Source organism: Balaenoptera musculus, chromosome 1 (assembly GCF_009873245.2).
Source record: "Balaenoptera musculus isolate JJ_BM4_2016_0621 chromosome 1, mBalMus1.pri.v3, whole genome shotgun sequence".
Classification (NCBI taxonomy): Eukaryota; Metazoa; Chordata; class Mammalia; order Artiodactyla; family Balaenopteridae; genus Balaenoptera; species Balaenoptera musculus.
In genome coordinates, this window is record NC_045785.1 from 81,848,530 (window position 1) to 82,092,322 (window position 243,793).

The window sequence follows — 243,793 nt, forward strand, 5'->3', positions numbered from 1 at the left end:
TGTCTTATCTTGTCTACATCTTTGAACACTCAGTGGACAAAATAGCAGAGCAAAGCAGATAAGATGCTTTATTTTTCTTACCACTGGATAACTCTCTCTCTCTCTCTCTCATTCCCTTCCTCCTAGCTTTTGCTGATTTAATCTTCAAAAGCTTCTGTCATAGGCAGGGTATGTCACAAGCATGAATCGGAACCTAGTTCTTATGACTTTTTTTTTTTGGGCCGTGCTGTGCGACATGAAGGACTTTAGTTCCCCAACCAGGGATCAAACCTGTGCCCCCTGAAATGGAAGCATGGAGTCTTAACCATTGGACCGCCAGGGAAGTCCCTTATGACTCCTAATTGAGTGATTTGTTTTGACTGCACACACAGTTTTCACTTGCCTTAAATTTTTGACTGCCAAGACAGCACAAATATCATTTGATGGAAGCACATGTAAATTCTTCTGGGATTAGGGTAGGGGAAAGATGATTTGACAAGCCTGAGGAATGTGCATATGCTACAGGATCCCAGCTCTGGGGAAGCTTTGCACACTGCGGGAGGCTGCTGAGAGTACACTTTGGAACCAGGATGGAAAACCACTTTATTCTTATTTTTTAAATATCTTTATTGGAGTATAATTGCTTTACAATGTTGGGTTAGTTTCTGCTGTATCACAAAGTGAATCAGCTATTCGTATACATATATCCCCATATCTCCTCCCTCTTGCGTCTCCCTCCCACCCTCACTAGCCCACCCCTCTAGGTGGTCACAAAGCACCGAGCTGATCTCCCTGTGCTATGCGGCTGCTTCCCACTAGCTATCTATTTTACATTTGGTAGTGTATATATGTCCATGCCACTCTCTCACTTCATCCCAGCTTACCCTTCCCTCTCCCCATGTCCTCAAGTCCATTCTCTACATCTGCATCTTTATTCCTCTCCTGCCCCTAGGTTCATCAGAACCACTTTTTTTTTTAGATTCCATATATATGTGTTAGCATACAGTATTTGTTTTTCTCTTTCTGACATACTTCACTCTGTATGACACACTCTAGGTCCATCCACCTCACTACAAATAACTCAATTTCATTTTTTTAATGGCTGAGTAATATTCCATTGTATATATGTGCCACATCTTCTTTATCCATTCATCTTTCGATGGACACTTAGGTTGCTTCCATGTCCTGGCTATTGTAAATAGTGCTGCAATGAACATTGTGGTACATGTGTCTTTTTGATATATGGTTTTCTCAGGGTATATGCCCAGTAGTGGGATTGCTGGGTCATACGGTAGTTCTATTTTTAGTTTTTTAAGGAATTTCCATACTGTTCTCCATAATGGTTGTATCAATTTACATTCCCACCAACAGTGCAAGAGGGTCCCCTTTTCTCCACACCCTCTCCACCATTTATTGTTTGTAGATTTTTTGATGATGGCCATTCTGACCGGTGTGATGTGATACTTTATTGTGGTAGGAAAACCACTTTACATGGCATGGTCTCTCCAGAACACTCCTCTGACAAAGCTTAACATTCTGCCAGCTGGTGAGGGAAAAATATTTAGAGGGTCCATATCCATTTTCACAAAACAAGTAATGAAGGGTGAATTTGGAAATGGTAGTTAATAAATTGATAATGGACATGCTATATTTTAAGACATATTATATGAGGGGTCTAAATTTGCTATATATACTTTTACAACAAATAACTGGGTTTAAAAGCAATGTTCATGTTATATATGGACGTTTCAGTTTTGGATAAAAAGGAAAGGAATTTTAACAGATCCTTTTGATTTGATTATTATGAAAACATTCTTTTTTTTTTTTATGTTTCAGATCCATTTCCCTTTTCAGACCAATGAAAGCAAACTCTATAAGGACACAGAATGTTTTTTTTTTTTTTTTTTTTAACATTTTTATTGGAGTATAATTGCTTTACAATGTTGTGTTAGTTGCTGCTTTATAACAAAGTGAATCAGCTATACATATACATACATCCCCATATCTCCTCCCTCTTGCGTCTCCCTCCCACTCTCCCTATCCCACCCCTCTAGGTGGACACAAAGCACTGAGCTGATCTCCCTGTGCTATGTGGTTGCTTCCCACTAGCTATCTATTTTACATTTGGTAGTGTATATATGTCCATGCCACTCTTTCACTCCGTCCCAGCTTACCCTTCCCCCTCCCCATGTCCTCAAGTCCATTCTCTATGTCCGCATCTTTATTCCTGTCCTGCCCCTAGGTTCGTCAGAACTATTGTTTGTTTGTTTTTTTACAGAATGTGTTTCTTTGACGTCTCTGACTTGTCTAGTTATTCGCATTTCTATCTCTGCACAATGAATAATGTAAAAGATCTTCTAGTCTTTCTCCACAGAGAATAATAGCTAATAATTGAGAGCTTGTAGGTTTATAAACACAGTATTTTATAACATTCTCTGTGATTTTTCAATTATATAAATTTTTATAAATTTTGAGAATTACCTAATGTTTTGAATATTCTGCTCAAATTTTTGTATTTTTCATTTTTGGCTTTGAATATGGTAGAGAGTTCAATGCTATTATTGAGTTCTGTTACATATTAACATATCTGGATTGTTTCAGTCAGAGTAAATTAAAATATGCTGGGTGGCGGACAACTCCAAATTGCAGTGGCTTAACATAACAAGAGTTTGTTTCTCTAATTAAAAATCTACATGCAAAAAGATGAATACAGGCCCATACCTCACAGTGTACACAAAAATTAACTCAAATGGATCATAGACTTAAATGTAAGAGCTAAATCTATAAAACTTCCATAAGGAAACATAATAGAAAATCTTTGTGATCTTGGGTCAGGCAAAGAGTTCTTAGCTATAACATCAAAAGCATATGGCATTGAAAAAAGATCCATTGGACTTTATCAAAATTAAGAAACTTTTGTGCTTCAAAAGACACCATTAGAATATTACACAGCCATAAAAAGAAACGAAATTGAGTTATTTATAGTGAGGTGGCTGGACCTAGAGTCTGTCATACAGAGTGAAATATGTCAGAAAGAGAAAAACAAATACTGTATGCTAACACATATATATGGAATCTAAAAAAAATTTTTTAAATGGTTCTGAAGAACCTAGGGGCAGGACAGGGATAAAGACGCAGACATAGAGGATGGACTTGAGGACACGGAGGGGGGAAGGGTAAGCTGGGACGAAGCGAGAGAGTGGCATGGACATATATACACTACCAAATGTAAAACAGATAGCTAGTGGGAAGCAGCTGCATAGCACAGGGAGATCAGCTCCGTGCTTTGTGTCCACCTAGAGGGGTGGGATAGCGAGGGTGGAGGGAGACGCAAGAGGGAGGAGATATGGGGATATATGTATACATATAGCTGATTCACTCTGCTATAAAGCAGAAACTAACACACCATTGTAAAGCAATTATACTCCAATAAAGGTGTTAAAAAAAAAAGTGGTTAAAAGATTTGAATATATGCTTCACCAAACAAGATATAAGAATGGCTAATAAGCACATGAAAAGATGCTTAACCTCATTAGCCATTAGGGAAACACAGATTGAAACCATGAAGAGAAACCACTTCACTCCCACTGGAGTCAGTAAAATAAAAAAGATAGACAATAACAAGTATTGGTGAGGATGCGGAGAAATCGGAACCCTCTCTCATTGCTTACACTTTGGAAAACACTTTGGCAGTATATTAAAAGATTAAACATAAACTTACCATACAATGCAGCAATTCCACTTCTAGGAATCTATCCAAGAAAGGTAAAAACAAGTATCTACACAAGACTTGTACACAAATGTTCATAGCAGCATTATTCATAATAGCCCCAAACTGGAAACAATCCAAATGTGCATCAACTGGTGAATGGATAAACAAAATATGGCACGTTCATACAATGGAGTACTATTTAGCAATAAAAAGGAAAGAACTAGAGACACATGGTACAACATGGATGAACCTCAAAAACATTGTGCTGAGTGAAGGAAGTCAGACCAAAAGACTACATACTGTGTGAGTCCATTTATATGAAATGGCCAGAAAAGGCAATTCTATAGAGACAGATAGATTGCCTGGGTTTGGAAGTCAGAACAAGGATTGATTGCAAACGGGCATAATGAATTCTTTAGGGTGATGGAAACGTCCTAAAACTGGATAGTGGTGATGGTTGAACAACTTTAGTCTCTGCTTGTTGTCGTTTAGGGACCCAAAGTGACAGATGTTCTATCTCAACACACGCTTCCATGATCATCACAGCAAGGGGGAGGGGAATGTGCCACTGCCTCTTAAAGATTTTTCCAGAAAGTGATTCATTTCCTCTTCCATTCTATTGGTAAAAGCGAGTTACATGGCCATGTCTAACTTCAAGGGTGCAAAAGAGTGCAGTTTTACTCTGTGTTTGGAACAAAGGAGAACCAGAATTTTTGTGAATAACCCTCATGACTATCACAGAAATACAAAATAAAGGGTACAGTTTACTCTGAGTGGAGTTATTTTGCTTTGTACTTCTGAAGGGTTTGACATTTGTTTCTTCTTAAGGTTCTAATCCATTGCATGTTGCTTAGTTAACAGAAATTTCTTTTTTTTAAATAATCATCATAATATATATATTTTTCTTAAAAATTTTATTTTATTTATTTTTTATACAGCTGGTTCTTATTAGTTATCTAGTTTATACATATTAGTGTATATATGTCCATCCCAATCTCCCAATTAATCCGCCCACCCCCAATTTCCCCCCTTGGTGTCCATACGTTTTTTCTCTATAACTGTGTTTCTATTTCTGCCTTGCAAACTGGTTCATCTGTACTATTTTTCTAGGTTCCACATATATGCGTTAATATACGGTATTTGTTTTTCTCTTTCTGACTTACTTCACTCTGTAAAAATATATATATATTCAAAAAAATTTTAATTTATTTTTGGCTGCTTTGGGTCTTCATTGTTGCACACGGGCTTTCTCCAGTTGTGGTGCGCGGGCTTCTCACTGCAGTGGCTTCTCCTGTTGCGGAGTACGGGTTCTAGGCGCACGGGCTTCAGTAGTTGTGGCTTGCGGGCTCTAGAGCACAGGCTCAGTAGTTGTGGCGCACGGGCTTAGTTGCTCCGCAGCATGTGGGATTTTCCCGGACCAGGGCTTAAACCCGTGTCCCCTGCATTGTCAGGCAGATTCTTAACCACTGTGTCACCAGGGAAGTCCCCAGAAATTCCTAAGACCACAGATACACGAATTTTTTTTACTGTGCCTCCCTCAGTGCCCTTGATTCCCTGAGCACCTGGCTTCCTTAAATTAAATGATTGCACTTTTGTACTTACGTGTTTACATAGGGAAATGCAAGCTTTTTTTTTTAATTTCAAAAAGACAGGCATCATTGACTTCTCTAATGTATAAGAAATTAGAACAATTTCATGTGGCTAAAGAAGCCAAAAGTTATACCAGTAAGTGGAAATTATAGGAAGGCAGATTGTACATCTATACAAGGAATAACTTTGTAGTTATTAGTGTTTGTGAAATTGCAATGACTGCCTCTGAGGTATTGAACCACTGAAGATGTTGAAACTGAGGGTTGCTGACCACTTGAGAGAAATGTTGAGGAGAATTTAGACCAAATGTTCCTAAAACTGATATTCTGTGACTAGGCTTAGATGCACAGCAAATATACCTGTTTGCGTAATATCTTTATCCATTTTTGGACTGCATCTACTTTTTTTAAAGTTAAACTCTACTCAACCAAAAAGTGTGAAGGGCGTTGAAGATACATTTTTGAGAAACTATCTTATCACAGAGTTCAAAATGAAACTTGAAAGGTAGCAGATAGACTGATGCTGTCTTCTTTTTTTTTTTTAAAGAAATTCACGTTCTTTTATTTATTTATTTATTTATTTATGACTGTGTTCTTCGTTTCTGTGCGAGGGCTTTCTCTAGTTGCGGCAAGTGGGGACCACTCTTCATCGCGGTGCGCGGGCCTCTCACCATCACGGCCTCTCTTGTTGCGGAGCACAGGCTCCAGACGCGCAGGCTCAGTAATTGTGGCTTACGGGCCCAGTTGCTCCGTGGCATGTGGGATCTTCCCAGACCAGGGCTCGAACCCGTGTCCCCTGCACTGGCAGGCAGATTCTCAACCACTGCGCCACCAGGGAAGCCCTGATGCTGTCTTCTTAAACAGACTGAAAAACATGGTACTAATTATCCCTGTTATGTAATATGACACAAAATATAAAATGATTTTTTAAATATTTTGACAAAGTTATAAACAAAGGTTCCTCATGTGGCTACTAAGAGGAGCTGGGTTTTATCTAAGTAGAAGTCACAGAGACAAGCATGCACTCTCTGTCACTTGGAACCTCTGTCGGCAGCAGAATACTGGCAGGCTAAGGGTCTGCCCTAGTACGAAAAAGTTCTGTATTCGTAAAATAAACCACTTTGCACGAAATTATTCTCAGATTTCATCACAATTAGTAAGGATGTGCAAAGCAAATAAACAGAGAAACCTTTCATCGTCAGGGAAAAAAAGTCCGAAAATCTTCTATATAAGCAGCTTCTGATAGGAAGGAATTTGGGGCTGGACAATAATCGCCGAACAAGATATAATTCTGACATCCAGAGTCTCTTCCCCGCTGAATGAAATTCGAACAGCAGGTCTCAGGGTGAAGATAAGAGATTTTCTCCACAGAAAGGATACTGGCAAGGCAAGACGTAGCGAGCACCATCCCATTTCTCAGGAACAGAACATGCAGTGTGAAAGTTGGACACAAGCGTTCCTCTGCAACACAAACAGCAGCAGGACACCCTACACTCCCAAGCTCAGCGTTCACTATTGTGTTAGCGCCGGCGGCGGAAGGACTTAGCCCCACCGCAAAGTTAAAGAGTCCTTCTTTGTTCAGCCCCGACCGCGGACGCAGGGCGCGGTGTTCTTCCGCGCTCACCACGCAGTCTCCGCCCCCTCGCGGCTCTGGAGAGCTGCCATTCGGCCCCGGAGTCTTTCTGCGCTCCCACAATGCACCGGCAGTCCGCGGGAAACCAAAATGGCGAAGGGTTGTAGCGAAGTGGGCTGTGTTTGAGGCCGCTGTAAGAAAGCTCACTCTACCCCCCCAACCTTCGTCCCCAGGACCTCGGTTTGTGCGTGTGTATGTGCGGGGTGCCCGGTGGGGCGGGTGCCCGGTAAGTGCTCGGACTCGCAGGGGAAGCGCCCACGGGGTCGTGATTGGTTGTTTTTTCCTGTATGAAGCGGTTGGCACCACTGAAGTGACCGAATGAGGTGAGAGACCTTGGCCTGGGAACCAGGCTCTTCCGGAGGAGGTGGAGGGGGTGGGGAGGAGGAAGAAAGGAAGCAAGTATAAAAGGGAAAGATGGAGGCTCGAGGTGGGGGTGGGGGCTCCAGTGTACGTATGGGGGTGCCTTGCATATATGTATATGTTGAAAAGAATGGATGGAAGGGAGTAGTCAGTTGGGTGTTGGAGAAAATAGGGACCAAAGGAGCGAGCAGGGCGTTGGGGAAGTCGGTTGGAGGAACAAGATGAAACGTTGAGACGGGGAAGCTGTGTTTGGAGGGGCAGGAAGGAACCTGGGGGCGGGAGACGGTTGGAGGGGCAGGATGAACCTGGTGATGAGGGGGTGGGGAACCGAGGGGAGGAGCCGTTAGGAAACGGGGACTGAGGGAGATGGGGGGGACCAGAGTGCAGGGGTTGCCTGGGACCTTAGGGGCCGCAAAGGGAAGTAGCAGCTTGAAACGGGAGGGTGGTGGAATTGTATGGAATTGGAGTATGGGGGTAGAGTAGAAGGGCAGGATGGAGTAGGAGGATAAGGGGAACACTAAGTAGAACATGAGAGCAAACCCTGAAAGCTTAAGGGGAAGAAGTGGAAGGGAAAGTGTGAGATGGGGGAGAGGTACCTTATATTCGGAGCCCACCAAAAATTTGAGACAGTTTTCTTTTTAATTAAATCTAACTCGTATGCCCGCTTGGATGTAGATTTGTATTATTGTATTCATTTTTACAATTGAGGTACTTACGGTTGAAGGGATTTTAACTAATTTGCCAAGATTTCTTAACATGTTTTAGTAGTGCCAGAACTCTCAACTATGTGTTTTACAGTCTGGCGTCTTGGTTGCTAGAATTTTTCTTTGGAAGCAGCTAGAGGGAACAGATGGATTTATCGGGGTGATTTGACGAACTGTGAGGGTTCCTGAACAATGGGTGAAGGGATATGGAATGCTATTCTATTCTTTAAAACATTTAACTTTGGTTAAAGATAGAACCCATTTACTGATACAAATATATAAACCTAGGTAGGCCCGTGTATAACGTAAGAAAGCACCATGTGAGGTCAGTATAGAACTAGAAATATGTAAATAGTGCCTGATTTAATTTGACTCCAGATGCTCCGGTAGTAGTAACTTTCTCCTTCAGATTGATTCCAGGTGACTCTTCTGTACACTTTGCCTATAGGCTGGTTTCAATTTCCATGTTTTCATTCTCCCTTGAGAATTTCTTTTTTTGAGCAGTGGATTGCAAAGACAGTGAATTTAAAAGTATTTAATGTGGGTAAAATAAAATGTACTTAAATTATTGAGTGACCTTTTCAGAGGTTTGAAATGCTTTAAATGGAGCCATTTTGACGAACAGCTTTAAATGCCCAGTAGTTTTGGCAAGGAAAGAGCTGACTTTAAATGTCTTTTCTATTCTTGATATTTGGAATGTTATTCACACTCCAAGCATTTGTAGTGATAGCTTGCAAAGGGAATACAAGGTGAAACTTCTTGTTTTTTTAGGTTCCTAATATAAAAATCTATTTGAATTCATATTTTAAATTTGCTCGCCTTCATTTTTTTTTAAGTGCTAAAAATATTCTACAAGTATTTGAATTAAGAGTGCACCTGTTTCCTGATAACTGCATATTCATGTCAATGGGCATTAACGGAAATCTATACCTATCATGATGAAATGCACACACAATTTTAGAACTAGAAGTATAGAAATCATCTGGTTAAACTTTTTTTCTAGATGAAACAAAATATATTTAATTATGCTTTTAATTATGCCTGTTACCTCAAAGCTCAGTTAGGAAAGGGATTTTATCCTGTGTATTTTGCTGTGGGTCATAAGTTCTTTGATGTCATGGATTATAAATATACCTTTTCGTTAGATCTTTGACTGAAAGGATAATTTGCTTTATTTATATTTCAGCATAATCTTTACATCTGACTTTAGGAAACTGTCAGTATAGTGATAATCTATTTTAACAGATGGGGAAATTTGCCTCTGAGCAGTTGCCATGGCCAACATCTGTAGCTTGGTGGTTCGGAAAGTAAAATTTAACTTCAGCTTTAGTTAGTCTAAACTTCCATGAATGATACTCCTTGGTTGATATTTTTATGCTTTGTTTCCCCTGTTTTTCAAGATTTGTTTCTTGCAGCAAAATACAGTATAACAATCCTAAATTGGAATATGGTAGTTTCTCTTTGGATGTTTTTTATGTATTCGAGTAGTGTTGTCCAATAGAACTTTCTGCAATGATGGCAGTTATCTATATCTGCTGTATCCAGTATGATAGCCATAGGCCAATGTGGCGTTGAACACTACAAATGTAACTGGTGAGGCTGATAATTGAATTTATAATTTAATTTATTTCATTAAAATTAAAATTTAAATGGCCATATGTGGCTGCTGTATTGGACAGCATAGTATTATTGCATCCATTTATTAGGCATTGTCACACCCATCAACCATGGAAACCACAGGAACTAAGGAACTGTCTTTGAACTAAGGAGATTCAGAACTATCTTTGAACTAGGGAGAGTCAAATTCTCTTTGTACGTTTTTAAGATGAAGTAATCTTCATTTTTGCCACACATCATGTCTTCTGTCATTTCTCTGTTTTCATATAACATTGCAAAAGAATAATGAAGGTATCAACGTCTCTGGTCTTTTTAAGATGTAAGATTCTTTTTCTTTTGTCAAAAACAACAAAAATGGATTTTAGGAAAATTAGTTTACCTTGCTATTTAAAAAAATTTATTTTGTTATTTTTACACATAAAATTTCAAGCACATACAAAGTGAACAGAAGTATAATGAACTGTTTGTATCCATGCTTGTTTCATCTGTACTTCTACCCCCTCCCCACTCCTTTGTTTTTATTATTTTTTTAAGTTTTTTGAGGGAAAATTTATACATCTTGAAGATCTTAACTCTACACTTTTAATAATAGCTTAATTGAGATATAATGCATGTATTATATTTATATATACATAACTCACATGTATATACCCTTTTAAGTTATAATTAAGTGCTTTTTAGTATATTCAGAGTTGTGCAACCGTCACCATTATCTAATTTCAGAGCATTTTATTACCCCAGAATGAAAGTCTGTATCCATTAGTAGTCACTCTCCATTCCTCCCTACCCCGGACAACCACTAATCTACTTTCTGTGTTTATATTTTGCCTGTCTTGGACATTTCATATGAATGGACTCATACATTTTTGTGGCCTTTTGTGTTTGGCTTCTTTCACCTAGCATAATGTTTTCAGAGTACATCCATGTTGTACCACGTATCAGTATTTCCTTTTTATGGCTAAAATATATTTCATTGTATGTACATACTATATTTTGTTTATTCATTCATCAGTTGATTGACATTGTTTTTTTCCCACTTTTTGGCTATTATGAATAATGCTACTATAAACATAACATGTACAGGGTTTGTGTGGACACATGCTGCCATTTCTCTTGGATACGTAGCTAGGAGTGGAATTGCTGGGTCAGGTGATACCTCTGTGTTTAACGTTTTGAGGAAATGCCAAGCCATTTTCCAAAGACCCTGCACCCTTTTACAGCCTCACCAGCAACTATGAGGGTTCCAGTTTCTCCACATCCTTGCTTGTATGTGTCTGTCTTTTTGATTATAATCATCCTAGTGGGTGTGCAGTGGTACCTCATCGTGGTTTTGCTTTGCATTACCCCAATGGGTAATGTTGTTGAGCATGTTTTAAACCCTGTAGTTATTGGCCTGTTGTATACCTTCTTTGAAGAACTGTCTATTCAGGTCCTTTGCCTATTTAAAAACAAATTGGATTATTTCTCTTTTTACTGAGAGTTGTAAGCATTCTTTGTATATTTTGGATACAAGTCCCTTATCAGATGTATGATGTGCAATTATTTTCTCCTGTGGATTGTCTTTTCACTTGATGGTGTCCTTTGAAGCAGAGAAGTTTTTAATTTTGATGAAGTTTAATTTATCCCTTTTTCTTTTTTTGCTTGTGCTTTTGATGTCATATCTAAGAAACCATTGCCTAATTCCAGTACGGTTTTGACAAATGGATATAACTGTGTTTCTCATAAGCCTATCATGGTGTAGAATACTTCTCTCTAGGAAGCTCACATGTAGCTTTTTTCAGTCTTCTCTCTCCCTAATTACTGTTCACTTTAATTTTGAATAGAACTTTATATAATGGAATCATTCAGTATGCATATCTGTTAAAATTTTTGTTTCATGAAACTAGAACTGCAGTCTTAGCTTGAAAAATCCCATTATGCAAAGGATATTGTAGTAGTGGCTTAAGAATCTTACATTATGTGGTGACAATCCTAACCAGTACTTTGTGTAACATGAAGGTTTTTTTTAATGGCTTATGAAGACAGTTCTCTTATTTTGAATGGATAAAACTGAGCAGGGACTTAATGAGTATTTACTTCCAAATGTTGCCTAAGATGAGGATTTAAAAATTAAGGGCACAGGGCAATGTGAGGGATCCTTGTGATGATGGAAATATTGGTATCTTGGTATCAAATATTTTTGGTTGTGATATTATTCTGTAGTATAAAATGCTACATCAAAGATGCTTCCACTTGGTAAGAGTTACATGGAATTTATTATTTCTTACACTGCATATAAATCTACAATTATCTCAAACTAAAATGTTTGATTAAAAAATAAAAATTAGGGGGACAAAAGTGGACCAAAGCAGGCATAGCAAGAACAGGTCAAATTGGTTTGGTTTCGGTCAGTCAGGTTCTAAAAACAAACTAAAGATGCGCGTTTGTTTTTCTCTACCCTTACTAGTGAAGTTTACATTGCAGAAAAAGCTCCCACAATTTTTTTAAGTTGTAGTGGGGGGTGGAGTGGAAAGACACAGGTGTCTACTGGAAAGTACTGAATGTATACTCAGAAGATTGGGGTCTTTGTTTAATCTGCTAGATCCGCAGCAGTTTTAGTTTCTTTACCTGTAAAATGGGGATGTTACCCACATGTGTTATTCACAGGATTGTTGGGAGGGTCAAGAAGGAAAATAAAGGAGAAAGCACTTTATAAACTCTAGGTGCAGTGTAATTGGTTAGTATTATTTTCCAGAATCTTTTCCCAGAAGAGTTGTTGTATAGAACAAGAGAATCAGGTATACCTGTAATGAAACCTATGCACTAAAAACATCCTCTACAACTTTTCTCTCCAGATGATGAGTATGTCTAACACTGAATGAATAAATTATTTTGCCCTGTTCATAATTATGACTTCAGACATGTTAACTAAACTGCCATGTACACTGTTGAGTATAATATATTTAGAAGTGTTACTGAACCAGATATTGAATTTTTTAAAACCATATTTAGTTAAAATTTGAAAATACTGGCCCTTGGTGTTTTGGGATGACCAGTGCTGATAGATCTAATTGAGGTAAGATAAGCACCCATAGAGCTATCAATAAAAAACCGAAAAACCAAAACAAACAAGACCAGTTTCTTAGAACTCATACCCTAGAGATTCTGATTTGAGAGATTTGGTGCAGGCTTTTATATACGTTTGTGTTTAAAATTTTTTCCCACTTGATTTTGTTTTGCAGCCAGGGTTAAGAAGTACTAAATTTTGTTCTGGGGTCAAGTTTAGAAACTTACCACTTCTTATTAAAACATTACTAAGAGCTATACAAAGGAAAGACTAATAATAGGCATGTTTTTCACACTTGAAATGAAAAAGAAAAATATTTTAGTAGTGTTTCCATCACACTCATTTAAAATCTTTTAAATCAGTGGTTAATAAAGTAGTTAATGGAACTTTGTAGTCTGGGAACCTTGTGAACCTGTTAAATGTTTTATAAAATTGCATTTAGGTATTGTGAGGTAGAGAATTCTCCTTTCGGGGAAGCATTTAAACAGAGGCTAGATGATCATCTTATTTAGGGATATTATAAGGAGGGATTTTTTTTTTTTTTTTTTCATTAGCTAGGAAGTAGATGACCTTCTAGGAACTTTCTAAAACTAAAATAAGTTTCTAGATTATAATGAAAACAGTGGGCACTGTTTTTCCTTTAGGTTGATGAGAATTGTTGAGGGGGATAGAATTCTTCCCCAAGTCAAGTTTCTCCTGAATGTCCTCTTTTCTATTTTTTCAGTCTTTTCCACTTTATGTCTAAATTCATCTCTTAGATTTTTCTTTTTCAAAAACAGGCTGCAGAATATGATGTTTTTCAATTTTTTTGTTTCAACAGTTTTATTGCTGTTCATTAGAGAGGAACAAACAAAAAGTGGTTATTTGCAAAGATTAAAAATTTAGAATATCCTTACAGAATTCACTAGTGCAGCGATTCTCAAATTTTTTGGTCTTAGGACCCCTTTACAGTCTTAATTCTTGAGGACCCCAAGAACTTTTACATGGGTTATCTATTAATATTTACTGATTATAAATTAAAACTAAGAAAATTAAAAAATGAGAATACAGGGCTTCCCTGCTGGCACAGTGGTTGAGAATCTGCCTGCCAATGCAGGGGACACGGGTTCGAGCCCTGGTCTGGGAAGATCCCACATGCTGCGGAGCAACTAGGCCCGTGAGCCACAACTACTGAGCCTGCGCGTCTGGAGCCTGTGCTCCGCAACAAGAGAGGCTGCGATAGTGAGAGGCCCGCGCACCGCGATGAAGAGTGGCCCCCGCTTGCTGCAACTGGAGAAAGCCCTCGTGCAGAAACGAAGACCCAACACAGCCAAAAATTAAAAAAATAAATAATAAAAAAAAAAAAGAAGGTCTTTACTATTGAAAAAAAAAATGAGAATACATATGTGTACACCCCATTAATCTTAAGAGTGGAATCATCACATATCATTTAGTCCCTGGAAAATTCCACTACAGTTCTGGGAGAATGAGTGGAAAAGGCACATAATGTCTTAATATTATTTTGAAACTAGCTAGGACTTTGTAGAGCTCATAGATCCCCAGGTACCATACCTTGAGACCTGCTTCTTCAGTCTACTCTTTCTTTAGGGAGTTAGGGTGGTTTTATGCATTGCAGGGTGTTTAGCATTCCTGGCTTCTCTCCTTAAGCAGATTTTTGTCTCTTCTTGGAAAAAATTCGAGGCTCTCAAACATGAACTGCTTCAGGACAGGAATAAAGACGCAGACGTAGAGAATGGACTTGAGGACACGGGGAGGGGGAAGGGTAAGCTGGGACAAAGAGAGAGTAGCATTGACATATATACACTACCAATTGTAAAATAGCTAGCTAGTGGAAGCAGCTGCATAGCACAGGGAGATCAGCACAGGGAGATCAGCTCCATGCTTTATGACCACCTAGAGGGGTGGGATAGTGAGGGTGGGAGGGAGACACAAGAGGGAGGGGATATGGGGATGTATGTATACACAGGTGATTCACTTTGTTATGCAGCAGAAACTAACACAATATTGTAAAGCAATTATACTCCAATAAAGATGTTAAAAAAAAAAAACCAAAAAACCCCACCATGAACTGCTTCAACTTCCTATCTTCACATCTACCAACTTAACTATAAATGTACCCAACCTCACATCAGAAGAAATGTACCTTCTTTGATTCAAGACTGGTCTTTCCCTTAAAGATTCAATTTCTCTGACTTGTGTTTTCAGTTATCTTTTGATATTCTCCTTTCATATTAGAAACATGGTCAAGACTTTTCATACTTAAAAACAGAAAAAGCCATTCACCTTAACCTTGTATCCTTATCCAGATGTTTGTAGCCCTCTCTCCTTTATGTAGCCAAGCTCTTTGAAAAAATAGTTTCAACTTCAGCTCTTATTTAAACTTTTATTAATAAAGATATATATATCATGCACTCACTGTAGAAAATTTAAATATTAAAAAACTTTAAAAAGTAATCTATATCACTCAGCTACCAAAAGTGCCTTTTTTAGTCTCATTGCCGCCTTTTTTTTTTTTTTTTTATAAATTTATTTTTTGGCTACACTGGGTCTTCTCTGCTGCGCGTGGCCGGCGAGTGGGGGCTACTCTTCGTTGCGGTGCGCGGGCTTCTCATTGCGGTGGCTTCTCTTGTTGAGGAGCACGGGCTCCAGAAGTTGTGGCACGCGGGCTCCAGAGCGCAGCCTCAGCAGTTGTGGTGCATGGGCTTAGTTACTCCACGTCATTGCCTTCTTTTTAAGCATATTTTTCACTTATGCTAAACACTTTAAAATTTCCTTTAGTGGGGTAATGCATGTAGTTGACTAAAATTACCAGTATAGAAACAGAAGGATTTAAATGAACAGCTACAGTCTTCAGGCCTCCTGAGTCCTGCTTTGAGACGGAATTATTTTAAGTGTTATATTCCTTTGTTCTGCTCATTGTCTCCATAATGCTAAGTGATACTTTTATACTATTTGATTTACTCACTTTAGACATTTTGCTGTATAAAGACATAAAGATTCTGCTGTGATAAAGATTCAGTTCACTTATGCCCTACATTTCTTTTCTTTTCCCCTTTCCAATTTTTTGGGTTTTCTACTAGTTAGTTCCTTAACTTTAAACTTAAACCTTTTTTCATATCCCATCAGTTTTGGACTTTATTCCTCCACCTCGTAAGGCAAGTATTATTAAACTCCCTTTCTTTGCCTTGGTTTCTCTTCCTCCTTCCACTGCTCAATTTTTGTCATTTTCACATTGCTTTTCTGTTTTAAATTTTGATAACATTTAATGTTCTCTTCTTAGCCATAATTATCTGTCTTGTTTATAGTTGATTCTAAAGATTGAAGATTAATAAGCAGCTTTTATATGATCTTGACCAAGTAAATATTATCGTCTGCTGTGCCGGATAGAACCATGATTACTGTTCCTTTCTTGTAACACTTTTTTCCCTTAAAATTTCTAACACTTTTTTATGTTTTCTCTGCCTTTGTCTTATCTGTAAATTTTTCTGGTGTCTTAAACTGTCTTAAACTGTCTAGTTTGTTAATTCTCCTTTTTCCTCAAACACCACTCTTTGGAACCTTTTTTTTTTTTTCTTTCTTTTTCTGGTCCAGACTGGTTGTGCTCTAGATTTTTTTCATGGCTGCCATTGTGGGGATTCTCTCTGTTGCTCTCTTGGGTTGGGTGCACTGTTTCCTGCATCCCATGTTTTTTCTTTCTTGGGGGATATTTCCTCACTTTACTAGAGCCAAATCCTCAAATCTTGGTTTAAGATCTTAACATTTATTTTATATGCCTTCATTTTTTTCAAATTTGGTTCGGTTGATTGGGATTCTAGTTTGAACTTTATTTTTCTTCACAATTTTGAGGCAGTCCATTATCTTCTAGAATCTTAACTCTAATTCTGATTCTCATTCTTTTGTAGGTAACTTGATTTTTCTCTTCGGAAGCTTATTGAGTCTTCTGTTTTCAGTGTTATGCAATGTCATGCAAATTTAGGGTTTTTGAAAATCAGTACTTTGAAAGTCCTATCATTTTGAAGATTTTTGTCTCTTTTCAACCTTGGGATATTTTCTTTTATTATTATTTAAAAAATAATATTCCCTCACACCTGTTAGATTGGCTGTTACCAAAAAGGCAAGAAATAACAAGTGTTGGTGAGGATGTAGAGAAAAGGAATCCTTGGGCACTGTTGGTAGGAATGTAAATTGGTGCAGCCACTATGAAAAACAGTATGGTGTTTCCTCAAAAAATTAAAAATAGGGCTACCATATGATCCAGCAGTTCCATTTCTGGGTATTTATTTCAAGAAAACGGAAACACTAACTCGAAAAGATACCCAGTTGACCTAGAATGACACAGGTTTGAAGTGTGCGGATTCACCTTTATGTGGATTTTTTTCCACAAATATAGTACCTGTATTTTCATTTTACAGGTCTTTAACTAAGTGTGGGGGGAAAGTTTGTGTTTGATTAGAGATCACAATATGTGGAATCAAAAGAACTAGGATTTGGTTATGATTCTATCCAAGACTATTTCAGCTTCCTGACCTTGGGTGAGTCATTTATCAGTTCCTTTGTTTTTGAGGCAGAGATAGCAGCACTCAGATTTTGACTGTGCATTGTGGTGGGGGTTGGGGGTTGGTTGGTGCGCCTACCCTCCTACTTGTTCAAGGGTCAACTGTATATACCTCCCATGTTCATTGCAGCATTATTTATAATAGCAAAGACCTGGAGGCAACCTGAGTGTCTATCAGTGGATGAATGGATAAAGAAAATGAGGTAGGGATGTGTATGTGTGTGTGTCATGGAATATTATTCAGCCATAAAAAAGAATGAGATCTTGCAGTTTGTGACAACATGGTGACTGGACCTTAAGGGCATTATGCTAAGTAAAATAAGTCAGACAGAGAAAGACAAATACTGTATGATCTCACTTATCTGTGGAATCTAAAACAAGAACAACAACCAAAAAACCCAAGCTCAGATACAGAGAACAGATTGGTGGTTGCCAGAGTTGTGGGCTGTGGGTGTGGGTTGGACAAAAATGGGTGAAGGGGGTCAACAGGTACAAACTTCCAGTTATAAAATAAAGTTATGGGTATGTAAGGTACAGCATAGTGACTGTAGATAGTAATACTCTATTGTGTATTTGAAAATTGAGTAGATCTTAAAAGTCTCATACAGGAGAAAAAATTGTAACTGGTAACTGGTGTTAACTAGACTTATTGCTAACTGATGTTAACTAGACTTTTGTTGTCATTTCACAATATATTTAAATATCAAATCATATTGTATCCAGGAAACTAATACAGTGTATGTCAATTGTATCTCAATGTAAAATAAATATTAACTAGTAAAAATAAAAAGGTGCTGTGGAAATATATTTCTAGATATGGAAAGATGTTTCAAATACACTGTTAAATTGTAAAAAAAAAAGAAAAAGGGCATGTTATGAGCAGTATGCAAAGTAGACCTACTTTTTAGAGATGAAAATATACACGTGGATCAAAAAAATTTTTTTGGTTCTGTGCATTGTCTCTTTGTTGAAAGCCTCTTTTCTTTTATATTCTCCATTTCCTTGATCATTTACCCTCCCCCCCCGCCCCCCAATAATCTGGGGATATTTTCATTGACTTATTTTTCCAGTTCAATTAAAGATTTTTTTAAATCATATTTTTAAATTCAGGAGCTCATTCTTGGATTCTGATTGTTCCTTTTTTACATCATCATGTTTTCAATGTTTGGATGCAACATATCCTTAATTTTTTTCTATGTATATTAATTAGACTTTATTTGTTTATTTATTTGTTTATTTTGGCTGCAGCTTACAGTATCTTAGTTTCCTGACCAAGGATGGAACCCAGGGCCCTGGCAGTGAAACTGCTGAGTCCTAACTACTGGACTGCCAGGGAATTCCCATAGACTTTATTTTTTAAGTTCTCTGTTCCTGGATTGTTTCCTTTGTAATCTGTTTTCTTGGGCTTTGTCTTTTATATTGTAATTTTTCAATATTATTAAATCAGGAGGCAATACATGCTTGGGTACCTGGCATGGCAGGGTTTAATTCATGATGAAATGTGGGTAGCTAGCTCCCTTCTGCTTCCCATGTGCCAGAATGTGAAAGGCATTGGGACACCAGCCCTCATTCACCCTTCTTAGTTCTTTTCAGGCACTCTCCTTGTGAGTTGAACCCTCACTTTTTTTTTTTCTTTTCCTTCCTTTGCTCCCAAAGCCAGCAGCTGGTCATACCAATGATGGTTAGATGTAGAGGAGGCAGCCAATTCTTGAGATGCTGGTCAAGAATGGTGACATCTCAGGAACATGGGGAGGTATATTTAAAAATAGTCCCTTCGGGCTTCCCTGGTGGCGCAGTGGTTAGGAATCCACCTGCCAATGCAGGGGACATGGGTTCGTGCCCCGGTCCGGGAAGATCCCACATGCCGCGGAGCGGCTAGGCCCATGAGCCACAACTACTGAGCCTGTGCGTCTGGAGCCTGTGCTCCGTAATGGGAGAGGCCGCGACGGTGAGAGGCCCATGAGCCACAACTACTGAGCCTGTGCGTCTGGAGCCTGTGCTCCGTAATGGGAGAGGCCGCGACGGTGAGAGGCCCGCGCACCGCGATGAAGAGTGGCCCCCGCTCGCCGCAACTGGAGAAAGCCCTTGCACAGAAACTAAGACCCAACACATCCAAAAATAAATTAAAAAAAAAAAAAAAAAAAAAAGTCCCTTCCTCCCCTCAGTAAAAGGGGGAAGGGGAGTAGAAATGAAAGGAAAGAGAGCTAACTAATGCTGTAGTGCAGCGGTCCTGAACCTTTTTAGCACCAGGGACCGGTTTTGTGGAAGACAATTTTCCAACGCACCAGGGTGGGTGGGTGGGGGCATGGTTTCGGGATGATTCAAGCGCATTACATTTAATGTGCACTTTATTTCTATTATTATTACATTGTAGTATATAATGAAATAATTATACAAGTCACCATAATGCAGAGTGGGAGCCTTGAGCTTGTTTTCCTGCAACTAGATGGTCCCATGTGGGGGTGATGGGAGACAGTGACACCCAAAGTGTGTTGCTTCTGTCCGTTCTACTCTGTAATCTTGTTATGGTTGCTGTCACTGCAGAAAACCCTGCTTCACAAAGATAGGATGTTGGAAATGGAAGCAGGCTTTTCATTGTTTTTGTGGCAGTCTCAGGATATTCCGCCTTGAACATACGGAGATTTGAAGTTGTCTCAAACATACTTTTAAGGCCACCGTCATTTGCGATCTCAAGCAGTCGATCCTCTTTTAGCACGGACAAAGTTGATTCACCCGACTTATTCACAAATGGGTCGCGGATCCATTCCTTCCCAGCTTGGGGGTCTTTTGTGGTTGGGAAGCAATGCTCAGACTCTTTTGAAAGCTGAGAGAGGTGATCATGCACCAGCTGGGAGAAAGAAGGCCCTGATTCAGTCTCTTTCAAAATCTCTGCTACTGTTTGAAACGTCAAAAATCCCAGTGTTCACTCGTCGCCCCCATAATTCCAGTTTGGCTTTGAATGCAGCCACTTTATTTGCCCACCTGAACACAGTTGTTTTCCCTTGAAGTGACAGATTGAGTTTGTTGAGCAGGTTGAATATGTCACACAAGTAAGCAAGTTTTGCGACCCATTGTGTGTCACTGAAATGTGCTGCCAGTGGTGACTGTTTTTCTAAAAGAAATCTCTGGAGCAGCTCTCATAACTCAAAAACTCTGGCCAGTGATCTACGTTTAGAAAGACATCTCACTTCTGTGTGTAAGAGAAGACGTGTGTGCTCTGCGTCCATCTCCTCACAGAGCTGCATGAACAGATGTGAATTAAGGGCATGTGCTTTAATGTGGTTGATAATTTTAATCAGATCCTGTAAAACGTTAAATTCAGGTGACATTTTTCGGCTAGCCAGCACTTCTCTGGATGACACAGTGCGTAGACTCACATTCAGAAGTGACCTCTTTGACCCAAGTAGTGAAACCAGAAAGCCGTCCAGTCATGGCAGCTGCTCTGTCCGTGCATGCCGACACAAAATGACCAGTTCAGTTTTCCTGATATGTAATCATTCAAAGACTTGAATAGTTGTGCAGCTGGTGTTGGTTGGCAACAAAAGCGCACATAACATATCCTCATGCACATCCTCCTGAAAAATATATCGAACAAAAACACGCATTGTTGCCTTGTTGTCAACATCGGTAGACTCATCAACCTGGATTGTGTACCATGGTGATTCGTTAATCCTCTAACAATTGTGCCTCAATGTTCTCTGCTGTTTTGTCATTTCATCTAGTTATGGTGCTAGCTGAAAGAGGAACACGTGCCACCTTTTGAACTGCAGCCTCTCCTAAAAGTTCACAACAAATGTCCTTAGCAGCAGGCAGGATCCAGTCTTCACCAATGGTAAAGGGCTTCTTAGCTTTAGCAATGCAGTTAGCCACTAAGAATGATGTTCGGGCTTCCCTGGTGGCGCAGTGGTTGAGAATCCGCCTGCCAATGCAGGGGACACGGGTTTGAGCCCTGGTCTGGGAGGATCCCACATGCCGCGGAGCAACTAGGCCCGTGAGCCACAATTACTGAGCCTGCGCATCTGGAGCCTGTGCTCCGCAACAAGAGAGGCCACAATAGTGAGAGGCCCGCGCACCGCGATGAAGAGTGGCCCCCGCTTGCCACAACTAGAGAAAGCCCTCGCACAGAAACGAAGACCCAACACAGCCATAAATAAATAAATAAATAAATAAATATTAAAAAAAAAAAAAAGAATGATGTTCACAGTGCAGACACATTTGATGAAGTGGTGGCCTTCAATAATTGCTTCTGTTCTTCGTGTTTACGTTTTTTTCTTTAGAAAAACTCCAAAGGCTTGTCTTTTAATGCAGGGTGCTTGGTCTGCATGTGGCAAAGCAGTTTTGAAGGTTTCATGGCTTCATTGGATAGCCGGTTGCCACATATTATACAAAGCGGGCTTGGAGAATGTGAATCACCTGTTGCAATGAACCCATAATTTTAGTAGCATTCTTGGTATTTTCTTTTAAATGCAGCTTTCTTTTTGTTGGCAGTCTTAGAGTCTTTTGCTGTCTCATCATCGGGTCTTCCCCCTTTTCAAGGAAGCTCTCCAGCAACGTTTGTTTTTTACTCATTTTGGCTAGGGTTAGCCTGTGGACTTACCAAAGCTGACTGAGACAAGTGCGCAGTGCAGGAAAGAGGGGCGGACGGAAGTGGTAAATAAAACAATGGGCGGGCCATGTGCGGACTAAAATAAGTGTCGGATTCTGACTTAAAGCCTGCCACCAGGTGCAACTGTACAATTGAAGTACATCAACTCACTATAAAGCCTGCCACCAGATGCAGCTTAATTGTCCCTTGCCACTCACTGATAGGGTTTTGATTTGAGTCTGCAAGCAATTGATTTATTACGGTCTATGTGTAGTCAAACCTCTCTGCTAATGATAACCTGTATTTGCAGCCGCTCCCCAGTGCTGGCATCACCACCTCAGCTCCACTTCAGATCATCAGGCATTAGATTCTCATAGAGAGCGCGCAACCTAGATCCCTCGCATGCGCTTTTCACAGTAGGGTTCGTGCTCCTATAGCTGATCTGAGTAGGGGCGGAGCTCAGGTGGTAATGCGAGCCATGGGGACTGGCTGTAAATACAGATGAAGCTTAGCTTGCTCACCTGCCGCTCACCTCCTCCTGTGGGGCCTGGTTCCTAACAGGCCACAGACTGGTACCGGTCCGTGGCCCGGGGGGGTTGGGGACCCCTGCTGTAGCGAGTTGCTGTTATTAATGGGATTTTCAGGAACATTGGGCCAAGGTGGGGAAAAAAAAAAGATTTAGAAATACAGTCAGCCCTCATATCTGTGGAGTTCTGCATTCGTGGATTCAACCAACCTTAGATGGAAAATATATAGGAAAAAAATTCCAGAAAGTTCCCAGAAGCAAAAATTGAATTTGTCTTGCATTGACAACTCTTTACACAGCATTTACATTGTATTAGGTATTATAAGTAACCAAGAGATGGTTTAAAGTATATGGGAAGATACGTTATATTCAAATACTATACCATTTTATATGAAGGACTAGAGCATCCTTGGATTTTGGTGTCTGAGGGGTCAGGGGAGAAGGGGTGGGGGTGGGGGTCCTGGAACCAATATCGTGTGAATACTGAGTGAGCCTGTAATGTTTATAAGCTCCAAACGTAACAGATAAAGCCCTTTATGGTCTGTTGACAACGTCATCTCACAGGAATAATGAGAAATAATGAATTATTGTTGTGATTGGAATATTGGGGAGTGGGAATGAGGATTGTATGAGAGGTTAACTTACGGAAGCATTTTATATTTTGTAGGGATTTAAACTTTATTCTTTTGACCAATGTGTTTCTTAAACTTAATTTTGTTGCCAAAGTGATTTCTTGCCATATCTGAGTATCTCTATTATTATTTACGAAATGGTTTTCTTTATATTAACTTTAACTCATTTAGCTTTATTCTATAATAACCATCAGTTTAGGAATGAATATATTTTTAATACGCACTAAAATAATTACACAAAATGAAAAATGTTTTTTCCTGCCAAGATACTCATTACAACTCTGTAAAATGCTGTATTTCATCAACTATGAGATGCCAACAATTGCAGGATGTGCTACTATTTAGTGTATCATTTAGAAAGAAAAGGCCCTATTAATTAAGCTGGAACACAGATCTTATCATGTAGAATTTTTATTTTATGCCGATTGAAAGACAGCTTTTTATTATCTATCATTCTTGTATAAACATAAAAAGGAAAGTATAAAGGACATTGGGTTAAGGTATTTCTATGACTTCTTTCTGTTAAAAATTTGCTTGTTTTGAATTACTTAAAAAAAAAACAGTTAAAAAAATAACATTTTTATTGAGATACTTCATATGCCATTATAATTCATCCTTTTAAAGTGTACAATTCAGTGTCTTTTAAAAAAATTCATAGAGTGTAGAATCATCACCATAATCTAATTTTAGAACATTTTATTACCCCAAAAAGAAACCCCATACCAATTAGCATTCATTCTTCATTTCCGCCTCTTCCCCCTAGCCCCTGAAAACCACTAATCTACTTTGTGGGTTTATGTTTTGCCTATCCTGGACATTTCATATAAGTAAAATCATACATTTTGTGGCCTTTTGTGTTTGGCTTCTTTCACCTAGCATACTGTTTTCAAGGTACATCCATGTTGTAGCATGTATCAGTATTTCCTTTTTATGGCTAAAATATATTTCATTATATAGACATGTATTTTGTTTATTCATCAGTTAATGGACATTGGTTTTTTTTTTCCCCACTTTTTAGCTGTTATGAGTAATGCTACTATAAACATACATGCACAGGGTTTGTATGGACACATGCTTCTATTTCTCTTGGATACGTAGCTAGGAGTGGAATTGCTGGGTCAGACGATACCTCTGTGTTTAAAGTTTTGAGGAACTGCCAAACCATTTTCCAAAGACCCTGCACCCTTTTACAGCCTCACCAGCAACTAAGGATTGCAGTTTCTCCACATCCTTGCTTGTACTTGTCTGTCTTTTTGATTATAATCATCCTAGTGGGTGTGCGGTGGTATCTCATCGTGGTTTTGCTTTGCATTACCCCGATGGGTAATGTTGTTGAGCATGTTTTAAACCCTGTAGTTATTGGCCTGTTGTATACCTTCTTTGAAGAACTGTCTATTCAGGTCCTTTGCCTATTTAAAAACAAATTGGATTATTTCTCTTTTTACTGAGAGTTGTAAGCATTCTTTGTATATTTTGGATACAAGTCCCTTATCAGATGTATGATGTGCAATTATTTTCTCCTGTGGATTGTCTTTTCACTTGATGGTGTCCTTTGAAGCACAGAAGATTTTAATTTTGATGAAGTTTAATTTATCCCTTTTTCTTTTTTTGCTTGTGCTTTTGATGTCATATCTGAGAAACTATTGCCTAACACAAGGTCACAAAGATTTACTCCTGTGCTTTTTTTCTAAGAATTATATAGTTTTAGCTCTTACATTTAGTCTATGATCTATTTTGTGTTAATTTTTGTGTATGGTGTGAGGTAAGTGTCCAGCTTTATTCTTTTTACATGTGAATACCAGTTCCCTCGAATCATTTGTTAAAAAACTCTTCTTTCCCTATGGAATTGTTTTGGCAATCTTTTCAAAGATCAATTGACCATAAACGTAAGCGTTTGTTTCTGGATTCTTGATTTCATTCCCTCCACTTATGTGTCCTTATGCCTGTATCATAACATCTTGATTACTTTTGCTTTAAGTTCTGAAATTGGGGCGTGCTTAAACTAGTTTTGTCATTCTTTTCCAAGGTTATTTAGGTATTCTGTGTTTCTTGCTTTATGTGAATTTTAAGATCTGTCAGTTTCTGCAGAAAAGGCACCTGTATATTGATAGATATTGCATTGAATGTTTATGTCAATTTGGGAAGTATTGCCATCTTAACAATGTTAACATCTATGAACATGGGATGACTTTCCATTCATTTAGGTCTTATTTAATTCCTCTGTCTGTTGTGTAGTTTTCATTGTACAAGCCTTCCACTTTTTTGTTAAATTTATGCCTAAGTATTTTGTTCTTTTTGGTACTATTGCAAATGGAATTTTTTCTTAATTTCATTTTCTGATTGTTCATTGCTAGTATATAGAAACACTATTGATTTTTGTATGTTAATCTTGTATTCTGCAACCTTGCTGAACTGATTTATTAGTTCTAATAGTTTTTGTGTGTGTGTGTGTGGATTCTGAATCAGTACTTGAGTTTTATAGCATAGCTTTCCCTCACAGTGTCAATTTTGGTGCCATCATGAATATTGGTGATAGTATTTCCTAAACTAATCTATATAAGAATTAAAATAATTATATAAAGATTGGTGATGGTCTCTATTGCAGGTTTATAGTGAAGTAGAGCAGGTCTTTTCTTGATTCTCACTTTAGGAGACCAGCTGAACATGTCTGATTTACTATGTGTACCCTGACTTCACCCATAATCATTTGTTTCCCGGAGGGATAGAAGGTGCCTCAGTATTTTCTCTAATATTTTCTCCCCAGTGGCTTCTGATACCCATTCTCTATGTTTTGATGCTGGTGTTCTTATTGTATGCATATGCACTGGCAGTGAGGAGTACTTTGCTGCTGCTGCTTGGCTAGTTAGTGATTAGGAGTTACCAGCAGTTGTAAGGCAGATTTGCATTTCATAGAGTTAAAATGTGAAAATTATATGTCCTTTAGTTAATGACTTCTCTAGGCATAGGGCCCACTGGAGCTCTTTAAGCAAAGGAGTGAGTGGCTAAAACAGGTTTTCCTTACAGCAAATTGAAAGTGCATTAAATAAGTGGTGGGGTTGGTGGCAAAAAGATCAGTTAGGAGTTGATGGTAATAGTGCAGGTGAGAGCTGATAATGATCTGAAATAAGGCTGTGGTTATAGGTGATATTTGGGAGGTGGTCTTTAAGGGAGAATCAGCAGGATTTGGTGAATATTTGGAGGGTTAGGGAAGAGGATTAGGGAGGAATCAAGGATAACAAATTTCTAGATAGAGATGGTCAGATAGTAATGGAATTAGCTGAGATAGGGAATACTGGAGAAAGGGGAGGAATTTGAAGAGAATGTTAGTTTTGTTAAGTTAAAGGTGCTGGGAGAATCCAGGTTGAGGTGTCTAGTGGGCAGTTCCAAATGAGGGTCAGAAGCTTTTGAGATAGGATGGGGCTGGAGATGAAAGATTTAGAAATTGTCAACAGACAAAAATTAGGTGAAGCGTTAGGAGAACATGACTACTTAGGACAAGCAGAACATGTAGCACAAGAGGAGGGAACCCTAGGCAACTCCACCATTTAAAGGGTTGGCAAAGGAGGAAAAATCAGTAACAGGAAATGTCAGATAGATGGGAGAGAAGAGTCGTACACTAGGGGTGAGGAGTATTTTAGAAACTAAGAGAAGTGAATTTCAAGCAGTATGTCATGATCATCAGTTATTATGTAAAGATTTAGGTACAATGAGAACTGAAATTAGAGCATTGTCTGGTATTGAGTCATTTGGAGGTCTTTGATGCAACTGTTAATTAGGACTGTCAATTTGCTATGGATTAAGTGGAGTGTGCTTTTTAAAGTTTATTGGTGAAAAGAATGAGAAAAATGGAGATGTAGTTTGTAAAGACTTTTGTTGTTTTTGTTTGTTTTTAATTTGATTTTGGTTATGGCAGATTTACACCAAGGAGAGTTGGAGATTTAAAATAAAGGAAAGGAAATAATTGGTAAAGTGAGATTCTCAATGCGAGATCTCGCTCTCATACTGGAGAGAAGAGGCTTTTCTTTCTTAGAGAAGCTTATTAGGTACTTGCTTTTGTGGATAGGTTTAGGGGAAAAGGGGTGGGAGAAAGTTGAGGTATTTAATATTTGTAGCTTCTTTTTTCTCTGATTAGACTCTACCTTGTGAGTGAAGGAATTGAGTGCCCAAGCAGACCTTCCGCCAAGTTCTTCTTTCCGAAAGTGTGTACGTAGGAGAAAAATGGTAAACACATATTTTTCAAAAAGCTTAGGTGCTATAACTAGACATAAGCTAAGTTGTTAATACACACCAAAAAAAGAACTCAGCTCTTTGAGGACTATCTGGCACAAATACTGCTGCTTTACTATTCCTAGGTGAGGTTTTTTTTTTTTTTAAGAATTATAGTTTTATGATATTAAGATGTTTTAAACATATAGAAACAAAATAAACCAGTTTTCAATGAGAAGAGAGATCATCATTTCCTCCTCACAGTTTAAAGTTTCTTTATGGAAACTTGAACTCCTCTATTGACAGTTGAGGACTTTTTGATAGCAGTTCATGAATTCTCTATTCGAAGAGTAGTTTATGCAGCTCTGGTTAAGAACGCTTACCTAGTACTAAAAATACATTTATACTGAATTTCAAAATATTCTCCTCATAATGTAGTTTTGGATCCTAATGACATTACCTTTTTTTTTTTAAAAACAAGGATTTGTGAGGTTTTAAATTTAATTATTTTTATTGGAGTATAGTTGATTTACAATGTTGTGTTAGTTTCAGGTGTACAGTAAAGTGATTGTTATATATATATTTTTTCTTTTTCAGATTCTTTTACCTTATAGTTATTACAAAATATTGAGTATAGTTCCATGTGTTATGCGGTAGGTCCTTGCTAGTTATCTATTTTAGGTCCTTGCTAGTTATCTATACACATAGCAGTGTGTATATGTTAATCCCAAACTCCTAATTTAGCCCTCCCCCCTTTCCGCCTTGGTAACCACAAGTTTGTTTTCTTGTTCATTTATATCATTTTTTTGTTTAAAGATTCCACATACAAGTGATATCATACAATATTTGTTTTTTTCTCTGTCTTGCTTACTTCACTTAGCATGATAATCTCTAGGTCCATCCATGTTGCTGCAAATGTCATTATTTCTTTTTTATGGCTGAGTAATATTCCATTACACACACACACACACACACACACACACACACCCATATCTTCTTTATCCATCTGTCATTGGACATTTAGGTTGCTTCCATGTCTTGTCTATTGTAAATAGTGCTGCTGTGAACATTGGGGGTGCATGTATCTTTTACATTACCTTTTAATCATGAACAAACATCAACAGATATCTGTTGGGTGCTCATCTTGAAGAAAGTACTATAATTTAGTGCTATATGCTATGGAGAATTTATTTTCTTATTCAACAAATATTATTGAGGACCTTATAATGTGGGATATAGTTTTAGATGCTAGAGATATATTGTGGAACAGCATAGACATTTTCACTGCTTTTGTGGAGTGTGCAGTATTTTGGAGGATGGAGACACACACAGACACATACACACAGGAAACAAGTAAACACACAGTATCACCTATGTAGTGTTTTTGCTAAAACTGTTTAACTTTAATCATGAGGAAAGGATAAGGCAAATCCAGAATGTGTAGCATGCTACCAAGATAGCTGACATGAAAAAATGTTGAGTGTTAAAAATACAAAACAACAAAACAAGAACAGGGATAAAGTTGAGATTAAAGGAGGCAAAAGAGACATGACAAATGCAATGTGTGAACCTTGACTAAGATCCTAGGTTTTGAAAAAAGCTTTTAAGAACATTTTTTTTGTGTGTCAAATGGGAGAATTTGGACTGTACATTAGGTGATGATATTAATGTTAAATTTGCTGCGAAGGATAATGGTCTTGTGGCTACATAGGAGAAAGATCATTGTTTTAAGAGGGTACATGCTGATATTTGCTGGTGAAGTGTCATGGTGTCTGCAGCTTTCAAATGGATCAGCAAAAAATGTGTGTGTGTGTGTGTTGGAGAGAGAGGGAGAGAAATGTGAAATATTAATTGGTGAATCTAGGTGAAGAGTATACTGATGATTATTATGTTTTGACTATATTTGACAACTTTCAAAATAAAGAATTAAGAAAAAAGAAATGTAAATATGCTATAAGTGCTTTAAAGAATAAGACTTCTCTGATAGTATTGTAGAGTGCAACTATTTTGATATAATTACTTAGAAGAATCAGCTATTCAAAAAATGGAGGAGTTGGGGTGGGCAGTTTTGGGAGTAGGTACAATATGTATGAATGTCTTGGGTGGGAAAGATCTTGGTTTTGAAGAATTGAAAGGTGGAGTGTATGGCTAGATATTGAGATGCAAGGATGTAATACTCCTATGAGAGGAGAAAAGTAACATGTGATACTTTATTTGTAGCATTTTTAGCCTAATAAATATCTTTTTAAAAATTTATTGAAGTATAGTTGATTTACAATGTTGTGCTAATTTCTGCTGTATAGCAGAGTGACTCAGTTATATACACATATACATTCTTTTTTAAAATATTCTTTTCCATTATGGTTTATCCCAGGAGATTGGATATAGTTCCCTAGCCTAATAAATACCTTTTTAAAAAAAAATATTCATTTATTTATTTATTTGGCTGCATTGGGTCTTATTTGCAGCATGCGGGGTCTTTTGTTGCGGCGCGCGAGCTTCTCTCTAGTTGTGGCACGCGGGCTCTAGGGTGCGCGGGCTCAGTAGTTGCGGTGCTCAGGCTCTCTTGTCGTGGCACACAGGCTCTAGAGGGTGCGGGCTTAGTTGCCCTGCGGCATGTGGTTCCCCATACCCTGCATTGGAAGGCGGATTCTTAACCACTGGATCACCAAGGAAGTCCGTAAATATCTTAATGTCCCAGTTTTGTTAGTGTTGGAACTATTTATAAAAGTCCTTTTGTATTTATGTGTATGAGACTCTTATATGCAGAAGTTTGAAAAAGTAAAACAGAGACAGTTGGTTGTCTTTGAACTTTTTATTGTGTCAGAATCAGGGACAGCCAGCTGTTCTTACCCAGGAAACTTAACATGCAAGTTGAACTATCTCCAGAAAGACATTTCATCATTGGTAAATTAGGCTTGTGGAAGCCTTGTGGTTAAATATACTATGGACAGAAGGCTTGTTAGTGGTAATGAATGACCTGATTTCACCACTTGTTAAGTCTGAAAATGTTCTTGGCCTTCCCACTATATTTTGTGACTTCATTTCGTATTTGGGATCCAAAATGACAAATATCTAGAATAACTTCATCTGTTTCAGAGACGATGTGACTTTCTTTAGATCTTCAAGGAAGTGATTGTTTTTAAAAATTTTTATTGGAGTATAGTTGACTTAAAATATTGTGTTAGTCAAGGAAGTGATTTTTATTTCTGAGTTACAGATTTCTTATTTGTTGAAGGGAAGAGTAGTCTCCCCTTCCTATCTTATGGCATTGTTATTAGGAAAAAATGAGATGTGAGTGATCCTGAGAAAGTTAAACAGTATAATAAGATGAAGATGTTTTCAAGCCCTTTAAAATCTGTCTGTTCTGTTGTACTATCCAAGATCCAGTTCATATTTTTCTTTTAGGAATTGGAACTTTTTAACTCTAGGGCATTGTTGGCTTGCAGCAAGGATACCGCAGTTCTGTTTGGTCTTAGGACCAAATTTTGCAGGATTACAATGAAAATTCTGAACTTTCCATTCAGTTCATTTTTGGCTGAATTTTTAGTGGAGTTTCATTTAACCTTACCAGTTTTGGACTTGAACGTGAATATATATTTAACTCACAGTTATCTATGGTTTTTATGTATATTATTAGCATTGTTGGTTTTGGTGTTTTAAATCTATAGTTACTTGCTATCTATTGTATGCAATATAACTAACTTCTATGCAAAATAACTAATCATCTCACAACTAACATATCATCAGAGATCTGCAAACTAATATTACTAGGTAATAATAAAATGTCATTGTGGAGACATTCTGTTTTCTGTTTGCACAAATAGTTTAGATGACTGTGGATGTTGTGATGAAAAGACTTAACCAACTGTCATTTTAAAAAATCCAGTATATTCTTGAAATCTTATACTCTCTCTAAATGTTTGGTATTTCTTTGCCATTCTGAAAACACTTGATATATTAATATAAGTGTCATTTACAATTTTTAAAAAAGTTAACCATCCTTTTTAATAGTTTATAAAAATCTTTTGTGATCACAATATATTATATACTTGTTGCAAAAGCCTGAGCATACAGAAGTGTTCTATAAAACTGGTACTTTATCCTAAATTTTAAGGTTTTTATATTTTCTATAATTTCATGAAGAGAGCCAAAGCCACACTCACTGAAATTGTAAACACTTCTGTCATTGCCTGACCTGTTAGCTGGCTAAGCTATTTTTAACTCTACAGGGCACAGGCCGAACCTGAGGTTGGGGTGGAGAATTTGCCTCTGCTTTTAGTTTGTCTTCAAGTGAGGTGAAATTAAGGGCAATTTAAAAAGAGTTTTTGGCTTTTTGTGTAGCATATGTGTATTCATAGGATAGTGATATTTGCCTGATAGGTGGATTTTTCTTTTTTTAAGTAGTATGTGTACTGGTAAGTATAGGCTTTCATTAATTTATTCAAGAGATAATTATTAAGTACCTACTTGGTGCCAGACACTGTGTAAAGTTTTAGAAAGCAAAATATTTTCTTTCACTTGTAATTTGAAATGCAAATTCCATTTGTTTGAAGTTATTAGGTCATAAATTTCTAGAAAATTGTTTGAGTCTGTTTTTAATATATGTTTTACACGGAAGATTCAGACTTAATCATCAGTGTATGAAAGTAAGAGAATAGGTTTGTTAGAATATGAATATTTATGGTTAAAAAATAATCTAGTTTCAACAGCCTCTTCATTCTTGCAACCAGTAGCTTGTATTAATGCTCAGATTTTTTCCCATCCCAAAATGTCTTTTTACCTCCTTGAGGAGCTAAGCTTTTAGAAAGAGTAAGCTAAACTTAGCCTGTTAGTCTTTGCTTCTAAACCCCGTGTTGTCTGGCATTTAAGCTCAATGATCATATGCGACTGGAATTGTTAACTTCGATAAACAGTTTTTATTACTTATTTTACCTAACCTATTAGGTACATCTGATACGCTACTTTCTCCTTTTTCTTAGTTGTCTTTTTTTTTTTTTATGATATTTCTCTCTGTATTATCTTTCTATTTCTGTGGTGACTCCTTTCCTCAGAGGATTCTTTCGTTCATCATTTGAGTAAAAGAGTTTTCTGAAGATTCCCAGATTTGACTTGCACAGACCTTTAGCTTTTCTTGGTGGGATGAAGGTAGTGTACTGACCTAGGGTTGCCAGCTTTTTATTTTGGGAAGTAAAAATGTTTTAAAAAACTGCCACATATCACCATTATTTCGTAAAAGAAGAGGTATTTCAGCTCTAAGAATGTAAGAAGGATATGCTCTCAAAATACAGAATGGTCGGTAAGGTGATTAATTTTAACTCAATTAAAGCTCAATATATTGTCCTTGCTTTCCTTTGTTATAGATTGACACTGGTCTATAGACCTAATTACATTTGAGAACTGCTGACTTAAAACAGTAGGTTTTTGAGCTGGTTCAAGGGGAAGGGAGTGTGGGGAGTTCTGTGGTCTAATGTTAAGGAAAAACTGTAAAGTGTGTCATAACATATTAAAGCCTTCAAAGTAATCCTTTGTGAAAAAGCCCCCCACTTTACATGGTATTATTTTTTTCATGTAGCAACTGCATGAAAAAAGTAGAACTACATTTAGTTCTACTTTTTTCATGTAGAACTGTTATTGCAGAGGATATCCTTTGGGAAACACTGCTGTGGATGTTGATGTTACCAAGAGTTTTTCTTCACTTTTATCATTTTCTATATTTTTAAAGTTAATTTCTAATATTCATCAAAGTATTACTTACTACGAGTATAAAACATCAAATAGTTGTAAAATTTTAAAACTTTTAACCAAAAAGATGCAGTTGCTTTATCTGTTCCCTCTACCCTTCTTAGAGGCAACTATTTTTAACTTATAGCTATTTCTTCTTTATATTTCTAAATAAAACATTGCTGTGTCTTTTTAAAAATATATATTTATTTATGTATTTGGCTGCGCCAGGTCTTAGTTGCGGCATGCGGGATCTTCGTTGTGGCATGCGGAATCTTTTAGTTGAGGCATGTGGAATCTTTTAGTTGAGGCATGTGAGATCTGGTTCCCTGCCCAGGAATTGAACTCAGGCCCCCTGCATTGGAAGCAGGGCGTCTTAGATACTGGACCACCAGGGAAGTCCCATTGCTGTGCCTTAATTAATTAATTAATTAGTTTTGGCTGTGTTGGGTCTTCCTTGCTGTGTGCGAGCTTTCTCTAGTCGCGGCGAGCGGGGACTACTCTTTGTTGCAGTGCGCGGGCTTCTCATTGCAGTGGCTTCTCTTTGCGGAACACAGGCTCTAGGTATGCGGGCTTCAGTAGTTGCAGCCCGCGGGCTCAGTAGTTGCCACACATGGGCTCTAGGGCGTGTGGGCTTCAGTAGTTGTGGCTCGCGGGATCTAGAGCGCAGGCTCAGTGGTTGTGGCGCATGGGCTTAGTTGCTCCACGGCATGTGGGATCTTCCCGGACCAGGGATCGAACCCATGTGCCCTGCATTGGCAGGCGGATTCTTAACCACTGCGCCACCAGGGAAGTCCCCATTGCTTTGCCTTGATTCACCAATTTTAGGCATTTTCTTCCTGTGATGTTGGATGAGGAATTTCTCTCATAGCCTCTTCCTCCATTCTTTCAATATGGTTATATAAAAAATATCAAAACCTGTTTACCTTTGTATGATTATATAAAAATAGTTCACATATGAGCCACATAGAATATGATACGGCAAAGTAATGGTGAGGCTTTAGTGAGTTAACATATGCAAAGATCTTAGAACAATGTCAGGCATTTGTTAGCTGTTTTTAGCTCTTATCTCTAGGATTCTATTTCTTTCTCATACAGCTAGGTTTAAAAATTGTCTCATGAAAATTTACTTAGTTTTCTTTGAACATTGAAATCTTCACAGATCTTTCCACTGTTTGTAAGATGTCTTGCAGTTCTTTTCCACAGTCAATCTGTTATTTATCAGTTGCGTTTATATTTCTTAGAGATATTCTCCTGGAGCTCTTCTGGAGTTCTGCTCTAATCTGGACTCGTAGCTCACTAAAAGATGTTGTCTTGGGGCTTGCCTTCACAGTCATCCCTTTGCTTGTCTGCTATGTTGACTTCCTTGTATCTTATGTCTGCCTTTTATTTGGTTTAGTTCCTCTCTTTGGTGTCTTCTGTCAGGGCCAAAGAACGTGTGTTTGGGGACAAGTCTTACAGACTTCGTAGACCTGAAAATACTCTTATTTTGCCTTCATTCTTTTTTTTTGGGGGGGGGGCCATGAGGCATGTGGGATCTTAGTTCCCCGACCAGGGGTCTAACCCGCGCCCACTGCAGTGGAAGGGCGGAGTCTTAACCACTGGACTGCCAGGGAAGTCCCTACCTTCACTCTTGATTGATAATTTGGCTGGTTATAAAGTTGATTTTCACCCAATTTATTTTTCGCTCAGAATTTTAAATGAGTAGTTTCATTGTCTTTTAGCTTCTAATGTTGCTGTAATGATAATGTCATTCCTATTCTCAGTCCTTTGTAAGTTGCCTTTCTAAGCATAATATCTTTGTCCTTGATTTTCTTGGCCTGAGTCTTTTTCATTTGATTTACCTTTTCAATCTGATGACTCTTATCCTTCAGTTCTAGAATGTTTTCTTCTACTTTTCCTTTGATAATTTTCTATCTATTTCTTTTACTGTTTATTGTACTTTTACTAGTCACATGTTAGATTTCTTAGATTGATACTCTGATTTTCTTAGCTATTTTCAGATAGTTTTGGTTTTTGTTCTATTGAGTTTTTTATTTTGGCTGTAATTTCATTTCTTAGAGCTTGTTATTATTCTCCCTTTCACAGTATCTTACTTCATGGATGCAGTATTTTCTCAGATTTCTGAGGATATTATAGTTTTTTTTTTTTTTTAACAAAACCCTTTTCAGAGGTATAAGACAAAGCACATATGTAGACTGCATAAAATAAATTTATAGGTTAATAAATTATTATAACATGAAGGTCTTTGTAACCAATCCCAGGTCAAGAAATAGAATGTTGCCAGCCAACGCAGAAGCCCAAATTTCAAGTCTTCTGTTCCCTCAAAGGTAATCACATCCTGACTTTTGTGGTGATAACTTATTTTTCTTTCTAGTCTTATTATGCAAACATGCCTCTTAAAGATTACAGTTTAGTTTTGCCAAATTAAAAATAAATGTTTTAAATCTTTTTCACTTACAGGTTCCAGCTTGCATCTCAACCTTTCCTTCCTTGCTTTCTTCTTTTCTCCCTCTTTTCTTCCCTCCCTCCCTCCCCTTCCTGTTATTTGCTAAAGAAACCAGGTCATTTAACATGCAGATTTCCCAGCCTGGATCTTGCTGATTATATCCCTGTTGGGTAGCTGACCATTTATTTCTCTGCATTTCCTATAAATTGGTGGCTAGACCTAGAGCCTTACCAGATTGAGGTTTGTTTTTTGGGGTGGGGGCAAGACTACCTCATAGGTGTGGTGTCTTCTCCCGTCAAGAAGCATATAATGTCTGGGTGTTCATTGTGCACGATTAGAAGCTACTGATGCTCAGTGCAAGGATCCATTTATTCATTAGGTAATGCAAAATGGTGACTTAAAAAATTCATTCATTCCTTTTTTATTTATTGGCTTGATATGTTTATAAAGAAAACTTACCCCTATTTTCAGTAGACACTACACCTATTCCCCTCCCTGTGTCTTGTGTTTCCCTTGTGTATTCAGTTCCTTGAAAGAATAAACTTTCCGTCTTCTGATGGGAAATGCAGGATTGGGGATGTGACTTGGGAATCCAACTGTCCTTTTCTGCAGACTTCTGCATATTATTCCATTCTTTGTGCCCCACCTGACCTCTGCCTTTTTCATCTGGTGCCACCAGTTCTTCAGGCTTTTGGGGTTCTGTGGGACAAATGGGTTTGCTTCTCATTGTTCTTTCTGCTGGGCACTTAAGTTTAATCTTCCTCATTTTAGCAGTGTTTATTATTCTTTCATTGGCTTTCCATTTTCCTGTATTGTGGTTTGTAGTTTCACAACTACTCTCATATGAATGAAGATGGACTCTTTTAATTTTTTCTTTTCTCCTTATATTAGGGAGAGAAGGGACAGAAAAATCTTTACTCTGCCACCTTAATACAGTAAAATCCTCCTCATCCTATTTCTCTTCTCATTTCTGTCCAGGGCTCCAAAGAGCCATCAGTATTTTCAAGACTTCCAGATCTTTAGTTCCAAACCTGATTTTTGTTCTGAGCTTCTGATTTCTGATTTCATGTATTTTTATATCCAGCTGCTTCCTAGATTTCCTAGTTAATCTTCTGCAGATGTTTGCCAGTTTTATCAGTCTTTTCAAAGGACTGATTTTTGGTGCCACTGGTTCTGTTTTATGGGTTTTTTTTCTTTCATTAATTTCGATTCTTTTTTTTTCATTTGGTTTCCTTGCTTTTGTTGTTATTCCCCCCCCCCCCCCCCCGCCCCGCCTTCAACATGAGATGGATACTTATTAACTTTCTATCTTTTATCTTTGCTTTTTTGTTTTGTTTTGTTTTCCGGGATCTGCTCCACTTTTTACTAGTTGAAAACTTACTCCAACTGGCAAAGTAAAAATGACAACTAGAACTTTTCTCATTTCAATCCCTGGTGTGACCCTGCATCCACTGCTGGGATTTTGTTTCTTTGTTTTTTGATGTATGATTGACATATTATATTTCAGGCATACAACATAATGATTTGATATTTGTATATATTGCAAAATGATTACCACAATAATCTAGTTAACATCTGTCATCGTACATGGTTATAAAACTTTTTTCTTATGATGAGAACTTTTAGGCTTTTCTCTTTTAGCAATTTTCAAGTATGAAATATAGTATTATTAATTATAGTCACTGTGCTGTACACTGCATGCCTATGACTTGTTTTATAACTGGAAGTTTGTACCTTTTGACCCTCTTCACCCATTTGGCCCACCCTTCCTACCCCTACTCCCCACAGCTGGCAGCCACCAATCTGTTTTCTGTATCTATGAGCTCAATTTATTGTTATTGTTGTTGTTGTTTTAGATTCCATTTGTAATTGAGATCATATGGTATTTGTCTTTGATTTATTTCATTTAGTCTAATGTTCTTCAGGTCCATCCATGTTGTTGCAAATGGCAAGATTTCATTCTTTTCTGTGGATGAACAGTATTCCATTTTACACATACACACACCCTACGTTTTCTTTTCTCTTTCTTTCTAATTAAATGTTATTTATTTGTTTATTTATTTATTTTTGGCTGAGTTGGGTCTTTGTTGCTGGGTGCCATCTTCCTCTAGTTGCTGCGAGCGGGGAGCTACTCTTGTTGCGGTGCACGGGCTTCTCATTGTGATGGCTTCTCTTGTTGCAGAGCACGGGCTCTAGGCACACGGGTTTCAGTAGTTGTGGCACACGGGCTTTAGAGCGCAGGGTAAGTAGTTGTGGCGCATGGGCTTAGTTGCTCTGCATTATGTGGGATCTTCCCGGACCAGGGATCGAACCCGTGTCCCCTGCATTGGCAGGCGGATTCTCAACCACTGCGCCACCAGGGAAGTCCTCTCTCTTTCTTTCTTCCTTCCTTCCTTCCTTTCTTCCTTCCTTCCTCCCTCCCTCCCTCCCTCCCATCCTTCCTTCCTTCCTTCCTTTCTTCCTTTTTTTTTTTCCTCTGTCTCCCTCCCTCCCTCCCTCCCTTCCTTCCTTCCTTCTGACTGGTCACACTGTGCAGCATGCGGGATCTTAGTTCCCTGACCAGGGATCGAACCCGTGCCCCCTGCATTGGGAGAGGGGAGTCTTAACTACTGGACTGCCAGGGACGTCCCCCACCCTGTGTTTTCTTTATCCATTCATACATAAATGGAAACTCAGGTTCCATGTCTTGTGTATTGTAAATAATGCTGCAATGAACATGGGGTGCATATATATTTTTGAGTCAGTGTTTTTGTTTTCTTCAGATGAATGCCCAGAAGTGGAATTGTTGGATCATGTGGTAGTCCTATTTTAAATTTTTTGTGGACTCTCCATACTGTTCTCCATAGTAGCTGCCCCAATTTACATTTTCCACCAATAGTGCACAAGGGTTCCCTTTTCTCCACATCCTCACTAACACTTATTTGTTGTCCTTTTGATAATAGCCATTCTGTTATCAAAAGAGAGGTGTTAACTTATTGTGGTTTTAATTTACATTCCCTGCTGATTAGTGATGTTGAGCTCCTTTTCATGTGCCTGTTGGCCATCTGTATGTCTTCTTTGGAAAAAGTGTCTATACGGATTCTCTGGCCATTTCTTAATCAGATTGTTTGTCGTTTTGCTATTGAGTTGTATGAGTTGCTTATATATGTTGCATATTAACCCATTACACAATATGTAATTTGAAAATATTTTCTCCCATTCTGTAGGTTGCTTTTTTATTTTGATGATGGTTTCCTTTGCTCTGCAGAAGCTTTTCAGTTTGATGTAGTTCGACTTGTTTATTTTTACTTCTGTTGCCTTTGCTTTTAGTGTGAAATCCAAAAAATCATTGCCAAGACTGATGTAAAGGAGCTTATTACATCCTGTGTTTTCTTCTAGGAGTTGTATGGTTTCAGGTCTTATGTTCAAGTCTTTATTCCATTTTAAGTTAATTTTTGTGACTGGTGTAAGATAGTGATCCAGTTTCATTCTTTTGCATGTGGCTGTCCAGTTTTCCCAAAACTGTTTATTGAAGAGACTGTCCTTTCCCCATTGTATGTTCTTGGTTCCTTTGTTGTAAACTGTTTGACCATATATACATTGGTTTATTTCTGGGCTGTCTATTTTGTTCTATTGATCTGTTTGTTTTTATGCCTTTACCATACTGTTTTGTTTACTATAGCTTTATGAGATAATTGTAATATAGTTTGAAATCAGGAAGTGTGATCCCTCCAGCTTTGTTTGTCTTTCTCAAGATTGCTTTGGCTGTTCGGGGTCTTGTGTGGTTCCATACAAATTGTAAAATTTTTTGTTCTATTTCTGTGAAAAATGCCTTGGAAATTTGATAGGGGATTGCATCGACTCTCTAGGTGGCTTTGGGTAGTATGGACATTTTCACAGTACTCATTCTTCCAATCCATGAGCATGGTATATTTTTCCATTTATTTGTGTCTTCAGTTTCTTTCTTCAGTGTCTTATAGTTTTCTGAGTACAGGTCTTTCCCTTCCGTAGTTAAATTTATTCCTAAGTATTTTATTCTCTTTGAATCAATTGTAAGTGGGATTGTTTTCTTAATTTCTCTTCCTGATAATTTGTTATTAGTATATAGAAACTCAGGTTTTTGTTTGTTGGTTTTATATCCTGTAATAACTTTACTGAATTTGTTTACTAGTTCTAGCAGTTTTTTGGTAGAGTTTTTAATATGTAATGTCATGTCATATTCAAATAGAAACAGTTTTACTTCTTCCTTTCCAATTTGGATTTCTTTTTTTTTGCAATCAATTTTATTTTATTTATTTTAAAATTAATTTTTATTAGAGTATAGTTGCTGTACAATGTTGTGTTTCTGCTGTACAGCAAAGTTAATCAGCTATATGTATACATATATCCCCTCTTTTTTAGATTTCCTTCCCATGTAGGTCACCACAGAGCACTGAGTAGAGTTCCCTGTGCTATACAGTAGGTTCTCATTAGTTATCTGTTTTAAACATAGTAGTGTATATATGTCAATCCCAATCTCCCAGTTTATCCCACCCCTCCCTTCCCCCCTTGGTATCCATAAGTTTGTTCTCTACATCTGTGTCTCTATTTCTGTTTTGCAAATAAGTTTATCTGTACCATTTTTTCTGGATTCCACATATAATCAATAGTATATAATATTTGTTTTTCTCTTTCTGACTTACTTCACTCTGTATGACAGTCTCTGGGTCTGTCCACATCTTTGCAAATGGCACTATTTTGTTCCTTTTTTATGGCTGAGTAATAATCCGTTGTATATATGTACTACATCATCTTTATCTATTCCTCTGTTGACGGACATTTAGGTTGCTTCCATGTCTTGGCTGTTGTATTGGGTTGGCCAAAAAGTTCCTTTAGTTTTTAAGTAAAAATAAAAGATTTTTCATTTTCACCAAGAAGTTTATTGAACAGTGCATTCAACATTTTGTTCCACTACCTTCTGCCATTTTTCAGGCAACTTCATAATTCCGTCTTCCCAAAACTCTATCTTTTTGAGCAAAGAACTGTTCCAGGTGCCTTTTACAGTCTTCCAGGGAATTGAAATTTTTTCCATTAAGAGAATTTTGTAAAGACCGAAATTAATGGAAATCCAAAGGTGCAATGTCTGGTGAATATGGCAGATGAATAAGAACTTCCCAGTTAAGCTGTAACTATTTTTGCCTGGTCATCAAAGAAACATACGGTTTTGCATTATCCTGTTGGAAGAGTATGCATTTTCTGTTGACTAATTCCGGATGCTTTTCGTCGAGTGCTGCTTTCAATTGGTCTAATCGGGAGTAGTACTTGTTGGAATTAATCGTTTGGTGTTCTGGAAGGAGCTCATAATGGAGGACTCCCTTCCAATCCCATCATATATACAACATCACCTTCTCTGGATGAAGACCGGCCTTTGGTGTGGTTGGTGATGGTTCATTTCACTTGCCCCACGATCTCTTCCATTCCACATTATTGTACAGTATCCACTTTTCATTGCCCATCACAATTTGTTTTAAGAACAGAACGTTTTCGTTATATTTAAGTAGAGAGTTGCATGCAGAAATATAGTCAAGAAGGTTTTTTTCACCAAACTTATGTGGAACCCAGACATCAAAGTGATTCACATAACCAAGCTGGTGCAAATGATTTTTAATGCTCGATTTGGGTATTTTGAGTATGTCGGCTATCTCCCGCATGGTATAACGTTGATTGTTCTCAGTTAATTTCTCGATTTGGTCTCTGTCATCTTCAGCTGGTCTACCCGACCGTGGAGTGTTGTCCAGTGAGAAGTCTCCAGCATGAAACTCTGCAAACTACTTTTGACACGTTCGATCAGTCACAGCACCTTCTCCATACACTGCACAAGTCTTTTTTTTGAGTTTCAGTTGCATTTTTACCTTTCTTGAAATAATAAAGCATAATATGCTGAAAATGTTGCTTTTTTTTCTTCCATCTTCAATATTAAAATGGCTACACAAAAATTCACCAATTTTGATAGGTTTTTTTTTTTTAAATGCACGCTGATATGACAGCTGTCACAATACAGTATAACAAAATTGTTTCAAATGAAGTTAAAGACAGCTAAGTGCTACTATAGCCATCTTCTAGAAAATACTGAATGAACTTTTTGGCCAACCCAATAAATAGTGCTGCAGTGAACATTGGGGTGTGTGTATCTTTTTGGATTATGGTTTTCTCTGGGTATATGCCCAGGAGTGGGATTACTGGGTCATATGGTAACTCTATTTTTAGTTTTTTTGAGGAACCTCTGTGCTGTTCTCTATAGTGGCTGTACTAATTTACATTCCCACCAACGGTGTAGGAGGGTTCCCTTTTCTCCACACCCCTCTACCATTTATTGTTTGTAGATTTTTTGATGATGGCTCTTCTGATCGGTGTGAGGTGATACCTCATTGTAGTTTTGATTTGCATTTCTCTAATAATTAGTGATGTTGAGCATCTTTTCACGTGTTTGTTGACCATGTATGCCTTCTTTGTATTTCTTTTTCTTGACTAATTGTTCAGGCTAGGACTTCTAATAGTGTGTTGAATAAAAGTTGTAAGAGTGAGCATTCTTGTCTTGTTCTTGATCTTAGAGGAACAGCACTGAGTGTGATGTTAGCTGTGGGCTTGTCATATATGGCCTTTAATATGTTGAAGTACATTCCCTCTGCATCCACTTTGTTGAGAGTTTTTATCATAAATGGATTTTGAATTTTGTCAAATGCTTTTTCTGCATCTATTGAGGTGATCATATGGTTTTTATTCTTCATTTTGTTAATTGTGTATCAAATTGACTGATTTGTGGATGTTACACCATCCTTGCATCTCTGGATGATCCCACTTGATCATTTTAATATATTGTTGTGTGTGATCTTTTTAATATATTGTTGAATTCAGCTTGCTAATATTTTGTTGAGGGTTTTTTGAATCTGTGTTTATCAGGGATATTGGTCTGTAATTTTCTTGTGACATCTTTGACTGGTTTTGGTATCAGGGTAATGCTGGTCTCATAAAATGAATTTGGAAGTGTTCCCTCATCTTTTATTTTTTGAAAGAGTTTGAGGTGGATTGGTATTAATTCTTTGAATGTTCAGTAGAATTTACCAATGAAGCCATGTGTACCTGGACTTTTTGTTTGTTTGGAGTTTGTTTTAAAATTACTGATTCAGTCTTCTTACTGGTAATCGGTCTGTTCAGATTTTCTATTTCTTCATGATTCAGTCTTGGTAGATTGTGTGTTTCTAGGAATTCACTCATTTCTTCTAGGTTGTCCATCTTGTTGATGTACAGTTCATAGTAGTCTCTTATGGTTCTTTGTATTTCTGTGGTATCAGTTGTAACATCTCCTCTTTCACTTTTTTTTTTTAACGTATTTTTAAAAAATTATTATTATTATTAGCACCTTTAATTATTTATTTATTTATTTTAATTTTTTTGGCTGTGTTGGGTCTTCGTTTCTTTGCGAGGGCTTCCTCTAGCTGCGGGAAGCAGGGGCCACTCTTCATCGCGGTGCGCGGGCCTCTCACTATTGTGGCCTCTCTTGTTGCGGAGCACAGGCTCCAGACGCACAGGCTCAGTAGTTGTGGCTCACGGGCCTAGTTGCTCAGCGGCATGTGGGATCTTCCCAGACCAGGGCTCGAACCTGTGTCCCCTGCATTAGCAGGCAGATTCTCAACCACTGTGCCACCAGGGAAGCCCCACTTCTTATTTTACTGATTTGAGTTCTCTCTTTTTCTTGGTGACTCTAGCTAAAGGTTTGTCTATTTTGCTTTTCTTTTCAAAGAATGAGCTCTTAGTTTCATTGATCTTATTTATTGTCTTTATAGTCTATATTTCATTTATTTCTGCTCCGATCTTTGTTATTTTCTTCTTTCTGCTAACTCTGGCCTTTGTTCTTCTTTTTCTAGTTCCTTGAGATGTAAAGTTAAGTTGTTTATTAGAGATTTTTCTGGTTTCCTGACATAGGCCTGTATTACTGTGAACTTCCCTCTTAGAACTGCTTTTGCTGCATCTCATAAGTTTTGATATGTTGTATTTTCACTTTCATTTGTCTCAAGATATTTTTTGTTATCTTTTGATTCTTCTTTGAATTATTGGTTGTTCAGTAGTATGTTGTTTAATCTCCACATATTTGTGAATTTTCCAGTTTTTTTCTTGTGATTGATTTCTAGTTTCATACCATCGTAGTGGGAAAAGACTGTAATAAGAGATGCAGAAGGTAATGATAAAGGGGTCAATACAACAAGAGGTTTTAATATTTGTAAATATTTATGCACCCAGATAGGAGCACCTGAATATTTTCAAGCAAATGTTAACAAACCTAAAGGGAGAAATACACAGCAGTACAATAATAACAGGGACTTTAATACTCCATTTTCATCAATGGATAGATCATCCAGACAGAAAATCAAAAAGGAAACATTGGTCTTAAATGATCCAGGTGGACTTTCACAGATATATACAGAACATTCCATCCAAAAGGAACAGAATATACTTTCTTCTATTCCATCATGTGTTTTAAGTGTACATGGAACATTCTTCAATATACATTATATGTTAGGCCACAAAAGAAGACTTAATTTATTCTTTTCTAAGACAGATATTTTAAGACTTATCTAAGTACTGCATTAGCTGCATCCTAAAAGTTTTAATATATGGTGTTACTATAATTGTTCAATTCAAAATGCTCGGTAATTTCCATTATGATTGCTTCTTTGGCCCATGGGTTATTTTAGAAGAATACGTCTAGATATTTAAACTTTTAATTTATATTTCTTATTGCTTTTTAGCTTTATACCGTTGCAGTCAGAGAACATAGGCCATATGATTTTTCTCTTTTTTTAAAGATTTAATTTTTTTGTTTTTATTTTTAGCTGCGTTGGGTCGTCGTTGCTGTGCGCGGGCTTTCTCTAGTTGCGGCGAGTGGGAGCTACTCCTCATTGTGGTGCGCGGGTTTCTCATTGCAGTGGCTTCTCTTGTTGCGGAGCACAGACTCTAGGCATGCGGGCTTCAGTAGTTGTGGCACATGGGCTCTAGAGCGCAGGCTCAATAGTTGTGGCACACGGGCTTAGTTGCTCCGTGACATGTGGGATTTTCCTGGACTAGGGCTCGAACCTGTGTCCCCTGTATTGGCGGGTGGATTCTTAACCAGGTTGCCACCAGGGAAGTCCCCATATGATTTTATAACTTGAAATTTTTTGAGGCTTGTTTTGTGTCTCAGTATATGGTCAATGTTTATAAATATTTTGTCTAATAGACATCCCTTCTTTGATGAAATGCAGATAATTTAATGTTGCTACTGTTTTCCTCCTAATTTCCCTCATACTGTCCTCCCAGTTCCCCAATTTGAAAACCTGGGAGTTATTCTAAATTTCTCCTTTGCTTTTAATACCATATCAAGATAATTCTTAGTATCTGTCCAGTCCAGTTTTAAAATTATTTCTTAATATGAGTCATGCTATGATTATTAAAATAAAAACCTTGGAAAGCCTAAAGTATATAAACTAAGTTACTCAAAGCCCTACTACACAGGGCTTTTTTTTTCCTCACTCCAATTTCTTCATGGTCCTAATTCATGTTATTCTTTTCTTGTTCATAGATTATCGCAGATTTATTATGGTTCCCATCTTTTCTCTCCTTTAATAGCATTCATTTATTTGTATGTTCATTCATTCAGCCAGTACTGAGAACCTAGTTATGTGCTAGGTACATGGGATATATAGCAGTGAAGTAGAGAGGCAAGATATTTAATTTAGCTTGGGTCTTTTTCATTTGGCCAGTGTTATTTTTGCCACTTTCTCTCTGTTATAATTTGAGCTGTAACTATTCTGAAGTTTTGTTCCTAGAAAAGTATGTGTTGTTTTGGGACTTTGTGCCTTTGCATATGTTCCCCAGGCTTACAAAGCCCTCTATAAAGTTAATCTGGGAAACTACTACTCATTTTTCAGGTTAATTAGCTGAGTGTTGATGAAGCCTTGACTGACCTTTTCTCTTGCTTCTGGATAGATTAGAAATTCTTTTTGAGCATATTCATTATAGGAATTATGTTACATAGTTTTTGTGTGCCCTTTTGTTTCCCCACTTAGGCTGTGGTTCCTTGGTTTTATGTCACATATTCTTTCATAGTTGTTTCTCTTACCACCTAGCATAGTACCTGGCACCTAGCAGGTATTCAGTAAATATTTGTTGAACGTCCACAGCTCTACAGTTTAAATAAAATCATTATGTTTTCCTTAACTTTCATTTGGCCTTTTCTTCAAAATGGTTTGGGGAATGGCCTGTTTTGGTTGCTTAAATGATCTGATTAATTAAAAAGTATATTTGTTCTGAGATACCAATTTTCAGTTATTAGCAGCTTAGGAGACAAAAGGGTATGAGTTAGTTGTTTATAATAAGGCTGTATTCTGGGACTTCCCTGGTGGTCCAGTGGTTGAGACTCCGTGTTTGCAATGCAGGGGGCTTGGGGAGTATATATATGTCAGTGCCAGTCTCTCACTTTGTCTCAGCTTACCCTTCCCCCTCCCCATGTCCTCAAGTCTATTCTCTATGTCTACATCTTTATTCCTGTCCTGCCCCTAGGTTCTTCAGAACCTTTTTTTTTTTTTTTTTAGATTCCATATATATGTGTTAGCATATGGTATTTGTTTTTCTCTTTCTGACTTATTTCACTCTGTATGACAGACTCTAGGTCCGTCCACCTCACTACAAATAACTCAATTTCATTTCTTTTTATGGCTGAGTAATATTCCATTGTATATATGGGCCACATCTTCTTTATCCATTCATCTGTCCATGGACACTTAGGTTGCTTCCATGTCCTGGCTGTTGTAAATAGTGCTGCAGTGAACATTGTGGCATGTGACTCTTTTTTGAATTATGGTTTTCTCAGGGTATATGCCCAGTAGTGGGATTGCTGGGTCATATGGTAGTTCTATTTTTAGTTTTTTAAGGAACCTTCATACTGTTCTCTATATTGGCTGTATCAATTTACATTCCCACCAACAGTGCAAGAGGGTTCCCTTTTCTCCACACTCTCTCCAGCATTTACTGTTTGTAGATTTTTTGATGATGGCCATTCTGACTGGTGTGGGGTGATACCTCATTGTAGTGTTGATTTGCATTTCTCTAATAATTAGTGATGCTGAGCATCCTTTCATGTGTTTGTTGGCAATCTGTATATCTTCTTTGGAGAAATGTCTATTTAGGCCTTCTGCCCATTTTTGGATTGGGTTGTTTGTTTTTTGGATATTGAGTTGCATGAGCTGCTTGTATATTTTAGAGATTAATCCTTTGATGGTTGCTTCGTTTGCAAATATTTTCTCCTATTATGAGGGTTGTCTTTTCGTCTTGTTTATGATTTCCTGTGCAAAAGCTTTTAAGTTTCATTAGGTGCCATTTGTTTATTTTTGTTTTTATTTCCATTTCTCTAGGAGGTGGGTCAAAAAGGATCTTGTTGTGATTTGTGTCATAGTGTGTTCTGCCTGTGTTTTCCTCTAAGAGTTTTACAGTGTCTGGCCTTACGTTTAGGTCTTTAATCCTTTTTTTTTTTTTTTGCACCTTTAATTATTATTTATTTATTTATTTATTTATTTGGCTGTGTTGGGTCTTCGTTTCTGTGCGAGGGCTTCCTCTAGTTGCGGCAAGCGGGGGCCACTCTTCATTGCGGTGCACAGGCCTCTCACTACTGTGGCCTCTCTTGTTGCGGAGCACAGACTCCAGACGCGCAGGCTCAATAGTTGTGGCTCACAGGCCTAGTTGCTCCGCGGCATGTGGGATCCTCCCAGACCTGGGCTCGAACCCGTGTCTCCTGCATTAGCAGGCAGATTCTCAACCACTGCGCCACCAGGGAAGCCCTCTTTAATCCATTTTGATTTTATTTTTGTGTATGGTGTTAGGGAGTGTTCTAATTTCATCCTTTTACATGTAGTTGTCCAGTTTTCCCAGCACCACTTATTGAAGAGGCTGTCTTTGCTCCATTGTATATTCTTGCCTCCTTTATCAAAGATAAGGTGACCATATGTGCATGGGTTTATCTCTGGGTTTTCTATCCTATTCCATTGATGTATATTTCTGCTTTTGTGCCAGTACCATAGTGTCTTGATTACTGTAACTTTGTAGTGTAGTCTGAAGTCCGGGAGCCTGATTCCTCCAGCTCCGTTTTTCTCTCTCAAGATTGCTCTGGCTGTTCAGGGTCTTTTGTGTTTCCATACAAATTGTGAAATTTTTTGTTCTAGTTCTGTGAAAAATGCCATTGGTAGTTTGGTAGGGATTGCATTGAATGTGTAGATTGCTTTGGGTAGTATAGTCATTTTCACAATGTTGAGTCTTCCAATCCAAGAACATGGTATATCTCTCCATCTGTTTGTATTATCTTTAATTTATTTTATCAGTGTCTTATAGTTTTCTGCATACAGGTCTTTTGTCTCCTTAGGTAGGTTTATTCCTAGGTGTTTTATTCTTTTTGCTGCAACGGTAAATGGGAGTGTTTCCTTAATTTCTCTTTCAGATTTTTCATCATTAGTGTATAGGAATACCAGAGATTTCTGTGCATTAATTTTGTATCCTGCTACTTTGCCAAATTCAATGATTAGCTCTAGTTTTCTGGTAGTGTCTTTAGGATTCTCTATGTATAGTATCATGTCATCTGCAAACAGTGACAGCTTTACTTCTTGTTTTACGATTTGGATTCTTTTTATTTCTTTTTCTTTTATTGCTGTGGCTAAAACTTCCAAAAGTATGTTGAATAATAGTGGTGAGAGTGGGCAACCTTGTCTTGTTCCTGATCTTAGTGGAAATGGTTTCAGTTTTTCACCATTGAGAACGATGTTTGCTGTGGGTTTGTCATATATGACCTTTATTATGCTGAGGTAAGTTTCCTCTATGCCTACTTTCTGGAGGGTTTTTATCATAAATGCGTGTTGAATTTTGTCGAAAGCTTTTTCTGCATCTATTGAGATGATCATATGGTTTTTATCCTTCAATTTGTTAATATGGTGTATCACATTGATTGATTTGCATATATTGCAGAATGCTTGCATTCCTGGGATAAACCCCACTTGATCGTGGTGTATGATCCTTTTAATGTGCTGCTGGATTCTGTTTGCTAGTATTTTGTTGAGGATTTTTGCATCTCTGTTCATCAGTGATATTGGTCTGTAGTTTTCTTTCTTTGTGACATCTTTGTCTGGTTTTGGTATCAGGGTGATGGTGGCCTCATGGAATGAGTTTGGCAGTGTTCCTCCCTCTGCTATATTTTGGAAGAGTTTGAGAAGGGTAGGTGGTAGCTCTTCTCTAAATGTTTGATAGACTTCGCCTGTGAAGCCATCTGGTCCTGGGCTTTTGTTTGATGGAAGATTTTTTAATCACAGTCCAATTTCAGTACTTGTGATTGGTCTGTTCATATTTTCTATTTCTTCCTGGTTCAGTCTCGGAAGGTTGTGCATTTCTAAGAATTTGTCCATTTCTTCCAGGTTGTCCATTTTATTGGCATACAGTTGCTTGTAGTAATCTCTGATGATCCTTTGTATTTCTGCAGTGTCAGTTGTTACTTCTCCTTTTTCATTTCTAATTCTATTGATTTGAGTCTTCTCCCTTTTTTTCTTTATAGTCTGGCTAATGCTCTATCAATTTTATCAAGGAACCAGCTTTTAGTTTTATTGATCTTTGCTATTGTTTCCTTCATTTCTTTTTCATTTATTTCTGATCTGATCTTTATGATTTGTTTCCTTCTGGTAACTTTGGGGGTTTTTTATTCTTCTTTCTCTAATTGCTTTAGGTGTAAGGTTAGGTTGTTTATTTGAGGTGTTTCTTGTTTCTTGAGGTAGGAATGTATTGCTATGAACTTCCCTCTTAGAACTGCTTTTGCTGCATCCCGTAGGTTTTGAGTCATCGTGTTTTCATTGTCATTTGTTTCTAGGTATTTTTTGATTTCCTCTTTGATTTCTTCAGTGATCTCTTGGTTATTAAGTAGTGTAGTGTTTAGCCTCCATGTATTTGTATTTTTTACAGATTTTTTCCTGTAATTGATATCTAGTCTCATAGTGCTGTGGTTGGAAAATATACTTGATATGATTTCAGTTTTCTTAAATTTACCAAGGCTTGATTTGTGACCCAAGATATCATCTATCCTGGAGAATGTTCCATGAGCACTTGAGAAGAAAGTGTACTCTGTTGTTTTGGATGGAATGTCCTATAAATATCAATTAAGTCCACCTTGTTTGATGTATCATTTAAAGCTTGTGTTTCCTTATTTGTTTTCATTTTGGATGATCTGTCCATTGGTGAAAGTGGGGTGTTAAAGTACTCTGCTATGATTGTGTTACTATAGATTTCCCCTTTTATGGCTGTTAACATTTGCCTTATGTATTGAGGTGCTCCTACGTTGGGTGCATAAATATTTACAATTGTTATATCTTCTTGGACTGATCCCTTGATCATTATGTAGTGTCTTTTTTTTTCTCTTGTAATAGTCTTTTTTTTTTTTTTTTAATTTTATTTATTATTTATTTATGGCTGCGTTGGGTCTTCGTTTCTGTGCGAGGGCTTTCTCCAGTTGCGGCGAGCGGGGGCCACTCTTCATCGCGGTGCGCGGGCCTCTCACTGTCGCGGCCTCTTCCGTTGCGGAGCACAGGCTCCAGACACGCAGGCTCAGCAGTTGTGGCTCACGGGCCTAGTCGCTCCATGGCATGTGGGATCTTCCCAGACCAGGGCTCGAACCCGTGTCCCCTGCATCGGCAGGCAGATTCTCAACCACTGTGCCACCAGGGAAGCCCTGTAATAGTCTTTATTTTAAAGTCTATTTTGTCTGATATGAGAATTGCTACTCCAGCTTTCTGTTGATTCCCATTTGCATGGAATATCTTTTTCCATCCCCTCACTTTCAGTCTATACGTGTCCCTAGGTCTGAAGTGGGTCTCTTGTAGACAGCCTATATACAGGGCTTGTTTTTGTATCCATTCAGCCAGTCTGTCTTTTAGTTGGAACATTTAATCCATTTACATTTAAGGTAATTATCGAGATGTATGTTCCTATTACCATTTTCTTAATTGTTTTAGGTTTGTTATTGTAGGTCTTTTCCTTCTCTTGTGTTTCCTGCCTAGAGAAGTTCCTTTAGCGTTTGTTGTAAAGATGGTTTGGTGGTGCTGAACTCTCTTAGCTTTTGCTTGTCTGTAAAGTTTTTAATTTCTCCGTCGAATCTGAGTGAGATCCTTGCTGGGTAGAGTAACCTTGGTTGTAGGTTTTTCCGTGTCATCACTTTAAATATGTCCTGCCACTCCCTTCTGGCTTGCAGAGTTTATGCTGAAAGATCAGCTGTTAACCTTATGGGGATTCCCTTGTATGTTATTTGTTGCTTTTCCCTTTCTGTTTTTAATATTTTTTCTTTGTATTTAATTTTTCATAGTTTCATTAATATGTGTCTTGACGTGTTTCTCCTTGGATTTATTCCTTTCCCATATTAGGGAAGTTTGCAACTATAATCTCTTCAAATATTTTCTCAGTCTCTTTGTTTTTTTCTTCTTTTTCTGGGACCCCTATAATTCGAATGTTGGTGCATTTAATGTTGTCCCAGAGGTCTCTGAGACTGTCCTCAATTTTTTTCATTCTTTCTTCTTTATTCTGCTCTGCAGTAGTTATTTTCACTATTTTATCTTCCAGGTCACTTATCTGTTCTTCTGCCACAGTTATTCTGCTGTTGATTCCTTCTAGAGAATTTTTAATTTCATTTATCGTGTTGTTCATCATTGTTTGTTTGTTCTTTAATTCTTTTAGGTCCTTGTTAAACGTTTCTTGTATTTTCTGTTTTCTATTTGCAAGATTTTAGATCATCTTTACTATCATTACTCTGAATTCTTTTTCAGGTAGAGTGCCTGTTTCCACTTCATTTGTTTGGTCTGGCGGGTTTTTACCTTGCTCCTTCATCTGCTGCGTATTTCTCTGTTTTCCTATTTTTCTTAACTTAGTGTGTTTGGGATCTCCTTTTCTCTGGCTACAGGTTTGTAGTTCCCATTGTTTTTGGTGTCTGCCCCCAGTGGGTAAGGTTGGTTCAGTGGCTTATGTAGGCTTCCTGGTGGAGGGGACTGGTGCCTGTGTTCTGGTGGATGAGGCTGGATGTTGTCTTTCTGGTGGGCAGGACCGCTTCCGGTGGTGTGTTTTGGGGTGTCTGTGAACTTAGTATGATTTTAGGTAGCCTCTCTGCTAATGAATGGGGTTATGTTCCTGTCTTGCTAGTTGTTTGGCACAGGGTGTCCAGCAGTGGTGCTTGTTGATCAAGTGGAGCTGGGTCTTAGTGTTGAGACGGAGATCTCTGGGAGAGCTCTCGCTGATTGATATTACATGGGACCAGGAGATCTCTGGTGGTTCAGTGTCCTGAACTTGGCTCTCCCACCTCAGAGGCTCAGGCCTGACACCCGGCTGGAGCACCAAGACCCGTAGAGAACTGTGGTAAAAATCTGACTGGTGTCTTGGATGTTTCTTTGCTGGGCGATTTATCCTGCTGGCTGCTCATGGCTACAAGGATGTGCTGGTGGCACCCAGTGGCTCCTGGATCACTCCTGCCTGGCGCCTCTAGGACCCCCTTGGACTAGAGATGCGGCGCCCGGGAACAAGGCAGTCTCTGCTCCCTCAGCGCCCGGGCTGTCTGGCCCCCTCATGTATTTTAATATTAGCCTTGTAGTAGTCTTCATAGATTATCTCAGACAGATGAAATAAACTGTCCATGGTCTCACAAGTAACAATCAGAAAGTTTCCTAGTTAGCTGGGGGAATAAGTTGGGGAATGGCTGGGGGAGAAAAAAAGCCACACTATTTGAATTATACATCCAGTTCTCAAGTTCTTGAGTCAGGGTCTTATTTACTGTATGAGTAGTAAACCAAGAAGGAAAGAGTGGCTTGAACCCTTGGTCTCCACTTGATTTCAAGGAAAGAAACTTTTTTGTCCAGGCAGTCTCCTTCAAGATGGATATCAGTAGTAGTGATGAAAAAAAAATGCTACTCTAATAATAATAGCATTATAGATAGAAAGTCTTTATGTGTGTGTCGTCAAATTTCAAAAGCAAATAGCAATAGTAGTAGTGAGTACTGTTGAAATATGATTCGACTCCTGCTCAGTTACCTGTATCATATGTTATGAGTGTGCTACGTCATCCCAAGTCTGTGGTCAGGATTTGTCCAGTTTCCCTAATCCTTAGTCACATCCCTGCTCTCATTTACCAATTGTCTTAACATACCCACTTGAATATATTTAATATGCATCCTGTATATGTATGTGTCCTTATAAAATATATGGTGGTGTTATGTATGCATTTTTTCAGTTTGCATAAATGATAATTGTGCTATATATTTTGTTCTGTTTCCGTTTTTATCAACACTTCTGCAGAATCTTTCCATGTTTTTGAATGTATGCTCCACTTCCAAGATCAAAACAATATTCTACATTTTCCAGTTAGATTCAAGTTTTACATTTTACCTTTATGTCTTTGGTCCATTTGGAGTTCACCTTTTTGTGTATTGTGAACTAGGGATACAACTGTTTCTCCCTTTAAGTGAGCCATTTTCTCCAACACTGTGTAGTAAATAATACATCCTGTCTGTACAGACTTATAGTATCATTTTTATCATTAACAATTTCCCATAAATAGATCTGTTTTGGAAATACCTGTTTTGTTCAACTGGTGTTATAGATTGTTTCTTACCAGTACAGAACAGTTTTCTCTGGAATGTGTCACAGTATCTGGTAGGGCAAGTCTTCACCTCTTTGTTCTTCCTTTTAAAAGTTGACTTAGTTATTCTAGGACTTTTCGTTTTTCATATTAATTTTCTGAAGTGTTTGACCTCAAAAAATTCTGCTGGGGTTTTCATTGGAATTGCATTGAATTTATATGCTAAAGATTATCTGCCCAATACTGTGAAATTTAGCTTGCATCAACTCCATTTGGGAGAAGCAGGAATATTCTAGACACTCTTAACATCCAGTAAAAAGAAAAGGTACGGACTGGAGGTTTAATGGGTGTTGAGAAGAGCATTCATAACCCAACAGCAAAGGTAGGGAGTACAGAGCTTAAGGAAAGGGCAGGTGGGCCAACTCATTTATTTGTTTTGGTTTTCTGTGTAAATTTCTCAGGCTTGACTTAAACATGAGAGGCAGCATAGCCTTGATGCAAGATGAGAGATACAGCTTTGTAGCCATAGACCAGAGTCAACTGAGCACTCAGAAACACTATTCTCCCAATCAAAAAGTCTATTTATGAAGGAACTTTTACAGTATATGAACTGGGAAAAATATTTCCAACTTGTATAATAATGAAGTTCAAAGTATATAAGATGCTCTTGAAAATCATTATGGAAAGGATTAACATTTCAGTTTTAAAAACAGGCAAAGAACATCAACTGCAGTTCCCAGAAGACATACAAATTGTTAACAAATTTATGGGGAAGAAAAGCTTCTCAATAATAGAAATATAGATGGAAATTCGTGCTTGTGTGTGTTGTCAAATAGCAAAAGGATAATGCTCACTCCATTTTGGTGAAGGTGTGGGCCATCAAGTACTACTCTGATAGTGTCAGAGTGTTGGTTTTTTAAAAATTAATTAATTGATTTATTTATTTATATTTTATCTTTGACTGTGTTGGGTCTTTGTTGCTGTGCCCGGACTTTTTCTAGTTGCGGCAAGCGGGGCTACTCTCGTTGCGGTGCGCAGTCTTCTAGTTGTGGTGACCTCGCTTGTTGCGGAGTACGGGCTCTAGGTGCGTGGCTTTCAGTAGTTGTGGCATGTGGGCTCTAGAGCTCAGGCTCAGTAGTTGTGGCGCCTGGGCTTAGTTGCTCCGCAGCATGTGGGATATTCCCTGACCAGGGCTCAAATCTGTGTCCCTTGCATTGGCAGGCGGATTCTTAACCACTGCGCCACCAGGGAAGTCCAGTGTCAGAGTGTTATTGGTACCACTTTTGAGATTCATTTGACAATATGTATCACATTAAATATATACATAATAAGGGTTTGGAGGAAATGGGGTGTTTAAATGAAACAGTACTCATCATGAGATGATAATTGAAACTGGATGGTGAATATCTGATGGTTCATTATATTTGTCTACTTTTGTATATATTTATAATTTTCTACAATAAAAGGGAAAATGCATATTCTTTGATATAGTAATTATTCTTTATGAATTTATCTTATATAGTATTTGGAATACTTTAAAAATAAAATTTAAAAGGATGAACTTTGTATTATTGTCTGTAATAGTAAAACGCTAGAAAATCCTCAGTGTTCCTCAGTTGGGTAATAGTTGGAAAGTAGCTTAACAGCTGATGGAAAGATTATCTTACATACTTTTATTATACAGATGGACATTACACAGGCTAAGATACATTGTTATGTGAGAAGGCTTGTAGAGCAGTACGTGTAATAATCCACTTCTTTTAAAACATATGTAAATTATATCTACATATGGATTATATATGTAAGAAAAATAAGGAGATGAACAGTTTTCTTGTCATCATTATTTCTTTTCAGGAAGTAGCATGGGGAATTTTCAGTTTTGATTTCTCTATTTATTTAAACAGCTGCATGTTTACCTTTGTAATCAGAAAGGAAATAATAAATTCTAAAATTCTAAAAATCAATTTAACTTCTAGTAAAGGATACATTCTAGAGAGGAGGGAAGTAATCAGTGACAGTAATGGGGGGATAGCACAGGGAGATCAGCTCAGTGCTTTGTGACCACCTAGAGGGGTGGGATGGGGGGGTGGGAGGGAGACGCAAAAGGGAGGAGATACGGGGATATATGTATATGTATAGCTGATTTACTTTGTTATACAGCAGAAACTAACACACCATTGTAAAGCAGTTATACTCCAAGTAATATGTTAAAAAATGGGGGGAAGTTCCTTAGAGGGGAAGATGTACATTGTTTATCCTAGTTATGTTTGAGTTGTGGTATTATGGGTCATTGGGTCATTTACCCTTTTTTACTTTGTTTTCTCTAAAATTTCTTTGGGCAGAGGAATTTTCTTTTTTTCTTTCTTTTTTTTTTTTTTTTACAATCCACACATGAAATAGTTTTATTATTACCATAATGTCTAATTTAGGGGCAGAGGAATTTTAAAAGAGGGTAATAGTTTTACAGAATATCTGTTTATTAGAGCAGTTTTATATAATACATGATTTATGTTCTCCATGTTTATATGAATAAAAGATTGGTGTGTATTTGCCTTAGAATGTGAATTAGAGTCTCTTGTTTACTCAGAGCAAACAGATTATTTGTGCATAGATTCATTTTTAGAAAAAATGTTACTTTAAATATAGTTTTTTGAATTGAATTTGAACTTTATAAATTCCATATAACCTTTCTGACTTTTACGTACCCTGCTCTATATAGAGCATTGAGGATACAACTGTGAATAAGAGTAACACACACATTCCCTGGTTTTGGTGGAATGTTTGGGTGGGAGAGTGGTGGTGTGTGTTGCAGTGGGTTTGAGACTAAATGGGAATGACTGTAAGAGCAGAGACAGTTAAATGTGTATAACTTTCTCCCAAAGGTTTGGCTGTGAATGGGAGGGAAGAAATAAGAGGAAGTGGTGGGAGGGGAAGAAGGAATCAAGGGAATTTTAGTTCTCTTCTTTTCCTGCCTCGATCCTTGCAAGTTTTTAAGAATAGTTGAATGCTACTGGTAAGGTGCCAGTAGAAAGATTTATTGAATGCTGGCTCTGGTCTGTAATTCTATAACTTTGGTCAAGTTATTTAATCTGTCTTCTTAGAGTTACAGTTTTATCATATGTAAAAAGGGATCTGTGAAATCGTTATCTGTAAAAATGGCTCCATAACATTGTTCTGAGTATTATCTCTGTTCCGCTGGCACAGTAAATGGCTCATAATGGGGGCTTAACAAATGATCTGTGAAAGAATAAATATGCAGAAAGCTTAATGTGTGGTTGAGCACATAGTAATCACTCAAGTAACTTTTCCCCAGAGGTTTGGCTGTGAATGGAAGGGAAACAATAAGGAGGTGGTAGTGGGAGAGGGGCATAAGGAATCAAGGGCAACTGTTATTAGATTAACCGTTGATACATGTTACACCAGAAATATTAGCAGAAGCAAGGTGGAAACACTAGGAGATGGAAAAAAATTTTTTAATGGTTCATTTCTTAAGATCTAAGGACATACTGTGTAGTGGGAGTAATATAATGGAGAGTAAGATGGGGACAGACCTTGCCATCAAAGATGAAAAAGGGAGGGAATTTGTTGAAGCAATAGCAGAGCATATGAAACTATCTGGGAATGTTTGCAGTTTTGATTTTTGTACATCTTCCACTCTAGAATTGGAAGGCTCTAGGTCATTGTAGTCACCCTGGCATTCTGTTGAGGTCATTTCTCACCCGTAATTAATTAGGTTGCTCAGGCTTTAAGTCAGTTTTTTTAACTTAAGGGAAGCAAAGTCCTGCTGTGACCACTGGATTTGTAGCTTTCTAGAAAGTTGCTTGCTCATAGGGTCATTTTCATACTGTGATTTGAAGGTATTGTTTCACTGTCTGGAGAAAGTTCTCAGCCTGGCATTGAACATTCCTGCTGATAAAATTTATTGTAGTGACTCATTCTCCATTTTTACTTATCTAGGACTCATCTTGTCAGGCTTTTAAGTCTTTTAACCCTTCTAATTATAGTATTGAAATGCCTTTTCCTTACAGCTGACTCTGATAATAATGTATGACAATATATATTCCTTTATTTAGAGCATGGCTCTTAAAATGTGATCCATGGGTCCTTTCAGGTGGTCTGCAAGGTCTAAACTATTTTCATGATAATACTAAGATGTTGTTTGCTTTCCCACTGTGTTGACATTTGTACAATGCCGTAAAAACAGTGTTTGGTCAGACTGCTGTGTGCCTTAGCATGAAACAAGGCATCAAACTGTGCTAGCATTCTTTATTTTTGAGCACTCACAGTAAAACAAACAAAACACACATGCGCACACACACGCAGAAAACCCTATTTCATTCAAGAACATTCTTGATGAAACAGTAGAAATTATTTTCACTAAATCTTAATCTTGAGTTTAGGTTTTTAATGTTACGTGTGACAGAATAGGAAGTATATATATATATAAAGTATTAATGCCATTGTTTGAGTTGCTGGCTGAGCTAGTAGCTTTTCCATGGAACACCATTTTTTACTTGAAACAGTGACTTGCTTTGGTATATGGTGGATACTTTCTTGACACACTCATTTCACTTATATTTACTTTACTTACCATTTTTGGTTTTCTAGGTTTGTTCCTATGGGTTGGAGCTGCCATCTGGTGTCACTACTTAAATACAATTTTGTTCCCACCAACACCTTTGTGCTCTTATTGTCAAATATATTACATTCCTATATGTTATAGGCCTAACAATACAGTTATGTACATATTTTTCCATATGTTTCCTTTAGAGGAAATATGCATTTATACTGTCTTTTATAATTACCTTATTACTTTTCCTAGTGTTCTTTGTTTTTTTAGTGTGTGTGTGTGTGTGTGTGTGTATTTGAATTTCTACCTTGGTTTACTTAATTTCAACCTTAAGAACCTCCTTTCTTTCTTTTTTTTTTTTTAATTAATTAATTTATTTTTTATTTTATGGCTGTGTTAGGTCTTCGTTTCTGTGCGAGGGCTTTCTCTAGTTGCGGCAAGTGGGGACCACTCTTCATCGCGGTGCGCGGGCCTTTCACTGTTACGGCCTCTCTTGTTGGGGAGCACAGACTCCAGACGCGCAGGCTCAGTAATTGTGGCTCATGGGCCTAGTTGCTCCGCGGCATGTGGGATCTTCCCAGACCAGGGCTCGAACCCGTGTCCCCTGCATTGGCAGGCAGATTCTCAACCACTGCACCACCAGGGAAGCCCTTCCTTTATTTCTTGTAAGGTAGCTCTGCTAGCAACAAATTCTCTCAGGTTTTGTTTATCTGGGAGTATATTTCACCTTCATTTTTGAAAGACAGTTTTGCTGGATATAGGATTCTTGATTGACAGTTTTTTTTCTTTTAGTGCTTTGAATATGTCATTTCACTGCCTTCTGGCCTTCATTGTTTTTGATGAGAAGTTAACCTTACTGGGGTTTCCTTGCATGTGATGAATTATTTTTCTTGCTGCTTTCAAGATTTTCTCTGTCTTTCAGCATTTTTACTGTGGTTTGTCTGGATGTGTATCTGTTTGTATTTATCCACTTGGAGTTTGTTTAACTTCTTGGTTATATAGATTAATGTTTTTTAACAAATGTGGGATGCTATCAGTCATTATTCCTTTGGATATTTTTATTTTTATTTTTTTTAATTTTAAGTTTTTAAATAAATTTATTTATTTTATTTATTTATTTTTGGCTGCATTGGGTCTTTGCCGCTGTGCCTGGGCTCTCTCTAGTTGTGGCGAGCGGGGGCCACTCTTCGTTGCAGTGTGTGGGCTTCTCATTGCGGTGGCTTCTCTTGTTGCGGAGCATGGGCTCTAGGCGCGTGGGCTTTAGTAGTTGTGGTTCGCGGGCTCCAGAGCGCAGGCTCAGCAGCTGCAGTGCACGAGCTTAGCTGCTTCGTAGCATTTGGGATCTTCCCGGACCAGGGCTGTAACCCATGTCCTGGGCACTGGAAGGCAGATTCTCAATTACTGTGCCACCAGGGAAGCCCATATTCCTTTGGATATTTTTAAAATGTAGTGTATCTTTCAAACTGAAACTCTCTACACTTTAGTTTCTCCTCCCTCCTCCAAGCCACTGGCAATCCCCATTCTACTCTCTGTCTCTATCAATTTGACTGCTCTTATAACCTCATGTAAGTGGAATTATACAGTATTTGTCCATTTTGCCTGGCTGATTTTGCTTTAGCATAATGTCTTTAAGGTTTGTTCATGTTGTAGTTTATGACAGAATTTCCCAGAATTTGTTTATCCTTATAGGTACTGAAAGTATGTATTCCCAACTGGAAACATTTTTTTTCTTCCCTACTTGTTTTGTTTTTACTTAACTTTTATACTGTTTTCGAATTATCGTCTATCTAGTTTTACGTACTGTTGTATGTTTAATTAGTAAAAAAAAAATCTAAATTTGGAAAATGAAACCAAACAAATACGGCTTTGTTTTCTTTAAGAAAGCTGTTGGTGGTACGCTATGCTGTTTATACAGTAACATATATAAGTTACAATGTAATTTTGGAGTATGTAATTTTGGGGTCTTATGCTTAAAAAATGGAAGTGATCTTATAATTGGCTTCTCAGTTGAGTATGATTTGTGAAATTGGTGTCTCTTAGTTTTTTTTTTTTAAACTTCCAGTGTGCGTATTTGAGGGACTGTGACACATTTCCGTCAATAAACAAGGCTTAATTCAGTAGTGATTCCCTGTAGGTAGGTCATGACTACCCTTCCAATGAGTTGAATATACCCAACTAGCCAGAGTCACTGGTTAGTGTGTTTTAACTACATGTGGCATAATCTTTTTTTAAGTTGAAGTACAGTTGATTTGCAGTGTTTCATGTGTACAGCAAAGTGATTCAGTTATACATATATGTATATATGTGTATATGTATGTATTCTTTTTTTTTTTTTTTTTTGTTCACATGGCATGCGGGATCTTAGTTCCCTGACCAGGGATTGACCAGTGACCCCTGCATTGGGAGCTTGGAGTCTTAACCCTGCACTGCCAGGGAAGTTCCTATATATGTATTCTTTTTCTGATTCTTTCCCATTATAGGTTATTACAAGATATTGAATATTGTTTCCTGTGCTATACAGTAGGTCCTTGTTGTTTATCTGTTTTACATATAGTAGTGTGTATCTGTTGGCCTAGTCATTTTTATTCTTTATCAAGTGCTTATGAAATTATACCATGCAGCTTCTTTTAGTTTATCTAAACCTAGATATGAGATTCAAGGCATCCTTTGCTCATGACCATGGCCTACCCACTTCAACTTACAGCTGTCATTTTGATGAGAGCTGCCCTGAATATGTTACCTTGGAGTGGTTGCTGAATCCTGGCCTCATTGAATGAATATTGACAACTGCTATCATTTTGTTTTAAACTTCTTTGTTTCTGGAGAGTTTTTATGATATGAGGTACTTGTTAATATTTTCCCTAAATGTAAGGTTTTCAATAAGTAAAAAATTTGATTAATACATGAAATATATGATTGTTATAAAATAAGCTCTATAAGTAAATCAGTCCTGTTTTGTTTCATTTTATTAATTTTTATTGGCGTTTGGTTGCTTTACAATGTTGTGTTAGCCTCCACAGCACAACAGAGTGAATCAGCCATACACATACAGATATCCCCTCCCTTTCAGTCAGTCTTATATATGGTTATTTATTTCCTAAACAGAGACTCTACAGGGGCAGGTAATTCACTGGTCCACAAGCGGTCTCCTTTACGTCGAAACCAAAAGACCCCAACATCCTTGACCAAGCTGTCTTTACAGGATGGACATAAAGTCAAAAAGCCAGCATGTAAATTTGAAGAGGGTCAGGATGTCCTAGCTAGATGGTCAGATGGCTTGTTTTATCTTGGAACTATCAAAAAGGCAAGTTACCTTAATATCTTTTGCTGTTTCTGCAGTAAACTTTTAATAATATTGAATTGAAATTTAACTTCGTGGTTTTGATTTTAAAAGAAATCACCATAAGTTTTCCTCTGTATTTCAGATAAACATATTGAAACAGAGCTGCTTCATCATATTTGAAGACAGTTCTAAATCCTGGGTTCTCTGGAAGGACATTCAAACAGGCAGGTGCTACTATTTCCCTTGGACATGATATACACTAAAATTTTATTTTCTTCAGCTTGTCATTTTCTAATGTATTCTGTTTAGTACAGTGTATTAAGATAACTAAAAAAATCAGTGTATTCTTCAGAGTCTTCAAGGAGTTATAATCTATTTTATAGACCATAAGAAGAACAAGAATTGCTCTGTTAGGGTAGAGATAGATTAGACGACAGATGCATCACTGATGCACATGTATAAATTATTGTTAGGACCCTTCTAAGAACTTTGAAGAAAAATTTTAGTTACTAATATGAATAACACGGTTTCACCTTTACTGTTACTTGCCTGTATTAGTACAAAGTAATATAGAGAGCTAATATTTATTGAGAACATACTGTTTGCCAGATGTTTTGGGGAATTAGGACTATTAAATAGCTTTAGAATGCTAAAAATATTCATTGATAAGAATAGTTTAAAATTACTGCTTAGTTACGGTTTTTTATGTTTAGATGGGAAAATGAGGCTGTATTTGGGTACAGGTAAAAATGAATACAGGTATGCTTTGGTTTGGTTATAGGTATGTTTCTTGTTACGCTTTTTATTTTTGCAAGCTATAATTGCTGTATGTTGTTTGAATCTGCTAAATAAAGGTATTTTTTTCAGGTATCTCTTTCATGGAAAGTGCTTTATTTATGAAAAATTATGAATAGTAAAAATCTGAGTACTTCAGCTGCACACTAAAGCCCCACTTTTGGTATCCTTTTAATGGGTTAATGGGCCTGCACTAAGGTGTTTTTATATCTCCCCCTGTAGAAAGGAGACAGACAAATTCTGTAAAGTATTTATCAATTGGGTTTTTAATTTGAATCCCAAATGTGACTTTATGGTAGGTTACTGCTGTGTTCAATTTCTTGATTTCACTCTTAGTTTTTTTTTAAAGAATAAAAAAAGTTTTGGTAAAGGAATTGGAATGTTCTAGTTGCCATTTTTATACATGGTACTCAGGGATTAGGTGGAGAACTCAATAGCTGTTACTCTAGTAAAATGTCTTTCTAGTGAAAAACTTTTTACAGTTTTTAGGACTGATCAGTTTAAAGGTCTAAACTTACGTTTTGAATCTCAAATTGAGGGGTCAGTGAGAAAAGGAATAAGAGGCAGATAGGAGGTCTCCAGCAGTAGTGATATTGAACAGATCTTATTACCCTGCATACAGAATTATCCCTTTTTCGTAGTTTGTAAATATGGTTCTCTCTGGTGGAACTGAAACATGTTATACTGCTTCTGTTCCCATTGTATTAACTATGTGTCCCTTTCAACTTTTCTACCTTTTTGAGGTTCCTGTGGGTTAAATATAGGTCTGTGTTTCTGTCTTCTTCCCTCCCTCCCATCCTTCCTCCCTTCCAGAAAGGAAGAAGAAAACCAGTTGTACATAGATAGAAAGTTGTTGTGAAAGTGAGGGGGTCTTGTCCTACATGTGGCATATCCAATATATCAGTTCAGTGGTCTGTGGTTGTTTTTTCCTCGCTGGCTCCTTTTACTATCCTTATAATGAGATAGGATAGCTCCTTGGCCATTTAACTCTTTGTAACACCCAGAAAGTAGCACACATGTATGTAACTTGCAGTTGATATAGAATGAGTAAGTGAACCTGAAAATTGCAATATGGCAGATGTCAGTGTGGAGTGTAGCTTTAGTAGTTTTCTTCCTGTAAGGATCCTGCTTATAGTAGTTATATATCAAAATAACTTAATAAATTATAGTAATTTCACTCATCTAATAAGATTCTTTTAAAAATTTTTCATAAATAGGAACAATGTATAGTCATATTAGTAGTCAAAGAAGTGTACATTACAACAGGGAGATAGCATATTAAAACCATTAAATAATTTTAAAAGGATTTTTAATCTTAATACCTAATACTGTTATGGTTTCTGTGAAAATGATTCACTGCTGGTGGCAATGTAAATTTCTATTTTAGATATTTAATAGTTGCATTAAATGCATAAAAATGTTTTATATGCTTTCATCTATACAGCAGACTCATTTGTAGCAGTTTATTCAAAAGAAATAATTCATAAGTAAAAAATCTAGATGAAAAATATTTGCTGTAGCTTTATTTTAACAACAACAAAAAATTTGGCATATCTAAGATGAAATGGCTTTATAGTCATTTGGGTTTAGAGTGAGGGAGACTATAGCTACACGGAAAGTTTTTGTAAACTTGATGATAAAAAAGACATGTTGGATTTCGCAAGTAACGGCAATTCTCTGCTTCCTCAGGATTGTTTCCTGAGGGTGAACACATATTGTTTGCCGGATCAGCACCCTCTTTTACGAGGAACTTCCTTCTCCTACACCAGTCCACATGGTTATAGTGGGAGTCAGATCAGGCACCTACCACAGTCTAGGGCTGTTGGTCCTTTTCCAGGAAGTTGCAGATTTGGACTGAGAGGTTCTAGGCTCAGTCTGGTCGCTCTCCTGACTGGAGCCATAAACTGAGAAACAATGGGAAGCCACATCCAGCCAAGCGAACAAAGCCTGGGAGAGGAGAGGAGAGAGGACAAGAGCCAAAACAAAAAAGGAAAAATGCAAAAAAACGAACAAGCAAAAAATTTGGTAACCTGCATATCTAAGAATAGAGTCATAATAAAGTAAATTTGGTTCTTTCCACCGGACAGAATATTATACAGCTTTTAGAAGTTATATGTTTGAAAACTACAGTGTGAGAAATACTTTTGATGGAAGAAACATTACATAGTATTAATGAAAAGAAGCATCTCACAGTGGAGAGGATATGGACTCTGGTGTATCTGGGTTTGGATCCTAGCCTTGATACTCTGTGACTGAGGGTACTTGGATTATTTACTTTATCTTTCTGAGCCTCAATTCTTCTCTATAAATAAGATATGTATCTAATAAATGGTGGAATTAAAATAATACATATCAAGAGCCTAACACAATGCTGGCTCATAGCACAAAATTGTACATTTTTATTATTGTTGGTATGTGAATAAAGTGTATGTATTAGTATTTTAACTATGTATATTGAAATTCATGAGAAGAGATTATTGGAAATAATTGTGCTAAAGTGATAAAATTATATTCTAAATTTTGCAGAATAAAATTGTTTTTAGAATAAAAATGTTTAAGGAAGAAATAACTTACCTATTCAGGTAAAAAAATGTAATTAATAACTGGAACCCCTCACTTTTGTTTCAGTGGGATATTGTTTAGGTACGTTGTTTGACACCATAGTTCCAGATTTCAGAAGCTGGAGATCAAATAATTAGTGTTCAGCCTTTTTTATAAATTAGTAAGTAAAAAGAAGTGTTCTGAATCTTGAGAGTAAGGAGTCATTGGCGGATCTTCCTTGCCCCTTTTCTTTAGTCTCATGATGTTAGGCAGTGTAGGGTGAGTGAGTAATGTACATGGGTAGGTGTGTGTTCTGGAGAGTAGTTCTAGTGTTCACAAAACATCCCCTTCTCTCGCCTCCCAAGAGGGTGGGAATATTGGAAGTAAATGGTAAGGGATCCTGCCTGAGAGCAGTTTAAATTATGCCCTCTGCCAAAAAGCAGATTAAATTATGAATGTAGACAGTGAGGCATCTTAAGTTAAAGGTACGAAGAACACAGATAAGGAGCAGAGAGAGAGCATTTTGTGTATAGTACTTTGCCTTGAGAAAATACCATTATGATATAGGGAACAGACATTGCCAATATGGGCTACTCACTGAGTAAAAACAGTGGTTTTGTTATAGGGAACAATTCTTTATGTATATTTTAAATATTTCAGGAGCCACTGGAAGTGGGGAAATGGTCTGTACAATATGTCAAGAAGAGTATTCAGAAGCTCCCAATGAAATGGTTATATGTGATAAGTGTGGCCAAGGTAAACATTGATTTTTTTTTTTAATCTTGTGGAAAAGTTTTATTACATACTTAATGCCCCTGTTGAAGATTAATGATTAAAAATTCTTTACATTTGAAGCTGTTACCATAAGTTTAGTCATCAGTTGTAAATATATTAATGTAGGAAAAGAGAATACTAAAATGCCTTCTTTAAATTGTGTTGCAGTATTTATTAATAAAATAGAATTTGCTTTATGCTTTTTTTGATATTAAGGATATCATCAGTTGTGTCACACACCTCATATTGATTCCAGTGTGATTGATTCAGATGAAAAATGGCTCTGTCGACAGTGTGTTTTTGCAACAACAACAAAGGTATCTTTTAAGTGTTTTGGGCTAACGCCCTAAATGGAATTTGTAAGGCACTATCAACGTAATGATTGTGTACGTTGAAAGTTTATTTGAATGAAATGAGCAATCAATCTTAGGTAGAAAGAGGTACTGCTTATTGTTTGACTAATGATGCTTAAGTGACTTGCAGCTATTCTTGCACTTATTTTCTGATAGTGGTCTTGGAATTGGGGCAATAATTTGAAAGAAAAGACAACAAAATAAATAAAGATTATTATTGGTCAAACAGTTTGTGATATGGTAAGAAATTTAGAATGGAAATTTCTTCATAAGTTTCAGAAGCATTTTAAAATTATAGAATTGTATTCAAAATTTTATCCTTCACTCTTTTAAATAACTTTTTCCCTCTAATATAGAGGGGTGGTGCGCTTAAGAAAGGACCAAATGCCAAAGCATTGCAAGTCATGAAGCAAACATTACCCTATAGTGTGGCAGACCTTGAATGGGATGCAGGTCATAAAACCAATGTCCAGCAATGTTACTGCTATTGTGGAGGCCCTGGAGAGTAAGTAAATATGGTTATTTAATGCCCTTAATTTTTAATTGCTTATATTGTCCACTTTATTTTTGTTACTGATTATGGTATGGGAGTGATAGTGAATTGTAAATGCATGAAAGTATCAATAAAGAAAATTGGGGGGTGATTAGAGGCTGTAGTTTTATTCATCTTTATCATTAAATGTTTGCTAAATAAGTGAGTCAGAGTTCTAAGAATGTTTAGAAATTTACCTTTAACTTCTGATCACTGGTTCTAGTTCTGCTCTTTGTAACTAAACACATGCATCTTATCTTTCTTAGGAGGTAACTCTTAAAATACTTAAATCCAGTAATCGTATTTCCCACTCCCATGACTCACATACCAAGTGTTCTCTTTTCTAGGCTAAAATCTCCATTCCTATCAAACATTCTTTATGACGTGTTTTCCAAACTCTGTCTTTGTTGCTCTTCAGTTTTTGAAAGTTTACTCTTGAAATAATGGTGCCGTGATTACAAAATGCAGTGTTTCCAGGACTAGTCTGACAGAATATAACGAAGCTATTAGAGTTCTAGATATTATGCTTCTGTTGTTGCAAGGAAAGATTGTGTTACCCCTCTTTGGTCGTCCCATCATATTCTTTTGGCTCATTATGGGTTTGTAGATGGTCAACTAAAACTTTTAGTTCTTTTTTTCATACAAGCTGATATTAAACCAAATTGTGCATCATGTATTTGTACTACATTTTAAAAAATGTTAGTGGATAACTTTACATTTAACTCTATTAAATTATAATTATTGGTTTCTTAAATCTTATCAGACTCCATGTTTCTCTTAAGACAGGGCTGCTCTCTAGAAGAATGCTGGGACATATAAGATGTTCAGTGATGAAAACATGAATAAATGAATATGTAAATGAATGAAATTTTAGTTCTTCATTCTACCTTGTCTCTGATCTTATGGAATTTTTATTTGTGGTTTAACATTTTTATAACATTTCTCAATTTTTGGTTGCCTGCAGATTTAAGAAGCATTCTCTCTGGTTTCTTTAAATCATTTATAAGAGCTACAGTGAACCTAGAGATTGATCTTTCTCCTTTACTCATTAATACCTAGCATCTTAGTTTATAGACATTATTTTATTATTTTTGTTCATTGTTCTTTAAGTACCATGACTACATGAACTATGTTTGATATTGCTAACACTTTAACACCTAACAGAGTACCTAGAACATAGTATTCATTAGTCTTTTGATGAATGAATGACCTTACTAGTAGCACCTTGCCTTTGCCTGTGTATGGCTTAAAATTAACATGGGGCTAACTTACTGAGCAAAAGAATTATTTGAAGAAAAGGCGTTATTTGGGTGGCAAGTAAGGATATTAAAACCATGTACTAACTAAAAAGAGAGGATATCTTTAGCTGAAGATTCAGTTTTAGCATCTTCAGCCATCTGAAAGAGAACAAAATCTGTCACAAAGCCTTTATACCTGGTGGAGTCTTAGATTAGATTTGTGGTTATGTTAACCAAATTTATTAAATTGCTGTACTCCTTTTCTTTTCATTATAAGGAACAAGAATAATAGAAACACAGTGAAGGCATAAAGTTGCCTATGGCTATTTGGTATATGAGACAAATAGCTCTACATATCAGTGACCTCTGAGACTGTTGATGTGAAAAAAATCCCAGGCTTGACAAAGATCCTTTACTAATTTAGGACCCAGGCACTTATTGACTAGAAATAGTAGATGTAGCTTTCAAGAGCTTATAAATTCTCATGAATAAAAGAGAGGAGGAATGAAATGGTCAATATTAATAACCTTTTTGGGAAGAAAAAGTTTAACACTGAATATACCAGAAATGTGATACTGTAATCAGAACTATATTCTGTGTCACTTTTGTCATTGTTTTTTTTTTTTTTTAAAACTTTACCTCATGAAAGGTAGTAATTTTAATCTTAAATTTTTTCTTGTAGCTGGTATTTAAAGATGCTACAGTGCTGCAAATGTAAACAGTGGTTTCATGAAGCTTGTGTGCAATGCCTTCAAAAGCCAATGCTATTTGGAGACAGGTGAGAGAAGGGCATTTGACTGATTTTTTTTTAGCTTTTAAAAATTGTATTTATGTTTTTTCATTTTCACATTTCTAAAAGTAGTTTTAATAGTGATTTGTAAAAGGTTCACCTTAGGGGGAATATGTTGTTTAATATACTTAAATTATATGTAATTTTAAAAAAAACATAATTTTTGTGCTTTTGGATATTGCAGAAAGCTTTTAAGTATTTGACCAGTGAATATATTTGCACCTATTGCTCCGCAGTACTCTAAACTATTCTCATTGGTACCTTCTTTTAAAGAACCTCAAGGGAATCCAGAGAACCTCAAAGACAGACCTAATGTCTTTTTGGATTAAGAGAACGTGAAATAGCAGAGAGAGCTCTAGAAGAAAAATTAGAGCACTAAATGTAACATCAAAAGCTCTGGGTTTAAATCTTAGCTTATGTGATTTATTGTCTTTCTGACCTTAGGAAGGTCAGCTTGTCTCCTGGGCTTTTTCTACCATGTTGTTTTGAGCATTGAAAAGTGGCAATGTGTATGGGAGTAGTCATCACAATTCCTCTTACTCACAGCCATTAGTAAACTATGCCTGTATATCAATCTGTATGTGAACTCTGAAGGTCTCTAATGGTTAAAAAAAAATTGCCCCTTTCCCCCATATACAAACTATTTTATTATTTGTCATTACTGGAAAAGAAACTCTTTAAATCACAGTGTCATGATTCAAATTATATTTTGCTTTGTGTATAAGTCCTTATGTCAATTGTAGGATTTGTACTTGCTGAATATTAATTTTAATTGTTAAATAATTTATATGTACTCTTGATTACTCAGTATATAACTTTTCTTTTTTCCTTAGGTTTTATACATTTATTTGCTCTGTCTGCAGTTCTGGACCAGAATACCTCAAACGTCTACCATTACAATGGTAAGTATGGACGTTTCTGTTAAGGAACAAAAAAGAGCCATATTTTTAAATCTACAGGATGAAACTTTCTATATACATTTACTTAGCTTAAATAAAAATTTGTTCTTCTTTATGCCTGGCTTTATTTCTTTTCCTGTATTTATCCTCAAGCCTGATGTCATCTTCCCCAAAGATTATCTAGTTTTATTGCTGAAGTAATAAGGCCATTCAGTTTCTAATGGCATACAAAGTAACTTTCAAATATCTTTTAGATCTTCAAAATTCTTATTCATGTTTCTAGTTCTTTGGGGCCTTCAGAATAGCATCAGTAGAACAGAGAAAGGTCTTATAACAAATATGCCAATTTCTGCCTCAGTTAAGTAATCCTGGGGCATGGGAAGTATGATGAATTTTGGAGATTTACTGAAAATGTTTATAGTAAGTGCTTAGAAATTTTTGTCAAATATTTTACATATTTTAGGAAAAGATAAGATTTAATTCATGAATCAGATAAAATAAAGTCTGTTAAAGTGTGATCCATTTTGTAGCTTACGTAGTAGTGAAAACATGAAATTTTAGATCATAAGTTATTTTTTCTTAGCATCAGGTCCTCTTTGAATTTATTTCAAGAAATCAAATATCTTTTAATTTTTACTTACTATTCAGGATAAATTAAATGTTTAGTTAATGTTTTTCATTTATTTTCATATGTAATGATTTATTGTGAATATGACTTGTGATATTAGCCCTCTGTTCACCTAAATACTTTACTTTGGATTTTTTAATTGCTGGTTTTATAAAAATATTGTGTGATTTTTAAACAATAATCAAAAACATTGTTTTCATATATTTTGATTATTTTTGGATTCCAGGGTAGATATAGCACACCTATGCCTTTACAACCTAAGTGTTATTCACAAGAAGAAATACTTTGATTCTGAACTTGAGCTTATGACATACATTAATGAAAACTGGGATAGATTGCACCCTGGAGAGGTAGGTGGTCTTAGAGCTAACTTCATTAGCTACTTAATGTCTTTTTTGTTTTGTTAAAAGCAACTATCGCACATGTATAAGCCCTACATCTAAAGTAGCATTTTATGTTTAGTTAGGGAGAAATATCTTTGATGAGGCTATAGCCCTCATTCTCCTGTTTGTTGCCTCTTGACTTGAGGAAAAATGTAGGAGGAAGTAAATTACTTGATTCTTCCATTTTCCTGAAGTGAAAATCACTGTAGTTAAAGATAGAAGGGAGGGAGAAATCCTTATTATCGGGTATCTTATGATTCCTCCTCCTTTTCTTCTAAGTTTACTCTAAACTTAGAGATGGGGACTTCCTTGGTGGCGCAGTGGTTAAGAATCCGCCTGCCAATGCAGGGGACATGGGTTCAATCCCTGGTCTGGGAAGATCCCACATGCCGTGGAGCAACTGCTGAGCCTGAGCTCTAGAGCCCGCGAGGCACAACTACTGAGCCCGCGTGCCGTGACTGCTGAAGCCCATGCGCCTAGAGCTCGTGCTCTGCAATAAGAGAAGCCACCACAATGAGAAGCCCACGCACCGCAACAAAGAGTAGCCCCAGCTAGCCACGACTAGAGAAAAGCTCATGCGCAGCATCCAAGACCCAATGCAGCCAAAAAATAAATAAATAACTAAATAAAACTTAGAGATATAACCAACACTCTTCTTTCCTCTTGTGTTGGTACTCCCTTATATATCTTTAACTTCCAGGAATAGTGAGACCCAGTAATAGTGTTCGCTAAGTTAGAGAGTGAAGCTACCTGAGTTGGAGATTATCCCCCTCATTCTGGCATCTCATTTGCTTTTTGTTTGCAAAGTGTAACCACTCATGCTGGTTTACAAAGAGTTTTTTTTTGAAAAAGCAGTATAAAAATAAATGCATATTCATTGAAGATTTTGAAACTACAGAATAGCACAAAGAAGAAAATAACTAGAGTAACTTTAATATTTACCTTGTTTTTAGCATTTATTTAGAATTATTAAAATACAGATATTAAATATTAAAATACGGACATTAACTAAATTTTTTGTTTTATAATATGTGGAATTAGTCATGCATTACTTTTTGAGGTAAAAACTAAACTGATTTGAAATTTAGGAAGAGTTTCTGAATTTGTAGCTTTTAGACATGAGGCAGTTTATAAGGTTCACATCAAGTTTTTGTTGTTGTTGTTCTGGGGGTTTTATGGGGCATGAAGGAGTGCATAATACACATTTATTTAAAAGTTGGTGGTAGATCAGTTGCATAAAATAAACACCTGTGGAATACTTAGATTTTAAAATCAAAGATATTATTAAAATCAATTGAGCTAAGATGTTTTGAGTGTTAGAAATTGGAATATAATACTCTCATTAAGTTTTCTGTTAAAAGCTTTTTTCAGATGACTTTTGAGAGAAAGTGAGTGACTTGTAAATTTGATAAATTTTAATAAACTGATTAGTAATGGGAGAAAAAAGTGTGTAAGGCACTGTTACGTATAGTGTTCTTTATAGTCATCTTAATATTTAATGTTCTAATACATTAATTTGAAATGCTTTCTAGCTATGGTTCTTTCAGCACTTCATATGCAGATACATCTATATTCCTTTTAGTATACTTTATGTTTTACATGATTAAATTCTGCATTGGTTACTTCACGTAGATAGCGGGCATGCATATAAAAACTCAAGTTTTGGGACTTTCCTGGTGGTCCAGTGGTTAAGACTTCGCCTTCCAATGCAGGGAGTGCGGGTTCGATCCCTGGTGGGGGAGCTAAGATCCCACATCCCTTGCGGCCAAAAAACCAAAACATAAAAAACAGAAGCAATATTCTAACAAATTTAATAAAGACTTTAAAAAAGTGGTCCACATCAAAAAAACAAACAAACTCAAGTTGTTTTATTTATTTCAAATGCTATCATTTTTTATTAAAATAAAAATGTAATTTAGATTCTATTGAAGAGGCTGAAAACAGAAAATAATAAAAACGATAATTAGATGTTTTTAAAGAAATGAGTTCAGTTTATGAATTTCAGGTATCTCAGTTCCAAACTGAACTTCTGACACGTCAGAAAAAGTTTATGTCAGCAATAGGTACATGTTTTATTTTCTGTAACCTATGAGATAATGTCTTAACACATAAGAAATTTCAATTTCTTATTCTTTGCCAAAATGGAAAAATATATCTCTTTTTATTTAAAAATTAAGAAAAACATGATTACAATCTAATATAACTTTACAACAGAAAAGTTTTACTTTTCTGAGGAGTGTTTTCATTTTTGGGAGCCATAAAATTTATTATCAGAACAAGTGACTTTCTAGTCACTTCTCATTGCTCTTTCTCTGCACTAAAAAAAAGAAAATATTTCAGACGTCTTAGGTTAGTCATCCCATCCTCAGACTAGTTATTTACAGATGGAAGTTCAGGTTTTAATCCTCTGTATTAATATTTTCATCTTAATATTGTAATTGGTTTTTAGAGTGAGATTTTAATGATAAAGAGACCATAAAATTTGTCAGTAATATTTATTCAGTGTTTTCATTTAGTTTACTTCTAAACGTTTGTGGTAATAGAAACAAAGATAATACAAATAATGTATTATTCCAAATTATTAAAGTAGTAAATCTTTGGTTACCTGAAATTGAATTGCAAATTGAATTTTGTCACTAACTCAAAATTAGGTTAATAAAATTTTCTTTTTGTTTATATTTGTATTCAAAATCTTTTTATAAAATAACATTAATTACAGTTATCCCTTGATATCCATAGGGAATTGGTTCCAGGACCCCCTTCAGATACCAAAATCTGAGGATGCTCAAGTCCCTTATATAAAATGATGTAGTACAGTTGGCCCTTAGTATCTGATTGATTTTCTGCAGTTGGAACCCAGGGATACTGAGGGCCAACTGTACTTTCAAAACATGAGAATTGCTGTATGCTAAGTATATTACAGGCATACCTCAGAGATACTGCGGTTTCAGTTCCAGGCTGCTGCAATAAAACGAATATCGCAATAAAGAGAATCACGAATTTTTTGGTTTCCCAGTGCATACAAAAGTTATACTTGCACTACATTGTAGTCTGTTGTGCACAATAGCATTATGTCTTTAAAACACAATATACATACCTTAATTTAAAAATAATGCTGTTGCAAAAATGGAGCTGATAGACTTGCTTGAGGCAGGGTTGCCACAAACCTTCAATTTGTAAAAAACACAGTATCTGTGACGCACAATAAAGTGAGGTAAATGAAAGGATGTATGCTTATATTGGTTAATTGAGTACTTTGGAACACTCAAGTCATTTTGAACATCAGTTCTTACTATACATACTATAGATTATACAACAAAGACGTTTGCTCTAGAATTTTAGAGAGTATATTTTAGAGAGTGCATTTTAGAGAGTACAGTTGACTCTTGAAGAACACGGGGTTAGGGGCACTGACCCTCTGCACCCTGCCCTGTCTGCAGTTCTGCACCTGCAGATTCAACCAACCGCGGTATAGTACTGTAGTATGTATTTAGTGAAAAAAATCCGTACATAAGTGGACTCATGCAGTTCAAACCCCTGTTGTTCAGGGGTCAACTTTATATCCTTACATACTGAAAGGCAAATTTAACATTTAGGTATCATATATTTTGTTCTTTGTTGATTATTTTTAGGATTGTTAGAACATATTAGAATACAGTGATTATTTTGTATCATTTCCTTATGTGATCTTGTTAAACATCTTTGAGACTTGGTGCCTTAATGATTATCATATAGACTGAGTATAGCTATTTGAGAAACTGCTGTGTTTTGAATTATTTTCTTTGATAGTAAAAATATGTAATATAACATTTGACACCCCAAATAGAAGTTGCTTAAGGTTTTTATATACAATAAGGTGTTTAGAATGAGGTTGTATCAGATTGCTTTTGGGAGTTACAATGAGATATTAATACTTTTTAGAATCTGCCTATTATCATTTGTCTTTGCTTCCTAATGTGATTTGAAATTTCAGTTCTTTAAGGACAACCCACTTTTCTATTAACTGTGGTCTTAAATTTTAAACACCCAAAGGTTGATAGGAGAGCAGTGTGTTGAGTGCTGCCTCACTTGAAGGATGTAGGGAGAAAAGCATAGATAAAATTCAAGTGAAATACTATGGCAGAAGCAATGTTTTGGCTAGAGAAAATGTAGTATAGTAGAGGTGGTGTAATACTTTAAAGTGAAAATTATAAGAAATCTAGTTAAAAGCAGTACTTGGGGCCTTGCGTTGTATATTAGCATACAGTGTATATGTTGGTAAACAAATTACTTAAGCTGTTTGGTATATTTAAGCCTTGGTGGTGTGGAATTAAATATTGGTAATTGAGGCATGTATTTTATTGAAAGGAAGAATTTTAACTATACATAATAGCATGTATATCTGTACAGAAATATACAACCCTGAAAGTGAAAACATAGTGTGAGATTAGTGTCTGTAGAGGGAGGAACAAAAATGATTATTCTGTTGAAGATATATGTTATAAACCTGGTCAGATGGGAGATCTAGAACATAATGCTCTTCTAATACAGCTTATTTGATTTACATTATAATATTTGCACTCTTTGTTTTCAAAATACAGAAAGGGAACCCTTGACTGCATTATGCGAGTTGAAATAAACAGTCCTATGCAGAACAGTCCTGGAGTGCGGAAGCAACTTACAGTTAAACTTTTTGGGAAACCACAGAGAAAAAACTTTCTGGGAAACCAAAAGAAAAAAGAGCTCATTGTGATTTTCAAAAAGTAAAAAGGAGTGGATTTGAGAAATTAGAAACTGTTGTTGAATGTCAGCGAAATTGTAGAGCAGATTTTTCATACATATGGCTTGTGAAGATTTAAAAAGCAATAAGAAAAAAATGCCATTAATTTATTAGAATAAACCATGTTAAATACCCTGGTTTCTTTTTTGATATGATAAGCAACACTGTTATGTCAAATGCTAATGCACATGGTGTAGACATAGTATAACTCAGTTTCACATAAGATATCGAAATGTGAACTGGTTAAAATAAAAGGTAAAAGGATTTGTAACTAATTGAATAATAGTAACAAAAGCAGTCAATGGCTTGGAAATATTCTTGAGGGAGAACCACAGGGTTCTGTTTTTGTCTCTATCTTCAATTCAAGAAGGGTGACAGAATCAAGAGAAAAGACCATCTCAAACACTGAGCTGAAAACAAAATCAAATTAACAACAGTTGTAAAATTTTGCTTTTAGGCTTAAATATGCAAACAACAGTATGGAAGAAGCAGCGTATGATGGGGGATACTTGGCTTGATAGCAGTTCATCTAATAAGATTTTAGAGTTGAGGTGGCAGTGGGGGACCAGGAAGAGGATGGAATTATTTGGCCAAGCTTAATATGAAATAATCATGTGATGGGGCTGCTTAAAAACTTTAATCTAATCTTATACTTAGCCATGATAGCTATTGTCAAATATTTGAAGAACTGTCTTATAAAAAAGGGAATCCAGGAAGGAAGGTTTTTTTCACCCATGGAATGGGCTCCTTCGTTAGGTTTCATTAGTGGTACTATTTAAACCAAGGTTGCATGACTCAATACTATAAAAGGGATTGAAGTATTAATGAAAACTTGAATTAGATGGACATCTTGGGTCTCTTTCCAACTGTAAAACCTGAGTCCATTATTTCTCCTTTAATAGAAATTTTCTATCACTGGACACTTCAGAAATTACAATAGGAAGGTGTGGTAGGGTTAAGAGGAATGAGCACCAAACCAGCTTCCTTCCTTTCCTTTCCTTTGCCTTTTCCTTTTTTTTTTTTTTTTTAAAGTACCCAATACACTGAGAATGGGCTCTCAGTGAATGTTGAATGAATGTACTTAATTGTCACTTGGGTTAATGTTCCAGCTCTCTACCTAACCAGCAGTGTGAATTTAAGCAATTTAACCTTTACATCTGTTGACTAATCTGTAAAATAAAAGTAGATGACCTTATGAGTCTCTTCTACTTCTAATATTCTATTTGACACATTTGTTTGTTCTTTTTACTTGAAGAAGTTCTGAGCTTTGGGAGTTTCAACTGGTAAAGAAAATTACTAGTAGTAATTTTGAAAGTCAGTGGTGATATTTTGGAAGTTTTTTTGTTTGTTTGTTTTAGTTTTTGTAGCTTTGAGGATGGTCTTTTATAACTTAATTGTTTTTCTATTGGGCCCTAGTCGTTAAACTTTGAAGAAAAGGCAGAAATGACTCTGAAAGAGACTTTCTGGAACAAAATAGAATATTTTCTAGAATTGAATGTTTAGGTTTTAAAATGGTATTGTGATGATAAAAAAATTACTGAGCCATTTTGGGGTTTAGGGCTAACCAAAGTCTATAATTGTTATGAAAATAAAATCCCCAAATTTACATTATTTTTAAAAATTATAGAGATTATTGGTTTGCGTTAGTATTAGAAGTATTGGGAAATAAAATGGCATGTTTCTCCTTTTTATATTCTTTCCTGTTAGTATTTATTAGAAGCTTTTATGGTTGATATTAAAGAAATTCTAATGTATTATTACTTTCCCAGGTTATAGAATTAAAATAAATTTAATGATTAATAATAAAATCCCATTTTTATTGTATTTTACAATTTATAGTTCTTGCAGGCATATCATTTGAGCTATAGAAGTATTAGTAAAGAAACTAGTGAAGGATTTATACTCCCTCTTTTATAGGTGAGAAAACAAGCCTTGAGAGTTTAAATGGCCTTAGGTCACGTAGCTGGTCAGTGAGGACCTGGAATTAGAACTTAGATCTGACTACTAGTCAGTACACTTTTCTTCTGTATCGCATTGCCTCTATCTAGCACCTGTGTATTTCTAATTGATGAAGTTATAGTGCATTAAATTGTTTCTTGATACTTCACAGCTGGCAGACACACCAAAATCTGAAAGATATGAGCATGTTCTGGAGGCATTAAATGATTACAAGACCATGTAAGTTGATTTATTTTATGTATCCCTATGAGGGAGATATTTAGTAAGTATAAGGAATAATGGCATTAAGAATTGTGGGATTGATTATAGAGTTAGTACATACCATTTTAAACCTTTTAATGTCCTCTTCTCTTTCAGTCAGAGTAAAGCAGTGATTCTCAAAGGCTGGAGAAGGGAAGATCAGTCCTCTGGGAATGGTGGATGGGAGGCATTATCAGTGTCTCAGGGGAATTTGGTCAGTTCAGTTGAAAAACCATACTCAATAATGACTTGTTTTTATACTTTAATCTACTGAAAGTAAAATAAAATCTTGCTAGCTGGTAGGAATATGCAAAAGATAGGGGGATATAGTATAGAGAATGTGGGTTTTTAAATGATTGAGGTCTTCTGTGGTTTTAAGTTTAGTTATTGCCATCATTTAGAGAATAGTAGTATTAGTGATCTGTTTTTGATAATTAAGTTACATTGTTTGATACATTCTTGTATAGATCTTTCCCTTTTTTTTTAAACCAGCTTATCTATGTCTCTTAAAAATATTTTCAAAATGCAATAGAAATAATTTTTTAAATGTATATGCTGGTTCCAACCAACTATTGAATTATAACATTTTTGTTTGTAGCAAGTTGCTTTTTTTGAACTTAGCAACATTTCCTCATTAAAAAATGTTACAATTACAAGTGGCTAGATCTTTAGGCCAGCTCAAAAAGCCACGAGCAGTTACAGTGCCATAAAAATACTTTATGGGACAATGAATTCTGTAATCCAACTTAGTGTGCTTGAAATACATTTGTTCCTGTTATGGTAGAAATGGGAGCTCCCCTTTCTCAAACCTATATAAAAGTGGAAGAACAATGTAAGCACTTGGTAGTGGTTTTTATGGCCAGGCATGCTCTAGTAGAGCTAAGAGGGTGTTTTAGAATAAGGACCCTAAGGACTTTGGGAAAGGATTAAGGAGCATATTTTTCAGAAACTCAAGCCCACACTGAAATGTCATTTCTCTGCTCCAGGTTATTTCCAATTCCAGATCTGACATACTAGACACTCCTTTTATTTTGTGGACCTCTAGGATTGGTCTCCTATTTTCTTTTCCAATGCTTTCACCGATTACTTTCTGGCCAGGGTTTCTCTCCTCACAGATCCACTCTGAAATAGAATTCTTCTTTTCCTAAACCGTGTTTGAGATGTTTTTGACAGATGACACTAAAAATATGGAAAAACATATTGGAACTAAAAAGACACCACTCTCTATTCTTCATTCTTAGTTTAAAAAGTTAGATGCCACATTTTAAAAAGAAAAGTGGACATGTGTTCTTCTCCCTTCTGATACTATTCCTCTCTCCCTACTCCCCCATCATATCCTACTATGGACTGGCTCTGGGGCAGATAAGAATCAAAGCAAGGGGCAAAAAGTCAGTTTTTCTAGTATTGGGTGGACTTTCATGTGTAAAGACGTTATATCTGAAAGTTATAACTTAGGGTCTGCCATGTATATGTGTACAGTTTTTAAATTTTTAGTTAATTTTTTTAAAAATTTAGGTTTATGTCTGGGAAAGAAATAAAGAAGAAGAAGCATTTGTTTGGGTTGCGAATTCGTGTTCCTCCTGTGCCACCAAATGTGGCTTTCAAAGCAGAGAAAGAACCTGAAGGAACTTCCCATGAATTTAAAATTAAAGGCAGAAAGGCATCCAAACCTATATCTGATTCAAGGTAAAAGTTGATCTGTGGCTTAGTTTTTCTCTTTAGCTTATTTAACTAAAAATGTGTGTTATTTAGTCTCATTAGTATATTTCAAAGTACAAATGGCAGTGACCCTGATTTGTTTTCCTGTTTATAATTTCTCGCTTGGACAAGGTACAAAGTTAATGCTAGATGTTTATTTATTTACGTTTAGATCTAAGGCTTTCCATGAATAGGCCCTATTGATTTTGTTAGCAAACAGCTTAAGTACTGGCCTGTTCATTTGTTTGTTTGTTCATTTCTCATTCGTTTGTTCATTCGTTCCATTTATCAAGCACCTTACTGTCTAAGTGCTGGAGATATAATAACAAACGAGACTTTCTTTCTGCCCTGATGGGGTTTACATTATAGTGGGGAAGAAAGGTGATAAACAAGTAAAATAATTACAGATCATGCTAATACCATTTAGGAAATAGCAAACAGATTTAGACTGTACTGGGATGGATAGAGATGTAGGGGTCTACTTTAAGAAGGCGACTTAAGGAAGGCCTATTTAAGATAGTATTTAAGCTGAAACTTAAAGAATGAGAATGACCTAACCATGTGAAGAACAAAGGGAAGAATATTTCAGGTAGCAAAAGTAAGTGTGAAGCTGTGAGGCATGTTCTAGGAACTCACAGAAGGCTACTGAGGTGTGAATGAGGGCTAGAGAACAGCGTCAGGTGCTAGAAACGTTGGGTACGGCTTGGTCATATAGAGTTTTGTAGGTCTCATAAGGAGTTTGGGTTGTTTTCTGAGAATAATGGGAAGCTATTTAAAGATGTATGCAGATTGAATTATCCTTTAAAAATACTTCTTTGGGTGCCGTTTGGAAAACATATCAATAGAGGTAAGAATAGAAGCAAGAAAAAATTGACTCGTTCGTTTTTCTAGGTGAGAGATAAATAATGGTTGCTTATGTAGGTGTAGGTGGTAGCAGTCAAACAGAAAATAGATTCAAGATCTCCACTGGAGGCAGAATTTGCTGGCTTTGCTAATGAATTAAATTTCTGAAAGGAAGGGAGAAATGAAGTTACACAATGCCCAGATATCTGGCTTGAGCAACTAGTGGATGGTGGTAACTTACCAAGATCTGGAAGAACAGATTTTGGCAAGGTGAATAAAGTATTCTTCTGTTTCATACTCATTGAGTTTGAGATTCTTATGAGGAATATCTAAGTGGTGATGATGTTAGATATAGGCAGTTGGGTGTGTAAATCAGGAGCTCAGGAGAGGTCAGGACACATGATAAATTTTGAAACTGATTTATAAAGCCATGAGATTGGATGAAATTACCTAGAGAGAGAGGGGAAGAGAAGAGAATGTGGCCCAGAATAATGTCCTGATATCATTTAGAGTTTTGGAAGAAGTGAAATAAATGAAGGAGACTAACAGAAAACAATCAGTGAAATAGGAGAAAACCAGGAAAGTTTGATGTCATGAAAACCAAGTGAAGGAGAGTATTTCAAGAAAGATGTGGGTGTATTAAACAGTACTGAATGTTGCGGAGAGGCAGGTTAAGATGAGAGAAAAATGTTCATTGGATTAGATAACATTCTGTTATTAGTGACCTTGACAAAAACAATTCTGCTTGAGTGGTAAAGATAGAAGATGGAAGTGGGTCAGTGTGATAGAATCCAGCACTGCCCAATTTACGTGTCAAAACTGGGCTTTTTGTACAATAAGGGACATGGGCGAATTCAAAATGATGATGATGATGGTAATAAAGGAAAAGGGGAAAAAAGGAAATAATCTTTAAAAATTCTGAAAGAGAAGGAAGAAAGTGGAAAAGGGTATGTATCATCAGCTCTCAGAAGTAGTTTTACTGTACTGTAAAGGGAATGGAAGCTGAATCAATTGATGTTTTTTTTTTAATAGATAGAAGATAATTGTAACTTGTTTTTGTGTGTCAGTGGAGAAGAGAGTGGTATAGGAGAGAGGGGAGGAAACTGAAGATATTGTAAAGTCTTTGAGAAGCCAAAGGAGGCAGGATTTAGAGCCTAAATGTGGGAGTAGCCTTTGATAGGAGGACTTACACCCTTCTGTTGAAATGGGGTGAAAAAGGAAAAGGTGGGTACAAATGCTGGTTCTGTTTTAGATTTAGCATTTGGAAGATGACTGAAGTTATTGCTTGGTAACTTCTGTTTTCTCAATGAAATGATGAGGGAAAGATAGCTGAGAGGGAAATTTAAGGAGCAAATACAAGGTATGAGATAATCATCTTGGAGAATAAGAAAATGTAATTACAGAGGGTTGACAGTGCTTTATATCCATTTGAGTTGGTAATAAAGTAGATACTACTTTAAGGGTTTGTTTTTTCTGAAGGAAAGAATACTTACTCCTATCACTTTCAAATTTTATCATTAATCTTTTGCTAACAATTGCTTATATTATGAATTAGAAAAAAGATTTCCACAATCTTTTTCATTCATATCATGATTTTGATAGGACACTTTGTCTGTGGTAGCTATAAGGTTTTCGTTTGATGCCACCAGGTAATGGTTCAACTTTCTCTAAAGGTATTCTCAGTTCCTTCTGGGACCTATGTATGAATTGGACTAAAGTGTACTTTCTTCAGTCCAGGGGTTCTTTATAAATGTTAATGTTGATCATCTTTCCAAAAAACAAAAACAAAAAAAATGTATACCCCATCCATCTTATCCTTGAAACTTTTGATTATAGTTCTAGTTATGCTTTGTTCCTCTAGCTTCTCTACTTTCTCCTTCCTTGTATTTCCACCTTTATTTTCCCCAACCTTAGTTTGGTGTGTGGAGGGATAGTCTTTCCTAGTTTTCTCCAGTCACCTCTTTCTAGCCTATTATATAATATTGTTCCTTCACCTTGTTTTTAATTTGAATGTTCCTGGATAATGTTCTTATAGCACTTAAACCATTTATTATCCTGCTTGTATACACATTTGTCACCTTCAAACTATATTGTGAACCCCTTAGCACAGGGAACGTCTTTGTATTCCTATTGTTAGTATCCCCTTTATATGGAGATGTTTGTTGAATAAATGAAATGGATGTTCTGTGTATTGATATTTGCCATTCTTCCCTTCTATTAGTTAGAGATGTTCTTGACCTATTGCTTTTTGCCCCTTCCTATTGCTTGATATTTGCCTTTGTGTCTCAAAAATGGTTTTCTTGATCTTTCTAATTTTGTCCTTGAATGACTCCCCTGCCCAGTATGAAGGATTCCTTCTTCCTTTACATTCTCCCACCCCGGGCTTCATTCTCTTTCTGATTAGCATCATTTAGGAACCCACAGGATGTCCCTGTTTATACCTACTGTATTTTAACATAGATACTTCCTGGCTCCATGAGGTTAACTACTAAATTCGTAATCACTTTTAGTATAGTAAATTCTTGAAACATCCCCCAAGTACCTACATAGTAACAACCTAAATGAAATAATTGAACTTTAAGGAGTTTTTGAATCTTCCATCTAATATAGTAGTATTTTTTTGTTTTGTTTTATGTTTTTTAAAAAGAATTTTAGGTGGTATGTATTTTTCAGAGTAGTATTAGAGAACTTTTTTCTTAAACCTTTTGTATGTAAATATCTCTTAAAAAATATTTAAATTAGAATGTATTATCTATGAACTTGACTAAACTTGTAGATTTAACTTAACTTTGTTGTTTTTATATTACCATTAATGTAAAAATATAAGTATAATCTAATTATTACATAAGTAGAGCTATGATAGTGTATATTGTCCATTGTCTTTTTGTTTTCTCTGTGCAGAGGTTAAATACATAAATGGTTTCATGTTTCAGGGAAGTAAGCAATGGCATAGAAAAAAAAGGAAAGAAAAAGTCTGTAGGTCGTCCACCTGGCCCATATACAAGAAAAATGATTCAGAAAACTGCTGAGCCACCTTTGGTAAGAGGATATATTGGCATATGTTCTCAGAGAGGAAGTCTGCTTGAAATTACTGAGAAACTAATATCTTTATTTTAGAAACCATGCTTTAAGTGTGTTTTTTTATTTTCCAGGATAAAGAATCAATTTCAGAGAATCCTACTTTGGATTTACCTTGTTCTATAGGGTAAATAGAAAGTTATTTTCTCCTACCTTAGGAATTTTCTTTTGGGGGGGAAATTAGTATTTCTACTGTTATGTAATATAGTCGTTATACCATTTAAATTCTTTTGTCTCAGGAGAACTGAGGGAACTGCACATTCATCCAATACCTCAGATGTGGATTTCACGGGTGCTTCCAGTGCAAAAGAAACTACCTCGTCTAGTATTTCCAGGCATTATGGGTAGATATTTTATGTTCTTATTCTTGACTAATTTTCCTCTAGACTTTTTCTTTGTAAAATGGTGATTAAATAAATTTTTAGCAATTGAAAGTGATACAAGTTTGTCTTTCAGCTTTTGAGAAGCAATCTGTATGTTGATTCCTTAGGTTGTTAATATTCATCTGAATATTTTTGCTTTTCAGAGCACAGACATTAGAATTTTCACATTTGTCAGGAATTTTGCTATGTACACAGAGAAGAGGTATCCTGGTGTTTATAGGTGTGCTGTTTTCTGTAAGACCTTTTTATGCTTCTAATATACAAGTGTGGATTTTTTTTTAATAAGTTGGAATCAGGCACGCAAATCCTTCTATTAATAAAAGGATTTTAAACTCAGGATTTTTATCAATAGTAGACTTCCCCTCTAATATTTTATTTAACCTAACTCTTCAGAAGGGCAACTTTTTCCTGAAGTCTGATGTATCAGGTAAGAAAAGTTTAGTTTACTTGGGGCCAGAGCTATGAGCTTCTAGGTTTTATACTTCCTCTTGTTTAATTTTTGTTCACAATTCAAAAACTGCTCTTGTAAATCATATAAAATTCTAACTATTTAAAAATGTAAGTCATTTTTAAATGAATTGTGAATAATAATAATGTGAGCATTTTTTTTTTGCCTCTTGCCAAGCATTGTGTTAAGCTTACATACGTCTTTTTTTTTTTTTGTACATCGTCTTATTTAATTCTTAAAACAGTCTTTTGAGTTGTTCCCATTTTATACATAAGAAAACTGAGACTTAGAAGGTTTTTGTAACAAGCCCAAGATGGCATGTTTATTAGCAAGTATACAGAGCTGGGATTTTAACTTTGGCAGTATGATTATAAAATCTTTGAATTTAGCTGTTATGCTATATTTTGACCTTGTTTTATAAAATCATTATATTTCTCAACTCAAAGATTGTCTAGTTCAGCCCCTTCACTTAATCTCTTCACTTAAGAGAACACAGAGGATAAGAGATTTAAATTTGGCCGATATCATACTGAGCTAGACCAAAGGTACCCTGACATCTAGTTTAGGCTTATTTCTTACTTAACAGTAGGCCTAGAATTAGTAACGAAGAGAATCTTTATACTAGTTCTGCCATCTGTTTAAGCACATGGAAAGGTGTCTTGTATGTAGTAGGTGCTTATTAAATGTTTCTTGCATTGAATGAATGAATGAATGAACTGTCTTCTTTTTAATGATAAAAACGTTGACAAGACCTGACTTAGAAATCCTCTTGGTAAGAATTTGCCTCGTTGGCCTTATAAATCAAAAATTTCCTCTGATTCTTTTAAGCTTAATAGTACATAGTTAAGGAAGAAAAGCTCTTCAGAGGTCAGCCTCAAGAAGGTGATTGAATTTAATGAAGGCGAGTGATAATCCATTTTATATAGCATTTGTTGTTTTGATTTGGCTGATTTTTATGTCAGCAAGGGGAGACAATTGTGGCCTTTTTTGTTCTATAGATTATCTGACTCCAGAAAAAGAACTCGTACAGGAAGATCTTGGCCTGCTGCAATACCGCATTTACGGAGGAGAAGGGGTCGTCTTCCAAGAAGAGCACTCCAGACTCAGAACTCAGAAATTGTAAAGGATGATGAAGGCAAAGAAGATTACCAATTTGATGAACTCAACACAGAGATTTTGAATAACTTAGCAGATCAGGAGTTACAACTCAATCATCTAAAAAACTCCATTACCAGTTATTTTGGTGCTGCAGGTAGAATAGCATGTGGTGAAAAATACCGAGTATTGGCTCGTCGGGTGACACTTGATGGAAAGGTGCAGTATCTTGTGGAATGGGAAGGAGCAACTGCATCCTGACTGTAGGACTGAACATTATGTTCACTGCACTCTCATTTTCTGTAGGTACAGTTCAAAGCCCTAAAGGAGTCTGGCTTTTACTATCTTTCTTAAAAAAAAAAAAAAAAAAGGTAAAAAAAAAAAAATCACATAAGGAGATAATACTAGCCTTAACATGTACTTGTCAATGTTATGGATATTGTCATAAAAAGATATCTTTTAAAAATCAGAACAGAGACTTAATTTTTTAAATCTTAAGATTTGTAGAATGTTTCTAGGATAGGATATTAAAAATGATTCAAACCGATGCATGGTGTTAGATAATTTTTCTAATTATTCCATTGAGTCAGTTTTTGTGGTTAGTGGTTATCAGAGCAAACCTATCATGTAGATAGCACAAGTATTTGGAGAAACATTGTCTGTTTTGTTACCAAAATGTTGGAAAAAATTTATTTCAATACCTTTTAGAATTCATAAAGTGCAGTGTATATAATGCCTACTAAAAGACTGTAAAATATTGAAATTTTCTTTCAAAGTGTAAAAAATATATTGAGCCTGTAAATTGCTCTGTGACTAGACTTCATTGTCGTCTTAATATATTCTTTGCATGTACATATATATACACACGTGTGTATATATATGTGTGTGATTGATTATGTGACCTATGCAATACAAATTATGGGAATGGGCAGCTTTGGAGTATATATCCCATAATTCTTTTTTCAGGAATAGTTGCAGTATTTACACAGCAGCATTTCTTCTCAGGCTTTTATTGGGTGCTGTTGCTTGCTATGTATGAAGAGAAATGTGTCAAACAAGTTTAGTGTGTTCTGAAGAAGGGTGTGAACAACAGTGTTCATGGGCTTTTTCGAATGCTTTTCACTTTCAGTCCTTGTAACTCAGCTGTTCAGTACCTAAAACAAATTCAAATAGTATGAATATTATCTCCTACTAGAAGTAACGTTTTCAAGTTTTCATGGCACATTATGATTGTAAATGTCTCTCAGTTTTAACAGTAAGTCTATAGGAGTCCCGTGAAGATTCCTGAAACGTCTGTAGTAACTGTTAGTCATGTTGAATAAGTGTAGTATGAACAAAGTATTTTATTGCACAGGGTTAACAAACAGTATGTTGCCTGCAGAGGCAACTGCTGTTTTATTACAACATTACCTCTTGTTTTTATACAGCGTACCAAGATTTAAATTGATAACTTTATTTTACATGTGTTAAAAAAAAAAAAAACAGTTTCTTTTAGCACCAGTGTTAGAGCTGTCTTCTGTTTCTTTTTGTTTTGTTTTGTTTGTTTGTTTTCTTTTTTAGCCAAAGAGTAAACAGAAGAATATTCTTATTTTGGTGGCTATTCATTTTACTCTTAAAAGTGATTGGTGGATTTTAGCCTAAAAATTGGAGAATTTGCCACCAAAATGAAAAATATGTAAAGTGTAGTGATTACAGAGCGGTTAAAAATGTGGGTTAGTACTTATTTATTCCATTGATTGATTATTTGACTGTTTATAAGAAAGTTGCTTTATTTCTTTAAACATCTTCAAAAGATGACCTTTTCTTGTCACATTATAGCCAAAAGAAGCAGAGAACTTCGTAGTCCTGCATTTGGTTCCTGGTTGGCCAGGTATAAATGAGCTTTACAAAAGTGCAAATTAAGAACTGTCACTTCTGTTTACCTCCACCAAAACTTGATTTTCCCCTAGCTATTAATTTAAAGTTGCCTTTCCTGCAGCTGCAATATTTTGAATAACACACAGAGTTTGTGTTGATTTTGAATGTTTGTTTATATCTAGGGGTAATGGAAAATGTAAATCCCGTGTAACCTTATTCACTCCACGTGTATCATATTATTTCATTTTTCCCAAAGTCCTTTAATTCTAACTGAACACCAGCAGTATTTTTAGTAATTCTTTTTTTAGCATACCTGGAAGATGATTTATTAAGCTGAACTGTCTTTAGACGTAATTATTGTGAATGTCTGTTTTATTTTATCATGGTGGTTCACATGGCTCTGATGTTCAGTTTGTATTTTTGGAATTGCTTTACTTAGATTAAAACAGACCAACATTAAATGTGTGTATTTTTTAAAGAGCTAATGAGTTTTGCTTCTGTATTTGCCTGAAAATACACACTGGTGCAGTAGATGACGGCTTTTATTTAGCCGGGGAGACAAAGAGTTCTAGTTCCATTGTAAATATATTCACTTGAATTAATCTTTATAAAACTTTGCTTTCATTTTCCTCTTGTCCCCCAAATAAATATTAATAATTATTGCATGTTCATCTTAAATGATCCTGTAAAGAAGTAAACTATGTTTAGCATCTTGTACACTTTATACTTGAAAGACAATATATCTTCCTGTATCTACCCTGTCCCCAAACTTCAAAAAAATTCAGACTTTTCAACTGTGATTTCTTTTCATCTTACGTATATACAAGGTGTCAGGGTTCATGTAAAAGGATTTCCTGGTTTTTTTTTTTTCCTTGAAAAGCTTTGCCCCAGGCTACAGAAAGAAAAGATGTAGAAATAATATACCTTATTCATTTAAATTCCATTTTTATTCAAAACAAATATATTTTATAAATACCCTGATAGTCATGGATAAATGTGGATTCTTAGGCCTTTAGGTGATCAAACTAGATCAGAATATGAGCTGTCAGAGTTATTCTATAGATTCTAATGTGGGAGTGATTAAGACAGATCTTGCTGGATATATTTTGTTACTAAATGTTTAACAGAACTGAATGTTCACTGATATGTGAGTTGAGGGTATTTTTCCATGTTTTATTTTGCAAGGTATGTTTGGTTTCTATTGTGTATGTATTAAGATTTCTGTTAGTGTTGGTGTAGAACTAATTCTGTGTTTTGGGCTACTTGATTGAGTTTTTATTAGGTACTGTTAAGTTTTGGTTGGAACCTGATCTGACTTGTATAGTTATAGCAGACTTTTATAATCTGGTTCTAGAGTTGTTTGAATGAGAATGTAATGGCAAAAGAAGATGTCTGTGCAACGTTGGGAAATAGTAAAAATGCCTTCTTTGCGTGAGGAAGTTTTCCTTTTTAATTATATTTGAGTACCTCTATGAATATACTCCCAAAAGTCTCCTTCAGTTTCTTTTGTGGCAGTTGATCAGTCATGTTCTTTCCTCAGGGAAATAAAAACTTGACAGTTAAATGTGAAGTGAGAACTTTATCATGGGATTCTTTTATAATTAGTAGCAGTTAAGAAACTAGATATCTGTCTGATATAAATTTGGAGGTGGGAGAAGCTGTGAAAGCAAACTGGCTCTCTAAATAACAAGTAGATGGGAACAAGTAAATTTAAGTCGTAATATCAAAACATCTTGGAGCAATAACTAGATCAAAATATTATGCTCTCTTTATATTTAAAATAAGAATAAGGTTGCAAATTAACCAGCTCACTTTTTTTCCTCCTCTCGCCTCATTTCTACCCAACAAAATCCCTCTTTGCTTTTTTTATTTGGTCTCGTCATGCGGCACGTGGGATCATAGTTCCCCGATTGGGAGCGGAGGTGGAGTATTAACCAGTGGACCACCAGGGAAGTTCCCTTTTTGCTCTTAACCCTTGCATTTTCTCTTTGTTGGAGATGATGCATAGATGCTTAGTAATAACTCCTCACTTTTGCAGTATCTTCAAGGAATGTGATTTCTCGTTCAAGAAAGTTTTCCACTGGATTTAAGCAAGCAAACAAATGAATAAAACTTTCATAGATGACAAAATGTACTTACTGCATAAAGTAAAACTATATCCTGTTTAAAATCATAAGTTTAATTTCTGTTCCTTGTATTTACCGAAAGGTTTTGATCCTTTTTCTTTCCCCTACCCTATAACATGCTTTCCCAGTGGGGGGAATATGGGCACAAATTGGTTTATGGCGTGGGGAGGGGGGGCCAAAAAAGTCTGAGATAATGGTTTGTGGCCCTGTAGAGCTCACTCAACTCTACCTGACAAAAATCTTATTCCTTAGTATTGAATTACTTTCGTTGAGTTTTCTTGAATATCACAAGAGCAGCACTGACATTGAGTTAATGGAACATACACAAAATAATTTTAAGATCAGTGCTGTGAAACCATGGCAAATGTATAACTGTGTTCTGGAGGACTTTGATTGTTCAGTCTTGAACTCACATTGTGAGAGGTGGGTCTGCACATGTGTATTGGCTTCTACTAACTCCCTTGTGATGTCATTTATGTTTGATCCTAAGTGCTTTTGTGTGTGGCCTGAGCTTGGAGAATTAAATAAAGCTAGTTTATATTTTGTTATTTAGTTTTCAAGGTTATTTAACCCATCACTAACTGTGTTAGGTACTGAAAAGAAAAAAATGTTGACAATATCTGAATGAATATCTAGCAGCTAGTTAAAAGTAATTTTTTTCTATTAAGCAGAGGTTCAAAGTTAGCTCACCAAAAACAATTGTTTTAAGAAATTAAGTTTTTCAAATGTTTTACTTTTGTTGGAGAAATACCACTTTTGAATTTTAAAATATTTACATTGCTGTTGTTATGTGTTTATAAAAATTGCACATGTAATTTTAGAATCCATTTATATAAGTAAATAAATTACATTGAAAGTTACTCAAAATGAAGTTATAATAGCAGCATCCAGTATTAATAATATTGTACATACTTAGTGAAGGATTAGAATTTCCTATACAGAATTAGTGGAATGTAAGGAAATTTTTCCTGTACAGAATTTGAGACAAAAACAAGATTTTGTGAGAATTTGGTTCCCCTTTGAAAGTATGTAAAACTTGCTTAGATATCCCTGAAGTTAAACTTCCTTGAGGAGACATGGAAGTTTAAGGAAATGAAGCTTTTTGGAGAGACTTTTGGGAGGGAAAGCCTATTGGTTCATTTAAGATGGAGGCACAGTTTTGGTTCCTGTTATCCCTATAATTGCCAAATCTCTTCTAGAACCCAAGAGCATATCTGTAACAGTTCCATTGCTTTTTTTTTTCCCTTTGGTATTACAATTTTGCATAACCATATATCTTAGACTTTCTGTGCTTTTCTTACCTCTGGATATAAATTTTCCAGTGAAGAATTATGTCATTAGAAACCCATTCTTTTTTTTTTTTTTAACATCTTTATTGGAGTATAACTGCTTTACAATGGTGTGTTAGTTTGTGCTTTATAACAGAGTGAATCAGCTGTATGTATACATATATCCCCATATCTCTTCCCTCTTGCATCTCCCTCCCTCCCACCCTCCCTATCCCACCCTTCTAGGTGGACACAGAGCACCGAGCTGATCTCCCTGTGCTATGTGGCTGCTTCGTACTAGCTATCTGTTTTACATTTGGTAGTGTATGTATGTCCATCCTCTCACTTTGTCCCAGCTTCCCTTTCCCCCTCCCCGTGTCAAATCCATTCTCTACATCTGCGTCTTTATTCATGTCCTGCCCCTAGGTTCTTCAGAACCATTTTTTTTTTTTAGATTCCATATACATATGTTAGCATACGGTATTTGTTTTTCTCTTTCTGACTTACTTCACTCTGTATGATAGTGTCTAGGTCCATCCACCTCACTACAAATAACTCAGTTTCATTTCTTTTTATGGCTGAGTAATATTCCGTTGTATATATGTGCCACATCTTCTTTATCCATTCATCTGTCGATGGACACTTAGGTTGCTTCCATGTCCTGGCTATTGTAAATAGAGCTGCAATGAACATTGTGGTACAGGACTCTTTTTAAATTATGGTTTTCTCAGGGTATATGCCCAGTAGTGGGATTGCTGGGTCATATGGTAGTTCTATTTTTAGTTAGAAACCCATTCTTTTTTTTTTATAAATTTATTTATTTATTTATTTATTTTTGGCTGTGTTGGGTCTTCGTTTCTGCGCGAGGGCTTCCTCTAGTTGCGGCAAGCGGGGGCCACCCCCCATCGCGGTGCGCGGGCCGCTCACCACCGCGGCCCCTCCTGCCGCGGAGCACAAGCTCCAGACGCGCAGGCCCAGCAATTGCGGCCCACGGGCCCAGTTGCTCCGCGGCACGCGGGATCCCCCCAGACCAGGGCTCGAACCCGTGTCCCCTGCATTGGCAGGCAGACTCCCAACCACTGCGCCACCGTGGAAGCCCTAGAAACCCATTCTTGATACCTCTTTATAAACCATAGTTTGCTCTTTAAGCAACTTTTAAACCATTAAAGACCAGAAACATTTAAAATACAACTTTATTGAAGATTTTTCTAGTTATGAAGTACTTCACGTTTTTAAAAACACTATTCTTAGCATGCTAACCTTTTCCTAATTACTGAGAGATTGTGAACGTTCGTTTATTGTATGTTGCTGTAATATGGTGCTACTCTCAGGGATCCAGATGTGGGTAAGGGAATCTAGTCCTTACTCTTTTTTTTTTTTTAATAAATTTATTTATTTATTTATTTATTTTTGGCTGTGTTTGGGTCTTTGTTGCTGTGCGCGGGCTTTCTCTAGTTGCGGCGAGCAGGGGCTACTCTTCGTTGCGGTGTGTGGGCTTCTCATTGCGGTGGCTTCTCTTGTTGCGGAGCATGGGCTCTAGGTGCGCGGGCTTCAGTAGTTGTAGCACATGGGCTCAGTAGTTGTGGCTCGTGGGCTCTGGAGCTCAGGCTCAGTAGTTGTGGTGTACGGGCTTACTTGCTCTGCGGCATGTGGGATCTTCCCGGACCAGGGCTCAAACCCGTGTCCCGTACATTGGCAGGCAGATTCTTTACCACTGTGCCACCAGGGAAGCCCTAGCCCTTACTCTTAATGACCTAGCCTAAGTGGTGCTTTTATATTTGTCTTCTTTTCACATATCTTTTGTGTCAGTCCCCATGTTAATAAACCATATGTATTCACAGTGTGTTGAGCAGCTTTCTCCCTTTCCGTTCTCTCCCATCTAGCTTCTAAACGTTATTAATTTACAGTAGACTGGGAAGAATTTAAGTGAGGTTTTCTCGAACAAATAGATAACCACTTAAGTAAAAATTTAAACCTTTTCTTACCCACAGTTCTGATCTTTAGATTCTTGAGTTAGTGGCTCAAGAGTGATTTTCTAATGAGAACCTGCTGTATAGCACAGGGAGCTCTTATTTCACTTCACTGTACAGTAGAAACTAACACAACATTGTAAAACAACTATACCCCAATAAAAAAAATTAATTAATTAAAATAGTGATTTCATTTGAGAAAAAGTAAATGGCTTTTTTATATTTGTTCATTACTCAAAACGAGGGTTTTTTTGTTTTTTTACTATTTAACATTTTATTGATTGAAACATTTATGATCATAAATTGCATCAGGTTTTCTATTATCAAACACACAATTAAGATAGTTTTTCAACTGTCATTGAATAATTGAACATAGAAAATAAAAATCCTTCATTTGCAGGTACTTAGAGTTGGAAAAATTCTTCATCATTCTGTATTCCATCTTGTGTGACATACAAGGCTTTGTCTGTTCATCTAGGAATTTAAAGCCCTGATTGTGAAGACTCTAATTGGTTGTAGAATCCATGGCAAAATAGGGTTGCAATAAAAGCCATATATTCCTATGTAGCTGAGGCAGAGCCACAACTACCATAATGACTAAATTTCAAATTTTCCACTATTTTCTAGCTTTTCATTGCGGAAAATGCATTTATTGGAGTAAGTTTGGCCATTGGTTGTAAGATTGGATCCATTTCTCTGGTGCAAAAATGTAATTGATCTGTGTATACATTACAGTCTGGCATTTTGCACGTGTCTCCTGAAGATGCAAAAGCAGTTCCAGAATAAAGAGGAAATGCCAAGGCAATGATGAAAATAACTTTGATCTATGATGAGAAGAGAGGCATTTTATCAAGTCTTTTTAAAACTAAGGAAGTGTCATTGTTCTTGAGATGAAGTCTTCACCTGGCACCTTAGTCCTATTCCATATCCTTGTTTTGGTCATCTGACTCTTCACAGTAGTTCCTTGGAGATAGCTGAGAGGCTGTATCCTGGACTTCAGTCCTCAGTAGGTCCACCGAATAAAACATAATTCTCAACTTTTAGGTTGTGCACTTTTTTTTCAATCAACATCCTTGTTTTGAGTAATGAACAAGTTTTTGTTTTTCATGCTTCCTATTTTAGGAGATTTTTTGAAATCTCGACTCCTGCATAAGTGAGGTAAGACTGTAATACAGGCTAGAGTAGGTTAATTATTTTGTGGCTCTCTGATTGATCTTCAGATTGTCTTACGATAGTAAAAACTGCATACCCCCCCACCAAAAAAAAAATCAATGGACTTGTTATAGATATGCTCTTGGGTTCTGGAAGAGATTTGGTGATAAAGGGCTGCAGGAATCAAAACTGTTCCTCCATAAAACTAGATGAGCCAATAGGCTTTTCCTTTCCAACAAGGTGTTAAGAGTTGGCTCTTGCCATCTGTGCATTATGGGAAAGAGAAAATACGTTTTTTGTCTAGTTTGGACTTGTCATATAAGAACAGTATTATTTTAGAGAATAGCAAATTGACATGGTGTTATTACATGCACATATTTAATAGTCACAAAAGTGGTCTAAAGGAATAGAGAGGAGATAGTATTTCAGTCAGAGCAATAATTCCATACTAATTCTCATGACTTTATAGGTTAAATGAATACAAGAATTGAATAGTAGTAATTTAACTTTTTACTACTTTAAATGCTGAAATTATGTGATTACAATTAAACTTTAAAATGTCAAGCTTCAGAGGATCATAATTTCTAAGAAAATAGTTGTTTTACTAAATTTATGTAATTGTATGTCAGCTAAATTTGGTTTGTTTTATTTTCTTGGCTAAATAAGTCAGGAAAATGTGTAAAATTAAGTTACCTGTGCTGTTTATTGCCTTTATGTAGAAGGTATAATTTAAAATGTCTCAGTAGGGTCAAACTCTTGATTTTTTTGAAATAATTTTTTTAAATTTGAAAATATTTAAAAAATAAGTTTGTACTTAAAAAGTAGTACTTAATGTAAGACTCAGTGTTTTAAAATATAATTTACATTTATTTGGGGGCCCTTTCTAGAGAAACTGTGTTGTTAGCCTTGTTATAATAAAATTTTATCTGCTAATTGAAAATGCCAGTGTCATAGATAAGCAGATTAACAAAGTGTGGAATTACTTATATTTTGAATTTGATGGCTTTGTTATTGTTTTAGGATCATTGAAATCAGTTTTGTGTTACTTAAGCACACTCTGACTTAGAAAAGCAAAAGTTAGATAACTTAGAAACATGATATAAGAGTTAAAGGGTAGTGCTGGATTAAATTTTTTTGATAGAGAATAAACAAAATATTGACCCATACCTAATATTGTTACATTGAAATTTTGAACCTTCACCATTAAGAACATTAAGATTTATATTGTAATGAAAATAACCTCATAAAACAAAACTTCATCTATTCATCATGATTATTGAGAATTGGCATGAATTTTTTAAATTATAGTATATGTAGGTATAACTTTGGTTTTACATCTTTTAAAATTGTATACTCTTAACATAAGACATTTCATATTGAGAGGTTGCCCTAAACTCAGTTTAAGGTAAGCCACTGCTTATCTACCATATCATAAGTTTAGGTAAAATCCGGTTTTAGTTAAATAAAATTCAAAACCTGTTTATTTCTTAAGAACTTCATTATTGCGCTTATTTTTGAAGATAAAAAATATATTTTTCTGGATGTTTAAAAAACTATATATATTGGTTTCCTAGAGCTGCCATAAAAAATTACCACAAACTTGGCATAAAACAAAAGCAATTTATCTCTCATGGTTCTAGAGGTTAGAAGTCTGAACTCAAGGTGGTGACAAGGTTGGTTCTTCTGGAACCTCTGATGGAGAATCTATTCTATGCCTCTCAGCTTCTGGTAGGCAGCAGTCCTTGACATTCCTTGGCTGTACACTTATCATTCCATTTAATGCCTTCAATTTATACAACCTTAGTCTGTATCAAATCTCCCTCTCCTTTCTCTTATAAAGACACCAGTAATTGGATTAAGGCCCCACACCAAATCCAAGATGATCTTATCTCAAGATCCTTAATTTAAATACATCTACAAAGCCCCGTTTCCAAATAAGTTCACATTCACACGTACTTGAAGTTGAGACTTCTATCTTCTGGGGGACTTGATTCAGCCTACTTCAGTATTATTGCAGGATTTTTTTTGTATGCCTCAGTTCCTGAAAATGGTTTTTCAAACCATTTTGTATTATTGTTTATTTAAATGCAGCAATTATATTTTGAATACCTGTGAGTTGCTTGTAAGAGAAAAATGAAGTATTAGGAGTCCTTCTCTGAATTCTTAAATTGCGGAGGATGCAAACATAAATAGAACTAAATTTGAGTTGAAATTATGTTAGGTACTATGGAATATTGGTACAGAGTTCCATAGGAAGAGTAAATCTAAGAGAGGCATTAGGGAAGGACTTATTGAAGGGAATCTCATTTGAATTTGGCTCTGAAGGATGATAGGAGTTTTAAAAAATTTATTTTGTTCAAGTATAGTTGGTTTACAACATTGTGTTAATTTCTGCTGTAAAGTAATTCAGTTATACATATATATTCTTTTTCATATTCTTTTCCATTAAGGTTTATTACAGGATACTGAATATAGTTCCCTGTGCTGTGCAGTAGGACCTTGTTGTTTATCCATTCTATATATAATAGCTTGGATCTGCTAATCCCAGACTCCCAATCCATCCCTCCTCCAAGGATGATAGGATTTTGATGGGCAAAAATAGGGTAGGATAAGAAACAGCATAAATAAATTCAAGGAGATGGAATTTTAGTGGGGGTGGGGTGGGAGTTCAATGAGCATACTTTAGAGAATGGTACAGTCTTGGGGAGTTTAGGATATAAACATGAGAATTAAGCAGTGTTTGGAAACAGCATATGACTACAGGTATCCAAATATGTGCTATATTGCTGGAGAAATGAGATTAATTTGGTGTAATATTTCTTAGGTTGTACCTTGAAGGATGGGTTAAATAGAGGCTAAGGGAAAGAAAAGCTAAGTTCAAAACGAGGGAACAGGGTAAGAATAGGCCTGGAGTTGAGAATGAACATCTCACTCAATATTTGAGGGCCTACTGTTTTCTAAGACACTACCAGGAGGAACATGTGAAGTAGATACAGTTATCTCTTCCTCTTTGCTGGGAAGCTTAGAACGTATATGTTTACCTATTTAAAGTGTCAAGAGTAGCAAGAGCATTTAAGAGAAGGGAGAGAGTACTTTTGCCTGGGGCCTGGCTGTGGAGGATGTTTGGGAAAAGGGATTATTAGGGAAGACTTCATAAAGGAATTTAAACTGGACCATGAGTGATCCGGATTTGTAGAGAAGGGAACACACTAGGGCATTCCACAGTACAGGAATGGTAAGCAAAGGCATTAAGCCCACACACAGAAAAGATAGTAGAATTTGGGTAGTGTGTGACATAGTGGAGGCTGGAAATGATCTGGATTCTGATAGGACTGCTATGCTAAGGTGTGGTTTACAATTAATTTGGCACTGGGATGTAGGATGAATTAGAGGGAAATATGAGGTACAAAGCCAGCTAGGGCTAATCTAAATATAGGTAAATCTTTTTTTTGTTGTTTTTTTAACTGTGTCTTTTAAAAAAAAGATTGTATTTATTTGGTTGCGCCGGGTCTTAGTTGCGGCAGGCGGGCTCCTTAGTTGTGGCTCGCGGGTTTCTTAGTTGGGGCAGGCTGACTTCTTAGTTGTGGCATGCAGACTCTTAGTTGCAGCATGCATGTGGGGTCTAGTTCCCTGATCAGGGGTCGAACCCGGGCCCCCTACATTGGGAGCGCAGAGTCTTAACCACGGTGCCACCAAGGAAGTCCCTAAATCTAGGTAAATCTGAGGTAGTAGAAGCAGTGGGGATGTTGGGAATACTTACGAGAGAGGTTAGAGAGATTAGTTGACAGTACTTGACTGAGCAGGTCATGGGTCTTTAAGTTTTGAGGCCCTGGGAGGCTAGTTATGTCATTAAATAGAGCAGCCCTGTTCAGAGAGCAGTAAGGAAGATAGGCTTGATTGGAAGAAAAGGTTGATGCTTGGAAGTAGTGAAATAAGTAAAGAAGTGGAGTAGGATGGGATTATGGAACAAGACTATTTTTTAACAGTTGTTGCTTCTGCCAGGCATTTCCCAGAAGCTTCTGCTCTTTATTATTAAACATTTGCTCATCACCATTCTTCAAGCAAAGACCTGGAACATTCAGATTTCTTCATGATGGTACTGTGGCAGGTATGCTGAAAATTTTCAATAAAAATGTGTCTTACCTGCTATCATAGAATAAAAATAATAATTAGAGCAGATTTAAGGTTTTAGTTGAACAAAGGAAGTATTTGGTATTTTGAAACAATACCTACATAGTGAGAAACCATTGTGTTGTTTTATTTAAAAGCTTATTCTGAAGCAAAAGCACTTGGAAATGTTTTCAAGAGAATACTTTCTGGGGCTTTCCAGATGGATACTCTATACTGGGGATTCAAAAGTCCATGCTTCTGAATGGTGTTGCACAAAAAACAGGTTGTAATAAAAATCAAAGAAATACTGAAAAAAGACTAATGTGAATGTAGTTTGAGTTTTAAAAAGAATGAGGTAAAGTCTCTGTTCTGGGAAGGAAACAGTCAGTAATATTGATACTTACAATATTTATAAGGTATTCAGAGTAGTGAGTAAAAATGTCAGATGGTTTTCTTGGCTAACTCTGCAAAGCAGCCTTAAAATATTTGAGGTAGTTACTGAAAGTGACCTCTTTAAGAAATTATACTTGTGTTTTTGGTATTGAGAAATATAAATTTAGGTGTAGAAAATGACAAGCATTTGCTATAGTCTAGTAGTAGTAATAATTGAAAACTAGTTAAATATAACAGTCAACAGGCAGTTCATTCCCTTCATGAGGAAGCTGCAGTATTCTCCAATTATAGATTTTCTTGTAATAGAAATTACATCTGGGGTTTAAAGTACTCCTTTTCTTCATCTAAATCTGACTTGGAGGAAATAATGCTAATTTGTTTATCATGTATTGCTTTTCTGCTTACTTTCACGTTGTGTATTAGCTGGCAACAAAAAGAATTAGTGAAGTGATTCTAAGAAAATGAAGATGTGGTTTAGAAGAAAGGGGCAATGATTGGGAGGCATGGAGGTAGTAGATGAGAAAAACAGAGGAGGAAATCTTTATCAACTCTGTTATTTTTTTCCCCAAGTGAAAAAGTTTTACTGTTTTCAACTATGATACAAAAATATTTCAGTGAAAATTCAGATAACACAAAACTTATAGTTCTGAAACTCCTCCAAGTTCTACAATCCAGAGATAATGGTATATAAGCCTTAGCCTTCAAGACTTTTTATCTGTTTCTGTTTTTACTTAAAGAGGATTGTTCATGTTGTTTTGAAACTTCACTTTTTACTTAATAAAGAGTGTGCCTCATCTTTGCATCAGCAAATACTGTGTTCTAGGCATTGTGCTGGGTGCAGTGGATAGAATAGACATGTTCTCTGCCTTTAGAGATTAGAGTCTTGTGGAGGGTTTTTATACGTTAATTCTGATACGGTGTGAAGAGTGATTTGAAAGGGAAGTGCAGAGGGTGCACATAAGAGGGACGCAACATAAATTGAGGAATCTGGCAAAACTTGAAGCAATGAATGACAGCTGACTTGGAAAAATGAGTAGCTGATAATTCCTGAATACTAAATAGTCTTCCTCCCCAGGTAAACCATCAACTCTTTAAAGGCATATTCTTTGCTTTTCTATTCTCCAAAGTACAGGATATAGTAATGCTCAAATTTTTCATATTCTAAAGTATTAAACCTTGCCTTGGGTATATTGTAATGTATGTAACTTGTATTAGAGGCTATGGGGATATAAAAGTATTGCATCCTGATCTTCCCTTGAGTGCCAGAAAGGAAATATATTATCAAAGGAGAGTAAGGAGCCAAATGCATAATGTTTTCTAGCATTTCCCTGTTCCTCATTCTAAATAAAATGACCTTTTTCATTCTTTACTCCTTTGCTATTTGTCCAAGGGATAGTGAAGTAGTAATTGCCAGCACATTTGTTTTTAAATTTATGTCCCTTTGGCATTTAAGAGTTTACAGTGGTTTATATTATACTTAATAAGTTGCTTCTCAGCTGCATGTCCTGTATATGCCTTAATTCTAAGATCCTTTACAGCAAAAAGACGTTGTTACCTTTATAGGTGAAGGAATCAATCATCCACTGTTTAAGATTTTCCTTATACCTACATGTCATGATTGTCGAGTGAAAAGTTAGCATTTGAAAAAGTCAAGGATAACTTCTCTGTTGAGATTCACATGATGATTTTGCAATATTTGAGAAGTAGGTGTAGTCTTCACATGGCAGTATTCTAATAACCACTTCATTGTAGTATAACCTCTGGATGATATTTTGGAAAATGGAATCGCTCTAAAAAGGAAAAAGGTTGACTTTTGACTCTTTCGTATTTCATGTCAAAACGATCAGGCTCAATTCCTTAAGAGCCTTGAAGAATGCAGTGTTTCACATTTCTACTGATAACTAAATTCTTAAGAATTGAACCAATACCTAAAATGACAATTCTTTTTTCAATGAGAATATTTTGCTTTTATTTAACATGAAGTTAAATTATTTTACTTATTCCTGGGCTCATTTAGAAATATGTATTTTACAGCACAGTAATGTCTGTTCCAGGTATAAAATTCACCTGCCCCGTTTTTGTTTTAACTTTTTATTGTGAAATAATTATAGATTCACAAGAAATTGCAAAAAAAAAAAAAATGTGCAGGGAGTTCCTGTGTACTCTTCAGTTTCCCCCAATGGCGACATCTTGCATATAGTACAATATTAAATCCAGAAAATTGATGTCGGTACAAACCAGAGTTTATTCAGATTTCACCAGTTTTACAAGCACTCATTTGTATGTGTATATAGTTCTGTGAATTTTATAACACGTAGATTTGTGTAACCATCATGAGACTGAATTTTTCCATCCCGAGGCTGCCTTTTTTAGCCACATTCCCTTTCTTTCCTCCATTCCTAACACCTGGCAACCACTAATCCGTTTTCCATCTCTATAATTTTGTTATTTCAAGGATGTTACATAAAAGAAATGGTATAGTGTGTGACCTTTTATGATTTTTTTCCCCCACTAACCATAATTCCTTTGAGGTCTATCCAAATTGTTGCATGTTTCAATTGTTTATTCTTTTTATTGTTGCTCAGTATTCCATAGTATGTACCAAAGTTTAACCATTCACTCTTTAAAGCACATTTGGGTTATTTCCAGGTTTGGGCTATTGCAAATGAAGTTGCTGTGTATAGTAATGTGTACAGGTTTTTATTTGAGCACGTTTTCATTTCTCAGGGATGTGTCCAAGAGTATAAGTGCTGGGTTGCATGGTAAGTGCACGTGTAGTTTTATAAGAAACTGCCAAAATATTTTCCAGAGTGACTCTACCATTTTATATCCCACTAGCAATGTAAGAGTGTGATCCAAGTTCTCTTGCATCCTTGCCAGCATTTGGTGTTGTAACTACTTTTTTTTATTTTAGCCTTTCTGGTAGGTGTGTACTGATATCTTACGGTTTTAACTTGAATTATCCTAATCGCTAATGATGTTAAACTTATTTTCATGTGCTTATTTGCCAACCACAAATTTTCTTCAGTGAAATGTCTGTTCATGTCATTTGCTCATTTTCTAATTGAATTTTTTTTTTTTTTTAACTGTTGGGCTTTGAGAATTCTTTATATATTCTAGTCCTTTTTTGGATATGTGATTTGCATCTATTTTCGCCCCATCAGTAGTTTAATTTTTCATCCCTTAATAGGGTTGTTCATGGAGCAAAAGTTTTACTTTTGAGGTGGTCCAATTTATCAGTTTTTCCTTTTATGGGTCATGTATTTGGTGTCAAGTGTGGAACCTCTTTGTCTAGCCCTAAGACCTGAAGATTTTCTCATATTTTTTTCAAAAAGCTTTATCATTTTAACATTTAAGTTCATGTTTTTACCTATGTTTGTCTCAGTTGCTCCAGCACCATTTGTTTAAAAGGCTGTCTTTTCCCTATTGAATTGCTTTTGCACCTTTGTGAAAAATCAGTTGGACTTGTTTTGGTGTATTCTAGAATGTCTGTTCTGTTGATCTATGTGTCTGTCCCTCCACCAGTACCACACCATGTTGATTACTATAGCTATAAGGTAAGACTTTATATATGTAGACTTTATTCTTTTTCAAAATTGCCTTATTCTTTTGCCTTTCCATTCCATATAAATATTAGAATAAGCTTGTCCTTGTCTACAAAAAAACCTTGCTGGATTTTGATAAGAATTATGTTAAATTTATAGAACAATTTAGGGAAGAATTGATCTTTTTACTATGTTGAGCCATCCAACCTTTGAACATGGTATGTTTCTCCATTTATTTAGGTCTTTCTTCTACCAGCCATTTGATAATTTTTATCATACTGATCCTGTACATGTTCTGTTAGATTTATACCTAAGTATGTCATTTTCTTTGGAGTAATTATAAACAGTATTGTGTTTTAAATTTTGTTTCCAATTTGTTTTTTAACACCAAGCAAGAATCCAGCAAAATAGAACTCTACAATGTGTCTTTTGAAACCCTGGCCTTTTCTTTCAGCTTTCTCCTAATCCTTTAAGGATTAGACAGTATTACTTAGTGCTTTTAAAATTGAAATAGGAGTATAAAGTTTAGTTTTGTTAGTCCATCCTTCCATTTTACACCAGATATAGAAGTAATCCCTTTTATGTCTGATCATTATTGCCACTTGAAAACTTCCAAGATTGGGGAGTAGTTGCTTTCTTTATATATAAGGGAATTCATTTCACTGTTGGATAACTGATTCTCATTGTTCATTTTGCTGTTGACTCATGGTCATTGAAGACCTCTAATTTTTTTCCCTGCCCTGCATTTCCCCACCTTTTCTTCTAGATGCAGGGATCTGGCATCCATGATATGCTCGTTCTCAGATGATGTCATCTTAGGTGTGGATTCTTTATTGTGTCATTCTCCTAGATACACATTAACTGTATATCCATTGTCTAATGACACAAGCCTTCCAGAAGCCCAGACACCTGAAAGTGATGGGCGTGCAGAACCAGAAAGGTGCCTAAGGAATTCTATCAGCTTGTGGGGGAAGAGTGGCTTGTCTAAATGGTATGAAGGAAATCACCAATAATATACCAACCTTCACCAAGCACTAGACTCTCTTAATGCTCTTTTAACTGAGTTTTAAGATGTTACTTAAAATACCTATACAAATGAAGAAATAGGTTCAAAGGAGTTTTGATTTCCCAAGTTCACCCAGTTAGCAAATGGTCCAAGGATAATGTGGACACCAGAATCCCAAATTGCGTGGGTGAAAAATTAAGATTCTGGAGCCAAATTCCAGTCCTAAACAATCAATTTCTTCAGTGGGGTAGAAGACTGGAACAAGCTTATTTAGCTTATTTAGCATCTCAGACTTTCAGAACTGATGATCTTTGCCCCTGTAGTTTGAGCACCTTTTAGTTACAATGCATGTTTGGGCAACAGAAGAATTAAGTACCTATATAAACAGAAATCTCATGCAGGGTAGAATGATATACAATAAAAAGTGCAGAGACATATGGGTTTTCAAATGGAAGGGAGAGCATACTTGGTGAAGATGAAATCAATGAAGGCTTTAAGGATTAGACAGCATTTACAATGGTAGATAAATAAGACATTCTTTGATTGTAATTTTTATTATATATACTCCGCACAGTATTCAATGCTTATTTAATATGGCTGTGTCTGTTCATAATTATAAAGCAATTTGAGCAACACTGTGCATTATTACACTTCAACTGAAAAACCATTACATGCTGAATCAATATCTTTGAAAATTTCAGATAAAGAATTTTCTTTGGGGAGGCACAGAATTATAGGTACTCAATTTTTGTCAATTTTAGGACATAATAATGCTTAAGAAGGATAAACATACGTAACATAAAATTACATTTCAGTTTATCATTTATTTCAGTGCTATTTCAACCACTTATCCTCTGTATCTTGACATTCACATAAAAGAATAGCAATCATTAATGATCCAAATGCAAATCATAGTGAAACTCTAGGCCTCAGTTAAATATTGTAGTATTTTAAAAGTTTATATGATTAAAAACTGAAGACAAAATAAGCTGTTAAGTGATAAATAGTTTACTCAGTTTTAGCATAATTTTAATGTCAAAACAATACTGACATTAAAAAAACCATATGAGGCAGATAAACAATATTCCTTTAGAAATATTAAAGAATTTAGTACAAATTTGCTTACAAATTTTACTTTTTGGTTAATACAGGTAACATGCTTCTTAAATCTCTTCTTTTCACTTTGTCTATAAAAATAAAATTGTCCTCAATATTCTTAAATTCTTTGTTTTCCAAATAAGGCCATTATTATATAGTAAGTTACTGAATCAATGGTTTAAAATCAGTGACACAAATCATATGTAGGTGATGTAACAAATTTATTGTTAGGTAAAGAATCAGTAAGTACAGTAACCAGCCATACGTAAGAGGTAGAATTCTTAATCACAGTTTTATAGAAAAGATGCAGTAGTTTATACCTGTACTGTTTTATTAGCTATAGTACTTTAAGTTTGCTTCTTATTATGAGTGTATCAGAAGGGGAAAAGGGAGGGCTCTTCATAGGCAAAAATCTTATTGGCCCTTGTCTTGCATGTGTTATAGGGGCTACTCCTGGACACTTAGGAGCATTTTCTTGACCAATTAAGGTAATCATACCTTATCTCATTTTTAAAAAGCTTCAGAGTTGGGAAATCTAAACTTCTTTTCTGAAGAAGAATAGAGGGAAATATATAAGAAGGAGGGAAATACCTCTCTTTTTGTACCACTCTTGAGTGTAAATTACAGATGAAAGCATTCTCTCTGGATATCATTATTGCTTATTAAGAATTCCAGCAGTACTAACCAACAGAGGTTGTTCTATACTCAAGTTTATAAGTTGATTGTTTCTAACTTGTATATGTCATAAACAATATTACAAATGGGTATAACCTAAAAATTCTATTTAATTCATTAAATTATTAGTATTTGAGTAAGACAGGATGGCAGAGACTATAGGGTTATTCACATATTGAGTGTTTAAACTTCTGTGGGTTTCCAATCCTTATTTGAATGTCAATAAATAAAGTGATCAGAAAGGTCACTTTATGAAAGTTGTAATAAAAACTGTAATAAATATTTATACCCAGTAGGGCTTATGTTTTGTAAAATGTACCTGAATACTTAATAAGTGATAATTCAAAACAGAATAAAACAATTATAAAAAAATAAAACCCACAGTTTCTTCCAGTTAACTGGAAATTAATCTCATAATTTATATTAGGATTGAGTCATTATGATGAGCCAATCAGATTCCAAATACTTTATTTATAGTTTAAGTGAACTTTATTTTGATAGGATATTCTCTAAATTCTTTTATATTGAGTTTATTCTTTTCTTACTGATTTTGAGAACACAAAAGTGATATTTACTTACATTAGGTCCAGATCCTTTTAGCAATATTTCCTTCACAACTGCTGGTATTAATGTATTATCCAAGTCAGTAAACACGTTAAAACTAATATAACACTGTTGATAATATAAAAATAAAATGATTTTCCCTCACATTTAATTTTAAAATCTGTATTTTAGTTAAGGATTAGACAGAATGTATCCTTACAGAGACTGACAGCAATCTTTATTCTTCAAAGAGAAAATCTGTCCTAATTTTAATAAGTATGACTTAGCATTTTTAAGAATTATTCAAAATGTCAGCTTTTGGGAATGTAAGCTAGGTATATAAAACTATTTGCTAATATTTTAAAATGAAATATATTTGATTATAAAAATCCCACATATCTCTTTTTCACAGCTATGCTTCTATTTACATTTAGGAGATACATATGTAAAAAGAGAAAAGTTGAGTCTTTGTCTTCTAAAGATATCCATGATTAGGTAATTCTCAGATGATTTATAACTTAATATATTGAAAAACTTCTAGAGTTAATTTGTAATTGCCACATTTACAAAGAAACTTCTGGGTAACAGTCTTTTAAAAACATAGTTCAGTGTTACATTTAGGCCCAAAGTTCATTTATTTAAATCACCTATGACATTTGCAAAATTTTTTCAAACGTAGGAAACTGCCGTTATTAATATGGCTTCATTCATTTATACCTGCAAAATACTTGTTATACACTTAAGTACAACTGGAACAATAGGATTACTTGCACGGATGAAAGTGAAGACTTTCCTTTCACATTAAAAATATTTATTTCACACTTATGGTAATGCCTGAAAACGTTTTGCAAACAACTATTAATGGTCTTGACTGTAACAGTTTATTGCATTTTTCTGTCCCTTTTTTTGAATGTTAAGTACTCTACTTTGGAGTTTTAAGTTCTACTTTTCCTCTTATCTTCAAATAGACTCTTCAGCATATATACTTGAATGGCTGACACTACCACCATTACCACTAAATTAACCATAGACCAGAAATTTACTCTATCAAAGTTGCTTTCTTGTATGTTTCGGTCACGAGCTTCAAATGCTCTAAGCAGAGTTTGGATATGACCACTTTTGCTTAGTCTGGACTTGATACTGTTGATGGACTCCTGGAGATAAAAAAAATAATTTTATTGTAAAAGAATGCTCAGTAATTTTAAGTTAATTTAAAAATATGCTTCACAGTACTCTTACTAGTTTAATATCCAAACACAATTTTAATTAAGGGGTGGGTACTACTTAGATTACCTAAAGATCTTTATTATATAAAGTTTATGTAATAGTTCTCATGATGTATTTAAATTATTGTTTATAATTAGTTATTTTAAAAATGAACAAAGCTACTGTGAATTGAAAATAAATAATGTGAAAATACATTTGAGTGCTATAGTGCCAGTAATTGTATATACATTCTTAGCCCTAACAACCATAAAAAATATAATCTGTTTTTAATACAAAAATGTTCCAAGATCACATTCATAAAACAAGCTTATCAAGATGCATTCTAAGTTGCACATCTTCTGAAAAAACTATTTTTATAGTAGGGTCCTGGTGAGAAGTGATTTAAAAACTATAGGTTTACATGAATATAAGGTAAAGTTGAGATTTGAAATTTGAAAAGTATTGATGGCAAAAATAAGAAAATACTAGAAACAGATTTTCCTGGATAGTCGCCTTGCTTAAAATCCTCATTTAAATGCAAAAAACATACACAAAATTGCAGACTGCTCTGCTAAACCTACAAAACTACAAAATATAATATTTATCATATGGGCACGTTTGTAAAGCAATGGTATATTTTCCAGAAAAATGTGGGCTTCAGATCCCCAAATAAAAAGACCATCCATAGTTCTTTTCAATATCATGACCATGATAGTCAAGTATAAAATTATTTATTCAAGTTTGCTGTTGTTGTGATAAAAATTTTGGGGGGGGAGTAAATGAAAAACCTCCTGAAAGACATTTTATTTTTTTTCAAAAAAGACCAAGTATTTTAAGCTATATTTAAATCTGAACTTTCTGGTCATTTTGTTTAATTGTGAATGAAGTCAATCTCTTGAGAATGCAGTGAATTACTAACAAAATTTACAACTACTTCTATTTTGCTCTTGTTGGCAATATAAATTTAAAATGGGAGAATATATTAATATGATTGAGATTTAAAAAATGAGTGGGAAGAAGACTGGACTAGTCGTGAAACTATGGATACATCATTTCCATTTTAAGCCAGTTCCTTATGTATAAAATGGAATGAAAGGGGAAAGGGAGTTTGGAGCTGGACTAATGATAACTAAGTCTTCTTCTAGTTCTAAAATTCAACTAAGTTTCGTATACATATGAAATGATGAGGTCAAAAATTTTCATGGTAAAAATTCATGCCAATTAAGCTTAATCCTTTGTTTGTATTCACAGTAACACCAATGGAGAAGGTAAGAAAACTAACATTTATTGTGTGCCAGACTCTGTTTAAAGCATTTATATACATGCCATATCACATTTCATCCTCACAACAACTCTAGAGGTATTATTCCCAAGGATAATAGGAAACCAAGGCTCGGAGAGCTCAGTCACTAAGGAATTACATATATGATATGATCATTTAATTTTCTGACTTCTTAAGCTAACTGATCTACAGTATGTCTCTTCTTTTATAATTTGATAGTTGCTTTCCTAAGAAACCTCAAAGTGATCAAAATATCATATTATAAAAAAAAAGTTCAGGTTATAAGAGTATTAGAGGTTATATAGTTTCAAACTTGGAATAATCACATTATTTCTCCTGCAGAAAGTTCTATAACACAGGTATATACGCTATTTATAAGTATCACTGAGAATTCTATCATTTTATTACATCTAGCTGTGGCCGAAGGGTAATGATCTTTCTCCCCGTCACTGGCAGTACTATTATTAGCAAGTAGGTTCTTATACATGCACATTTCATTATGCATGTTTATGATAAATAGCGCATAAAGCAATTCAAGCCAAGAAGCCATAATCTAAAAGCTTTTACTCCTAAGTGTAGTGCTAGTTTCTGATAACTGCCAGGTTTGGCTAAGTAATGTTAACAGTGTTCCCAAAATTAAGTAATATCAAATTTCATGTTATAAAAACTATGGTGTAGGAAAAAATGCCTGTACATCTTAAGTGTTTACAAATTACTCAGTTTTATTATATGTGCAAGTTTGCTGCAGATCATTATTACAGTCTTCTGTTTGTGAACATTCTAAGGGAGTTCTGCAGTTAAGAGTCTGTGTTCAAATTCTAGTTCTCTCTCTCTGGTTCTGTGACAGAGACATTACCAAATATCCCTAATCCATAATTTTCCTCATTGGAAAGATGGAGATAATAATCCTCATAGAATTAAGTAAGGATTAGGTGAGATAATGCAGATAAAATGCCTAGCTCAGTGCCTATCACATAGTAAGGTCTCTAGATGTTAGTAATTTTTATTATTTTATTAAACCATACTGACCAGAATGTCTTCCAGTTTCATATCCAGCATATCTGTGCCAGTAATGTATTTCTTCCAGTCCTCTTGTTCTTGCTCCTGTTCTCCCATATTATCCAGGATTAATTCAAAGAAAATCACCTTCTCAGAAATGGTGCTGAATGTATTATCAAAGCAGAACATGTAGTCACCGCCTTCAGTCTCTATCCTATATTAAAAAGAGGACATGTCTTCAGTTATCTGTACTTCCATCTGGGATCAAAGGACAAACTACTGTAAAAGAGAAGGAATAACATGGTTTATAATAATTGGACAGGTTACTGATGGAAAGACTTGCTTAGTATTGAAAGACAATTTAAAATTTCTTGGGAAACCAGCAATCTGGAAATATATATTCAAGTACTTGCAACTTAGATGTGCTTGGCATATACTCAGTAAATTGGGCAAATGAGCTTGACCTAACTTTTGGAAGAAAACAGGATTAAAAACCTAGATACATGATACTTCACAATGAACCTTAATATTTATACATTATTAAAAGTAATTTATAATGAGTTCAATTCACATGGAAATATCACTACAAACCTCCCCTTTGAGATTAATCTGTAAAGTGAGTTTTGCTTTGTTTTCAAAAGCAGTGATGGATTGTCCTAAATGCTTTCTTCTAGGCCGCTTTGGATTAAGTACATCTTTGTAATAGTTTACAAAAATTAGGAATGAGTTCAGTGTCCAAGAACCAGAGCTTTACTCGCAGTGGCATTACCTTTACTGAATAAATGCCACTCATAACAACTTATGATCTTGTCTTAACATTCAAGATAATTGCCCTGGGCAGAGTTAACTTAGCAAAATAGCTTTCTAATAATATTTTTGTGGAGAGAAACTTAAACAAAATATTGCACGGGCTAATGACATTTACTACTGCTGGCCACAAAAAAGTTCAACCTGTGTTTTAGTTTTCGTTGTAACTATTCACGAAGGTTGGTCTAAATGATTTTGAACTTTCCTTATCTCCAATATGCTAGATCGCTTAAATTTTGGGGCAGCTTATATTATTTCCTACAACCTTCTGAACAACATGTGAGTCTCATCTTTTAAGCCAATCTCCATCCTTTTTTTTCCCCTTATTTCTGACTTAACTGTTTTGTTTAAGCATAAGAGAGAACTACTCAGCAATGTGATTTGATTTTAGCATATATACGATAAATAAAAATAGCCAATACTTGTATACCTCTTCATAATTTACATACTGCTTTGACACATTTTATCTCTTTTAATCCTTATCATCATATTTGAAAGTAGGCATAATCGACCTTTTCAAGGCGAGTAAAATAAGGTTCACATAGATTAAGATACTTGCCCATGATCACATAGCCTGTTACAGGCATACATGAAGCTTGGATATCTGACTCTCAAGTTAATTGATCTTTCTACAGTACTGCTCAGAGCCTGTCTGTATTCTCTGCAGTCTCCTCAATCATGACAAACCTTTGTCTTTTGAGGATTCATTTAACTTTTGAAAGGAGCCTGAAGCAAACACTGGTATGGATACAGGGGGAACAATATTAAAAGCAACAAAACAAAATAAAATGTTGTGACCATTATGCAATATGACCTAGATGTGGGGCATTTCCTGAGGAAAAATTTCCAGTGTATTCTGATGAATGGCATCACTGATACAGTAAGCGTATAACCACCAAATGTGACTATTCACTTAGACTATGCCTTCTCAATGAGAGGATACTGCCCCCTAGGGGTGAAAACTGGTTCAAGATGGGCAAAAAAAAAAAAAAAAAGCTATAATAGTATCGTGGCCCTCCAAAACTCAATCCTATGACAAAATCTTATTCCTTAGTATTTAATTTTCTCTCATGGGGTTGTCTTGGGCATATCACAAGGAGCATGAGCTCATAGAAGACACACACAGTGTGTCCAGGAACACTGCTACAAAATGCTAGCAAATAGATAGCTGTGATTGGAGGACATTTGATTGGTTGATTGCTTGATCTAGAAGTCATATGGCAAGAGGTGGCCTACACATGCCTAATGATGCCACTGGCTCCCTTGTGGGTGTGTGTTTGATCTTCAATCTTTGAGGTGCCTTGCATTATTTTCTATAGCCTTGTGTGATCTTCATCTTTTAAGCCAATCTTGTTTTTCTTCCCCCTATTTGTGACTTACTGTTTTTGTTTAAGCATAAGCGATAACTACTCAGCGATGTGATTGGGTTTTAGCGTATATACTATAAATAAAAAGTCAACACTTGTATATTCCTTCATAATTTACACACTGCTTTCATACATTTTATCTCTTTTAATCTTTGCATTTTGGGCGAAGATTTGGATAAAACTAGTTTATATTTTATTATTTAATTTTGCAAAGGTTATTCAACCCATCATCAATTATGGCAAACACTGGGGGAAAAAGTCAATAATATTGAATGACTATTGAGTAGCTAAAGTTATTTTCCCACATCAAGCAAAAAGTTAAAAGTTAAGGTCACTAAAAGTACTTTTTAAGAAGTTAATGTAATTTTTTTAATCATTCTACTTTTCTTGAAAAATATTTGGAATGATTTTAAAAATTTTAATTACATTGCTATTATGTATATAAATTGCTAATTTGCATGTGTAATGGACACAATATATGATAAATTATATTAAAAGTTATTCAGAAAATATAAATTTAATGTTAATAACTTTTTAATCTAACTTTTAATTTTGTTTAGTCTTAATTTTATTTAACCCAACTTTATTTAGTCATTCTTAACCCTGAACTGGATAAAAAGGGTAAGCTTTGTACCTATTCTTTTTATATATAAAGCACAGATATACATAGTTAAAAAAAAAAGGGGCATGTAGTATATCTTCGGTATTAAAATTTCATGGGGGATGATGAGGAAAAAAATGCCTAAAAAGGTTGTATGGGGACAGGGGTAAAAATGAAAAAAATTTGAGAAGCACTGACTCAGATGTATGAGCTTCAACATGTGTATACAAAAAAAAGATGTTTACTACTTTATAGTCAGTCATTCCTATATTAATTTCTTTCTAAATTTGTGTTGACTACCTTTAGTAGAAAGGAATATTATTACTACAAATGATATAAAATATTATCCAAATAAAAGCATATAGAGTAAATTTTCCTTTCAAGTAGAAAAAGAATTAGCATAAGTAGTCCAAAATTTATAAGTTATGGTGTGAGTTAGGGTAATATTAATTCAGTGGTCTAGAAAAATGCTTTTATATATGACAGTACTGGACAAATAAGTATTAAGCAGTTTAAGGCTCTGTCTGGAGATATTTTTACTAACCCTGACTTCTGGAAGGACAGCATTTGTTTTAAAGATTTAATTTAAGAAAAAAACTGTTCCGGTGGTATAACTGAGATTTTAGTTGCCTTTAAAAAGTTAATATAGCTAAAGATAAATTTTTGTTTAAATCTAATTTTTAGAAAGTAGATTTGTAAATCTGGTGTAGTGATTAAGAGTGAATTGGACTGACTGGTCTTAAATCCTGGCTTTGCTGTTCATTAGCTGTGTAACCTTCAGCAACTTACTTAACTGCTCTATACCTCAATTTCTTCATTGGTAAGATGATAATAATATCATGTACCTCATAGGACTGTGGGGAAGAATAAAAAAAAATTAATACATGTAAAGTGCATATTAGAACCATGACCTGGCACATCAAAAGAACTCGATAAATGTGAACTCTTATAAACTCATTCTTTTCTCCCAATGGTTTAATGAGAGGTAATTCTATGCAAGAAAGCAATAAGATACCTTTTCCCCCTAACAGTTAATTTTAATTTATCTCTAAATGAAAGCAGAAAATTGGAGAGAAATTAAAATTGACAGAAATTCTATACATTTTCTATATTCTGAAATTTAAAGGTGAACTACATTTTTAGTTCTTGTTCATACACCTATCAAAGAGAAAGCATAGTTAATTCTCGTATATCAATCTTAACTGACTTTTTAAATTACCGCTTCTGATTTTATTTATCAATAGTTATGCAGATTTTTTTTAGAGCTCTGTATAGGTAAAACGCCATTTTCAAAAGCACTTAAAAAATTATGGTTGAAACATTTTCCCCACCTCGTTCACTCATACATGTATTCAGTATTTACTGAGTATCAACTACATGGCAGGTACTTTGGTTAACAAAGGCCACTGATTATAAATAGCTAGTACTTACATAGTGCTATGTGCCAGAGATGTTCTAAGCATCGTATGGTAGAAAGCAAGAATTTGGGTTCATCCTGCCTCCTCTTAATAAATGTGTATCCCTGCAGACTTACTTAATTTCCCTGAGCCTCCTTGTCTGTAAAATGGGAATTGGGGAATCAAAGAATCTATCTCTCACAGTGGGTTGGAATGATTAATTTAGAAGCATATAAAATGCAAAGTCTAGTTTATGGCAAATATTAGACACTCTATATTTGATCTTATTCCTATATACTCAGTTTAAACAGGATAACAATACTGAGTAAACAGTGCTGCAGTAAAATAATAGAATGAAATAAGGAAACACCAGTGAGATATGAAAAAAGAGAAATGAGATATAAGAGATACAATATATGGGCTTTTATCAAACTCTAAACTCAGAGTTATAAAAATTATTTTATTTCTATATGGTTTCCTATGGTCAGATCTTTTACTTTCAGATCTTCTAATTATCTAAAAAGAATGAGGTTCGAGTAAAATAAAAATTTACACACACAAAGATGTATTACTGTACTGCTGTTTTAAGAAAACAATGGGCAAAAATGATATAGCCAGTAGTTCAAGAAACTTTAAGATATATACCTGGAACAGTAACTTATAGTTAAAATAGAATAAGCCTGTGCTAGCCAGAAAGGCAGGTTTAAAATGCCACAATAGATTGAATGCAGTACCTATGGTATACTCATCTCATTAACCAAAGCAAAAAAAAACAAAACAAAAACTTAGTCAAGATCAAAAGAAAATGCCTAAAACAAAAAGATAAGATTGGGCTTCCCTGGTGGCGCAGTGGTTGAGAGTCTGCCTGCCAATGCAGGGGACACGGGATCAAGCCCTGGTCTGGGAAGATCCCACATGCCGCGGAGCAAATGGGCCCGTGAGCCACAACTACTGAGCCTGCGCGTCTGGAGCCTGTGCTCCGCAACAAGAGAGGCCGCGATAATGAGAGGCCCACGCACCGCGATGAAGAGTGGTCCCCACTTGCCGCAACTAGAGAAAGCCCTCGCACAGAAACGAAGACCCAACACAGCCATAAATTTTAAAAAAATTAATTAATTAATTAAAAAAGATAAGATTAATGGATGACAGTTTAAGATAGATCACTAACAAGGACTGTTTAAAATGTTCATATGGAATCATTTAATGCTAATATTTAGTATCAAATGTGCTAATTTTCCTGTGCCCACTGGTATTCAGATCAAGGAACCCAACTAAGATTACTTACGTGTGAACTCCATCTGATTTTCTTTGTTCAAAAACTAAGGTTCTTCCTTTTGGAGAGGCAAGATGGAAATCAATATCTAATCCTGCTCCATCTAAAACCTGTAGGAAGGCATAGAAGAGAAGAGCACATTTTACGAATTCTAAAAATAAAAAGCTATATTAAGTAGATCATATGATGAGAAGATTTCATTTCTAAACCTAGAGGGGTAAGAAAGTCAACAGACTCATGTTAGGGCTAGAAAGGAGCAGAAAGGCCATTTGGTTCAATTCCATTCATTTTTGGAACTTGTCCCTTTCTTGCCAATTCCTGTTGCCATCACTTAAATTTATGTCTTATGGGTATTACTGAAATAATCTTCTTAAAACAGATGCCCTGTAGAGTAGAAACACAGAAGGTAGTTCAATTGGTAGACGCTTTTCCTTGGGCAATTTAGGGCTTGCTATGTAACTTTTCTGAGTTTGTTTCCTCCTCAATAAAATAATAACTAGCTACTTCTTAGCCTGGAACTCAAGGCCTCTATGATCTGATTCTAACTGACTTTTTCAAGCAATACCTATTATTTCCCAATATGAACTATATATTCCAAGCAGGCCATTTACTTATTGGCCAAAGAATAAGTACAGGAAACAGGAAAGAACCTGTTCCTTTACAATCTCAAAATGTCCCGATGATGATGATGATGATGATGATGATGATGATGATGACAGCAGCCAACAATTACAGTTTATGCCACACATTGTTTTAAGTGCTTTATGTGGATTTATTCCTCACAACAACTCTAAAAGGAAGGTTCTATTATTGTTTTCATTTTAGCCAAAAAAAAACACAAAACAAACCCCCCCCCCCAAAAAAAAACCCCACAAAAAACTGAGGCACAGAGAAGGTTGCCTAAGGTGATATGGTAAATAAGTGGCATGGTCAAAATTTGAACTCAGCAATCTGCCTTCAAAGGCTACTCTTTTTCTTATATAACACCATTTTATTTTTCTTGGTGGCTTTAATGGAATGATAGATTACCTATTCTTGTGCTGTACTTACTGATCAACAGAACTGGTTTCAAATGGCTAGCTAAATATACATAGTTCTTTTTCTTCTTTAAATCCCAATGAAATGAAGAAAACATAACGATATAAATAATCTATAACAACACTGGAAATCTAGGAAAGCTGTTAACAGATTTGAAGACTAAGAAATTTCTGGAAGCTATTCCACTGAGTAAAGAATACATCTAGCTACCAATTTATATCAATTGCAAAATTCTCAAAACATACTAGAGACACACCAAGTATTTGTTGAAATTGATGCCCTCTTTTTCATGTTATTGGTTCTCAGAGGATCAAATTCTGAAAAAATGTAAACAGACTTAAAAATACGTTTTATCAGATAAATGTAATATACATCCTCAGAGAAATTCAAGAATGTAAAAATCTACAGAAAATGAAGATGCTGATATGAAAAAGTTCTTAGAAAAACCAAAAATGTGATTGCCCAAATAAAGCCTTAGCGAATGTAATGACAGCAGAATGGACATGGATGGAGACTAAAAATCAGAGAACTAAAAGGAGCCAAGGAATTCTCAGAACAAGGTGAAAAAGTATAGATGAAAAGTATGAGGGAAATGGTAAGACCTTTATGAAGGACAGAGCTAAAGATTTCAAATACCCACCTAATAAAGCATTTCAAAAAGAGAGAACCAAGAGAAATGGAGAGGAAGTTATCAAATAAGAGAATAAAAATTCCTGCTCCAAAAGATAAAAATCTTTAGACTGCAAGAGTCTAATAGATGTGAAGCAGGATAAATGAAAAAAGATCCAAAAATCCTAATGACTTTTCCAAAGGATTTAAAAAGAACAACCTAGAAACTTCCAAAGAGTAGTAGTAGAGAACTACAAAATAACAAGAACTGGGATGGCATCAGCATTCTTGCCTATACACTAGATGTAAAAAAACACAAGGGAGCCATGTCTTCAATTTTTCCAAGTAAAACAATTATATTTACTGAAGAGAAAGCAAAAGGTAAAGCCATTTTCAGATATCCAAGGACTCAAAGTGTTCTGAAAGAATTACTCAAGGTTCTCCTCCAAAAACCAAAAACCATATCCATTAAATCAAAAAGTAAGTGATATGACAAAACTAAGCAACGACTTGAGTAAAACAAAAGATATTATTGGTAGTGACTGTGAGGCTTAATGAAATCATTAAAAATGGTATTTAAAAATACAGAAGCTAATTTTAAAATATACAAAATACCTATCTAAAATATAAAATAAAACAATACCATAAATCTAAAACTAAACTTCCCAGTGACTTCAATGGATCATGATGGACGAGTCCCACTTTCACCTTTCTGTCATAGTCTTTCAGTCCCTCAAAGGTATTCTTCAGTCTTCTTCCTCAAAGCCTTGGATTGCCACGTGCTGTGCTTTTTATCCATCACTTGCTCCACCCCCTTATCCCTAGTAAGCCTGATTCTTCTACAGATCTGAACTCCACCTCTTCTGGGATGTCTTCTCTCAATTCCTACTGTGAAATCAAGTCCTTCTATTAAACACTCTCATAGCTTATGCACTTAGCTTCATAGCACTTATTAGAGTTCTAATATCACACTTACTTGTGTAATAATTTGATTAATGTCTATCCCCTTAACTAGACTGCATAAGTGCACCGACTATATTTTTACTCACCATTGTATCTGCAGTATCTAGCATAAAGCTTACACAAATTAAGCACTCAATAATGATTTAAAAATTTAAATGAATGATCTATTCATAAGATATATATATTGACACTTCAAAATTTCAAGAACTTAATATATTGTGGGGCTGGTCAATTATCCTAAAAGTGTCCTCTTAAACCCAAAAAGTGTGAAATGGTTAAAATTTTTCGATATGTCACAGTAAGCCAAGGGCAATGTCTAGAAAGTCTGTTCCCTGACATTTTAAAAACTAAGACAAAACCCAGTAGCTTGTAGTTATTGGAAAATTAATCACAGAGTTGGAAAATGCAGACAAAAGGGTTGAAGATGATCTCTATCCTTTAAACCCTTCTAACATTGTCTAGGACTACAGACATTTAATGATTTTACTTCTTTCCTCAATCAAAACAAATTGTTTAGGCAGAATGCTTTAGGGGAATAGTCCCTTTGAGTGATGAAAGATGCAAAGTATAAAGCTAAGCCATACCACCTATATAACTCTAGAAGTGTAAATGTAAAAAAACTAACATATATTGAACATTTACTATGTGTCAGGGATGGTACATGAACACTTATTAACTAATTGTTTCAAATCAACTCTTACTATTATTATCTCTATTTTAAAAGTATGGGGTTAAGTAACTTGTTCAAGATCACACAGGTAGTAAGTGCCAGAGTCAGGATTTCAGCCCAGGCATTTTTTTTCTACAGTTGGAGCTCTCAATCATAAGAGGTCAGTAGTTTAAAATAGATTTCTTTCCTAATACCTCAGTAAATACTGATGAATTTTGAACAATAAAAATTGTTTTCTTATCTAGACTATTTCTCTAACCCCATTTGGTTTCCTTACCTCTAATTTTGCCCTCTTTAAATCCATCTTCCACACTGTAAAACATTTTTGACGGTTACCACACTGCTTAATCTTCAGTGGCCCTTATACAGACAAAGGTCAAAGCTACTCAGCATGGCACACAAGCTAAGATTCATGATCCACGATCCAGCCTCCTGACCTCTCCAACCTCTCCTTCTTCTACTCCCACCCTAGACTTTATAGTCTTAAAGGTCCACCGAAAACTCAGCACTTCTAGCGTCCACTACATATTGCCCACTGCTAGAACACTAACACTATGCATTTTCAGAACTGTCTATTCATTCTCATCCTTTTCCTGAAATGCCCCTTCTTCCTGGCATTCCTGTTTCACCTAAGCATCTTTCCAGATTCCAATTTATTTTCTCCAGGAATTCTTTTCTGATACCCCAGAGAAGAAGCCCTCCTCCAACAGCATTTAACCGTACTTTATTGAAATTAGTTGTTTATGAGCCAGTAACCTTTAAATATTAAGATCCTTGAAAAGGGTTCTTTCTGTTGTTTGTCCCTTCCCCCGTGTCCTCGTCTCCACTCCTCCATTACTGGCACATGGTAACTGTTCAGTAAATGAACTTTTGAACTGGACTGGAAATCAAGAAATGCTGAGCTCCTGCCTCAGTGTTGCTCATTAACTGTGTGACTTTAGATACTTTACTCTCTATGCTTACCTTATGCATCTATAAATAATCTAATTCTAAAGTTCCTTCAGAGGAAAATTCTAAATAACTTTATTTTGCTCTATATGTGACAGTACCTGTTATTGAAAAAGATTCTCTACATCAACTATAAAAAATTAACATCTGATTAAAAATTAGGTAACTTGTAAAAAAATTGAGAGATGAACCACACCAAGGCATCTTTTTTTTTTTTTTTTTCAGTGCTACTTAGAAACATCGAAATTTGCTGTATTGGAGCTTACAAGACTTCTTCTAAGAAATTACCCTCTACCAGAATGACCGCATAAATTAAGGGAATTCCCTATAATATTACGCAGATACTAAAAAGAAAACAATGATATGGGAGAAATACTTAGAATGCTGAACGAAAGATTACAAAGTTTTAATATACAGATAGATCTCATTTGGTTTTTAAATAAGGGGTATATAACTGAGAAAGAAATGTACCATTAAACACATCAATAGCCCCTTTCAAAATATTCCAAAGTAGGATTTAGTGATAATCACATGGTCACAGTTCAAAAATCCTTAACTGAAGCAATGACAGTATAGATTTACAATACCGGAATTGAGTGAGGGCGGTGGGGGTGATTAAGGCCAAGTGTCATCATCTCGTCCAATGATTAAGGAGAACGTGTATTAGGCCTGTATTGTGAAATTCCCAGTATTGAAGCGTGTACTGGCTAGAAAAGACACAGGTGAATTATGAAACAAAGAGAAAAACCACCGACATCACCAGAGCTGGCCTGTTTCCGACCGGAGGAAAGGGGAGGGGTGGGGGTAGTCAATTCCAGGTCCCGCCTAACTTCTCGGTCCCCAACCCTGGGGAGAGCCTCGCCTCGCGTGCCGGCGCGGAGCTGGCCGCTTCCGGGCAGCCCTCGCCTCTTCAGCACCCCGGTCGTCCACAAGAAGTTTCTAAGCCGGTGAGAGGCGACGACGTGCAGCTAGGCTAAAGGAAGGAGGCTGGCTCAACCTCTGCACTTACTTGGTACTCGATCTCCAGCGAGGCCTTCAGGGGCATGGGCTGGTAGAAACACTCCTTCTGGCCGGCCGGAAGAGTGAACGTGAAGTCGCTGTCTAAGGAGGGCGTGAAGCCGACCGCCCCAGGCAGCAGCAGAGAGGCCAAGAGGACCACCGGGAAGGGCAGCCAGATCTTGTCGCCCATCCCTGCCTGGGCGATCTCGAGCTGGAAGAGGCGTGGGAGGCGTGGGTTATAGGCGCCTATGCTCCGCTTTTCCTCCCTGAACTCCTCGTGGTTGGCAGGGAAACCTGGAGCCTGAAGAAACTCCAGGTGAAGGCCGGGGCGGAGGAGCGTTTCTCAGAGGGGAAAACGCCGGCCTACAAAGGGTAGGGACTGAGGGCGGAGCCAGCAGTCCTTTTCCACACCCTCCCGGGTCTTGGCTCCCTCAGGCCCCGCGTGAGCGCGCCCGCTCGACACCCAGACGGCCGCAGCTTCCCATGGCGTCCCTCACACCAATGGGCGTCTTGGCGGTAATTGTGGGAAATGTAGTTCCGGGTGGGCAGGCTCGGACGCGTTCGCAGACCACAATCCCCAACAGGCCCCGCGCGTCCGGCGTCGCTTCACGCAGAGTCTTCGCGGCGGGCGGGGCTGCGGCGGGGCGGGGAGTACCCAACGGCTCCCGCGGCGGTTCGAACTCGGCGCAGCTGGGGTTCGTTGGTTTCCCTCGTGGTGTGTCGGAGGTTCCACGCTTGGGGTCCGGGAGAGGGTCAGAGGTTTCCGAACGCAGCGGAGAGCGCGGCGTGCGCCGTCGTCGGTGGGTCTCTCTCACAACTATGACTTGGGTGGTGAGCGACTGCCCCTGGCGGGTGGAAACCGGCCTACCTGAAGGAGTTTTGTTCCTTTCCCTGTCGGTATGCTCGGATGCGTTTCGTCTGGTCCTCGCCCTCGCTGCGCACGCTGCTCTGCAGGGTTGTATTTTAGTTGACGAAAAATCGGAAAGGAAGCTGTCATGTTTTCCTCCACTTCTTCCAGATGAACGAAGGGCCAATTCTGTCAAATTGAGCGTTCTTGATACAGGACAATACTATATAAAGCCATGACCTCCTTCCAAAATGAGGAATACTTTTCGACTACAGCCCATCTTTTTACATACAGGGAGTATAATGAACACTTGTTTTTCGGTGTGATGCGTGTGCGTGTGTATACCTACAAAAGCATTGTTACTAGGGCCAGAAGAAGGCAGGGTCTGTTGGTAGCATGATGTGCTTTTCCACGTATGTACAGGCAATGAAGCTAGACTTCATAACTACTGTCAGTTGAAGGGAGGAGGAATCTTTATTTATTTAATTAATTAATTTATTTTTAAAAAAGAAATGGCCGCCCCGCACGGCAGGCGGGTATCGCTGACAGGTATCCAACCTGCGCCCCCTGCAGTGGAAGCGCAGAGTCTTAATCACTGGACTGCCGGGGAAGTCCCAGGAATCTTTATTTAAAGATAATAAATGGCCTACTAGGAAAATAAAAATATGTTTGCATTGCAAACGTTTTCACTGATACCTCAGAAGGGTTAGAGAATTCTTACATGAAAATATACAGAAGATGTTGGACATAAACCTGATTTAGTTGAAACAATGTCGAATGGCTTTTTAGAATTTGCCTAAATTTTCGTAACCCTTTTTTCTTTCACCATCCTATAGGGAACTAGAGGTGTTGAAAAGAAAGCAGAATGGGGACCTGAACCATTGACTTGTGTTTGGGAGAGTCTTCTCATTTAAGCAGAAGCAAATTTGTGGAAACAAAAGAGGAAAGAGGATAGAAACATTTTCTCTACTAAGATTCCGTAGCATCTCATTTAATTTCCTGCCAGTTTCTTCCAATAAGGTGAGAGTTTTCTTTTTAATCTTCCTCCCTACATCTGAGAAATTTTGAGTGTGGAATGAATTTGTCATATTATTTTAGCTAGATGAGGGGAAGGAAGGGCAGTTTAGTAATCATCATTTATTCACTGAAAATATTGAGTTTCACTAAGTGCCTTAGAGTCCTGAATATAATACACAAGACTCCTAACCTTTTGGAGCTTGAGATGTGGTCAGAATTCTAGAAGGGTGATGAAAGAGATGCTACAATGACAAAGGTAAATAGGATCTGAAAGAAGAATGTAATTTTAAGATTATGCAAGAAGATGTATAGGAGTAGTAGAGATTATAAAGCCTTCATCTTAATTGTATTGTTAATAATAATTCATGATAATTATGTATATTAATTAACAGTAAAATGCGGTACTTTATCATGATTTTTTATGTGCAAAGCTACTTAGTAGAGAATTTCACAACCCTTGAGATACCCATCAGTTGAAGAAACAAAAGCTTTTCTTCATATATTTCTGTGAGTTAACCTGCTAAATGTCATTTTGATCTCTGTGGTTGTGGTTTGAATGTGAGTGTGTGGTTTTAAATTTTATAACCATGGTGAATGGGAGAAGGAGATAAGCTTTCTGTGGTAATAAATTACCTTTGAGGCCTTCCCTGGTGGCACAGTGGTTAAGAATCCGCCTGCCAATGCAGGGGACACAGGTTCGAGCCCTGGTCCGGGAAGATCCCACATGCCACGGAGCAGCTAAGCCCGTGTGCCACAGCTACTGAGCCTGCGCGCCACAACTACTGAGCCCGTGAGCCACAACTACTGAGCCCTTGTGCCACAACTACTAAAGCCCGTGAGCCTAGAGCCCATGCTCCGCAACAAGAGAAGCCACTGCAATGAGAAGCCCGCGCACCGCAATGAAGAGTAGCCTCCGCTCGCCGCAACTAGAGAAAGCCCATGCAGCAACAAAGACCCAACACAGCCAGAAAAAAAAAAATTTGAATGACTGTAATGATACCAGTTTTGTCAGATGTTCACAGCTGTAACATGAGTGTGTAAGTTTGAACACTTCATATTGAAATTAGTCTATAATAAATAAGAAAACTACAGTGTGACATAATTAAAAGATCTTTGGATCCTGATGACCTAGGTTCAAATATTTGTTCCACCGTTTACAGTTTGTGTGACCCTGAGCAAGTTATTTGTCTCATTCTTAGTTTCTTCATCTTTAACATGGAATAAAAACACTTAGTTTACACAATTGTTAGAAGATTAAAGATGCTTAGAAAAGGGGAACTTTAATAACTAGTCCCTGGCTATAATGAAAAATTGATTCACTGAAATTCTGTTGAACTTTCCATTATAGCTTAACACGCTGAGAAATCCATTGTTGCTGGGTGTTTTGTTTCGTTTTGCTTTGTTTTAAATTAACCATGAAAGATTTCACAACATTTGAAATAGAAAAATAATGAGTTAAATTTTATTAGTGTGAGAGTATTTTGACTGACACCACAGATTCTTTCAGGCAAGGTATAAGAAATTCATTTCTTTTTTTAGGAAATGGAATCTAGTTCCTCAGACTACTATAATAAAGACAATGAAGAAGAAAGTTTGCTGGCAAATGTTGCTTCCTTAAGACATGAACTGAAGATAACAGAATGGAGTTTGCAGAGTTTAGGGGAAGAGTTATCTAGGTGAGTGAGTAAAATTATGTGTACAATTCTGAGTAGGACTTTAATTTATGAATGTAAAATGTGTGAATATCATTATTATACGATGTGTTTCTAATGTGTCCAGAATAGAGAATAATGTTCTATAACTTTTTAAAAAATAATTTGAATATAACTTTCAGTTTAGGAAAAAGAACTATTAGAGCAGCATTTACATATTAAGACTTTTAATATATTAGGACTCAGTCCCTGGTGGCACAGTGGTTAAGACTTCGCCTGCCAATGCAGGAGACACGGGTTTGGGCCCTGGTCCGGGAAGATCCCACATGCCATGGAGTAACTAAGCCCATGCGCCACAAATGTTGAGCCTGCGCTCTAGAGCCAACGAGCCACAACTACTGAGCCCATGTGCCACAACTACTGAAGCCCGCACGCCTAGAGCCTGTGCTCCGCAACAAGAGAAGCCACTGCAATGAGAAGCCCATGCACCGCAACAAAGAGTAGCCCCCGCTCACCACAACTAGAGAAAGAACGTGCACAGCAACGAAGACCCAACACAGCCAAAAATAAAAATAAATAAATAAAATTTTAAAAATATATTAGGACTCAGAGTATAAAATATATGTGTAGGCTTAATTAATCTTTTATTATTATGACTGTTTTTTGAATCTTAAGTAATCCTAGCATTGAGGCTCCAGAAACATAGATTGCTAGTTTAAAATTAATTATGGTTTATTTAAAAATTTAGTTGAAGTGCCTTAAGTTCATTTCTGGAATCTGATTTTCAGCAACGTTTCAGGTGCTTTTCTTTCTGTTTTCTTATTTAATGTATAGAAATTTAGAGTGAATACTTAAAGTACCTAAGAACTAAAATGTATTTTTTCTTTTTTTTTCTAGTGTTAGTCCAAGTGAAAATTCTCATTATGCCTCTAGTCTCTCAAGGTCTGAAAGGCTTGTTGTGGAAGATCTTTCTCAGCCTAGCCAGCTTGGACTTTTGAATTACTCACCTTATAAAAAAGTTTGTAAAATGCCCAATAGTGGTACTGATTTTCAAAAAAAGCCAAGAGATAAGGTTATTATTTTTAGACCTGCCTACTTAAAAGTAGTTTTAGTTTTAGACTTGTCTACTTAAAATACTTTTTCTTTGAGTTTTTTCTTCAAATACCTTATTCATGTTTTCCATAGTTTTTAGTACTCCAGACTCTTTGAATTTAAATATAATGGTTCTTGTTCTGTCCTAACAAGAGAGTAGTTATTTTGGTGTATTACTCTATTTTAAAACTTCTATATTTATTACCTTTTTGCAATTAAATATCTTGTTTTCTCAAGTAAATTGTACCCCCTTGATTTTAGTACTGTACCATGTATGTAATAGGTAATCATGGCTTATTAAGTGGTTAAAGTGTACTTACTGTTTAGCCTGGATCAGGTGCTCCATTCATTATCTCTAAATTTTGTGGACGATGTTAGACATCTTTCCTGGTCTTGAACTCACTCTCTCTTCCTCTTTTTTATTTGGCCATATTATCTATCTCCCTGTGTATACTCCTCTTCCTTACTCAACTCTTTTATCTCCTTTTCCACCCTCTTCCTCCTATTTTTTATTACCCCATTGGCAGCATGCATATATACATATGGTTGCATATGTACATCATACTCTTTCTTGATAAAAATTCCTCTTCCCACTTCAGAAAGCCAGCAATTGAGAGATTTTCTTTTTGTAAGGAAGCTGCTTGATGAAGCTATCTGAGCCTACATTTTAGAAAATGAATTCAAATTCCATGTCTACAAAGATTATGTAATTTTGGGAAATTTGATCTCTACCCTAATTCAAATTGCTGATTGTTTTTATTATATATATGCCTTCATTGAAATCATTGTGTTTTACCCTAAGCAGAATCACAAGTTACATGACAAATCAGAGGGGGAAAAATATTGGTAATACCTGTTAAAGATAAAGGACTAATCTCTTTGATATGTAAAAAGCTCCTAGAAATAAGGAAAAATCATCAACCCAATGGGAAATATGGGCAAAAGACATGAATGGAAAAGGAAATTAAAACAAATAAAAAGATGTTCAATCTCAGTCATAATAAGAGAAATTCACTACCAGATTATTAAACATCCAGATATTTGACACTATTTTGTTGGTGATATTAGGGGGAAATAGGCATTCTCATACATTACTGGTAGAAATGCAAAGTGATACAACCTCAGTGGACAGGCATTTGGTAACATTTACCAAAACCACAATGCATTTACCCTTAACTTGGAAATCCCATTTCTGGAAAAGTACCTGCATAAGTACAAAACAAGGCACTGTTTGTCATAACAGAAGACTAGAAGTATCTCATTTGTCTAGTTGGTTGAATAAGCATGCAATAGAAACTGCAGCTAAGGGGGTTTAAAAAAAAAAAGAATAGGAGTTTCTCACTGAATTGATTGTGGAGAGATTGCCAGGATATGTTGTTCAAGTGAAAAATGCAAGGTGCAGAACAACATACATACTCTTCTGGTTTTGTATTAGGAGCTATTGGGGGTGGGGTGGGTAATTTGTATTGCTTGTATATGCGTATGGAAACACTGGAAGACTAGGTTTAAGATCCTAACTTAATTAATGACTCTCCTATATAAGGAATTTCCTATTTTTTGCTGATTGATGTTATACAAAAATTTATAAACAAGAAACTTGTAAAAATGGTTACCTGTCTACTAAAAATGGAAATGATACTTCTGTATGTACTTTTTAAAAATATATAATTCTGACTGAATTGCATAAATATATTATTCAAAAAAATAAAATTAAATCATGTTTTGAAAACCTCAACTCCCATGAAAGTTAAAATAATTTATTGTAAAATATACATTCAAAAGAGTATAATAGAAATATACAAACGGTTAAATAATAATTTATCCATTTTGTTTGTGGACATTTTCATTTCTTATCATTTTTATGTCTTTAATGTTCAGGTGCAAAAGTGTAAAAGTTTCTACCAGATTTATACCCAGGAGTAATATTGTTGAGTCTTAGCATGTTCAGCTTTACTGGATAATACCAAGAACTTTTCCAAAGTGTACCACTCTTTTCCAGGCTGAACTTATTTATGTACATGTTCACCAGCAGTGGAGGAAAGAGTGCTGATTGTCTCATATCCTCACCAACACTGACTTGAGTATCTTAACCCATTTTTCTGAGCTACTTAGTCATTTTATTGATTAATTACATGTAATGCTTAATGAAATAATTCAAAATAAATTGTTCTTTTTCATTTTTCAGATGTCTTTTTCATCTTCTACCCCTGTGGATCAGGAAATCAAAAGTCTTCGAGAGAAACTTAATAAACTTAGGCAACAGAATGCTTGTTTGGTCTCACAGAATCATTCTTTAATGACTAAAATAGAATCTGTCCACTTTGAATTGACACAGTCAAGAGCAAAAGTATGTTTCTTGAAGTGGTGACTATGCCAACAGAAAATAATTGTAATCATCTTAAGATTTATAATTGGAAAAATATTCCTTGTATTGCCTTAATGTGTTATGTATAATAATTTTTATTATGATATAGTATCAACATGTTATAGAATCAGTTTTATGTGAATTTAATATCTGAAAATTATTTAGGGGAACTTGTATAGCCTATGCATTTAGATAAGTCAGAACTTCTTAAAATCTTAAGATTATCAATTTGTGTGGTTTTACTTCGTGTACAAAGGAAATATATAGCTTACTTATCTTCCTTTTTAAAATAATACATTCTCATTGCTAAAAACTTCAAAAATAGAAAAAAGAAAAGGGAGAAAGATAACTCAGTTTCCACCATCTAGAAACTGCTTTTATTGGTTTATTACATAGTTAAATATTACATGTTTGAATAGTTTTTTTTTCCTGGAATTGTTTTATACTTCTTACATAGTCTGAGCAGTTTTGGATGCATTTATGTAGCTTTTCCAATAATTTTTTTTTTAATGTGACTTCTTTTTTTAAATATTTATTTATTTTATTTATTTATTTTCCTTATTTTTTTTTTGGCTGCATCAGGTCTTAGTTGTGGCACACGGGATCTTTGTTGAGGCATGCGGTATCTTTTCATTATGGTACACAGTCTGCTCGGGTTTCTGTCTAGTTGTGGCGCTTGGGCTTCTCTCTAGTTATGGCACGCGGGGCTCCAGGGTGCATGGGCTCTGTAGTTTGTGGCACACGGGCTCTCTCGTTGAGGCGCACGAGCTCAATAGTTGTGGCGCATGGGCTTAGTTGCCCTGCGGCATGTGGAATCTTAGTTCCCCAGCCAGGGATCGAACCCGTGTCCCCTGCGTTGGAAGGCAGATTCTTTACCACTGGACCACCAGGGAAGTCCCCAACAATCATTTTTTATGGTAGCATTATGTTTCCTTATGTGAGTATACCATAATCTAATAACTTCCCTGTTTAAGTGGTTTCCTATATTTTTCTGTATGATTGGTATACAAAAAATTAGAAGAAACCAAAATGTCCAATAACAGAGACATGGTAAAGTAAATTATGATATATCCATATAATGGATTGCTACTAAGCTTTTTTTTTTTAAGGTAAATGCAAAGTTGTTTGACTTTTATAGAACTTTGTAAGGTTTAAATGATATATGTAGAGGCACTTAGAATAGTATCTGCACAGTCAACACTCAAAAACTTACCTAAAATATTTAGTGGTAGAAAAACATTACAGAGCAAAACACATACACATACATGCACACACACAATAATCTGTTTTTTTTTTTTTTAAAGCTATTTTTTTTAGAAATTCACGTTCTTTTATTTATTTATTTATTTATTTATTTATGACTGTGTTGAGTCTTAGTTTCTGTGCGAGGGCTTTCTCTAGTTGCGGCAAGTGGGGACCACTCTTCATCGCGGTGCGCGGGCCTCTCACTATCGCGGCCTCTCTTGTTGTGGAGCACAGGCTCCAGACGCGCAGGCTCAGTAATTGTGGCTCACGGGCCCAGTTGCTCCGTGGCATGTGGGATCTTCCCAGACCAGGGCTCGAACCCGTGTCCCCTGCATTGGCAGGCAGATTCTCAACCACTGCGCCACCAGGGAAGCCCTGTTTTGTTTTTTATAAAATGAGCACGTGTCTATGTGTGTGTATCTATATAGATATACATATGACATATATCAATATGAGGACAGAAGGACTGCTCCACAATATTGTTGATAACTTTGGAAACGATTGGAGGGTCATAGTGAAACTTTCACTATTTACTTTTCAGATGTATTGTTTTAAGTAGTAGAGTTATGGGAGGTCTTTATTTTTCTTTAGTACTTTTCAAACAAAACAAAGTACTATTGAGCCTAAGGAGAAAAACTGCTGCAGTGAACATAAAACTTTTTTGGTGTTTGGGATTATTTCTAGGATAGATTTCCAGAGTGGTCAAATCACAGGGAAATAATTTTTTCAGGCATTTATTGCACTCTGTCTACATTCAGTATTCTTTTTTCTTTTTTGAACATATCTATATTTTTAAATATCTTTGAGGGAAAAATATTTTGTTTTTCTTGATTTCTTATGAAGTTTACCTTTTCAGTGTGTTTGTCATTTAGATTTCTTTTGATGTGTCTGTTTACCTTTTCTGTTTATTAATTGTATTTTAATTTTTTAATCAACTATAGATTCTTTTTAAAGTCATAGAAGCTTAATTATTTAAAGTCTAAGAGATGTTAAAAGAGTTTTGCTAATAATTACTGAACTATTAGCATTTTGTTCCTTTCTTTGAGCATGTAAATACACCAGTGTTTATTCTAGGCAGTAAGACAGATATTTGTGTTTTACTTCCCATCTCAGCATTTTCTAAATTGCCTAATAAAATATTTTTTAGGGAGGCTGCCTTTTCCAGGGCAGGTCTCAGCTTTGTTGTTGCATATGTGCCACTATTGGAAAACTTTTGCTGAAATTCCCCATTGTACCGATCAACATATTCATAGTTTACCTTTTAGCAGTGTCTGTACAGTAGTTACACTTCTGGAGACTGGCATCTTGTTCTCTCTGAGCTTATTGCCCTTCAGACCTGCTGCCCAGCTGCTCTCCTGGGACTTCTCTTTGATGTTCTTCTAGGTTGGGTCTATTGTTTCCTTGATCCCATGTCATTTTTCTTGGTTTACTCTTTCTTTAGTTGGAGCATGTTTTCTAGTAGCTTCCTTGTCTGTCTGAAATGTCTTAAGTTCTCCCCCACACTTGATTGAATTCTGGGTTGAAAATTATTTTACCTCAGAATGTTTAGGACATTGCTTTCTTGTCTTCTATCCTCCAGTTTGTTTCTGAAGCGTCTGATGCCATTGTGAATTACTTGTCCTAGTGTGTAATATATTTTTTCATTTGTTTTTCCATTTATGTTTTTAGGAATAGACCTCTGCTATTTATTGTGCTGGGTACATGAAGACCCTTTTAGGCTGAAATCTTATGTCCTTTGGTCCCTGAAATTTTTCTTATGTAATCTTTGATAATTTTCTTCACTCTGTTTTCTTTCTTCTATCTTTCCTAACCTGGATTGGTACTCTAAATCTTTCAAGTTTTTTCCTGGTATTTTCCATCTCTGTCTTCCCGTGATACTTTTTCTGTGATTTCCTCAACATTGTCATCCTATTGAATCTTTTATTTTTGGCTTTCATAATTTTTCATTTTCCGGAGCTTTTTCATGTTCTCTGATTGTTTTATATTTAATAACATCCTGATGCAGTATCTTCTCATAACTCTCTGAAGATTTAATGATTCTGTGTGTTTGTGTGTGTGTATATGTTTGCCTGGCTGCTGCCAGTTGCTTTTTTCTTTTGTTTTGACCTCTGACCTTTGTGATAGAAGCTTTCAGATATTGGTGTTTTGGCTATTTGTATTTAAGGGAAGGCACTTAAATGCTCTTTGGAAGCTCTCTGTGTAAAGGTGAAGTTTGTTGTCCATTGGGCTTCATTTGTTGGTGATGGTTGAGAAGATGGCTCTTTTGTAGGGAGACATCTCCCTTCCCCCATCCAACATCCATATGTGAGGTCTTTTTCTTTGTAGCTCTTGAGTTTCTCCAGCAAAGAATCCTTTGATTTCTTACCTATGGGGTAGCCCCAAATGAGGTGGGGTAGGAAGCTAGAAGCTGACTGTTCCTTATTAATCTCTTTGTTTTTACCTCTTCCTCATCCCTGCTCACCATTCCATGTAATGTCTCAAGAGTCTCAAACCTTTCCTGTTCAATTCTCCAGATAATAATAATAACTTTCTATCTCTTCTTGGTAGGCCATCGTGTGACTCTTGGTGTTCTGAGAATAGGAAAAGGAGGGACTTATCAACAGAGTTAGAACTATATCCCAAGTTTTCTATCCTGGACCTCATCCGTGCCCTGTACTATTATCTCATGCTTCCTTTTTTGGGGGATAATTAGTTCTCTTACTGGTATTCTTTTCCAGACACCATTTAGGTTGTGGATTTCTACCATCCTACACTCTTCATATTCCAAGTTGTAGGATTACTATGCTTTTCTGTATTTTCTAGGTTTTCTGTAGTAAGCATGTATTCTAAAATTAGGTTTTAAATAATAACAAGGTTCAGTAAGTATTTTTATGTGATTTTAAATGATTTGGTCTTTGAAATTTAATTTTCTAATGTATGTGAAATTTATTTTTTTAGATAAATTTATCTTTAAATTAGTCTGTAGAGGTTCTCTTTTTTTCCCCAAATAACTAACCAGTTATCTTGGGATGTTAAGTTGAGGGTAACGACAGGAACTTACATGCTGAGACTGGCTTGTGATGATGACATGCCCACATAAATTGATAGATAAGATGAGCTTCACAATTGAACAATGACTGGGGAGTTCTACTGAACCCCTGTCAGATGGTAAAAGAAACTAAGGACAAAGTCGATTAATTTATTTTGTGAAGAAAGTGCTCTAAAAGTTTTTTGTTTTAGGTTTCTGTGCTTGAATCTGCTCAACAACAGGCAGCCAATGTACCAATCTTAGAAGAACAGATTATAAATTTGGAAGCAGAAGTTTCAGCCCAAGATAAAGTTTTGAGGTAAAACTTACAGCTTTAAAATATTTATTTTCTACTTTTACTTTTTGACGTATCTTGTTAAAATTTGTCCCCCACCCCAATAAATCCATATTGGTTTATAGACTGTCTTAGTTAGAACTTGTTGATTCTGTTTTCAGTCCATCATAACTCCTCTTGGCTGCAGGATACATGCAGTATATAGGGGCTAAAAAAGACTAAATCTAAGCTGAGATGTTTATTTATGTGTTTTCATTAATATGAACTAGTTCGTTTGTTGCCCTACATAGTAATATGTACTCAGTACTTCAATGGGAGTTCAAGAAATAAAATACAAGGAATCAGGCACTTTATAATTTATCTTACTCTTCTGCTATGAATAAAATGAGAAATATATGCATACTAAATAGCATATTGCTCCATTTTAGTGATTCTCAAAAGAGTAGTTCTGGCACCAGCAGTAAGAGCATCATCTGGGAACTTGTAAGAAATGCAGATGTCAGTTCCTGTCTCAGACTTACGGAGTCACAAACTCTGGGAGGTGGGACCCAGCAATCTGTGTTTTAACAAGTCCTGCAGATGATTCTGATGCACACTAAAGTCATCTCATGACCATCAGAATTTCATAATTTTCTTTGTAATATATATGTTAAGTTTATTCCTAGGTATTTTATATTTTTGGTTGTTGTGAATTTGTTCTTGTTCTGTTCATTGATAGTATATAGGAAGGCTACTGCTTTTTGTATAATACTATAATTATTTTGTAATTGGACTATTTGTCATACCTTTAATTAATTCTGATTTTTATTTTGATTCTCCTGGGATTTTCCAGGTAGCTAATGATATTATCAGCAAAAAAAAGAATTTTGTTTTTCCTTTCCAAAATTTATACTTACTACTTTTTCATTTTAGCTTTTTGCAACTGTCAGAAAAATCAGTGGATATAGTGGTGATAACAGTCATACTTATCTAGCTTCTGAAATGTATCTGATCATTAAATAGGATATAATCTTTTATTTCAGATATATTTATCATCTGATAGAAGTATCCTTTTATTCCTTATGAAAACTAATAGTTCACAAGTGATGAATATGCCTTTTCTCTTTCTCTTGTTAAATATATGTTTCTCTTAACTCAGTGATTTAAACTAATAGAATTCCTGATGTTGAACTGTTATTGCCTACCTGAAATAATCTCTTCAACAGCCTTTAAAAGTATCTTTGTTTTATAGAGAGGCAGAAGATAAATTAGAGCAGAGTCAGAAAATGGTGACTGAAAAGGAACAGAGTTTGCAGAAGTCCCAAGAGGAATGTATAAAGCTGAAGGTAGACTTACTTGAACAAAGTAAACAAGGAAAGAGGTATGTGTTTTTAAAACAAATAATTGTTTTCTTAGGGGAGAAACAAAGAATATAGTATCTGTTTAAAATTCTACTTAGTTTTAGAAGTGAAAAAATTTCAGAAATTTGGCAGTATAAAATTTAATGTTCTTTTCTGTCCATTAATTTTTTTAAATTTTTGATTAAAAATTTCACGTGTGGACTTTATGGTATTGGCATTTTGAATTGGGATTAATTCCTTAAAGCCCGATAATGATTATCAATGAAATGATACTTATTTCTGAAATTAAATAAAATTCATGAGAAAGTGTGGTTGGGTCTCCCTTTAGGAATACATAAGTAATGCAAAAATATCTATTTTGTATAAATCATATCTTAAGATAAAGTTTTCTAGTTAGCTTTGACCATATAACCATTAACTTTGAATGTTAACTTTTAAACTAATAAAGATGAAAAATTTTTTAGTTTAATGAGATTTTACAATATAATAATGTAATTATAGCAGCTTTTACACAGGGTAAAATCATAATTTGCATTTTTATCTTCTCTGGCAACAAAAATATGTTTTAAAAATTTATACTATGATATAAATAATGTTATGAAGGAAGTGTTTTTTGAAAAGTTGTCATACATAGATAAATATTTGTTTGCGTGTGTATTTAAACTTCTAAAAACTGCTCAAATCCCATCTATGTCATTTTTTCATTAAAATGAGTTTGGAAGAACATTTTCTCAGCAGTATTTGGTTAGTATAGTTCAGGTTACAATATATATTTAGTAGGCAGTATTACTTAGTGGAAATGTTTAGATTTTGGAGTCAAACAGCCAGCTTTTACCTCTAAGTGACTTCGTTACCTTGGGGAAACTATTTAACCTTCTTGAACCTCAGTTTGTTCATCTATTAAGTCAAGATGATATTGTCTTGATGTGAGGAATAAATGAAAAAAGAAATGTAAGGTGCTTTGTAAATAATAAACACTAACAAATGTAGCTATTGCAAATGTAAACTGTGTGATTAAATATTCTGAAATTCAGACTTTACTTACTCAGATGAGCTTTTTATACATGATAATTTAAAATAACAAGATAATAATACATGAAGACAAGCCTTACAATGTAGCTAAAAAAAAGTACAGAGAAAGAGCGACTAGTTCTCTCTGTAGAACTTATACAAGAGATGATTTTTAGGGTAGGGTATTGACTACGCTGTCATAAGGTGAATAAGTAGGGATGGACACGTTCTGGACAGCATGTGCAAAGTCATAGAAGTATAAAAGAACATCATTTCTGAAGAACACTAGGAGTTTTGTGTACTTATAAATGGGCAGGTGTAGTAGGATTTGAGGAAAAAGACAGACTTGGTCCAGACTGTAAATAGCTTTGTGTTTTATGCCAAAAGATTTGTGTTTTAACCTGGAGAGGATAAATAGGCAATTGAGATTTTTAGGTAGAGATGTGACATGAAGACGCTTGGAACTTTTTGAAGAGCTAGAATGAAGATTGGCATTCTGAAAATGAAAGATCAAAACCTTTGCAAAGACTTTTTTTTGGTGATGATTAATCATAATGGATTAAAAAGCCAGTATAAAGGCGGAGGTTGTTAAGCTTTATGCTGTTTATAAGAGACATACTTAAAACATAAGGACACAGGATAAACAACAAAGTCCTACCGTATAGGATAGGACAGGGAACTATATTCAATATTCTGTAATAAACCATAATGGTAAAGAATATGAAAAAAATATATATATGTATAACTGAGTCACTTTGCTGTACAGCAGAAATTAAACACAATGTTGTAAAAAAGAAAAGAAAAAGAAAACCACATAAGGACACAGAAAAGATGAACTCAAAAGGATGAAAAGAAATGTTTCAGGCAAATAGTCACCAAAACAAAGTAGATATAGCTATATTAATATAACACAGAATAGTTCTAAGTGCAACAAGCATTACTAGAGTTAAAAAGAACTCATATATATAATGTTTAGGTAGCACTTAAGCAGGAAGCTATAAAGATTCTAAACTTCTATTTATCTAATAATTTAGTCCCAAAATACTTAAAGAAAACAAAATTTCAATGAACAAATCTGTAATCATACAGGGAACACTTTTACACATTTACTAGAATTGTGAGATTAAGAAACAAAAAAGTAAGAAGCTGAAGAGTTGAGTGATTAATAATCTTGATCTAATGGATGTATGTATGGAACCCTGTAGCCAACAATTTGAGAATTCACATTCTTTCAGGCACTCGTAGAACATTTATAATTTGTTACCTCACTCTGCCAGAAAGCATGAATTTTAACAAAGATAAAAATATTTGTGTCATACATATCACCTTCTCAGACCACAGTATAATTAAGTTATATATAACAACCCCGCCCCCCCACCCCCAAATCATGTATGTTTGAAGATTTAAAATCATCCTTCTTGCTACTCATGGACCATTGAAGAAATTATGAAAATTAGAAGACTTAGAACTGAGTGATATAAAAAATATTGCAGTTTGTGGGCTGCAGCCAAAGATATTCTCAGAAGAAAATTTTTAGTCTCCTTTGCATGTATTAAAATTAGTATGTGAGGGACTTCCCTGGTGACACAGTGGTTAAGAATCCACCTGCCAATGCAGGGGACCTGGGTTCGAGCCCTGGTCCGGGAGAATCCCACATGCCGCGGAGCGGCTGGGCCCGTGGGCCACAACTACTGAGCCTGCACTCTAGAGCCCGCAAGCCACAACTACTGAGCCCACGTGCCACAACTACTGAAGCCCGCACACCTAGAGCCTGTGCTCTGCAGCAAGAGAAGCCACCACAATGAGAAGCCTGCTCGCCGCAACTAGAGAAAACCTGCGCACAGCAACAGAGACCCAACGCAGCCAAAGATAAATAAATAAAAATAAATAAATTTATTAAAAAAATAATAAAATTAGTATGTGAATGAGCTAAAACATTCAATTTATGTAGTCAGGAAAAGGACATAAAAGAAAGCTTGATCAAAAGAAAAATAGAAGTAATTAAATAATAAAGATAAGGGTGAAGTAGAAAACAAAGAAACAATAGAGAATCCCCAAAACCTAAATCTGGTTCTTTTCACAGTGACCAAGGGAATGGGCATCAGACAAGATTAATCTAAGAGAAAAGGCATAAAAACCAATATTGGAATTGAAAAGGAACTCGTAAGTTACAGATTTAGCTATGATTTAAGAAATAAGACCAAGTACTATGAACCATTTTAGGATAATACATTTGAAAACTTAGACTAAATAAATGATTTCCCAACAAAATTAAGTTTAACAAAACTAACTTCAGCATAAATTGAAAACCTTGGGGATTTCCCTGGTGGTCCAGTGGCTAAGACTCTGCGCTCCCTGGTAGTCCAGTGGCTAAGACTCTGCGCTCCCAATGCAGGGGGCCCGGGTTCGATCCCTGGTCAGGGAACTAGATACCACATGCTGCAACTAAGAGTTCGCATGCCCCAACTAAAGGTCCCACATGCCACAACTAAAGACCCCCGCATGCCACAACTAAAGATTCCACATGTGGCAACAAAGATCCCGCGTACCACAACTAAGACCCAGTGCAGCCAAATAAATAATTAAATAAATGAATGTTTTAAGTAAATAAATTGAAAACCTTAATAGTTGTTTAGCCATTAAAGGTATTCAATCAATCATTAGAAATTTCCCCACAAAAAAATAAAATAATCAAAACGATGATGACGAAAGGAACAGTCCCATTATGGCACATGGTGGCTAAAATGAAAAAGACTCACAGTATCAAGTTTTGAATTTGTAGAGCAACTGGAATTCAAATATATTTATAGTAGGAGTATAAATTGGTAGAACCACTTTGGAAAACTATTTGTCAGTATCTACTAAATCTAAACGTAAGTCACCCTATGATCCAGCATCCACTCCAACAGAAATGAAGACCTGTATCTATCAAAAGACATGTGCAAGGATGCTCAAAGTAGCTTTATTAATAATTGCTAAGTGTTCATCAACAACAGGATTAATAAATATATTCATTCATATTCTGAAATACATGAACCAGTGAAAAAGAGCAACTATAGTTCTTTAACAACAGGGACAGATATTACAGATGTTAAACAAAGGAAGCCAGATGCAAAAGAATACTGTGTATTTCCTTAAGAAATCAAGAATAAGCAAAATTAATATATGGTGTTAAAAGTCCAAATAGTGTTTACCTTTTTTGGTGAAGAGTATTGACTGAGAGGGTGCACAAGGGAGCCTTTTGGGTGCTGGAAATGTTCTATATTTGATCTGGATAGTAATGTGGGTACACACATATGTACAAATTCATTCACTTAAGATGTGAGCACTTCACTCAATAAAAAATTAAAATAACTATAAGTTAAATCTGAAAAAATCTACAGAAGATAGGTACAATCTTAATGGAGGTTTAAAAATGTACTCAGGATTTGTTTTAATCAGGTATGGCAAGATAGACATGGAAATGGCTGTCATAAATGAAGTTTTTATACTCACAGATTACTAGAAATAGGAGACATGACATGTCATGTAGAGGGACCACACAGGGAAGTATCAGGGTTGTTCAGAAGGCAGAGGGAGTTGGGAAGAAAATATGAACAAGAGGTTTTACTGTGGCTTCTGTGGGAATAAACGGTTGCGGTAGGGTATTCAGCCTTCGGATTGGCTAGTATGAATAATCTCAGTGGGCAGAAGTGTAAGACTGTCCTGAGTGGTCTAGTACCTGGTCCTGGGGTGATTAGGACAGGAGAATATTAGCCCGGTGTGTAAGAGCCAGATAGAGGAATGGGGAGTGGGCTCTGGATTACTTAGTTTGTGTATGAAAGGTGCACTCCCATGTGCAAAGTTTATTAATCTCTGAGAATTGGTTAGCCCTGGGAGGGCCAATCTTCCTAGGGTCAGTAATGCCCCAGATGTCAAAATATCAGACTGAAAAGACATACTTAATACAATGGAGAAAATAATAAAGGTTCTTTGAAAGCCTTAAGAGAAGATCTAACTAATGAGGTGTATACCATTTTTCTGGAAGGGAACCTAACATAAAGGTGTCAGTTTTCCCCAAAATAGTTTATACATTCAGTACAATTCCAATCAATATCCCAACAAAATTTTTGGTAGAACTTAATGAACTGACCCTAAAATCATGTGGAAGAACCAATGTCCAAGAACAAACAAGGCACTTTTGAAGCTGTAGACCAAGGTAGAGAACATGTCTATAGATAACAAGACTTCTAAAGTTATACTAATTAAGTCAACGTGATATTGGTATAGGAATAAACAAAAAGATCAGTGGTACAGAACAGAGACTCTTAAGCAAACATGCATACAATGGAATCTTCATAATGTAACAGGTGGCATTACAAATCAGGGCAAAGGATGGAAGAATCAATAATTAAGGTGCTGGACAAACTGACATCATGTGTTTCATATATAATACAGTGAGAAGGGTACAACACTGTTTATGTGGTATGCCTCTTGAGAATGAATAGCCTGAAACTAATCACGAGGAAACATCAGACAAGCTCAGGCTGGTCTTCTGTAAAACAACTGTTTATTCTTCAGAAATGTCACTGTCATGAAAGACTGAGAAAAGCTGAGAAGATGTTCCAGATTAAGGAGACTAAAGAGACATGATAACTAAAAGCAGTAAGTGATCCTGGATCAGAAGAAGGAAAATTCCATAAAGAAATTATTGGAATAATTAATAAAATTTATATGTGAATTGTGTATTAGACAGTAATATTGTATCAATTTTAGATTTCTTAAATTTGATAGTTACTTGTGGTTATATTACTAGTTACTCTAGGATATATAGTTCAGTGCAAAAAAATCTCTCAAGTGAGAGACATAAAGCAATGGTGGCAAAATATCAAAAAATGGTGAATCCACATTAAGGGTATACTGATTTAATTTTAAAAACAAATACTTCAGGAGGACTTCCCTGGGGGTCCAGTGGGTAAGACTCTGCTCTTCCAATGCAGGGGGCCCAGGTTTGATCCCTGGTCGGGGAAATAGATCCTGCATGCATGCTGCAACTAAGGAGTTTCCATGCCACAACTAAGAGTGCATACCGCAACTAAGAAGTCTGCATGCCGCAACTAAAAGATCCCACATGCCGCAACGAAGATCCCACATGCTGCAACTAAGACCCGGCGCAGCCTAAATAAATAAATATATATTTAAAAAAAAAACGAACTTCAAAAAATGATTCATGGAGAATTGATTATTGATTAAAAAATTAAATTAGATTCCTGCCTCATACTATACCTGCATTAAAAAAAAAAATTCCAGATGGATTAAAGGCCCAATTGTGAAAAGTAAAACTTTTAGAGAAAATATATGAGAATAGTTTCTGTGTTGTCTCATGGTAGGGAAGAATGTTTTAAAATGAGAGCAAAAAAGCATGAATATTACAGGAAAAGATTGCTAAATTTTAAGTCCATTAAAATAAAAACCTTGTGTTTATAAAACTCATCAATTACAAAGTGAAAAAGGGCTTCCCTGGTGGTGAAGTGGTTGGGAATCTGCCTGCCAATGCAGGGGACACGGGTTCGAGCCCTGGCCTGGGAAGATCCCACATGCTGCGGAGCAACTAGGCCCGTGAGCCACAATTACTGAGCCTGCGCGTCTGGAGCCTGTGCTCCGCAACAAGAGAGGCCGCGATAGTGAGAGGCCTGCGCACCGTGATGAACAGTGGCCCCCGCTTGCCACAACTAGAGAAAGCCCTCGCACAGAAATGAAGACCCAACACAGCCATAAACAAATAAATAAAACTTAAAAAAAAAATAAAAGAAAATTATAAAAAAAAAAGGAAAAAAAAAAGAAGTGAAAAAGACAAGACTAATGGTTGGGGAAATATTTGCAAATAATATAACAAAGATTAATATCCAGAATTTGTAAAGAACTCTCACAAATCAATAAGAAAAGGCAGGGTTGGGGGGCGATATCCAGTAATAAAAGACAAAGAATCTGTAGAAGTAAAGGACAGGAAACTCAGATGTCCAATGAAACATGAAAGTTGCTTAACCTCACTGTCATCAAAAATGTAAATTAAAACTACAGTGAGGTTGTAAAGCTACAAACATGTCACACTATTAGATTGGCAAAAGTTTTAATTTGATGATATTGTAACTCACTGAGCATTTATTATGTGTGAACACTTTTCTAAGTGCTTTAGGTATATAACTTATTTATTCCTCACACAATCATAAGAGTTTGATAATATCCTCATTTTATAGATGAAGAAACTGAATTAGAAGTTAACGTCACCCATGTAGAAAGTGGTAGAGGTAGAATTTGAACCCAAACACTGTGGCTCTAGGGCCCAATGAATTGAATACCGTGACAGAAGTAGTAGTGCAAAGTGGTTAGGTAGAAGGATTATGCAAACAGGTTACATTCACAGTAACCCGTGAGATCTTGGGCAAGTTACTTAACCTCTCAGTTCCTTGTTTGTGGCACTTACTTTATCATAGGTCGCTGGGAGGCTTAGATAGGTTACTATTTTATTATTATTCTATACTGCATCTCTAAGTGTGGGTGAAGGTGTGGTATAATAAACGCATACATATTTCTGGTTGGGAGAGTAAATTGGTGCAGCTGCTGTACTACTTTTTTTTTTAAAAGGATTTAATAAATTGAAGGTGTACCATAGTACCTTCAACTTTGAAATACCTTTTGGAAAATATCTAGCAATTCAGCTCCTAATTATTTATCTTAAAGAAACTCTCACACATATTGCCAAGGAACTATGCACCAAGGTGTTCATTGCAACATTGTGTTAGGTGGAAGCAACCTCAATGTCTATCAACTAAAAAAATGGATGAATAAATTATACTATTTTTATACAATAGAATAGTATATATTAGATTTTTAAAAGTGAACTATAGTCACATGGATGAACATAGATATGTCTTGAATAATAATGAACAAAAGTAGTCTGTAGAAGGATATATACATTGTGGTGCCATTCATATAAAGTATATGGAAAAAGATTACGATATTTCATTGAATGTAAGATTCCACAGATTTTAAGGTGTACCGTTATTTTAGTAATCACTAAGAAAAAATATCATGAAACTATGGTATACCATCAATTGTAAAATACATAATAATTTTAGAGATGTTAAAAATGTGAAAACAGTGTGCCTCTTACAATAGATGAACTATGATGTATTGTTTGTGGATTTTTTGGTTAACATGTGAATGTACAAAATGTATGATGATAATACAACAAAGTCACACTAGGGTTACCTCTGTGGAAGAAGTCAGGGGAATGGGATTTGGAGGTGAACAGGGACCTCAACTCCGTAATGTCTATAATGTTTTTTTGCTTATAATGAAAAAGCTACATGAAACAAAAATAGCAAAGAGTTAAGATTCACAAAAGTTGGGTTGGGAGTACATGTATATATTTATCCATTCTCTTCTGTGAGGCTGAAAATATTATGACCTTTTTATAAATATTGGTGGTGGGACTTCCCTGGTGGCGCAGTGGTTAAGAATCCGCCTGCCAATGCAGGGGACACGGGTTTGAGCCCTGGTCCGGGAAGATCCCACATGCTGCGGAGCAGCTAAGCCTGTGAGCCACAACTACTGAGCCTGCACTCTAGAGCCTGCAAGCCACAACTACTGAGCCCACGTGCCACAACTACTGAAGCCTGTGCGCCTAGAGCCCGTGCTCTGCAACAAGAGAAGCCACTGCAATGAGAAGCCCGCACACCGCAACGAGGAGTAGCCCCCGCTCGCTGCATCTAGAGAAAGCCTGAGCACAGCAACAAAGACCCAACGCAGCCAAAAAATAAAAATAAATAAATAAATAAAGCTATTAAATCTGGTCAAAAGTATGGACCATTTAAAAACTAAAAAGTGAAAAATACAGGTATCCTTTGCTCTCTGAATTCTAGCTATGCCAACTAAGGAATGGAATATATTCTCGTAGATTTTCAAATAAATCCCTTATTGTTTAAACTCCTTTTTATTTGAAACTTGGAACCAGACAGACATCCCTGATATCCACAGTTGCTGTCCAAATTTAAGAACCCCATATATTCAGGAAGTAAGAGATACTTTCACTTGAATTTGTAAGCCAATAGAGAAGAGACTGAAAATACAGAAGAGTCCTGAAAGGGAAGAGCTAAGATCCAGAGTATAGATAAAGGAATTCACCTTAGATAAGAGAAGAGTCACTAACTTCAAAATAATGTGATGAAAATAAGTTTAAATATAGAAAAATTTTTAGATGTGGGTATGAAATCGACCAAGTTCCAGCCTAGTAGTCTCAATTCAGTGTGAGAGGTATGAGGAAAGGTCAGGATGAACTAAGAGGTGAGACAGAATGGTTGGGCTTAAGACAGTGCTTGGTAGTGGTTGGATTTTGTTGTTCAGATTTTATATCTTTTTTGAAAATTTACTTGGCCTTTTCAAAGATCACAGGATTTACTGAGTATTTTTAATATACTAGACAGTGGATTGATTCTGTAATACCTGATCTTTGAAAATTTATCATATAGCCTCAGGCAACTTCCCTAATCTGTCTTTTCGAGACAGAGAAAAAATTGCCAACACATAAGAATGTCTGTATGTTTCAAAGTTTGTAAGTATTTTATATTCTATTTTATTTTTCATATAGATTTCATAATGAGGAAATTATTGTAGTCTAGTCTTCATTTTTCATTTTGCCATTTTAAGCCTTATACTCTTTTTTAACACAGAAAAATCTGCTTCTCTCTAGTTATTCCTTAAAATTGAATATAGGTTATTTTGGAACTTAAATACACAAGTACAGAGCATTCTTTACTTTTATTAATTATCTCTTGTTAAATTTTAGAGCTGAACGACAAAGGAATGAAGCACTATATAATGCTGAAGAGCTAAGTAAAGCTTTCCAACATTATAAAGAAAAAGTGGCTGAAAAACTGGAAAAGGTAAGAGGCAGTTGTGCAAACTCAGTGTTTTGTATTACCATCCACATTCTGAAAATATAGACATAAATAGAATATCTTTATTTATGGTTAAAGTGGGGAGTAATTTTTATGATCTCATTCATAATAAAATCATTGAAATAAAGAATTTATAATTATTAGTTAAGTATAATATTTACCATCTTCTTATAATGAGCAGAAACTTTCTTATCCAAAGAAGGAAAAGAGTGGAGACAAGGAACAAAATGTAGAGAAAAATGGGGTGAGTGAGCAGTTTGGAGCTATAGAAGTAAAAGCAGGAAATTTGCTCCTATCACCTCAGTGAAAATGAAGGCAGAGTAGTTTATGTAGCCTTTAATTGGTCTCCTTAGACATAGCACCCTGAGAGAGGCTCACTTCTGCCTCTCAGAGGGAAGGTTCCATGAATAGGTTCTACATAGTAATATAGTGGCTTAATTACATTCATTGAATATCTTCAAGTAATACCACATGATAATAAACCTGTTTGGAGGGAGGCCACATGTTGGACATTAAGATAAATTCTTTATATCCTTAATTAATATAAATTCTTTATATCCTTAATTAATATTTACAAATTCTGTTCGAAGAAAGGTAGGATAGAAGAAATATTAAAAATAAGAAAAATTTAAGATCCCATTAGATACTGACGTCTTAAGTGTGAATTAATAAGATCACTGTTTTGAAAGCCTTGGAAAAGGTCCCTGTGGGAAAGAAATATTGTAGAAAGGATTTTTAATAAGGTAATCTGGAGTGGGAGGTAGAAAACTTAGTAGGGGGAATATCCTCCTAGAGAGGGAGGACTTTATAGAGGAAAGAGAGGAAAATGTAAGACATGATTTTTTTCATACTTCTTAGGATTATCAATTTCAAACTGCTCAGCAGAGCCCTATAGTTAGATAGATATAACAAAGGAAGTGGGGCAGATCTGTCCAGTCCTCCATTCCCACTGCTCAAACCTGGATGCTTGACTTTTATCTGTTTTAAATTTGGGGCTATGATTTCCTTGGGAGTACTCTGTGGCTAAAATTTCAAAAATTACTTCTCTGGAACATTTGCACTAAAGTTAGCCTTTAGTAACTTGATGGAGCATCTCTACATGAGTTGCTTGCCTTGTCCACATAAGAGCAGAACAATTCTGCTTTCAGGTAATCATGCTGTTGTTCCTTTCTTGTAGGCTCTTAACCATTTCTGGACAGGTGGTAGCATTCCCCCCTCCCTGTTCTTTGTTGCTGAAAGTTCACTTTGCTCCTTTCACTACAAGGCTGGGGACTTAAACTTGTGGAGTACTTACTCCACTCTCCTGCTTATTTCCGAAATCACTACATTTTAACTTGAAATACCTGAAACTTATGACCACATTAGTGCATCCACTTAAAACAAATTATTGTTTTAGGTTCAAGCTGAAGAAGCAATATTAGAGAAAAATCTAATTAACTGTGAAAAAGAAAATAAAAGGCTACAGGAAAAGTGTGGTCTATATAAAAGTGAACTTGAAATTCTGAAAGAGAAATTAAGGTACAGTATCCTATTGTAAAAAAAGGATTTTTGTGTGGAAATAGAGAAAAAACTGAAACATTTAAAAATAGAATATTTTGAATTCTGTAATTATGGCCTTAAATAATGTAGAAAGATAGGCATCCATGACTGAAATTGTTTTCTACTTGTAAATTTAGGATTTTAAATGAATAAAACATGTGTTGATGTTAATATACTTGTAAATATAGAGTAATATGATCAACATATTTGCTTTGAATATATTTAGAAAATATTAACACAGATGTAGTGTCCTTGTAGTGTGACCACATTAGCTAGTAAAATATGTATTCTTCAAATCATGAAGCATCACCTAGTCTAACCTTCTCATTTCAGAGATGTTAAAAATGTGAAAAAGGGAACTGATGAAATACAATAACAGTTCTAAACAGTAGATTGTTCTAATGTTTGACATGTTTTTATAGGTATATACATATATATTTTCAAATGCTGCATAGTAATCTGTTAATGGTTAATTAGACTTTATCTTTTAGAGTTGTGGCTAATAAATAGTTTGTGATTTTTTTCCTTATACTATCTAAAACTTTCTTGATGCTGCAAAATATTGTGTCAGGATTTTGGAGCTAACTCTCCTGTCGTACACTTTTTAAAAGGGAGCAGAAATACCTCCAAGATAGTGGGATTATTCTGCTCAACTACTTACTGTGAGACACTGGGCAAGTTTCATAACCTTTCCTTGCCTTGTTTTCCTCCATCCGTAAGCAGGGAGTAACAATAGTGCTAGCCACATAAAGTTGTGAGTGCCTAGCATGCAGAAGGTAGGCACTCAGTAAATGTGAGCAAGTATTATTTCAGAATTAAACTTTAAAATATTTAAAAAGTGAGATTAACTAAATATTATTGACAGTGAATGTATGTTTTATTTTCATTTTTATGCTTTTTTCTTCATAGGCAGTTACAAGAAGAAAATAATAATGGAAAAGAAAAATTAAGGATCATGGCAGTGAAAAATTCAGAAGTCATGGCGCAACTAACTGAATCTAGACAAAGTATTCTTAAGCTAGAGAGTGAGTTAGAGGATAAAGACGAAATACTTAGAGAAAAATTTTCTCTGATGAATGAAAACCGAGAATTAAAAGTTCGTATTGTAACACAGAATGAGAGACTGGATTTGTGTCAGCAAGAAATAGAAAGTTCAAGGGTGGAACTGAGAAGTTTGGAAAAAATTATGTCCCAGTTGCCAGTAAGTATGTGTGACAAGGAAAATTTTACCCAAGTGCTTTATAAGAGATCATAATTTTGTTGTTGCTTTATTACCTTCTATTTTTTTCCTCACATGTCTGCTTTCAGTCATCAGTTCTTTTCTATCTAATCCGTTTTTCTGAACTTACCTTTCCATCCTTTCTCAGTCTCTCAGATGCCATGTATAAGAATGGCACAGAATTTTTTAAAACAACAGTTTTAAAGGAACATTTATATACCACAGCGTTCACCCATTTTAAGTGTACTGTTCAATGATTTTTAGTAAATTTACAAGTTCTGGAACAATCACCACAATCCAGTTTTCAAACACTTCTATCCCCCAAAGGTCCCTGTGCCCATTTATAATTAGTCCCTGTACCCATCCCCACTCCTGGGGAATCACTAATCTACTTTCTGCCTATGGAGATTTGTCTTTTCTGGACATTTCATATAAATGAATTGTACAGTATGTGGTCTTACATTTTCTTAATGTTTTTGAGGCTCTTTCATTGTGATATATATCAGTATTTCATTTCTTTCTATTGTTTAATATTATTCCTTTATATGGATATGCCGCATTTTATTTATTCATTCACCAATAGATGGACATTTGGGTTGTTTCCACTTTTGAACTATTATGAATGATGCTGTTATGAACATTTGCTTACAAGTCTCTGTCCACACATTTCTCTTGAGTAGATACCTAGAAGTAGAATTGCCGAGTCATGTGGAAAATTTATGCCAAACTTCTGCAAAGTGGCTGTACCATTTTACATTCTCACCAGCAAAATATGAGCATTTGTTTCTCTACATCTTAGCCAACAATTGTTATTGTCTGTCTTTTTGATTATAGCCATCTTAATGAGTATTAACTGGTATCACATTGTGGTTTTAATTTCCATTTCCCTGTTGACCATGTTGAGCAACTTTTCATATACTATTAGAATGGTACAGAATATTAAATTGTTTTTATGGTAGCATCTGGCCACCTTTTCTCCATGAGTTATATATATGACCATATTTATAAGTGAGATTAGGAAGAAAGTAAGTATACTTGTGTCAGAAATTTGTTATTCATAGGTGCAAAGTAAAGGTGAAGTCAGGAGAAAGGTATAAGATAAATGTGTCATGATTGGTTTCACATATGGATGGATGGTAGACTTTTACCAATTTTAAACTGTCATGGAATTATGAAGCTGAAAGGGACCTTAGTAATCATCTAATTCAGTATTATCATTTTATTGAATTGGTGAAGAAGTGTACCCAAGGAAGTAAATAATTTGTCCAGCTAGCTAGTGGCAGAGTTTAAACCAGAACATACCATTCTTGGTTCCCATCCCCCTGCAGTATGTACTTTCCTGGGATGCTGATTATTTGCTTAGATTGTTTTTTTTAATTAAAAAATTTTTTTTGGCCACGTGGCATGTGGGATCTTTGTTCCCAGACCAGGGATCAAACCCGCGCCCCCTACAGTGGAAATGTGGAGTCTTAACCACTGGATCACCAGGGAAGTCCCTGTTTGCTTAGATTTTTAATGTACTGTTTGCTTTTGAAATTTGATAATAATCAAATGCAGGTAGCATTCACTTAAAATTGATACTTCCTTTGACTCAGTATCAAGAATTACTTGATATGTGATTCTGAAAGTGGTGTGATAATATATGCTTGATCCCATATAACGTGGTTTGGAAATGTGAATTTGTCTATTTCTAAAAAGTGTGATTTTGTTATAGTTTGAAGGTAGTAGTCATTAAGTGCTTACCTTGCCCCTTTTCACAACTAATTTTTAAAATTATTATTCAAAACATACAGAATGCATACAGAGACCAATATAGCACATTTGCTAAATCTGGGAAACATATCGTGATATCTACTTCAGACATTTTTAGAATAAAAATTTATAGGGAAATAAAGCCTCATTATGTACTTCATTAGATCCCCATTCTCTCCCTCTCTCCTCAGAGGTAGCCACTATTTTGAAATTCATATGTATCCTTCTTGCCCATATTTTAAATATTGCCACACACAGATGTATCTGGAAAAAAAATATATAGTTCAGTGCATTTTTGAAAGTACGATATGTGCCTCTGTTGTTTTTCCCTCAGTGTCATGTGATGTCTCCATAATGATTTATATAATGCAGATTTATTTTAACTATTGTAGTTTTCCCATTATGTTAATATTTCATAATGAATTTATGCATTCTGTTGATGGCTGTTAGATTGTTTCTATTAAATTCACACAATTTTTCAAACTTACATGAAAAATAATTGTATCGGACTTCCCTGGTGGCACAGTGGTTAAGAATCTGCCTGCCAGTGCAGGGGACACAGGTTTGATCCCTGGCCCGGGAAGATCCCACATGCCGTGGAGCAACTAAGCCTGTGCACCACAACTACTGAGCCTGGGCTCTAGAGCCTGTGAGCCACAACTGCTGAGCCCACACACCACAACTACTGAAACCCATGTGCCTAGAGCCTGTGTTCCGCAACAAGAGAAGCCACCACAATGAGAAGCCCACTCACTTCAACAAAGAGTAGCCCCTGCTCAATACAACTAGAGAAAGCCCACGCGCAGCAATGAAGACCCAACGCAGCCATAAATAAATAAATTGTATCATAGATATTGTAAGTTTATATATGTTTGTTTTTAAACTTGCAGTTAAAAAGAGAAATGTTTGGTTTTAAATCATCTCTGTCTAAGCACCAGATGAGTATTTTGTCAAACAAGGAAGACAGTTACATTGGCTGCTGTGAGACAAATAAAATGGTGATTTCGGAATTGAGGTACGGTTTTCAGATGCTGAAGTTTTAGCACATACAATGTGTTTTAAAAATTGGTAATTAAGATCTTTAGTTGAGAAGTTGAGAAACATACAGAAAAGTCTAGAGAGTATTATAACAAATATCCATATTTCCACAACTAAGAGCTGATTCTTCTTAACATTTTTTGATATTTTTTCAAATCTGTTTCTTTAAATAAAAAATAAAACATTACAGGGTAGATAATGCCCTTTGATCCTTAACACTAGTCCCATTCTCCTCCTAAGTTATCTACCATCATGAGATGGGTATCTATCCTTCAATTCATTTGTGTTTGCTTATATTCACACATATAAATATACTGTTTTTATATGGTTTGTAATTTTGCCTTTTCACTCAGCATCATTTTTAAAATTCATCGATGTCGAGGTAGGTAGGTAGAATGGTTGATCAATGGATGGATTAGTGTGGTTAGTTTAGTTTTAGTAGCTGTGTAAGAGTCTCTCCTACAACTACATCACAATTTATCTGTTCCTTTATCGACAGTTGCCTTATTTCTAGTTTTCGTCTATTACAAATAGTGCTGCAAAGTACATACTTACACATGTTTCCTGTACAATATGCGAGAGTTTCTCTAGCAGATATTTCTAAAAGTAAAATTGCTGGGTCATAGGGTGTATACTATCAAGTTTCTAAAGTAGCTGAACCAGTTTACAGTGTAATCAGTTGTATATAAGACTTTCTGTATCTTGGCCAATAGTTGACTAATATCAGAGTTTAAAATTTTTTTTAATTAAAATTATTTTAATTTGAAAGGGGAAAATGGTATGTGATATTTTTATAGAATCTTTCTAATAATTTTTGGTTTATTTTCTTTTGTGCCAGGATTAAGCTTGCAATGAAAGAGGCAGAAATTCAAAAGCTTCAGGCAAACCTGACTGCTAATCAATTATCTCACAATCTTATTGCTTCTAATGACAACCAAGAAAGTGGCAAATTAAATAGTTTAGAAACAGAACCTGTAAAACTAGGAGGTAATCAAGGAGGTAAGTATATTATATTCAATTCTTATTATAAATTGTAATCAGAGTTCTTTATGATAGTTTTTTAAAGAAACAGATTATCAACTGGTTACTGTTATCAAACATACTTGATAATCTGTTATTACTACTTATGTGTTGATAAGACGGTAAAAATTATTTCAAAATTCTTGAACTTTGCATCATTCTTTAAAAATATATTTTTGAAGTAAAATTTACTTACAATAAGATGCATCCATTTAAAATAAAAATTCAATGCATTTTGTCAGATTTTTTAAAAAAATAAATTTATTTTATTTATTTATTTTTGGCTGCCTTGGGTCTTCGTTACTGCGCACGGGCTTTCTCTAGCTGCGGTGAGTGGGGACTACTCTTCGTTGTGGTGCATGGTCTTCTCATTGCGGTGGCTTATCTTGTTGCAGAGCATGGGCTCTAGGCTCACGGGCTTCAGTGGTTGTGGCATGCAGGCTCAGTAGTTGTGGCTCAGGGGCTCTAGAGTGCAGGCTCAGTAGTTGTGGCGCATGGGCTTAGTTGCTCCGCGGCATGTGGGATCTTTCCGGACCAGGGCTCGAACCCATGTCCCCTGCATTGACAGGCGGATTCTTAACCACTGCACCACCAGGGAAGTCCAGATGTTTAGTTTTTTCATATGGTTATACCCTTGTTACCATCACCACAATCAAGACATACAGTGGTCCCTGCCTATCCTCCCAGGATACATTCCAAGACCCCCGGTGGATGCCTGAAGCTGCAGATAGTATGAAACCCTATGTACTACTATGTTTTTTCCTATACGTACATGCCTGTGATGAAGTTTAATTTGTAACTTAGGCACAATAAGAGATTAACAACAACAATAATAAAATAGAACAATTATAACAGTATACTATAATAAAAGTTATGTGAATGTGGCCTCTCTCTCCCTCAAAATGTCTTATTGTACAAATTTAATACCTTTTCCATCTTCACACATTGTGGCTATAACTTTTGCAGTTTGACGTGTGATAGCAAAACTAGCACAAATTTCTTTTTTCTTTACAATTTCATGGATTGAAGAGTCTTACTGTAGATCTTAGCATCCTCAGCATACAACTTTTTTTCTTATTAAGTCTAGTACTTTCACCTTTTCACTTAAAGGGAGCATGTTACAGCTTCTTTTATATTTGAATTGCTAGCATCACTACTCTTGCACTTTGGGACCATTATTAAGTAAAATAAGGATTACTTGAACACATGCACTGCGATACTGCAACAGTTGATTTGATAACCTAGTTGGCCACTAAGTGTCTAACGGGTTGGATACATGGACAAAGGGATTATTATTCACATCCTAGGCAGGACGGAGCTGGACGGCAAGGGACAGTGTGAGACTTCATCACACTACTGAGAATGGCACACAGTATATAACTTATGAATTGTTTATTTCTGGAATTTTCCATTTATTATTTTCGAGCCTCAGTTGACAGCCGGTAACTGAAATGTGTAATGAGTTGACTTACATATGTTATGATTTCCACAGTAAATTTGGTTAACGTCGTCATCTCATTTACATACCAAAAAAAAAGGAAAAAAGTTTTAAGATCTACTCTCTTAAATTTCAAATATACTATACAACAGTGTAACTTATTATCATCATGTTGTACATTATGGATCCACTTTTACTTTTAATATACTTAGTTATTAGCCAATAATTAACATGAAGAAACCACCGTGTAGAAAAAAACTTGCCGTATTTGTAATAATAGCAAATCACTTGAATACCTTATATATGATTATCTAGGTTATTAGATAGTCTTTTTAAGACTCTTTAGGTTTTGTTTACTTGTTGCTTTTAAAAATTTGAATATTGCCCCTTCTTTCTTCCTTTCTTTTTCTTTCTTTCTTTATCATTAAAGTATAATTGACCTACAACACTGTTAGTTCCAGGTACACAACATAAAGATTCGACATTACAAAATCACCACAATAAGTCTAGTTACCATCTGCCACCATACAATGTTATTACAGTATTATTGACTGTATTCCCCATACTGTACCTTTCATCCCCATGACTCATTTATTTTGTAACTGAAAGTTTGTGCCTCTTAATCTCTCTCACCTATTTTATTTATCTCCTCCTTCCCCTTCCCCAACTGCAACCACCAGTTTGTTCTCTGTATCTATGAGTCTGTTTCTGTTTTGTTATGTTTCTTCATTTGTTTTGTTTTTTTAGATTCCATATATAAATGAAATCATACAGTATTTGTCTTTGTCTAGCTTATTTCACTTAGCATAATACCATCTAGATCAATCAGTGTTGTTGCAAATGGCAGGATTTCGTTCTATTTCATGGCTGACTAATATTCTATTGTATAAATACATTTTACATATACATCTTCTTTATCCATTTATCAATTGATGGGCACTTAGGTTGCTACCATATTTTGGCTATTGTAAATAATGCTGCAATGAACATGGGAGTGCAGATATCTTTTCTAATTAGTATTTTGTTTTCTTCAGAAAAATACCCAGAAGTGGAATTGCTGGGTCATATGGTAGTTCTGTTTTTAATTTTTGAGAAACCCCCATACTGTTTTCCACAGTAGCTGTACCAGTTTACATTCCTGCTAGCAGGGCACCAGGGTTCCGTTTTCTCCACATTGTTGTCAACCCTTGTTATTTCTTGTCTTTTTGATAATAGCCTTTCTAACAGGTGTGAGGTGATATCTCATTGTGGTTTTGATTAGATTTCCATGATGATTAGTGTTGTTAAGCACCTTTGCATGTACCTTGTTGGCCATTGGTGTCTTCTCTGGAAACATGTCTATTCAGATCCTTTTCCCTTTTTTTTTTTGCTGTTGAGTTATATGAATTTTTAAATATATTTTGAATATTAACCTCTTATCAGATACATGATTTACAAATATTTTCTCCCATTCCATAGGTTGACTTTTCATTTTATTGATGGTTTCTTTTGCTGTACAGGAGATTTTTAGTTTGATACAGTCCCACACATTTGTTTTTGCTTTTGGTGTAAAATCCAAAAAAAAAAAATCTTTGCTAAGACTGATGTCTAATAGCTTACAGTCTGGTTTTTTTTTTTTCCCCCTAGGAGTTTTATGGCTTTAGGTCTTATGTTCATGTCTTTAATCCATTTTAAGTTAATTTTTGTGTATGGGGTACGGTAATGGTCCAGTTTCATTTTTTTGTATGTTGCTGTCCAGTTTTCCTGACATCATTTATTGAAGAGACTATCGTTTCCCCATGGAATATTCTTCACTCCTTTGTTGTAAATTAATTGACCATATATACATATATTTATTTATGGTCTTTCTATTTTGTTCCATTGATCTATGTGTCTGTTTTTATGCCAGTACCATACTTTTTTTGATTACTATAACTTTGTAATATAGTTTGAAACCAGGCAGTGTAATGCCTCCAGTTTTGTTCTTCTTTCTCTTTTGTGGTTCCATATAAATATTTAGGATTGTTTGTTAATTTCTGTGAAAAATGCCATTGGAATTTTGATAGGGGTTGAATTGAATCAGTAGGTCACTTTGGGTAGTATGGACAGTTTTACAATGTTAATTCTTCTAATACATGAGGATGAAATGTCTTTCCATTTATTTGTGTCTTCAGTTTCTTTCATCAATGTCTTGTAGTTTTCAGTGTACAGATCTTTTACCTACTTGGTTATATTTATTCCTAAGTATTTTATTCTTTTTGACTCAATTGTAAATGGGGTTGTTCTCTAAATTTCTCTGTTTTTTAAAATTTGTTAATTGTTTATTTATCAAGAAAAATTATTCCTTAGCCCAGATATTCATAGTTCATAGTTTCATAGTTCAGGAACACAGGTAAGTGACAAACTTCTGTGGAACTCAACCCAAAGAAATTCTTTATATCCCAAAATCACTTTGCACTCTGAAAGATACCAACCTTCCTCATCTCTTCAAAATGTTTTATGGAATCATAATTTCTGTAGAAATCTGCATATGCCTTCTTTCTTGGTTCAGCCACAGCAAACTTACAGAAAGTTGCAACTCCTAGGGAGACAATGAGAGCTCCAACAATATGAAATCACAGGCGCTTGGCCAGAAGGCCACACATCTGAGGTTTTGTCAAAGAACTGGAAGGCAGGGTAGTTTTTCTTGATAGCTCAACAACAACGTCCTTCCAGACTGATGGAGTAAATTTCTTTCTGATAGTTTATAGTTTACTCAGAATTAAGATTTTTTCCACTTGAAGTGAAATGTAGAAACTTTACAAGATTATAGGTCTCTTTACCATCCGTATTTTATATTGTAATTGTCCAATGTATTACACCAGCATACATTGAAAACCTCACTAGACAATGCTATTTTTTTCTTTGAACTGTCATAATCTGATAGTTAATCACTGCAGCTTTTTGTTGATTAGTGTTTGCCTGGTAAAACTTTTTCCATCCTTTTAAACCTGTATCTTTATATATAAGTGAGTTTCTAATAGAAAGCATATAATTGGTTCTTGCTTTAATAACCAGTCATTTTTACTCTTTTATTGGAATGTTTAGGTTACTTACATTTAATGTAATTATCGATCTTTTGGGGTTTAAGTCTACCATCTTGGTATTTGTTTGCTTTCTATTCTATTGGCCTTTGTTCATCTTTCTTGCCTTCTTTTGAATGAATTATAGTATTCCATTTTTTTAATGTCCTCGATTGAGTAATTAATTATACCTCTTTTTTTTTTTAGTGGTTGCCCTAGTGGTTAACATATGCATCTTTAACTTATCATGCTGTATCTTCAAGGACAATGGGCTGCCAGTAGCAGAAATGACAGCAGAGAAAATTAGATATCTAAGTAATTAGAGGGAATACAGAAGAGAATGATGGGATCAGCAGAGGGAATTCTAGTTATTAGAGGTGGTGATAGCATATATCATATATTCTCTAACGTCACAGAAGAACAGAGACAATGATAGATTACTTAGAAATTGAATTATTAGGGATATGGAGAGTTGATGGGAAATGGCTACTTATGCAGTCCTTGAAGGCATAGTACATCTGTACTTGTTTCCACATCTGTGTATTCTCAGTCAGTCATCTACATTATGCATCTACTTTATTTATTTTTTAAAATTAATTTATTTATGGCTGCATTGGATCTTCGTTGCTGTGCGTGAGCTTTCTCTAGTTGTGTTGAGCGGGGTCTACTCTTCGTTGCGGTGCGCGGGCTTCTCATTGCAGTGGCTCCTCTTGTTGCAGAGCACGGGCTCTAGGCGCGTGGGCTTCACTAGTTGCAGCATGTGGGCTCAGTAGTTGTGGCTCGTGGGCTGTAGAGCACAGGCTCAGTAGTTGTGGCGCATGGGCTTAGTTGCTCCACAGCATGTGGGATCTTCCCGGACCAGGGATCGAACCTCTGTTCCCTGCATTAGCAGTTGGATTCTTATCCACTGCGCCACTAGGGAAGCCCCTATGCATCTACTTTAAAACACTCCTGAAAGCTTGTTTACCTTTGAGTGGGCATAGGTGTGTACATTTATAATGGAGAAAAGGTGTATTCAAACAACTACCTCTGATAACCTTCAGTGTTTTTAAAAAGCATTACTGAGTTCTTATCAGCTCGTTTGGAATAAGAAGGATTCTCTGTTTTTGGCTTTTGAACCTACATCTATGTACAATAGCAAATATTGTTAACGATCTCAAGTTATCCAAATAAATTTATGATAAACTTTGGTTTAAGGAGACAGGATAATGTTTGTGTGTTTTGGGGTTTTTTTTTCAAACAATGATTTATATCCAAACAATGGGATTTTTAAAGATGGAGACGGGCTCTTTGTGGAAAAAAGAAAAGTGAGTGAGTCAGAAGACCTTATTCCTACTTTGTTTATGTATTTAATAATAGGAAGTACCTTGCTTACCATGTTCCTTCATTATATTTTCCTTAATGTATGTTTTATTCTCCATCCACTTTAGTATTCTTTAGATCAGAAACTAAACTTATGATTAAATCTTTCAACATTGAAATGGGTTTTTATTCTTTAAGTTTTATACAGAACAATTTTCCTTTTATGTTTATTAACAGAAAGTATAAAAGTTCAAAATCAACATACTGTGAACAAGCAATATGAAAGAGAAAGGCAAAGACTTGCTTCTGGAATAGAAGAATTACGTGAAAAGTTGATGCAGATAGAAGCTGAGAATTCTGATTTGAAGGTTAACATGGCCCACAGAACTAGTCAGTTTCAGCTGATTCAAGAGGAGCTGCTAGAGAAAGCTTCAAACTCTAGCAAACTTGAAAGTGAAGTAAGCTTGAATTAGCTATTTATATGTACTGGATTTTGAGAGAAGAAAAAAGTGTTGTAGGGTTTTTGTAAAACTTGTATGTTAAAGTCCAGATTTATACACTAAAAAAAAATTAATGGTACCACATGAGTTATAACTTCTTTTAAAATTATATTTGGAAACTTCTGGCTTTTAACATATGTTAAAAGTAGGAAAATACTGTAGTGGCTAAATTTGGTGAAACAAATTGTACTGCATTCTATTATTTCTTCCAAGTATAAGTTAATATGGCTAATACATATTTACAAGTAAAAAATTTGGATTATGTAATTGGAAGAAAAAAGGGGTAGTAATAGAGGATTTCAAATTTTAGCAAACAGTAGAACCACCTGGAAAGCCTGTTAAACATGCACGTTTTGGGTCCTATTCCAGTGATTCTGATTTAGTACGTATGGGGTAATGCAAAGGAATCTGCATTTTTAAACAATTACATGTGAATCTGATGCAGATATCTTATGGATTACATTCTGAAAAGGGGATGAAATATGTTTTATGAATATCTGATCTTCATTTCCACTGAGGACAGAACAGGATGCCTTATTAGGTAATTGCGGACCAGGTCCACGTATGTATATGCTATACTCACCCTTCAAACCAGAGGCTGCAGCTCTCTGAGGGTACTTTTTAAATGTCTGATTTTTCATCTTAAAGTCTGTAGCCAAGACTAGGGAAAAGACCTGTGGTATAGGAACTTAAATAAGTAATGGAAAGGAGATTTAGTCAGTCTATAACTATAGCCATCAGCTTACTTAGAAAATTTCCAAGTACTGAGATGAATAACTTTTTAAAAATTAAAATACTAGCACAGTCTTGTTGAAAATACAAAAAGGGACAAAGAAGAAAATAAAACATTGATAGTTCTACCACAAGAAATTACTACTGTTAACATTTTATTGTACTAATTTCAGTCTTTAATAGCTACTTTTACGAAATGGGTTCGGGGCAATCCTATTTGAACATAGGGGTCTGAAATAAATACTTATGTATTACACAGATGGAATAAGCTATGTCATATTTCTAGTCTTCCTTTCACTGTTTTTCTTCTGAATTGTCACTTATTTTTAAAAAATAATTTTTTATTTATTTCAATGTGTTTTCAGATGACAAAGAAATGTTCTCAACTTTTAACTCTAGAGAAACAGCTAGAAGAAAAAATAGTTGCTTATTCCTCTATTGCTGCAAAAAATGCGGAACTAGAACAGGAACTTATGGTAAAAATTACCTTTTTTTTGCTACAGATTTACTGTGGCTTTAAGAAACTTAATTTGTAACAGCATGTTTGTTTTAGTATCATTATTCTAAAATGTACCATATAGGAAAATATAAATTCTACCAAACTCTTCAGATTATTCAATTTTTATTTGTATATTTTAAAGTTATATATTTTTAAGTTAATATGGCAAGTTGTTATCTAAAGTTCCTCATTTTTATTTTAGTAGAATTGAAGGAAATGGTAGTAGTTCTTTGATATGCTTTGTAACATTTTTAAACAATCTTATCATTTTGATACAATTTAAAAAATAACCACTTTCTCTTTTTTATAAATATTTAAATATTTTTGAAGTTGACATATTAACTACTATGATTCTTTGAAGACTAGAGTATGATAAATTTTATGCTTTACTAATGTACTTTTATGTAAAACTCGTTCTTAATTATGTTCTTTTAAAGTGTTTTTATATTTCTAGGAAAAGAATGAAAAGATTAGAAGTCTAGAAACTAATATCAATACAGAGCATGAGAAAATTTGTTTAGCTTTTGAAAAGGCAAAGAAAATTCATCTTGACCAGCATAAAGAAATGGAAAAGCAGATTGAAAGAGTAAGATATTAATTATGTTTTTATAAGTAAATGTAATATATATTTAGAATATGAATGCTGAAAAGAACCTTAAACATTACTAGCCCAGCTTTCTTTATTTTAATAGATGAGGAAACAAAGACATAGAAAAGTTAGTAGCAAATACTATAATTAGAATCCCATTACTTCTGGATCATTTTACAATGCTCTCTCCTTTAGTACTCTTGCCATTTCAGTTTTGATCATTATTTTTTGACATTATCAAACTAAGAGTGATTCTGTAGACTCTTTTCCACTAGAGATATCATTTGCTTGAAGATTGGTTAAGAGGAGACGCTCTCTTGATCTTGGGTTAAAAGTGAAGAGTAAAAAAAAAAAAAAAAGTGAAGGAGAAACCGTGAGACCAGAAGCACAAGACCAAACAAAAAATAGATAGTTTGGATGGGTTTAATAGCAGAATGTAGCTAACACACAAATATAAGCTTCAAATGTAGAGCAATAGAAATTATTCAGTCTGAGTAATAGAGAGAAAAAAAGATTTGGAAAAAAAGTGAACAGAGCCTCAGAGACCTGTTGAACAATATCAGAAGGTCTAGCGTTTATGTCATCAGAGTACCAGAGAAGAGGAGAATGAGACTGGTACAAAAAATATTTGAAGGAATAATGACTGAAAACTTTGCAAATTTGTGAAGGAAATAAATTTACAAATTCAACAAGCTTAAAGAGGATAAAATCTTGAAAGCAGCCAGAGATAAATAACACATTGTATATAGAGGAACAAAGATTAAAATTCACTGCAGGTTTCTCATCAGAAAATCAAAAACTGTGAAGGTTAGAAGACCAAAGAACTGTTTTTTTTTTAAGTGCTGAAAGAGAAAAATTGTCAACCTAGAATTTTATGTCCAGCAATAATATTCTTTAGGATATATAAAGACATTCTTAGATTAAGGGCAATTTAGAGAACTTGTCATGAGCAGACTTGTTCTAAAATAAATGATAAAGAAAGTTCTTCAGGCAAAAGAGAAATAAGAGGGAAAATTTAAGCCTCAGGTATGAAGAGCAACAAAAACAGTAAATATTTGGTTACATACCATGGACTATATTTATTCTTTTAAGATCTTTGTAATATCTATGACTGTTGAAAGAAAGAATAGCATTGTCTAGTGAGGTTTTCATTGTATGTTCATGTAATACCTTGGATGATTACAGTATAAAATAAGAATAGTATAATCTTGTAAAGTTTGTACATTTCACTTCAGGTGAAAAAATCTAATTCTGAGTAAACTATGAAAATTTAAAAACAGTTGGTCCCCTTTATCCACAGATTATATGTTCCAAGATCCCAACTGGATTCCTGAAACTGTGGATAGTACCAAACCCAATAAATACTATGTTTTTTTCTATACATACATACATACCTATGATGAAGTTTAATTTATAAATTAGGCACAGTAAGAGAATATCCAAATGGCCAGCATCACTACTCTTGTACTCTGGGGCCATTGTTTAGTAAATTAAGGGTTACTTGTACACAAGCACTGCTGTACCATGACAGTCAATCTGATAACTGAGATGGCTGCTAAGTGACTAATGGCAGGTAGCGTATACAGTGTGGATATGCTGGGCAAAGGGATGATTCACATCCTGGGCAGGAAAGAGTTTTCCTCAAGGTTTAATCATGCTACTCAGAATGGCATGATATGTAAAACTTATGAATTGTTCATTTGTGGAATTTAATATTTTCATATTACAGTTGAGTGTGGATAACTGAAACTGTGGAAAGAGAAACTACGGATAAGGGGGGACTACTGTATGTATATTATAATCCCTAGAACAACCACTAAAAAAACTATACAGATACAATAAAATGCTAACAAAATATTATAGAATTCTGAAAATATTCATATATTTAAAAGAAGGCTGGAAAGGGGAAACAGAAATGAAAAATAGAGGAGACAAAGAGAAAACTAATAATAAAGGGGTATGTGCTTAAATTCAGGCATCTCAGATATTAATTTAGATGTAACTGTTGTAAACACACCAAATAAAAATTGAAATTGTGAGGTTGAATTTAAAAAAGCAAGACACAGATATACTCTCTTTAAGAAGTCCATGTTGGGGCTTCCCTAGTGGCGCAGTGGTTGAGAGCCTGCCTGCTAATGCAGGGGACACGGGTTCAAGCCCTGGTCTGGGAAGATCCCACATGCCGCGGAGCAACTAAGCCCATGAGCCACAACTGCTGAGCCTGCACGTCTGGAGCCTGTGCTCCGCAACAAGAGAGGCCGCGATAGTGAGAGGCCCGCGCACCGCGATGAAGAGTGGCCCCCGCTCGCCGCAACTGGAGAAAGCCCTCGCACAGAAACGAAGACCCAACACAGCCAAAAATAAATTAATTAATTAAAAAAAAATTCTATAAAGAAGTCCATGTTAAATATAAAGATGTAGATAGGTTAAGTATAAAAGCATGGAAAAAGATGTAGCAGGCAAACAATAATCAAAAGAAAGCTGGAGTGGCAATATAAATATCAAACAAAGTAGACTTTAGAACAAAGAAAATTACTGGGGATAAAATAGAAAATTATGTAGTGATAAAAGGCTCAATTCACCAAGAAGACATAACAGTCCTAAATGTGATATGTACCTAACAAAGTAATTTCAAAATACGTGAAGCAAAAGTGAAGAGGTCTGATAGGAGAAAGAAATTAATACAAAATTATAGTTAGAGATGTCAACACTACTCTTTTCTGTAATCGATAGAATAAGTAGATTAAAAAATCAGCAAGGATATAGAAGTCACCTGAACAACACTGTCAACGAGCTTTTTTTTTTTTCTCTTTTTAAAAAATTTTTGGCCGTGCTACGCGGCATGTGGAATCTTAGTTCCCCAACCAGGGATGGAACCCATGCCCCCTGCAGTGGAAGTGCAGAGTCCTAACCACTGGACCAACAACAGAATATACATTCTTCTTCAGTACACCTGAAATATTCACCAAGATATACCATACCCTAGGTCATAAAATCAGCCTTATCAAATTTCAAGGAATTAAAACCGTGTATACAGTTGTTCCTTGGTATCCATGGATGATTGGTTCCAGGACCCACTGTAGAATATCTGCAGATGCTCAAGTCCGATAGTGGGGCCTCCATATCTGCAGTTCCACATCAGTGGATTTAACCAACCATGTATCGTTTAGTACTGTATGTATTTATTGAAAAAAATCTGCATATAAATGCACCTGCACTGTTCAAACCCATGTTGTTCAAGGGTCAACTGTAGTATGTTTTCTGACCATAATGGAATTAAACTAGAAACCATTAACGGAAAGATATCTGGAAATTCCCCAAATATTTGGAAGCTAAACAACACACTTTTTTTTTAATATCTTTATTGGAGTATAATTGCTTTACAATGTTGTGTAAACAACACATTTTAAATAATCCATGGATCAATGAATAAGTCTCAAGGGAAATTTAAAATATTTTAAACAATGAAAATGAAAACACAATATATCTGAATTTGTGGAATGCAGCTAGAGCAGTTCATAGAGCTTTATAGCATTAAATGCATACATTAGAAGAAAATAAAGAAAAATCAGTAATCTAAACTTCCACATTAAGAAACTAGGAAAAGAAGAGCAAAATTAACCCATAAGAAACAGAAAGATGGAGATAATAAAAAGCGTAATTGAAAGAAATTGGAATTTGAAAAGAGAATATTAGTAGAGAAAATCAGTCAAATCTAAAGCTGGTTCTTTGAAAAGATCAGTAAAATTTATAAACCTCTAGCCAGTGTGATGAAGTAAAAAGAGAGAGAGAAAACACAAATAACCTGTATCAAGAGTGAGTAAGGGTGTATCATTAGAGACCTCACAGATATTAAAGTTTAATAAAGGAAAGGAGAGGTTTATCCTGAGAATGGAAGGCTGGTTCAACATTCTTAAAAAAAAAAATCATTGTAATCTACCATATTAGCATACCAAAAACCAGAAAAACCTACATGATCATATCAATAGATGCAGAAAAAGCTTTTGGTAAAATTCAACATTCTCTCATGATAAAAACTCTTAGCCAACTAGAAATAGAAGGGAACTTCATGAACCTTATGAAGGGCATCTTTCAAAAAAATCCTATGGATAATATATCTTAATGGTGAAACACTTAATTCTTTCCTGTAAGATTGGGAGCAGAGCAAGAATATTTGCTGTCATCACTCCTATTTAACATCATACTAAAAAGCTCATTTCAATCAGGAGGAAACAAATAAAGCTATCCCTGTTTTCAGACATGATTGTCTATGTAGGAAATCCCAAAGAATCTACAAAAATACCTTAAAACTAATGAGTGAGCAAGGTCACAGGATGCAAGGTTAACATCCAGATCAGTTGTATTTCTATATATAGTTGACTCTTGAACAACACTGGTTTGAACTGTGTGGGTCCACTTATCCTCGCATTTTTTTCAGTTTGTGTAATACTACACAGTCTGCAATTGGTTGAATTGGTGGATACAGAACTGCAGATATGGAGGGCAGACTGCAAAGTTATTCACAGGTTTTTGACTTCAAGGAGGGGTTGGTGCCACTAACCCTCACGTTGTTCAAGGGTCAACTGTAGTAGCAATGAACAATTAGAAGCTAAAATTTTAAAAATACTGCTATTTACAAAGCTCCAAAGAGATAAGGCATAGATGTAAATAAAACAAAATATGTGGAATATCTGTATGCCGAAAACTACAAAATGTTAAAGAAAGACCTAAATAAAGGGAAAGAAATACCATTTCTGTGGATTGGAAGTCTCAATATATTTAGGATGTCAGTTCACCTTAAACAGATCTCTCGATTTAATGCATTTCCAATCAAAATCCCAGTAAAAATTTTTTTGTATACATAGATAGCTGATTTTGAATTTTGTAATGGAAAGGCAAAGAAACTAGAATAGCCAAAACAAGTTTGAAAAAGAACAAAGTTAATGGATTTATGCTACCGTATCTTAAGACTTACTGTAAACCTATAGTAATCAAGACAGTGAGGTATTAACAAAATAATAGACACATAGATGAAAGGAACAAAATATAGGGTCTAGAAATAGACCTGGCAAATATGGTCAAATGATTTTTAGCAAAGGTACAAAACCAATTCAGAATGGAGAAAGAATAGTTTTTGAATGAGTAGTGTTGGAACAATTGGACATCCATATGCAAAAAGATGGAGCTGCAATATATACCTATATAAAAATTAATTCAAAGTGAATCATATATTTAAATATAAAATAAAAAGATATTAAAACTCAGAAGAAAACATAGGAGAAAATCTTCATGACCTTAGGTTAGGCAAGAGTTCTTAAATATAAAACCAAAACAATATAAGGGAAAAATTGATAAATTGGAATTCATCAAAATTAAAAATGTATGCTCTGTGAAAGACATTATTAAGAGAATGAAAAGACAAGCTATAAACTGGGAGAAAATATTTCTAAATCACATATCCAGCAAAGAACTTTTACCCAGCATATATAAAGAATTCTCAAAATTCATCAATAAGAAAGTAACCCAATTTTTTTAATGGACAAAGACTTGAACAGATACTTCATCAGAAAAGATATACAGATGGCAGATAAGCATATGAAAATATGGTGAACTTGATTCATCATTAGGGAAATGCAAATTAAATGCACAGTGAAATACTACTGCATTCTTGTTAGAATACTGAGAGAGAGAGGTAGAAAGGAAGGGAGGGAGGAAGGAAGATCTGACAATAGCAAATGCTACCCAGGTTGTGAAACAACTGGTTTTCTCATATATTGCTGGGGATAATGCAAAGTAGTAAAACTACTAAAACAACGTAACATCTTCTTATACACTTAGCATATGACCCAGCAGTCTTAGATATTTATTCTAGACAAATGAAAACTTATCTTTACACTAAAACCTACTACAAATGTTTATAGTAGGTTTATTCATAATTGCCAAAAACTGGAAACTACCCAGTGTCTTTCAATGAGTAAATGGGTAAACTATGGTACCTCAATACAATGGAATACTACTCAGTAATAACAAGGAATAATCTGTTGATTCAGGCGAAAATATGGGTAAATCTACAAGGCTTTATGCTAATGGAAAGAAGCCAATTGCAAAATGTTGTATACAATTCTATTTCTTTGACATTCTCAATAAAGTCAAAAGCTATAGGATGAAGATCATTTTATTGGTTGCCAGGTGTTGGGGAGGGTGGAGAGCTGATTATAAAGCAAGTGTCCCCAACCCTCGGGCCACAGAATGGTACCTGTTAGGAACCGGCCCTCACAGCAGGAGGTGAGCGGCGGGTGAGCGAGCAAAGCTTCATCTGTATTTACAGCCACTCCCCATTGCTTGCATTACCACCTGAGCTCCACCTCCTGTCAGCATTATGGTGAATTGTATAATTATTGCATTATATATTACAATGTAATAATAATAGAAATAAAGTGCACAATAAATTTAATGCACTTGAATCATCCCGAAACCATCCCCCCCACCCCCATCCGTGGAAAAAGTGTCTTCCACGAAACCAGCCTCTGGTGCCAAAAAGGTGGGGGACTGCTGCTGTAAAAGATTAACATGAGGGATCTTGAGAGTGAAGGAATCATTCTGTATCCTGATTGTGATGGGAGTTGTATGAATCTATGTATGTATTAAAAAACCTCAGAATCATACACCCAAAAAATGAATGTAAATGAAGTTTTAAAAAGTCTCCCACCCTAGAATCATTGTTACAATCTTAGTTTATGTCTTTCAGACCAGTTTCTCTGCATCTTTGCACACTTACATGTTTATAGTACACATATACACAGACACACGTAAACAATTTTTAATAGCTTCGTTTTACAGAATGGTTGCTATTTGACTTTTCTGTTTTTTAGGATTATAATTAATTTTCAGTAAACTTTATTGTAAGCTATTTTTTTCTTATTTTAGAATATTTTTTTATAATAGAGTCTCAAAAATGAAACTACTGACTCAGAAGATAAAAAATATTTTTCAGATGAGTTTATCCCTCATAAATTCTTCAAAGTTTAATTTGAAAATGGCAGAAATTCTAGGAAGATATTATATTTGATATCTCAAATACTGAACTGCTGCAGAGAATTGGCATGATAGGTCTGTCCAAGGGCCTCCCTGATAATTGATGGGTCAGCTTCTATGAAAATCTATGGTTATAACATCATTTAGTCTTGTTTATTCATGAAATTAAATATATACTTTGTATGATATCTGTCTTATATTCATGTTTTAAGAAAAAATTCTAAAGTTATTTAATATTTTTCAAACTTTTTATTGTGGTTAGTATTATCAGTATTAGTGTTATTGATGTTATAATTTATGTTATCTTAACCATTTTTAAGTGTACAGTGGTATTAAATACATTAACATTGTTGTGCAACCATCACCACCATTTATCCTCATAATTCTTCTCATCTTGTAGAACTGAATCTCTATACTCATTAGAGTACACAATAACTCCCTATTCTCCTCTCCCCCCAACTCTTGGCAATCACTATTCTACTTTCTGTCTCTATGATTTTGCCTTCTCTAAGTACCTCATGTAAGTGAAATCATATAGTGTTTGTCTTTTTATGACTGGTTTGTTTCACTTAGCATAATGTTCTCAAGGTTCATCCATGTTGCAGCATATTGCAGAATTTCCTTCCTTTGTAAGGCTGAATAATATTCCATTGTATGTATATAGCACATTTTGCTTATCCATTCATCTGTTGATGGCCACTTGGTTTGTTTCCACATTTTAGCTGTTGTGAATGATGCTGCTGTGATCATGCGGGTGTACAAGTATCTCTTTGTGACCCTGCTTTAAATTATTTTGAGTATACATGCACAAGTGGAATTGCTGATAATATGGTAATTCTGTTTTTAATTTTTTGAGGACCCACCATACTGATTTCTACAGCAGCTATACCGTTTTACATTCCCACCAACAGCGCTCAAGTGTTCCAATTTCTCCACATCCTTGTAAACACTTGTTTTCTGGTTTTTAACAGTAGCCATCCTAATGAGTGTGAGGTGGTATCTCATTGTAGTTTTGATTTGCATTTCCCTAATGATCAGTGATGCTGAGAATCTTTTCATGTGCTTGTTGTCTAGTCATATATCTTCTTTGGAGAAATGTCTATCATTTCCTTTACCCATTTTTTAATAGGGTTGTTTTTATGTAGTTATTGAGTTTTAGGACTTTTCCATATATTCTGGATATTGATCCCTTATCAAGGTATGTGATTTGCAAATATTCTCTCCCATTCTGTGGGTTTCCTTTTTACTCTGTTGAGAGTGTCTTTGGATGCACAGAATATTAGAATTTTCATGAAGTCCAGTTTGTCTATTTTTTCTTTTGTTGCCTATACCTTTGGTGTCATATTTAAGAAATTATTACCAAATCCAATGTCGTGAAGCTTTGGTTCTATGTTGTGAAGCTTTTCTATGTTTCCTTCTAAGAGTTTTATTTTTTTAAGTCTTACATTTAGGTCTTTGGTCCATTTTGAGTTAATTTTTATATATGGTGCTAGCTGTGGGTCCAACTTCATTCTTTTGCATGTGGATATCCAGTTTTCTCAGCACCATTTGTTGAAAGGACTGTCCTTTCCCCCCACTGAATGATCTTGGCACCCTTGTCAGAATCATTTGACCATATATGTGAGAATTTATTTCTGAGCTCTTGATTCTATTCCATTGGTCTATATGTCTGTCTTATGCGAAATCAGTTTTTATTACTGTAGCTTTGTAATAGATTTGAAATCAGGAAGTGAGGGTCCTCCAGTTTTGTTCACTTTCAAGATTGTTTTGGCTGTTCAGGGTCCCTTGAGATTTCATATGAACTTTAGGATGGGTTTTTCTGTTTCAGCAAAAAATGTCATTGGGATTTTGCTAGGGATTGTATTGTATTGGGTAATATTGACATTTTAACAATATTACGTCTTCTAATCCATGAACGTGGACTATGTTTCTATTTATTTACGTTTTCTTCAATTCTTTCCATCAGTGTTTTGTAATTTTAATTGTACAAGTCTTTCACCTCCTTGGTTAATTCCTAAGTATTTTATTCTTTTTGATACTATTGTAAATGAAATTGTTTTTGTAATTTTCTTTTCAGATTGTTCATTGTTCACGTATAGGAATGCAACTGACTTTTGTGTGTTGAATTTCATCCTCTACTTTTCTGATTTCATTTATCAGTTCTAATAGTTTTATTGTGTGAAATCTTTAGGGTGTTCTAGGTATAAGATCATATCATCTACCAATAGATAATTTTACTTCTTCCTTTCCAACTTGGATGTCTTTTATTTCTTTTTCTTGCCTAATAGCTCTGGCTGGAACTTCCAGTATTATGTTGAATAGAAGTGGTGAGAGGGGCATCCTTTTTTGTTCCTGAGCATAGAGGAAAAGCTTTCAGTCTTTCACCATTGAGTATGTTAGCTGTAGGTTTTTCATATAAGGCTTTTATTATGTGAAGGTAGTTTCCTTCTGTTGCTAATTTGTTGAGAGTGTTTATCATGATAGGGTGTTGAATTATGTCAAATGTTTTTTCTGCATCAATTGAGATGCTCGTGTGTTTTTTTTTCTTTCATTCTGTTGATATTGCATATAACATTGATCAATTTTCATTGCATTCCAGGAATAAATTTCCCTTGGTCACTGTGTTTAATCCTTTTACTATGCTGCTGAATTTGGATTGTTAGCATTTTGTTGAGGATTTTGCATCAGTGCTCATAACAGATATTTCTCTGTAGTTTTCTTTTCTTGTAATGTCTGGCTTTCGTTTCAGGTTAATGCTGGTCTTACAGTATTAGGGAGTATTCTCTCCTTAATTTTTTGGAAACATTTTAGGAGGATTGGTATTAGTTCTTTTTTATGTGTTTAGTAGAATTCATCAATAAAGCAAGCAGGTTCAGGGCTTTTCTTAGTTGGGAGATTTTTGATTTCCCATTCAATCTCTTTACTATTTATAGGTCTGTTCAGATTATCTGTTTCTTCATGATAGAGTCTTTGTAGGTTTTGTGTTTCTAGGAATTTGTCCATTTCATCTAGATTATCCAACTTGTTGGTATACAATTATTCATTGTACTTTCTTATGATCTTTTTTTATTTCTGTAGAATTGATAGTAATATTCCTACTTATATTTCTGCTTTTGGTAATATTCAGTCCTCCTTTTTTGACCACCTAGCTAAAGATTTGTCAATTTTGTTTATTTTTTTGAAGAACCAATTTTTCATTTCATTGATATTCTTCATTGTTTTTCTGTTCTCTATTTTGTTGATCTTTACTGTAATCTTTATTTTTCCTTCCTTCTGCTAGCTTTGGGTTTATTCTGTTCTTTTTCTTGTTTCTTATCTTTTAAAGTTAGGTTATTGACTTGAGATCTTCCTTGTTTTTTAATGTAAGCATTTATAGCTATAAATTACCCCCTAAACATTGTTTTTGCTGAGTCCTGTGAGTTTTCGTAAGTTGTGTTTTTGTTTTCATTCATTTCTAAGTAGTTTCTAATTTCCCTTGTGAATTCTTCTTTGATTCATTGGTTATTTTTAAATGTATTGTTTAATAAATATCACAATATTGTGAATTTTCCAATCTTCCTTTTGTTGTTGATTTCTAACTTCATCTCATTGTGGTTGGAGAATATACTTTGTATGATATCTGTCTTGTAAAATTTATTGAGACTTAAATTTGTAGCCTAACATATTGTCTGTCCTGGAAAATATCCAGTGTGCACTTGAGAAGAATGTATATTTTATTGTTTTGGGGTAGAGTGAGCTGTGTATGTCTATTAAATATGTTTATGTTATTTATTATATGTTTATTAAATATTGTTTATTGTGTTGAGTCCTCTCTTTCCTTATTTATATTCTCTCTGGTTGTTCTACATATTATTGAGAATAGGCTATTGAAGTCTCCAAGTATTATTGTAGAACTGTCTATTTTTCACTTCAATGCTGTCTGTTTTTGCTTCATATATTTTGAAAGTCTGTCTTTGGTCTATAAGTGTTTGTAATTGTTATATCTTATTGCTATATTGTAATAACCTTATATTAATATATATTATCTGTCTTTGTCTCATAATCTTTTTAAATTTAAAGTATGATTTGTCTGATATTACTATAGGTATCCCTGTTCCTTTTTGGTTACTACTTGCGTGGACTATCTTTTCCCATCCTTTCATTTTTTATCTATTAGTATCTTTGGATCTAAAATGAGTCTCTTATTATAAATGGGTGTTGAATTTTGTCAAAAGCTTTTTCTGCATCTATTGAGATGATCATATGGTTTTTATTCTTCAATTTGTTAATATGGTGTATCACATTGATTGATTTGCGTATATTGAAGAATCCTTGCATCCCTGGGATAAATCCCACTTGATCATGGTGTATGATCCTTTTAATGTGTTGTTGGATTCTGTTTGCTAGTATTTTGTTGAGGATTTTTGCATCTATATACATCAGTGATATTGGTCTATAATTTTCTTTTTTTGTAGTATCTTTGTCAGGTTTTGGCATCAGGGTGATGGTGGCCTCATAGAATGTGTTTGGGAGTGTTCCTTCCTCTGCAATTTTTTGGAAGAGTTTAGAAGCATGGGTGTTAGCTCTTCTGTAAATGTTTGATAGAATTCACCTGTGTAGCCAACTGGTCCTGGACTTTTGTTTGTTGGAAGATTTTAAATCACAGTTTCAATTTCATTACTTGTGATTGGTTTGTTCATATTTTCTAATTCTTCCTGGTTCAGTCTTGGAAGGTTATACCTTTCTAAGAATTTGTCCATTTCTTCCAGGTTGTCCATTTTATTGGCATAGAGTTGCTTGTAGTAGTCTTTTAGGATGCTTTGTATTTCTGCGGTGTCTGTTGTAACTTCTCCTTTTCCATTTCTAATTTTATTGCTTTGAGTCCTCTCCCTCTTTTTCTTGATGAGTCTGGCTAATGGTTTATCAATTTTGTTTATCTTCTCAAAGAACCAGCTTTTAGTTTTATTGATCTTTGCTATTGTTTTCTTTGTTTCTATTCCATTTATTTCTGCTCTGATCTTTTTGATTTCTTTCCTTCTGCTAACTTTGGATTTTGTTCTTCTTTCTCTAGTTCCTTTAGGTGTAAGGTTAGATTGTTTATTTGAGATTTTTCTTGTTTCTTGAGGTAGGCTTGTATAACTATAGACTTCCCTCTTAGAACTGCTTTTGCTGCATCCCATAGGTTTTGGATCATCGTGTTTTTTCTTTTTTAAAATTTATTTATTTAAATATAAATTATTTAGTTAGTTTTGGCTGCATTGTTCGCTGCTGCATGCGGGCTTTCTCTAGTTGTGGCGAGCGGGGGCTACTCTTCGTTGCGGTGCATGGGCTTCTCATTTTGGTGGCTTCTCTTGTTGCGGAGCATGGGCTCTAGGCGCACGGGCTTTAGTAGTTGTGGCTCGCGGGCTCTAGAGCATAGGCTCAGTAGTTGTGGCGCACGGGCTTAGTTGCTCCGCGGCACGTGGGATCTTCCCGGACCAGGGCTCGAACCCGTGTCCCCTGCATTGGCAGGCGGATTCTTAACCACTGTGCCACCAGGGAAGTCCCGGATCGTCGTGTTTTCATTGTCATTTGTCTCTAGGTATTTTTTGATTTCCTCTTTGATTTCTTCAGTGATCTCTTGGTTATTTAATAACGTATTGTTTAGCCTCCATGTGTTTGTGTTTTTTACGTTTTTTCCCTTGTAATTCATTTCTAATCTCATAGCGTTGTGGTCAGAAAAGATGCTTGATATGATTTCAATTTTCTTAAGTTTACTGAGGCTTGATTTGTGACCCAAGATGTGATCTACCCTGGAGAATGTTCTGTGCGCACTTGAGAAGAAAGTGTAATCTGCTGTTTTTGGATGGAATGTCCTATAAATATCAATTAAATCTATCTGGTCTATTGTGTCATTTAAAGCTTCTGTTTCCTTATTTATTTCCATTTTGGATGATTTGTCCATTGGTGTAAGTGAGTTGTTAAAGTCCCCCACTATTATTGTGTTACTGTCAATTTCCTCTTTTATAGCTGTTAGCAGTTGCCTTATGTATTGAGGTGCTCCTATGTTGAGTGCATCTATATTTATAATTGTTATATCTTCTTCTTGGATTGATCCCTTGATCATTATGTAGTGTCCTTCCTTGTCTCTTGTAACATTCTTTATTTTAAAGTCTATTTTATCTCCAGAAAGTGGGCATAGAGGGAACCTACCTCAACATAATAAAGGCCATATACGACAAACCCACAGCAAACATCATTCTCAATGGTGAAAAATTGAAAGCATTTCCTCTAAGATCAGGAATGAGACAAGGATGTCCACTCTCACCACTATTATTCAACATAGTTTTGGAAGTCCTAGCCACGGCAGTCAGAGAAGAAAAAGAAAGAAATGGAATAAAAATTGGAAAAGAAGAAGTAAAACTGTCACTGTCTGCAGATGACATGACACTATACATAGAGAATCCTAAAGATGCTACCAGAAAACTACTAGAGCTAATCAATGAATTTGGGAAAGTAACAGGATACAAAATTAATGCACAGAAATCTCTTGCATTCCTATACACTAATGATGAAAAATCTGAAAGAGAAATTAAGGACACACTCCCATTTACCACTGCAACAAAAAGAATAAAATACCTAGGAATAAACCTACCTAGGGAGACAAAAGACCTGTATGCAGAAAACTGTAAGACACTGATGAAAGAAATTAAAGATGATACCAATAGATAGATATACCATGTTCTTGGATTGGAAGAATGAATATTGTGAAAATGACTATACTACCCAAAGCAATCTACAAATTCAATGCAATCCCTATCAAATTACCAATGGCAATTTTTACGGAACTAGAACAAAAAATCTTAAAATTTGTATGGAGACACAAAAGACCCTGAATAGCCAAAGAAGTCTTGAGGGAAAAGAACGGAGCGGGAGGAATCAGTCTCCCTGATTTCAGACTATACTACAAAGCTACAGTAATCAAGACAATATGGTACTGGCACAAAAACAGAAACATAGATCAATGGAACAAGATAGAAAGCCCAGAGATAAACCCACGCACCTATGGTCAACTGATCTATGACAAAGGAGGCAAGGATACACAATGGAGAAAAGACAGTCTCTTCAATAAGTGGTGCTGGGAAAACTGGACAGCTACATGTAAAAGAATGAAATTAGAATACTCCCTAACACCATACACAAAAATAAAGTCAAAATGGATTCAAGACCTAAATGTAAGACCAGACACTATAAAACTCTTAGAGGAAAACATAGGAAGAACACTCTTTGATGTAAATCACAGCAAGATCTTTTTTGATCCACCTCCTAGAGTAATGGAAATAAAAACAAAAATAAACAAATGGGACCCAATGAAACTTAAAAGCTTTTGCACAGTAAAGGAAATCATAAACAAGACGAAAAGATAACCCTCAGAATAGGAGAAAATATTTGCAAATGAAAGAACAGACAAAGGATTAATCTCCAAAATATATAAACAGCTCATGCAGCTCAATATTAAAGAAACAAACAACCCGATCCAAAAATGGGCAGAAGACCTAAATAGACATTTCTCCAAAGAAGACATACAGATGGCCAAGAAGCACATGAAAAGCTGCTCAACATCACTAATTATTAGAGAAATGCAAATCAAAACTACAATGAGGTATCACCTCACACCGGTTAGAATGGGCATCATCAGAAAATCTACAAACAACAAATGCTGGAGAGGGTGTGGAGAAAAGGGAACCCTCTTGCACTGATGGTGGGAATGTAAATTGATACAGCCACTATGGAGAACAGTATGGAAGTTCCTTAAAAAACTGAAAATAGAATTACCATATGATACAGCAATCCCACTACTGGGCATATACCCAGAGAAAACCGTAATTCAAAAAGACACATGCATCCCAAAGTTCATTGCAGCACTATTTACAATAGCCAGGACATGGAAGCAACCTAAATGCCCATTGAGAGACGAATGGATAAAGAAGTTGTGGTACATATATACAATGGAATATTACTCAGCCATAAAAAGGAACGAAATTGGGTCATTTGTTGAGACATGGATGGATCTAGAGACTGTCATACAGAGTGAAGTAAGTCAGAAAGAGAAAAACAAATATCGTATATTAATGCATGTATGTGGAACCTAGAAAAATGGTACAGATGAACCAGTTTGCAGGACAGAAGTTGAGACACAGATGTAGAGAACAAATGTATGGACACGAAGGGGGAAAAGCCGCAGGGGGGTGGGGATGGTGGTGTGATGAATTGGGCGATTGGGGTTGACATGTATACACTGATGTGTATAAAATTGATGACTAATAAGAACCTGCTGTATAAAAAAATAAATAAAATTCAAAAAAATAAAAAATAAATAAAATGAGTCTCTTTTAGACAACATATAGGTGGATGTGTGATTTTCTCCATTCTACCAATCTATGTCTCTTGGAGAGTTTAATCTATTTACATTTAAAGTAATTACTGATAAGGAGGGACTTCTGTCATCTTGCTCTTTGTTTTCTATATGTCTTATAGCTTTTTTATCCCTCTTTTCCTACATTACTGTCTTCTTTTGAATTTAGTTGAGTTTTTGTACTGAAATTTTAAAATTCCTTTCTCATTTCCATTTGTCTATATTTTATAGCTCTTTCCTTTGTGGTTACCATGGGGATTACATTTAACATCCTAAAGTTATAACACTCTAATTTGAATTTATGCCACTCTAATTTCAATAACATACAAAAACTCTGTTCCTTTATAGCTTTATCTCCACACCTTTTGTCACAAACTTACATCTTTATACATTGTGTGCCCCAAAACACAAACTGGTAATTCCTTCAAAAGGATTAGTCTCTTTTGTAGAAAACAAGATTTGGAGTTACAAACTAAAGTTACAGTAATACTAACTTTTGCACTAATAACTTTTTTTTTCCTTTATTATGTATTAGTCTCTTAAATCATTTAGAAAACAAAAAGTGGAAGCTACAATCCATTGTTACGATAATGCTAGGTTTTACAATTGCCCATGTATTTATGAAGATTTTTATTTCTCCATATGGCTTCAGGTTACCATCTAGTGTTCCTTCATTTCACCTTACAGAATTCCCTTGAGTATTTCTAGCGGGGCATGTCTAATGGTCACAGCCTCCCTCAACTTTTATCTGAGAATGTCTTAATTCCTCCCTCGCTTTTGAAGAACAGTTTTGCCAGATAGAGGATTCTTTGTAGACAGTTTTTTTTTTTTCTTTTGAATATCAGCCCACTGTCTCCTGACCCTCAAAGTTTCTGATGAGAAATCTGCATGTAATCTTATTGAGGATCCCTTATATGTGGTGATTTGCTTATCTCTTGCTGCTTCAAGATTCTCTCTTTGTCATTGTCTTTTTCTTTTTCTTTTTTTTTTTTGTCTGTGCCACGTGGCATGTGGGATCTTAGTTCCCCGACCAGGGGACCAGGGATCGAACCAGTGCCCCCTGTGTTGGGAGCTTGGAGTCTTAACCACTAGACCACCAGGGAAGTTCTTGTCATTGTCTTTTGAAAGTTTGATTATAATGTGTCTCATTGTGGGTCTTTTTGAGTTCAACTTACTTGGATTTTGTTGAGATTCTTGGATGTTTATATCATGTATTTCATCGAATTTGGGGCATTTTCAGTCATTATTTCTTCAAATATTCTCTCTCTCTTTCTCCCTTCCTTCTGGGACTTCCATGATGTGCATACTGGTGTGCTTGATGGTGTCCAACAGGTCCCTTATGTTCTGTTCACTTTCTTCAATCTTTTTTCTTTCTGTTCCTCTAATTTCTGATATGTTATTTATTTTCATTTGAGTGTTTTCATTTCACAGTTCTTTGGTTTTAGTATTTTCTAGTTAACCTGTTGCTGCTATTATCACATATGTATAATTTTTATACACTTGTGTATATGCACAAATATACATATAAACATATCAGTTTACTCATGTTTTGTCTTCACAAAAGTTTTTTGGACATTTGATAACACCAATCAATTAGTGGTGAAGTTGTAAGGAGTGAGACTTACACATTTCTAGTGAAAGTATAAGTTTTGATGCACTTTGAAGAGAAATACCTAATGAAGTTAGAAATGTGCATATCCTACAACCAGGAAGTCCACTTCTAGGTGGTATGTTCTAAAGAAACTCTAATACATGTGTTTAAAGAGACATGTACAAAGGATGTTATTGTAACATTATCATAATAGTGAAAAAGCAATATCTAACTGTTTCTGAGTAGAAGAATGAACAAACTAGTTTGTTGTTACAGTGGAATACTGTATTATCATAAAAATATGAACTAGATCCACATATGGATACATGAATAAATATTTAAAACTATTAAGTGAAAAAAATAAGTTGCTGAAGCTTGCAGAAGTGTTGATATTGTCTATGTGAATTTTTTTTTTAATTTTATTTATTTATTTATTTATGGCTGTGTTGGGTCTTCGTTTCTGTGCAAGGGCTTTCTCTAGTTGCGGCAAGTGGGGGCCACTCTTCATCGCGGTGCGCGGGCCTCTCACTATCGCGGCCTCTCTTGTTGCGGATCACAGGCTCCAGACGCGCAGGCTCAGCAATTGTGGCTCACGGGCTTAGTTGCTCCGCGGCATGTGGGATCTTCCCAGACCAGGGCTCGAACCCGTGTCCCCTGCATTGGCAGGCAGATTCTCAGCCACTGCGCCACCAGGGAAGCCCTATGTGAATTTTCAAAACAAAATTATGTTACATATTGTTCATGGATCTACATATATAGTTAAAAGCACAAAAAACATGTATGAGAATGAAACACACCAGAGAATGATATAGAACAATTTCAACATAGTATTGGTGAGGGAGGGAAGGGATAAGACATGGACTTGTGATTTCATTTCTTCTCTAAAAGGAGAGAAACTGAAGGAAATTTGGCAAAATGCAATAAGCTATGTAATTTCAGTAGTAATTTAAATTGTGAGTGTTATGTTTTTTCTGTGTACAGTTGACCCTTGAACAATTTGGGAGTTAGGGGTGCCAACCCTTGTGCAGTTGAAAATCCACATATAACTTTACTGTCAACCCTTCCTTTCCATAGTTCCCATCTGTGGATTCAACCAACCGCTGATGGTGTAGTGCTGTAGTACATATTTATTGAAAAGAATCCATGTATAAGTGGACTCAGGCAGTTTAAAACTGTCTTGTTCAAGGGTCGACTGTATTTAAAATGTTTCAAATTAAAAAAAAAATATGAAAATTAATAAATCCTGTTTCTATGTTTAGCTTGAATCTCAACTAGAGAAAAAAGAACAACAATTTAAAGAACAAGAAAAGACTATGTCCACGTTGCAGCAAGATATAATATGTAAACAACATCACCTTGAATCACTAGACAGACTCTTGACGGAAAGCAAAGGGGTAAAATCATCTTTATAAAAGTGCTGTTTAAAAGCTGACCAGTATTTTAAGTTTATGTTTCTTTTAACATAACTTTAATTCTAATCAAATCAGTTGTTTAACAACCTGTTACTAATGCTAAAATATTTATACACGTACGTATATTTTTGCTACCAATCTGTATGTTTTCAGGAAATGGAAAAGGAAAATATGAAGAAAGATGAAGCTTTGAGAACATTACAGAACCAAGTATCTGAAGAAACAATCAAGGCTAGTATGCTAATACTTTAAAAAATTTTCTTTTTATTTATTTTTTCTCTTAATGGAGACATTCCTGTGGCTTTTTAGTTTTCTCTATAAATTGTAAAAAAAAATTTACATAAAAATAAAGTGGTAAAAATTTTACATAAGTCAATGAACTTATTTTCTTTAAGTAGTATATTTTTCATTGTGAATTATGATTTTAATTATTTGATAGTTGATAATCTAGTTTGTAGATTAACCTCTTTTCTTTTTATAATACCTTAAGAAAGATTTGTTTTTTAACAAAAATGTATTTTTTAAACTGTAGCTACTTACTAACATTACCAGTAAAAAAATTAACAAAGGAAGTGGAGAGAGATGAAACTACAAACAATACAGTTTTGCTTCTTTTTACCAGTTCTGCTATATGATTAAATAGGGAATAAATCCAGAATTTCTGGGTAAAATACAGTTTTGTGTCTAGGATAACCTTATGTTTAAAAGCATGGGCTTTGAAGCTAAACTGACTTGGGTTTTAGTTCTGGCTTCAGTGTGCTTATTAACTGACTGTAACCTTGGCTAGGTTATTTAAACTCTGAACGTTAATTTCTTCATCAGTAAAATAGGGATCACAATGCCCTAGAAGAAGGTGGGTTTGAGGATTAAATGAAATGAGGTACATAAAATACTTAGCACATACTAAGTTACTCAGAGTTTGCTAAGTAATTACTATATATTCAATGTTTTCTCCTTTGCATTTTTAGTGCTAAAAATAGTTTCAAATATGCTGTGACCTTCATTCTGTCATATATGGATTAAATATAAAGGATATTTTAAAAATCCAGTGTTATTTACTTTTTGCCTAGTACTCTGTTTTTCATCCATTTTGTGACCATGTATACCCTCGTAAACCCAATTATGTATTTATCCATAATTTTCCTATAGTATTCTCCAAAACTTTTAACATTTAATGCCATGTCAGTTCATTTCCTCATGTAAAAATAACCTCTAAGATCATTAATATTTAAAAAATTATTATTGTACAAAGGTTGTAGGCATGATATAATTTCATTAAATAAAATCCATATTGCCACTTAACTCCTGTTTTTCATTAAATTACCTAACACATCTAGCCAGTCATCTAGTAAGTTATTTTCATTTGTTAATAATCAGATATGAGACAGGAAGGAAATCAGCTAAAGAATGAATTATGATGTTAGGTTTTATTCCTTTGGTACCTTTAGTAGATTTGCTTTCATTGAAGCTATACTAAATGATTCTTTTCTTTTTTTTTTTTTTTTCTTTTTCTTTGAGATGCACTGCACGGTCTGTGGAATCCTAGTTCCCCGCCAGGGGTGGAACCTGGGCCCTCAGCAGCGAAAGCACCGAGTCTTTTTTTTTTTTTTTTTTTGCCTGTTGAAATGTTTAAAGACAAAGATTTTGTTCAGTTTCCTGATGTGGGTGTCCAAAGATGAGAGACCCATGTGTGTGATCTGTACCTCCTATGAGATCAGCCCTAAGCTAGTTTAAACATGATCAAGTTCTGTCTACATGGTAGATTTAGACCTCTGCATGTCCTGTCTACTGATTATGTTTAGAGCTGACCATGTGTTGTCTATAATAAGAAGATTTAGACCTGACCATGTTCTGTGTACGCTAGGACTATGGGGACCTGGGTAGAGACCCGGCCTGGCCTCAGTACTGGGAAGCTCCGTGCCTGCATCTGAATGTCAGTGCTTAGATGTCTGGGGTCTGGAGCTGAGGTGGGCTTGTCTACGTAACAGCCTCTCTTCTGAGTGTGGTGACCTGGTCCTCCCAAGGGTCAGTGCTATGGTCGGGGCCTTAGTCTTTTTTTTTTTTCCTTTGAATTTGTATATAAATTTAATTTTTTGGCTTTTTTAATGACATACAGTTGACTTACTATATTATATTAGTTTCAGGTATACAACATAGTGATTAGATATTTTTATAGACTAGACTCCAAAAAAAGGTGCTACAATATACTGACTATATACCCTGTACTGTACATTACATTTTTTTTTTCACACACACACACTGTATTTTATTTTTACAAGAGATAAGTAGACTGACACCAAGCATTGTACATGGATGACCACAACAAAAGCAACAATGATTGCAATTACCAAACATGAAACACACTCATACTATGTCATAATATCGACATTCAGTCCAGTAATCCTCCACTGTAACAGCTCCTTTACTTTGCAGTGAAAATTGATTTGTATATTCTTTGCCTCTGAGTCCTTGTGGGATTTTTTCTTTAATTCAGACAGAAAGTCACAAAAATTATACTCATCCTCATCAGTTCACTCAGTCCCATGTAATTAATTTTTTTTTTTCATCTTGATCTTTTGTTAGCACTTTTATGAGTTCATCAGAAAGCACCGAGTCTTAACCACTGGACTGCCAGGGAATTCCCTAAATGATTCTAACATATCAAATAGAAGTTTGAAATCTAGTCTTCTTTTCTTGATTATGTCATTACCACCTTCTTTCTTGACTTTTGGCCATGTCCCTCTGCATGCCTCAGTTTGTTCTTTGCATAAAAAATTATGAAATTTTCTATCTGCAGGAGAGTTATAAGGATCAGTTTAAAGTTATATCACTTATAGAAGTATGATAATGATAGCTGGAAGACTGATGGGAAGTTTATGAACTGGTAAAAAAACCCAATAAATTAAAGCAATTATGTTAGCTGCTATTAAATAGAAAATTGAGATGGTGCTTATTAGCAATTTCATTTGTTTATTTTATTTGTTTTGCTTTGCTTTTTTTTTTTTTTATTTTTTATTTTTTAAATTTTATTTATTTATTTATTTATGGCTGTGTTGGGTCTTCGTTTCTGTGCAAGGGCTTTCTCTAGTTGCGGCAAGTGGGGGCCACTCTTCATCGCGGTGCGCGGGCCTCTCACTATCGCTGCCTATCTTGTTGCGGAGCACAGGCTCCAGACGCACAGGCTCAGCAATTGTGGCTCACGGGCTCAGTCGCTCCGCGGCATGTGGGATCTTCCCAGACCAGGGCCCGAACCCGTGTCCCCCGCATCGGCAGGCAGACTCTCAACCACTGCGCCACCAGGGAAGCCCCTTGCTTTGCTTTTATTTTCCACTCTAGATTTTTGTGTGTGTTTTATTTCCCCAAAGAAAGTAAAAGTTATAAGTAGAAAAAAAATAAACAAAAAAGACTAGCTTAGGTGCTTCTGTTGAAAGTAGGTAGCGTAGAGCCCCTATGTGATTGCCTCCAGAATATGCCCCCGAGGAGGTTCTTTGGTTTAGCAGAGCAGTGTCTTTGTTTTGATTCTATTCATTCACGTACATATATATATACACGTATATTTATGAGTAGTTTGTACACAGTGAATGATGTTTATTTGTATGAGATTTAGAGTCTCAAGCTCTTTGTTCAAATGAGAAGTCCAACAGAGTAGTAGATGTTTTGGTTTTTATTATTAGTTTTAATTAATTTATTTTTAATTAAATTTTATTTTGAAAAATTTCAAACCTACAAAATGAAAGACTAGTGCAGAGAACATCTGTGTACCTTTCATTTAGATTTACTGTCTTTTAAACTCTAACCGTACTCACTTCATCTCTCTCTGCACACACATGCACATGCCTTCATGCTCATGCACCCACCCAGTCCCACCCCCACTCACACATTTCCTTTTTGCTAGTCCACCTGCGAGAAGGTTGCAGATGTCATGATACTTTACAGCCTTAATACTTAAACTTGGGTCTCCTATGTATAGAAACTTTCTCCTACCTGATTACACCATCTCTATACACCATAGAAAGTCAACATTAATTCAGTAACACCATTCAACACACTGTCCATACTGAAAATTTCCCAATTATTTAAAAATGTTCTTAATAATCTTGCTACTCAAAGCATGGTCTGGCAGCATCACTATCACCCGGGAACTTGTTTGACTTGCAGAATATCTCAGACCTACTGAACAGAGCTGGAACTAAGGTGAAGCAAGGGAGGTGCCTCTGGCATACAATTTAAGGAGACATTTACTCTCTGGGTTGTACAAGTGAAGGGTATGCATTTGCATGATCCTCAGAGTGAGTACCTCCTTAAACTTTGAGCCCTAGAACCTCCTTTGTCTCACCCTAGACCTGGCTCTGGTACTGAATTAGGGTGTCCAGGTGATTTGTATGAACATTAAATTGTGAGAGACACTACTTTAGCTTGTTCCTTTTCTTTCCCCAATTTATAATGCAATCATAATTCATGTTTTGCTTTTGGCTTTTTAGATTCCCCTAAACTCACTGTCTCCTATTCTTCACGACACTGAATCTTTGGAAAAGTCTGGGTCAACCGTAATAGCACACACATCACAATTGTGGGTTATACTGTGGGTTATACTGTGTCCTTCCCACTGCTTCACATCAGGAGGCACATAATGTCACACCACCCCATTATTGGCTTTGCCAATCTTGACACCTATTATTTAAGGTGGTTACTGCTAGATCTCACTATTTTAAGGGCATAATTTTTCCTTTATAATTAATAAGCAATACATAGAGTGATTCTTTGAGGCCATGTTCAAATTCCTGTCCCTCAACAAACTAGTGACCAATGGTTTTAACATCTAGTGATGAATCTTGCCTGATTGAGTTTTTATGTTGTTAATTTTTATCACATGTGATGTTCTGACAGTCATAGATTTTTTTTTTCTGTGTGTGGAAGATGATACAAGTACCAATGCTTATTCTCATGCTTAATAGAGAAAACTTGTAAATATTTATGCCTCTCATAAAAGACTTTAAAAATTATTATTAGGGCAACAGTTTGTTAACAAAGATAATTAATCAAAATTGTAAGCTTTTTAACTGTTAATGGTTATATTCACACGCTATAGGGGCAGGCTTTGAAAACTGTGTCTTTCAGTTGTGCCTCTTTTTAGAAATAAGAGTTGCAAAGATAATTTCATGATGTAGAATAGTATCTGCAAGAGGGAACATTTTTCTTTTTCTCCTTATCTTGTTGAAATTTCTTTCACACTTTCATGACTACTTACTAGAATGCTATTAGCGTTGAGGAAAGAAAAAAAAAAATACTCCCAAGAAGCTCAGAAATACAATAAGGAAAAGAAAGGAACAAGACAAGAATGAATCTTATTAACAGATGGGATATGGAGCATGTTTACAAATTCTGAAAAATTTTACTGAACTTGAGTTGCTCTTTGCTCATTCGCTCTTTAATGTTGAGGTAGCGTGAAGCATTTGCAGCTTTATGAACACTTGAACCAAGTTACATTGCTGCCTTTCTGAAAATGTTTTCACTGATTCAGAGCAAAAGCAGCCTTCTCCTTCTTACCTAAGTTTTTTTTTCATTAGCCGACAAAAACATTTCATTTTCTTAGTGACTTCAGCATATTCAGAATATTCGCACTATAGCATTTTTAGCACAATACACCAGTTTGTACTCACTTTATTATTTTTCTTGATCAAGGGAACTTAAGGAATAGGTTTAAATACTGCTTACCTTTTTAGGTAAATGTTTCAGGGTGTCTGGCCTGCAGGTCCTTGACAATTGGCCCCAGTCTATCTTGCCAGTCCCATCCTTCCAGTACCCATCTCTTACAAATTCATGGTTTTGGTACCCTAAGCTCCTGCCAACTTCTTACCATTCCTTTTCACAGTGCCTTGTCTCTGAATGTACTTCCCTCTTCCTAGAATGCCCTTCTTCACTTGTTCATGTCCATTTATTCTTCAGGACTCCAGGCACTGGTTTCCTCTTTGGTTTCCTAGTTTGCAGTAATAATTTGTTTTCTAAATAAATCTCTTCTTTAATAGCATTTTATATCCTAAGTTGGACTGTATATTCACTGGTTGAAGCAGTGAGGTAACATTAGGAGATAACGCTGTAAAATACTGAGCATATAATAAGCACTCATTAGTATTGGTTGATTTTCCTTTTTTGCTTTTTTTCTGCTTAGGTCAGACAACTAGATTCAGCATTGGAAATTTGTAAGGAAGAACTTGCTTTGCATTTGAACCAATTGGAAGGAAATAAAGAAAAGTTTGAAAAACAGCTAAAGAAGAAATCTGAAGAAGTAAATTAACATTTCCTTTAAATATAGCATATTTTTCAAGTGATTTCTTTTTGAGATATTGTTTATTTTCAAGATACTTTAAAAGTACATTTTTATATAGCTGATATAAAAAAATTTTTCCAGTAAAACGTAAACTCCAATTTTATATTCTTTTTTTAAAAAATAAATTTATTTATTTATTTATTTATGGCTGTGTTGGGTCTTCGTTGCTGCTTATGGACTTTCTCTAGTTGAGGAGAGCGGGGGCTACTCTTCATTGCAGTGCGTGGGCTTCTCATTGCAGTGGCTTCTCTTGTTGCAGAGCATGGGCTCTAGGCGCACAGGCTTCAACAGTTGTGGCATGCAGGCTCAGTAGTTGTGGTATGCGGGCTCCAGAGTGCAGGCTCAGTAGTTGTGGCGCACGGGCTTAGCTGTTCCGTGGCATGTGGGATCTTCCCAGACCAGGGATCGAACCCATGTCCCCTGCATTCGCAGGCAGATTCCCAACCACTGTGCCACCAGGGAAGTCCCCAATTTTATATTCGTTAAGAAACAAACATATGACATATAAACACAAAATATGACTCCTTAAAATTCTGATTCTATTATCTATTTTTAGGGAATCAGGAGATTATTGTTGATCACAGAGTAATTCTAATATAAAATGATTAACACTTAGAATATTGTTTTAGATTTAAAGGTATAAAATTCTTCAAATTTTTTCCATTTTGTTTTTTCTTCCTCTATTTGTCTGAAGGATTGAGAATTAGGTTTATAAATTTAACTTTCTTTATTGAGAAGAATTTCTCAGATACTAGATAGAAGACTTTTCTTGAATTATCTTATTCATCTCTGTATACTCATTGTCAACCACTTTGCTTTCAACATAATAGGTAGTCACTAAATATTTGCTCAAAGGAATAATCTTAATGAAGAATTCCTTTATTTCTTTGTTAGAATTTATAATATATATATTTAAACCTTAACTTCATGTTTAGAAATAATCAACAAATTGGACTTCCCTGGTGGCACAGTGGTTAAGAATCCACCTGCCAATGCAGGGGACACGGGTTCGAGCCCTGGTCCAGGAAGATCCCACATGCCGCAGAGCAGCTAAGCCCGTGTGCCACAACTACTGAGCCTGTGCTCTAGAGCCCGCAAGCCACAACTACTGAGCCCGTGTTCCACAACTACGGAAGCCCACACACCTAGAGCTGGTGCTCCACAACAAGAGAAGCCACCGCAATGAGAAGCTTGTGCACCGCAACGAAGAGTAGCCCTCGCTCGCTGGAAATAGAGAAAGCCTGCACGCAGCAACAAAGACCCAACACAGCCAAAAATAAAATAAATAAATAAAATTTAAAAAAAAAACACCTTTCTTAAAAACAAAAAAGAAATAGTCAACAAATCTTCATCAAAGATACATCACGTAATTATATAACTTCAGAGGTTAAAACAAAAACTTTGTATTTTATATGGTCCTGTCTTCTTCCTTCTACTTCCCTTCATGAAGGTTTTTATAGCATCTTTCACAGGTGGGCATATATTTCTGTATTCCAATATATGGAAATTAAACCACCTAAACTACAGATACTTATACTTTTTAGAATAAGAGTGTGATTTTTTTTTCCACCGGGATCTTCTTTAAACCATTATTTAAGCATTTATTTATTTTTATTTACTTATTTTTTGGCCGCACCCTGCAGCATGCGGGATCTTAATTCCCTGACCAGGGATCAAACCCATGCCGTCTGCAGTGGGAGCTCAGAGTCTTAACCACTGGACTGCCAGGAAAGTCCCTATTTAGGCATTTAAATTCTGTAGCCCTCACTGCACTCCAGCATAAATGGACTTGGCAGAGATGGACTCTGGAGACAGGCAGTGTTTGTAACCAGAGAGTTTGCTGAGATTTAGAATTTGTATTCTTAGAAATAGCATCAGAGACTTGGGTGGATAAGAGGCATTTACCCAAAATGAACTTAGAACTTTTTTCAGAATAGCAGGAAGTATAAACCTAGGCTGGAACTGGATTAGAAATCAGAAGTGGTAGTCAGGTTTGTACAACCATACTAGAGAAAAAGTAAGTAAGTAAATTAAAAAGATTTGCAGCCCTTTTATTGCTGATGAATTATTAGCTCAACTGCATGTGCATTGGCTTACTTACTTAAAAGATCATCTTTCACTTCTTCTTGTGTGTTGATAAGAAATGTGGAGAAAAATCCAATTACTCTTTACCTTTTTTTTTTTTATGTACCAATCCATACATTTATTTAGTTTTGGCTTATTTGTCTTTAGAGCAAATTATAATATCTTACAGAGAAAACTCTTTCTAATGCTGGTTAATAGAATTAATATCTTATAACAGCAGAGTTATGAGACTTTCATCATATGTAGCTAGGTTTTAGAAAATATGATTTGATTGATAGTGCATCCATTCTGTTAGTAATAGGTGATGTTGTAAAGATATTTTACCAAATCAGTAGATAGTCCCGAATCACATACTAGCTGAATAATTAAATGGCCCCAGAGCATATAGATAGAAAGCCAGCTGAAAAAACTACATGTTGATAATCCACCACACAAAGCTAATAAATATGCCTCTGAGTTTTTGCCTCAGGCAAATATTGTTTTCCATATGTTGAAATAAATACATTTATGATGAAAATAATAGTGACTTTGGGGTCCTGAATTATTTTGAAAGTATTTTAATTTGTATTAAAATGCTTTAAAAAGTGATAATGTATGTGTTCATGCAGAATTATCAACATGATAGAAGAAAATAAACACAAAATAGATGTGAATAAGCTGAAACATTTTCTGCATAAAGCATTTATTCAGCAAGATCAGTCATTTTATTGATAAATGCCTTTATTCAAATTGATGGACTTAAATTTTGCCGAGTTGGCATTGTGTCAGTAACTTTTCTGGGTTATATTTTATTTTTTAGTAATAATCATGAGAGCGTTTTTGGATATACATTAATATTAGATAAAGCTAATTATAAAGCAGATATTATAATGTAAATTCTACTTTCTTCTTGACTTTAATTATAAAATAATGAATTCTTTAGGAAAAGTTTATTCTCTGAATATGATAATAACTTAGTAGAGAATATAATGTCAAAACTATTTGTCTTATATTTACTTTTAAAGTCAAGTGGAAGTTAAAGGGTAGTAGAGTGAAATGCCAGTATAAATTTGATAGATGTAGGTTAATTTTTGTGAATTAATATTTGTGATACAACTAATATGTTAGATACTTCAGTATTTTTAATGGAAATTATTTTGCTAGTGGCTAGATGACTAAAATAAATTTTTTAATTGTTCTTATGTGGTATGACTTTCTTAGTGTTTTGGTTAGGCATTATCTTTTTTCTAATATTTTGTCTTACTTTAATACTTTGACCATTTTTTTTATTTGATTAGGAAAGTAAGTATAAGACAGCATGTTCCAGTAAAGCAAAGAATAGTATATAAACTTATCTTATAGGCAAGTCAGTTCTATATAAAATAAACTACAGCAGAGGTGTGATCTGTAGTTTTCTCAGGAGCTAGCAGGAAAAACAAAACAGGTGTCACTGATACCTATTTACACTAAATAAATTATTTTCATATAGACAACATTAAGTAAAATAGATTAGCATTAAAAAGAATTATAATAATATTAGAAATTGGATAGTTGCCTGTTATATGTAAGGTTCTCTAAGTTTACAGTGTCATCATATAATGAAGAAGTTTGAAATGTAAGAGCTTCTTATCATAAGCAAAGGCTATTTGGCCCCTAAGCCTTTCATGATGCTGCTGAATATTCCACTGCTGGATAATTAGAAAAAACCAAGTCAGGATTCTTCTTCACTGTTTCTTAGGAGTTTAAAATTATTTTCTTCTGGATTGATATTTATTAGAAAGATTGTTTGCTTTAAAGGGATGGGTTTATTTGCCTTCATTTTAAAAAGTTATTACATAAGCAACAATAAGAAATCTTTTGAAAAAGATTTACCTACAATCCACTCTCTAATACTTACTCTCTAATACTTTTCACTTTTCTATTTGCCTGAGTGATCTCAGTTCCCCAAGCAGGGATTGAACCTGGGCCACTAGGCCACCAGTGAACTCCCTAAACTGTGATTTTAAATGGTTGCATCTTTTAAAATCAGATTTATATATCATCATTTAGTAAACCTTCCCCTTACTTTAGGAACAGGTAACGAATATTATGAAATATATATTAAATTATGCTGTATTATTTATAGAATTTTAAAATGATTTCTTTTGGCACTTTTTAGGATATGGATTTCTTGGACAAAGGGCATTTTTTTTCCTTCTTAATAGGTTCTCCCAGATAACTCTAAAGGTTTCATTTTAAGCAATTTGGGGGATCATCATATTCAAGTCCTAAATATTTGGAGTGAATAAGTGCAATTTCTTAGTTGGTATTGTTTTCCTTTATGTTTTTTGGAGCGTGAATATTCAAGAGTGCTTACTGGGATATTATTTTACAAACAATGGCAATGATAGCAACAATAATGTACTAAATAGCAGCTAACATTTATACAGTGTTTTCATGGCTATGGTTTATTATCAATAAGAGAAAAAGATACATCAAATGGAGTGTGAAGAAATCCATGGCTTCCTATGTTTTCTCCCTCGTTCTGGGAGAAGTCACACAGAACAAGCTCCTTTCTGTAGCAGTGAAATGCAGCAACATTTATGCAGTACTTCTGCCCAGGGAAGCCTGCTTATGACTCAAGGTTCAAGGTTTTTTATTGGGGGCTGGTCACATAAGAACAGCCATAAGTATCAGAATTCCAAACTCCTAGAAGGAAAGCATGATTTGGTGCCCTAGCCAGGGAAAACAGTCTCATCACTTAAGGAATGTTTCAGAAGCCACATTCCCAGACATCAGCCAAGAACCAACCCTATTAACAGGCCCTTCTAACATACCTCCCCATCAGAAAAATGAGCCATGCCCTTCCACATAATAAATTATAGCTATGAATACAATTGTCCCACATGACAAGTGAGGGTAATTATCTAATAAGGTGACAACATTGACATTTTATTGCTTTTTATTTGAAATATGTCATTATAATGAGAAATGTGTATATTTGTTAGGTATATTGTTTACAGAAAGAGCTGAAGATTAAAAATCACAGTCTTCAAGAGACTACTGAGCAAAATGTTATTCTGCAGCATACTCTTCAACAACAGCAGCAAATGTTACAACAAGAGACAGTTAGAAATGGAGAGCTAGAAGACATTCAAACTAAACTTGAAAAACAGGTATATATTATTGGTCAAAATGGTTTTATGAAATAGAAATTTTTTTAAATTGATAATAGATTTTTTTGCTAGTTATATAAATTGCTGTTTAATCTCAAAGATACCATATTATAAGAAATATTCTAAATTAACATTGTAAAATGTATAAAGTTTTATTCCAATGTAATGTGATCGTGTAATACCGTGGGCACATTTTTGTCACTCCATCCAACCTAGTTATAATTTAGTTTTCTTTATTCAGTTTTTCCTTTTTGGACCTGAATATAATACCTATCTGAATCATTATAGCTTTCAATTTCTTCATTTTGGATCAGGAGATGTGTGATAATCCCTAAAGAAATGCCAAGCAATGCACTAAAAGAAAAATCCCAAAGGAAACTACTCATTTTAAAAAATAAGTTATTACTCCAAAGAAAGAATCCTAGGAAATTTTATTCTAGAATCTAATCTTTTCTCTTTCATTCATTACCAAATTCATCTGAATTATTCTGACAGATATTTCACATTTTTTGTTTTGTTTTCCTCTCATCACACTTTACAGAAAAGTATAAATTAGAAAATGATAGTTCACAGTAACCTCACTACACCTCACCTTTTTGTCATTTGTATGACTTTTTAATCTGTGTATTCTAACTTCATCCTCAGCCTCTCCAGTGGAACTAAAGAATCTCTTCTCTGCACATTCAAATATATCAGGCAGGTATTCTGTATTTTCTTTTTTAGAGACATCTGTCCTGTGGCTCTCCATCCCTTTTGTTCAAGTCTAGACCTACTGTTTGCTATTCCTGTTGTACAGCTTCATCCTGAGGCATTTCTTCATCTCATCTGTATTTGATTCCCACTTTCTAAATCCCTTGTCATTGACTCCGGTTTTTGTAAGATTGATTATGATTCTTGTTCTTTCTGAAATTGTGTTCATTTCTATAGTTGTCTTACGGTTTTCTTCTGAGTTTTTTTTTCCTTAGGTCTATCAATTCCTTTGTATTTTTCATTTGGTTATTTTATTTCTCCATGATCTTTGTTTTAAGAGATTTTTATGTCTTCTCTAATTTCTTTGAGGGTCTAAAGAAGTTTATATCTAAAAATTCCTTCAGTATTTAGAATAAATTTTCCAGCATATATTTTTTCTACTTTTTAGTCATGTTCCACTGTGCACAGGTTCCGTGTTGGATTTATTCAGATTATTATCTTTAGATTCTTTCTGCTTATGAGTGTGCCATTTAATCAAACACAGAATGGGTAGATTTTCCATGGTTCCCTTCCCTTTTTACCTGGGTTCTATTTTAATTTTATATTTGGAACTTAAGTTGGGGGTGTGGATATTAATGACTTATAATCTGTACTTAGTTCTTCAATGAGAGGTTTTAGAAGAGCAGGGAGGATGTTAAAGTCATCAGCCAGATATTAACTTTGAGATCACAGTCATGTAAATGTTCATTGAAAATACGAAGTGGGACTTCCCTGGTGGCGCAGTGGTTAAGAATCCACCTGCCAATACAGGGGACATGGCTTCGATCCCTGGTATGGGAAGATCCCACATTCCGTAGAACAACTAAGTCTGTGCGCCACAACTACCGATCCTGTGCTCTAGAGCCCACGAGCCACAACTGCTGATGCCTACGTGCCCTAGAGCCTGCGCGCCGCAACTACGGAGCCCACGTGCCGCAACTACTGAAGCCCGCTTGCTCTAGGGCCCACTGCTGCGACTACTGAGCCCACGTGCTGCAACTACTGAAGCCTGCACGCCTAGAGCCCCTGCTCCACAACAAGAGAAGCCACCGCAATGAGAAGCCCATGTACCGCAACGAAGAGTAGTCCCCGCTCGCTGCCATTAGAGAAAGCCTGCATGCAGCAACGAAGACCCAACGCGGCCAAAAAAAAAATTGAAAAAAAAAAAATGAAGTGGCTGAGGTTAACTAGGGAGAGAACATAGAATGAGGGGTGAGATGACTGACTTTGACAGACCTCTGAAGGATACAGTACCTGGAAGCCAAAGTAAGTATTTCATGACTTAAGGGATGATAATTCGTGTCATGGGCTGCTGCAATCAGTGTCAAGTAAATTGAGGGTTGAGAAATGTCCATTGGAATTAGCTGCATGGAAGCCATTGGTGACACAGTGTAGTTTCTGTACAGTGTCTAGATTGCTATGGGTTGAGGAATGAATGAGAAAGTGAGAAAAATGATACAACAAGCATAGAAAAAATCTGAGAAGTTGGGCTATAAAGAGGAGGAAAGAAATGGTGGTAGTTGGAAGGAGGTAGAGATGTGGAGGAAAGTTTTTTATGATAAGAAGGTCTTGAACATGTTTAAATGCTAATATAAAGAAACCAGAAGAAAGAGAGATTGAAGATACAGCAGAGAGTAGAGGTAGTAGTATGAGGTTCCTTAAAAAGTGGATAGGAGTTGAATCCAGAACGCCTATGAAGCAGTTTGACTTATATAGGAGGAAGAATACCTCCTGCAATGTAGTAAAACAGAAGGAGGAATGAATAGGAGCAAATGCAAGTTGTAAAGTTTGAGGGCAGATGGGAATTCTAGGAATTGGTATGAGCCAATTTGTGAAGAAGGAAAGAAACATAGTTTGACAGAGAAGAAAGAACATTTCAGATGAGGATGATGAAAAGAGGAACATTTACCATTACTCTGTACAATTCTTTTAAGTCCTATTTTAGTGTTATGATGTGGTCACTTCTATAAATATGTATATAAATGAAATATCTTTCTTATTAAAAATTGTTTTGCTTTCATATTTTCAAAACGTTGTTTCTCGGTCTATACTTTGATTTTTGTAATAACATCTTGAAACTGATAGTCTAGGCTATAAATTTATATAAATATTTTTCGTCTGAAAAATGTTGAACTGTGTTTGAATTTAAAATACTTAACTGAAAATTGCTTTACAAGGTATCAAAACTTGAACAAGAGCTTCAGAAACAAAGGGAAAGTTCAGCTGAAAAGTTGAGAAAAATGGAGGAAAAATGTGAAGCAGCCACATATGAAGCAGATTTAAAAAGGCAAAAAGTTATTGAGCTTACTGGTACTGCCAGGTAAAATGAATATGTTAGTTTTTATTTGTCTTCCTGCTTTAACATCAGTCATATTTGAGTTTCACTATCAGATAATGTTCAGTGAAGTGTTTGCTTGAGGAATTAATTTCTCTACGGTGTGTGTTCCTATAGCATTGTTTGCAACTCCCTCGTATCCCTCATGCCTTTAGTATTATAGGTTAATATCCTTTGCTCTCCTACTATATTGTAGTTCCTTAAGGCCAAGATAATATATGGTTTAATTTAAGGGTCCTCCCACAACAATCAGCATAGTTCCTTGTACCTCATAGGCACTCAGCAGCTGTTTTATTAAATTGAATTGTGAAAGTGGTAGGCAAAGATGTACTCATATAGAGGAACTTTTCATGGGCTCTAATTGTTTATGGGAGGGAGTAAATTAATAGAAGAAAACAGTGGTCTCAACATTGACTGAACATTAAAATCACCCAAGGAGCTTTAAAAAGTACTGATGCCTAGGTCCTACCTCTAAAGATCCTGATTTAATGTGGCTGGGCTGTGCTAAGAAATCAATAGTTAATTGGTCAAGAAAGGGAACTATGAGCTGAAAGTTATACCTAGCTTCCCCAGACCTCTTATACTTTGTCGACAAGAGTTGACATAATTAATAATAAACTCTTAATTAGCCCACCATTCTACCAACAGGAATAAGAGTTAACTTATGCATTTGAACTTAAACCACAACATCCTCAGACTCCCTCTCCCCCTCTGACAGGAATAAAGGTAGGGCCTTTGTGCTTTGAGTAGCAACTTGCTTCCCCAGATATCCTCAACTCTCTCAGTGGGGTCAAGAAGATATCCTATGTTTAAGACTAAGACCACAGTTCTTCACACCTTCTTTCTGCCATTGATAGTTGTCTATCCACTAACACAGCCTCACCACCAATGTGTACCTTAATTCCACAAAGACTAATTAACATTGTAACTTTATCTTTGCTTGTGCCAGATGCCACAGAAGCATCAGATTTCCAGGCATTAGATTTACCCTCATCTCTCTTACTAGTCCCAAAAACCTCTTCATGTATTTTCTTCCCTTTTCCCACCCCATCTGAACTTGTGGAAGATTTTTCACTTTATCCTTTGGAATTCACAGTCCATCCTGAGAGACATTCCCTATATTCTCTATCTCTTCTTTTCTTTTGCTGTAACAGAAATGTGACTGTCCCCTGAGGACATTGCTTCTTCCCCTGCAGCTCTCTAAAGTAAAAACTTTTCCCCATAGTTCTTGTACCACAGGGTTGAGATGTGGAATAGTATGACATACACCATGAACCTCATGTCATCAGATCATATCATCCCTCGTTGTTGCTGACACCTACAGGCCACCTGACTTACCATAGCTCTCTCCAACACTACTCCTGTCTTTATTCTTGGGGATTTCAATATACATCTATCTAGCTGATCCTCAGCCACTCACTCACATGATTTATCCTAGATCTTATCATTTCTGATATCTCCATTATTTCAACATAATCTGAATACTATGCATCTACCTCTATATTATTACCTCATTCCCTTTAATACCCCCAATTCAACAATTCTTTGATGTAACTAGGACCTCTGATCTATCAGTTCTACCACTGTCTCATTCCCTAATGCCATTTCTCCTCTCTTTACCTAGCTTAAATTCTAGTTAGTCATTAAAATCACTGATTTACATAAACCCACAACTCCTTTACCTCTCTCTTACTTTGTGGTACACAGAACTAAAAATCCAACTCAGACTAATTCATGCTTGCATCTTTACAGAGGCTGGAGAAAAATATAACCACACTGACCAATCTTACTTTATACCCATAACTTAAAAACCTTAAGCATTTTCTTAATGCTGTCTGTCTGGCAATCACAATGTTACTTACTCTTGTAGAGGACTCTTTTACACCTTTGCCTTTTCTTTCAAAACTCTAACAACCCCTCCCCAATCCTTGCTCTCACTGATGATCTTGCTTTTGTTTCACTAAGAAAATTGAAATAACTGCTTCTTTCTTTTCTTACTCCCACCCTTTGACTTCTAGATAAAAACTCTTCCTAATTATAGCTAATAGGCACATTCAGTGGGTAAAATAAGTTCTAGTTACTAGTAGGAAGCTTATGAACTAGATGAATAAACTTCATAAGAAAGATATATCCTAGTTCCAAGATCTTCTCTTCATGAAGCAGGGTTTTTCTCTGTTCCAAATATTGCTTCTTTCACTTCTGAAACTATAATTTATAAAACTGTTTTTCTCTCCCAAAAGAGTTTAGAGTTAAAATATATCTGTTATATATCTTCTTGGATCTGTTTTAAAATTAAAATATCTCAGGGACTTCCCTGGCGGTCCAGTAGTTAAGACCTCGCCTTCCAGTGCAGGGGGTGTGGGTTCATCCCTGGTCACAGAGCTAAGATCCCACATGCCTCGCGGCCAAAAAGCCAAAACGTAAAACAGAAGCAATATTGTAACAAATTCAATAAAGACTTTAAAAATGGTCCACATCAAAAAAAAAAATCTTAAAAAAAAATTAAAATATCTCCAAATAGAAAGAAAACGAATTCATTGAGCACCTTTTGTGTGCCAGGCAGTGTACTAGGTAAACACATCATATAGTTGTGTTTAGTGGCATGTAATTGGTACAGAATTACAATCTATTAGTTGGAGCAGTTTTAACAATATAATAGGTGATTTAAGATTCTGACTAGACATTTTTTTTTATACAGCAGGTTTTTATTAGTTATCCATTTTATACATATTAGTGTATATATGTCAATCCCAATCTCCCAATTCATTCCACGATGACTAGACATTTTGCTGATATTTGTCTTTATATAACTTGCAGACTTTGTTGAGTCAGAGATAAGTTAGTTGATTTTTAAGTTTCCAAATTATTATTTATTTTATTTTTTGTTTTTAATTAGGCAAGTAAAACTTGAGATGGATCACTACAAAGAAGAACTGTATAAAATGGAAAAAGAAATAAAGCACCTAAAACGAGATGGAGAAAATAAAGCAATGCATCTCTCTCAGTTAGACATGATATTAGAACAGACAAAGACAGAACTAGATAAGAAAACAAATGCTGGTAAGCAACAGGTTAGCTCAGCTTAGCTGTCTGCATTTGTATATTTAAAGAAATGGAATAAAGTGAGAATTTGAGATGACGGGGAAGGGACAATCAGTGGTATTTTGCCTCTTATAGATGAATAAAATTGGATATTCTTAATTATAATTGCTTGCAAATTTCTGAATAACAAATAGTTTATATATATAATTCTAAAATTATTCTCTGCTTTTAACAGTGAAGGAGTTAGAAAAGTTACAGCACCACACTGAAACTGAACTAACAGAAGCCTTGCAGAAACGGGAAGTACTAGAGACTGAACTACAAAATGCTCATGGAGAATTAAAGAGTACTTTAAGACAACTCCAGGAATTGAGAGATGTTCTACAGAAGGCTCAGTTATCATTAGAGGAAAAATACACTACTATAAAGGATCTCACAGCTGAACTTAGGTGAGTTAAATACTAAGAAATGATATCACAATTACAGGTATTTCACTTTATTACCCTTAGTCCTTGGGTCATACTATAGAGTTTGTTGTTGAATTCTAGATGTCCAAACTTCTCAGCTGCCTTTAGCTCACTGTGTCCCATCCTAGGCAGTTCATCCCATGTTCCATCTCACTAATATAGCTGTTGCTGTTGGCTAATACTTCCATCCTTGTTCTTTGGACCATTTTACATTGGCCCTCTCCTGTATCCCATAGTGGTAAAAAATGATTGGACCAGCATACAGCAGTGATTTATAGAAAAATAATATTAACAATAACAATGTTGTTCTTTGTGTTAAGCCCTTATTTTGTGCCAGGACTATGGCAGGGACTTCATATATGATCTCAGTCATTTCTTTACAACAAACCTGTGAGTTGCTTATTATCACCTTTTTACGCTTGAGAAAACTGAGGCTTGAGAAGATTAAGTAAAATGCCCAAAGTCAGATAGTAGGGTCCAGAGAGGGGAGTGAAACACAAGTCTGTCCAACTCTAAAATCTGGGTTCTTAGATTAGCAGCAATAGCATAAAATGCTGTTCAGGTACACATCTGTGGTGAGTAGGGGTGGAGAGCCAGACTGGAGCCAAAGTGTGGGAAATGGATTCTGAAAAGGAAAACAGACCAGTATGTGAAATGTGTAATGAAAGAACAGGATAGAGAGTAACAAGGTGACCCAGAATCTTAGATATTGTAACCTGTGGTTCAGAGCAGGACCCCTTCTCTTTTCTACCCACAAACTCATTCTTGGTAAATTTCACGTAGCTTTAAATACTATGTGTCAGAGACTTCCAAACCCATATCTCTAGAAAGACCTCTTCTCCAAACTCCAGACTCATATCTAATGACCTACTTGTTATCTCCACTGAAGTATTTTAAAGAGGCATCTTAAACGTGGCTAAAACATTTCATTTTTTTTACTCATAACCCTGCCCTTCCTCCATCTCATTATTATGCAGTTGCTTAAACCAGAAATCTATAAGATTATTTTTATCTCTTTCCCTCCCTTTTTTCATCCAGTCTATTAGCAAGTCATGTCAACTTTATTTCCAAAACATATTCTGAAATCTATTGATTTCTTACTTTTTCTACTACCACCTTAGCACAAGCCATCATCATCTCTCACCTGGTCTGTTGCTGTGGCTTCCCACCTGGTCTACCAGCTTAAATTCTTGACCTTCCCCACAATTCATTCTCCACAGAATTGATTTAAGTTTATGATTTAAAACATAAATCAGATCATATTGCTCCCCTACTTAATCTTCTAATGGCTTCCCAAAAGATTCAGAATAATAACCAAGCTCCTTGGGAAATGTAAATCAAAACCACAATGAGATACCACTTCAATCCCACTAAGATGGCCATAATAAAAACAAACAAAAAAATCCAAGCGGAAAATAACAAATGGTAAACTAAAATGGTTACAGCCTCTGTGGAAAACAGTGTGGCAGTTCCTCAATAAATTAAACATACATTAACCATATAACTCAGTAACTCCACTCCTAGGTAAGTACCCAAAAGAATTGAAAACAGGTGTTCAAACAAAAATTTTGCACAAATGTTCATAGTACGGCTATTCCCAATAGCCAATAAGTGGAAACGACCCAGCTGGACACTGATAGTTGTGAATGGATAAACACAGTGTGGTGTATCCATACAAGGAATATTAATCAGCCATGAAAAGGAATAGAGGGCTTCCCTGGTGGCACAGTGGTTGAGAGTCTGCCTGCCAATGCAGGGGACACGGGTTCGAGCCCTGGTGTGGGAGGATCCCACATGCCACGGAGCAACTAGGCCCGTGAGCCACAACTACTGCGCCTGCGCATCTGGAGCTTGTGCTCTGCAACAAGAGAGGCCGCGACAGTGAGAGGCCTGCGCACTGCGATGAAGAGTGGCCCCTGCTCGCCGCAACTAGAGAAAGCCCTCGCACAGAAACGAAGACCCAACACAGCCAAAAAATAAATAAAAATAAATAAATTAATTTAAAAAAAAAGAAAAGGAATAGAGTACTGAAACATGCTACAACATGGATAAACCTTGAAAATATTACGCTAAATGAAAGAAACCACATATATGTTGCATAATTCCATTTATATGAAATATCCAGAATGAACAAATCCATAGAGATAGAAAGCAGATTAATTGTTGCCAGGGACTGGGGAAAGGGAGAATGGAAAAAAACTGCTAATGGATATGGGGTTTCCATTCAGAATGATGAAAAAATACTGGAAATAGTGGTAATGGTTACACAACATTGTGAATATACTTAGTGTAACTGCATTGTACACTTTAAAGTGGTTAAAATGGTAAATCTTATGTTACATGTATTTTACCACAATCGAAAAAAAAAAAAATACAAGCTCCTTTTCCTGGAATACAAAGCCCAAGGTTCCTGCCTACTTCTCTGGCCTCATTTCATATTGTTCTCCTTGCTCCTGGCCTTTTTATTGTACTTAAAGTTTACCAAGTTTTTTCCTACCTTAGGACTTTTGCCATAGCTGTTTCTTTGGCCTGAAATAATGATTGTATGGCCAGCTTCTTCATACCCTTCACATTACCTCAAAGGGCCCTTCCCTGACCACCTATTCTAATATAGCCTCCCAGTCACGATCTCATCACTGTATTTAATGTTCTAACATAGCACTTTATATTATATGTTTCATGTTGAGTTGTTTATAGTCCATCTCTCGACCTAGTGGAATGTAAGCTGTATGTGATGAACAACATCTATCCTGGTGACTATTAATTCCACATAGAACCTTGACATATAAGAAACATGTAATAAATATTTGCTAAATGGTTAAGGGAGTGAATGGATAAAAGAAGTAAAACAAAACTTAAAATTCTAGCTAGTAGCTGAATTTTGGAAGCGCAGCTATTCATATAGACAGCAGAGTTATCTTTAGAATTCATTTCATATTACTTTTAGAATATAAGTTTAGCCTTGTATGAACTCTTCAGGCTTTTAGGAGAACAGTAAACAGCTCATTAAAGAAGTTCAGAATCTGCTTTTTAAAGTCAGTACCTTTATTATACTGTTTCATATTTAAGATTGGAAAATCATATGAAGATGATTCAAGATCAACAACATTTTCATCCTTTGTGGTATCAGAACTTAGAGTTCGAAATTAAAGTTCTCTGATTAGAGGTTTCAGAGTGATATAAATTTAAAATTGTGTCATTTTAAGCATTTTTATAATATAAAATTATTCATAAGTTAGTGTTTTAAGAGGGCTAGAATTTATAAAAAATACATTTAAAATATTTCTATATTAGACTTCAGTACTTCACTAAACGGAAGGTGTCATTTTGAGTAAAATTCCCATAAGAAATACAGTGGTCGTTTACTGAGCTTTGGATATCAGGGACATCAGTCATGACATAAATACCTCGTTCAATTATAGTGAACTCACAGCTATTATATATAAAAGACTTTCAAACACTCCTTTGATCTATAGATGAAAAATTATAGATATATTTTTTAAATTCTTATACTGATTCAGTCTTATTCCCTGGTAGAGCTTTTAACATTTAGCTTAAATTGTCTCCAATAGTAGAATCTGAGAAAGCCAGAGATAAACCCACGCACATATGGTCACCTTATCTTTGATAAAGGAGGCAAGAATATACAGTGGAGAAAAGACAGCCTCTTCAATAAGTGGTGCTGGGAAAACTGGACAGGTACATGTAAAAGTATGAAATTAGAACACTCCCTAACACCATACACAAAAATAAACTCAAATTGGATTAAAGACCTAAATGTAAGGCCAGACACTATCAAACTCTTAAAGGAAAACATAGGCAGAACACTCTATGACATAAATCACAGCAAGATCCTTTTTGACCCACCTCCTAAAGAAATGGAAATAAAAACAAAAATAAACAAATGGGACCTAATGAAACTTAAAAGCTTTTGCACAGCAAAGGAAACCATAAACAAGACCAAAAGCAACCCTCAGAATGGGAGAAAATATTTGCAAATGAAGCAACTGACAAAGGATTAATCTCCAAAATTTACAAGCAGCTCATGCAGCTCAATATCAAAAAAACAAACAACCCAATCCAAAAATGGGCAGAAGACCTAAATAGACATTTCTCCAAAGAAGATATACAGATTGCCAACAAACACATGAAAGAATGCTCAACATCATTAATCATTAGAGAAATGCAAATCAAAACTACAATGAGATATCATCTCACACCGGTCAGAATGGCCATCATCAAAAAATCTAGAAACAATAAATGCTGGAGAGGGTGTGGAGAAAAGGGAACCCTCTTGCACTGTTGGTGGGAATGTAAATTGATACAGCCACTATGGAGAACAGTATGGAGGTTCCTTAAAAAACTAAAAATAGAACTACCATACGACCCAGCAATCCCACTACTGGGCATATACCCTGAGAAAACCATAATTCAAAAAGAGTCATGTACCAAATTGTTCATTGCAGCTCTATTTACAATAGCCAGGACATGGAAGCAACCTAAGTGTCCATCAACAGATGAATGGATAAAGAAGATGTGGCACATATATACAATGGAATATTACTCAGCCATAAAAAGAAACGAAATTGAGTTATTTGTAGTGAGGTGGATGGACCTAGAGTCTGTCATACAGAGTGAAGTAAGTAAGAAAGAGAAAAACAAATACCGTATGCTAACACATATATATGGAATCTAAGAAAAAAAAAAAAAAAGCTCATGAAGAACCTAGGGGCAAGACGGGAATAAAGACACAGACCTACTAGAGAATGGACTTGAGGATATGGGGAGGGGGAAGGGTAAGCTGTGACAAAGTGAGAGAGTGGCATGGACATATATACACTACCAAACGTAAAATAGTTAGTGGGAAGCAGCCGCATAGCACAGGGAGATCAGCTCGGTGCTTTGTGACCACCTAGAGGGGTGGGATAGGGAGGGTGGGAGGGAGGGAGATGCAAGAGGGAAGAGATATGGGAACATATGTATATGTATAACTGATTCACTTTGTTATAAAGCAGAAACTAACACACCATTGTAAAGCAATTATACTCCAATAAAGATGTTAAAAAAAAAATTCCCATAAGAAATAACAGTGGTCGTTTACTGAGCTTTGGATATCAGGGACATCAGTCATGAGATAAATGCCTCGTTCAATTATAGTGAACTCACAGCTATTATATATAAAAGACTTTCAAACACTCCTTTGATCTATAAATGAAAAAATATAGATATATTTTTTAAATTCTTATACTGATTCAATCTTATTCCCTGGTAGTGCTTTTAACATTTAACTTAAGTTGTCTCCAATAGTAGAATCTGAGTTAACTTTTGCCTTTTTAGAACACTCTGTTAAAGTAGTTGCATTGATACAGTCATTTTCTTTATACATTATTCCTTTAATTTGAGCTCTCAATCTGAAATAGTTGAATATATCCTATCACTTTTAACTTACAGGAAAGGTAACCCACTTGATTTAATTGTTTTGAAACTATAATATTCCTATTTATTTGCTTAGATCTTTTTCACTTTGATAAATTGCAGGGAATGCAAGATGGAGATTGAAGACAAAAAGCAAGAACTCCTTGAAATGGATCAGGCACTTAAGGAGAGAAATTGGGAGCTAAAGCAAAGAGCAGCTCAAGTTGGTTTTCTTAACTATATTTTAATGAAATTTTCTGTTAAAATACAATCACACAAGGTTTCAGAGGTCCCCTCTTTTTGGTAAAATAGACATTTTTATAGCTTTTTTAAAAAAAATTCATTTATTTATTTTGGTGTGTTAGGTCTTTGTTGTTATGCGCGGGCTTTCTCTACTCTTCATTGCTGTGTGTGTGCTTCTCATTGTGGTGGCTTCTCTTGTTGCGGAGCATGGGCTCTAGGCGTGCGGGCTTCAGTCGTGGTGCATGGGCTCAGTAGTTGTGGCTCGTGGGCTCTAGAGCGCAGGCTCAGTAGTTGTGGCTTGTGGGCTTAGTTGCTCCGCAGCATGTGGGATCTTCTCAGACCAGGGCTCGAACCCATGTCCCCTGCATTGGCAGGCGGATTCTTAACCACTGTGCCACCAGGGAAGTCCCTTTATAGCTATTTCTTTTTTCTGTGCACATAAATATTTTTAAAATTAGAAATATGTCATCTCTCTTTATCTTGCTATTTTTATAGCAGGTGGATTTTGGGGAATGAAGGTTAGCTTAGTATCAGAACCTTTTGATCTCTTATAATACTGTATATCAGAACAAAATGGGATTAAAGGAGTTACTTGCTCAGCTAGTATTTATTGGAGGAACAAAAATATTCAGAAGCCATTATTTAGCAGCATCTTTTTTAAAAGACTTTATTTTTTAGAGCAGTTTTAGGTTCACAGCAAAATTGAGCAGCAGGTACGGAGATTTCCCGTAAACCCCCCACCCCCACAGATGCACAGCCTTCCCCATTATCAACATTCCCTGCCAGAATGGTACATTTGTTAAAGCTGATGAACCTATTGATACATTGACACTTCATAATCACCCAAAGTCCATAGTTTACATTGCAGTTTACTTTTGTGTTATACATTCTAGGAGTTTGGACAGCTATCCATCATTATGGTATCATTCAGAATATTTTCACTGCCCTAAAAATCCTCTGTGCTCCACCTATTCATCCCTCTCCCTCTTATCCCAACCCTGGCAACCACTGATCTTTTTGCTGTCTCTGTAGTTTTGCCTTTTCCAGAATGTCATACAGTTGGAATCATATTGTATTGTAGCCTTTTCAGATTGGCTTCTTTCACTTAGTAATATGCATTTGAGTTTCCTCCGTGTCTTTTCAAAGCTTATTTCTTTTAGCATGGAATAGTATTCCATTGCGTGGATATATTATGGTTTATTTATCCATTCACCTATTGAAGGACATCTTGTATTGCCTTTGCTCCTTTGATTTCTTTCATTGGAGTTTTATAGTTTTCCATATATAGATCTTGAATATGTTTTGTTAGATTTATAATTATTTCATTTTGGAGAATGCTAATATAAATGATAATTTTGTTTTTAACTTCAAATTTCTCTTGTTCATTGCTGGTACATGGGAAAGCAATTGATTTTTGTGTATTCACCTTGTATCCTGCAACCCTGCTATAATCACTTATTAGTTCCAGGAATTTTTTTGTCAAAGCCTTTGGATTTTCTACCTAAATCATCATGTCATCTGCAAACAAAGACAGTTTTATGTCTTCCTTCCCAACCTGTATACCTTTTATTTCCTTTTCTTGTCTTACTGCATTAGCTAGGACATCCTGTACAATGTTGAAAAGCAGTGGTGCGATGGAATATCTTTTCCTTGTATCTGACCTTAATGGGAAAACTTTGAGTTTCTCACTGTTAAGTGTGATGTTAGCTGTTGGTTTTTTTTAGATATTCTTTATCAAGTTGAGGCAGTTACTCTCTATTCCTAGTTTACCAAGAGTTTTTATCATGAATGGATGTTGGATTTTGTCAAATGTTTTTTCTGCATCTATTAACATGATCATGTGATTTTCTTCTTTAGCCTATTGTTGTGATCAGTTACATTAATTAATTTTCAAATGTTGAAAAAGCCTTTCATACCTAGAAAAAAATCCTGCTTGTTGTGGTGTATAGTTCTTTTTATACATTGTTGGGTATGATTCAATAATATTTTATTGAGAATTTTTACATCTATGTTCATGAAAGGTACTGGTCTGTAGTTTTCTTTCTTTATAATGTCTCTGTCTGGTTTTGGTATCAGATTAATGCTGGCCTCAGAGAATGAGTTAGTATTTCCTCTGCTTCTATCTACTAAGTGAGAGTGTAGAGAATTAGTATAATTTCTTCCTTAAATGTTTGGTAGAATTCAGCAATGAATCCATCTGAGTCTGGTGCTTTCTGTTTTCGAAAGTTATTAATCATTGATTGAATTTCTTTAATAAGTATAGGCTTATTCAGATTGTCTCTTTCTTCTTGTGTGAGTTTTGGCAGATTGTGCCTTTCGAGTAACTCGTCTATTTCATCTAGTTTTATTAAATTCATGGGCAGAGAGTTGTTCGTAATATTTCTCTATTATCCTTTTAATGTCCTTGAGATTTGTAGTAATATCTCCTCTTTCATTTCTCATATTAGCAATTTATATCCTCTCTCTTTTTTTTTTTTTTTTAAGTTAGTCTGGCTGGAGACTTATTTATATTATTGATCTTTTCAAAGAACCAGCTTTTGGCTTTGTTGATTTTCTCTATTGATTTCCCAATTTTAATTTCATTGATTTCTGCTCTAATTTTTATTATTTTTTTCTTCTGCTTAGTTTGATTTAATTTGCTCTTCCTTTTCTAGTTTCCCAAGGTGGAAGCTTAGATGATTGATTTTAGGCCTTTCTTCTTTTCTAATATATGCATTCAATGCTTTAGATGTTCCTCCAAGCAGTGCTTTTGCTGCATCCCACAATTTTCATGTTGCATTGTTATTTAGCAGCTTTTTTTTTTTTTCTTAAATTTTATTGATTTTTTTTGGCTGCATTGGGTCTTTATTGCTGTGCACGGACTTTCTCTAGTTGTGGTGAGCGGGAGCTACTCTTGGTTGCAGTGTGCGGGCTTCTCATTGCGGTTGCTTCTCTTTGTTGTGGAGCACAGGCTCTAGGTGCGCGGGCTTCAGTAGTTGCAGCACGTGGATTCAGTAGTTTTGGCACACGGGCTCTAGAGTGCAGGCTCAGTAGTTGTGGTGCACAGGCTTAGTTGCTCCGCGGCATGTGGGATCTTCCCGGACCAGGGATAGAACCCATGTCCCCTGTATTGGCAGGAGGATTCTTAACCACTGCATTACCAGGGAAGCCCTAGCAGCTTTTATCAAGCATAAAATGAAGTTTGAATAATTTTATTTGTCATTTATGTGAACATAATCATATATCGGGCTCAAGATCCAGTATTATTAAGCAGTGATTATTTGTGTCATTCTTTTTAATAATTTATTTGAGTTGCATTTATTCTTTAGTTATACCCACTATAAACAATTCTAAATCACATTCCAAGCACACAGTTTTCCACGTTAGAATAAAATTGAATGACAGCTTAATGTTGCTTTTGTACTTAGGTTACACATTTGGATATGACTATTCGTGAGTACAGGGGAGAAATGGAACAGAAAATAATTAAATTGGAGGGTACTGTGGAGAAATCAGAATTGGAACTTAAAGAAAGCAACAAACAGGTAAATTATTAAAAATTACGTGTCTTAAATTGTTTAAAAAAATAACTCAACTGTAAGCATCTGTTATTCACATAATACAGCTTTTTAATAGAATACAAACAATAAAAATACTGCATTATTTTACTTTATTATTTATTTATTTATTTATTTATTTATTGTTTTTTCACTGTGCTGTGTAGCTTGTGGGATCTTAGTTCCCCAACCAGGGATTGAACCCGGACCCTTGGCAGTGAGAGCACAGAGTCCTAACCACAGGACTGCCAGGGAATTCCCAATACTGCATAATTTTAATTATCTTGTACATCCTACGTTATATTCATTTTCTTCTCAATTTTTTTCCCCAGCTTTATTGAGGTATAATTGACAAAAAATGGCATATATTTAAGATGTACAACATGATGTTTTAATGTACATATACATTATGAAATAATTACAGTAATCAAACTAATTAACATATCTACAACCTCATATAGTTACTTTTTTTTTTATGAGAACACTTATCAAGTATACAACATAGTATTACTAACTAACTACAGTCATTCACTGTGCCATACATTGTGTCTCCAGAATTTATTCATCCTGCCTAACTGAAACTTTGTACCCTTCCACCAACGTTTCTCCTTTTCTCTGACTCCCCAGCTTCTGGTGCTTACCCTTTTAATGTTATTTTGAATGTAGTTTTCTTGTATGTCAACGTGTTCACATATTTATTATAATGTGTGCATATCTGAATATGTATAAAATATCTCTGGAAGGATTTGCAAGTAATTCTGTTAACTGTGGTTGCCTCTAAGGAAGGAACATAGTAAAGAAGGGGAGTTTGTTTTCACTAATTGTATTTTTTACCTCATGCAGATAATTACCTGTAAAATTATTTTGAAAGCCATGTAATGTGTGTTGTTTTAACGTACCTTTATTTTCCTTTCTTATACAAATGTGATTGAGACTTTCATCTCTTTTAGTATATTTTAGGTATACATATAAGCATCTTATTAGGCACAAGAATTCTGATGCTTATGTCCAAGTTATGGTTGTCTTAAGAAAAACACATTTCTGGCTCTTTGTTCTAATAAACTCACTCTCTTCTAAAATAAAAAAAAAAAGAAAAACATATTTTTAAATTTTTGCTATTTTAGATATACATATTTAAAACCTGACTTACTTGGATTGCAGTTATGACTGAAGAATTATTTTTCTTTAGTTACATTAACATTGCTCTGCTTAAAATTCAGATAGAAGCTTTGAATGAAAAATTGCAAAATGCCAAAGAACAGCTTCGAGAAAAAGAGTTTATAACGCTACAAAATGAACAGGAGATAACTCAACTGAAAAAAGAAACTGAACGAACACAAGAAAAGATGAAAGAAATGGAAAGTGTAAGCAAATTATTTTCCTCCTAAGGAACAAGACTGATATAAATCTTTATGTTTTAAACTGATTGGTTTTAGTATGTGATTGGTATTTAGTATGCACAGAAACTGTGCCATAAGTATTTTTAGGCTAATTATTTGTGCCAGATACCTATTATTTTCCTTATCTTATTAATTACTTTATTCTGATGTTCTAATTATAGGTGAGGTTATCATCTTATTTGTCTTTATATTCCTTATAGGCATTCGCATGATATCTCTCACATAGTAAACCCATGATATATGCTCACTTGGTCAATAAATATATGTTTTAATTGAGAACCTACTATGTGATAGTACTGAAGATCAGATATTAATAGGATGCACTCCTTTGTCCTTGAGGGACTCTATCCAGAGAATGAATTAACAGATAGTTGTATTTTATTGAGGCCAAGTACATTGAGTTGCCAGATAAAGTTTGATGACTTCATATCATCAGTTTGCATGTGTGTTGACTACTGAACTCATTCCACCCACTTGCCTTTTTAAAAAGTGAATTTGCTTCTAAGAACTCTCATGGATGTAACTTTTTTTTGTTTTTAAATACTATACTCAACTTTAAAACTTAATATCAATATATAGCTCTTTATTGTGTTTGATTAATTGATCATCTGTCTCTTCCAGTTGAATATAAACTCCACAAGGGTAGCCACTTTGTCTCCCCTGTTCACTCCTTTATCCTCAACACCTAGAATAGTACATATCACATAGTAAGCATGAATAAATATTTGTTGGATTATATATCAATACATAAATTAAGCAGGGTCTCTGAGACCAAGTTTGGGCCCCAGTGAGAAAAAAAAAAAGGTTACTGGCTCAATCATTTCATGTTCCCTAACAAGGGCTGGCTAAAAATATTTACATGAGATTTATACTGATATACAACACAGTTGGACCTTAGGCCCCCATTCTAGACATTAGGGTCCTAGTGATTTGTACTGGTTTCTTTCCTTCTTATCAGCCCTAAAGTCAAGCGTCATTATCTACCATCTAATCTACCTCACTGAGCCAATTTAGAACTAATTTACTTTTTACTGATTTTTTTTTCTCTAAGAAATAATACTTTACTAGGGATTTAACTGAGGAATGTAAAAGTTTTTCAGAGGGAGTAGTAGTCCCAATAACAAATTTCCCTTTTGCAGAGAATAAGATCATCCTTAACCAAGCTGTGTGGATTAATGGTAGATTTTGATTATTCACGCCAGTATATTCTCCATCTTTGACATGGATAATCAAATATTAACGTCTTTCTTCTCTTTATATTATTATATATTCTGTGATGTTGCATCATAATGTTAAAGGATTATGCAGCTTGCATATTAAAGTCATGTAAAATATACCAGTGAGTCCCAGATTTATTACAGTACTTTTGTCATTTTTTTATCATTAAAAAAGAAGAAAACATTTTCTGAATGTCAGTTTCACAGTGGAGGATATTCATTATATGTTAAAATATAGAGAGGTTTAGTTGGGAGGGGGTAAGTCATTTATTAAAAGACAAATCAGTAAGAATAGGTTATCTGTATCATTTTATTTTGAAACCTACAAATATCTTGTGCATTTCAGGTTATGAAAGAGCAGGAACAGTACATTGCAACTCAGTACAAGGAGGCCATAGATTTGGAGCAAGAATTGAGGCTAACTCGGGAGCAGATGCAGAACTCTCATACAGAATTGGTGGAGGCTCGTCGTCAACAAGTCCAAGCACAGAGAGAAGTAGAAAGGCTGTCAAGTGAACTGGAGGAAATAAAGCAACTCTCTAAAGAGAAAGTAATGCCTATTCTAATTTTACCTTACTGAAAATACTAAAATTTTTAACATTTACTTTTTTCGACTATAGAATATAGTTCTTAGAAAAGTTAATTGTGTTCCACAACAATGTGAATGTATTTAATGCCACCAAATTTTACACTTAAAAATGGTTAAGGTGGTAAATTTTATGTTATGTGTATTTTACCCAAATTAAAAAAAAAAAACTGTTATATTTAGCACAGCATTGTAGTGTAACTTGGAAGTCTCTCAGAACTGAGTATTAGTCAAACTAATTAGCTTTCAGTAAAATGAGTTATAAAGCACTTTCAGACTTTCAAGTGAATTTGAGCTATCACTCAAACAAAAAAATAAATCTAATAAATCTTTTTTTTAAAGATTTATTTATTTAATTTAATTTATTTTTGGCTGCATTGTGTCTTAGTTGCAGCACGCGGGATCTTCATTGAGGCATGTGGGATCTTTCATTGCAGCACACAGGCTCTTCGTTGTGGCGCGTGGGCTTCTCTCTAGTTGTGGCGTGCAGGCTCCAGGACGCGTGGGCTCTGTAGTTGTGGCGCGTGGGCTCCAGGGCGCGTGGGTTCTGTAGCTCGCGGCACGCGGGCTCTAGTTGAGGCACGCGAGCTCAGTAATTGTGGCACACTGGCTTAGTTGCCCTGTGGCATGTGGGCTCTTAGTTCCCTGACCAGGAATCGAACCCGTGTCCCCTGCATTGTAAGGCGGATTCTTTACCACTGGACACCAGGGAAGTCTCTAATAAATCTTTTGAGTAAAAATTTTTACATTTGTAGCCATTCATATATGAAAACTGACTATCTAAATTTATAACTGTTAGAAACCTGCAGTCCAGAACCCTTGGGGAGGAAAAGGGCTTTTAAATAGCAAGAGCACTAATATAGATTGTATTTCCCTAGTATTAGATAGAAAGTTAACAACTTGGCTTAAAAATATTTAGATTGATATATGTGAGTTAATTACTTAGACTTTGAGAAAAATGTATTTATTGGTATTCTAGAAAAGTTCTTGTGATTTTTCTGCTTTCTATTATGGTTACTAATTCACTATGGGAATTGAGTGAAAGTGTTTTTACATTTAACCTTGGTTAACCTAATGACATTTTTATTCACATTTCTGGGTGGTTAGACTAATAAAAAATATACAGGGAATTTTTACTAGAATGTCGGGCACATGGGAGTCTACTAGGAAAAGGGAGGCCATCTACTTTTATCTCATTTCTGTCCTTATCAATAGTATCTAAATGTAGTATAATTGATTTTATCTGATAAACTAAGCTCAGTTAATCAAATAGGTAAGTGAAAGTGGAGAATTATTAAAAATGACATTTTAGGCCTTCCCTGGTGGCGCAGTGGTTAAGAATCCGCCTGCCAATGCAGGGGACGTGGGTTCGAGCCCTGGTCCTGGAAGATCCCACATGCTGCGGAGCAACTAAGCACGTGCGTCACAACTACTGAGCCTGCTCTCTAGAGCCTGCAAGCCACAACTACTGAAGCCCACGCACCTAGAGCCAGTGCTCCGCAACAAGAAAAGCCACCACAATGAGAAGCACGCGCACCGCAACCAAGAGTAGCCCGCGCTTGACACAGCTAAAGACAGCCCGCGCGCAGCAACAAAGACCCGATGCAGCCGCAACGCAGCCAAAGATAAATAATAAATAAATAATTTTTTTTTTTTTAAATGACACTTTAAGTATTATATTTTAACCCAAAAATCTAAGTTTACATTCATGCGTTAATCTTTTAAATGTGGGACCAAATCTTGTTTCTTGGTGTATGGTAGGGTCACTTGATTAAAATTCCACCTCGTCTTTCTTGCATAAACCATACTCATATTCCATCATCTATAGTTTCCAATTTTGGTTTCTTAAAATGGAAAACGAATTAAAAGACATTTGTGAATCAATCAGAGGATAGCATCTCTTATATTTTTCATGGGATTTCACACAATATTTTACAACTATCCTGACTGCTTCTAATTGGGTAGCAAATGTTTGTGACTCACTCATTGAATTTTCTCAAAGCATATAACTTAGTTTTCATATAAAAACATTCCTTTTGCATGCATATTTCATCAATGTTCATAATGTATGACAAAATTGCATAATTGTAGTCACAAACACAACTAGCATAAATAGGTCTGGATAAATACACAACTGACTGTAGATAAGCAAACAGCACATCTGGTGAGCAAAAATGCATACCCATACCTAAGAGCAGACTATTATCTGCCAAAGTTCAGTGTTCTGTGGTTATTAGTTTATTTTACAAAACGCATTGGTTAGTGAACTTCTATTATATTATGATAACAAACAATATACTGATACTTTTCCATTAGTACTCTCTTAAATATCTAGATTAAAATCTAGATTAATACATTTTTTAAAGTATATATTTAATATGGTAACTGTGTATGAGTATATAGTATTATAAAAGATTAAGATACTTCTATAAATGTGCTGAGTTGTTTAGCTATAATAACCAAATAAACAAGTAATGTAACCTTTACTTAATATGTCATTTTAAGGAATCTCATGGAAAACATTTAGCTGAAGAATTGGGGGCTTCTCAAGTACGTGAAGCTCAGTTAGAAGCAAGAATGCAAGCAGAAATCAAGAAATTGTCAGCAGAAGTAGAATCTGTCAAAGAAGCTTATCATCTAGAGGTAAATAAAAATTTAATTTGTTCTATTACCCCCTGCTAAAGTGTGTTGATCTATCTGAACAAAGTACAAGTCTAGCTCTTAAATGTTCATTATAGAGTAATACATGTGGTCTTCCATTTCTGGTATCCTAAACATATAACTTTCACTTCATATCCAGTGAACTAATATTCTGTGGGGTTAAGAGCTTGAATTCTTTAGCCAGGCATCCTGGTTCTAAATCTCAGCTCATTACTTGACACTTATGTAACCTTGGGCAACTAACTTAACATCTTTAACTACAATGGATATAATAATGCTATCTATTTCATGAAACTGTGTTGAGGATTAAATGAATTAGTGTAGGTAAAGTTCTTACACCAGAGCCTGGCACATCATTATCATTGTATCATTGGTTATAAAATAGTGCTTGCCAAAACTAACTGGAGGTATTTAATAACCAATATAAGCCGTTTCATGTGATGTAGATCTATTAATGTGTTGTAATTTTCAACATTTGCTCTGATAGTAAGTTAGAGAGGTAGTACGATACTTTTTATCTATCCATGTGTCCTGAGCCTCTATAGAAATGGGCAGTGTCACCCATTAGAATAGCATTTCTTGTCTTTTTAAAAACTGTATTTGAAGATATCCAGAATTTATGTTTAAGATCTGAATAAATTACTTATGAAGTTCTAATAAAGCATTTTTCCGTATGGCAAATACATTTATATTAAACTCATTTCTAGGGAGTTTGGTAACATCTTTGTGAGGGATAAGTTGGGTTTGTGGTCACCATGTCTTGTTTAAATGCATTTAGAGTCAAATCTCTTTGAAAACATTGTCTGCCAAACAAAACACATTTGCAAGCTGAATCCAGTCCTCAGGCCAAGAGATTACAACCTTTGGTCTTTAGAGACAAATGTGAATGCTGATGAGTTCAGCATAATTATTTGATATTAGCTGGTCAACTTAGTGACCATCAGTAATAATTGGTCCATCTCAAGTATTTGCCAGGAACTACTCAGTATGCTTTTATTACATGGTCTGAATTTCTACTTTTATTTTTAATCATCCAATTTTTTACTTTTAGTTTTATAAGCATCCTGAAATTATTTATAAGCAGATAGTACATAAAATGAATTGTAAAAATTGGTTCTAGTATTGCTGTTTAATATCTGGTATTAATATTTTATATGCATCATATAAAAACACCTAATATGGACACTCACACAGGGGCTGCAACTGGTGTCTTAGAGGCCTGTCGGGGATGCACGCACCCAGCACAATGCTTTTACGGTCAGGCCCCAGACATGCTGGTCCTTTTAAGCCTCGTGGTGAAACAGATGTTTAACCCATTCAAACAGAAAAATGAAAGCTCTACATAGGAACACGATGTGAATGGAAGAGACCTTTCATTATGCAAACAGTATGGCTCTCTAAACAGACACTAAAAACAGCTCTCATCTTAAAGAACCCAGCACTTGTGTCACAGTAAAAGTTAGATGCTGGTGGAACAGCTTTTGATAAATGAAGCCTTCCAGCCAGATGGTGATACCTTTGGACCCATCTTGCATTCGTGATCAAATTGGATACCTCCCATCCTGAGGCTCCCCAAGACTTTTGAAAAGTTTTTCAGTGATCCTTACGGAAAGACACCCTCTCCAGAGAAATGCAGTATTTATATACAGTGCATTGGATCTCTAGGAAACACCAGAGTTATCAGTGAAGAATATATTAAATGACTCAAGGGCTACTGTGAAGCATTTTTCTGTGGCTTGACAGTAAAGCTCCTAGAACCAGTTCCTGTCTCTGCAAGGTGTTCTTTTAGAGTCAGTGATAACATACAAAACCTACAGATTCATGCAGGGCACACCCTGAAGTTCTAAAAACTTAGAAACCTAAAGATGCCTTCTGTGTTGTGGGAATAACACTGATTGAGCTTTACCCAAGAGATTCCCTGGAATTTTGCCTTTGGACAGGCCTCTTTAACAGATGGTATGGGGATATTCAGCCTTGTCAGGTATGGAGGGTTTTATAGTTTATCTTATGAAGGCAAGCTAAAGAAGCTGCAGAGAACACCTTCAAACGACTATTCAATTTTTGATAACTATTACATTCCTGAAATGACTAGTGTTTTGCCACTTTGATCCTCTAAGACTTTAACCCATGAGATTGGACACATATTTGGACTTTAACACTGCCAGTGGCTTGAACATCTAATGCAAAGTTCCAAAGATTTGGAAAAAGCTGCCCAGTGCCCCCTAAACCTTTACCCTATCTGTTTACACAAGTTACTACATGCTATTGGTTGTAGCACTGTGGAAGGGTACAAAGCGCTGGTGAGGTGGATTGAAGATGAATCTGCTGACACACCTCCCTCCAAAACAGAGTCATGAGGATAATGTGAATTTGCCAAAACCTGTAGAAGCCTTTAAGGAATGGAAAGAGTGGATAATAAAATGCCTTGCTATTTTCCAAAAATAAGGACCTTCAAATAGGAGTAATTAAAATAAATACTTGCAGGTTAAAAAAATATATATAGGGTTTTTTTTGTTCTTAACAAAGATTTTTTAAAGTGTGTATGTTGGTTGAATATAAAAATGAGAGAATATGTCATTAAAGTAATAGGAAAGGGGATCAATAAGTTTTAACTAATTTTTAAAATACAGGTTTCAGAGTTGTCAGAAAAGTCACTTAATTGCAAAACTCCTGATTTTTTTTCAATGAGAATGAGATTTTTTTAAACTTTATTATGGAAAATTTTAAACATATTCAAAAGTAGAATGATATAAATCTTCCTATATATTGTTCAACTTCAGTAATTATCAACTCATGGCCAATTTGATTTAATCTATAAGTATGTCAACCATCTCTTTTATCTAAAAGGAAATACTTTTGAGAATGAAAAAGCGTGCTATTAGTAACTACACCAGGATACCAGGCATAAAACCTAGACAGCTGTAGGCAGACTGGGAAGTGTGGTCACCATATCTTTAACCTCACTCACTTCCCTTTCTTCCCTCCCCCACATTCCCCCGCATATCACATATTGTTTTGAAGCAAATCCCAAACATGATTGTTTCATCAGTAAACATTTCTAAAAGATAAGGGCTATTTTAATAAATTTATTTATTTATTCTTATTTTTGGCTGCATTGGGTCTTCATTGCAGTGTGCAGGCTTCTCATTGCCGTGGCTTCTCTTGTTGCAGAGCACAGGCTCTAGGCACGCGGGCTTCAGTAATTGTGGCTCGCGGGCTCTAGAGTGCAGGCTCAGTAGTTGTGGCTCACGGACTTAGTTGCTCCGAGGCATGTGGGATCTTCCCGGACCAGGGCTCGAACCCGTGTCCCTGCATTGGCAGGTGGATTCTTTTTTTTTTTTTTTTTTAAACAATCACTTTTGTTATTTATTTATTTATTTATTTATGGCTGTGTTGGGTCTTCGTTTCTGTGTGAGGGCTTTCTCTAGTTGCGGCAAGTGGGGGCCACCCTTCATCGCGGTGCGCGGGCCTCTCATTATCGCGGCCTGTCTTGTTGCAGAGCACAGGCTCCAGAAGCGCAGGCTCAGTAATTGGGGCTCACGGGCCCAGTTGCTCCGCGGCACGTGGGATCTTCCCAGGCCAGGGCTCGAACCCGTGTCCCCTGCATTAGCAGGCAGATTCTCAACCACTGCGCCACCAGGGAAACCCGGCAGGTGGATTCTTAACCACTGCACCATGAGGGAAGTCCGATGAGGGCTATTTTTAAAAAACATAACCACAATGCTATTATCACACCTAAAAATTGACTGTAATTCCTTAATATCATCAAACATCCAATCATTGTTCAGATTTCCTCAGTTATCACAAAAATGTCTTCATAGCTGATTTGTTCAAATCAGGATCCAAAAGAAGTCCATGGTATTTAGTTAACTGTTCTTAAGTAAATTTAAAACTATGGGTTCCTTCTCCCCTTTTTCCCTCTAGTATGTTATTTGTTGAGAAATCATGTTTGTAACTACAAACAGAATTTACTTTCATTTAAGTAGAAATGGAAAGTATTAGAATGTTGTTGAAACCAACTTCACCCTGTTTTCTTTCTTCCTTTCCTTTTCAATTTTGGGGCTATGTAGATGATTTCACATCAGGAGAAGCATGCAAAGTGTAAGATTACTGCTGATTCTCAAAAGACTTCTGTTCAGCAACTAAATGAACAGTTAGAGAAAGCAAAACTAGAATTAGAAGAAGCTCAGGACACTGTAAGCAATTTGCATCAGCAAGTCCAAGACAGGAATAAAGTAATTGAAGCTACAAATGAAGCATTACTTATTAAAGTAAGTAAATATATAAAAGTACATAAAGCAAAACTATAATGAAGTAAATTTATGACTTATTTTCCCATCCTTGTAGTTTGTAGAGGACTAAATAACCAAAAATTGACCTGTTTGAATAAAATGCACTTGATTTAGAAGACACTGAATTTGGACATTATTAATTTGATATGTATCATATTACCACAGGAGAAATAATTTATGTTCAACCATGAACTTTTTTTTAATTTTTTTTTTTGTGTGTGTGAGAACATTCAAGTTCTACTCTTTCAGCAAATTTCAATTATACAACTAGTGTTACCAACTATAGTCATCATGTTATACATTAGATCTCTCAGACTTTAGTCATCTTATACCTGAAAGGTTGTACCCTTTTAGCAACCTCTCCTATTTCCCCCACCACCCAGCCACTGGCAACCACTTTCCTGCTCACTGTTTCTATGACTTTGACTTTTTTTTTTTCTTTTAAGATTCCACACATAAGTGATATCATGCAGTATTTGTCTTTCTCTGTTTTATTTCACTTAGCATAATGCCCTCAAAGTCCATTCATGTTGTTCCAAAGGGCACATTGTATATTCCATTGTATGTATATTTACCACATCTTTTTTTTTTTAACATCTTTATTAGAGTATAATTGCTTTACAATGGTGTGTTAGTTTCTGCTTTATAACAAAGTGAATCAGTTATACATATACATATGTCCCCATATCTCTTTTCTCTTGCGTCTGCCTCCCTCCCACCCTCCCTATCCCACCCCTCTAGGTGGTTACAAATCACCGAGCTGATCTCCCTGTGCTATGCGGCTGCTTCCCACTAGCTAGCTATTTTACTTTTGGTAGTACCACATCTTCTTTATCCATTCATCCGTTGATGGGCACTTAGGTTTTTTCCTTATCTGAGCTATTGTGAATAATGCTGCAATGAACATAGGAGTACAGATATCTCTGATAACCTGTTTTCATTCCCTTTGAATATATACCCAGAAGTGGTATTGCTGGATCAAATGATAGTTCTATTTTTAATTTTGGGGGGAACCTCCGTGCTGTTTTCCTTAATGGCTGTACCAGTTTACATGCCCACCCACAGTGCACAAGGGCTCCCTTTTTCCCACACCCTTACCAACACTCCTCTCTTGTCTTTTTGATGATAGCCATTCTAACAGTATAAGGTGATATCTCATTTGATTTTGATTTGCATTTCCCAGATGATTAGTGACATTGAGTACCTTTTCATGTACCTATTGGCTCTTTGTATATCTTCTTTGAAAAAAATGTATATTCAGTTCCTCTGCCCATTTTTTAATTAGATTGTTTCTTTGCTTTTGAGTTGTATGAGTTCTTTATGTATTTTGGATATTAATTCCTTATCAGTAAATGATTTGCAAATATTTTTTCCCATTCTGTAGGTCGCCTTTTCATTTTATTGGTTACCATTGCTGTGCAGAAGCTTTTTAGTTTATATAGTCCCTCTTTTTTATTTTTGCTTTTGTTGCCTTTGCTTTTAGTGTCAAATCCAAAAAATCATCACCACGCCTGATATCAAGGTGCTTACCTCGTGTTTTTTCTTCTAAGAGTTTTATGGTTTCAGGTCATAAATTTAAGTTTTTAATCCAGTTTGAGTTGATTTTTGTGTATAGTGTAGGATCAGGGTCCAGTTTCATTCTTTTGCATCTGGCTCTCCAGTTTTGCCAGCACCATTCATTGAAGATACTATTCTTTCCATTGTATTGTGTATTCTTAGCTCCTTCATCATAAATTAATTGGCTCTACATGCATGGGTTTATTTCTGGGCCGTCTATTCTGTTCCATTGATCTATGTGTCCATTTCTATGCTAATATGTACTATACTATAGCTTTGTAACTTGGTTTGAAATCAGGAAGTGTGATGCTTCCAGCTTTGTTCTTCTTCAAGATTGCTTTGGCTATTTGGGGTCTTTTGTGGTTCCATACAAATTTTAGGATACCTTGTTCTATTTCTGTGGAAAATGCCATTGGAATTTTGATGGGGGTTGAATTGAATCTGTAGATCACTTAGGATAGTAAGGACATTTTCACAATATTAATTATTCCAGTTCATGAGCACAGAATATCTTTCCATTTATTTGTATCTTCTTCAGTTTCTTTCATCAGTGTCTTACAGTTTTCAGTGTACAGGTCTTTCACCTCCTTGGATAAATGTATTTCTAGGCATTTTATTCTTTTTGATGAAATTATAAATGGGATTATTTTACTAATTTCTCTTATAATTCATTATTAATATATAGAAGTACAACAGATTTTTATACACTGATTTTGTATCCTGCTGTTTACTGAATTCATTTACTAGTTCTAACAGTTTTTTGTTGTATCTTTAGGGTTTTCTATATATAATATCATGTCATTTACAAACAGTTACAGTTTTACTTCTTCCTTTCCAATTTGGATTCCTTTTATTCCTTTTTTTTCCCCCTAATTTCTCTGGCTAGGACTCCCAATTCTGTATTGAATAGAAGTGGTGAGAGTGGGCATCCTTGTCTTGTTCCTGATCTTAAAGGAAATGCTTTCAGTTTTTCACTGTTGAGTAATATGTTAACTGTTGGTTTGTCATATATGACCTTTATTATGTTGGGGTACATTCCCCCTATAACCACGTGTTGTGCATTTTCATCATGAATGGATATTGAACTTTGTCAGGTGCTTTTTCTGCATCTTTTGAGATGATCATATGACTTTTATCCTTCATTTTGTTAATGTGGTATCTCATTGATCTGCAGATGTTGAACCATCCTTATGTCCCTGGACCTAATCCCACTTGATCATGGTATATGATTCTTTTAATGTATTGTTGAATTCAGTTTGCTAATATTTTTTAAAAATATTTATTTATTTTAAAATACTTTTTTTCTTTTTTTTATTAAGTGATATTGGAGTATAGTTGCTTTACAATGTTGTGTTAGTTTTTGCTGTACAGCAAAGTGAATCAGTTATACATATACATACATACACTCTTTTTTAGATTCCCTTCCCATCTAGGTCACCACAGAGCACTGAGTAGAGCTCCCTGTGGTAGACGGTAGGTTCTCATTTGTTATCTATTTTATTTATAGTAGTGTATGTATGTCATTCCCAATCTTCCAATTCATCCCATCTGCCTACCTTCGCCCCTTGGTAACCATAAGTTTGTTTTCTATATCTGCGACTCTATTTCTGCTTTGCAAATAAGTTCATCTGTACCATTTTCTAGATTCCACATATAAGTGATATTATACGATATTTGTCTTTCTCTTTCTGACTTACTTCACTCTGTATGACAGTCTCTAGGTCCATCCATGTCGCTGCAAATGGCATTATTTCGCTCCTTTTTGTGGCTGAGTAATATTCCATTGTATATATGTGCCACATCTTCTTTATGCATTCCTCTGTTGTTGGACATTTAGGTTGCTTCCATGTCCTGGCTGATGTAAATAGTGCTGCAATGAACATCAGGGTGGATGCATCCTTTCAAATTATGGTTTCCTCCAGATATATGCCCAGGAGTGGGATTGCTGAATCGTATGGTAGCTCTATTTTTAGTTTTTTAAGGAACCTCCATCGTGGCTGTACCAATTTATATTCCCACCAACAGTGTAGGAGGGTTCCCTTTTCTCCACACCGTCTCCAGCATTTATTGTTTGTAGATTTTTGATGATGGCCATTCAGTTAGCTAATATTTTTTGAAGATTTTTGTGTCTATGTCCATCAGTGATATTGGCCTGTAATTTTCTTTTCTTGTGGCATCCTTGTCTGGTTTTGGTATCAGGGTAATGCTGGCCTGGTAAAATGAGTTTGGAAATGTTCCCTCCTCTTTTTTTTAGACTAGTTTGAGGAGGATTGGTATTAATTCTTAAATGTTTGTTAGAATTCACCAATAAAGCCATTTGGTTCTGGACTTCTGTTGTTGGGAGATTTTTTTAATTATTATTATTACTGATTCAATCTCCTAACTAGTAATTGGTCTATTGAGATCTCATTTTATATTTTCTTCATGATTCAGTCTTGAGTTGTATGTTTCTAGGATTTTACCTATTTTTTTCTTTGCTGACCAATTTGTTAGTGTATAATTGTTCATAGTAGTCCCTTTTGTTCCTTAGTATTTCTTTGGTGTCAAGTTGTAACATTTCCTCTTTCATTTCTGATTTTATTTATTTAAGTTCTCTCTCTTTTTTTCTTAAGACTTGCTAAAGTTTTGTCTATTGTGTTTATCTTTTTAAAAATTCAACTCTTAGTTTCATTGATATTTTCTATGTCTTTTTAGTCTCTGTTTAATTTATCTCCACTCTGATATTTATTTCCTTCCTTCTACTAACTTTGGGCTTAGTTTGTTCTTCCTTTTTTATTTTCTAAGGTAGAAATTTAGGTTGTTTTATTTGGTATCTTTCTTGTTTCTTAATGTAGGCGTTTATTGCTGTAAACTTCCCTCTTATATCTGCTTTTGCTGCGTCCCATAAGTTTTGATGTATTATATTTCCATTTTAATTTGTCTTAGGATAATTTTTGATTTCTCTGTTGGTTTATTCTTTGACACATTCGTTGTTATGTATCATGTTGTTTAATCTCCAAGTAATTGTGAATTTTCCAGTTTTCTTCTTATAATCAATTTCTAGTTTTATACCATTGTAGTTGGAAGATGCTTGATATGATTTTAATCTTCTTAAATGTATTAAGACTTGTTTTGTGACCTAACATATGATCTGTCCTGGAGAATGTTCCATATGCATTTGAGAAGAATATGTATACTCCTGTCATGTGTTGGATGGAATGTTCTGTAAATGTTAAGTCCATTTGGTCTAACTTGTAGTTCAGGTCCAATGTTTTCTTATTGATTTTCTGTCTAGATGATCTATCCATTGATGAAACTGGGATATTGAAGTCCCCTACATTAATATGTTGCTGTCTGTTAATACTTGCTTTATATATTTAGATGCTCCTGTGTTTTTTAGGTGCAAAATATTTACAAATGTTATATTCTTTTGTTGGATTGACCCGACCCCTTTATCATTCTATAATGACCCTCTTTGTCTCTTGTTACACTTTTGGCCTAAAGTCTGTTTTTTTTTTAAATAAGTGTAGTTATCTCAGCTTTCTTTTGGTTTCCATTTACATGGAATATATTTTTACATCCCTTCACTTTCAGCCTATGTGTGTCCTTAAAACTGAAGTGAGTCTTTCTAGGCAGTATACAGTTAGGTCTTATTTTTTTATTAAACCACTCTGTCATTTGATTAGAGAATCTAGTCCATCTATATTTAATTATTGATAAGTATGGACCTACTCTTGCCATTTTGTTCATTGTTCTCTGGCTGTTTTTAATTCCTTCGTTCCTTTCTTCTTCTGTTGCTCTCTGCATTTATAATTTGATGATTTTCTGTAATGGATTGTTTAGTTTCCTTTATCTTTTGTGTTTCTATGATAAGTTTTGCTTTGTAGTTTTCTTGAGGCTTACATAAAACATATGTATAACAGTCTATTTTAAGTTGATAAGAACTTAACTTTGAATGTATACTAAAGCTTTACATTTTTACTCTGTCCCCCCTTTATTTTGTTTTTGATGTCAAAATTTACTTCTTTTTATCAGTGTACCCATTAACAAATCATTGTAGCTATAGTTACTTTTAATACTTTTGTCTTTTAACTTTCATACTATAGTTATAAGTAATTTACTTATCACCATTACAACATTAGAGCATTATGAATTTAACTATATATTTACCTTTATCAATGAGATTTAAATTTTCATGTTTTTCTGTTAATAATTAGTGTCCTTTTATTTCAGCTTGAAGAAGTCTCTGTAACATTTCTTGTAAGGTTAGTCTAGTGGAGATGAACTCTTTCAGCTTTTGCTTGTCTGGAAAGTGCTTTATCTCCCTTTCAATTCTGAAGGACAACTGCCAGGAAGAGTATTCTTTTTTTTTTTAACTCAAAGAGTATTTTATTTAATTTATTTATTTATTTATTTTGGCTGTGTTGGGCCTTTGTTGCTGCACGTGGGCTTTCTCTAGTTGCAGCGAGCAGGGGCTTCTCATTGCGGTGGCTTCTCTTGTTGCAGATGGGCTCTAGGTGCGCGGACTTCAGTAGTTGCAGCACACAGGCTCAGTAGTTGCGGCACGTGGGCTCTAGAGCGCTGGCTCAGTGGTTGTGGTGCACAGGCTTAGTTGCTCCATGACATGTGAGATCTTCCCAGACCAGGGATCGAACCCATGTCCCCTGCATTGGCAGGCGGATTCTTAACCACTGCACCACCAGAGAAGTCCCAGGAAGAGTGTTCTTGGTTGGCAGTTTTTTTCTTTCAGCACTTTGAATGTATCATGCCACTGCCTTCTGGCCTGCAGTTTCTGCTGATAGTCTTACAGGGTTCCCTCGTACTGCTCCTTCTGTACTGAGTTGTAAGGGGATAGCCATGGTACATCCTTGGAAGCCTGTTAAGAACTGCTTCTTTGTTTGCTGTAATCTTGTGTGTCGGACTCAAGCCCTGTTGGCTTTCACAGCTAAGTGTTTTGAGGGCCCATCACTCAGGTGGAAGTCTTAAAAGTTGGAGCACTAGATGTGGGATCCAAGCCCTTTGCTCTTAAGGAAGAAACTGGAAGTCAGGTGTTCCCTCCCATCGTATGGCCCTGTGCTTGACGTGGGGTTTATGGCAAAAGTGAGTCTCAGCTTTCCTACTAGTTTTGGTGTGGGCAATTTCTTATCCACCCAATGTGTAGATGTTTCTCAGCTTGTTTCTTTTGAAGGGAATTGTTCCTTATGTAGCTGTAGATTTGGTGTTTTGTGTGTGGGAGGAGATATGAGAGGAGCCTGTATTGCCATCTTGGCCTGGAACTTGTGCAAATACCAACTTAATCATAATGTTTACTTTAGAGGGTTTTATATTTGATGTACTTTAGAAGGAGGAGCATTAGTGGGAAGCTGCTGCATAGCACAGGGAGATCAGCTCGATGCTTTATGACGACCTAGAGGGGTGGGATAGAGAGGGTGGGAGGGAGGTTCAAGAAGGAGGGGATATATGTATGCATATAGCTGATTCACTTTGTTGTACAGCAGAAACTAACACAACATTGTAAAGCAATTATACTCCAATAAAGATATATATAAAAAAGAAAAAGTAGGAGCATTTTTTGAAATCAGGCAAGTTCCTCTAAAAATCATAAAGTAGAAAGTGTAAGATTATGTTAACAAATTTTTTTTACTGGTTTTTGAGTACATATGTCATTTTTCAAATAACCTCTTGCTACTTATTCACCCCTATTGATCATGACAGTTTACTCTGGAATTTGAATTAATCTCAGTATTGATGCATAAAGATAAAAAATTTAATATTAGTTCAAACTGCCAATAAGTATGATTAACACTGTCAGCTAAGACCTTAAAAAAAGACCAACCTCACTGATAGTTTTGAAGCAATAAATGATTTTATAGCAAAATGGAAGTTATTGAAAACCAAAAAAACTCAGTCAATTAATACCTTAGAAATATTTGTAATTATTAACCTGAGCACTTAAATTCCTCTTATAAAATACTTTATATTCACAGTACTAGAGGAAAGCTGAATAGACAGAATCTAAAATTATGTTTCAGTTGAACACTCTATGCTTTTACTAAAATACTAATATAGTTAGTGTTCTGGGGATTTACAACATTTATACAAAATTATAAAACTTCATTGCAAAAAATTGACTAAAAATTTTGAAGATTCTGCATTGTATATCCCTTGTCACAGTAATTATGTCTGCTCACTTGTTAGATATTACCAATGAGATAAATACAGTTGTATTGCACTCATCAATTATTCAGAAGTTTTTAAGTTCAAATACTTAGGAAGTTGTGAAAATATTGTCAAAATAGCAGCAATTCTTAAATGAACCATACATACAGAGATCTTAGAACATGTACTATGATTAGCCAGTATACCAGACAGAGGTAGAATTTCTTTGTTTTCTGACAGTAGAAAGTAAGTCAAACACAGCTGGCTCCAAAGTCTAGATTGGAGAGAAGTTAAGGAGGATAAGAGAGAAAGAAAGAAGAAAAACTAATAGAAGAGCAGAAGCTGGCATAAATGTAACAATTAGAAGTAACTATAAATAATGGAAAGCAATTCATTGAGAGCAGCAGTAAATGACAGAGAACAGAAACAGAAGTGAGGGAGAAGAGAAGAACACTGTTTGAGGCAACAGATCTTTTCAGTTCACTTCTTTTAGTACCCTAACAAGTACCCTCGTATTTGAGGAAGTAAGAGCAAAGCTAAGTCCATTTTCTGAAAGCCCTGAAGACATCACTGTATTATTGCACACTACAATAATGATCACAACAGTGAACTTCTCTGAGTCTTAAGAAAAAGTTGAATTATGTTTAATATATTCAGTATACTACATTTCTTTGTAAAAATGAGGTGTTGAACTGTAAGTTAAATGGAATCCTGCTTATCTGAGACACCACATTTCTCAGTTTGGCTAGATAACACACAGAAGTTTAAAAAAAACTTGAACTGCACATGACCTTATATGTGTCAACTTTATAATTACTTCATTAATTATGATTATAAAAATGTGAATACAGGACTTACTAAAAAAAAATTGGCACTTCTGCCACTTATAAATCAAGTTTATCTAGATTAAAGTACTGTAAAGACATCAAAGGACTGAAAAATGCATGTTAAACTTTCATTTTGCAGTGCACACTGTGGTTATGACAATTTTATTTATAAGCACAGTATTTTTAGAAAGAATAGAAACTATCAGTTTAAAAGTGACTGGTTTATAAATATGCATCTTATGGATACCTGTAAGAAAAGGAGAATGTATTTGAACAGGAAACTACTACATATGTTTAACTTTTGAAATTAAAATGTCTTCCCTTTTTTTTTTTTTGGCTTTATCGCTTTTCAGTGTATGCAGTCTTATTCTTAGGATCCCAAAGTTGGGTCAGAGGACCCAAATGAAGGACATGGAAAAACAGAAATGAAAAGTTTATTTAATAAGGATTAATTTATTAAATATTATTAATCATTTAAAAGTTTTTCTTTGAAAAATTTCTAGTAAAGGTTTCTTGTGATGATGACATATAAAGCAGAGGCGCTAATAGACATTTATTTCCTATTAGAAAAATCTGCAGGGCATTGTTTTTTGTATGTATGTATGTTAGATTAACAAATGATTGTATACCTTTTTATACTTTTGCAGAAAATTTTTTAGATGTAAGATTTCAGTCTTGAATAGAAATTTATATTGTCATCAATACTGAGAAAGAAAAAGTTCTTTAAGGAAAATGTAATTTTCAATGGAATTCCTTAGTATAGTTTAAACATATTTCTAGTGAATATAGATAATTGTCCCAAAATGAAGGGTTTTAACAGAGCTTGGAAAACTCAAGAGTTGTTATAAAAAGAATTTCTGTACTAGGATGAAGTTTAACTTAGATGACTTCTAAGAGTCTGATTTTCTAAGTAATTCATTCATTTAAGAAATACGTAATCAGCACCTACTATGTACCAATTTTTCTACAGGAATCAGAATTAACCAGATTGCAAGCCAAAATTTCTGGACATGAAAGGGCAGAAGACATCAAGTTTCTACCAGCCCCATTTACATCTCCAGTAGAAATTGTGCCTGATATTCAAGATTCAAAATTTGCTAAGCATTCTCACACAGCTTTCTTCAAGTGTAGAAAACTACGTCGCTCTATTAGTGCCAGTGACCTTAGTTTCAGAACTCGTAGTGATGAAGATCTTTCTGAAGAATTACTGCAGGACTTAAAAAAAATGCAATTGGAACAACCTTCAACATTAGAAGAAAGCCAGAAGGATCTGACTTATACCCAGTCAGACTCATTTAAACCTCTCCCATATGACCTAGAAGATGATAGTTCTGAGAATAATGACTTCAGTACTCTTAGTGGAATGCTAAGATATATAAACAAAGAAGTGAGACTATTAAAAAAGTCTTCTATGCAAACAGGTGCTGGTTCAACTCAGGTATGTATTTTATACATTAGAAGTTATAATAATTTGTCTCCAATTAGTATCATTTTATTTTCTGTAGGAAAGAAACCCATACGTTTAAATGAAGCACTCATGCCATTAGGTGATGTACACAAATATTGAAAGTATGAAAAACTTCATTGTGAGTTTAGAATGCTTTTACCCCAGATAAGTAGAGTTGAAAATTTAGCTTTGAAAATTAACTTTTGTTAAAATAGCCTATATATTTGATTAAATATAATCTCTATATTTGACTGAAGACAATTCTACCTCATATTGGGAAAGTATTTTGAACTCCAGAGTTTTTTGGAGTTCTGAAATTAGTTGTGTTCCTAGACTTCCTGGAAACCATTCTAGTAAAGATTATTAAGGTAGCCTTTGTTTTGGTCATAGATTTCCATAGTGGCTCAGAATATCTCATTCACATGATTTTTCTGCTTCCATTATTCCTGAGCATATCATACTGAAGAGGCAACTTTGTCCCTGCTACACATACCTTACAGACACTCGACATTGTTTATAAGCAGTTAATCTATAGTTTGCACAGAGAAATAAAGAATCTCTTCCAGGTAATTTCAGCTTTTTTCAAATGCCCATTTGTCTCATTTCAAACATATCAAAATATGTTTGGTGGCCTAAAAAGTTTAAAAAGTGTTTTTAGAATGGATCCAAGACAAAGACTGTTGGAGCTTCTGTTCATTTCTCCACATCCTTCCTTACATTAAAAAGAGCTTAATTTGGGGAGTTCCCTGGTAGCCTAGTGGTTAGGATTCCGGGCTTTCACTGCCATGGCCCAGGTTCAGTCCCTGGTTGGGGAACTGAGATTACGCAAGTCATGTGGCACAGCCAAAAAAAAAGAAAAAGCTTAATTTATTATTTATAAGCAGAAGACTAGAAATATAGTGGTATTGGTAAAAACAAAATTTACACATTATGAAATTTCAAGTGTATAGCAAACAAGTAAGATGGTAAAATAAACAAGGCAAACTTCTGTGAAGCCTGATAAAATTAGTTTTCATCTAGCCTTTAAAACTACAGTTGTGTTTACTGTATATCATTTATTTAACCATTTAATTCAGTTAGGATTTATTGAGCATCTACTATATACCAGGCACTGGGATTATATAAATAAACAAAACAAAAATGATCAAGACCCTGTCCAAACAGAGCTTACATTTTAGTGGGGAAATCATCAATAAACAAGTAAATAAACATATACTCTAATGCCAGGTGGAAATAAGTGTCATGAAGAAAAGCTGGTAAGAGGATATGATGTGACTCAGGTATACTGTTTTAGATCTGGTGATCAGGGAAGGTCTCATGAGAAGATGACGTTTGATCAGAGTCCTATAGGAAGTAAGGAATTAAACTACCTCAGTATCTGAAGGAAGAGCATTGGAGGAACGGGAACAGGTGCTAATGTCCTGAGGTGGTAGCATGCCTGGTGTGTTCAAAAAACTGCTAGGAGGTGTATGGATGATTTGGTGTAAATAAGAGGGAGGAAATGAGATAAGAGATAATGCCAAGAGTAGGGTAGTGGAGGTGGGGGTGCCATAGTGATCTTGTAGCTCCTTTTGAAGTGTGATGGGAAGACATTGGAGGATTATGCTTAAGAAAGTGACATGATCTGATTTATGTTTTTAAAGGGTCACTCTGATTGCTTTATGAAGAATGGATGATAAAGGGACAAGAACAGAGACCATATAGGAGGCTACTTGTAAAAATCCAGGCAGGATATGATTTTGGATAGGCAGGAGGATAGATGTGAAGGTGTTAAGAATGGTTCAATTTCTGGATATATTTTGAAGGTAGAGCCAACAGTGTTTGATATAGGTTTTGAGTGACATAGAAGTCATGAAAGACTCCAAAGAGTTTAGCCAGAGTAACTGAGCATTTACTGAGATGAAGAATACTAGGAGATGAGCAGATTTGGAGGCATGGAGAGAATCAAGGGTTTGATTTTAGATATAATAAATTTGAGAGTTCCATTAGATGTCCAGGTGAAGATGACAAATTGTTGCGTTTATGAGACAAATTATAAATTTGGATATCATCAGCATATAGATGGTAGTTATAGCCATAATGATGGATTAAATCAAGGAAATTAGTGGAGGTTGAAAAAAAAGAAGTCCAAAAACTAAGCCTAATTTAGTAAGGCTAAATTACTTTTAGCATGTGAGTATTGATAATTTAAATTAAAGCTAACTGAGAAGTAAACAGTGAGATAGGAGAAAAATAGGAGAGTATAATAATATTCCATAAGCCAAGTAAAAATGTGCTTCAAGAAGGAGGGTGAGATCAACTGTGTCAAATGTTGCTAAATAAAGTGAGGATTGATAATTGATATCATATTTGGTAATGTGGAAGCTCTTAATGACATTTTTAAGAATGGCTTCAGAGTAATAGTGAGGATAAAAGCCTGATTAGAGTGGAATCAGCAAAGAATGGGAGGAGAAGAAATGGAAACACCAAGAATAAACAACTCTTGATATACAGTAGAGCAGAGAAATGAGGGGAATGTTATATCAAGGGAGAGTTTTTTATTTTGTTTTTTAGGATAAGAGATAAAACAGCTTTTTGTATGTTGGTAGGAATGATCCAGTAGACAAGGAAACTGATAATGCAAGACAAAGTGGAAGGAGTAAAATCCTTAAGGTAGGCTGAAGGAGACAGGATCCAGAAGAGAAGTAGAATTGGCCTTGAATAAAAGAAGGGGCAGTTTATCCACTGTACTGGGAAGGAAGGCAGAATATAAGGGTACAGAAATACATGGAGTGGAAGAAACACATGGTGGGAGGGGAGGAATTCCATTATTAATTGCCTTTGTTTTCTTAGTGAATTAAGAAGCAGGGTTATCAGCTAAGGCAGGGTAAGGTATTAGAGGTTTAAGAAGAGGGGAGGTATATGAAACAGTTATCTTGTAGAGTGGGAAAATATAAATGAACTAGGGAGGTCTAGTAGGATTGCCAAGGAGATAGTTTTGTTGTGTAGAACTGCCATGCAAACCAAAAGACATCTGGTGTCTTTTGTCCCTGTCTATTCTGTGCCAGCAACAGGATGTCCCTTTTTCCCCATCATAGTGACAACCAACAAGTACTCTTACAGATTTCCAGAATGTTCCCTAGGGGAGAGTACTGCTCCCTTTAAGAACCTCTGCTATATTCCAATGGCCCTTACAGTCATGGATATACAAGAGTCTTATTTTTGGTAAAATAGAATTTATATAGGATAAATTTGTGATAGATTATAGATTTACTATTCTAAATGCTTTACATAGATTAACTCATTTAATCTTTATTAACAACCTTGTGATAGGTACTATTATTATCCTAATAATACCAAATCTTCTATTTTAGTGGCTACTATTATTATTCTCACTATATAGATGAGGAAGCTGAGTCTCTGTTCTTAACCACTATTGATAATACTATTTACATAATTGTACTTATATTTCTTCAGTACTGTCTAATTATATAGTTTGGTCTTGCAACTACTTAGTCAATTAGAGATTAAGGTTGTGGGACTTAAAATTACTACACAACTGATAGAATATTTCTCACTCTAAAGGTCATTGGGAAAGATAGATGGATTTGAATATTTCAAATCAATTTACCTATTCTATTATCATGGAAACTCAGTGCAAAATACTTTAGTCAGTTCTTAAGAAAATCTAGCCAAAGTTAAATTCTGTACACATATAGTTTTATTTATTGCTAGTGTTAAAAAAAAAAAAAAAGTGGAGCATGAAGTGGAGTCACTTGCCCCTAGGACAGCAAACCAAGACCTCATTGCAGCCTCTCCTAGGAATGGAATTTTAAGTCAATCATTGGAATTTTCTGATCAGCATTATCGAGGTAATCTGCCTGATAAGACACCGGCCACCCTTCCCCCAAAGAAAGGTGACCTTGACTGAAACAATCCTTTCTTTTCTTTTGCTAATAACTGTCTTATCCTGCCCAGATTCTGCCTATTAATGCCTTCCATATTGTACAGCTCCTTTTGTTGCAGGAAGGGGGACCCCTTCCAGGGCCTGAGAGTGGACTCTTGTCTAACACTCAGAAATGAATTGTCCGAGGAGACACACGTGCTGACAAAGCAAGAGACTTTATTGGGAAGGGGCACCTGGGTGGAGAGCAAGAGGATAAGGGAACCCAGGAGGACTGCTCTGCCACTGGCTTTCAGTCTCGGGTTTTATGGTGATGGGATTAGTTTCCAGGTTGTCTCTGGCCAATCATTTTGACTCAGGGTCCTTCCTGGTGGCACACGCATCACTCAGCCAAGATGGATTCCAGCGAGGAGAATTCTGAGAGGGTGGTAGGACATATGGACTGGTGTCTCCTCTCTCCTTTTGACCTTCCCTGAATTACTCCGGTTGGTGGTAGCTTGTTAATTCTGCATTCCTTCCCAGGACCTCCTGTTTAAGGTAATTCATGCAAGTGGTTACTGTGGTCCCTGGCTAGGGCAGCAGTTTCAGTCATTGTTTCCCCTAACACTCTGAGCATCTCTCTGTTTACTAAATGAAATGCTATCTGATTCATGCATTATTCATAAAGCCAATTAGATCTTCAAATATACTTGGTTGAATTTTGTTTTTTTTTTTGTTTTTTTTAAATTATTTATTTATGGCTGTGTTGGGTCTTCGTTTCTGTGCGAGGGCTTTCTCTAGTTGCGGCAAGTGGGGGCCACTCTTCATCGCGGTGCGTGGGCCTCTCACTATCGTGGCCTTTCTTGTTGCGGAGCACAGGCTCCAGACGCGCAGGCTCAGTAATTGTGGCTCACGGGCCTAGTCGCTCCGCGGCATGTGGAATCTTCCCAGACCAGGGCTCGAACCCGTGTCCCCTGCATTAGCAGGCAGATTCTCAACCACTGCGCCACCAGGGAAGCCCCTGAATTTTGTTTTTTAACACTAGTGATACTCTGCTGAGTTTTAAATGCACTAACCACTGTTAATGCCAAAAACTTGGCCTCTGTGCACTGGTGCCGTACTGAATTTCAGAGACAGAGTTTTGGGTGAAGTAGAAAAGAATAGCTTTATTGCTTTGCCAGGCAAAGGGGGATACAGGAGGCTCGTAGCCTCAAAACCCAGGGAGTTTGGTGAGGAATTTTATAGCAGTGGTTCAAGGACAGGGTTGCTGATAAGGATTAGGGTATGTGCAGGGCCTGTATTCCTTTCATCTGTCCTCAGGTGGTTTCCTGATGAGCTTCTGTGGTTCTCGAGGTTATCAAACTGTGACTTTCTCTCTGGAATGAAGAATGCTTCATCAAGTAGTTAACATCTTCCATTTGTTGGGAGATTTAGTTCTGCAGAAGAACTCAAAGATATTGTTATGTGTATCCCTTGAGGCAGGACCAGAACCCTGCCCCAAGGCTGCGCTATTGTTTTTGGACTGTTCCTCCCTTGTCTGTCTCTGTGTCCCCTCCCTTCCCTGATTAGCAACAGTTTGAACCTGCCCTTTGGAATTCAGGGAAAGTCATGGAGGCTGAAGCCTATTTTCTACAAACAATAAACAGGGAACACAGAAAGGCTTCTGTGCCCAGGAGACCCACAGGGTCCTGCTCGGTTTCACTGTCAATACTCATCATGACTTGAAGCTCACTTGGGACTCTTATAACTCATGAGCCTCTGTGTTGGCTTAATTTTGTCTTGGACAGAAAGGACTGGCTCTTTTGTTTGCTGAGAACTATATTTGGTGTCCTTTGGAACCTGTGCTAGGACTGATGCTTGATAAATGCTCATCTGTGGGTTTTTTTCAATTTTCTAATGGTCATTACTTACTGATTATACCTAATCTTGAGGAAAAGGTGGCTGAAGATGTCTTCTCAATGCTTTTTTCTGTAGGGCCTCCATTTTTTTTCTTTGTAATTTCACTGTTTTTTTCTAATGGAAAGAAAATTCAGAGCTAGGACAGCTACTATTGAAAGAAACTTTGACTTGCTATGGTTTTACTCTTTAACTACCTTCATGGTCATTTACATGTGCATTGCATTAATAACTGTGTACCACTTTGTAAAATTTGACATGAAGTATTTTAAATTGGGGTGTAGAACCTTGATGTACAGGCTAGTTCTTGTCCTCAGCTTGTTTCACCCATCACTAAAGTAGACATTGGGTTGGTCTCTGATTTAAAAGCAGACTTTTTAAGCTCTTTTAAAAAGCCAAGGAGACTTGTTTAAATGAAATGTTATAAAGAAACACAAATATGTCAATCAGATACAAAGATAGTTTATCTGATTGAGGGTGAATTGTGTCTGAGCTTTACCCAATTACTTGCTCACCTCTTTCATGGCTGCTCATGCAAAAACTACAGAGCAGCCTTGGATTAACTTTTAAGGAAAATAAGCAGAAGCTTAGGGCACCAGGGAAGGGGAGCACCACAGAGTTTTTTGCCCTAGCTATCATGCCTTTAACCCTTTCACTGCCACACTTGACTATAGTAGACTTTTTTGTTATTGTCTTTATCCGCCATATTCCAATTTAATCTACACTGTTAAAAAAATCTTTCTTTGGTATGGTGAATGACTAAAGTTTTAAAGTTTGGTTTGAAGGTGTTGTCCGATATTTACATTTGTTTCCAATTCATGGTGTGAGTTTCACTTCTGTAGAGAGTAAAAACCAGCGGGCTGAGTCCTGATAGCATTTAACTCATCAGTTAATATGTGTAAAGGTGTAAAATAAAGCTCTTTATTTTAAGCAATGGAAGGGCTGGGGCCATCACTATTGGACTGTGCTTAGGATGTCCATTAGCCCTGCTCCAAAGAGTGCAATCTTAAAGTCCACTGGTGCAGCAGAAAGAACATAGAAATTGGTATGTGAGAAATGTTAAGTAAGTGTTAGCTTCCTTTCTTGGAACAAGAAGATCAGCCCCAATACTGATTTTCTTAATGGTTAACTATGTTGGCAATTCCATTCACAATAAAGCCTCTACCACAGTAGTATTTTGCTTTCAGACTCCGACAAAAGCTTCAAAACTCACAAAAAGTTACACATGCACACAATTTTGAACACAGTTTCAAGGAGTTCACAGACTTCGAGTTAAGAACTCCTGTTTTAGATTAGAGCAGTAGAAGTGTTGTGAATTAATTAGCTAATTCACAGTTTATTAGGAAGTTGAAAGGAGTATTATTTATCCCTCTTATTTTCAAAAAGAAAAGTAGTTTACAAAATATGGTCCTGTATACCGTGCAACAAGATGAAAAATGAGAATTGATAAAATCAGTGATTGGGTAACAAAAGTGGAAAACAAAAAAACAAGATGAAGTAGGAGTACAGGTAAATACCTAGAGACATGATAATATTTTCAAATTCCTGGCCCAAGCAAAGACCAAGATATGACAAGAATATTTGACCTATAGTTTTAGAATCTCCTGAGACTTTTCCCTCTATTTTTCTACTTCTGTATGTTGTGCTACTTCTTTGTGCAACATTTCTCTCTTGTCTTTTTCCTTTCCTGCTCTGTTTTTTTCTCTCTTCTCTCTTTTTCATTGACTTTTTTCATGTAGCCCTTCATCTATCTTTCTTACTGTGCCTTCAGTTACCATAAAGTGACACCGATGTCTAAATATCTTATTTTTATTGTCACCTGTTTTTGTTTTTAAAATCAATTTAATTTAATTTTGCACTCCCTCCTAATCCCCCAACCAGATTTATTTGCTTTTTCTATCGATGTGGTCCATTATTGACATTCTGATTCATGTTTTTCAACTGACTAAATATTTTCCACTCTTGCTTTAAATTATGCCCCTCATTATTATAGTGGACTTTTAATGCTAAATCAATATTTCAAATAATAATCTATTAATTTGCATTGTTCCAGGGAGAAAATTTGTAATTAAAAGAAGACGTTGATGTGATGAAAAATGGAATTTTTGGTACTGTGCTGTGTTTACTTATTATATAGAGTTCATACTTCATAGAAACTGTTATTTTATTGCTTTTGAATAAATTTTATATTTTGAATACATTTTCAGATTTTTAAAGAAAGTTCTTTCTTCTAAAGCTTACTTATACTTTTTGTGAAAATTAATTCACTTTATTTATTGTTTTGGTTTAAACTTGCTACTTTCCTTTTCTTTATTTTTTATGTAGAAATCATTGTTAAAATGCATAATAAGTACATTCAGTCTACCATATTATTTGCTTATTTTTCTAGTGATACTTTATTTTTAAAACAAGTAATATGAATTTAGAGCTCATTCTGCCACAGGTTCATAATTGTATTAATAATGGCTAGCTTTTGTTGAATGTTTACCATTTATCAAGCACTATTTTAGGCATTTTATATTTGTTAACTCATTTAATCCACATGACAGTCTTGTACATGCCTTAATTTTAAAATGCTTTATTGGTAGTGCAGTTCCAGACCACTGCAAAAAAGTGAATAGCACAGTAAACAAATCAAGCATAATCAAAGTTATGTTTACATAACTATGTATGTTAGTCTGTGTAGCATTATGTCTAAAAAAAATCAATGTACATGCCTTAATTTTAAAATGCTTTATTGCTAACAAATACTAACCGTTATCTGAGCCTTCAGCATTCATTATCTTTTTTCTGGTGGAGGATCTTTCCTCTGTCTTGGTAGTGGCTGAGGCTGGGGTGTCTGTGGCAATTTCTTAACATAAGACAACAATGAAGATTGCCGCACAGATGGACCCTTCCTTTAACAAACAATTTCCTGTAGCATGCAGTGCTGTTTGACAGCCTTTTACCCACAGTAGGACTTCTTTCAGAATTGGAGTCAATCCTCTCAAATCCTGCTTTATCACCTAAGTTTATATAATATTCTAAATCCTTTGTTGTCACTTCAACAGTCTTTACAGCATCTTCACGAGGAGTAGATTCCATCCCAAGGAACTACTCTCTCTGCTCATGCATAAGAAGTAACCCCTCATTCATTCAAGTTTTATCATGAGATTGTGACAATTCAGTCAAAACTTCAGGCTCCACTTCTGATTCTAGTTCTCTTGCTGCTTCCTCCACTAAAGTCTTAAACCCCTCCAAGTCATCCAGGAGGTTTGGGATTAACTTCTTCCAAATTCTTATGAGTGTTAGTATTTTGTCCTCCCATGAATCACAAATGTTCTTAATGGTATTTAGCATGGTGAATCCTTTCCAGCAGGTTTTCAGTTTACTTTGCGCAGATCAATCAGAGGAATCACTCACTATGGCAGCTATAGCCTTACAAAATTTATTTCTCAAATAATAACACTTGAAAGTGGAAATTGCTCCTTGATCCATGGGCTGCAGAATGGACGTTGTGTTAAGCAGGCATGAAGGCAACATTAATCTCATTGTACATCTCCATCCAAGCTCTTGGTGACCAGGTGTGTTGTAAATGAGCAGTAATATTTTGAAAGGAATCTTTTTTTCTGAGCAGTAGGTCTCAACAGTGGGATTCAAATATTCAGTAAACCATGTTGTAGACAGATGTACTGTCATCCAGGATTTATTGTTGCATTTACAGAGTGCAGGCAGAGTAGATTTAGCATAATTCTTAAGTGCCGTAGGATTTTCAGAATGGTAAATGAGCATTGGCTTCAACTTCAAGTCACAGCTGCGTTAGCCCCTGACAAGAAAGTCAGCCTGTCTTTGAAGCTTTGAAACCAGGTATTGACTTCTCCTCTCTAGCTATGAAAGTCCTGATGGCATCTTCTTCCAATAGAAGGCTGTTTAGTCTGTGCTTAAAGTCTATTGTTTAGTGTAGCCACCTTCATTAATTATCTTAGGTAGATCTTCGGGATAACTTGCAGCTTCTACATCAGCGCTTGCTGCTTCACCTTGTACTTTGATGTTGGGAGATGGTGTCTTTCCTTAAACCTCATGAACCAGCCTCTGCTAGCTTCAAACTTTTCTTCGGTAGCTTCCTCACCTCTCAGCCTCCACCAAATTGAGGAGAATTAGGGCCTTGATTATGCTTTGGCTTAAGGGAATGTTGTGACTGGTTTGATCTTCTATTCAAATCACTAAAACCTTTTTCATATCAACAATAAGCAACATAAAGTACCTAGGAAAAAATTTAATATAAGACATGAAGACTTGTATATTAAAAAGTTCAAAACACTGCCAAGACAAAGATTTAAAGAGAAAGAGAATATATACCACATTAATGATGTTCAATATTGCTAAGATGTCAGTTCTATCTCAAATTGATGTATAGATTCAATGCAGACCCAAACAAAATTCCAATAGATTTTTTTAAAGACTTTGACAAGCTGATTCTAACAGTTAATTGGAAATGTCAAGGACCTAGAGGAGACAAATAATCTTGAAAAAGAACAAAGTTGGAGGACTTACACTATACTACCTGATTTCAAGAATTATTATGAAGTTACAATTCAATAGAACTAAAAAGAGTTCATAAATATATCAGTGGAACATAACAGATTATGTATTTATATATTTATATGATTTAATATATATTTATATATATATAATATGTAAAGGTATATATTTAACTGATTTTCAGCAAGGCACCTAAGTAATTCAATGTTGAAAGGAAAGCCCTCAACAAATAATGATGGAACTGTTGGAGAAACTTAAGGGGGAAAAAAATAATCTCATTTCTACCTCATATTATATTTTAAAATTAAGTCAGGGTAGATTATAGACCTAAATGTAAAATCTAAAACTTTAAAGATTCTAGAAGAAACATAGGAGAATAACTTCATGACTTTGGAGTATGTAGAGATTTCTTAGGACCCAAAGAGCACTAGTTATAAAAGTTAATGAGTGACTTGATCAAAATGAAAAGCTTCTCTTAAATCTCTCAGCATTAAGAAAATGAAAACACATACTACAGAGAGAGAGCTATAAATATATGAGACAGAAAACTTGCATTCAAAATTTGTAAAAAACTCACTATAAATTAAAAGAAAATTTTAAATCCCAATTTAAAAATAGGTAAGGGGACTTCCCTGGCTGTCCAGTGGTTAAGACTCCATGCTCCCAATGAAGGGGGCCTGGGTTCAATCCCTGGTTGGGGAACTAAGATCCCGCATGCTGCACAGCATGGCCAAAAAACAAAAAAAAAGGTAAAAGACTTAAACAGATACTTCACAGAATAACATATGTGAGTGGTCATGTGCACATTTAAAAGTGTTCAACATCTTTAGTCATTAAGAAAATAAAAATAAAACCACAATAGGCTACCCATGAGAATAGCTAATATTAACAAATAAACAAAAAAAAAAAAGCTAATATTAAAATAACTGGTAACACCAAATGATGTGGAACATCTAGAATCACTTTGGAAAATTCTTTGGCAGTTCCTTTTAATTTCTACATAGAGCTATTATATGATCCAGCAATACCACTCCTAGATATTTAGCCAAAAGAAATGAAAATATATGTATACCAAAAGACTTGTACATTAATGTTCATAGTACCATTTCTCATTTATAGCCAAAAACTAGAAAAACTCAAATGTCCATGAGTATAAGAATGAATAGGCAACTTGATACATTCACAGTTAAGTACTATAAAAAGAATAAACTGTTATACAGAATAAATGGATACATATCAAAAATATACTGAATGAAAAAAGCTATACATAAAACTAAATACTATATGACTCCATTTATATGAATTTTAAGAACAAACAAAACTGATATATAATAGAAATCAAAACAGTGCTTGTCTCTCAAGGGTGGGGAATTGAATAGAAAAGGGACAGGGGGGACTTCCCTGGTGGCACAGTGGTTAAGAATCCGCCTGCCAATGTATGGGACCCTGGTTCGATCCCTGGTCTGGGAAGATCCCACATGCCACGGAGCAACTAAGCCTTTGTGCCACAACTACTGAGCCTGCGCTCTAGAGCCCATGAGACACAACTACTGAGGCCATGTGCCACAACTACTGAAGCCCATACACCTAGAGCCTGTGCTCTGCAGCAAAAGAAGCCACCGCAATGAGAAGCCCGTGCATCGCAACGAAGAATAGCCCCCGCTCAGCGCAACTAGAGAAAGCCCGCGCACAGCAACGAAGACCCAAAGCAGACAAACAAACAAACAAACAAATAAATAAATAAATAAAATTTAAATGACGATCTTTAAAAAAAAAAGGTGCTTTAAAAAAAAAAGAAGAGGGCTTCCCTGGTGGCGCAGTGGTTGAGAATCTGCCTGCTAATGCAGGGGACACGGGTTCGAGCCCTGGTCTGGGAAGATCCCACATGCCACGGAGCAGCTGGGCCCGTGAGCCACAACTACTGAGCCTGCGCGTCTGGAGCCTGTGCCCCGCAATAGGAGGGGCCGTGATAGTGAAAGGCCCACGCACCGCGATGAAGAGCGGTCCCCGCACCGCGATGAAGAGTGGCCCCCGCTTGCCGCAACTAGAGAAAGCCCTTGCACGAACCGAAGACCCAACACAGCCAAAAATAAATAAATAAATAAATAAATAAATAGAATACAAATATGTTCTCTCTCTCCCTCTTGAAAAAAAAAAAAAAAAAAAAGAAGAGGGACAGGAGGAAACTTTCTGAGATGATAGAAATGTTCTATCCTGATTAGGTTGTTTGCTACATAGGTATATACGTTTGACAAAACTCATTGACTTATGTGCTTACAATAGCTGAATTTCACTGTTCATAAATTCTATATTAATAATAAAAGTTTAGATATTTAGAAAGAAGAAATGGGCTTAGAGATAATACAGATCTGGATTTGATCATTGTTTCTTCACTTTTATTATAAGCACATGACGTGGAGCTAGTTATTGAATAACTGAACTTTAGTCTCCTTAAATGTAAAATAGAAGCAGTAGCTACCTCAGCAGCTTATGGTGAAGATAAAATTAGATAATGCACATGAAATACTAGTATACTACCTGAAAAGAGTAAATACTCAATAGACAGTAACCGCTATCATTGAGGCAGTATAATGATGAGGTCAAGAGTGTGGGCTTTAGACCAGATTATTTCTGAACCAGTTCAGAGCCTGACTTTGCCACCAATTTACTGTGTCACTTTGGGCAAGTTATTTAATCTCTATGTGCCTTTGTTCCCTTAATTATAAAGTAGAATAACAGCACATACCTTAAATGGTTGTTATGAGTATTAAACAAGTCAAATACACTTAGAGCACTTAGAATACTACCTGGCACATAGTAAGTGAACAGTGAATGCTAACTGTTACCTGCAGTTATTATTCATTTTCTTATTCAACCTAGATATTATGATGGTCTGTCTCTTCAAATCACTCCCTTGCCATTATCCTGAAATTGTTAGTTCTTTGGTTACACGGAAAAGCTTTACTGAATTCATTATCTATCCTTTTTTTCCCCTATATTTAAGTTGTTATATATTGAGAAAAGCATACAGCCGTGCTGTGGTGAAGACTACTAATTTTTCACCGAAATCAGTTCTTTTCCTTTTTCTATAATTACAGAGTTTTAGCTGGGCCAGTGGCCAGGCACTGTATTTCCCAGCCTCTCCAGTGACTAAGTTCTCACCAGAAGACTACAAGCAGAAATGTGTAAAACTTCAGGTGTGGGCATTAAAATATTACGTACATGCTCCTCCAAGTTCTTTTCCTTTCTCTAGAGCTGGAATTGCCTGCAACCCAACTTCAATCATATAGATGAGGAAAACACCATAGGAGATGGCAGAAAAACAATATAGAAAGAACCTGCATGCCTATGTGACCTGGAGCACTTTCCTTGGACTATTACATGAGAGAGAAATAAAATTCTGTCTTTTTAAGCAACTGAATTTTGAGGATCTCTTTGTAAAGTAGCTTAACCTTACCCTAATTTTACACCATTGCCTAAAAATTCTTTGTATTAATCTTTATCTCCACTTGGATCAAATCTTAACTACTTCTCTTAAGTCTGTCATGACACCCACACACAGATACATATTTAGCAGGTGACTTTACCTCCTGCTTCAAAGAATGAATGGCAGCCATCAGAAGAGAATTCCTACAATTTCCTGCTCCTACATTTACAAACTTAATCTGCACTCTTTGTCATCTGAGTGAAGTCTAGGTTTCCCTCTAGGTAATCTGTTTACCTGTATTTTGGATCCCTTTCTGTATTCTCAGGGACTTTCCTTCATCAGTTATCTCGTCTCATCTCTATTGTCAGTCTTTTCCTGTGCACTAGCTTTTTCTCATCAACATTAAACATATCCAAGTCTCACCTAACCTAAAAAAGAAAAACCTTATCCTCAATCCCACATCCTCAGTCTAGCTACCCATCTTGTCATGCACTTACATGGCCCAGATTCTTGAAAGAGTTCATTAAACTATCTGCTTCTGTTTCATTTCCCCTCCCTTCTCATGTGCCTGCAAGAAATCTAGCTTTTTTGGGCATTTCCCAGGCATATCCCAGAACCCCCCCATGAATGCTTTATGTCCTTTTTTCTTTTAATACATCTTTATTGGAGTATAATTGCTTTACAATGTTGTATTAGTTTCTGCTGTACAATAAAGTGAATCAGCTATATTCATACATACATCCCCATATCCCCTCCCTCTTGAGCCTCCCTCCCACCCTCCCTATCCCACCCCTCTAGGTCGTCACAAAGCACTGAGCCGATCTCCCTGTGCTATGCAGCAGCTTCCCACTAGCTAGCTATTTTACATTTGGCACTGTATATATGTCAATGCTACTCTGTCACTACGTCCCAGCCTCCCGTTCCCCACCATGTCCTCAAGTCCATTCTCATGGTCTGCGTCTTTATTCCTGCCCTACCACTAGGTTCATCAGTACCATTTTTCTAGATTCCATATATATGCATTAGCATACGGTATTTGTTTTTCTCTTTCTGACTTACTTCACTCTGTATGACAGACTCTAGGTCCATCCACCTCACTACAAGTAACTCAATTTCGTTCCTTTTTATGGCTGAGTAATATTCCATTGTATATATGTGCCACATCTTCTTTATCCATTCATCTGTCAATGGACATTTAGGTTGTTTCCATGTCCTGGCTATTGTAAATAGTGCTGCAATGAACATTGTGGTACATATATCTTTTTGAATTATGGTTTTCTCAGGCTGTATGCCCAGTAGTGGGATTGTTGGGTCATATGGTAGTTCTATTTTTAGTGTTTTAGGGAATCTCTGTAGTGGCTGTATCAATTTACATTCCCACCAACAGTGCAGGAGGGTTCCCTTTTCTCCACACCCTCTCCAGCATTTACTGTTTCTAGATTTTTTGACGATGGCCATTCTGATCGGTGTGAGGTGATACCTCATGGTGGTTTTGATTTGCATTTCTCTAATGGTTAGTGATGTTGAGCATCTTTTCATGTGTTTGTTGGCCATCTGTATGTCATTTTTGGAGAAATGTCTATTTATATCCTTTAAATTCACCCTGGTTGTCAGTTGTCACCTTAGCCAGAGAGGCAAAACTAACAGTATAGCTACCCTAACTGGCCATTCTAAACCTTTGATTTACTTTAAAACTATTCAAGAGATGCATGCATAATAGATGAGACCATATTTTGTTTTCAGTAGATGTCCAATTAATTCCACTTTGTTCTAATTTCATGGTTACCATGTAACCTTGTAATTATACCTTTGCTTCCCACACAACTTTTTATTAGTAAAATGAGGATATAATAATGTGCCAGTATGACTGTCTAGTAAATTTCACTTATAAATTAGTATTTGTGTTAAGTATCAGTCTTTCATGAATGATTGCCATGAATCAGATTTTCTGAATGACTAGATTTTGTTATCTGCAAAGCTGAGGATCAAGCCATAGGCCACAGTAGCATCATGAGGGAATACCATGACATGGCTCTCTTTTGAGGAGTCAGTTTGCTGTCTGAAGATAAAGCCCTACAGCTTGCTATACACATAAAGTTAAAAAAAAAAGAAAGTATACACTAATAGAGTGAACACAGTGCATTCTTACTCAGGACAAATAAAACAACTTTTTGTGGGCAGAGAAGAGGGGTATTGTTCTTAAATCTGTGCCTCTCTAAAGGGAAGATTTTTAAGACCTAGGAGGCGCCAAACTCGTTTTGTACTTAATGGATTGACAAAACAGCTATAGAATGAAAGCAAGGTATAATTTAAAGGTGAAGGAGTACTAGAAAATTTTAGAATTAATACACTGTAAATTAGGTCAAATTTTGTTAGAGCTGGGATCACTATTTCAAACACTACTGTCAGTGGCTCTGGTTATTTAACCAAGTAATGAAAACCAACATGGACTCATAAGCTCAAGTCTAAAAGAAACTAAGACCAGTTTGAAAGAAAACAAATTTCAGCTATAAGGAAGATATTTAATCAAAATGAAAAAGTACAGATACAATAATGAAAATATTAAATTTTCATTTCATTACTCTGTGTCATATAAAATACACCATTTCCTCTATCAAAGCTTGAAGTTTACTTAGCAGATTAGTAAAAGTTTCTCAAACAAAATGATGATGAGCTTACTGAAAGAATTGTGTAATTCAATAAATATCTGGTTTTGTTCTCTGTACCTACTGACATGTTGTAGGGATGTGGAGAACTAGGAAGATGAGAGAAGTTGGGTATAACGCATTTTGACAGCCTAAGATTCTGGAGACCTATTTTTGTTACTCATGATTCAACTTCTAAGGAAATTTTTGAGGTTTTTTTTAAGAGAACAGTTTGTACTAAGAAGTTTCACTGAGGCTTGGTGGAATAAGACTCATCTGTGAAATACACCAATGGGTGATTATTGAATCCCTTGTTCAGGAATAGATGTACAAAAATAAATGTAGCTTAAGAAGTTATACTAAATGAAACCTGGGAGAAGAAGCATGATGACACTCAATTGAGTGAGGATTAAAGAAGAGATAAACAAGTGATTTAACTGTAGGAGATACTATGGGCCATACCAACTATTTGTGGACAAGTCTTTCTTAATACTGATCAGGAAATTGGTACAAAGGCATGGTACAATAGTGATGGATGATTTCAACTCTCCAGTCAGCTACTAGACATTCTATTCTGCTAAAAATAGAGCAGTTGATTAAAAAGGGGGCTGAATACCAGGATAATGATGTAAGTAATGTAGAGAGCTGCTACTTTGGACTTTATTCTGATTGACAATTAACGGATTTGAAAAATGACAGAAGAAGGGAGCATGTCAGCTTGGAATTAGTAAAATCTGGGCCTGCTGGGCACGGTCAGAAATGTACCTTCAGGGAATTCCCTGGCGGTCCAGTGGTTAGGATGTGGGCTTTCACTGCCATGGGCCCAGGTTTGATCCCTGGTTGGGGAACTAAGATCCCACAAGCCATGCGTCACAGCCAAAAAAAGAAAAAAAAAGAAATGCCTTCAATTTTAGGAAAAAAATATTTCAAAGATTAGGAGAAAAACGTGGCAACCTAAATGTCCATCAACAGATGAATGAATAAAGAAGATGAGGTATATACACAATGGACTACTACTCAGCCATAAAAAAAAACAAAAAAATGAAATAATACCATTTGCAGCAACATGGATGGACCTAGAGATTATCATACTAAGTGAAGTAAGTCAGAAAGAGAAAGACAAATACCATATGTGATCACTTATGTGTGTAATCTAAAATACGACGTAAGTGAACTTATTTAGGAAACAGGAATAGACTCAAAGACTTAGAAAACAAACTTATGGTTACCAGAGTGGGGCAGGGGGGAGGATAAATTAGGAGTTTGGGATTAGCAGATACAAACTACTATATATAAAGTAGATAAACAACAAGGTCCTGCTGTATAGCACAGGGAACTATGTTCAATATCTTGTAATAAACCATAATGGAAAAGAATATGAAAAAGAATATATATATATATATATAAAAAATCACTGAATCACTTTGCTGCACACCAGAAACTAATAGAACATTGTAAATCAACTATACTTCAATTTAAAACATTTACTAGGGCCAGCAGTACATACAAGCCATCTGGAGTCTATGTTAATGCTCCTGAATTTTGTCAAAATAATCTTCAGGGACCTCAGTTGTCTTGACAGTCCATAAAACCATTATGCTTGTCATGATACCATATATATAGTATATTGATGCCATACTAGTCAGACTTGGCAAGCAGGAAATGACAAATACTCTTGATGCTCTAGTAAGATATATACTTGCCAGAGAGTGGAAGAAAAGGCCTGTAAAGATTCAGACACCTGCCACATCATTGACATCTTCAAGATTCCAGTGGTCTAGGGATTGATGAGACAACCCTGCTAAGTAAAGGACAAGTTATTATACGTTACTCCATACGACTGAGAAAGAAACACAACACTTGATGGGTCTATTTGGATTTTGGAAACAGTATATACTGCTCCAAACCATTTACTGGGGAATTTAGAAGGTTGTCAGATTTAAGTGAGGATGATTATGCTGTAGGTCCAGGCTGCAATGCAAATTGCCCTGCTGCTCAGATCATATGATTTGGCAGATCTCTTGGTAGTAGAGTATCCATGGTAGATAAAAACAGTAAGAGGAATCTCTCACAAGCCCTAATGAGAGAGCTGTAGCACAAACACCCTGGGGTTCTGGAGCAAAGTCATACTTTCTGCAGCAGAGAACTACATGCTTTTTGAAAAGCATCTCCTGTCATGCTATTGAGCACATGTCCACGGGACATCAAGTGACTATGTGACAAGAGCTGTCCATTATTAGCTAATTTAGCAGTAATCTATTATATAATGAAAACGATAGGTCAGAGACCAAGCTTGGGGAGATTTAAAAGGAACAAGTAAGCTACATAAAAAAGGGATCTAGACCCCCATGTCACCATCTCTTTTACAGTAACATGTCTCCTTTAGCTTACTCCTACATGACTTTATTGGGGGGATGGTCTGTAGGATAGATGATGGAGGAGGAAAAAGCTTAGACTTGGTTTAAAGAGGAATTGACTCCATAAAGGTTGTGTGGGTCCTTGGCGGCATAGGAAGGAAGCCGAGGGGAGAACAAGAAAGACAGACGTGAGGGGCCCTCGGGGAGGAGTGGGAGAGGAGCAGAGGGTGATTTCCCCACCCACTCAGGCACCAGGAGCCTCCTGAGCTCCCAGGTGAGGTCCCCTGCCCTCTGAGACCAGGGATGGGAGGCACGCCTGGGTCCCTTCTGTTCCTTGAGCCTAAGCCCCACAGCCTACAGCCCCCAGGGCCTTTTCCAGCCCTGTGGGTCCTAAGCGTAGACCCCACCCACTGCTTAAACCTAGCCCTTAGGCCCCGCCCTCCACAGCCAAGGCCTTCCCCCCCCCCTTTTTTTTTCTTTTCCCTCCTCCTCTTTTTTACTATTGTGGTATTGATGTACCTTCCAGTTGTTGATTCATCTATAGTTTTATTTTTATATCCTTTCTAACATATCTGTTAGTTACTTAGTCTAATTTTATTTTTTACTTTGTTATTGTTCTCTTTTTTTTTTTGCCACCTCACGTGGCTTGCGGGATCTTCGTTCATGAGCCCGGGGTCAGGCTGAAGCTCCTGCAGTGGGAGCTCCAAGTCCCAACCACTGGACTAACAGAGAACCTCAGACCCCAGGGAATATTCATCGGAGTGAGGTCTCACAGAGTTCCTTATCTCAGCCCAAGACCCAGCTCTACCCAAGAGCCTACAAACTCCAGTGTTGGAAACCTTAGGCCAAACAACCAGTAAGAAAGGAACACAATCCCACTCATTAAAAAAAAAAAAAGAGATGGCAAAAAAATATGTCACAGATGAAGGAGCAAGGTAAAAACCTACAAGACCAAATAAATGAAGAGGAAATAGGCAATCTACCTGAAAAGGAATTCAGAGTAATGATAGTAAAGATGATCCAGAATCTCAGAAATAGAATGGAGACCCGGATGAGAAAATACAAGAAATGTTTAACAAAGATCTAGAAGAACTACAGAACGAACAAACAGAGATGAACAACACAATAACTGAAGTGAAAAATACACTAGAAGGAATCAATAACAGAATAACTGAGGCAGAAGAATGAATAAGTGAGCTGGAAGGCAAAATGGTGGAAATAACCTCTGAGGAACAGAATAAAGAAAAAAGAATGAAAAGAATTGAAGACAACCTCAGAGACCTCTGGGACAACACTAAACACACCAACATTCGAATTATAGGGGTCCCAGAAGAAGAAGACAAAAACAAACGATCTGAGAAAATATTTGAAGAGAGTATAGTCGAAAACTTCCCTAACATGGGAAAGGAAATAGTCACCCAAGTCCAGGAAGCACAGAGAGTCGCATACAGGATAAACCATAGGAAAAACACACTAAGACACATCTTAATCAAACTAACAAAAATTAAATTCAAAGAAAAAATATTAAAAGCAGCAAGGAAAAAACAAAAAATAACATACAAAGGAATACCCATAAGGTTATCAGCTGATTTTTCAGTGGAAACTCTGCAGGCCAGAAGGGAGTGAGAGCATATACTTAAAGTGATGAAAGAGAAAAACCTACAACCAACATACTCTACCCAGGAAGGATCTCATTCAGATTCGATGGAGAAGTCAAAAGCTTTTCAGACAAGCAAAAGCTAAGAGAATTCAGCACCACCAAACCAGCTTTACAGCAAATGCTAAAGAAACTTCTTTAGGTGGGAAACACAAGAGAAGAAAAAGACCCACAGAAACAAACCCAAAAGAATTAAGAAAATGTTAATAGGAACATACTTATCGATAATAACCTTGAATGTAAATGGATTAAATGCCCCAACCAAAAGACACAGACTAGCTGAATGGATACAAAAACAAGACCTGTGTATATGCTGTCTACAAGAGACCCACTTCAGACCCAGGGACACTTACAGACTGAAAGTGAGGGGATGGAAAAAGATATTCCATGCAAATGGAAATCAAAAGAAAGCTGGAGTAGCAATACTTGTATCAGATAAAATAGACTTTAAAATAAAGACTGTTACAAGAGATAAGGAGGGACACTACATAATGATCAAAGGATCAATCCAAGAAGAAGATATAACAATCATAAATGTTTATGCACCCAGCATAGGAGCACCTCAATACATAAGGCAAATGCTAACAACCATGAAAGGAGAAATCGACAGTAACACAATAATAGTAGGGGACTTTAACACCCCACTTACACCAATGGACAGATCATCCAAACATAAAATAAATAAGGAAACAAGCTTTAAATGACACAATAGGCCAGGTAGATTTAATTGATATTTATAGAACATTCCACCCAAAACTGGCAGAATTCGCTTTCTTCTCAAGTGCACACAGAACATTCTCCAGGATAGATAACATCTTGGGTCACAAATCAAGCCTCAGAAAATTTAAGAAATTTGAAATCATATCAAGCATCTTTTCTGACCACAGCGCTATGAGATTGGAACTCAATTACAGGGAAAAACCCATAAAAAACAGAAACACATGGAGGTTAAACAGTGTGCTACTAAATAACCAAGAGATCACTGAAGAAATCAAAGAAGAAATAAAAAAATACATAGAAACAAATGACAAAGAAAATACGATGACCCAAAACCTATAGGACACAGCAAAAGCCGTTCTAAGAGGGAAGTTTATAGCAATTCAATCTCACCTCAAGAAGCAAGAAAAATTTCAAGTAAACAATCTAACCCTACCTTTAAGACAACTAGAGAAGAACAAATAAAACCCAAAGCCAGTAGAAGGAAAGAAATCATAAAAATCAGAGCAGAAATAAATGAAATATAAACGAAGAAAACAATAGCAAAGATCAATAAAACTAAAAGCTGGTTCTTCAAGAAGTTAAACAAAATTGATTAACCCTTAGCCAGACTCATCAAGAAAAAAAGGGAGAGGATGCAAATCAATAAAATTAGAAATGAAAAAGGAGAAATCACAACTGACACTGCAGAAATACAAAGGATTATAAGAGACTACTGCAAATAACTGTATGCCAATAAAATGGACAACCATGAAGAAATGGAAAAATTCTTGGAAAAGTACAACTTTCCAAGACTGAACCAGGAAGAATTAGAAAATATAAAGAGACCTATCACAAGTAATGAAATTGAAACCATAATTTAAAATTTTCCAAGAAACAAGAGTCCAGGACCACAAGGCTTCACAGGTGAATCTATCAAACATTTAGAGAAAAGCTAACACAAATCCTTGTCAAACACTTTCAAAAAATTGCAGAGGGAGAAACACTCCCAAATTCATTCTACAAAGTCACCATCACCCTGATACCAAAACCAGAAAAAGATATCACAAAAAAAGAAAACTATAGACCAATATCACTGATGAACATAGATGCAAAAATCCTGAACAAAATACTAGCAAACAGAATCCAACAGCACGTTAAAAGGATCAGACACCATGATCAAGTGCGATTTATCCCAGGGATGCAAGGATTCTTCAATATACACAAACCAATCAATGTGATATACCACAGTAACAAATTAA

At 35.6% G+C, this 243,793-nt stretch overlaps 3 protein-coding genes and 2 pseudogenes across 15 annotated transcripts; 3 read left to right on the forward strand and 2 right to left on the reverse strand.

Annotated features, from left to right (window-relative positions):
• Positions 1–6,943: 6,943 nt before the first annotated feature.
• MTF2 (metal response element binding transcription factor 2) lies at positions 6,944–86,575 on the forward strand. Of its 9 annotated transcripts, none has more exons than XM_036860599.1 (16): positions 6,975–7,236; positions 60,625–60,641; positions 60,722–60,823; positions 60,945–61,026; positions 64,799–64,894; positions 65,129–65,229; positions 65,622–65,770; positions 67,718–67,813; positions 68,659–68,727; positions 69,579–69,702; positions 76,605–76,672; positions 78,209–78,379; positions 82,168–82,273; positions 82,387–82,439; positions 82,552–82,656; positions 84,142–86,575. In XM_036860599.1, exons 5-16 carry the CDS (start codon positions 64,819–64,821, stop codon positions 84,497–84,499), a joined length of 1,476 nt encoding a protein of 491 aa, XP_036716494.1. In that variant the 5' UTR covers positions 6,975–7,236; positions 60,625–60,641; positions 60,722–60,823; positions 60,945–61,026; positions 64,799–64,818; the 3' UTR covers positions 84,500–86,575. The 9 variants fall into 9 exon arrangements, 8 of the variants coding, with proteins under 8 accessions (XP_036716467.1, XP_036716494.1, XP_036716483.1 ...); XM_036860562.1 differs by lacking the exon at positions 6,975–7,236 and adding exons at positions 31,301–31,562; positions 35,133–35,198 and having other exon boundaries at positions 60,625–60,823; XR_005020911.1 differs by lacking the exon at positions 6,975–7,236 and adding exons at positions 35,125–35,198; positions 83,972–84,044 and having other exon boundaries at positions 60,625–60,823; positions 84,142–84,244.
• Positions 86,576–102,200: 15,625 nt separating this feature from the next.
• TMED5 (transmembrane p24 trafficking protein 5) lies at positions 102,201–118,639 on the reverse strand. 3 transcript variants are annotated; one of them, XM_036846291.1, is made up of 5 exons: positions 118,151–118,292; positions 117,729–117,848; positions 112,926–113,023; positions 107,499–107,682; positions 102,201–105,135 (listed from the first exon to the last, which is right to left on the reverse strand). In XM_036846291.1, exons 2-5 carry the CDS (start codon positions 117,774–117,776, stop codon positions 104,917–104,919), a joined length of 549 nt encoding a protein of 182 aa, XP_036702186.1. In that variant the 5' UTR covers positions 117,777–117,848; positions 118,151–118,292; the 3' UTR covers positions 102,201–104,916. The 3 variants fall into 3 exon arrangements, with proteins under 3 accessions (XP_036702186.1, XP_036702176.1, XP_036702193.1); XM_036846298.1 differs by lacking the exon at positions 117,729–117,848 and adding an exon at positions 105,522–105,574 and having other exon boundaries at positions 104,929–105,137; positions 118,151–118,639; XM_036846281.1 differs by lacking the exon at positions 117,729–117,848 and having other exon boundaries at positions 118,151–118,629.
• Positions 118,640–118,675: 36 nt separating this feature from the next.
• Positions 118,676–235,112, forward strand: CCDC18 (coiled-coil domain containing 18). Of its 3 annotated transcripts, none has more exons than XM_036846243.1 (31): positions 118,676–118,940; positions 119,824–120,007; positions 121,544–121,680; positions 122,554–122,728; positions 124,934–125,095; positions 129,578–129,684; positions 130,892–131,020; positions 140,839–140,935; positions 142,347–142,468; positions 143,399–143,690; positions 146,351–146,475; positions 147,337–147,497; positions 153,537–153,757; positions 154,897–155,007; positions 155,485–155,616; positions 173,879–174,013; positions 174,185–174,262; positions 180,201–180,317; positions 185,411–185,578; positions 188,485–188,627; positions 191,539–191,702; positions 191,920–192,133; positions 197,690–197,789; positions 201,217–201,333; positions 202,566–202,709; positions 204,309–204,512; positions 207,054–207,191; positions 211,280–211,480; positions 220,994–221,461; positions 229,282–229,336; positions 235,003–235,067. In XM_036846243.1, the coding sequence occupies exons 3-30, from the start codon at positions 121,547–121,549 to the stop codon at positions 229,294–229,296; spliced, it is 4,374 nt and encodes a 1,457-aa protein (XP_036702138.1). In that variant the 5' UTR covers positions 118,676–118,940; positions 119,824–120,007; positions 121,544–121,546; the 3' UTR covers positions 229,297–229,336; positions 235,003–235,067. The 3 variants fall into 3 exon arrangements, with proteins under 3 accessions (XP_036702138.1, XP_036702149.1, XP_036702129.1); XM_036846254.1 differs by lacking the exon at positions 235,003–235,067 and adding an exon at positions 224,059–224,122; XM_036846234.1 differs by lacking the exon at positions 229,282–229,336 and having other exon boundaries at positions 235,003–235,112.
• Positions 151,364–157,098, reverse strand: LOC118892122 (annotated as a pseudogene).
• Positions 208,698–209,654, forward strand: LOC118892106 (annotated as a pseudogene).
• Positions 235,113–243,793: the final 8,681 nt, after the last annotated feature.

Bases quoted from the DNA above. Each gene is read 5' to 3' on its own strand.
- MTF2 (XM_036860562.1), top strand. From the start codon at position 35,146: ATGTTGCCAGCCAACGCAGAAGCCCAAATTTCAAGTCTTCTGTTCCCT. The intron at 65,230-65,621 runs GTATCTTTTAAG...CCTCTAATATAG, and splicing joins TTTTTGCAACAACAACAAAG to AGGGGTGGTGCGCTTAAGAA. The intron at 76,673-78,208 runs GTAAGTTGATTT...TTAAAAATTTAG, and splicing joins TTAAATGATTACAAGACCAT to GTTTATGTCTGGGAAAGAAA.
- TMED5 (XM_036846281.1), bottom strand. From the start codon at position 118,330: ATGGGCGACAAGATCTGGCTGCCCTTCCCGGTGGTCCTCTTGGCCTCT. The intron at 113,024-118,150 runs GTAAGTGCAGAG...GCCTTCCTACAG, and splicing joins CGCTGGAGATCGAGTACCAA to GTTTTAGATGGAGCAGGATT. The intron at 105,136-107,498 runs GTCAGTATGGTT...TTTTATCTCCAG, and splicing joins TGAAACTGGAAGACATTCTG to GAGTCCATCAACAGTATCAA.
- CCDC18 (XM_036846234.1), top strand. From the start codon at position 121,547: ATGGAATCTAGTTCCTCAGACTACTATAATAAAGACAATGAAGAAGAA. The intron at 129,685-130,891 runs GTAAAACTTACA...TTTGTTTTATAG, and splicing joins GCCCAAGATAAAGTTTTGAG to AGAGGCAGAAGATAAATTAG. The intron at 131,021-140,838 runs GTATGTGTTTTT...GTTAAATTTTAG, and splicing joins CAAAGTAAACAAGGAAAGAG to AGCTGAACGACAAAGGAATG.